The sequence below is a fragment of the Falco rusticolus genome, chromosome 8 (assembly GCF_015220075.1).
Source record: "Falco rusticolus isolate bFalRus1 chromosome 8, bFalRus1.pri, whole genome shotgun sequence".
NCBI lineage: Eukaryota > Metazoa > Chordata > Aves > Falconiformes > Falconidae > Falco > Falco rusticolus.
In genome coordinates, this window is record NC_051194.1 from 18,717,409 (window position 1) to 19,005,766 (window position 288,358).

The 288,358-nt window shown below is 44.1% G+C and overlaps 1 long non-coding RNA gene across 1 annotated transcript; it reads right to left on the reverse strand.

The window, feature by feature from the left end:
• Window positions 1-85,076: 85,076 nt before the first annotated feature.
• Window positions 85,077-190,466, reverse strand: LOC119152632. The gene is made up of 3 exons (XR_005105822.1): window positions 190,396-190,466; window positions 86,501-86,623; window positions 85,077-85,178 (listed from the first exon to the last, which is right to left on the reverse strand). It is a non-coding gene; the product is annotated as an uncharacterized LOC119152632 (long non-coding RNA).
• Window positions 190,467-288,358: the final 97,892 nt, after the last annotated feature.

Genomic DNA, 288,358 nt, shown 5'->3' on the forward strand with positions numbered 1-288,358 from the left:
GTAACTGCACATCCCTGGTGGCTGCTAGGCTGAGGAATCCATGGCTGAGCCACAGGAAGCATGACTGAGTTATGCTGGTCTTGGGAAACGACTGGTTGACTTTCCCAAGCCACATGAAACCCACCTGAAGAGAGATGAATTGGTCTGCTCGGGCCTAAAGGATAGAAAACACTGCCTTTGTTTTGAAAAAAGCAACTACAGCAGCCAGGAATAACAGAAGATGTAACCGCATCGAAGCCTCTAATGGGAGTTTCTTCCTTGGTTAAGCACCACGAGTGTCGTGAGGTTCCAGGTGTGTTTTGAAGGATGTCATGGATGAAGGGCAGCATGGCCCAGCTGTGGGAAGCACCGTGGGTGATGCTGCAGGTCCCATCTCCCAGCCGGCGCTGAGGACCCACTCCTCCCCTGGGTTCTGTTTTCACCATCTTGTGCAGTCCCAGGGTTGGAAGGGTCTTTTTTTTTCCTAAAAGAGGCAATTCTGAGCCTGCTTCCACCCTGAGTAAATGAAAGGAGCTATGCAAATCATGGGAGAAATGTGCAATTGGGAGATTTCACCCCAAAACTTCCCAGCTAGGGTTTCTGGGGACAACGCATCCCCATTTTGGGGTACACCATCTCTCTAGCAGTAGCTGGGAGAGATGCGCCATCAGAAATTCTGGCATAGGTGGAGCAGAAAGGATGCAAGGGAAGGCTCTCCGAGTGTTTTGTGAGGCTGGGCAGAGAACCGGCTGGAAGTAGACCCTCTCCTGGCCAACTCAGAGCCAGCTGTCTGCTTGAGGGATGTTGTATGCAGGGACAGGAGGAAGCAGCATCAGGAGTGAGGAGGGAAAGCGATGGTGTGAGATAGGCCATGGCCTGCGGCGTGCAGCCATTAGTGCATTAGTTCCTGGGAGGTAGCACATGCTACTTTGATCATATGGTCATATTTGCATGAATCAGAATGTGAAAATCTTGGCTGGGGTTTACAAAGGAGCCTAGAGGAATGAGCTGCCTATCTATCTATGTATCTGACACGAGCATGTAGTGAAACCCCTTCCACTCCTTTGTGGGACTATTTTTCAAGGAGAGCTGGAGCTTAAATGTTGTTTACAGCCATGGCAGGCTTTGGGACTGTGATCATCTCTGCTCAAGAGCTTTCAAAAGGATAAAATGAGCCTCCTATTATAAGGGCTGAAAATGATCCTAAATGAATAACACACACGCAGCCTTCACAGGCACACATTTCTGAGCCATTGGAAATGTTGGCACATGCAAACAAACAAAAACACATGTCTCGGGTCTCTGGTTTTCATAGATTTCTGCATGCCATGACATTTTGGGGGATGGCATTGCCAAAAGCTAATGAACCAGATTCCCAAGCTTGGCTTGCAGAGCTGGCTTGGTGACGCAGGGACTAAAAGAGGAGGCCTTTGGGCTGGGGACAGGCTCTGGGGATGGCAGCACCCCAGGCAGAGCCTTTGAGGGGTGCCACCTGCGGGAGGATCGGGCAGCGGAGAGAGCTGCTTCGGCTGGAGCAAGGTTTGCAGTTGGGAGGCTCTCTGGAGGCAGCCTGGGATCAGGGCGCGGCACCCACCTCCGGCTGAAGGCAGAGAGGTGATGGAGAGCAACTGCTCTGAAACCCACAGCCCACGGCTGTGCCCGCAGCACTCCCTGGAGAGAAGCTCTGGGTGAGCTGCATGCGTACGGCTCCACCTGATCCTGCCATTGCCATGGGCATGGGCAATCGCTATCGGAGCCAGCACCAGTCTCTGGGGACCCCGAGGCCAAGCCTCGGGGACAGGGACCCTGCATCTGCCTGGAGCCCTTGGAGAGCTGGGCTTGTTCAGGCACAGTGCTCAGCCCGTTCGTGCACCGGCGGCCCGCCCACCCGTCTGGGTTGCTCGGGAAAGGTAAAACACCATTTCCTGCAGGGTCAGATATTTTGGAGAGGGAAGAAAGCAATTTGTGGCTGTGTTGTCTGCCTGATCAAAAGTGTTACCGGACTCGGCTACACAATGTGCACTCTTTAAACCGGTCCCAATTAGCCCTTCTTGCTAATGCTGCGTTTCATTCCTGGGAGACTGCACTCGGAGAGCTGTTATGACTTTGTGATTGTGCACATACCTTTATGTGCTTTCATTCTTAATCCCCTTTTTGCAGAAGCCAAAAGGTCTTCCAGCCAAAAAGGAAATCAAAACCTTTTGTTGGCTGCTTCATAAGAATTAAGGGTGGGATGAAGGTTGTAGCAGGATCTTAATTAGCCATTGTAAATAACGAGAGCGGCAGTGCCTGCAACCATATACCACCTTGGGTTGAGATATTGTCAGACCACACAAAGCTAGGTGAATGGGCAGCACAATGGCAGAAAAAATTCACCCCTGACAACTGCAAGGCAAGACACGGCGAGGAATAATTCAAGCTACGCATGCACATTGTCGGGCTCCAAATTAATTGTAATCATTTATGCTTTTATCGAGCTATCTGCAGTGACTCTGGGGTCTTTTTTCTTTTTTTGCTATTGGGAAAGTAACACAAAATATGCAGATGGTTAAAGAGAGGGATGTAAAATATTCCCGAAAGCCTGCCTGCTTGCAGCAGAGATCCGGAGGAGACCCTCGCTAACATGCCAGGCTCCTCTCTGGGATATCTGATCTCAAAAGGGGATATAGTGGAAATAATAAGTGTTCAGAGGCTGACAATGAAAATGATTAGAGGCCTGGCGAGGGAATGCTTTATGGAGCTATTGAAAGGACTGCGCCTGCTTCATTTAGAGACAGGAAAGTAATGAATAGTCTAGACTGCAGAGAAAGTAAATTGGGAACTCCCGCTCACCTGCTCTCCTAATACAGGCGGGGAAATTCAATGAAAGGCAGAAAACTTCAAAACTGGTGAAAGAGAGCGGTTCTTGACTTGGGGAAAATTAACATATGGCATGGTGATTAACCTTTGGGTTCAGACTATGGGGGCCTACAGCCCAGCCTTGGAAGGGCAGGGCGTCGGGCAGCATGCCCCCTCACAGATGGGTGCTTCTCCCATCCCACCCAGTGAGAGCCACAGTGGTTCAGCCTCAGTTTGTCCCTGTTAAACAGCTCTGAAGAAAGCAGAAGACACCTCCAGGTGTGCTTTGAGTCCTTTCCTTGTCCTGTCACGTGGGCCTGTATTTTCTTACCCCCTACACTGGCTGAAGGAGCATCAAAGATGCTCCATGATGGCCTCGTAGGACCCTTGTAGGGTCTGTCCTCTCTCAGTTTCCTTTCCACTCCCACAAGAAGTTCCACAGGCACTTCTTCCCAAGAATACCCGTGCCCAGGTGGCAGCAACCCCGCTTGCAAACCTGGGTTGCATTTTCTCTTGTGCTTGGTGCTGGCCTGTGGCAGTGTTGCATGGCCGCCTCACCAGCTGGTGGGGGTGGGAGAGGACAGCTACCAGCCCCTGCCTTCCCAGGGCCAGGGTCACCCAGCTCTCCTCCAGCCCTTGCTGCCATTCACACCAGCCGTGCCAGGCAGCTAAATGCAAGTGGTCCTGTTCCGGGGGTGGAGAAGTTGTGATTACTCGTTTGATCTTGAACATGGCAAGTTTTGAGCTCAGTGTTTCGCAGCCTGATTGTACAAGCTCCTTGCATACATTTGGGCTGAGATCTTTCGTCGCCCGGAGGATTTGGGTGTTCAAGTCCCATCCACTCAGCATGTTGCAGCCAGATTTCTCCTGTGATTGCAGAAGGAGATCTGTGCATGCGGCGGGCCCTTTGCTACGGGAACCTGGATGGCTCCATGGCATGATTTTCTGGGAAGCATCAAAAATAGCTGCTGGGGCGGAGGTGAGTCTGGCTCCTAAAGCTCCAGGGTGCTGCAGAGTAACTGGGTGTCCTCCCCAGTGCCTGCACAGGGAACAGGTTTGGCCTGGCCAGCCCAGCTGTGGGTGCTGCCGTCAGACGTCGCGGTAGGTGGTCTGAACCCGGCCTGAGGTGCTCTAATCTACGATCTGCTGCAGCAGCCAAGTGATTCAGGGCTGGATGTTTGCTTCGTACCTCTTCAAGGTGTGAACTGGGATCATGTCATGCTCCTGGAAGAAGACAACGAAAACAGACCCTCACCTTTCCCAGGTGGCTTCTCCAAGCAGGCAGCATCTCTGGTGGTGGTGGGGCTGACTGTCACCAGCTCAGCCGCGAGCCCTGGAGAAGCCCTTCTCCCTCCCCAGGGCAGTGTCTCCATAGGCATGGCACAAGCCAGATCCCAGCTCACAGCCGCCTTGGGAGGCAGGGACTGCCTTTGGAAAGTGACTGACTTGGGGAATAAACCAAAGCCCTGCCCTTAGGTGGAATTCATGACACATTCATGGCATTTAGATTTATAGGTGGCTTCTGTGTAGCGCCGCATTGCGAGGGAGCTGGGAGCTGGACTTTGTGATGGGGTGCATACCTTTATGGTATGTGCTTCATTAAACACCTTTCCTCCCAAGCCAAGTGGTTTGTACATCAGAACAGCAATGAAAACCTTTCCTGGCAGCTTCACCACCAGAGGAAAAAGGGCCACCCTGCCCCCTGGGACACAGAGAAAAAGCTCCGGGAAAAGTTTGGCAGCGAGCAGAGGGAGGGCAGTGTCAGCACCTGGAGTATCCTGTGCAAAGGGCTCACCCGTGCAGGCAAATGGCAAAAGACATCGCTTGGGGCGGAACTACCTCGAGTCCTTGAAAATGGCAGTGATAGGGGAAAGAAAAACGGATCACAGGAGCATGCAGAGATGAAAGATTAGCAAAGTTATTTGGTCTGGAAGTTTCCAGAGAAGCAGCAGTGGGTGCAAGTAAAAATGCAGCTGCAGCCAGAGGTTGGAGAATCAGGGGAGGGCTGTGCCTGCTAGCAAATACCCAAACTGGAGGATTTTGTTTCATCATCTACTTTTGGGGATTTTATTATTGGCTTCACATTTGTCCTGTAACTTCTCCTCTGCTGTTTGAAGGGTTTTACTAGTTCCAGGCCAGGAATAACTGCGTGTTCTCAGAGGGCACAAGAGACACCTGCTAGACATGTCAAGTTGGATGTGCTGGGGTGATGGAGGGCAAAACATGAGCGCCCACCTGCATGGGGAGAGCACTGATCTCTGGTGAGGTCTCTCGCTCTCCTGTATTTCAACACACACAGGGGCGCGTGGGTGCCCTGCACCGGTGTCAGAGGTAAATTGAGTCAATTATCTCCCACCATCTCTGTTGAAAGTAGTACTTAATCCTTTCCTCTAAACCTTTTATCTGACATTAAATGGTCATTAGTTTAAAAGAAAAAAGTTAAGCTGACTCACTTTCCAGCTGGAAAAACTTTTATAATTGCACTAAAAATGCACTGAGGGCATGTACTGATAACATTGTTTTAGGGAACAAATAAAAACCACCATTAGTTTTGCATTAATTATTTTTCTGGGCAAATGAATTAAACAAACAGGACCGCTGATTTGTAACTTGTGGGCACATTATTGTGTTTACTATTAGACCTTCCCGGAAATTTCCTGAGTTAGAAGAAACTTTTAAATTATAACCAGCTACACGTTTCTGGTGGGAATCGTTCCCAGTCATAAATAATAAAGAACTCTTTCGGCTGATGAGAAGGAATTCAGCTTCATCTCCCTGATGTTTCCAGTCAAAACCAGGACTCCAAGACCCTGCTGCTTTGGGTGGAAACTCTAAGGGTGGGAAGGGATGCCAATAGAGAGCCCGGGGATCAATGCAGGAACAGGAGATGCAGCTTATCTGTCTGTCCTGCTCCACAGGCTCGTTAGCTGTTTACATCATTAAGCCACCACCAGCCTCTGCTCTCGACTTGGCACCCACACCGTACAGCCCTGGAGGAGCTCGGGGTTTCTACCAGGGCTTCTCCGTCTGGGCTGTGTCCTGCTCCTGTGGGGCAGGAGCCCCCTGACACACGTCTGACACTGCAGAGCCTTGTGCTGAGGGTGTGACAGGGATCAGGGACATGGCGCAGGAGCTGGCTTGAGCCTCCCACGCAGTGCCACGCTGAGCACGATGGGCCTGCTGGCCTTCTCCAACCCAGCTATTGGAATATTATTAGTGGCATCAACTCCTCAGCACCTCCCTCTGCAAAACTGCGAAGCGAGAGGTGGTTTCTCTTTATTAACTCTTTGTACCCCTGCAGCGAGCCTGTGTTGCCTCTGAGCTCTGCCACACACAGCACAGGAGGGATGGAGAGGGAGCCAGAGGTGTCGGCGGTTGCTGGGAGAATTGCTGCTGTCTGCATCCCTTTTCTGCTGGTGGCCATGGTGTGGCCCGGGACAAGGACATCGGAGATGTCAGGCTGTGCCCCAGAGCAGCCCCCTGCACTGCCGTGTATCCAGCGACCACCAGCCCAGGGCACGCAGTGACACCCTGGCTTGGTGCCTGGTACTGGCACCCGCCTCCATGGGCACCTTCACCAAGGTCAGAGTTGAATCTGGGATTGGACTGGGATGATTAAACTGACGATTAAATCAGGAATTAGCCAGGGGTCTGGTGAAATATGACTGGGAATTTGTCCTTTTTGCCTTGAAAAGTACAGCTAAAGGATTAAGTTTTGTATTTTTTTTAACCAGATTTTTTTTTTCTTGGAAAGTTCTTTGCATTTTTTGAGCCTAGATGCAGAGTCTAGAAATATTGAAATGTGAAAAGAATGTGTTTCAGGTCCCAGGTTTTCTACTTTTGACAAAAATACAGGTTCCCTTTAAGGCAAAGTTTTTACTTATCTGTAAATGTGGACATTTCCAGCCAGCTCTAACACAGATTATTCAGTTTGTAAGTTTTGATGGAAATGCTGAATTTTCCCATGGTTAGAAGCGCAGTGCCAGGACCTCTCTTCCTGCCCCCGGCATTGCATCTCCGGTGGCAGGGCAGCACGCACTGAGCGCTGCACCATGAGTTCAGCTTTGAATGAGTCAGGGCTGTGTTGCCCCGGCCAGTCCAGCTGTTGCCGTGGGGCTGTTGCTGAACAGTCCCTGTCTGAAGCCCCAGAAGCAGGGTGTGCTGTGACCCCCTTCCCAGGACCCCCTGCACCTGTGTGCTCGGTGCTGCAGGCATCCATTCCAGAAAGCAATCCTGCTTGTATTTAATTTACTAGTAAATTATAGATCGTGTGGTCCATTAGCCACTGTACTGGTGCTGCTGAATTTACATGAAAGGGATAAAGTTTCTGCAGTGAAAACCCTCCTGTGGGAGGTGAACCATCTCACGCAAGGCCCCACAGATGCCCAGGGAAGTTTTGCCACCAGGTGAGCGGGACCTGGCTCCAGCCTTTTAGGTTGCACCCTGCATCTAGGCCTGTTATTATTTGAGGACATTTTATTAACGAGACATGCGACCCAGCTGCAGCTGCCCCGTTAATGCCAGGGGTTGAGATAGTGGGGTTATTTGCAGTTGTTTGAATGTTTTGCTTATGCTGGCAGCCAGCCCTCCGTTGCTACCTGCTGTGCAAGCAAAGGAGAGCGGCCGCATGCATCATCTGCTATAGCTGGGGAGCTGGCTCGTGCAGCATGCTGTATTTCATAGAAAGTCAGTCCTGCAACGCTTTTTGCAGAGTTATGTGGCAATAACAGCAACAAACCAAGCAGACACAAGGATGGGGGCAAGAGCAGCCCCCATTTGAGTGCCATTGCTGCTTGTGCATGCGTGCAAAGCTCTCCACTTTGGGCTGTGGTTTATTGAATGTAAGCTTTTTTGGGGCTGGAGGTTTGTACAGCATGTAGCACACCAGGGTCTTTGCAAGAGGAGAGTCATCATAATGCAAGGGTAGGACAAAGCACGAAAGAAATGACGCAGAGCGTGAGCCCCTTCTCTGCGCGGCAAGAGCTGCTGTGAGAGGCTCCTGTTTGCATAACGAAGTAGCTTGGCTTTTGCTGTCTGCCCGACTCATTTATGCTTTTCTACAGCTCCTAGCCCCAATCCAGCCAGACTTGACATTAGCAGATGCCAAATGAGTATTTGCACAAATGTTCACCAGCGAGTTTTCGTGCCGCTCCCTCCCTCAAGGTGGCAAGTGTGGGTGTGGAGAGCGCTGCCCGTGTTTGTGAACATGTCCCTTTGAACTCCCTGGCGGGGAGGGTGAAAGAGAGGGGAAAAGGTTTTCCAAGCAAGAAAATAAAAATAAAATAATAAAAAATAATAATCTGAACAGGTTCCAGCTTGTGTTATTTTGTTGTTAACCCAGAAACCTGTGGATACTGGAATCTGGGAAAGGAGAGGAGGAATGGAAATGGACTCAGTAAGAGCAGGAATGCGGTAAGAAATAAAGCAAACCTGAAAAAGCCCCGAATCATGACTTTGGGTTTGTTGATATGAAAATTAGACATATACAAATTAGCTAGGAAATATCCTGTTTCTTTTGGGGGGTTGGGGGAGGGGGTGGTATTAACCTTATAAAGGGAACTCTCCGGCCACCCCAGGGAGGGTGTGAAGTAAGTGTTGGGTGATGTGTTGACTTTAATGCAGGAAAGGAGTCTGCTGCCGAGAGCAGCATTAATCCTGCGTCTGCATTCGGGCTGCAGTTGCTAGCATCCTCCCTTGTCTCCCAGACATAAGCACCCCATTTAAAGCGGTGCCCGGAGGATGCTGCCCTGGGCACAGCAGCTCCTACCCTGGCTGGGGCTGGCTGGAGGGGGCTGGGGTGTGGAAGGACCTTCCAGCAGAGGAACCCAAAGCTACTCATCTGGGTGGGGGCTGCCGGTGGTGGGCTCAATGGTGCATATTTTCTCTTGGTGAGGATTTGGTGGTGGTCTCATGGGAGCAGGAAGGACCCTTCCCATTCCCACATCCCTTCAGCAGCGCAGGCAGGAGCAGCCCCGTCCTGAGGCAGGATTTGGCCACCTTTCCCAGACCTCCTCTGTCTGGCATTCGCTGGGTCCAGTCGGGTTTGCTGTGGAGCCTGCGAGGGGGGAGCAGCAGAGAAACGCCTGAAGACGGAAGAGTTAAGTGCACCCTGGCAGCGCTCCCCTGCTTCCCCTCCCCAAGCTAATCTAGCAGATGGGGGAGATACTAATTATCCCCCCAGCCGGTAGCTGTTCGGTGAGGGCGATGCTGTCCTGGAGCCCTGCCATGCAGCGTGGAGGCATCGCTTCAGTGAGAGCGGGCTGAGCCATTTCTGGGTGACCTGTGGGGAGGTGGTGTCACCAGCCTGGGAAGAGGATGCTGTTGTAAACCTTGCGTTCAGGAATAAAAGCAAGGCGTTAACGGGGCCGGGGTGGAAATAGGCTTGGCTTTTCCCGTCTCGCCATACCCTTGCTTTGAGCACACCAACATCCTTAATTCCTCCTGGGAATTCCCAAAAGAACAAGTAGTTTTTAACCGCTGCAATACATCATACCAGGTAACTGGAAAGCTGCTCTGGCAGAGACTGTTTCCTATAAAAATAAACAAACAAACAAAAATCCATGTATTTAGCATGTCTGAGAGATGCCAAAGGTGCCTTGTCAGCAGGCAGCTTGTCCCTGAGGTTTGCTGGGCTGGAGGGACTGGTTCCAGCTCTGCCTTTTGAGTGAGGGTCTGTGCAACCCCCCCATGCGAGCTTCCTCCCCTGCAAGCCCCAGGCACCTGTGTCCTCCAACACTGCTCTGGGCTTTGCAGATGAAAGCTGTGTTACGAACAAAGCATTATTGATTATTATCCCCTCGAATTTCAGAGCGGGCTAGCATTTCATGTGCACGACACAGTCCATGGGCTTGCTGGAATAAATAACACATGGGAGCTTGTTCGTATGCCTAGTCAATAGGGAGCTGTCGGCTTACATGCGATTTCACACATTTTTTCAGCTAGCTCAGCAATCCAAATGCAAAAATCCAGCAAACAGGGACATCGTGTTTATTTCTGACAATCCCTGGAGAGGGCTGTATCCGTAAACCAATGAATGGATTACACTCATCCATAGATGATGTTTTTTTTTCCATCTGTGACAGATATTATATGGAAAATCTCCATTTAATATCTGATCCAAGAATAATTCAATACAAGTGAGTAATGTAAGTTAAAAATACTGTAAATTCTTCTTAACTCTTTCAGGGCGGTATGTGTGGGTGGAAGGCAGGAGGTGGTGGAAATGATTTGTAGAATGGGGGAAGGGGGAATGATGCTTTGCAGGTGGTAACTCGACTTAGAGACCTAACACCCATACAGCTCTTGGGAATACAGGTTGTGGCAAATTGATCGGGGTTTGACCCTTCTGAGGGGCATCCTAGAAGCCCAACTGGGAAATGAAAGAGGGGTCTGAGATGCAGAGGTCACAGGCAGATCTCAGTCTACATTGTCACAGCAGTAGTTGGTGGAAAACTGTTCTGAACTAGTCCACAGAGTCATGCCTGGATGGAGCACCCAGGGCATGGGCCAGTAGCTGCTAAATAGTGGTAAGCATTGATATGTGGTCATCAGTTCAGAACAGGTGTTTGTGGGTAAATAATTGCGGCGTGGGTTGTGCAACATTGGCTGGGGCTTTGCCCCTTCATGGCATAGCTGTTGGCATGATGATGCCAATGATGTCCTGCAGACCTGATGGTGAGGCTGTTGTATGAGATTCCTGAGCAGCAAAGTGCTAAGCAGAGAAACACCCTGAGCAGAGAGAGGTGATGCTTCAGGCCAAAGGCTTGAAACATTGTGATCTTGGGCTCTGTGCACCAGCTCTTGCCTTTGGGTCTTCCAAAGGTGGCTTCCAGTAGCTCCTGACCTGGTTTGAGCTGGATGAAAGAGGCAGTCCATGACTAAAAGACTCCAGACCTTCTCCTGAAAACTCACCAGTGTGTCCTAGAAGCACTGAGAGAGGCTGAGACACGAGCTAGGTATCAGAAATGGAGATGGAAGGGATCAGCTTCTGCATTCTGCTCTGCTAGCCTGACACTTTTAAAAATTAATGTACTCCTGAATTTATACCAGCATGAATGAGATCTGATCGTTAATGACCACGTGTTAATAGGTTGTCACCGTTTTTTGGCTCATACATGCATTAAATGACAGTGGACTGTTCCTGACATGCTCCGGTGCTGGCCAGAGGGGCAAGCCAGGACAGTCCCTAACCCACACCGCTATCAAGTGAGTAAAGAGCCACTCTGGGTGAAAAGCCAGCATGGTACCAGAGGCTCTGCCAAAGCACATGGAACCGCGTCCAGTGCCACAGGCCCAGTTGTCAGCCCTTGCTTGGGTGAAACTCCTGTTAAAACCATTTTTCCCAATCAAGGCTGATGTTCTCCAGAGCCCAGGGACAGGCCTGTTGTCCTGCTCAAGACTCTCCGTGGTGGCAGCTTGTTTTAATAATGAAATGATACTTCAGGCTTGCAGGCTGCTCTGCGCGGGCTGAGTGGAGGTCCCGCGCCGGAGGGCAGTGTGGGGGCTGGGGCACGGCTGCCCCCTGCCCTGCCCACCCCCGCCAGCCCACCGGGAACGGGGCTGCAGGCTCCGGGCTGGAGGAGGGGCTGGCACGCACGCACAGTGAAAATTCAGAATACTGAAACTTCTGTCTGCACAAAGAGCTCAGGCAATTCTGTTATCTCATGCTATGTCAGGGCATACTGATGTCACCCAGTGTGTCTCTAGAGCCACTGTGATGGCTGGAAGTGCCTCTTGGTCCAGCATGAAACGAAACACTCTGGTTTTCCTGCTGGAAGAAGCAGCTCAAATAGAGCTTGCTCTGCAGACGTTTCGATTTCTGTGAAGTCCTGTTTTCTGATAGGATTTTCCTCTTTTTTTCCCACTTAGCCAGGAGAAACAAGGCACTGACTGCCAAAGGCTGGACCCCACTGAATACATATGGACATAGAAACAGAGATATATACATACACACACACACATATGTGTACGTATACATACACAGATACATACACAGATACATACACAAACACATACACACACATACACATATACATACACATAAACATGTGTGTGTGTGTGCCTGCCTTTATTGCTACCACTACAGCATCCTGAAGCTTTTGTCCTTGACCTAGGCGACGTGCAGCACCAGCGCTCCGAACCCGAGCTGGAGAGGAAAGGCAGCAGATGGGTGCAGACAGAGAGCGAGAGCGGGGAGACGATGAGCCAATATTGCTCAGTATGATAGACAGTGGTCTTAGCACACCAGCAGCCTAATTCAGTTTTTTTTGCTGTCAATTTTTCGGTAGATATGCTGGCAAAGGATGGATTTAAGGAGGAATGTGAAGCAGCAGAGCTTGCTGCTGTTTGCAGAGATCCTCCTGGTGTGGAGGGTGGACTGGAGGAGGGTGCTGGGGCCCGTCGGGGTCAGTGGAAATGAGCAGGTGCGAGGGTTTACAGTGCTTGGCACCAGCATCATGTGGGTGAAAGTCCACCTGAATTCAATGTGTGTTTTACCTGTCTGGAGACTGGATCCCCTTCGGATAAACTGGGGGATGAGAGCTGGAGCTGGCTGTGGGGAAAAACAACAAGTAAGGAGGTTTTGCTATAATGATGGAATTTCATATGGGATAGATTTATTTTAAACTTAAGAGATCATACATCAGCACATATATGTATTTATAAATACAGAATATAATAGCAGAGCTTATAATTAAAAAATGAAGCTATAAGTGAATTTCCTCCCTGGACAATTCTGTCAGTTCCACTATTCAGGCCGTTGTGCCAGGGCCTCTGATGGCCAGTGAAGCCCCTCCATCCCTGCCAGTCACTTCCCCTCCCCTAGTACTGTGTGCTGCACCCCGGAGAGGTTCTCCCTCATTGCTGTGCCTGCTGGACACCTCATGTTTTGTACTTCATCTTGGTACTGTCTCGAACATGGAAGCATCCTTTGTCTGAGATTTCAGCCCTCCAGACCTTTTAGCTCACCCCAGATGTGTTCCCTGCTCTTACTCCAGGAAACGGGCTCAGGATGTGGGATTCCTGCCTGAGCTGGATTCTGCCATGAAAGCCTCCTCTCCCTGAGGGAAAGCCCCCAGGAGCTCTCTGTGCCCCCTTCCACCACTGCAGCACATTCCCTTAAATACCTGCAACTTCTTTGAGCTTATTCAACTCTTCCCCAGGCTGTGCTGGCCTCTGGTATAATTTCAGCAGCTATTTCCAGCTCGTCCCAGTTGTCTGAGCCTGCAGGCTGGTTTGGTTTGACCAGCTAAGCACAGATGGTGCTACGGTCAACAAATGCTGGATGCTGTTCTCCTCTCATCTCCATGCCCTTGGTTAATGCTTTCAATCTTTTCCTACCTCAAACATAATTATTGACGTCTTCTGGTTTCAGTGGCACTCTGATGCCTCCCAGGAATCTGGTAACATTTCCCCTTTCCATCCTACCCCAATGCAGTTTGATATCATCAGTGCATTGGACAGTATCCTACCATGTCCTGTCAGCCATGGACTCCAAATGACTATGCAACATTCAAGAATATTTTGGAACATATGTTCCCCCACCTCTCCAGGGCAAATAATTCATTTTCCTTCAAATATTGGGGAGGAAGTCATCTATTAATGTATTCATTACTCATTTCTGCTACAGCACGGTCTAAACATCTTTGGCATGATCCGTGCTGCTTGCAGGGAGTACCATATAAACTCACGTTAAGAGACTAACGGCCATTGGAGCGTAGCACTTGGTATTTGAGAAATGAATACAATTTTGTGTTTTCCCAGTAAGCAAAAATTATATTATCATTACTGTCGTGTAGAGCTGGGTAAAGTGCTGCCTTGGAGACGCTTGTTTATGGTTAGAGCCCTGCTAACTCTTGCAAGGCTTGTATTGCAGTTTATAGAGCAGTATAATGTTTGTGTGTGTCCTTATACTTCTACTGTTCTATCAGTAAGCAAAGAAAGAGGAAATAAGATTTGTTAGCAATAAAGCAGTATACAATAGCTATTAAAATGGGGTAATTACATAATTAGCACGGTAGTGGTAACTCACCCAGCATGAACAACAGTAAAACAAGCCCCTGTTTCCCTTGGTCCGACTCAAGCCAGGACCCTAAAAAAACCTCCAAAATGGTTATTTAGTTGAAGCACACACAAAAAACTTAAAAGCCATCGTAAAACTGAGAAGGGAGGCCCAAAAAACCACAGGGAAGCCAAACACTTTCAAAGAAACAATAGTAAATTAGGTGTTAAAGATATAAAAGCCTGTTCCCTAACAATTTAATTAGGTAGCATGTCTGTTACAGACATTATGCTGCTAGTTTTGGAACCCATGGCAGGGCCTCACAGCTCTCAATTCACACTAGCCCCCAAGAGAGGAGTTTGTTATGAAGGACTGATGTTTTGCTCTACAGAAAAGTGTGATGGTAATCAAGTGAAAATGGCAGGTAGCACAAGAAATTACTATTTTTCTTCCCCTTTGCAACTTTCCTTGACATATATTTACAGTAATTAAAAGCCCAGTTTGAAGAATAGTGCTGGTTTTAATTAGCACCTGCTTCAGTTTCATCTGAGCTCATTTTCTCGCAGAAGGAACAAAACAACACAACTCTCCTGCAATGGGCTTGAGCTTGACCGGCGTGAGATAAGCCTGCCTCCAACTTCTGTCCTGCGTGCTGGAGCGGGATGTGGCAGCCAGAGGGAGAGCCCCTTTGCTGGGTGTGCAGAGGTTTCATTTAACTCCTTCTGCAGCCACATGGCATTTCTTGTGCTTGGAAGTGAACCTCTTCTTGACCCATCCTGGATCCGACTGGTGGGGTTCTGGCTCCATTGAAGAAAATAAAAGTCCTGGTGGCTTTGCCTGGGCTGAGTCCACCATTAGTGACTTTCAAGATTAAACCTGTTAGGTGGAATCAGCGACAGGAATGCCTGGGGAAGGAAGGGGATTGCTTGTTAACAGGCTGTTGCTAAATTGAAAGGACAGTCCAAGTGCGTCACTGCTTTTCAAAAAGTCACCTCATCACTAGATCCTGCAATAAACCCTCTCTGGAAAGTCTGGCTTTTACCTCTGAGGCTCTAAAGATGTGGGGTTTATTCTCTTTATGGCAAAGATGGTTGCATTTAATGACTGCTGTAGAAAGCAGGATCTTGTGGGAAGACTCTCCCTGACCTCTTCTCAGAGGCAGGATACTGAGCAGTACTCCTGCTGTGCTCAGGGTAATTTTCAGGGATAAAGTTTCCATCGGAGTGTTGCTTGACGGTTCGTTCTTCCATCACCTCCCAGCAATGTTTATACCCAGGAATGGAGAGTCCATCACAAGCTGAGGGGTCATTTATTTTTAGTGGAGTTTTGTTGCTAAAATATAATGGCACATCCCTGATGGAGCTAACCAAAGCAAGGGAGAGGTCCTCACATAACCTTTCTGTTGGTTTGCAGGCTTTGCCTTAACACTTAGTCTGATTTTATATCATCTGATGGTGAAAGTGCTACACAGAGCCCTGTGCTGCCCTGCAATTAGCACACCATTCTGAAGCTGCCCTAGCCCGCTCTGAGTCATTGCTTCCCTACAGTGCTGCGCCTCATCCAGCACATCTCAAACCAGTGACATGCAGTTGCCCATCCAAACAAGACCAAGCCCTTTGCAGAACTGGGCCCAGCTCCAGAAATGTGGGACTTCTCCTCTGGTTCGATGTTTGACCATCTCAAGATGCAGACATGCAGGTCCACTCCATCAACGGCAGCTGGAGAAGAAATCGGAGCTTTTCACTGTCAGAGGCTGCACAGGGATGCACAGGAGTTGCTTTGAGCACTCAGTGCACTCTGGAGAGGGGCAACAGCACTTCTACATCATTTTTTGAGGTTTCTAATCCTTACCTCTGCCTTTACATGCACTACCACACCTGCACTGCTGTGCTCAGCTGGAAAAAGGAGCAACACTTTAAAACAGGATTGGGATCTGCTTGGAGAACTTACTTGTTTTTAAGGACAGGGTGATGAGGGAAAAGCAGCTTCCCTGGGGAACAGCTGCCCTCTGTAGCCTGAGCATGGTCCCCATATTCTGAGCCCAAGCAGCCCCTCACTGGGTTATGTGCCAAGAACGAGCCTGGGCTGAAGTGCCTCCGCTCGAGAGAGGCATGCACACACAGGACCTGGGGATGCTCCCATGGAGCTGTGGGGAACCAGTGCATGCAGAGCTGGTTCTCAGTGGTAAGGACCAGCCGGATCAGATGGATGGCTTCCTCTGACCCCATGTCAGCTGCTCAGCTGAGCTGCAATGCTGCAGATAAGGAGCAAAGATCCAGTGACTTCTCTTACTCTGGTATCCATGTCCAAAATTTCCTCCCCAGGCCACCAAGATTCCACTTCTCCTCCCAAAGTAGCTGGCAGCAGCTCTCCTCCCTGGGGAGCAAAGACTCTTGCATTTCCATGCTGTTGTGTGTGCTGTTTGCAAGGGCTTTGGAGTGAAATCTTTCTCACAAGGCTTTTTTTTTTTTTTTTTATTAGCACTTCATTGTTTTTTCAGGGCTGGAAACATAAGCTCAGCCATCCCGATGCTATTTTGGACCTCACACCTCTACTTGACCTAAGAGAACTAAGGACAGCTGCAAAAATACAAACAAACAAATAACTTAGAGCATTGGATATGCTTTAAACCACTAATGAGCTAAGCCTAACAACCCCCCTAGGAGGCATATGTTAATTTATATGTTTTCATTAAGTCTAGTCTTCAGCCTCTTGATTTGTCTGTGCAGCATTGCAGGGTCCTTGGTGAACAGGGGAGACAATGGTGAGACCGAAGGTTTGGCAACAGTGTTTGACACCAGAGCATTTCCTCGTCTTAAACATCCCCCACTTAAAAAGGACAGTGACTGTGCCACAGCAGTGTGATGAGACGTTCTGGTCACGGCATTTGCAGATACAGCAAGTGAGGCTGCAAAGAGCTGAAATAATGCATGTAATGTCAAATAGCGGGGAGGAGGATGGCACAGATCCTCCACGAGCTGCCTCAGCTGCGCACAGGAGCCTCCACTGACCGTCCCTCTGCAGGACTCTGGGCCAGGGACTCATTTGTGCCAGAGCTGCAAACCCCTGCCCATCTCACTCCATCTTCTGCCAGCTGAGCTCAGATTTCCCACACCCAAGCGCTGAAACAGGGGGAAAATAAACCATTTGAGGAAGGGACGCTAATATTCTCCCCCCTTGCTTTTCAGTGTTACTAGATGTCAAGCGGTTCTGGCATAAACAGCCTGTTCCCCCCTCATAGATCTTTTTTCCAGCTTGTTCCCATGAAGCTGCAGTTATTCGTGACTTCACTCCAGATCTGTTGCTCTGGGATTTGGGAAGTGCTGCCACTCCCTCAGCCCACATCACCGCTGGGGGGGTGGGGAGAAGGAGAAATGGGGAATAAACAGGGCTGTCACCTTGCATGAAGTGGGAGAAGGAGCTTGCCTCTGCTGCCCGACCCAGCTGCAGCCCCTGGGGTGGGGATCGAGGGCTGTGGCCGAGGGGCAGGGGCATGCAGGAAGCTATAGGAAACCATCATCGTCTCTGTGTATAAACAGCAACACAAGACATTCACGTAGCAGCTGCGATAGTAAAGCACTGGACATGTCCATGCCCTGCAGCTCCTCCTCTGAAATTCCTTGAGGCTAATGCTGTGTGTAGGGTGGTGCAGCAGCAGGGTCAGTGGCTGGTGAGCCGATGGGATGGAGCTGGCTCCATCACACCTCCTGCCGCCCTCGTGCAGGCCTTTGTGCTCACTGTGGGCTGCTGGACCCACGGGAGATCATGCACAACCGTCTTGCTCCTCTCACACAGGGCAGATATACCCGCTGGGGATTTTGGCTTGAGCGGTCTGACCTGTGGAGGCAACACTGATGATCAGAGGGGGGCTGACACAGCAGGGAGCCAGGGTAGACAAGGGGACACCTCTGCGGGTTGGTGCTGGCGTGCCTTGCAGCAGAGCAGAGCCCACTAACTTGAAGCATCTCTTTGGTTAGAGAAGCAAGATGGGTAAAAATAGCAGCTTACTGTTGAGGAAAAGTGCTTCCTGTCTGGGCCTGATTTCATCGGCCAGGCCAGTGCCGTGCAGCTGTGAAAGTGCAGCCTGGCTCCATCCCTTTGCTCCCTGCTTGGGCATGGTCAGTGCACTCAGACCACAACGCTTCAGTGGGCGACCACCGGTCCTCAGGGCTCCGCCTGAGGGTAGCCAGCCTCAGATACCCTCAGAGGGTCCACATCAGTCACATTTGAAACACATTATTATTTGTTTATTTGCACTGAAATCGGCCTAAAAGGCTTCCTAGCTCTGCTAGGAAGTTCCCACCCTGTTTTACTTATGATCTAACCTTGTAGTTCATAACCCTTTGGCTGGGGGTGGGCATCTGTGGGTTGAACAACTCCATGCCCCTGCTCTTGTGATAGGAATGTGGTCATTTCACAACTGGATTCATCTCCGGTTGGATGACAAGTGGAAAAGGCTGTAGGGCCCTCAGGGAAGTGGACAAAAGAGCAGGTCATAGACTCGACACACTCTTCTTGAGTGTGATCCAAAGGTTGTAGCTTAGGCACAAGCGAATGTGGGTGGGTGTAGGAGCACAGGCAGAGGGAATTGGAACAGTTTGGTCAAAATTAACCTGGAATTACCTGATCTTCTAAATGATCTTACCAATGGTGGACAAGGCTCTTCAGCCCCTAGGAATACACCACCACCCTTGGTTTGCCTTGTAGAGGTGAAGTTATTTTACAGGTGATCTTGGAAGCAGCCCTAAACCTTAGAACAGGGCCGAAGTTTTTATTTTTTTAAGGCAAACTTTCCCTTGGGTACTACTGGATTTCTGGAATGGCTCCTTCAGAGAAGTGTGGAGCCTGCAAGGACATCAAAGGAAAGCCAAGGGGGAAGCAGCGGTTGATTTGCCAACATTGTTTTGGATCAGATCTCATCCTGCCAACTCACAGTCCCTCTATCTTTCTGCAGGTGACCTTTGCTCCATGTTGCACCAGCCTGTGTGGCCAGCCTCCCTCCTTCACTGCACTGTCGGGTGATCACCAGCTACAGAGGAAGGAGCCACCTCATCTGGAACTAGTAAACTCCAGCAAATGGCGGATGAGTTCCAGCAGACAAGAAGGCACCTTCAGAAAGAAAGGAGTATCTCTGTCCAAAGGAGTGCTCCTTTGGAAGAGGAGAGACCAGCGGAACCTCGCCCAGCTATGCCTTTCTGCACTGAGTGGGCTCGCAGTTCACAAGTGCTCGTGACATGACTTGCTCCAGGAAGGGTTTCCTCCGCTTGTGGTGGGATCTGATGTGAGTTCTAGCTCCTCAACCAAAGCCTGTGGGAGGGTGCCTGTCCAATGTCACATGGAATTATTACTTCAGCAGCCTGAATTTCTTCACATTCCTGTATCTCCCTTATTTTTGGTCAAACTACATTCAGAAGGTTTTTTCTCTCCCATCTTAGGAGTAAAATAACTCTGAGGATTTATTGCACTACAATTCCTCTTCCCAGAAGAACAGTAGATAAATATTTCAAGCTGCATCTGATTTGATTTAAGATCTTATTTCTGTTGCTGAGGTACATTTTCCTTGCAAGCAGGGCAAGCTGCATCAAAGCCATGGTGATTCACTGAGTTTCGCAAGGGCTGGTTTGCCAGTTGTGCTCTCTGGCTGTTGCTAGGCTTGTGAATCAGACCTACCTTGGGCCTCCCCACAGAGCCAAGGGTTTCATCTGGGTGAGGGCTGAGTGGTAATCAGAGCTGGTCAGAAGGTGGAATTTCTGCTCCAGGAGAAGCCTGACACTCCCCAGTTCTTTTTGTTATGAATCAAGATGAAAAGGTGAAATTTGGACGTTTCCCATGAAATGTCAATTCAGAAACTCTTCAGAAAATAAAGCCTTATTTAAATGATGGTTTTGCTTCTACTTTCCTATTAGACAAAAATGGAAAAATTAAGACATTAGGCAGTGCGAAATATAAGATCTATATCAGGTTTGAGTCAATATTCAACAATGTGCAGCAGTGGAAACAAAAAGACCATAATGAAACGAAGCACATCAATGCCATTGAAAAGAACCACTGCGGCAGTGATGAAACACCATGTTTTGACATTCTCCTGTTGTAAACTTTCATTGAAATTGACAAACTGCTGAGAAATATTTTGATTTTTGAATAGACTATACTGGATAAGAAATTGCTCTGTTGAAAAATTTTCAGCTGGCTCTATTGCAAACAGAATCAACAGCTGATGAGCCGGCCATCGTCACTGCTGGGGAGGGCCTGTAGACAGCGAGGCAAACACGCGAGGGTCAAACCCTGAGCATTTTAGCAGTCACTCATCAAAATACCATTTGACTTGAGCAGGAAGCTGGACTAAATAAGAATGACAGTGTTTGGCACTTTGTGGGTGTCCAGATGGCCTAGCATTAGGCGCTGGCTTCTAAGAGTGGATACGGCCCAAGTTGTTATCAAGGCTTCTCACAGCAGCCATTGCCGAGGCTGACAAGTCAGAATGCCTTCGTTAGGAGCCAAAGGCAGGTCTGCTAAAGCAGCCCCTAAATTTCAAGCAGATGCAAGATGTGAAAGTAGGAGGAAGACGGCAAGAAGAGTTGTTTGCTGGAACAGACATACTGGAATGTGCACTCATGTCTTCTGCTGGAGGGGTCTCTGCCAAAGGAGAACATCAGTTCTGAGGAACTGATGGTTCAAACTGACATTTGATCTCCTCAAAAGAGATTTCATGTACACTCGTGGCACACGGCTTTCAACTGTCCGGTAAGTCTGAAAGTCTACATTGTTCTGTTATCGGCTTGACAGCAAGATGAAACAAAAATGCTGAAGTCCACAACTGCCTCATTTCCAGTAATCCTTTTAAAACCAGTTGAAGTATATACTTGAAGTGCTAAAAAATAATAATCATTTAACACTTAAGAAAAGTTGTCCATCAGAAAAATGTGTGCCCTGGGTTTGGGTACATAATGATGTACTGCTTTGTCTTGTGTGCAAAACTCAGCCCAGGCTCAGCTGAGCCTGAGGTGCTGCAGCTGCCGCACGTGCCCCCATTCGCTGTACAGTCCAACTGTGGCCGCACTGGAAAATGTAGGAAGACACAGATGCAGTGTAATGCCTGGCTCCATGGTCTCCTCAACTGTCACGCATTCAGACTATTACATGACAGAAGCATTTCTCTTAGTAGTTTCACAGTTGGAAGGTGTGTGTGATAGATTTATGGTAGTAGATAAGACCTTTTTTGGATGAGTGAAGAACACAACTCTCAAATTATGCAAGTCTCGTTGTTTTGTAAGCTCCTAGTGGGCAGTAATGCTGTGACCCCGCGGCAGGCGTGTGTTTGCACATGTCACCGATGGTGCACAGGAGCTTGGCAAACAGGGACCAGGAGGTGGAAGCTGTTACATGCCAGCGCACAGCCTGGCTGCTGCCTTCACGGTGCTGAGACAAGGGAGCCCTCACCAAGTTCCCCCTGTGGGCTGTGCTTGTTTTCCGTTATGGCTTCGGTACTGACAGTGAACAATAGTATTCCAGTAAATGTGGACAATACTGCTCGCAGACAACCTGCGTTTCAAGGGGGAACTGACAAAGCTTTGCTCTGGTTTGCAGTCAAGTCCTGTTGCTTTGCTCCCGCTGACCCTTGGGGAGTTCTCAATAGACAGGTGTTTTATTACCTGGGTTGATACTGCCTGCTCTTTCTTTTTCTCTTTTCACAACAAAGTGCTGGAAACATGTTGGATGGCTTCTTCTGACTGCCTTTCAGTGTGGATCGAAGGCTAGAGGTGGGCAGGCAAAAAAGGGGTTTGGTGCACAGCAGTGGGCTGTAGACCTACAAAATAAGGCATCTATGTACAAACACGCACACAAACAAACACCAGCTACCTTCCAGTTCCTGCTGTGGTTTCAGTAGCACTCTGCCTTCCCTATAAGACTCTCCCAAGGCAGCGAGTCAACTGCTCCCAGTGGGAATTGCTATACAAGTGAGATTCACAGAAGGGACACGGAGGAAGCTCCCACACTGGTCCATCCTAACCCCACAGAAATGGTGCAGTGGTGGTGAAACATTTCTCCACGAACTTGTGCGACACCTCTACTTACCCACTGAATGCCTCTCCGCAGTCTGTCTTGTGAGTTGTGCTTTTATTGCCTGTTTCAGTTTTACCTGATCGTCCCTCTGCAGGTGGAAAGCTCTGAAGAAGCCCTGCTGATGCCCCAGTCTCAGACTAAACATCTGCTGCTGGGTTTGTTACAGAAATTAGAGTATGTATTGCAAAAGATGGACTTATTAGTTTTGTCAGTGTTTCAAAATAGTGGGCTATTGCCCCATGATCTCCATCCAGCCTGGCTTAGCTGCACTTGCCAGCTGCCCCCCTACCTTAGTCAGGTTGTGCTGGCGTGGGTCAGGGCAAAGTAGGGGGCAACCTCACAACCTGATGGCAAACTGGGTCCCAGTGACAAACACTGGCTCAAGAGGTCCCACAATCACCTCAGTCTGGCTGGATGTCACACAGCTGGTTATAATTACCATTCCCCTCTCTCTGAAGTGACACTAACTTGGATCTTCCACAGCTCCAGGTACAGGAAAAGCACCACTGGATGCGTAATTTATAATGAATAATTTATGTGAATAACACTGCCCTTTTTCCGGTATGTGAGTTGTCTGTATGAAAAAGCTGGATTTTTCCCAGAGAAACTTGTTATTTGGAAACTTTTCTTTTAATAATCTCTGAAAAAAAAAAAAATTGCAGTCTGCAGCTTATTAGTGAGTTGTTTGTTGTGAGTGTTTGATAGTCCAGCTCCAGACTCTCTTGCATGCATGCACACAGCTCACATGGGCCTGATTAAAGTCCATCTAGAGTCGGAGGGAGCCTTCCTGCTGGCACTGCTGGGCGCCGGGATGGTCCATGCAGTGGACGGTCTGGTGTGAAAGGGCCAGGCAGCACTCAGAAACAGGTTTCTTCCATGTTTGCACCTGGCTGTAGGTATCCATCATGCTTGCTGACATTCTTCAATATCGGCTTAAAATTTGTCGGTTCAGGGAACAAACTTATTCAGTAACCCCTCTGGCAACAAGCACAAGTGAGCTTCGGGCATCATCCTGGTAAGCTCAGAATTTAGCAAGAGGTTTTTTAACAGGTTTTGTGAAAACAACTTCTTGGGCAGAAAAGAGAAGACAACTTGGTATTTAAAGGACTAAAATCATGAGAGGGAAATTTTTTGAAAGTGCTTTTCCAGTTTCAAAGCACAATTCCCACTTTCTTTCCATTCTCTTATGTCAGTTCTGCCCATTCCATCTTTTATTATTGGCTTCATTATTGACTCCTAACCCTTGGGAGTGCCATGCTGCCCATCTCTCCCCTGCAGCCATCAGAAGCAGGCACCCATCCGTCTGGGCTACAGGTCCCACCCATTCCACTCAGGGACTGAGCCTTGCTGGGAGTGAGGCTCCTGGAACATCCAGTCCAGTGTGTGCTATAATAGTTTCAAGGGCTAAAAACCATTTATGAACTCCCACTTGAGCTTTCTTGGTATATTAGGGACATTTGAAAGTCTGGATCTACAAGCTGTGAATCCCTTCAGCTGTCCCCAGAAGCACTTAGGCACTTTTGCGAATCTCCCTCATTCCCATTTCTAGTGCATTGTCCAGCGGGGCTTTGGCTGATGGAGCATTTCAGACCCTTGCAGCCCACACCAACTGTGGTGACAATGTTATAGCACGCTACTGAGATGAGCTGTAACTCATATATATACACACAGCTGACCTCAGCTAGCCTGACCAAGGGTTATGCTGAGATTAATGTGCCATACACTTGTGTGTGCAGTGTGTCGAGAGCAGGGACGTCCCTGGTGTCCATGGGCACAGTGCAGCATCATTCTTCTTCTGGACAGTAGAACACACTCTGACAAGAAGAGTGCCTATTTTGAGAGCATGAGGATCTGAGAGCCAGCCTTGAGATTGCTCTCATCTAGCCCGAAGCTGGCCAGACCTTGGTACCGCAAGGACATCAGGAGAATCCTGATTTCCAAACTGATATCTTCTCAGAGCATAGGAAGCTGAACAAGAGCAAGAGTGCTCAAAGCTGCTTCTTGAAACAGTGCAGCAATGAAAAAACACACTAATCTCTGAGGGAGGAAAGGACATCTTTTGCAACCCAAGAAAGTTCCATGGCTTGGTCAATGGGTTGCACACAAGTCCCTTCTGGTTCCCAAACTTGCTGTCACCTCTGAGGCTTGGTTGTGAGTCTGATCCCTACCAGAAGCAAGCTTTCCGCTTCTTGCAGGAGTCTCTTGGTTGGCTCTCATGGTGCAAACTCTACCACAGCTGAGTTTGAATCCACCTTGTCACTGCAGCCTTCTCCAGCAGGACCCTGCCTCTTGCTCCCCCAGCTTCTGCACCCTGTCCCTCTCCCCAGAGTGGTTTCCAGCTTCCCTGGAGCACAGGAGCCAGGACAAGCTCTGCTGCCTAGTAACAGCCTTTTCCACAGTGGACCACATCTATAGAACAGATCTGAACATGAAGGACATGTTCCAGCCTTTGCCTGAGTGTTTGCCCCCCTCCCACAGCACACCTTGGAGCCCGTACCCAAACCATCCGTGCTGTATCGCTGTCACACACTTGCCAGAGTCCAGCTTTCATCTCCTTCCAGGCTTGCCTGCAAGTCGAGGAAAGAAAGGGTCAAGAGGAGGCAGAACAGGCAATATCCTTAAAAAAAGAAAGGGTGATATTTTTTTGGTGGAGTTAATATCCAAGGAGGGATGGAAAAATAGGAAAGGGAAAGAGCCCAGCCTACATAGCTGTGCCGATAGCCATGGGTTAGCCAGCACAGAGCAAGAGCACTAAGCCATGACAGGAGGTTGGCGTAGTATCATCTCGGATTATTAGTGCCTCTTGTTTTTATAAGCTAAGTTCTGGGGGAGGAAGTATGTAGTGAAGTGAAACTGGTGATTGTACAGGCACGCCGGCGATTAAGGTTGAAGTGGGTGGGCAGTCTGTGGGGGCTGGTGTGTTAACTCCAGCCAAGGAGAGGCACATGCTTTCCAATCTATGCTATCTCAGTTTCAATGCTGCAGACATCCCATCAGGGTGTCATTAACAAGCAGTTACTCCGCTCTTGTTGCTGCGCTTTAAGGAAATATGTCAAAGGCATTTCTGGTGAGCAAGGGCTCGGTGCGATCAGATTGCTCCAGCCTTCTCACAGCATTCCATTCAGATTATAATACACAATAGTTCAGACCCTGCTGTGTCCCATTACTCAATTATGAAATTGCTTTAGAAGTTGGGAGCTTACTGATTGGCTCCAAATGATTTCATACCCATCATATTTCTATGTGTTTGTGCTCTTGGGCTGATTGCTCCATCTAGTTGGTTCAAGCCGTTTCACCCTTCTGTTTCATGCATTAGAATACATTTTATACCTCTCTGTATCTCTAACAAATCCCACTCAATGTGCTTTTGCATCTTTAAATCAGGCAGTGGAAGTGCAAATTACCTTGAGGTCAGTTGTGGATACAAAGCCTAGGAGCTCGGAGAAGTGGGGAAGGTGTAGGGAACCAAAGTACAATCCTGTAGTGCAGAGCCCTTCTGCCGTACCTGTCTGGCAGGTGTGCAGCTCCCTGTGAGGGAGCCAAAACGGTGAAAGAAGGGCGGAACAGCGATCTGAATTTATTGTGCAGCTTCTATCACTCAGACTGATCCTAAAGCCTTTATGCTTTAAACATCTAACCATTTAATCCACTAAGCATCACAACCAGCCTGTACAGATTAATTTTGTTCACGACTTACCTGCAAAAGACAAGGAAAAAGTTATAGTGATAGTTTGTGCAGATATGACCTACTTTTGTGCTTTAGATCTTTACACATCTGTTGCCCTCTCCCTTGTTTGTCATGGGGCAAACATTTCTCAGCGGTGGAAGACAATGGAGAGAGGCATTACTGCTTTATGTGTAAAACAAGGGGTTTACACCTGTTTGAAATAAAATCCATGAAACCTGAATGCACGTGGTCTGATTCTACAGAATGACCCAATTTATCATATCCTCCATATAAGGGGAGCAAACAAGAATGAAGTCAAGAGGACTCAGCTTGTGCATCTTCAAGATGTTCAGTCTGTCTGTATCCATCCATGCAAGAACTGAAGCAAGGTCCTGATCTAAATTAAAAATATGTTATATGTTCTGGTTTGGAGAGCCAAATAAACTGTCTTTGAACTTTTCTAAAACTTACTGCAAGTGATCACTTTGAGCACCTATGTTTAATAGCAGCGTCAATTTTCAGGAACATTTTGTACCACCCAAAGGAAAAAAGCTGAGGCTGATAAACTGATAATATGAAGCATTGCCAGAGCCTATTAGAATCAAATTGTTGACATCTTCTAGGGAGATGCTGAGCTTACAAAAAAATTCTGAGTAAAAATGTCTTAGTATGCAATTAATAGTTTTCTCCCTTCTCTGTCAATAAAGGAATGTGATTTAGAGTCAGAGCGAACTGCTCAGGGGGTTGGATGTGTTTAGAAGCCTGTGGATATGGCCAAGCAACTGGATGCCATTGACCTTGTGCTCAAGCCCTCGATCTGCTGTTCAAAGGGGAGAGATTTCTTAATAAAAAGCCTGAACTCTGGTGGTCCCTCAAGAGTTTCTCTTGGGCCAAATCCTGAAATCCTCTCTAGGTTAAGTCCTCGCTGGAGACATTTAGATACATGCACAAATAAAAATGAAATGAGGACACTGGATCTGCCTGGCTTGTTTTTAAGAAGTAATTTCTTTCCCAGAATCAGCATTAAGCATTTTTTCCCCCTCCTGTTCCGCTTAGACCACCAGCGGGGTTGTTTCACCCTCTAGGTGTATCAGGGTATCAGGGAATTACTGGAAAGCAGCATGACTTTCTATACCTTTGATGCTGTTAAAATGATAGTCCCTTTTGCCTACACAGGGATGTAGCTAGAAGGTCTTTGAAAGGTTTCAGCTTATGTTTCCAAGATGAGTTAAGGCTTTGGCAACAGCAACAGGATTCTCTCACCTGCCAGCAGATAAGGATCATTGTAAATGTTCACCATTCTGGGCTATGCTATTCAGTCAATTGAATACCCACCCCTCCCTCACCCCCCCAGTATTGTCCCATCTAAATTCTCCCCTTTCAGACTTTCCACTGGATGTGATTGTTCTGACAATCTGCCATGCCACTAGCACAGAGAGGTGCTTATCTTGCAAAGTTATTTCATGTATTTATTAACTCATTGTGTTTACTTATTTAAATATTCTCTGCAGATGAGACATATGGCAAATGCTGGCCAGCTTAGTCTCAGCTGCTTCTCAGATCCAGATGCTAATATCATTTCATAACTTGGCTTGTGCAGTTCAGATCTGTACCAAAAGGCTCTGTTTTGAATTACCATTATATTTGATATTAATACTAAGCATACTCACAGCTGTCCTACATTGCTATTTCCACCCTCCCTGGGATTCGGCTCTCAGACAGAGGACATAACACTCCTGTATGTCTGCCTCTCAGGCTTTTAGATCTGCCCTGGGCTCACAGCGTATTGTCTACAGCAGAGAAGATGTGCTAATTGCCCCTGCACCACTCCCAAATTATAAGCTTGATGGCTTTTTCAAGGTCAGGCCTAACCTGGCAAGTTCTTCCAGCATTGTAATAGTGACCTTCAACTGGGCAGCCCAGGGAGGACGTACGTGCAGACCATCCAAAGTTTCTGAGGGTATTTGGGATGGGTTTCGGAAGGATTTAGTCACCTAAAGATGAGGAATGGTATCTAGCGGGATTTTCCAAAAGACATTGGGCCCAGATCCTTGGTGATATTATATATCTTTGTCTTGGATAAGTCAATGGGAGTGAAGCACCAAAGCATGCTGAGGGTGAGGTCTCCATGCCCATTCTCTTGGACACATCTGCACAGCTATATGCTTCTTTAGGAGCACAAACACCTTTACAAGCCTGGTGATGGCAGCTGAGCACATGGCTTCCCCCAGCTCCCAGGGAACGGTCACACCTCTGGACCTTGGTCTTGCAGACATACCGAAATAAAACGTCCCAGCTCACGTGCATTTGGCTGCTGCCTCAGGAGCTCAAGCCCACCCCTGGCTCAGGGTGCGCAGGGTGCCCAGGAACGGCATTTCCAGCCTGCTAAGGGCTGAGACAGTGTAAACATCCCTTGTCAGCGGGAATGACACTTTGGTCACTTGTATGACTCAAATATTTTCTTTTTTCCCACAGAGGTGGAGTTGTTAGGGAGAAGAAAAACATCAGTTTGATTTCTTGTCTTCTCTGGGTCCTGAGTGAGCAATGCTCAGAGTCACCTTTTTGTCCATGGCCACTGATGTGCCCTGGGTGTTGTTCCTTTAGCACAAGAGCAGAATGTGGTCTTCTGCTAATGAGCAGGTCAGCAGTTACTCTTTCCAGAAAGACCAGGTCTTGTGCCTGTACTCACTAAAAGCAAAATATTTCTGTTAGTGACAGCCTAACTTACCACCTTTTATGGATGAGAATGGGAGAAGAGCTGTAAATCCAATGTAAATCCTATCCTCAGGAAGCCCCTCGGGAGTCAGCCCAGAGACGTTAAGGCAAAGGCTAGAAAACATCTTGGGTGACTACCAGATTTTGAGCAGGTTGGCAGCCTTGGCACGAACCCACTGGAACCCACAGAGTTGCAGCAGGCATAAATCTGGCCCCAGTAGCGAGTGTCCTGGCCAGGCGTGGGTTTGAGGTGCACCTCGCCTGGGTGTTTTCCAAGGTACACCGAGATTCATGCTGTGCAGCAGAGAGTCAGCTCCTCTCCCTCCATCTTCTGCTTTCTCTTCAGAGAGGATTCAAGTTTATTTAATCTCAGATTTCTTGCTGAAAAACGCTCAGTGAGCATGAAATGCCTTTGAACTCTGGGAGTATTGCTACTGCCTGTAATAAGGCCGGGTAGCAGGAGACAGCCGCTTCCGTAGCTATTACAAACACATCTGCACAACGTGATGCAGGAAGCATCTAAATGCCTCCATAGCCCTGCACACTTTTGCAAGCACATTAGGAAACACAGAGGACACAGTTTGTGACCTGCACGCCCCACTCACCGGCCCGCACACAGTATGCAACCAGGGCAAATCGTTGAGCTTTATATAAAAGTATTTCCAGCCCAGACAACAAACAGCTGCGAGGGACTTGGAATATATTAGAAAGCGGATAGCCAGGAAACCCTTTCCATGAAGTGAAGAGAGGATTTAGTTGCCGAGTGCTGCAAAGATGCATACATTTTCCTAAAAAAACATTTGTGGTGCCAAGATGAAGATTCAGTGCATTGTCAAAACAAGCCAAGATTCTTATTAAAACCAATTGCTTTGGTTTGTTAGGCTACTTTACTATGGTGCCTCTGAGCCAACATATGTATTTGGGTTTAGAAAAAGTGTTGCAGCCAAACCTTAGGTGGCTAGAAATGAATGTGAGCTGAGCAGATGCAGGGTATCATTTGCCCACTACTGTCCTTCGGAGGCGGCTCCATGGTACATGGTGCACAGAACGTCAGATGTTGGCTTTCTGTGTGAAAGCAGACAGCCTCGTGATGAAGCTGTATAGTATGACTGCTGAGAGGGACAGGCAATGCTGTGGGAACCCTAGGTGCTCATTTGCATACACAGTAATGTAACAGAAGAAAACGAGACAAAACACACATGCTATTTTTTGCAATCTGGATTTCATTTGACTGAATGTCATGAATGACAATGACCATTTTGAGGAGAGAGGCAATATCTTTTATCAGGCTACCTGTGATGATACCAGAAAAGCTGAGGAAGCCTTTGTACGCCTGAGAGCTTGTCTGTTTTTTCCAGCTATATTGGTCTCACAACAGCAATACTACTGCCAGCGTAAGAAAGAAACGGGGTGTGTTTCTGAAGGGCAGTTCTGCTCTTCATGGTATTAGGGTTGGTCTACCCATGCTGGTGAAGACAGTTCTACCCACGCTGGGATAAATGAAATTGGAACCAAGTGTCATGTGTCTCTGGTGGATGAGCTAATACAAGTATTCATTTACTACCTAAGCAAATAATAATAAAAAAATACCCTTGAAAAATCTCTTGAATGTCTATCTGAAGTTAGAATCATTAACTTTTATTTCATTCGGAATACGGCACTGGAAGATTGGCTCTGTTTTAACAGTGCAAGCCAAACAAAGGTTAAGATGTTAAGGGGGATGGGTAGAGATGGTAACTCCAATAGTAAAATGCATCAAAAATCAGGAAGACAAGAAATAGGGATTCTTCTTTTCCTCCTTCTTCATGGAGCCTTTCAGTTCCTCTCAGCTCACATTTTGTTGGTGCTGCTGTGTTCCCCTGGACAGTATTATTTCTTTCACATTTGTGGCTGCTCTCATCATGGCAGTCACCTGAAAGACCCTGCTTGGGGAAGAGACTGGTGAAAGCAGAAGGGTCTTTGGTTTTTCAGAAACAACAAGATGAGAGTCAGAAATTGCAGTTAAAAAATATTTGGCCTCAGCCTCCACAGATCTCTGTCTCCGCAGCCGCTCGTGTGAGTTTGGCTCCTGACTCTTCCTTTAGCATGCTTTGTGACCCTGATCACATTCCTCTGGGCCAATTATCTGTTTCCTAAAACAATTTACAAACCAATGATGTTGTAACGAGTTGGCTAGTGATGCAATCCCCCTGCACCAGGTAGCGGCTGCCCCACGGTTAACAGTTTGGAAGTGCTTCATTTTCAGGCACATGGAAGCAGACCTGGGGATCCCAGGGGACAGATGTGTTTTACGGCAGGGACATGTTTGAAGGCTGCAAAACAGTGTCTCTGTGCTCAGTGTCCTTCATGCGTCTATGTGTGCTGCAAGACGTGAAGACACGACGCTAGACTCATGGGCCTTCCTCCACCTCCGGAGCTGATGGAGCATTGGCACCTGCAACGTCCACGGGCAGCCGAGGGGCACTCAGCAGAGTCAGCTTTTTCAAAGCAAGGACTTACAGCAAGTCCTAGGTTCTCATGATCTGAGCAAAACCTCAGATTCAGCCTGCCTTCTGTGAGCGGTATTCTCACATCTGAGCCCCAAGGCAAGCTCCCAGCCTAACTATCAGACTCTTGGCAGTAATTTCCACACCGGTTTGTTGTATTTGGACTCGAGACTCCCCCTTGACCCCTAAAGTCACACTAAAATGCTAAAAGTATTTTCTTTACTTGCTAAAGAAAACACAGAGGACTTTATTTAGTTATTCAGAACTCCTCAGCCATTCTTCAGTCACTTCATGATTTCCAGAGATTGTATCTGTGCTGTTGTCTCCCGGCTCGGGTCGCTCGGCACGGCTCGGAGGGGAAGGAAAGCTGTTACATTTCATTGTCCTCAAAAGAGGGGAGAAAAATCCGACTCGTGCTCCCAACCCAAACATCTCTGCTGCCTCGTGCATTCTTGACAGCCAGCAAGGCTCCATTGAAAACTGCCTGTAGCCTTTAGCTCCCCTCTCACAAGTTGGCCATTTCCATAGAGAAGATTTTTTCTCCACTGATTTATGAGCTTTAATTTATATGCAAGCCTGGAATACTTGCTTTGGGAAGAGTTCTACCTCAAGCCAAGCGAGCACTGAGATGCACAGCACTTTGCATGGTATGTGTGGTATTTTCATGGCCCGGTCTGTAGCGGGCCAAAACATCCCAGGTTAGGAGCAAGCCTGGTTGTAGGTGGTGCTGAGCACTCTCGCTTCCCAGCCTGGCTGGGCCAAGAAGGTGAGTTACTGAAGTGGGTGGATTTACCCAGTTTGGAAAGCCTCCGCGTGACCCAGGCAGGCACAGCCTGTAAGTGTGGAAGTGCTGCTGCAGCCTGGTCTCTCGTGCAGCCCATACGTGATCTGGGAAATTGTTTAACGGTGTCTCAATGGGTGGTAATGGGATTTTCCAATCCGGAGCTGACTCGCTGGAGCCTGGGTGTAGGTAGGGTTGTGCTGACTCTGCCGTTTCCTTTGGAAGAGATCAAGAGCATCTGGCACTTTTTTGCATCAGGTCAGGAGCTCCTGACTTCTGGCTTCTAGGCTGAGATACGGCAACTGGCGATGTGCACCCCAAGCCGTAGCAGTATCCCACTTTGTTTCACGTTTCTACCTGCTAGGAGGATCCAAATGGCTGCTACTGCATCTCAGCCCAAGGTTGGTACCTTCCAGCCGAAGGGTGGTGATTTTTTTATATGCTTTATTAACTTCATTGCTTGCAAGGTAGGAGCAGCATGCTTTTCACCCATTGGTTTGTTATCACCATTTGCTACAGTGTGTTTTACATAGAAATAAAGATATTGGCTTATTGGCTTCTGTGTGCTTAAAATCAGAGGAGCCATGTTAAAATCACTGGAGTTTAGCGGAGCAAGGGAGCACACTCATTACACTCAGCCCTTCCTGCCCTCTCCTATAAATTGTAATGCCCAGGGAAAGTGCCCTGTGGGCAGCCCTGTGGCTTCCACAAGAAAGGAGCCATTTGGTGCTGCGTTGAGAGGAGCAGGCTCAGCTTGGAGGCTGCTGGGGTGGCTGAGACCCTGCCATGGGCAGCACTTGTCACCTGGAAGGGACTCACAGATTTCATTTTGCCAAGCAGAAATTGTCAGGCAGCAACATACTTTGGGAATGCCTTCCTTTAGCCAGGTGAGCAGGGTTAAGTGTGGTTGCAACCCATGACTGCTCAGCTGTGTACACATGCCCTACAAACCCTTGTAACTGTTCCCAGACGAGTCATGCCGACCCATGGCTGCCCCACAGGGAGCTCCTGCTTCACCTTGCAATGGCCAGGAGGGCGCAGCCAGGTAGCAAGTACATGGGCACCCCTCAGGGCAGAGACCTATGGAGTTACTGTGGATCAGCAGGTTACACCAGGTGAGTTTGAGTTTGCCCTTGAGGGCACACACGAGTGGTTACTGATGCTCCGTAACTTGTTAGCTGTGGTAAGGGGACCACGACTGAACTCTCAAGGGTTTGGTCCAAGAGCTCAGCCAGAAGCCCTGCAGAAAAGCACTTAGCTGCCTGGGTAGGTCCCTCTCTGCAGGAAACCCCTTACCAACATGCTGACAGTGAAGCACGTTTAAATGTTTCTCTGAACGCTGGGGTGTTACCTGAGGATCGCCCAAGATATTTAGCTTCCTGATTCACATTGATTGAATGAAATACCTTCAAAGGCTTGAAACTAGATTGTAGCAAAAGGAGGCACGATGGGTTTGGAGGATGGTAATGAAGCCCCTAGGCTGAATTCACTGACTTAGCACTGGATGGTGGTGCTTATGCAACCTGGAGCTAGTGAGACCTGTTGGCCCAGTGGGTCACCTATGCAGAGCTGTGAGCTGGCAGCAGCAGTGTGCTTACACAGTTGCAGTTGTCTAATTTTGACTGTTATCATTAATTTTCATCAACTCTTTCACAAGCCTCAAAACGCTTCATCTAGCACATTGAGATTGGGGTCTTGCTACGAAGTGTTTTGCACCTCCACCATCACATGGGAATAAAGTGACGTGTGCTCTGACGTGTGCTCTGCCATAAGTAAAACACAAAGCGGTGGGTAGATGGGGAGAGCTGTTGTCTTCACAGATGAAATGGTGAGGAGTGCACACAACAGCATTTGGTTCTTTGCAGCAGGTTCTGCTCAAACTGGTCAATAAACAAACTGATCGATAGGTGGGTCACCTCTGCCCCTTGGTGACAGAATTGATCACTAGCTGGATCTGAAGTTTGGAAAGATCCTGCTACACTGGACAATGTCCCTTCATCTGACAGATGGCTTCCCTGACTATGTAGCTCATGGGAGCCCACCACGTTAGTAGAAGGACTCACTGAAGTACACCTAGAAGGTCTCCCATGGCAAGTGGTGCGGGGTTTACGGAGCAGCCCATGCTGGAGGTACGCTAAGGTCCTGAGGATGCATGTATCTCTGAATGGGATAGCGTGATGGACACCCCAGGAGGCTGGGAGTGAATTTGAATCCAGGCACCAAGGCTTACTCACACCCTTATGATAAGACAGCTTAGGGGAGAGGCATGGGGTTATTTATCTATTTGTTTGGCTGTAGACAAGGCAATAAAAGGTGATCTTTTAGAAAGCTCAGAGTAAGGAAACCTGAGTCAGCAACAGCCTCAGCCTACTTTCACTGTTATCTGCGTTGCACTAAACAGGATAATTCATCGCTCACTCTGGCTTATATAAAATTGCACTCTTGGATGTGACCTCCCTCCCGGGACCCACTCCACCCACCAGTACCTCCCTGACCTCATCTCCCCTCTCCCTTCTCCACCCCGCACTCGCTCCTGCAGCGCTGGCCTTCTTGCCCCATCCCCCCGTGGGCAGCTCCATGCAGCCAGGGGCCAGGTGCTCGCCGGCGGCCAAGCTCACTCTAGCAAAGTTTGGCTCTTGTGTGGTTTTTCGTCTGTGCCTGGGAGTCCCCTCCCCTCCCCTAGCCAGCTCTCACCTTCCGCCTACCTTCCAGCTTTCCCTTTCCACCGCTTCCTGATCCTCTCTCTAAAAACAGGCTTTGTGGTTTGGGAGTTTCCAAACAAACAATCAAAAACCAGAGGAAGGTTGTGGTTTCCACTGCTTTTCTTTCGCTTACCTTGAGTGAGAAACCGGCTTTTGCACAACGACATCACCATGTATCATGTATCACGCACAATTAAGAGGAGAACATGGCAGGCATGGTGCTCTGGCACAGCCATGGGTGTGTGTCATCTGAGATGCTCCTAGCAGGATCACAGTCCTCGTAGTGCCTCTCCCATCTCCACCCTTCTGAGCTGCAGCAATATGTGAACTCTGTGTTACTGGTAAAGAAAACAAAACTCAGAGGTGGTCATTAGAACAGCTTGTTCATCATGTGAGGAACATTGTTCTTCACCCACTTAAGCAACAAGGGATGAATTGAGTACTCTGGGTTGCATCTGCTGTTGGGAAGCAGCTAAAATGTTCATTGAAATGCCCAGGAACTAAAATTGTCTTCAGGTGTGACACCTCCACCGTTTGATCAATAGCTGGCTAACAGGGGGAAAGGTCTCCTCAACAACAACAAAAAATCCAAATATATTCATATGCATATAAATCTACATGAATTATATCTCATAAATATAACTTGTCTGATATTAAAATCCCATATTCTGGATCCTGGCAGGGTCTCTACCAGAAGCTTTCTGGCTCCCTGCTTCCAGAGGTGGGCAAATGTGGGAGTCTTAAGGACTCTACTGGCATGACAAGGTGCCACCGTGTCTATGCTGGGTGTCCAGAGGCATTCATACAAGAGGCAAGCAGCAATGGCCTCACTGAACAGACCAAATCCTGCTCGCCTTAATCACACTAGCCCTGAGTGAAGGAAAATTTGGCGATATATTGCTTTGAAGTTACTGTCTGATCATGATTCACTGCCTGGCTGCCCCAGTTATTAGGTTGCTTCTGCCATCTCATGCTTTTCTTTACAAGTTCCACAGCATTTTAATTTCCTCTTTCCTTTAGCCTTTTGCTATAGGTCAGTGTCTGGCAGGGATGGATTCAGCTACGTAATGGCTGTGCCGGTGCTCCCTTAGTCAGGTCATCAAACCCCTACAGACACTGCTGCCTGAAGTGGGGAGCCATTCAACGCTCCACTCAGATGTTTTTCTCTTGGAATCTGCAGCCCAGAATGTGCTGGAAAATGTGATTGGTATGAACAGGGCTGTGCTAAGTGCATGTTTGTGTACAGAAACCATTATCCCGGTGCAGTGCTCAGCACTTGCACAGTCAGACTGGTGCTCCTGTGCCTTTTCCAACATGGATTGATCCTTCACCCAACCTGCGTGCCTCTTTGTATCAATAAACCCACATACCAGCCCAGAGCTGTTCATGGTGCGAGTTTTCCACATAGATTACAAAAATTTCAAACACAAACCAGACTGCAGATCCTCAGAGAGAACACGTGCTTCAGGCTGCCTCCCTCGCAGGTTATCCTGTGCTACTTCTGTTGATGCTCACTTACAGGAAAAAGGGTTTGAACATGAAGGACCTGTTTGCTTTTTGTATCGAGGATAAGAAACTAAAGCATATAGAGGGTGAGAAGTCCTAAAGCATTAGCAGTTGCGTTCCCACCACAATGGGCTGAGGGAAAAAAACCCCAAACTTTTCAGACAGAAGTAATATCTTAACATATCTGTCTTGTAGGCCTTAAGGCTTGGCAGGTTGTTTTCATCTACATCAATTTGTCTGATAAAATAGACTACCTTTATCTCTGCAAAACTTCCTTTCCAGAAAGGTACACTGCATGATTGCCATAGTACTTATGGATGAGATTAATGGAGCAATCCCTGACCTTTGCCAGAAAGGTATTGCCATGTCCTTTGTTATGTTTCTGAAGTTCCAGGGATGAGCGCTACTATATAACGTATACATCGTCCTCCTTGTGTGCATTCCTTCTTTGCAAGTCCTGAAGCCACAAAGCTGCATGTCTTGGATTTCTTTGCATTTTGCAGCGTGAAGAAAAACCCCAAAGCCTCCATTCAGTCCCTTCCTTCACCTTCATGTCAGGGGTCTGTTTTCACACACTTCCACGGGAGCTGAGTTGTGTCAGCAGCTGAGGCCGCTTTGTGTGCCAATAGTTAATGATCGGTATTTATAGTGCACTTCACAGTGGAATGCCAAAAGCAAGGAATTAGAGAAAGACAGAAGCACAATGAGAAGCCAGGTCAGGATTTTTTGTTCATGATACCTGGCACAAGCCTGTGGTTAGCTAGAATTTTATTTTTCTTAAAGAATCACTTTCATTGAGATGGGGAAAATACAAGCCAGGCTTGTCCCTGGGTTAAATTTTGCCCCTTGGAACTTAAGTAGCAGGAATAATCTCAGATGAGTTTGCCAGCGTTCAAAACCTTATCAAGCTCTGAACTATGCTGGCTTTACATCCTACCTGTGAAGATGAAATACACTGAGCTAGAAATCAGTTGATTTTCCACCAAACATGAACATACCTGAGCATCCATGCTGTGCTGATAGCCATGTTGTACTGGAACGTCCTGAATCCATGCCGATAGCCATGTCATACTGGAATGTCCGGAATATTTTGTAGCTTTGAGGAACTCATTTGCATACATGGTTAAAGCAAATTAGTTTTATTTTCTGCAAAACATTATTATTGTGTGTTTAGTCATTGGATATGATGCTGTTTCAGAGCAGGCAGTGGTGACAGTTGTATGGCTAAGTACAGTACCCGGGGAACATACAATGAAACTTTTCATGTTTCAGAGAAATGTGAAATGAAACACAAGGCAAACTGGGAAAGAAAAGGGTTAACCATTTAAAGGATTGAGTTAAACAAAATATATCTGTGCGAGAGTCTCCCCAAGGAAGTGGCTGAGACCGCATCGCTTGGATCATTTAAAATTGGACTATACAAAGCAATAGAGAAAATTCTGCAGGGAACAATCCTTCACTGGCAGGTGGGATGGACTCAATGACCTAATAAGTCTTTTCCATCTCTGAGTCTATGAGATGAGCCTATAACTAGTGCAATATGGTTTTGCCCAGAGTTCCCATGTGTTGGTTATGAACAGAGCCTAGCTGCACCAAACTGTGTCTTGTTTAAGTTAACTATTTATGTGGTTCTTTTGCCCCACACTGGTTCCTTTTTTAACAGACTCCCTACCCAAACAGATGATTCCTTTATACTCACTTCATTTTTGGTATGTAAGCATGTTAGATCACATACTGTGTCATATATTTTCCTTAAAATAGAACAAGAGGGCAGGAAAAAAGCCCCTTTCTCTTCCATTTCTGCAAGTGACCCCCTGACTCCCATCTTGGGAAGGATTTGGACCACCCAGTTCCTTTACCCAGTTTTCCATCAGGCAGTTCTCAGCATCTCATCAAGCACATGGTAGAGAAATTCCCCTTTTTCTGCATGGCAATGTGGCACCACCCGGAGCCCTGCATGTCCCACACGTCATGCACATGGTCATCCTGCCCAGGTGGTGACATTTTGGGGTCTCAGAGCTCAAAGTACATTTGGTTTTACTTTCAAGTGATTTAGTCTAGCTGGATGAACCCAAAGTCTGTGTTGTCTGTTCTCTGCACCCAAAAAGCTGAAATTCATGAAGAGAAAGGCACCAGGGGTGTGCAAATGGCAAATTTTGGGCTTGCCAACATGCCTGCAGGCAGGGGATTCAGCCCTGCTTGGAGTCAGGGGGAGCTTTAGGGGGTCTCTGCCTCTCCAAGATCTTCTGAAGCCTATGGCCCTGGCCAGCCCTGCCTGGCAGGGAGCCTGCTCCTAACCCCACAGGAGAGCAAGTGCTCCAGACATTGTATTTGGCTCCAGGCTTTTTTCCCCCTCCACCTCAGAAGCATATTGGCAGGAGGCAGGCAATGAGTCTGGATGGGCTGCCAGATGATGGGACTGACAGACGGGATCAAAGGGTTGCTGCTGCAGAACGTGCGGCTGCGTTCCACTTTCTGCTTCTCTGCATGCCAGCTGCAGCTGGGGCAGGTTTGGGCAGAGGTGGCCAAACTTGCGACCCTCATGTCCTTGCCTGGCATAGAGATGTTCTACAAGAGCCACTGAAAAATTGGTGTTCGTCAGAGAAATTGTGTTAAGCAATGGCAGAACTGGGTGACTTCCCAGGCGCTCACTGGAAGGGGAGGTGAACACGGAGATTACCAGGCTGCAGTCACTCCTTTCTCCTGGGGATCTCAGGTGCTTGAAGCCCCATCCCATCTCAAGGAGATAAAGCAAACTTCTCCTGATGGGCTACGTGGCAGGCCTTTGGGAAGAGGGAAGAAGATGGGACCTTCAGAAGGTGTGACATGCCCCTGATACCTGAGCACCTCACGATCTGTAACGCCATGTGTCTGCTGTTCCTGTCGCAGCAAAGGACTGTACATTCACCTCACAGACCTGAGACCTGAAGAAGCTAAGGGCTGGTTTGCTGGTTTTGAAAGGTAGCCAGGAATCAAGGTCCTTCTCGTTTCAGTGAGTAAGAGCCCAGAGCTGCATGGCAAAGGCCCATTGAAGCCCCTGTGCATATTGCTGGCTAAATAATAAATAAATAAACTCTGAAAGTTTACAGCCAGCCAAAAGGAACTAATATAATTATAAATTAATAATATTAATTATATAAATAATAATAAATAAATAAATGAACTCTGAAAGTTTAGAGCCAGCAAGGAAATAAAGTGAAATGTAAGTCGTGGCGTAGGTGCCTAAACACATTTTCAAAGTTAGCTTTAACTACGGGGTGAGAAGACACCCAGGGACTCTCTGGTCAAGCAGAGAAGGGTATCCTGGCCAGGGTTAGGACCAGCCAAGCTGCCTGGGCAGGCTGTGGCACAGAGCCCTGAGGAAGCAGGACCAAAATGCAGAGCCTCAGAACACCTCCTGGAGATGCTGCTCCAGCACCAGCCTGGAGTCTTCCTTCTTCCTCCTTGCCTAGAGGAGAGAGTAGCTGGGTTAGATCAATAGCAAAGCGTGATGTGCTTAGATGCAGCAGGAAATGGGAGCAGGAGATAAACCAAAACCTCCTCAAATTCCCCATTCCTAGTCACCCATCTGACTTAAGAAGTAAATCAGGACATAACATGCAGTCGCTTCTTGCCTATACCTAGGGTATATAAGGTATGTAAGAAGCAGCAGAAACAATGTCTGATGGACTGACCATAACCCCCATTTCCCATCCCCCTGCGCTGCTCAGGGGGAGAAGGTACAGAAGTGGGAAATTAAGTTCAGCCTCGGAAGAAGGGAGGGGTGGGGGGAAGGTGTTTTTGTGTTGGAGTTTTTTTTCTGATTTAATGGCAATAAATCAAATTTCCCCAAGCGGAGTCTGTTTTGCCTGTGACAGTAACCTCTGAGTGATGTCTCTGTCCTTATCTCCACCCACAAGCCTTTTGTTGTATTTTCTCTCCCCTCCCCGGTTGGGGATGGGGGTGATAGAACAGCTTTGGTGGGCACCAGGCATCTGTCCAGGGTGAGCCCACCACACCCTCCTCCTCGCCAGAACACCCAGACTTTCTGCTTGGTCTTTCACTCCTTGGCTGTGTCCTTCCCAATCTGCTCTGGTAGGGTACTGAAAGCTCACCTTTCACTGCTGAGAGACGAGCCCAGCGAGGAGCTGTTGCTAGAACCGTGTCCTTGCTGCCTGCACCAACATGTCATCCTGCCATAGCCTCTCTGCTATGATGGGTGCTCCTAGAAGGACTTACACAGAGGTGGGATGGGTGGGAGGATGCAGGAAGCAAGTGATGAACCAGGCTTGTGGTCTGATGCCTCCCACACAGGAACCCCTCTCCCCAGTCCCCTTAATTTGTGATCCTGGGTATGATTTAGCAGAAGGTGCTCTGTGGCTCTTTCTCCTTCCCTGGACGCAGTAACTGTGCCAGGCCTGGGCTTGGCACCCAGCACAGCACAGTAACGACACTGATCATTGGACATGCAACGGCTGTGAATATTGGAGAGCCTGCTCACATGAGGAGGTGCAGCCCAGTGGGACCAGTGACAAAGAAGGGTCTGGGCTGTGTGGACACAGGGCTACAAAACTGCTCTGGCATCATTAATGAAACTCTTTGGATGCTCCGAGTTCACATTCTGGGACAGTGCCACAACCCACATCACCTGAGTCCCCAAGGCTATGAGGACCCTTTCCCCACCAGGGACACTTTTCCTACTTTGAATTTTTTAAGGGACGCTGAGGCTGTTGTCTGCTGTGCCCATCCCTAGGAGTAATCTATTATTCTTATTCTTTTAGGGTCTAGTAAATACACATAGGTGCATGCACAGCGGAAACCTGGTAATAATAAAGGTGTTGGTGTTACCCAAATGGCCAAACATCTTTGTTTTCTACCTGATCTTATGTGAGTGCTGTGTCTCTTCATCCCACCTTGTCTGAAGCCCAGTGCTGGTATTTGCTGGTGTCTCCTTGGGGCTGCTGCGCTGCTCTTGGGTCTTCAGCAGGAAACCTTCTACCCTCTGCTTGTTGTTGCTGGTTTTCCAGGTTTTATCTTATCGGAGAAAAAACTTTCCTCCCATCTGGAGACAGAGCTAAGAAGAGAGAGATTGCAGTGACCGAAGTACACAGAGCACCAAGAGTTTGCATGTATAGAATTGGGCCAGTGGTTGGAAAGGGCATGGCAACAGGACAAGGAAATTCTGATTTGTACCAAAATCTCCACCTCCTGCCTCCATACTCCAGCTCACGCCACGATTACAAAAGTCTGCAGTTGTGTGAAGTGTTTCCAACGTGAGTCATTCATGGCAGCACTCTGTTGTACACAGAGCGCACGAGGCACGGGTCTCTCTCCTAGGAGAGCAAATTTCCCTTCACAGCTTTTTAGACCTTTTAAATATTTGTTGTGATTGGGGTACTAATTAAATTCAGCTGTTGCAGGTAATATAACTCCTAACAGCTTTTTTTTTCTTTTTTTTTAAGTTATTTTCTCCCTTTTAGAGGGCAAGTGAGCAGCACTTAAAGGTATACGGTCCGTCCACTGGGATGGCTGCTGGCAGAAATGCAGAGCTGTGATTGAACTCTGAAATCATTGCTTTATCCATGCCAGTTTGCCTTAGTCCTGCACGGAGAAGGATGGAGGCGCAGTGCTCTGCTGGGAAGATGCAGACCACCACCTGCCTGTATCCTCCCTGCCCATGCTTGGCATCCCGATAGGCTGAGCGGCTGGTGCAAAACATGGGAAAGTGTCCATCGTCCGAGCTCTTCCCTAGGTGGCTTTGGGTCTTTCTGGACCTCAGCACCATCACTTCTTCAGCTTGCTGAAGCAAAACAGAGGCTCCCCTGACATCTCCGCTCCTTTGTAAGGGTTATCCAGCAGCTAAACCTTCAGCAACGTGGTTCAGATTTGTGGGCAAATTACACAGATGAAAAGTCGGTGTCTTACGAGAAAACTGCATTTTTGTGGTCTTGTTCTGATGCTGTGCTGCGCTGTGTGTGGGGTTCAGGGCTTCCCAGTGCTCACCTTTCAGGTTGTCAAGGAGAATTTCTGCTTGTCAAAAGTGATTCAAAGCACCCTCTCTGTGTGTCCTCCAATGTTTTGAATTTTAAAGAGTAGCCCCGGGGCAGTATATTTAAAACATGATCTCAGGGAAACTGGTTCATTGCATTTGTAAGCCTAAAGAACGAGCTCAGAATGACAACGATAAATAGACATTAGGATCTGTGGAGTCACACCGAGGTCAGGCACCCCGTCCCCCCACCCTGTCCCCCTGCCCCATCCCCCATGATTTGGGCCAGTATTGCATTTCCTAATTCAAACCCCAGCCTGTTTCTTTGTGCTTTATATGTGCTTATCCCATCAGCTCTTCTAACTCGGGCACCGTGGCTGCTCGTAATATGGGAGGTTGGTGCCAGGGCGTTGAAACCCAGGTACCCCAAACCAGGCACAGGGCTATATTTTGCCATTTGTACAAAGCTCCTTGATCTTCAGAAAGCTGGAGCACCTGCAAGCCCCATCGCTGCCTGTGGGACCTGCAACGCTCCCTTTGAAAAAAAATCAAACCACTGCATTAGAGAATGGAGATTGGGATGATAGTGGGTGATTGAGTTATTGCAACTTAATGAGTTGCCGCTCATCTGCCAAGCCACAGCAACTCTGTGTGTGTGTGTGCATGCATGCTCCTATTCATCTCGGCCGTAGGATTTGAACTAAAATAGTTCCTGCAGATTTGCACTGGTTTGGCAGCAAGCCTGAGGCTAGTTACCAGGCGCTGCTGGTAAGTCTTAACCAGTGGAGTTTAGAGCACTTGAGTTTGAATGTCCCAGCTCCGAGCACAGCAGGACATTTTGTGCTCCCAAAAGCAGAACTGGGTCAGGGGGCAGGGAGTAGGTGCAGCTTGCATATGTATTAGGTGACCGGGCTCCTGGCTTATTCTGAGTTTTGGAATAAAACAGTGAGTTCAGAGAGAGTTAGAGTTCTTCTGGTAATGTGGGTGGAGCTACATCTGCATCTAGCAAAAAGCCAAACTGCCCTAGTGAATGCCACCGGGTAGCTAAGGCTACGAACTGAGACCTTGGGGCTTCCTTCAGGTGCCCCCAGCACCTAGGTTTGCCCTCAGGGTTTTAATGACATTGATGAAGAGTGAAAGGCGTTTTGTGAGAGTTGGTCCCGGTTCCTTTTTCCAATTTTCCTTCAATATGACTCTTAGCTTTTGGTTAAAGCCCATCCACTAGTGAAATGGGAAGAAAAAAAAGCCTCTGGTCTTGCTTGTAGGTCCCTGCAGTGCTTGGCTTTCCAGCACCAGTCTCCTTATTTAACCATCACATGAAGAGTATGGGAAAGGAGGACCTACCTGGATAATAAGCCATCATTTTGTCCCATGCTGAAAAGAAGCTTTCTGTGCTCTGAAAAGCCCAAATAACATTTCTCCCCCATAATTTTTTAACTTTGGGCACCTTTGCAAATGACTCTGCTGGCTGGGATGGAGCCCTGGAGTGCCAGAACACCATGGGAAGAGGCTGCTCTGTGATACTGCCAACCTGAGGAGGAGGAGGAGGAAATGCTGGAAATCCCCTAAGCACGCCTGTTTTCTTGAGATTCCCAACTCAATTTTGCAAACTCAGAAGATTTTATATAATTTGGTTTAGTCAGTTCAGAGATTTAAGGCACTTGGCTACGCATCTGGATTGCATCTTGGGGGTGGGTTATCCAAAAAAGAACTCAGAACAGTTGGAAATTCAGCCATTGCTAGCAAAACTGAAGGAAAACAAGACCACGGGAAGGGGGTTTCTACTTTTGAATTTGGTGTGCTGGACTCTGGATTTAAACCCGTGACCTGTCCCTGTACTTGTTTGGGCCATCAGGTAGGGGAGGAAAGGCAGGGAGTGCATCATCCAGCTTGATGTGCCATAAGCCACCATCATCCAATCTGATACCCTGTTCAGTGCCAGCGAAGGGAATTTAAGTTCTCTCTCCAATCACCTGCCTGTGCCACCTGAAGGTCCTTAGAGCAAGAAAAATCCACCACCAACAAATCAATACTTAATTTCTAAATGTGCAATAAACCTCCCATCAGATGTCCAAGTAGAGTAAGCACAGCTCTCTGACATGCAGGTTTCTGCACAAATGCCAAAGGGCTTTTTTCAGGTTTCCCAGTCTGCAAATGTTGGCCTTAAAAAGCCCCTAAATGAAATGTTTCAAGTTGAAAAGTCCAAGTCGTTTCAAAATAGAAACAAAGAAAGTTAAAGAGCCCTTTAATTTTTAGCCCGTAAAAGCCAAGAAAGCTGTGTATTGATGAGACAGTGCCTGGAGACAAATGAAACACAGCTCAGCACCCCAGTGCTGGTGTTGACTATCCTTAGGTCTCCTTGTCTTCAAGAGCTGATAGAGATCAGCACCTCCTAGGTCTGAACCTTTAACCATTTGCCATGTTTTGCCTCACAGGCAGCTGCACTTCAGCGGTGGGTGAAACGATTCCTTTTTGTCTGAAAGGGCAAATTCTTCCCTTCAGATGTTTGTGCTCACCTCCCATTAACTTTGGTATGAGCTGAGCTCATGCTTCCAAGAGCAAAATTTGGCTTATAATTTCTGCATGCTTCAGGATCCTTTGGGTACCATATAAATGTAAGATACTGTGATTCAGTGCTAAAGGGCAGAGAAAATGCAAACGCCCAGGAGACATTGCAAGAGAAAATCATATAGAGCTTTTGTTTAAAACAAAAAAAAAAAAAAAAAGGAGAAAGATTAAGAAAAACAATTGAAGTTCATTCCAAAGCTGATTTCATTGCAAACCAAGGACAAGAGCGCACATCTCTTACTTACATGATCGCTTCTTTGAGTTTGGCCATCGGATCAGGCCACAGTTTTGAAGGCATGATTGAAAATGACTTACCTCCTATATTTCCTGATTTTTAATCAAACTCACTGCGCTGCCAGAGGTGTTTCATTTACCAGGAGAGGGGTCAGCAAGGCAACCCTGAGCAGCAGGAAATAGCAAATGCAGAACAGTTCCTCCATGCTTGGAAGCTCTCCGAGGGCAAACAGCGCTTGGATGCTCATTATTATCTACTTCACTGCACCCCTCACAAACCTGGGGCATCCTGCTGTCTCTCCTGGAGTGCAGGAGGTGTGCCACGAGGGAATCGGAGGCTGCTGGGTTTGAGACTTTGGTTATTGTCTTCTGATTTCACCGACCAGCTCTGTGCCAGTGAAAAGAGCTAACAATGCATACATTTTATAATTTTATTTTCTATCTGCTGCCATTTTATAGTTTCTTGGCTTGTTACAACTGTCATAAAATTACTTTATTATATTTTCCCATCTGTTACATTTTTGCCTCTTTACAGGGGGACATTGCATGATGCACATAGGCTAATTTAGCTTTAAAATTATTGTATGACTGTTGTTTATGGAAAACGAACACTATATTTGTGGAACAACATGTGGCTTCTCTGTAGCACCAAGGAGAATGTATGAAATCAGCAAACACAAATGTCAGCAGATGGACACGGCTGCCTGCTCCCCTCCTACCCCAGCTCCTTTGATTTGCGGTCTCATCTACCTAAGTTAGAGGTGTAATTGCTCATTAATTTAGTCATCCACTGCCCAGGTGAGGGATCTCCACCTCCACTGGAGAGGTGCACCCCCTTTGCAGGTGGTGAGGCCATTCAAGCCCTGTATGCAAACTAAGCCATACAAGAATTGGTTTCACACAAAAAATTGGACGGAGGAATAACCAGGTGGATCTGCTCTCCCTTCTTTGCTTTTCTTCTCCTTTCTTTGCTTCTTTTGTTCAATGCAAAGCCTCTTGGTTTGACTGTTCTTATATCAAGTGTCTACCTAGAAGCATGAGCTGCCCCTGATCTGCTCCCACCATGTAAAACGGGCTGTGACGCCATGGTCTGGCCAGCAGAAGGGCCTGAGGACGCTCGGAGCACACACTGGGGCTTTAACAAGGCTTTCTGAAACTCCTCCTTTAGTTCGTTTTGCTCCCCGCCCCCCTCCAGCTTTTCACTGCAATTTCTACTGCCACTGATGGTACCAGCAGTCCATGGATTTCAATGTATACAAGAAGCATATTAAAGACTTGGTACTGTTAAATTATTTATAGTATTAGATAAAAATGACTGTTTAATCTGGGGGTTTGGTGATCCCAAGGGATATCTGAATACACAAAATTTTGTTTTAAGAAAAAAATAAATAGTGAAGAAGTTTCAAAGTCCTATTTATGTAAAATCCCCTGCACTTCACCTCTCCTTCCTGCCCCAGTTGTAAGAAATTGTATTTTTTAAACATAATTTTATCTGCAAGAGAGAAAACAATAATTACCGGTAACAGCGGGCCAGAGGCCGTTCCCACCAGAAAAGCCTGCATAGCACATAGGACACGCAGCGAAGGAATTCCGCACACCTGCAGTTCCCCGTGACTCCCATGGAAGCCATGCGAGCATTTATGGAAGGCACCAACCACACTGACAGACTCCAAGCAACGACACGGCCCTCCTGTCTCTGTTAGGATTTACAAATAACACGGAAAATAGTTTGTATGTGATTTCAGTACATAAAGCCTGGGTGAATTTTCAATCTCTACAGTTGCCCAACTATTTAATGGCAACAGTTCTAGAAAAGGAACTCCAGCTTTCCCATTTATAATTATTTTCATACCTGTTGATTGCAGTAAAAAGGTTAAAAAAACATCAGAGAAGATATGTCAATATTATGTCTGACTACAGCAGTGCAAGATCCCTTCTGTGTCACCTCTCTTGTGGCTTCATTTCTCTAGCAGTCGTCGGTACTTCTCTGGAGGATGCTGTCCTTCAGGCTTAGGAAAGGGAACAGAGTTGCACATAAAACCGAGGCTTGTGCTGGAATTGAGTTTGATGAAGACCTCAGACTGAACTGGCAAGTAGGTTTTGTTTGAACTCTGCAGCCCCTATGCTCAATTCCTTATTAACTTTTTCAATATGTTCTATTACAGTCAGGCAACAATATGAGAGCTATCTTGCAGCTAATTTAACACCTGTAAATTCCCAAGGCTGGTAATGAAATGTTGTATAGGCTAGTGGATGAAGCATTTGCTTCATATATCAAAGGTCATTAGTTCAGTACTTGTTAATGTTGTAGCTTTTATTAAAATTTTTTCAGCTTTTTTTGCATCAGTGTACTTACAGCCTGATTAATTCTTTTGCTTCCCAAAGCTAAATACAAAAAATGGGTATCATCTGACCCAGAACACTGGGGCTAAATTCTTTGTTGAAATACTGAATTAACCTGCTTGAAGTTATACTTCCAAAGCTCCTTTCCCGTTTAGTCATGTGCAGGGTGGGAGGCAGCGTGAGAACAGGGGAAACGGGGAGGTGAGCATCACCCTCACTAGCCTGGCTCCCATGGGAGAAGGACAGATAACCATTGTGCCCAGCTTAGCACTGATATCAACTCCAGACCAGAAAAAATTGTGGTTTTCTGAATTAATAGTCTTCGCTTAGTTGATACAATTCCTGATGTGCTCAAAGCTAAGTGTGTGGTTTGGTGCTCTGCTGGCTGAGGTCACAACAGGTACAATCCCAGCAGTAAGGAGCAATGGCTTTAGGTAACTTGTGTGTCTCTCAACATTGAAATTAATTCCCTTTTTAGCACATTCAACAACTAGACATGTCTCTAGTACCATGTATATATATTTTTATTTCTTGGCTTTCCTATTTTTGCTTGTTTTTTGTTACGGTAGTTTACAATTCTTTTTACTATCTGGAGGCAATCATCAGAAGACAGGAGATGGTGAAGAGGAGTCACAACTCACCACAACCAAACCACATCATCTGCCAGCTAAGCAATGTCCTCCCTCAACGGCCTTGGTTGTACTGCCTGGCCACCTCTTGGTGGTGCTGGATGGAGGCATGAACGCCCCTGATTTAGGCATGGTCTTCACCAGCGACTTCCTTCAGTCAGGCTGGTTGGTCACAGTTGCACAAGTAACACCACCACCCCCACCCCCGGGTACTGATGGTGAAAGTACCGTTTCCTACTAAGAGCGTGCTGTGTCATTGCTGATGCACTGCCTGTGCTAAAAAGAGCTGACACAGTGAGCACCAAGCCCTGCAGCTGTTTTTTCTGGATGTTTTGTATCTAAACTGACCCTTTCTCAGCCCTGTCAGGGGCTGGGTCCACCACAGTAGCCAACTTTGCAAAACACAACCAGCACAAAGCAACGTCATAATGAAACCAAGCAGCTTCTGAAGATGAAATCACATGAACTCTGCCTCCAAATATGATGCTGCAGCTTCTGGGAAATGCTGAGCATGCGCTTCTTCACCTGGAAAGGTCTTGGCATGTATGCTGTTTATCAAAATAACAAGTCATTGAAATACAGCTGAAAGTATTGCCAGAAATGTTGAATGAACCACTGTTGTTTCCAGTCTACCATGGTCTCTATTGGCTTTTCCAGAAAAGGGAAGTCAGAGGGCTCAAAGAATGAGCCCTGTATACAGATCTCCCCCAATTGTAACTGCGTCTCTCGTTAACCTGCCGGGAGCGCTGCCCCACCATCAGCAGATCTTCTGCACAGCTTGGATGCATGCAAGACTGCCACCTTCTCCTTCGTTGATCTTGACAGGGATTCTGGACGTTATTTTTAATAGTAGGTGCCACTCGTCAAGGCTCCCCTCCCAGAACATGCTGTTTAATGATTCTGGTTATCAACAGAGAGAAGAAATTCTGGATGCATTCCTGAAACTCACTATTAATTTAATATGAAATAAGATGTGCTTTTTATTAACATCTTTATGCTGTAGCATTTTATAGGATATTGGGTTCTTTGTAAGACACACATGCTGTTTTATATTCATATCTGTGCCTGCCTCAGAGCTGGCTTTGTGATGCAATTCATTAATTCAAGATTTAAATGTCTTTCTCATTCTACGACATTTAGATGCCAGATATTTTCTACAAAGCTTATTAAAACGCAGTTTTGTACTTCATCATTCACTGTACTACCAAGCAGTCACATAAATGCATTCCTGTTGCTTGTATATTCCACAGGAGAAGGTCTTAGCTTGCAGAGTAAGAAAAACACACCCTGAGGCACACAAGCTTTTTTAGACAAAGGAAAAAAAAAATGTTAACATGTCAGGGGTGCTCCAAAATTAACAGCGGCTTCTGTCTATATTCTGAATAATATAAATACGATTTGCAATAGCATATATGCACAGGTAATGCCAAACAATTAATCTATTCTCTGATAATAAGCAACATTCTAGAAACATGACTGCTAAAAGCACTCTCATGCTAAATAGTGATAAAGCCAGTTTGTGTGATGGGCTCAGCTTTCCACTGAAGTGGGCTACTGCACCCATCCCCTTCAGAACTGTCCTGGGTTCCTCTGTGCTAATGCTACTGCTCGCCAGGGTCAGGCGCGCTAGTGGTTGCACTGGCGGCTTTAGCAATCTCAATTGCTGCAGCAGCAAAAGCCATGCAGGGACTCACCTCCTGAGCACCCTCTTGGTGCGTGCTTGCTTCAGAAACACGGCCATCTCCTCCTCCTCCTCCTCCCTTCCTTTGGTGTGAGTCACAGAAGTCTGAGTGCCCGGGCACCTCCTGCCCTGCCAGCCGGGCTCCGTGCGGCAGGGCACCAGGGGTGAGAGAGTGAGACGTGTGTGTGCGTGTGTACGTGCGTGTGTGCACACATGCCTGGCCCAGGGGGAGCACAGGCCCCCAGCACCAGCTAACACTGGCAGAGAGCAGGCAGCTGGAGGACAGCCAGCCATCTTCCTTCTGAGTGGTGGACCGAGCAGCCCCAAGGCTGCAGGACGCCCCCCACGCCCTGGGTACCCAGCAAGGCACCCCACCGCTTGCTTGGGAAGAGAAGGATGAACTCAAACACTGACCAGCAGGAGCACGTTTCACTTTAGTAGCATCACCTCCATTTCCCAGCCCTTCCCAGTGCTGCCAGGAATGATGCTGGGGCCAGTGCTGGTTAGTACAAAGTTGTTAGCTAGTAGATATAAATTACCTTTACATAAAAAAAATAAATTTATTGAAATAATGAGCCGTCAGTGCAGAGAGGCAGCCCAGCTCTCAGGTGCGGTTCCTGTGGCTCTGTGGCAGTGTCGTGCCAGCCTTCACCCGGCTCGCACCCGCACCCAGCCACCCAGCACCAGGGCCGCAGGATCGGGCATTTACAACCGCAGCTACATTGAATGGTGGTTTGAGGTTCTCTTTTATTAAGTTAATCTTGTTTTTGTTGCAATTTCCCAACATGTGTTATAAAAAGGCCTGAAACAATATAGGCCAGTGCTGCCACCGCTCCATTGGCAGAGCCAGGGCTGCGCGAGGGCTGGCCTGAGCATCCTGCATGAATTCAGACAGTGCCTTCCCCTGCAAAGCTTTGATGTGCGGCTTTCAAAGCATTTAAACTGAGATAGAAAACTCATATTTGACAATGTTTCTGTATGTTTGATTGAACTTCTCAAATCTCTTCATTTCTCTTCAGACATACAGAGCCCGTGAGCTAAAAGCCAAGCTTTTTCCACAGCTTATGTTCTTGTAAAAACAGCTCCAAGTACACACATTCTGCTCCTCGCTCCAGTCGGGGCTCCGCATGCCAAGTCAAGTATTTATTTTCATTACTTTTGAGACCACCAAAATTAATGTATCTTTCAGACAGGAAGAATTTTATTTATTATAGTGGATTTGAATCCAAGAGATGAAAGAAGAGCAGCGTGCATCTCGAAAGCGACCAAGGCTGGCAGCAGGAGGAGATGGCCTGACCTGAGCTCCCCTCCCTCCCCAGCACCAGCCCCCACCTGCCTCAATGCATTTCCATACAGATGGACCACAGCAGCGCAAATCCCCCCAAAACACTGCTGCAAATCCAGCCACAGTAAGAGCAGTGAGAGCAAGCTTCAGTGTTCTAATAATAAATACCTAATTTTCCTAAGCCACTGGTGTAGTTGCTGGTGGCTGGTGGGTTGGTAGTTGCTGGTGGGTTGGTGGTTGTTGGGTTGGGTGGGAGGCTGCCGGAGGGAACCTGCTGATCCCCAGGGAGTGGCACAGAAAACAGATTATTTCCCCCTTTTTTCACTTGCTGATCCCTGAACTCTACACCATGAGCATTTCCCTCAAGGTGGCAGCTGAAATGGCCAAGCCAAGCCATGTCTCTTCGGTGCCAACCGCAGCCCCAACAGCTGTTTCCTTTGATAAGCTTCACTCAGATTAAACTGGGATTTCAGCACCAGCCTGTGGTGCTGAAGGACAATGATGAAGCATGGTGGCTTAGCTATCGGCATGAATTCAGATCCCATTCACATGATGGACCCTAGCATGTGTTTTAAGTTATCTCCAACCCAATGGGCTCCACATGCCCCACGCTGTCCTGCAGCACGCGTGTTCCCCCCAGGGCCAGCTGCGGCTGGGAGGACACACACGCTGTTTCATTTGTGTTATGCTTTGCTTACAAGAGGTATATATCACTGTTTACTCACATCAGATTGCCATGTTTTAGAAAGATAAAAATAAATTATAAAAAAACACAGACAAAATTTGGGCTTGCTCAAACATTTCAGCCAAGAGCTTGGAGGGAAATTGAGCCTTAGTTATTCAGAGAGAATTCCCCACTGAAATCCAGCTCACATGAACAAGCCAGGTACACTGAGGATGCTGGTCCCAGCAGTTGGCTTTTTGTTTACACTCTCTGTTTATTTCAGCCCTTTGGTGTGCTCCAACTGGATTGCAGGGCCAGAGGACATTATTGAGAGCTCTTACCGAATGTTGTGTTGATATCAAATAGCTGTAGAATTGTGTTGGTTTATTTTTCTAACCGGTAAATAAAATGCAGTTCAAAGTAATTGAACAGTCAAGCTGTTTGTATAATGGACATTCTGGTTAGCTTTCATTTCTCCTGATCACTGCTGCCTGTGCTTTGCCCTTCATGGAAGGAAATGCAATGATGCACCTGCCCTTCATCCAGGTTCACAGTCAGTCATTAAAGGTCTCCTAATGAAGCAACACGGGAAGAGCTGCACAGCTGATGCATCCACTGCATTTGCTTTTCAGTGCACTTACACCACAGGATCCAGGGATTCCCATGCATCATCAGCTGCAGGAGCTTCTGGAACTTCACTTGATGAGACCGCTCTCCAGTTCCCAGGGTCTGAGGCGTGTTATGAGTTCATATGGAAGGACACAAGAGTTTTGAAAAGCCCTATTTGCTGCCACAGAAACTGTTTGTGTCCCTGCGATCAGTGGATGCTCGCTGGCAATCAACGCCTCATGGTTTGCACAGCAGTCAACAAATGCATCAAAACGTAGTGCCCCAGTGTTCTCTTGGGAAGCTTCCCCTCATACTGCTGCTCACTGTTACCTGTATTATATAGGTGTTGTCTGACATTTTTTGCTATTTGTGGCAGTACTGTCCTTTGTACTGTCCTCATCAAGCCCACCCAGGTATTGCTGTGGTGGGACCTGCTCAGTGCAAAAAAAGCAAGAAGCCGTGTCCTTGGACCAAACACACCATGCTCTCCAGTGCATTTTCCTCTGGGGAAATCCAGATCCAGGACCTTCTTTGAAAGAGTACAGCTGAAATTCTAATTTGTTAAAGGAAAAAAAATGTTGCTGTTGCTTTACAATGTGTCTGGAATTCCACCAAACCATTGCCAAAGTCATCCTGCCCATTAGGAAGAAAAGGGATTACATCTCTATAACCGCTTCTTAGAAAACATAATTTCACTTCTAGACCAGCACCAGTCCAAAGATGGATCAGGTTGGTCATTTTAGTATTGTCATTTTTTGGTAAAAATATCTTATTGAGAAACCTCATTGATGCAACTACACTTGAGGCTCTCCTACAGAGGGAGGCAGGTGGGTTGTGTCATGGAGACGAGAGGAAATTGTGGTGTGACCAAACGGAAGACAAAACCCATAAGAAACTAGGCTTGGAAGTTAAACACCTCATACAACAATTTGTTGCTTCTTCCACGAAGCTCACTGAAGCTTCAGAGAAGTCCTAAATGCATTAACAAGGCCCCTGGCCCCCGATGTACTTGCCTGAAATAATGCCAGTTTGGAAGTCCTTGAGATACTGGACCATTAGACAGCATTAGATCCTTTCCAGGCTGTATTTCAGATCGTTTCTTATTGCAAAACCTAAAATGGAACTGTAATTTTTGTTACTTTCATCATCTCTGATAACACCTCAAGCCTGTGTCCCAGTTCTTTAAGAGCGCAAAGAAAAACGTGATGTATTGGACACCAAATAAAAGAGAATTTGTGCTATCCACAGTTAGTTTGAATTCAACTTAATTGTTTATTACTCTGAGGTCTCTGAAGGATAAAGAATATGGAATAAAATATTTCTACCACCTCAGCCTTTGTGAAAACATTCAGAACCCGTTAAACACCAGGGTCAGTAACTTTGAAATGATCTCACAATTTGATTTCATTATATTTTAATTGTAAATGATATATTCCAGGGCTCACGGAGGGTGAGAAGCTGGAACTAAGGGAACATTAAACTCCTGCTTTTTTTTTAATTCTCCAGCCAGATGTACTGCAGGCAGGTGCAACACAAACTCCCCAATACCCTGCTAACGTAACGAAAGCCTGACCTAGAGGGACCGATCTGAACGGGCTTTTCAGCCTGCATGCTTATTCAATTCGGTCTGCAGAAAGGCTGCCAGCCAGGGGACATGGTGCCAGAAGCGTGGTGGTTTTTTTAATGCAAAGTTGCAAAACCACAAAACTCATTTTTACTAGTGACCTTTTTACCACTAATTGTCGGGGTACTTAAAAAAAAAAAAAGTTACTTTGGTCAGGGCTGAAACGACATCTCAGAAACGCTCCTCCAGCAGCTGCTCCCTAACCCCACGCTGTTTTCCCAGTGTTTGCATCCAAACTAGACTGGGTCCTGCTTGGATGAGTCAGACAGATTTTTGGGTTGTTGTTTTATTTTTATTGCAAAGCAGCTTTTGATTGTGAAATAAATCACCCAAAAAAAAGCTGGAGTGTTGGAAAGAGGGAGCAAGGAGCAGGGAGTGAGGGTACAGACAAGGAGAGGCTCCAGGGCCGTGTCTGCACCAAATGCTGCATGAAGGGGTGTGTTTTTTTCTCCTTGCTTTTGCTGGGTTTCTCCCTTGAAGAACACACAGGTCTATTTTACTTCATTGCTACAGCTTTTTTGGACATCGACTAGTCAGTAGTTACAGCTGGACTCTCCCTATGAGAGTTCAACCAAGTTTTGATCTCCTTTGCCCAGGTTTTAATACTGATTCATTCCCTAATTTCATTAGAATTGGCGACATGTAAGAGGTGTATTTGTGAGCAGAGCTTGACCTACTTTTTCCACCTTCTCTGCCGAGCGTTTTACGAAGGGATTTAGCTGACACTCGGCTGGGGGCAGCGGGATTCTCAGCTGGGCGACCTTTCAAGCCCGTCCAGTTCTGCGCTCTCCATACACCTCCACAGAGAATCCCAGTTTCAAGCGAAAAAAAGACCAGTCTACTTTAACAAGTCCCAGTAAACGAAACCGGCTCAACATCCTCAGGCTACTTTAAAATTTTTGCCATGTTGCAGCTAAGATGGTGTAAAAGCTGGTCTTCTTAAATAATTTCTATGCACTGAAATACTTCTATATGCTGGAAATGCCTTAAAAAGTAGAGAGTACTTACATAAAAATGCCTAGCAGAAAGCTGAGTGGCAACATCCCATGCTAGCAGGTACCTCACAGGAAGACTGTGCTGCCTCTTCAGCAAAAATTCCCAAATTAAAGAACAAACACCCACAGTGGATCTGGCCTCCTGCCATGCTCAACGGTCCCAAGGTGCTGCTGAAATCATCAAAGCTGCACCACGGGCACAAGCTTGGGTCTGCTGAAATTTATGGTAAATATCCCACCACTGTCAATGGGCCCAGACCGTCATGACGGGCTCCTGTTGTTGCTTTTACAGATAGCAAATTGAGAAATTTCCAGCTTAAATGAGAAAGAACCACAATTTGCAATAAAGCATCCGATGACTAGTGGCTTGGGGATTGTGCTCGGTCACATTCATGTGAATCTATCCTCTGCAATGAAGGAAATATCACTTCTACCAAGGGATTTTGTTATTGCTGGTTTTGCTTATTTTCAGCCTTTGTCTCCAAAAAAATTTCATGTGGTCCAAAAGTCCTAAGGTGATTTCCTCTGCCACTCCAAAGCCATGTCTTCGCTAAGCCCAGCAAACACTGTGGGATGGCTTGTTTGTAAACATGGGGTGAAAGCACTTCACTCTGGTTTTTCTTTCTGTCAGCACATCCCGATTTTTTCTTTTTTCTTTTTAGCTCGCTTCCCAGTATTTATAATTATCTCTGGAAAACATTCTTGGCCTCTAACTTGTCCAGGCTGGTTTATAGCAGGGTTTAACATACAAAACCAGCCCTGTTGATTGGCTGGTGGCTGGGTCATATGGCAGCTCCCTGATTGGCTGAGCTCAACATGTTGGGACATGGTTTAGCAGCCTACAAAACCAGCCACCAAACCGCAACAGAAAGCAGTGACTGACCCAGAACTGGGCTGAACGGTGGTGCTGGGCAGGCAGGACCAGCCCTACGCGTGCCTGCATCTCGGCTGATTTCACCTCCATCCCCATCGCATCCTGCCGCATCCTTGTACGCTCGGTTCTGAAAGCTCTCTGCTATTGGGAACATGATTTTAGCAGTAAACAGTTTATGGAGTTATTTACAGCTCAATTTACTGAGCATCCTACCGGAACAATGAAGGAATGCTGCGGCATGTGTTGTCTGTTGAGTGCGGTCAGCAGGAGAGAAGTCTTCTCTGAGTTTTTTCATGCATTTTGAACCCCTCTCCTTCCTCCACTCCACAACCCTCTAACCAGTTACAACGTAAGCCTTGAACACAGGAAAATTGAATGTAGAAAATGACAGGAACCCAGAAATGCAATCAAAGAAAAGCCCAAAATGGGTAACCCATAATTTTCAGGGTTTTTTTTTTTCTTAATTATCCCAAAGGAGCTATGCTTGAGCTCTGCCAGAAGCCTGGGTAGATGGGCAATTTGTCAGGGAAAAAAAGCACCATGCCACCACTGCTGCGTTCAGAGGGAGATGCTAAACAGGGCAGGCTCCTCATCCCGCACCAGCGTCTGGTTTTGCTTGGACTGGATTTTGAATTTCACTTTTATTACCTTTGAGCCTAAAATTTTTCAAGGAAGCCCTCCAAAATCTTTGAAATTTTGCTCTCATTTGAACGCAGGAAAAGTTTTTCCCTCAATTTAAGTGAGTACAGAGACAAGAGAGCCCAAGGCAGTTTGGAAACGTAGCTGAGAAAGTCTCCTATGATCTCCGTCACAGAGCAGGGCTGCTCAGCATTTCCCGGACAAGTCTGTTAATCTGAGGCTTAATTTGTTAACGTTCAGTGTATGGAGCTCCTTAACTGGAAGCATCTAGAAAAGTGAAAATGGCCTCTCCCTTAACAAAACACCAGTTACATTAGAAGTAAAGAAAGGTGGAGATTGCTTTCCAGGGAAGAGCTTTAAAAATGAGGCCTCTAAAGCTGCAGCAGAACCATGGTCTCACCTGTGGTTTGGGGCTCCTCTAGGAGCTGGTTCCTCCAAAGACACAGCAGTGACCCTGTACCCCAGGAAAAGGGACTATTGCCCCCGTCAAGACTAAGGCACAGCGCTGCCTCTCCAAATCACAACCGAGATTTCTCAGACCTCAGACCTAGTGAACAGAGGTTCTTTAGATGGTGTGACAGGCACTCCAGATCCCATGCCAGGGAGAGATGACTGAGCAGGGTAAATTTACAAAGAAGGGTCCTTTGGGCAGAAGCAAAGCCCAGTGCTGACTGCAGAGCGGTGGGGCAGCACTGTGTTGGTTTCATGCTCCATACAGCAGGCACAGCTTGAAGCTCAGCAACAGCGGGCACTGGGCGCTGGCACAGCAGCTGAGGAGCAGCAACAGCAGCCAAATGCACGAGGTCTTCAAGCACCCTGCAGCTGCAGCCGCCCGGGCTCTGCTGGCTGTCCTTGTCCTGGGAGGGGATGTGGTGGCATTCACTTCTCCACTTGCTGTGCGTTGCTCAGATCAGAGCGGGCGACTTGTGAACTCTGGTTCCTTCTAAACCCATCTCACTGCTCAATTCAGCAAGCATATTGCTCTGCCCAGCTCTGCTTGGATTTTAGCACAACATACCAGTGACACCATGAAAGTCTGGCACCCACTATGCATACACAGCCCGCCACAGTCTGTCCAGCTACTCTGCATGTGTCTGGCTCCTGTAGCGCTCTCAGAGACAAGAGCTTGCTAGCACTTTCCTGGGTGAGCCCATCGGCTTTACAGAACCAGGCAGAAACACTAGCCCACCTCCTCGCTGGGCTAGGACCACGCGTCGCTGGCTTTAGCAGGGTTGCATCAGATTTTGCCAGCTGTGGATACCGCCCACAGCTGTTGTATTGGCCTCTCCTCCCTACACCATCTGAATTTTCTGGGCTTTGAAAAGGCATGTACTCATATAAACAAAACCAGATACAGGAGGAGAGGAACCTGTTTAAGATCTGAGATGACAATTGTGCCCTCAGTTACACTTTCTTGAACAAGAGCAGATTTGGTTAGTAACAAGATACCTAATTCTGATTATTTTTACACCAGCAAAGCCAATGACTCTGGGAGAATGAGAAGTGCTTTACGCTGGCACTAGTGCAACACCAACCACCGTTGCTGCTTAGTGCCCTGGACATTTTCTCTACAATATGGTTTCAAACGCTTGCGAGAGCTGAAAACAAAGAAATGAAATATCAGCCTCGTGCAGACTTTAGAAATGAAAAATAAAATGTCCAGGAAATCCCTGCAAGGTTTGGACTGAACAGGAAGATACATTACAGAACTTTTTGAACTTTTTTTTTTTCAACTTCCAAGCAGCAGAAAGCCAAAATGCTAACAGGCAGGGCAAATTGAGCAAAAATAAAATATTCTGTGGACTGGGTTAGAAATTAAGGCAGTGTTTATTTTTTTATGCTTTACACTTTGGCCAGCATTTATCCCGAATGAAGGCAGCAAATGTTATTAGATTTCATGGAATGTAAATAAACAGTTATTGGTAAATACATTTTGGTGGTCTGCTTGTTACACTGCATGTCAAGAAAACTATAGGGAACTGGCAGGAGTTCAGACGTCTTCAAGGAACACAGAAAACAGACATATTTTACTAATTATAGCTAACAAAAACACTCTGAGATTACAGTTAAATTACATTAAAACATAACTTGTTGGCAAAGGCTGTGAGCATAATGCTTTGCCTATATCTTTCTGTATAATGTTTCATCGGAACAGAGCAGTAACATCGGGAAACCCTGGCACAGACCAAGCTGTGGCAGTCCGTCGGGGCTGGTCCAGCTGGTCACTCTGCTTCCTGCAACAGTTTCTATAGGTCCAGCATCGTTTCTAAGACGGTGAAGACCTGGGTTTGCCTGCAACAGCTACTGCAGAGGGGTGACCTGACATCTTCATCTGAGCCTGCTCAGATGGGAAGGGAAGGAAAAAGAGGCACCTGCTAAACACAAGGGGCTGTGGGGTCCCGGGGTGGGCTGGGGGGGCAGAAGCAGTGGTAGGCAGAGGGCTGCATGGCTGTGGCTCCCAGCAAGAGCTTGTATCCACAACACCTTACCTGGATGAACTGAGCCATCTTCAGCTGAGTCCTTGTCAAGCTGTGAGCCAGGTGCCATGCCTGCACCACAGCAGTGCTCTGCTGCACCTTTTGCTTCTGTCTTCTGGGTCTTCTCTGCAACATATCTAAGGGACAAGGAGAGAAAGAAGTGATGGCTTTGGTCTGGAGTCTTCTGTGGGGCACAAAGTCATGTTTTGGCTCTGTCAGTACACGGGGACCTCCAGAAGTCAACCACATAGCTAAAATCAGAAATACGCCTTGACCCAACCCAGGAGTTCCCATGTACCTTTCAACTAACCTGCCTATCTCCTTGCAGAAACAAATGGGGCAGGCAGTCCATCCCCAGGAGGGAGGTGCCCAGGCAGTGCCTGTGGCACAGCTGCTGTCTCTGGTAGCCTTGCTCACCCCCCAGGATAGTCTCTGGCCATTCCCTCCCTTGCTGCTCCCCGTCTCCCCTCCTGCTACTAGATCTGGTCCATGGTGCTGTGTCTTAGGTCTTGATGGGGGCATTAGTCCCTTTTCCTGGGGTACGGGGTCACTGCTGTGTCTTTGGAGAAGCCAGCTCCAGGAGTTGCCCTACCATCAAAGCAAACCATTTCTGCAAGAGCAGGCCCTTCTTAGCCGTAGGAGGAAAATGAGGCCTTTCTGCAGAAATCGTTCTGTTTTGACAATGTCCAGAATTTTCATGACAAACGAGGTGGAGCAAATGCTGTCCCCCACACACCTGCAGCAAACAGTGGGTCGTGTGCATGAAAATCAACTGCAGAGATGCTTGCATTACACTGAATTAGATTATAGGCTATTAACTTGATTTTTTTTTAAGTACAGTTTGAATGAAGTAACTCGATAAAGAAAGATGCTCAGAAGCATTGCATGTGAGCAGCATTTGGGTCACAGAAAAAACAGGTGCAAGATGTTATACTGTTTTCTCATGGTTGTACATCAGATGACAATATTGTTACTTTACAGAAAGTGTCTAAACTAGAACAATTTCCCTCCCTGTGCTGGTGGGGTATCAACACCGAGCGGTCCCTGACAGGGTGATACAGCAGGGACAGCAGCTCTGCTGTGCCATGATGATTACCCATTTTAAAGCCAGGTAAAACAAGGTGGTACTTTAATCTGACCATTTGATCTGACCACAATTCAGACTGCGAGAAAGGCACGTATCATTTTTTTCTGCCAAGTAAATGAAAAGGGAACATACAGGCATATCTCCCCAGAATACTAATAACACTGTGCCACTGTGCCCCGCTTCAGAAATACACAGTTCCCGTGGCTTGGGTTATTCTTGTGTCCTTGCCTGCATGTAAAGAAATCCTCTAATGAAATCATGCTTCACGATGTCTTTATGTCACATTTACGGCCCATTCTTTGCTGGGAAGATTTTTACAGGGGATCTGAAGTTTAAAAGAAGACAGATGACAAGCTGTGATCGCGAGGAGGAGAGGCTCACCATATGGAAATAGAAAGCCCTGGCTCCCTCCGCTATCCCTCCTCCCCCTCCCCTGCCGAGATTCTCTACTTCACATGATGCTATTGGGATTTGAAGATCAGAATACAAATTAAATTATTAAACGAGGAACAACAAAAAAACCCCAAACAACTCAGGCCTTTCCTCTCCATCCTCCCATGTGATCAGTAATTATAAATCAAAGTGGGGAAAACAACCCCGCTGGAAGCTGGCATTTGGGATATAGCATAGTTGCCTACACAAGGATATAATGCTCAGGCGACACGTATGTGCCTTTGCATGCTAGGGGGGGTTCCTGCACGAACCGGTTCTATAGCTAAGGAATTATTTTAATGGCAGAGACTTATTCACTGGGCATACTTATTATATTATTTATTTACTGGGAAAAGCAGAAGCACCACCCCTTAATCCAGTGCATTTCTCCAACATTGGGCTCCTGGTCACCAAAAACAATGCAGTGTCCCCCAAAACAGGACAGCCAAACCACCATCTGATGCTTTTTGGCCATCAATCACTACAACCTTGACGTGTGGCAGCAATCACTTAAAATCTAGGCAGTCAAAGAGAAAAAAAATCATCCATTTCAGCTGGGCAGAACTTGAGATATGGCAATTTTTGAACTTATTTTGGTGTGGCAAATTTTAAACAAGTTGGTGATCTGGCCAGTGTCTAGTCTATACATCGAGGGTGACCACATCAGGTAAGTGCAGCCCGAGCAGGCAGGATCCCTGCAGGGGCAGCAAACGTACTGTGAGCCCAGAGGGGACTCGCCGCTCATGGTCCAGCTGTCAGCCCTGACACCTGCATCCTGCAGGAGCTGCAGGCGATTCTGCACTTTTGAAAATACCCAAGTACGCGCTGCAGGCCCCGAGTTTTGAAAAATGTGGCTCCGTTTTCAGCATTGGCTTTGCAAGGCTTGGGCTCAGCTGCTGGCCTCAAGTAGCCAGACTTACAAAACAAGCACTTAGTCTCCTTAGTGCAGATTTGGGCTATGGACATCCCATTTAGGCACCCATGTTTGAACACCGTCTCCTTGTAGCCAAACCAAATAGCTGAATCAATGCTACACAGAGTTTAATCTAAACATGTAATGGAGTCTAACTCAGATATACACTGTATTCCATCGACAGGTCCTGGAGATGGCAAACTGAAGCCTGCTTTTATAGTGTGCCAGCTCAGGGACCTGTTCCCAATTTGCAGATTTGGCCTGTTGCATTCTAAAAGATGTTTAATATACTTGATGCCTGTTTGTGTTAATGTTTACCATTGAAGTTTTTCATTATTTGATGTTATATTTGGCCATAGCATTAAAATTCCATTGGACCAACTGAAATCTAGTGTCAAGCCAAAGCCAAAGAAGCATCTTTGAGATAGACCTTCAGCTCCCATCCAACCATGTTAAAAAAAAAAAAAAAAAAAGTATTGTAGGTGTTTTCTTTGTAGCTTTTCTTCCTTTTGCCCAAGAAACAGCAAACACTTTATTTATTAGCAGTTGGTTTTATATGTACAGCTCTGGAAGAGCTGAGCCCAAAGCCATGGGCTAGTAGAGAGGCATGAGCCACTCTGCCAGGTGGGCACAGGTCCATCCCGTGCCAGGGTCAAGTGCAAGCGAGGACGGCTGTCACTTCCCTCTGAACCTTTCTTCAGGCCTCATCATTTGCGATAAACAGAATAACTTGCAGCCCTTCGTACTTACAAACCAATGCATCTCAGGGACAGTTGATGGACTACACTGACTTTTCTGCTGCTTGTGAATTGCTTATTGGTACTTGGAACATGATCAACCTTTGAAGCCCAAACCAATGTCCCACTGTGCTAGCCCCAGCACTGCAGGGAAAGAAGTCCTGTCCCGAGAAGTCTAAAGCCTTGATTCACAAAACTAGTTAAGCACATGCCTAACATGAAACTGCTGCACTAGGACATGCTTAAAACAAAGTGCTTGCATTAACTCTGCACCTAACAAACAAGTTTGCCTGACCTGGGGGTCTGGCTCTTGGTCCTGCCTTCCCCTCTCCCAGCAAGCTTGCCTCTGCTTGCAGGCTGAGGGTAGGATGTTTTTGTGGAAACCCAGTGATACAGGATCAGGAGTCGATCCCCAAGTGCTGTGGGGAGTCACAAGCCTTGGGGGGATGCTGAGGACTCTTGGCACTCACAGACTCGGAGCCTGCAAATCACGCACATGCTCACAAAAACCCTGGCATGGCTCAGCAAGTCCAGAGCAAAAATAAATGAGGGAGGCTTGCTTAAGTCCAGATGTGTCTGAATTCAAAGGGACCTGGAAAATATGATGGCCTGGATGAAAAACTGGGAAACAGCATTTAAACTTAAAGCCACGAGGGTAGGTTTGAAAAACAGTCAACAGATACTCTCTCAGCTAGTTAAAAAGGGGAGCTCTGTGAACAACCCATTTTTCAGTCCACCAAAGAACTGCCAAAGCAGACACAATGTTTCAAACTGTGTCTACTCCCCAGAACATTTTCTCCAACTTTCTCATCAAAATTAAGATCAGATATTTTGTATTTCAGTGAACTTTACTTTTTTTTCAGGATGGTGTTTTTTGATTTTAAAGATTATAAATTAAATTATGTAAATGTCATCTTGGTACATAAGAGCATTTATTTTGACAGTATTAAAATGGCATGTTTTGATTAATGAAGAGTTCCCACTTAGCTCCAAACTGGATTTCTTTCTGAAATGCAAAACAAAAATCTCTGCCTGTAAAACTTTGTTCAGCTTTAGTTAAATGCTGAGACACTAAGAAAAAAGATCTGCAATATTACATGGAAGTGAACACTATATACTTGTAATATATAGCAGCAGTTCTGAAAAGTTCTCCCAGCCCTGGGATTACTCAAAATATTCTCTTTAAGAGGTACACAAGAAGTTTGACATTTTGGGGGAAATGAAGCTACATTTCTAAGAAGACCCAGTGGTCACAGACCACTAAGATGACCTCTGTTAGGGTCAGATTGAGATTTTAGCATTTATCCCATTAGCATGGCTAACTTGACTGTATATAGATCTGATAATCCCGAACAGCGTCTTTTTAATATATCATTCCTGAAGGAACTTTGAGATCCCAGTGTTATTGGATGAGATGTTACACATTACTGGCACAAAAGTGAAGCAACTCAGCTTTCTCCTAGCATTAGTACTGATTGTAGTGATCAGGTTAGGATAGTTTACCAGATCCTCCCAGATCAGCACCCAATTTCTTAATTTTTCTGCTAAAATATACTGTTCAAAGTGATGAATAGGTTAATTATCTTTGTGACTTGCTGCTGCTGCTGGCTATGTGCTGCAAAAAATATCTGTTAGTATTTGAAAGTTGGGTTAGTATTTGAAAGTTGGGTAAATTGTTCCCTTTAGAAAAAAAATAATCGTTGACAGTGTACTTAATGAAGTGTGCAAAGCTGCTAAGGCTGGTGCTGGTGCTCAGCAACAAGCTTCTCTTCTCATCATCACTGTTGTCTCCTCCTCTTGCCAGGTATCTCATTCATGGTGCCTCACACCAAGAGCTGAAGCCCTGCTCCTGGAGTCACCCACTGTCTCTAAGTGCTGTCCCCTGGTTTAGCTGGTGATCACTTGCCGTTTGAAACTATAGAGGTTGAAAACCATTTTCCTCTCGTGCTTCTGTAATTAGCTGGCATTGGTTTCATGAAAGGACAGCTTGCCTACTGCAGGACAGCCTGAAATAACACACTGCCCACTTCCCATAAGACATAGAAAAAATATAGTGGGTGAGAAGGCCACTTACAACAACGAGATGTCTTTATACCCCGCTAACATAAATCCGTTTTGTGAAACCATAGGCTGCATGGGTTGGGGGACAGCAGACTTCTTCAGCTTTGGCCACCACTGATTGTTTCACCTTCTGTACCCTTGAGCTGAAAAGCCCATCTCTCATTCAGGTCCAACCCTAAGAGGCTGTTCCATGCTTGAAGCAGGCAAGCAGAGAAGGGTGCGTGCTTCTTTACAAGGAGCAGGTACTACTTCCCACTTCTAGTAAAAGAACTACTGTCCTTACAAAGGGCTCGAAGCAGCTTCTACCTGAAGTCAATAGAAAGCCATAGGGACTTGGATCTGGCCATTATACAGCAACAGCACAATAGCTGGGCCAGGCTCTTGGGTGTAAATTGGATTGCTCCATTGGCACCATCGAGCAAATCCTTTTTTTTTATTAGCAGAGGATCTATTCCACATGATATGAGAACTTGCTGTAGCTATCTTGAGTTGTATCAGATACAAATCTGGCCTCCAGACACAGTTGTCACATCTGCCACTTCCAAATAAAATGGGCTCATAGTATCAATGAAATGGCATCAGAGAAAGCTTATAGCAAACGTAATATGTTAAACATTAACCACAATGCTCACAGTCCTAGAAAGGTCTGATAAGCCACGATTAAACTTAATTATGGATTATTTTATATTACCTACCTCCAAGCACTGTGGAAAATTGCTTCCTTTTAACTGCCTTGGCTGGCTTTCTCTGACCACACACATACTAGGGGATATTTTCCCATGATTGATGTATTTGTTTACCGAGCTCCTTGCTCAGATACAGGCCGATTCTCCCTTTAATCAGAGGTGTGAATACCTTAATAGTTGTCAGAGCCCACATTAACCTCTTGATTAAAAGACATCCTCACACTTACCATTAAAGAAATACAGGGACCAAAGCAAATTCATATTCCAGTATAAAACTCACGATGGACAAATGGTTATTTTATGTTCGTGTACTTGGCCTACTGGCATTTCATCAAGTTGTATCTGACAACAGCAATGCTTTTTTCTTTTTTTTTTTTCTTTTTACCAATGAGTAGACGGAAGGGTTTTCGTGGGTTGGGATTTTTTGCCTTTGCCTAAGGGCAAAAAGCTCCATGAACATCAGTTTTCACTCGACTTCCTTTGACTGCTTATCTACACTGGCTATTATGCTCTTTCGCTACAGCAATATTACCGATAAAATAAACATGTCAAAATTCAGAAGCACAAACAAGTTCATCTGTGACACTAATTTTGCCTGGCAAATAATTCTCCTTGTTTCTGTAAGGGCTTCAATTTCTTGTGGATTCAAAGCAAATTCATCTTTAATTTGATGCCTCAGTCTTATTTTTCTTTCCCAATCTCATTAGAGTAAAAATAGCAAGGATATCCATATGATTAAAGACTTCATGTGCAAGAAAGCAATCTGGTCATAGTGCTCCTTAGCTTTATGTACTTCTTTCTATTTGACAACATTAATTTGCCATCTGTCAGCTCAGTTACATAGTTTACTTGCTGCTTGCTTGGCGTTCACCTCCCCCTTTTTCGTTGTCAGCTGTTTTTAATACTTGGGCCTCCTTGAGTGGGCCATTTATGCAGATTTGAAACAGGAGAAATCCTAAAAACTGACCATATGGGAACCCACTTTGTACTCCCCAGGCTGACATAGCCATGCACAGACCTCCTCCCCCTCTCCTGCACCCCCAGCACTTAAAAAGAAATCAAATGTTTCCATACCTCCATAGCACCTTCCATCCGGGTGACTCCAGAACATCACACAGCAGATACAGCTGAATTTTGCTCTCCTGGGCAGGTCTGCTGAGGTCAGCTGAACTGTACAAGATTTTCTGGGAGCTACGCTCAGCCCTGAACATGCAATCAAATAAGTGGAAGAGATTGTTAAGGTCACATAAGGAAGGTGGTCAGTACAACACATGCATGGCCAGGCAGCTCCTCACACAGCCCTCTGCCACCGAGGGTACCCGACGGGGCATGTGCTTTACTGGTCCCACGTGCAGCACAGGTGCAATGCACAGCTGATATGTACCTCACACAGACATTGCAACAATCCTTATGGAGATAGTCTGTAAGAGATTTTTCAGTCTTTTGTGGTAACTGTCTGAATTCCTCAAAATGTTCCTTTTTCATCTAAAAGCCTTAATTCTGGGGGGCAGGGGAAATGAACTCTGAGATGGTGAGGAGAACTGGGAGATGATGTTTTACTATCAAAACAGGTAGTGTTTTGGAGAGGAATGGGAGCACCTAGTTTCCAGCTTCCAGCTCCTACCAGGCACCCAGCACAGTGGCAGAATCAAAGCAAGCTTTGCTCAGGAAAACCTGATTTTTTAGAAATTCTCCTCAAAACTCTGAAATTTTCAGTATATTCTGTCAGTGCTATTACTTCATCATTATTATTGTCCATTTAGTATGTGTTGCCTCTGAAAATACGTCCTTTGTATAATATTTTTAAAGTGATCTTCAGCATGTCTGTAAAAGTTGTGTTGCTATAATCGGTGTCCTGTCTCCCAAAATCCACCGCAGAGAGTGGAGCCCAGCGGGCAGTGGCTCAGCCTTTGTGTGAACAATAGTATTTCCCACTTGATGAGATAAAGAAGGAAGAAACAGAACACTCTCCCTTTTCTTGGAAATGCTCTGACTTTTTGGGACAGGAGGCTTTTAGAGCAGCATCTCTGGCGCATCTGGGATGAAGGACTGGTATGGGAGATGAGTCTGGCTGTCAGATTGACAGGACTCCATCCGTAGGGGCATTTTTTTCCAGACCCCAAACGTTTACCTCTCCAAAACTCATATCTGATGTTAAGATTTATGCTTATAAAAGAATATACAATAGCTTATATATCTGAAATCATACTAATTTATCTGCATATACAGCAAAACTGATCTGTTCATTTTTTCCCCATGTAGTTTTTCTCACAGGTGATGAGTTTCAGGATACTTGGGGGCACTGAAATGAGAAGATGAACTTTCATCCTGAGCAGAAAGCCAACATCAAGTCTGATTAATGCTTAATTCATAGGGAAAAATAATGCTGTGGACCCCCAGTGCTCTGGCCAAGGGCTTCATGGCTTACCCATGATGGTGAGCACTGAACCTCCCCTTTGCCAGTCAGGCAGCCCACACACTACCTTCTCCACCTAAATTGTGTAAGGAAAAGTACACTTGAAAGGGTTTTCATCCTCAGGAGTCGCTACATTACCTGCAGATAAATTAATTAAGTGGTGTGTATCAACATGAGAATTCATTACATTTCAGAGCTGCCATCCACTTTGTTTATGCCCCATTTCAGGAAAATGTGACTTTATTAGGGCTTGTGACTACTTTGCACTGGTGGTGGTTTTTTTTTTTTCCTGGTTGCCTTTTCAAAAACTCCTTTCCAAGTGATTAGAGAAAAAGGTAAAAGCTTAAAATCTTTTAAACTGAAAAGACAGTAGCACATCATAGAATCATAAAAGAGTTTGGGTTGGAAGGGACCTTAAAGATCATCTAGTTCCAACCCCACTGCCGTGGGCAGGAACACCTCCCACTAGACCAGTCCAACCCTGTCCAACCTGGCCTTGAATAATGTGGAACAGTATCTCACATCTATATAGTTTAAGCATAAAGGGCCCTGATCCTTCCTCACAGCCATGCACGGAGGGCACAAGGTTGCAAGGGGATGTTAGTCTGGGTGACCTCCACCCACTTTGACTCTTCTTCTAAGATCAGCCCAGCGATCCAGCACAAAGATTGGACATCAGCAGAGCATGTCTGAACTCAGATTGCACCTGGAGCTCAGCTGAATGCATTCTTGCTGGTTTTGGTCACATCTGGCCAGAAAAACCCCAGTGTTGGGGCAGGTTCTTGTCAAGGAATCCCGAAGAGAGATGCTGGTGATGGGGACAGAAGGGTGGTCCTGCCTAGGGCAGGTTGGTCACTGGGCTGATCACAGGAAAGAGGTCAAGCACAGAGACTGACAACACTTCACATCAGGATTAATATTTCCAGAAAAGCAATGGAAACGTCTTCCCAGCTTTGATAGCCCAACACGGGTATAAGAAGCTATGAGAAGATCACCCCAGTAAAGGGAAGTCCGACTGTGAGACAGAGCCAAAGTAATACCTCCAGCACCGCTCCCCTGATGAGAGCCCGGCCAGATGTGTGCCTGCCTCTGGGGCTAGAGCAGGCTTGTAATTTATAACAGTCTCCAGGCTGCTCTCATTTACGTTGGGGGCCAATGTACAGCTCGCTTCAGACAGAGTTCAAAGGCTGCCCCGAGCTGCTCTGCATGCAGGCTGGCCACCGGCCAGCACCCAGGTCAGCAGCTGGCACCATCCACTTGCCAGATTCGGCTTCCAGCCCCATGCTGGGCTATCTTGTACAAATGGGGCTGGCGACCAGCTGGCTGCTCTAATGGGCTACCAAATGGTCCCTCACACCTCCTCCAGGTACGCTGACAAGCACTACTTTGCATCACCTCTCTCTAACACACAGATATGCCCAGATTCACACAGCTGGTACAAAAACAGAATCCCACAAAGATAGCCAAAGCTGGTTTTAGGTTAACAAAGCTCATCCCATCATTGTGTAGCAAAGATAATTAGCTTAAACTTGGTAACAAAGGCAGCATTTCATAATTTCAAAACATAACTACTGCTCCAAAAATTTCCCAGTATCAGCACATGTTGGCTTCAGATATCCAAATATTTAAGAGTATCTTTTGGGGCTGTAAGCTCTGCACCACTGGCCAAACCCTGCCTTCTGCAGGCAACATGCTGGTGTAGATGACAGAAGCTATAATGGCAAAACAAATCCATCAACACTTTGACCAAAACAGAAATAGTTGAAAAAAAAAGAACATCAACACAATGCTGTTGGCAAAACTTGGCAGAAATGTTCAGTTTAAGAAAGCTGAGTCATTTACATTTACAATAAGGCCTGACAGCTTTTGGGACACATTGTCTTTACAGAGGCTGGATTCATTTTAGAGGCTCATTCATTTGTACGGGAGTTTAGTAAACCAATCAGTCCTCCTCCTCCGCCTCTCTGAGAAGACTCATTAGCTACAGGGAAACTCAGTGTGAATGGGAGGTGTGTGTGGGGTATAGGTAATTACACAGGCACCTTAGAAATAAATCACGAACCTACTGTTGATATGACTGCAAACCTGGAACTGATCCTCATTTTAGCCTGGCAAAAGGTCTTCAGCAACACTCTATAAACTACAAAGAAAAGAAAAGGAAATTGACTTTAAAAACAACATTTTAATAATACTGAGGTGTTGACAAAACCCTCAGAGAGCAAAGGAGCTCCATCACATGGGATGGACTCACTGCCTGAGAAGTGGCTCCTGGCATCTGCATGGGGCATTGTTGGGGCCAGTGTTTTGTTAGCTCAGTGACTCCTGCTATCATCATGTGTCTGGACATGATGATGTGGTGGAAAACAGGCTGCAGGATAAATAGGCGGATACTGGCTATCACACCGACTATCCTCAAATGGTGCTCCCCCAGCAGGAGCAATGGAAAAGGCAGGACCACCCTCACCCAAACGGGAAGCTGCAGAGCTGTGGTGCTTCGCAGCTTCATGAGATGTGAAATGGGAGGTCAGAGCTGCTGTGTTTCTTAAGAGGGAATCCCAGAGGGAATTGGGATGCATGTTCCTAAAGCATGTGTGCAGTTAGCCACACGTGCCTGGGATGGAAACGTGAGTGCAAACTGCAAATCTGCTGTCCAGCACCTAGACTTCGAGTCTGTAATATGCGAGATGCAGTAGCCTTGTGGTGCATGCACTGTATTGTTCAGTGCATGGATGCAGTGACTGCTTACCCTGGAAATGTATAAACCAGGCTCTTGGTCACACCACATATCCCAAAATACACTCAAAGTCCCCCTCTGGCTTTCAGCAGCCAACTGTCTTCCAGATGTCCTACAGATGTAATGCAGCATCAGTGCTAATAGGGACATAGCGCCACTGGTGGAAAGGATGGACCTGTGAAATTCCTCTGGTTACACTGGAAAAATTCACATTTGGGAGGCTCTTCTGAAAGCCTGGTTAAGTTAATTCGATGCCCAGGGAACACCTGAGCTAGCCCCAATTGTAGGAGCTATGCTTTCCTGAAAATCTGTTATATCTAGGGCTCTGTTCTCTCTCCTTAAATTGAGAGAATAGTTCCGACTGCCTTTTCTATGACTGTCTCCTATACTGGAGACGTACAATGTCTCAGCCAGCAGGTCTTTACAGAAGTCAAGTTGTCAGTAATGTAACAGAAATCATTGATTCTGTGTTAAACTTTGGTGCAGAGTGCTCAAATTGATACTCTGCTCTCTGTAGCAGTGCACGCTGTTAGATCCAAAACCACGAGGGAGAGGCATTGGGGTCCCAAAGTGAAAATCTGTGTAATGCAATAAAAAAAGCCACAGAAAAACAAAATAGAAGACAGTGGCCCAGAATTAAAGCTGATGCACCCTGCTACCTCTGGACTGGTTTTGATAAAATTATGCTGTTTCCAGCCAGCTGAGAGTCTCTCTGGTCCGTGGCTCAGGCAGAGGTTTTAGAGGCACACAATAACCCCAGTCATTTTACAAAGAAGAGCTGCTGAGCTGAGTACACTGAGCAGAGGACAGGCAGTGATGGCTCCAGGTAGCCACCTCACCATTTGTCATGTCAGTCATGCTTAAGTGGCTTAAAGGAATTAGTTTTCCATTTAATTTGGGAAATGTTCCCAGAAAGTCTCGACTCATGAATACAAATAAGCACTGCTTAGAAAATACTTCATTGCACTTGGCTACCTTTCGGCACAACACTGAGTTAGACAAGTAGCTCCTGGGCAGACCAGCCTGGTTCACTGCTGCTGTGGACACCTTTCTGTATTTACCCACAGCCAGCCAGGAGTTCAGCCTGTGAGGAGCCAAACGGGCTAGAGGTCTTTTGCAAGTATCTGCTAATTAGTATTACGCTTCCTAGTCCAAATCCATTTTCTCAGCATCAGACTCTGAAAGTGGGATATCAGGTATTTACCAACAGCATCAGTATTAAACAAGGAAGGAATTGCTGCAGAGACAACTCTGATGATTTGCTGCTTTCACCTAAGCAGACTGATGCTTGCATGTGCTGCCACACACTGCAATCCCAGGGCAGTCCACCTGGCAAGGGCAGTAGTGATCTTCTCACTAGTAGAAATGTGACTTCAGGCCTTGCAGTGTAATAGATCAGATTATAATCTAGCAGCGGAGGTAATGTTTAAATCCAGTCTCTAGTGTCACTGGATACGCAGTGGATTATGACCAAGCCGTAATGCCACAATGCAATTTATTTATTGCAGATAAACCAAGCTGTGCAGTGGATATATGCTATTAATAATGAAGAATTCTGTGTGTGGGATGAGTACTCAGGTGCTGTTGCAACCTTTGCGGTTTGCACTATTACAGGTTTATGGCAACTAAATACACTAATCCCTTCAGCCTCTTAAACATACATAGTCCAGTAAAATGCACCATTGGTGTTCCACACTTGCACATCCTACGTAATACCACAGGTGCCTCTGTTCACCTCTCCTCAGCTACAGCCCACCACCAGGTACAGCACAAGACACCTTCCCGTCCTTGACCTCCCCCTGTCCCCAACTGTGTACCACCCACAGCACCAGGACCCACTCTGGTTTAACTAGAGGGACAAAGGAGCTGCACTTACACATATTTTGATCATGCCCTGCTATTTCAACCTGCTAAAAGAGAACTAAAAACATTTAAATAAACGAGTTTTACAGATCCCCCCATCCTTAACATGTGCCGCCTTCCTGGGTCACCTGTAGAGTAAGGTCCTGGCTGGGACTGCGGGAGCACGGGGTGCAAGGCAGGCAGCAAAGCCTGGCACTGCTCCCATACTCTGCTCCTCGCTGTCCAATTTCCCTCCCCATGTCTCATTCTCAGCTTTGCCTTCCTTAAAAACTTTGAAGTTTCTTTTGCATTGTGGTTGATTTTCAGATGCACCATAAAAATCTGCGTGCTGGGAATACTGTGGTTAAGACATGGGAATGCAAACATTGTGGAAATAACTTGGGTTTTGTTTTTCTTTTCCTTCCCCTTTTTTCCCTTCTATAAACTAACTTTTCCACTTCTTCAATATGTTGGCACTTAGAACTTGTTTGGCCTGTTAATAGAAACAAGGACTGAAAGGGTCACATAAATGATCTGTTTTGAAAAATGAGCAGAAATCTGTTGCAAGCTCTCAGACAGGTAATTTTGAGTGTAAAGACTTTCACCTAAGCATTCAGCTGTTGGAAACCCACGTGGCTACAACTCATGACCCTCCATCCTCCAGCCTAGCTGCCACTGCTTTCACACCCTGCTTGTCTCCCAGCCCCTGCCTGCCCATCCCGCTTCCCCAGAAGCTGCCCTCAGCCATCCCTGAATTTTCCTACTGCTTTTTGCTGGCTCTTGTCCAAGAACTCTCTCTAAGCCATCTCATGTGACTTCCTTCCACCGGCTTTGGGAAGATTTAGTAGGGCCTGTAGTGATAGGACAAGGTGTCATAGTTTTAAACTGAAAGAGGGTAGGTTTAGATTAGATACTAGGAAGAAATTCTTTACTGTGAGGGTGGTGAGGCACTGGCCCAGGCTGCCCAGAGCAGCTATGGGTGCCCCATCCCTGGCAGCGCTCAAGGCCAGGCTGGACGGGGCTGAGAGCAGCCTGGGCTGGTGGAAGGTGTCCCCGCCCGGGGAAGGGGGATTGGAACTAGATGGTCTTCAAAGTCCCTTCCAACCCAAACACTCCATCCTATGATTCTATGACCAATAGCTCTTATTGCTGTCCACAGGCTTAACCTCCAAGGTCCTCACTGCTATCTCCCTGCATGGCTGATACCGTGCATATTTTACATCCTAACAGCACATTTTAACAAGCATCAGAGAGTCACAGCTGCTGTAGACCCCTACAGAGATCAAGACACTGCACAGTTATCATCATGGTGAGCCAGAACCCATCACACTCAAAACTGGAGACTTACAGTAGAACGAGCAAGTTCGCTGTGCTGGCTCCATGGTAGCTAGACGTTCAATATCACATAGCATACGCTGTACTCTTTGGAAAGAAAAAAACACAAATATTTTAATGTCATTAAGGTTTGGGGTTTTTTTGGTGGGTCTTACAGATCTGTCTTAGATCAGATCACAGACCAATTTGTTTTTGAATAAATTATTTGCCTTGAAGAGTAAAAGACAAAAAGCCATTTCTTGGGAGCGCATTTTCCCATCAATGGCTCGTATTATCACATTATCATCCACTACAGGATCTTCACCCCGCCACACCCTGCCTTTATCTTCACACATGTTGAAGGAAGAAAAGGCTAATATTCCCACCCTGTCACCTGGAGACCTAAGGCTCAGGGAGCCTACACACAGGCCACGAGGGGCCTTGCAGGATGCATGTGCTGCTAAGGGCCAAGCCAAGTCCCCAGCCACTCACCTTCTCCTGAAGTCTCACTCTGCTTCCTAGGAAGCAGAGCTTTTTGGAAAACAGTACCTTGGTTTTTACCTTTTTAGTAAATAAAACATTCCCATAGTTTTTCAAAAAGGACTCAAGATGTGATATTATCAAAAAAGAAAATTAAAGAAGAATCTTATATTTTTGGTGATCTTGACCTGTATCTCCTGAACGTTTTGGTTTTGTTGTACGATGTTCCTCTTCAATTTTTCACTCTTCATCAGTGTCTCAGATACATCTGCGTACAGCCTGTTTCTAAAGGGCTTTGGACACTGATGTCTGTCTATTCCAAAAGACTTCTCAAGAACAGAGTAACATGAGAGTGATTTGAGCTCCTAGTCTCTGGTCTATCTGCAAAGTGCCTAGGGAAGTGCTGTTGTAGGCAGATCATAATTAATAATTAGCATTATTTATAGTGGGGCCCGCAGAAGAGAATTGAAAGTGTCATCAGATTTTACATCCAAAATACCGTCTAAGTTAGTCCTTTCTAATTCCCAGGCATTGCTGTGGGAAGATACAATTGCACATGTAAATACTTTCCCATGCCTCCTCACCATGTGCATATTTCGCATGTGTAAAGCATATGGGAATGTATGTAGGGCCTCGTTGGAAATGTAGTGTGTGTGTAAATTGTTGCTTGTCTACATCTGTGTATCTAATTGCATGTGAAAATCACTACTTTAGTTGCATCAATGAAATACAACTTTTTGAAAATATAGCTTGCATGTGTTTCTCATTCATTTTAGTGAGGCACAAGATGATCCAGTTGAAAAACAGTAGCTAAGACCAGATGTTCTTCTGTTCCTCCAGCGTGAGAGAAGCAGCTCAGCCTTATGAAACATAAAGCTCCTTAGCTTAGGATACTTTCAGTATCATGGGAGAGAAAGATCATCTCCTCCAGTGGCCTCCCTTTTCAAGGACTCAGACCCACTCCCAAACAATGTAAATGGCAGAAATTCATCTTTGCCTCCAGTAATTCAGAATCAAGCATAAAGTCTTCTTCAACTGCTGATGAGCAGTGGCTAGAAATGTTGTGCTGTGGTCATTTACTGGGTTTTGAGGCAACCAGGGGATACTCCTGGCAATGCTCCTGGCCAGCTAAGACTGGACATATGGCAGATGTTTAATGTAATATATGATGGGAAAGGTAACTCACCCGGTTTTGCTAAAACATCATTTTTAAGCTATGCGCCTAATTTCTAAACAATCGAGTTTTAAACATTTTAATAACTTCTTGAATTTTTCCACAGCTCTGCTGCTGCTGGGGTTGTATTCCCAAATTCAATGAAACTCTTACTCCTATACTTAAAACATTCACTTTTCATTTAAACCTGCAGGAAAAACAAAATCTGGATTACTTTCAAATTATTGGCCAAGCTCAAAGAGACATCCCAGCCCTTTATGGGGTGCAGATAAAAGAGCTCACAGTCCCTGCTCTGCCAGGAAAAACGTTCACTTTCTCTGAAAAACATTAAGAAATCAAATGAAGAGCTTATTAAACTTTTAGATGCAAGAATTTGCGAATTGGACAACGATGCATGTATATGTCAGACCCTTGAGATGAGATGGTGCCTGTCATAAACTGCTGCTGGACGCGTAAATAAGACTCACTGTGCTCTCCCCCAGCCGTAGAGTATTGAAGTCGGAGCTCAGGCTGAAAGCACTCTTTGTGAGGATCAGCTCCCAAGATTTATGTGGAAGAACCTTTTCTTTATTTACCAACTTGCTGAGACTAACAAAGTATTTGATAGCTTGGAGCCTCCTGCCTGACAGCCTGGCTTGTAAGAGTATTTGTCAGTGATTGTACCTGCTTTGCTATTTATTTTTCAGTGCCCCATCCTGCAAGTGCCCTCCTGTCCCATCGATGAAGGACCTTAAGCGAAAGCAATCTGCTCCAAACTCTCTTCCTTCCACCTCTTCCAAAAGCCTCAAACAAAACCGTTTTGGGTGCTTTATTCTAGGATACATGAAACTAATCCTCTGCTTCTCAAAGAAGCATTAGTTATTCTAATAGTTATTCTAACGTATTAGTTATTCTTCTGAAGAGAGGTGTTTTAGTTGGCAGAGGTGCTCACTGGCCATTGCAGGTGTTGGAAGTGTGGTTGTACCCGAGGGAGTGATGACTATTAAAAAGCGCTCCTTCTTACCCATCAGCTCTGTAAGGCTACTTTCACAAGTAATTGTAGGCTATACAGGGAAAACAAGTCATCTCTATGCTTATCAACCCGATGGACCTTCATTGCTACTACTAATAAACACATGAGCAGCTTTGACTTGCAGAGCCCACTCTGAGTTTGCAGAGTTAGCAGCTACAAAAAGCTTTTCACTTCTTACTAGTAAACTTAGAGCATTTGATCTGTAAATGGAGACAGATCAATGTCTCAATTTATAAATGCAAATATGTGAATGGGGCTGCTGCAAATGAGGGTATGCATCACCCCAGGTTTACATCCAAAGGTGCAGCAGACATCTGCCAAGTCACCCCAGGAGTTGCATGAGAAAAGCAGTTTGTATTTTCTCCTTGATCAGGCAAATACAACACATGCACAGCTAGAGGATATTAAAAATAAATATATATTTGTAAGTCTTCCCAAATGACCACATTAAACAGAGATCTTGGCTGAAGATTTGCTAAAGATTTTGTCCTCAAAGTTAGGTGCATGGGTAAGAAGACTGAGAGACCACTTATGTTGGAATATGCTGCTTATGATACTGCATGCTTTATTCTTCCTTTCTTCTAGCAAGATCATATCCAGCTCACTGATGCATTCTGTTCTACACAGAGCATTTGAAATATTTGGAAATCTTATCTACATTTTTGCGCATATATTTTTGCTCCTATACTGGATTTTACCTAGTCCGTAGGCAGCAACACTGTGAACAAGTGAGATAATAAAATGTTTTGAGTCAGACCACTGGGGTTCTCAAACACTCCATGACCACCTGATATGAACCCTAAAACATTGCAGATCAGTCTGCTCCATTCACATGAAACTCCTGTGTCTGCAGATTCGGTCAGGCTCTTCTCAGCCTGTTTGGCCTTGCAGTAACTGACTGCTCTTGGAGCCCCAGTGGGCTCCTTGGAGCAAGCTGCTGTCCTCCTCGTCTTGAGTATTTCGGTATTCCCATCCTGCTCAGCCCTGATTCACAAGATGACTGGGGGCAACAGTCTCATCTTTGCTCAAGGAGTTTCCTTCTGGCATGTTCCTCAAGGCAGTCCCAAGCCCTGAATTCTGCAGCTTGCACCTTCCATTCTGGCTTAGGGAGCAGGGTCCCAGGGAACAGAGGGCTTGCACCACAGGTCTGCCCAAAGCAGCCCTGCGTTAAGAGGTCATCTTTAATATCACCATGTGATCTATTTAGGTCCCTCTAAGTATCCTCTGATAGGACATAAAAGATCTCAAAGCATCATGCTTCCAAACTGCAGGGGATTGTATTATAGGGTGACCCCTGGTTAGTCTCCCTGATCTGCTTTGCAAGAAGAATGGCACCTGCGTCCAGCACAGGAGTCTGGATGAAGGACAGTGTCCCTAAGAGTACTCCCTGTCAAGCTTCCATGTTTCTGCACCTCACCTGAGTGTCTGGCCACATTCCTTTTCCCAGTTTTATGTGGCAGTTCACATGACCTAAAATCATCTTTAAATGTCCCGGGACATTTTCCATTTAGTGACTCAGCAATCCCACAATAATGAGAAAAAAAACACCTTAAAAGTTAGCTTTCCCCAGATGCCCACCTGGCTGACTCCATTTCTCCAGTGCTCTGAGTGATGGAGTGCAAACCTGACGATGCCATGCACCTCAAAACAGTGCATTAATTTATTTCGGAGTGATTTCATAAGACTCAGCAGCCTTCAACCAAGAACCAAGTACGCTCTGGCAGAACGGTGGTCGGAGTCTTCCTCCACTCATTCAGAACATGTTATTGCTGGTGCGGGAAGCAAATACAGCCGACCAGTAATGCCTGCTTCCAAAGAAAACACTCACTTTACTGTATCTGGTGTTTTGAAATGTACGAAAATAAATTATTTATTATCATGACTTTTGGGCTGAACCTGTTTATATGGGCTTGCATCTGTCTGATCTGAAGACTGAGTCACTGACTGACAGACACCCCGTTGGCTGGTCCAGTTACTTACATTATGTCCATACTGTTCCAACAGCTTAAATAAAAATAGCAAGCTTGAAACTTCTCCTCTGTTGGCATTTCTTCATAGAGACGGGGTGTTGCTTAAAGAAACATCAAATCACGCTTAAAGAGGTCAGATCTGGAGGGTGAAATGGTAGAATTAATGGTGAGACTCCCTGGCTGCACATTTCCAGCCCAGCTTTAGACCCCTCAGCAGCTGTGCTGGATGCCAAGAGAACGGGCAAGGAGGTTTGGATGACTTGTGAACCGCTTCAGAGCTTCCTGCAAAATATCAGTCGATGAGAATTAAAAATCTGCTGAAGCACAAAACTTGCAGCCCTTCTGCCACCGTCAGCCACTTCCACGCCTGGCAGCTGGGGCAAACTCACGAGTAGTATTTCCACAGACACCAAGTTAATTCTTTTTCCACCTTTTCCCTTTCTACCCTCTCATACCTGGTGCAGACTGAAGTGAGAGCTTCAGATGCGCCTCTTGAAGAGGATGATGGAGGTGTGGGATTGCAACAGAACTCTCCCATCCCTGTGCCAAAGGGCTTCTGTTATCATTCTCTTCACTGTGCCATCCAGCAAGGTAGTTCCAGACTTGCAGGCATTGAAGGCTTTGTACCATCAGTGCAATTTTCTGATTTCCTGGCTTTCCATTAGTTTGTAACCTTTAAATTTACGTTTCCTGAATTTATTGTTTATCTCATCATTACATCAGCAACATTACTTGAAATAATCTGACAGTTATACGGATCCTCAAGTGTGAGCTAAAGAAAAGCTACCTTGGTGGGCAGAGAGAGGTAAAAAGGCCTGAGGCAACAGGCAAAATGTTGGCTCTCCTCCTCATTTGCTTGATTAACTAGGAACTGAAAGAGGCTGACAGCGAATGCTGCATCCCATAAACAAGCAAAAAGTCCCAACCTAACTGGCAGACAGCATTCCCATGGGACCTGGGCACCCAAATGGCTTTTCTGGGATACACTATAGCCATAAACACAAGAAAATCCTACTAGTGCTGCAGCCAGGAGCAAGTAAACAAGAAGAGCCTTGGCCATTTTGAAGGTCAGAGGCAATACTGCTGCTGCAGTGCAGAGGTACAGTATTAGAAGAGGCATTAGCCATCTCATAAACCTCATCCTGGAGGCTTTAGTATAGATACTAATGATACCATGACGAGAAAGGGATATTCCTAGGGCTCTAGTGAACCTTCTGCCTCTGTCAACACTGTGAAGACTACAGTTCCTTACCTGACATGTCATCCTTTTGATGACTCCTTTGCAATATCTTGAAACCACAAAGAATAAACCATACATATTTATGCTGCAATACACACCTGAGTGTCTGTCTCCCAGGAACCAAGCAAGAAACCAAAGTATAGTTATGCCTTACTATTACTAGTTTGAATTGTTCATCATTTTCATTCAAAACACTCTGATCAGGATTAGGAGCCCAAGCATATCAGATGGGCTACAGAAAACACTGTGACTTGTCTTTTGTCTCAGAAGAACTTTTAATTTGGTGAGTACAGCACTTGTGGGCTAGATCTACATGTGATCAGACACGTCTTTTCCACCTGAAGGTAACACTCATTTTTATGCAACTGAAACAAGTGTCTAATCCCAGTTTCTCCCTTGATTTCACAGATTATTTTTAAAGAAGAGGAAGCAATTCAGTACAGTCTGGACTTCTGTGACCGAGAAGAACATGCAAGATGAAGAGGTTCTTCTGCTTAATACGCATACCTTGGAGCAACAGTCAATATCTAAATGAAGTATAATATTCTCTACTCGCTCTGCACTTGCAAACATGGAAGACTATGAGTAGGATGTGTGTTTGTGGTTGAGGAGGTATGCAAGCTATGCTCTGTGTGGATGGAATATGCCTGGTGCTGAAAGCTGTGGGATGGAAGAATGAATGCAGTTGTATTGGGAGAAGGAGGAATGCTTACACTATTTTGTGTCCTCAAATGTGGATTAGCTTGGACAAGGATGTAAGGTGGGAAAGACATATCCTGAACACCTGTTTCTACATCTGTATTTTTTTAACTCGTTTTGGAGACAGCATGCCTTACTTCACTATCCTTATTCTGCACTCAGGTCCTTTCCATTTCATGCAGAAATAATTTCTTCTCTTATGAAAGTCAGTTGTGTTTCCAGCCGGGGGAAGGCTGCGAGGGGAGTGGTGCCCATATGCATGCATTAGGGCTGAAGGACTGTCCTGGCTTCAGCTGGGGTAGAGTTAATTTTCTTCTTAGCAGCTGGTGCAGTGCTGTGGTTTGGGTTTGGTGTGAGAACAATGCCGATAACATGCTGATGGCTTTACTTGTTGCTGGGTGATGTTTATAGTAAATCAAGGACTTTTCAGTTCCTTGGGCCCTGCCAGCCAGAGGGCTGGGGGTCATGGGAAATTGGGAGGGGACACAGCTGGGACAGGTGACCCAAACTAGCCAGAGAGGTATTCCATGCCATATGACGTCATGCTGAGTATATAAACTGGGGGAAGAAGGAGGAGAGTGGGGACATCCAGCATTATGGTGTTTGTCTTCCCAAGCAACCATTACACATGATGGAGCCCTGCTTTCATGGAGGTGGCTGAACACCTGCCTGCCCATGGGAAGCAATGAATGAATTCCTTGCTTTGCTTTGCTTGCGTGCGTGGCTTTCGCTTTACCTATTAAATTGTTCTTATCTCAACCCTTGAGTTTTACATTCCTTTCCAATTCTCCTCCCCATCCCTCCGGGTGAGGGGGGAGTGAGCGAGCGGCTGCATGGGGCTGGGTTGCTGGCTGGGGTTAAACCATGACAAGGAGACTTGGGGACACATCTGTCTGGGTAAGCACCGGGGAACTGGAGCAGCAGAGAAGCATCTATCCTGGGAAGCATCTATCCTCCTGCTGCTGCCCTGAGCGCACTCCATGCCTGCTAACTTCCCTCATGCTGGTGCTTACCTTCCACACCTCAAGCTGCTGCTGAAATCAGTGGGAATTTGGTCCAGGCAAGGCATTCAGGATGGCCTCTTTGGGGAATGCAATTAAGGCAGCCACATTCTCAAAGTCCCACACAAAATGTGCATGCAATGATTTGGCAAACAGTGCTATTCTCACCTTTGTCAGCAAAAGGAAATTTAATTGATTTATCAAGAAGCTAAGGCTAAAAATCTCTCCAGAGGCAATGGAAATATATGCACTTTCACTGACCTCTGAAAATACATGATTTATGGGAATACCCACTTATTTACCTAAATTCCCACAAACTGACCTGAAAAAATTAGTCCTTGATCTGTGATGTCAAAGGACATCCTCCACAGAGGCAAAGTCACTGAAGGAGAAAGAAGCAAAAACAGAATCAAAAGTATTATTTCAGACTAGAAATACATTGAAGGGATAGAAAATAATTTGTACTAAGTAGTGTAACAGAGTATTACTTGGCAATGCTGTTAGGCTGCAGATGGACAGAGAGACTTAGGGCTTCAAGCTAGTTTGGTTTGGCTGTTGGTAATTAGGAACTTGAAAGGAAATTTAAAAACATAGTAATAACAATTTCGACTCGGAAATGCTAGAGTTCCACAGACCTATAGCCACATGCCTGACCTCTGTTCCCAGGGAACCTCCACACGCACCCCTCTGCAGAGCTGCTGGGCTTGAAGAAGTCACACTCCACTTCTAATTTTTTTACAGGATAGCTACCACCCCTCAACACTATGCTAGGTGTCTGCTTGCCAATACTTTCTGATGGATCACTGAAATGTTTAGAATGCAGATTTTAGGACAAACACCCTTGTGAAAAGTTTTATGTTCTCTTACGGTGTTTCTACAAAGATGACAAGACTTGGACTTTGAAGATGTCCCATGAAATAATTCAGTGCAGTGGACTGGACAGTAGGTAGTGCCTTTGTCTTGGAAAGATGAAGAGTTTTGTTCATCCTGTCAGATTTGAATCTGAGATCCAACAGATGCAAATGACATGCACTAGCAAATGCTAGTTCTTAAATTTTCTTTGAAAAAAGGCTTGATGAAATTTAACCTTCCTCCTTGCAGTCCCAGCACAGCCAGCTCCCCTGAATTCAGTCAAGAAATATGAAGAAAATGAGCTATTTCAGATGTCAGATCCAAAATGCATGCTGTTCTATGTGTAAAGAAAGAATTGTGAAAATTAGATGGACCACCATCAGTTTTGATGTGAAATGCTTGAATTGATCTAGGATCCTGTATAGATCTGGGAACTAAGGACATGAAAAGTAAAAGCCCCAAAGTCGTCAAAAGTAGATCAGAACGAAATCTGTAAACTCTTTTTTCTAGAGAGTGAAAAGTGGGTTAGGCCATGCTCTGTGGTGGTTCTGAACCAGGACTGGATGTTCTGTCATGCCTCAGAGATCTAATCTGAAGTTACTCTTTGGTGTCCTCATGGAGATCTAAGTAAAGAAGCTGTAGAGTCCATCAGAATCCAACCGTGAGAGCCTGAAGCCAGATTTGGATCTGGACTCTGTGGGTTTGGCTCATTTCTAGGCATAAGTGAAAATGCATTTGGTGGTCTGATTCAAGACTCCAGCAAACAGGTGAGTTGGCTTTGTTTAAAACCACTGTGTAATTCTGCGTGATTGGCACCTTTCACTTAAAAGAATCCTGAGCTGCATTAGCCAGCAATGAATTAAATTGGCAAAGGCTTGGGGAGGTTTGTAAGCAGCTGGCTCTATTCAAGGCTTAGATTCTCTCATTTTCATGAACCCAAACCCACACTGGAATAGAAAGCAAAAGAATAAACTACCTACCCAGCATCTGATAGCAAGAAGAATGCCATTCTTCGTAAAAAAAACAAAACAAAAATCCCTCTTAATGTGATAATCGTACAATAACTAATTATTTCAATGAACAAATGACACCAAGACAAGAAGTATCCTGGAGTCAGAGGCATGAACTTTTAGCTGGTAGGTCAGTGGTAACGTATCTTGTTTGAACAAGCCTGACAAAGATCTGCTGAGCAATATCCATTGGGGCCAACAGCACTTGGCTGTCTGCGTTGTGGTAGAGAGATAGACTTGGATAACAGTGTCACTCACTCCTTCGCTGACACCAGCCAAGCATAATGAAGCGTGGCCAAAGCCTTCTTCAGCGTGATGGCAAGAGTGAAATGCTAAAAAGACCTAAAACTGGTTGATATGGATGAATTAGAGTAAAATGGCTGCAGTAACAATGATCTGAGACGGCATGTCCAGCATTGAAGCCAACACTGCCCTGTTCCAACCCCCTCCTTCCTCTTTAATGGCCTTCATGCTGCATTTTCATGTATGCTGCAAAAAATTATGTAAGTACATCCAGCCCACAGCAGTGTCAAGGGATGTCTACACCGCAGACTACAGCATAATGCTGAGGTATCTGGATCAGCTGTAAATGAGCTAATCGGAGTACCTCTGGCCATGTAACTGCAGCTTCAGAATGTGCTTTGCATAACTAGTTTCTATTGTTATTTTTAACGCTCATAATAGCATTTGCACTGTAACAGAGTGGAAGTGTCTAAGGCCAGGGACCTACCGATCTAAACACAGATCACATCCACCCCCAAAACTTCTGAAGTAAGATCAGACACAGCAAGTGGATATGGAGAGGTGAGCAGGCTGAGCACAAAGAAATCAGCTGAAGATCTGCACTAGCTTAGTTCTCACAGGAAATCCTTGCTGCCGTTAAACCCAAATATTAGCTGAAAATGAAGACAAAAGGGAGAAAAGAAAATTACATCATTTTTTCTATATTGAAGGAGAGTTTTGCCTGGCTGCCATCCTAAAACAGAGAATGAAAGTTTCACTGGTTGCATCCAGTAAATTCTAATCTGTATTAAAAACTAAGCTATGAAGTGGTGTTTTCTTGTGCGTAAAAATCCAGCCTGAATTTTCCAGGAGCAATGCTATTTTAGCTGTTTCACAAACCTGACCTACAGTGTATAGCTTCTGGCAGTAAAAGAGAGATCTACAATACCACTCAGAACACCTTAATCCATTTTCAGAGAAAGGTCAATCATCAGGTTAGCGTAAAATTTCTGGGACTAGACTCTCTTCTAGACCATATTCTTCCTACAAACCTGCTAACAACAAAGCTGTGGGAGGCAAAAAAAGCGTATTGGCACTGGCCAATGTTTGTGAGCAGGGTCAGCCCAAGTGAAGGGCAGCCCAGCCCTTGTAAGCTTCATGTTAAAATGGGAAGTGTAGATTCAACCCAAGGAATCTGGTTCATCCACAGGCCAGCAGATATCTTTTAAACCAGCTAAGAACATAATTTCCTCAGCCGTGAGAAAGAAATCTAAAAAAAAGCAACATGGATTTTTTTCTCATGAGCAAATTGAGAAAGTGTAAGACCATAATCATCATGGTCCAGTACAAGGAGGATGTGATGGCTGAGGATGACTTCCAAGTGTAACTAAGGAAGTAAAGGGATACTGTGTGGCACAGCTCAGTGATGATAACAGATTAGCACAGATTAACGTGCTTCTGAGCTCCTAGGTGTTGGTTTGGCACTATGAATGACCCAAGAAAGAAATCTTAACATGTTATGCGTGTGGAATGTACTCAGAATCTGAAGGAAGCCACAAAAAATAGACATACTTCTCTATCTGTAACACTAGCTGATGGCTATTTCCAGTCCTTCTCTTTCTCCAATGCATCTTAGAAAATAGCTTTTAAATTCATCAGATCTTGGACATACAGCATGGATAACGTTCCAGCAAGTAGCCGTTTATTTTATAAGGGGATTTAAATATTGTAAAACTGAATAAAATGCAGGTGTTTGCAATACAGACAAGTGAACCTAGTGTAAACTCTACAAAGATGTGACTTCCAGATTAAAAGGGCTTTGCACAGTTTGTGCTGCCTCAGTGGAGGAGGTGGGTTTTGGATCAGCTAGTGTAGCATCTTCCTTTGCATTATGAGGCCCCCGATTCAAACCTCTGCTCTGTTCACACACCAGGGAAACACACGCAGTAAGACAGATGGTGGCCATATTTACATCTGCACGATTTTGTTAACTCTGAAATTTGGCTGAATAAGATCAACCAGCAGATTGCCCAAACACAAATAATTGCCATCTAGTGTCTGGAGCTGCCATGCTTTCTGAGAAGATGGACAGTAAACCCATACTGTGCTACTAATCAGATGACTCAGACGAGGCTACTACCGAGGGATGCTGGGATTAACCAAAGCAGGAGCAAAAACACATGTGAAGAATAGATTCACTGATTTTCACACTGGAGTTTGGTAGCAAGGAAAGAATTACAGCTACCTTTTGGAAAGTTTCCCCAACGATCAAACCCAAACCTTCTGGCCCATACAAGGATCAGCCCCCTCAAGAAGACAGATTATATGGAAAACCTTACAACAAGGTTTAAAGACAATGAAACTCTACCTGTGTCAGTTCATTGACTCCTGATTTACACCAGGAAAAGTGAACAGATAGCCAAGGTAGTACTAGTTAATTATTAAATATATAATCAGTGTAACCATGCCCTCTAGAGGACTAAGTTTACCTTCATAGAGTCAAAACCAGCCCTTTGGTCTGAACACGGAAAATGTGGGGGAAAGGTGTTCTGGAGGTTTGTATTTTCCTTCCCATCTGAATCTAGATGTGAGTTGTGATTTCCTTGCCGGCACCATACTGTACAGTGGGTTGAATCAACCCCCCAAAATGGCACCGATAGGTGAGTTTTAACTTCTGTACCCACCTGGTGTCTCTGCCAAACGATTAATTCAGCTAATCCCCACCCAGAGACTGAAAGACTGATCTGAGGTCTTATCCTCTACTAAAGGGAATGTCACTTCTGTAGACATTCATGTAGCCTTGCTTTGCAAGGCCTGACCCAAATCAGCATGTTGAGTATTAAATAAACAGCTTTCATTTTCTTACCTCCTGCTTTCCACATCTTCCTTCCTTTTCTTTTTTCTGCATTCACTGGCAATTTCCCCAACTTTCCTTGGTCAGTGCGGTTTACATTCCCAGTTGGCTTGAGCTGCAAAAATGAGAGTGAAATCAATCTGCATGCAGATCGTTTGCCATGGCTGTGATCACTCCAGTTCGATGGGATGCTGGTGGCAGGATCAGCTAGCTGTGTGTTCATGGGTACTTGGTGCAGGCTGTAACACGGTCCTGAAGGAGCCAATAAATGCTTGTGGAGTTAGGTCTGAAATGTTTTTGGCCTGGAATGTCCACATTTTGATATCAGGAACCCACCGCTGTGAGCATGTGAGCCACATACCACCAGCTGTATGGGCAGCTACTTTGAAAAACAAAATCTGGAAAAGAACAGGGAAAGGGTCAAAGGTATGAGCTAATAGGAGGCAACAAAAAGGATATTCTCCCTCATCAGTTCAGTAGGTTTCTGCTAGTCAGGCTGGTCTATGCAGAACTCCAGATATTCCCTTGGAAGTCCTGCAGACCTGCCTAGGGATGCACGGCTGGAGTGGTGGCCTTTGTTCAGGCTGTAGAGGGACAAGCACACAACAGGGAGCCCTTGCTTTCTACCAGAGAGTATTTTGACATCTTTTCCGTGACACCTTAGCTTGTGTCTCAAGTTAGACTGCTCCCCAATGGTTTAAGGGACAAACATAATTAGAGTGCAGCTATATTTTAGTAGGTCTGTTGAGTAAACCCAAAATAGCTCAGACATGGGATTTTCAGATTCTGTACCATTAGCTTTGCTTTTCTCATTGAGCCACTGGGATGTTAGACACCGAATATACTATAGCTGTCAGACATTGGTTTTCAAATCCACTCTGGGGATGTTTTCTTTTTTCTTTTTCTTTTTTTTTTTTTTAAATCCCACTTTACTGTATTTTTTTTTCTTCTGACTTTTCTCCCAATACAAGCGTATGTGTTTTTTTCCTTGGTTACTTCCACTCTGCTGACCTGGTTTTTTGCCTTCCTTTGGAAATGTTTAGGTGTCTCGGCAATGGAGAGGATGAATCAGTGAACATACAGCGGGTCTGGGAAAACCCCGGCACAGAGGAGCGTGTGGGGAGCAGAGAGGATTGCAGAGCCTTTGGAAACAGCTCAGCAACAAAGGATGCTATCATTTTCCTTTTCTCTCTAAAATTTTATTAGCAGCCAGTAGTGCTGCCCCAAGCAGATACTGCCCTTGCTCTTAGTTCAGTAAGACCTTTGTGCCTGGTTTAGAGCAAAAAACTCAAAACATTTTACCGACAACTGAAAAATACATAACATAGCACAAATTTTCCAGCAGTAGGAAGATCTTGGCATATTGGAAACTGAAGGATGATTTGTTGGGAAGGTGCAGACCTACCCTCACAGAGGTCTGAGCATGAAAGCGCTTACTTAGGTTTTAATTCATTCTCAGGAACAGCAACTGCCTCATCTCAGGGTTGTGTCTCCACGGTTCAGTGCTTGGTCACAGCCTACTGGAGATACGGCCATTTGCTTCAACAGCAACAAACACACCTGAGAAAGAGGCAGAGATCTGTAGATAGTTCCTTAACAGAAAAAAGAGGCCACTTCTGTCAAGTAAATTATATGATATAAAGGACATTGAAAATTTGTCACACAAATATTGAATAAAAGCAGAACAATGTAACATCATGATCTAATTGGATTTTCAAATTAACATTGAGTTGTAACCTTTAGATACTCTCCTTACTAAAGGTCAAGAGCAATATTCTATTTGTTATTCTTCTGTTTAAAGTGTCTTCTAGAGAAAAGAGTGAATGAACTGTAATTTAGGTGAAAAAAATTCCCCCCAAGCATTAAGTCCTGTGTCTTGGCCCTGGGGCAGGGATGCACATAATTTTAAACATTTTGAGTCATCCCGCTGATTTCAGCCAGATTAGTCATATGCTCAGTCTAAGCACAGCGCTAAGTACAATGTGTGATCAGACTTTTTATTTCAAAGAATAGATGGTTCATGCTGAGGTTTACAGAAGCTCCCCCCATTAAACCAATGACATATGCCTGTGCCCTGACCATTTGAAAAGTGTTTTATAAAATTGCATGTAGACTTATTACAAACAAATACTTTTTCGCCTAGAATCAGTTGAATCTGAATCAAATGGGTGTGTTGAAATGAAGACTGAAAAACAAGAGTGAGTTGCGTAAACTGATAATACTACTATTAGGGTTGAGTAACATGCTAGACCTTTTTCTGAAAGTTGTAAATATTTTTCGAATTCTGAATATTTGATACAGCTACAGTGACTGACATTCTGGTTTACAGCATGAGTAAATCACATCATAAATAAAATTTAAAGGTAGTTAACAAAATAAATCTTGATGTTAAATGGGTGAAATGTGGGTTCACCATTTGAAAATGTCATTCTTTGGTTTTGTAGTGTCCCTTAAAGACTAATCTAAAAGAAAATTAAATTAATCTCGTGCTCACCACCTTTAAATTGCAAAAGTGAATAACTTTCAGGACTTGCCAATTACTAGGGAAACTTCATAGCTGGATTATTCCCAAATTGCACACCCTTTATTTTAACCACTAAAGGCAAACACATGGTTTTGATGGATCGTAAAAGAACAGGTTGCTTTCTCAGTACTGAAAGAAGCTGTAATTACTTCCCTTGTTCGGTGACTTCCTGATTTACTTAGGTTGTTATGGGTGATACTATTCTGCTAAGGTAATTGGAGCTGCCGGAGTGAAGCTGATGACCTGAGGGAATGACCAGTGGCTTTTCAGTCTAGGTGACTTGCACCTAATGAGTAGAGTCGTGCTTCCCAGGAAACGAGGACACTATAACTGCCTTAAGTACTCGGTATGTGTACTTTAAAGGCTTACGTTTTGCAGTCCAAGCAAATTATGTCTCTGTATGACATTCAGAAACCAAACTAAGTTCCATATACAGCTAAAATAAAGGTATTTTCTTCAGATAGAAATATGATTAATGGGTCGTGCTGGGAAGGGGAGCTTCAGGTATTTCTTTAGACAAGCAAATGTCAACACATTAACACGAGGTAACCAACAGTTCCTGAAATCAGTCTTTTCTGTTACACAATAGATAATAAAACATGGTTGCAATGACTGAAAATGGGTTATTTTACTATGAATTAAACTACTTGAGTTAGACGTGAAGCCACGTAAGTTTTCAAAGGCTGGCACAGACTTAGGGAGGGCATCATTCCTGAGCCATCCTTGGAGGAGAGACATAAAGTTGCATGCAGTTAGACTCCCGAGGGAACTGGCCAACTCCTCAACAAATGTCCCTTCCATCCCCCAGCAGATGAGGCAGACAGCCACCCAACATCTTAGCACTGCCCCCTTGAAAAGGCATTTCTCTCAGCTGGCAAAGAGAATATCTCAGTTTAGCTATAACTGTTGCTTGGTTTGGTTTTTGCACATTTTTTCAGATACGTGTTGTATTACCTTTCTGTTCAGAAGGACAAACTTTGACTTGCTGCATGTTGTCTGAAATTGAGATACAAGATTTAAACCTGTGGTTCCTGATTCAAGGTATGCTAGATCTCACGTGTTTTGAAACTAGTGCTGGCTTGGCTTATTGTGCAATAGGCTAGCTGCTCCATGTAAACTGATGGGAAGAGGTAAAATCATCCAACTCTGAGGATAAAAGTCCTGTATCATGAATCATACATAGCTTTCCCCTTCAAGTCCCCTGTATAGTCTGGTGGATCCATCTCGGTATGAAATCTTTCAAGGGGTGTGGGTACACAGAGAAGTTATAGAGAGATAAACACAATTTACACCATTGTGTAAATTCAATTTACAGCACTTCATAGCTGTCTGTTGCCCTAAGAAGAAAAGTCGATGTACTTTTACTCCAGGGGAAAAGCAAGCATGGACAAACACTGAGGAGTAGATGAGATGCTGATGGTTAACACCTAAAGCTAATCACACAGTAGCTCAACCACATCCACAGATTCATAGTGTCTCTTAGAAGGTGACACATGTGAGTGTGCAAAGACAGCCCAAAACCTAGGTCTCTAGGACACTCAACATCTACGGACTGATGTTAAAACACTGACCAGGAAAGAGTTTGTCTATGGGACCTCTTCAAAGTGGCCAGAAATGCTAACACTTAAACTATTAAAATCTTACAGCATCATAATTTCAGGAATTATTTCAAGTGACAACTTGCCTCTTAATGCAAGAGGCTGCAGACAAGTACATTTACAGCTAAGATTCTTCAGCACCTGCAGGCACCAAGAGCAAGTCTCACATACGGTATCCAGATGTCCTGCACGGCTGGAAAAGGCACAGAGCACACAGCATCCTCCAGAAGTCACCATGGAGGGTGCTCCTTAGAGAGGCAGGTGGCCAGTTAATCATTGCAAAGGCTCAGTCCCCCATCTTTTCTTTCCCAAAGTCCAACTGAAAACCTATTCAAAGCATTAGAAAACCTGGCCGTTTCTTTAAAGTATTCTAACAGTTTAAGCCTTCCTTGTGAAACACATGCAAATTACATTTCCAGTGGCTGGTATACAAATTGGATGCCAAGCCAAAATACCATTATATAGCATTCTACCTGAAGCCCAGATCAAAATTAGCGATTGAGGACAGGCTTCATAACATAGGGAGCTCCAGGAGCCTTACTTAAGCTGATCAATTGAATAACATCACCATCAAGGACTTAAAAGATGATCTGAAGAACAAATTATTTTAATTCATTATGGATTCTGGAATAGCAGAAACAGAGGTACTACTGATGATACAGAAATAACATTTATGGAAGGCAGGAGTTAAAGCCAGAAACCTGAGCCTGAGCTTGGGAGGGCACATGTGCCTCTGAACACACACAGTCGAATGACAGGGGAAATCTACACAAGTGCTAATGCAGAAACAGATAATAAATTATAGTTTGCAATGCTGTGTGACAGGGAAGATTCCTATCTCTTAATTGGAGCAGATAAAATTTCTTTCTTGTGTGAAGTAAGAAGGCACATGCAGATACCCCGTTCACCTGGGACCTCTGCCATCAAGAATGGTTCCAAAGAATGTTTATTAATATGGTGATAGGCGCTTTATATATATAAATATATATGCCAGGGCCAACACCATACCTGACCTAGAGCACGTGCGAGCAAGTGCAGGGGACTCTGTCAGATAAGGTGCCATCCACATTCACTTCTTTAAAAAAAACTAGAGACCTCCATGATTTTAGATTGCTCAAACTCTCAGAGCTCATTCTCATCAAAGCTCCTGGCCTGGCCGAGGGCTGGGGAAGCAGATCTGTCCTGGTCTCCAGGATGGACTATGGGAAGCTAGAGCTGTATGTCAGCATCCTGCTGACATTTCACCTGAAAACACCCCCACATCCCCCCTTCTCAAGTCAAACAGCCTTATGGAACAGCAATGTCCAAACAGAATCTGGTGAGGACTGATACATCAGCCACGTGGGTGAGTAGAATCATTTAGGTGGGAAAAGCCCTTTAAGATCACAGAGTCCAATCCATTAACCCAGCACAGTCAAGTCCACCACTAAACCATGTCCCTAAGCACCACATCTGTGTGTTTGTTTAAACACCTCCAGGGATGGTGATTCCACCACCACCCTGGGCAGCCTGTTCCAGGGCTTGACCACCCTTTTGGTGAAGAAATTTTTCCTATAGCCAACCTAAACCTCCCCTGGTGCAACTTGAGGCCGTTTCCTCTTGTCCTGTCACTTGTTACCTGGAGAAGAGACCGACCCCCCTGCCTACAGCCCCTGTCAGGCAGCTGTGGGGAGCGATAAGGTCCCCCCGGAGCCTTCTCCAGACTAACCCCCCCAGTTCCCCCCGCCGCCCCTCCCAGGACTTGTGCCCCAGCCCCTTCCCCAGCCCCGTGCCCGGCCCTGGACACGCTCCAGCCCCTCCATGTCCCTCTGGCCGTGAGGGGCCCAAACCCGAACCCAGGGTTTGAGGGGCGGCCTCACCAGTGCCGAGCACAGGGGGACGGGCACTGCCCTGGCCCTGCTGGCCACGCTGTCCCGGCTACGAGCCAGGGTGCTGCTGGCCTCCTTGGCCACCCGGGCACGCTGCTGGCTCCTGCCCAGCTGGCCACCAGCCCCCCCAGACCCTTCCCCGCCGGGCAGCTCCCAGCCCCCTGCCCCAGCCCGCAGCGCTGGGGGGGCTGTTGTGCCCCCGGGGCAGGACCCGGCACTCGGCCTTGTTGAACCTCCTCCAGCTGGGCTGGGCCCCTCGGCCCGGCCTGCCCAGGTCCCTCTGCAGAGCCTGCTGCCCCCGGCACATCAGCTGTCCCCCAGCCTGGTGTCCCTGCAACCCGCCTGGGGGTGCGCCCCGTCCCCTCGCCCAGCCCCTCGGTAAAGATGTTAAAGGGACGGGCCCGGCCCTGAGCCCTGGGAACCCCCCGAGTGCCCGGCGCCAGCGGGATGTGACTCCATTCCCCACCGCTCTCTGGCCCGGCCGCCCAGCCAGACGTGTGGATCCCAGCCATCCCCAGAGACTGCTGTGTGTCTAAGTGGCGTAGCAGGTCGCTGACCATTTCTCCTTGGATTATGGGGGCTTCGTTCCACTCCCCATCCCTGTCACCCAGCTCAGGGGGCTGAGACCTTGAGAACAACTGGTCTTAGGCTGTCAAAGGCTGAGGCAAATAAGTCATTAAGCACCTCAGCCTTTTCCTCATCCTTTGTGCCTATGTTTCCCTCCACATCCAATAAAGGATGGAGATTCTCCTTAGCCCTCCTTTTGTTTCTAATGTATTTAGAAAAAAATTTTAATGTCTTTTACAGCAGTAGCCAGGTTAAGCTCTAGCTGGGCTTTGGCCCTTCTAATTTTCTCCCTGCATAACCTCGTGACACCCTTGCAGCCCTCCCGAGCTGCCTGCCCCTTCTTCCAAAGATCATGAACTCTCCTTTTGTCCCCCAGTTCCAGCCAAAGCTCTCTGTTCATCCAGGCCGTCTGCCCCGCTGCTGGGCTTTCAGCTCATGGGCACAGCCCACTCCTGAGCCTTGAAGTTTCCGTTCTTGAAGAATGTCCAGCCTTCCTGAACACCTTGGCCCCTCAGGACTGTCTCCCAAGGGACTCTGTCCACCAGACACCTAAACAGGCCAAAGTCTGCCCTCAGGGAGGCCAAGGCAGAAGTTCTACTGACCCCCCTCCTTCTCCAAGAAGCAAAAACTTTTACTGTTTTGTGATCCTGGCCTCCAGCCTTCACATCACCCCCAAGTCCTTCTCTGTTCACAAACAACGGGTCCAGTGGGCGTCTTCCCCAGCCAGCTCATTCACCAGCCGTGTTGGGCAGTTCTCTTCCACACACTGCAGGAACCTCCCAGACTGTCCCCTCTCTGCTGTGCTGTATTTCCAGCAGACATCTGGTAAGTTGGGTGCCCCCCGAGAACAAGGGCTAGCAACTGTGAGTCTTCTCCCGGCTGCTTATGGAGTGTTTCATCTGCCTCTTCATCCTCGTTGGGTGGTCTACAACAGACTCCCACCATGCTATCTGCCTTGTTTGCCTTCCCACCAATTCTTACCCATAATCACTCAACCCTGTAGTCACCATCATTAAGCTCTAGGCAATCAAAAGGCTCTCTAAGATACAGGGCTACCCACCGCCTCTCCTTCCTTGTCTATCCCTTCCAAAGAGTTTGTAGCCATCCATTGCAGCCCTCCACTTGTGCGAGTCATCCCACCACATTTCCATGAGTAATTAGTGACCTTAAAGGATAAGTGGGGCATTTTTGGACTATCTCATCCAGTTGCTGTAGAATTAACAGCTGATATTATGAGCTCACGTGGTCAGCTGTGTCAAAAGCTACTGGAAAATCATACTAGGTAAGCAGTTACTGGGAATCTTTGTGGCTTTCAAGGAGACAACCGCCACCAGCCAGGCCAGCTGGGACTCAGGCTGTGCCAAGAAGAGGCATGGCACTGGCCAGGAATGACGCAGTCTGAGCCCTCCAGGACACACAGAGGTTTGCCATGGGGTCCTCCTCCCTTTTACAAACCTCCCTGAAGGAAAAGGCACTGATAGGCAGTATCCCTGGGGGAGTTCCTGAGTGAGGGAACAGACGCTCTCTGCTTCTCTGCCCACCTCCCCTCCAAAATAATCTGACATGCCCAGAAAGTGGAATATGGGAGATTATGATTAATGGCTTTGTTTACTCTTTTGTGAGATGTTATAACAGGCAAGGAGATAACGTTGTTGAAATACAGATCTGTCATAAAAATAAGCAAAAAAAAATGCAAGTAAAACAAAACAGTCTTCACGTCTTAACTTTCCAGATGTACGTTTCTGAGTTCCCACTTGGGTTGTTATTATTATTATTACTACTATTACTATAATAATAGGATTCCCAGTCATGGAGCAGAACCAGCACACGTATAGAAATGTTAAGACTGGAGACAAGAGGTGTGTGCAGCCAGCCAGGGGAGCAGATGTTGTCTCGACTGCTTTTTTCAGTGTGCTGAGCACTTGTAACCACCATGTCCACGGGGGAGCCCAGCAAGACAGGCAAGTTGGCGAGAGACCTCACCTAACAGAAGGGACTCCAAATCCTTTTATAGTCACAGATTATGAAACTATCAGCCACAGTTGTTAGAAAGGAGGAGGGGGAGGAGGCTCAGGAGCAGCCTTAAATCTCTTTAAGAAACAGCCTATCTCTCTATTGCTTTGCCTTCAAACATGGGTTTAAGCTGCAAGATTTGGAACCAGGATCAGATGGTTTGGGGTTCAACCTTCCCCCAAACCCTGGGTCAGTTTGTATTTAGGGATTTGGCCTCTGTTTGTCAATGCAAGAAGGGCTAGCTGCAGACCTTGGATCTAAATTCAACCCTTTCCAAACTTACCAGGGAATGCTTCGACCCATCTCTATTTGTCTTGGGTAGGGGAGTCACTCTGATGCTATCTGCAGTGGAACTTTCCATTAGCAACAACATGAGAGACAAAGAGCTCATGTTCTGACCTTTATAAAACTATTCCTTAACAAAATTTGCTCAAGTAAAGAATCCACAATCCTCTTTGGTTTTACTCATTTAATTGATACGGACATAAAATATTTTGCGTTGTTTTAATAATAGTTTGGGTTTCTGCTATTTAAAAAAAAAGTTCATTTCTCTGAACATATTTTTAGCAAAAATATTTTGCTTGAACTTTTTTCCTCTGCCTTCAAAGGCTGCTGCACAGTTCTGGGGTGCTAAATACTAAACTCACATTCTACCACTCCATCTCCTCCCATTTGGATGGTAATCACAGGATCTTGATGCCAAATTCTGGAAGATATTTTTTCCAGCAGCAGCATCTGGCTTCTTGGCAGACCCCGCGAGCAGTTGTGTTGGCAGCAGTGGGAGCTGCTTGAGTCTGTCATGTGTTTAGGCTGCTGCAGAGCTGTCTGAACCGCCTTGTTGCCTTAGACAGTATGTTCTCTTGACTTCCATTTAATTTTGATAAATTTGTACTTTCTGTTGTCCGCCTGGTAACGAAGCTCTGTCGATCCCGAAAGGATCTATATATAGTTTCTCTAATCAAGAATAATAACGGATGTTTGTGGAGCGCTTTTCAGCCCACCAGACCCCAGCTCCTGCTCAGCAGACAAAAACTACTCCGTGACCTCTGCAGAGGGATCATTTTGCACACCGCTGAACTGCAGCCACCTCTAGAAGGGATCACGGGAGCCACTGAAGTCGCAGGAGACCCTCGAGGTCCAGGCGCTCTCTCCACTGTCCTGCCACATGCCAGGAACACTCTGACTAATGCTTGTCACGGGAAGACCAAGTCTCCAGCCTGCAAACTGACTCACAGAGCTCATTAAAGGAGCCCCCTTTTGCCTCCTGAGTACCTTAAATTCTGTATTCTGGTGAAGGCACACCAGGAGGGATCTGCCACTTCTGCTTTACAGACTGGCAGTGGAATAACTTTGAACTTGACTTCCTTTCAGGCTAAATGAAGATAGCAGTAAGGAATGGATTTATTTCCTACAATGCAAATACTTAAACATAATTCCTGGCTCTGGGGAAAGTTGCATATGAAAAAAAGAAAACTCTGCTTAGCTGTATATTCCCTTGTTAAACTTGAATTTCTTTCTTGATTTCATCTACTGGAAAACCCACCAGGGTGCTCATACAGCTCTCTGGGCTGTGATTCAGTGCAAGACTTTGCCCTCCCATTCCCATTGCTGGAAATCACTGTTTTAGGAGACATTTTTCTTTAGATATGCACTTCTCTTCCTGAGGCTCAAAATGTCCCTGAGGCTCAAAATTGCTTTGATTCAAAAGATCAGTATTTTGTTGAGGTAATACATTTTAACATTTATTCCAAAAGATTACTAGCCATCCTTGCTTAGCTCTAGGAACCCAGATGTCTCTCTGCATGGCCAGAGCACAAATAGAACCTGCTAACACCTTCCCAGCATGGAGAAGGCCACTCCAAATCAGAAAGGTGGGGCTCTGTTTTACCCAAACATATGAAAATAATAATAATAATCTAGGTCATTCATTATGCCAGGTCTTGGACAAGACTATAGAAGGATCTGGTGAGTCCTGATCTCAGAGGACCTAGTGTGTCTGGCTTGATGACCTGAGGCTTCAGCTCTAAGGAGTAACAACACTCCATGACCCCCACTGTAGGATGTTAGGATAGGACATGCAGTTGACATGCAACTGGAAGTTGTAATTTAGACATTTTCCCTTAATGTTATTATTTATCCAAGATCTCTAATTAAGTACCTGAAATCTTTAGAATTTAGAATCTTTCATTGATCTAAGAGAAATTTGGTTTTAAGTTGAAAGTAGCTTTTCTGAGAGCTGGGTGTCCCCTGAAGATTCTCCCCTTAATGGAATGTGTTAGAGCAGCCACTGCAGTCTTCAGTTACACCTAGCAGACTCACAGCTTCTCCTACAGCTGTCTGCAGGAGTAAGGGCCAGAATCACCAAACATCCAAGCATATCCAAACCCCTCTTCCCTGTATTTCCAAGGACCTCACAGCATCCTTGGGAGGTACAAACAGGAGACATGTAAAATGGCAGCACACTTGACTTAGGATTCACAGGGTATCTGTGGCAGCAAAAAGACACATGACAGGTCCCCTGATGCTTCAATGAGGGCCTTCACCACTGAGCCATCCCTCCTGTACCGCTGCAGCACACACAGCACTCATCTATTGAGGGCTTCTCCCTTCTTCCTGCTCCCATTACAACACTTCTGCAAGTACCATAGTGACCACATGGACGTCTGCTGGAGAAATTACTGAATAAAGATGAGTTAGCACTTCAAGGTTTCATAGCCTCAAATAATTTGAAATAAAGATCCTTTCAGACACTTGCTGAAAGCAGCACAAAGACAGATCCTGCTGTACCTGGGGACGCTGAGCCACAGCCGCTCTGGAACCACAGGATCACAGAGATGAAAGTCAGCTTCAGCAAATCAAGCAGTCTGTTCTCCTACACTGCTATAAAATGATCCCTACAGGAATTAAGCTGAGACCTAGCTGTACAGAGGATTATTACTGCAGGTCATGGTGGGGTATCCCAAAGATTTATTTTTGTAATGGGGTTTAACTACACTGGACATAGCTCTCGGTTGCTGGAACCAACGACTTGCCAGATTGTGCAATAATTTTGTTTTGGTTACATGTGTAAGCCACCCTACAAACCTGCTGCCACCGGGATGGTGGTGAGGGGGCAGCACTGCAAGTCAGAGGCTCGAACCACCCCCAGTCCCTGTGTGAAGTGGGCAGGTGAGGACCCATGAGCTGTTTGCTGTTCCAGCAACAGACCTGATGGATTCAATGGTATTAGCAAAGAGCAGTCTCTCGGATGCTTGAAGGGAAAGGGACTCTTCCCGCAAGTCCCTGTTGGCATGATGTAACAGCCTCTGAGTAACCAGCCCTCTCTGCCCAGGATCCAACCATGCAGTTACATGTCCTTGCCTGGGCTGCCTCTCCTGCCTGCACCTCCCTGGCCAACCTGGGCCTGACAGGGGAGGGCCATGTGTAGTCATCTCCTCTCTAAGATGTGTCTGCAAGCCCTTTGATGTTAACGGTCAACTGAGAAGCTGAAATTAAGAGGTCAGGGGTGTGAGAGCACTGTCTGGTCAAGGATCATATCAGGGGGATCTCTGCCTTGATGCTCCTCAGGAGAAATACTGTGGCCCAGCACGTGGTGAGAGTATCTGTCTCCAAAATTCCCTACAAAACTCATGCTACTCCAAGCCCAAAACTGATTTCTATACAGAGACATTTGAAAAGCTACTTGAGGTTTGACAGAGTGTTTAAGAAGAAAACAAAACAAGAGTTTGGAAAGGACTTGCATTGTTTATTTATTAAGTCTGAATTGGGAACTAATTTTGTTTCCCCTGCTTTTATATTCCATTCTGCAGCTTTGGCGTGGTTAAGGGATTTGTGTGACTATCTCCAAAAGATCAGAATCACATAAAATTTAGGAACAAGTTTGTTCTTGTTTATTTACCAGTTCAATTCACCATCCCTAATTTTTTAGCACTTGCTGAGATATGACTATATCCAAAATTATAAATCTGGACATTTCAGAAATATGTCTGAAAGAGAACCCTGACTCACACTTACTTCCAGGCAGTTTTGCTGACATACGGATTCAGAGACCTGATCAGGTTTCAAACTTTTCCAGTTCTTTTTCTAAGATCGGCATACATGCCAGAAGTTTTGTGATTCACTCATCACTAATAAACAATCATTTTACTATTGCAAAACTTCATTTGACTGCTATTTCCAATACGTATCAGAAATGCTGCTTTAATAAACTCAATTCAAGCGTTTCGTCTGAATTCACAGGAGTTACCCCAGGGGTGATTTTGGATCAATGTATTTAATTTGTTTTGTGGGACGGCGGAACATTCCTTCTTCATATATGCGGTTTATTTGTGTCTATGCATTTTGCAAAGGAGAATATAAGTCATTTAAGGAGTCAGCTTAGGAAATGTAAGGAACCACTTTAAGAAATTAGGGAGATGGATTATTTGGAAGGGTTCCTTTAAGCCCCAACACAAGCTATTTTGTTGAAAACTTTATGAAGAACTAGCCCATGCAACATCTCAACGTATTCCCAGAAATTCCAGAAATGTTTAATCAGATATTTAGAATTTCCAGTATTAACCAGAAGTGCTGCCAGTGGAAAGTTGGACTTCTAGCATTAGACTTTTGTCTTATTAAGGCAGGTTTGCTTGTTGGTAAAAGGTGTTACTTCCCGGAATTTTATTATGGAAGGGATGGAAAAGTAATGGCTCATGGCAGTTGTGGATTTTATAGATAGCCAGAGTTATAAGCAAATCCCAAGACATACAGTTTGTTTTTACTTAACAACAGAAAAGTGCAGAGATAAGGTTCTAAAAGGAACTCGAGGGATTCCCATTGAGCCTGGACATTACTGACACAGGCCTCTCCAAATGTCTTTTGAAAATTCCAGTTTAAAACTCAGTATTCAAAATGCCTTCCATGAAGCAACTGGGTCTAGTCTGATAAAGTTGCGAAGAGCTATAAAGGACTGAATGCTTTCAACTGCCTTTTTTCATTTGGGAGCGAAGCAAGGTCAACCCTTCCCAATTGCTGCTTAACCACTGGCAGGATTACGTGTTTGGACAAGAAATGGCTTTGCAATTCAGGTCTCGCCTGGAGAGGAGAAGGGGAAAGAACCTAGGTGAAATCTTCACTCCATTGACATTAATCAGTAACCTCCTGTGCCTTCAACAGGACCAAGGTTTTGTGCAAATATCTACATATTTCATAAACTCAGAAACTGCCTGAGCTCCTTTCATGCAGTTGACACAGATTCAAGGTTGAAGTTTTCTTACTTAGCTGGGTGGGTTCACTCCTTCCCCCTCAGTCAGTTCTTTGGGTCACCATATATTCCTGGCAAATTGAGGGAAAAGTCTTTCTGGATACTTCTAAGAATCCCAGCATCTTTTTAAGCAAGACTGAATTATTCTGGCAATGCAGCTTTCCGTATGTATGTTCAGAAATGGCTCAGAGCAATAAATGAAACACAAATATAGGACAGGCAGGCAGTTATTACCCATAAATACAAACAATGTATCTGATCTCTCTCTTTCCTATCTGTACTGTAATCAGCTGGTATTATAGCTTTACTGTGAAGTTTTACCGAGATATAAAATAGGTCATGACTGAGGGATGGAACACAAGGACAAAAGGATGCTGGAAACCAAAAAGGCACAAGCAGACAAACAGACCCCTTTGGAAATGTAATCACTATCATCACACACATTTTTTATATCGTGCTTTTCATGTGATGATCCCTGAGGGCATTAGATCCCCTCGTGGTACAAATCAACACAGCTTCATGGAATTCACACCGACTCAGCTCAGAGACCTGACCCATGTCATTTTCCTCTGCTCTACCAGTCCCCAGTTTTGGCTCTGTCCTACCTCCAGAAACAGAAGTATCCAAGACTGTCACCACAGCTGAAAACATTTCTCTAGCTGAACATCTGCCCAAAGCCCTGGCATGGCCATGTCCATCAACAGGGCAGAGCAGGGGGTGGCTGTGACTCCCCCCTGGAGACTGTCCCAGATGCAGTGTCAGCCCCCACCAGCAGCCCCGAGCACGTGCCCGTGACAGCCAGCCCTGCCCTGCCCTGCCCTGCACAGTGACTGCAGCTACAGCTCCGAAAGAGCAAAAGCAGGCAGGGACAAGTGCTTTTTAGGTATTCACAAACATCCCCAGGCTACCCCTGGTTAGCAGGAATACTTTCAGGCAACAAAGCCCAGGCCAGCGCTTCCCAGGAGGCAAGGTGTGAAGGTACTTAGTACCTGTCCCACACGTTGGGGTGTGCATCCAGCCCATGATGAGCTGAGAGTATCATCCCCGGAGTTTTCCAGAAAACAGTGAGCTCCCTGCACAGCGCTGCGAGCTTGCCTCAGACAGACAGCATGAAAATGGAGAGCCTAAATTAAAGTCTCTGGTCACTGGGAGAGATTGTGATTGTATAGCAGCTAATTAACAAGAATTTTGATGTGTCCTGCCTGCAACCCATGCTATCATGAGACATGAAGCAAAAGATACTTCTTGAAGGCCAACCCAGAACTACATTCCCACTCACCTCACGCTACTTTCCCTCCCCAGTCTGGGCTGCCTGTCCTGGAGCCCTTGGAAATCAGGAGATCCTACCAAAACTAGTTCAAATAGATTACTCAAGTAGTTTCCACAGAAGGTAATGAGGAAATTAGGAGGCAACCTGTTATCTTTTCACTAAAGTGTCCTTTACCTGCTATATTATAGGCTATGAACATCTCAGCTGAGATTTCTTTAAGTATTAATCTAACCTTTTGTAAACAAAGTTTATCTGGTGTGAACCATCAGCCAACCAAAGTTCACACCATTGAACACAGAGACCAACAGCCCCACAACCAGAACAGCAAGACAGATTATTCAGATAAAGGACAAAAATGCATTACAAAATGTTTCTGTGTTTTGCTAACTAAAGCTTCCATTGCTGATGGCTGAGAATCTCATTAAGGCTTAGATAGGGAGCAGTTGGCTTACAATACCTGCAAATTATTCTTTGATAAAGCAGTATGGTTTAGACCTTCTGATGCCCCCTTGTTAGCAATTATTTTTTCCCATTTTTACTCCACCTATTACTATGCATAGTCCATTTATTCAGAAAGGCACCTATCACTCGGTGCTTGTCTGGAAAGACTGTGCAGGAAGGTACAGAGCTGTTTTGCTGATTTCTCTCTCAGCTGAACCCTTAGGTGTCCAGGGTCTCATATTATGGACATGAAAAGCTGTGTGAAAAAGGCTTGAGAGACAGGGACAGGATGCTTGCTTGATATCTGGAGGGGCAATTTTCTCTTCTGTCTTTGTTATGAAAAGAGGAATGTTTGGACAATATATAATAAAGCATAACTGAAAAAGATCTGGCCTCTTGAAAGCCACCGTGGCTGCTTATCTGGGCAAGAGCCCTGGGACAGACTTTTAGTTTGCACAAAATCCTCGCCTACGTGCCCTTCACTTTTGGCCACCAGATCGAAGGAAACAGCTCTGCAGTGTGGAGCCACAGTGACAAACATGCATCACAAGTTAACATATGGCACTGAAGCAGAGAAGTCTCTCACTCCCTGGAGATGAAAGATCTGCAGAAGAACATGGGCATATGTGTAGAAATTAAGACTTCTTTTTTAAAAAATAGTTTAGTTGAAAGTAGGGAAAAAATATTCTCGCGGTAACCTGTTCATAGGCACTGGCTAATTTAGCATTAAATCACATACTCTCCCCTGGCACTGGTGCAGAGGAAGGTATTTCCTGAACAGATCGTTTCAAGTTTCGTTCATAGGTACCGTCTAAAATTAGATCCACCACTTTCATTCAGGTCCAAAGCGTTTGCCTAGCGTAACATTTTTTAGAAACTGAAACTCAGTTAAATCTGCTCTATCATCTGCACTATTCCCATGAGCTGGCTGAGGGCTGCAAGTCCCACCAAGCGAAGCACGAGGGCTAGGCTGGCAGCAGAGGCTCGTAAACCTGTGGCTAAATGCAAAGTACCTGTTTTTATGGATGATTGCAAACTCCGAAAAGAAACAAACACTTCCTTTGCCTCTGGACAAAGCACATCCTGTGCCACGGAGACAAACAAATGTTTAGTGGCCAAAGTCTTGCCTGGGCGCCAGGCTCTGACAGTGGCACGCTGAAACATGGCCAGAGGATGCTCTTGCCTTCACAACATGGAGCTGTGAGCTTCAGGAAGCACTGAATTTACATGTCCCCAAACGTCTTGCTGTGGATTATCTGGTTTGCCAGTTGAAGCAAACAGCAAAATCCCTTAGAGGGAAGGGCCTCACCAACGAACTGCACAGCAGCTTGTTTTTATTTTGATCCCAGCTCATTAACTTAATTCACGGCCTTCAAGCTTGCAGGTGATTTTTCTTTCAGAGTCTCTCACATGGGTGTGAGTGGCAACGTCCTCTGGACACGTTCCTCTTCCCGCAGTAAGGCAGGCTGGTATGGGTAAGCCCAGTAGCTGTGGGTGGCCTCGTGTGAACTGGAGAGCTCAGTGCAGTTCTGGATGTGGATTTCCTCATCCCAGGCAGTGTCTTCCTGCCTGCCACACCACGGAAAGGAAGAGCTAAAACCTGGGTCCTTCAAAGCTATGTTGGTGCCCCCAGAGAGCTAAGCCCCCAAGCCCCTTTAATGCTGGGGCTTTAAAGGCTCCTGCTGTTATCACCCTAGCGTGAACGTGGGTCAGTGAAACCCAGCCACCGAAGGCAGGTGATACAGAATGCCTATCGCTCAGAATCTCAGTAACATCACCAGTAATGCAAAAAGATAACACCAAGGTGTTTCAATCCCCTGCCCAGGAGAGCTGTGCCCTGACACACGCAGCCAAAGCTCACTGAGGGAGAAACACACTCCAAGGTCCAGACACCGCTAAAGACCCTGACGGCCGCCAGGAGCACAAGGCACAAACTGCTGGCAAGAGAACAGCAAACAGATGTTTTTTGGCAAAATCCAAGAAAGCGAGCAAGCTGCCTATTTTTAGCACTTGTTAATTGTTTTAAAATCCATCTGGCAACAGCTGCTGAATAATTTAGCATTTTGACCCATATGTCTGAAGCAATAAGTAACATAATCCCTTGCAATGGCTGACTCCGAGAGGTATGGTGGTGGGAAGCACAAGCTTTTCAGCGAGTACGCCACAGCCTCCCCGAGCTCCCTGCAGGGTGGAGACCTCACAGAGGGAAAGGTCCCCCTGGGCACCCAGGGCTGGATTCCCCTCACCTGACCCCTGTCACCTAAAAGTGAGGCAAGTAGTCAAGCCAGCTGGTGAGGCTTGTCCAGAGGATGTGGAGACAGAGGTGCTTCCAGTGGAGGGTTCATGCTACCTGCTGTGCACACCTCTGAGGATGGGAGACTTGTCTGTGGATCCACTCCCTTAACAGATAAGAGAGGGAGCCAAAATTATTAGTGCAGATCAGAAGCTTAAAAGTTTAGCTGATCAAAAGTCATTTGAGGTTTTTGACTTGAATCTTAGGTCAAAGCCCTCAATATCAGCTCCAAAGCACACCGGAATGGGATGTTCCTGGGGAAATCCCAAAGCCAGACCGGACAGAGCACACAAGGATAAGACATAAGGCATTATTCCTGCTCATACACTTGGGATCTTCCAAACCACAGACTTGGGAAAGGTGCAGCCTGCGGTGTGGCTGGCCTCAGGAGCCTTGCCGTGCGTCACACCAGGACTCCTGCCCTGGCTTTGTGTGGGTATTCAGGCACCAATTGGACACAGTCAAGTGTCTGCTTTTGGGGGAATGTGTTTCTCTCCCATTTAACTTCAGATCTGAAAAGCATTCGCCTCCCTCCTCCCTTCCTCCTGGAGGCTCATGAATCACAGAGCCGCCAGACGAATGAGTCACCCAGCCAGTTTTTGGTCAAGCATGCCAGCCTGGGAGGCTCTTCTGTGATCAAATGTGAGCGGGGCTGGCTTTGTCGGTGACTGGCCATGTGTTGAGTCGTATAAACCTCTCCTAGGGGTCATCCCCACTCTCTTTGTGAGTTGTCTCTGTCAGGTTGTAATTGCTCTTTTGTCAGCAAAACTTGTGAACGTATTAAGGGAAGGAGGCAGGGGAGAGGGTGGGGGGTTTCTTAGGAAGGAGGGCTTTAGTGGGCTTCCCAGGACGGTGGTGGCAGCCAGAGGAATTGTTCTCCAAGGTCTCAGTTCATTGAGCTTGAACTTCCAAGCAAACCCAGCCCATCCCTCATGCCTGTGAACCGACCCAGAGGACGCGGCTCACGGAGCCTGTGAGGGTCCCCCCCAGCCCTATCAAAGGCTTCCCCTGGCCTCCAGCATCTCCCAGGCGAGCGGCATGCACTGCGGGTGCCCCCAGCCCAACACTGAAAACTGAAATCAGAGGCTCTGCAGTGGTGATGAATCTTTGGGACTGGTACAGACCATATACATTTTAATAACTGAAAATACGGTATGCTAAGAAACAGTTGCCTCAGTTTATTCCTGAGCAGGAAACTTGAATCTGCCACTGGTCTGTCAAAATCGTTTTTTTTTTTTCTTCTTCTTTTTTTTTTTTTTTTTTCAGAAAAAGAGAGAATTCAACTGAGGTTCTAGTCCTCCCATGTTAAATGCATAGTGGGGTCCTTTCCAGGCATTCCAAGTAAGTTTGATCTCCCTAGGAATCATCTATTTCATTATTACTAAATTAGGCATGGATGGCGCTCCCCTGGGAAGCTTTGCCCTCTCTCACACCTCCCCAACTCTTCTGCTCCAGCACCAACCGTGGCAGGCAGGTGTCCCATCTGAGCCACTCCACTTTCTTCTCTTTTTAAATTTGTCTGCTCAGGTCTGTTTGTGGAGAGGCAACTGGGAAGGATGGTACCTCTTACTGCCTCATCTAGACTGCAGAAAGGATGGCATATTTAGTAGCACCCCTGTGTGAAGTGGATGAACACACGGTAGTAGTTTACTTTTTGCAAGAAAGTGATACAAAGTGGGATCAAGGAAACAGGAAGACGCAAAGGACCTTGGTCTACATTGCAGCGCAAGATCTGTGGTCTCATACTTCATGCTAAGGAGATTTCTCCAGCAGCAACAAGGACCACTGCTCTCCTAGTTTTGCGGTTCTGTGAAACACCCCAATATCCAGACAGGTTCCAGCAGGACGGAGTGGAGGTGTCTATGGTTTCATATACAGGAAACAATCAGCAGCTTTCCCAAAAAGCCACTTGCAACTAAATTTCCAAAAGTTGCCAGCCACTCAAGCTCTATCCTTAAACAATTTGAGATATGTGAAAATGTGGCCTCTATGACACTCGGTCCTTGACCAAAGGATCCTGTGGGATATCACGCCTCAAACAAGCAGCTTTGCAGGAAACCCAGCACAGCTCCTGCCTGGGATCTGCATTGCCTTGTCCTGTGCTTTTAGGGAAACACTAGCATGGCAGTTTTAGTATTACTTAGGTAACTTCAACCAAGTATCATTTCAAATATTAAACTAGTTTAGGGTGAAAAACAAGGAGTTTATCCTTGCAAGAGCAAAGATTGCATTCTTGGTCAAAAACTTGAAAATACCTCTGCAAAAGCAGAGATTAACTAAATAACACTGCCTCAATGGCTGCACTGAACTCTTTTCTCACTATCGCTTGGGATCTTTTAGACATCACTCAGTGACAGCAGCCAAGGGTAGGCTCAGCTCCTGACATCCTGAACGTGGCCGTTCAGCTTGTACCTCAAGACTTACTCTTCAGACATGTTTCCCTGCTCAACTTCTCCCCTTGTTGACCCTCACACCCCCAGTACAGAGCATTTTTGAGCTCCTTCTTGCATGTTTTGTTCAACACTGTTCCCCTTCCCTTTCCTCTTTTCACATTCATTTAACTCATGCTGCCATGCATGGGCTTCCTCTTTCCTCTTCTCTGGGGGTCACCATGAATTTTCATTTCTTAGCACATCCCTTCTAGCCTAAACCATCTTTTTCAATACAGCATTTTCAAGACTTTAAAAATCATATGTCCTAACAAACAATCCTTCTATATATGTCTTATCTAACCCACAATCTCTAATTTGCCTTTAGCCCATCCCAGAGACCACACAGAATGCATTATTCATCTAGACAAGAGATCTGATACCCAGGAGTGCTTTACCTAAATCTCTTGCTCTTTGTCCCTCCTTACCACCTTTTATTAGCTTTATGGTCTTTGTCCATTACCTAGCTCTGAAGCCCTGAAATATGCTGGAATTGGTTTTCAAAATTGTTCAAATGCTGGTTATCTGTGTTCCTGCCTGCTCCAAAAATGTTGTGTAGTGACCCTGTGTTTCCCACAACCTAAGCTACTCTTCTCCTTACCACCCTTCATACCTCTTTTCTAGCTACCAGATGTATTCACTTCCTCAAGGTTGAAATTAAATATATGCATAAAAATAAAATTAGTAAATATACCTCTATCTGAATACTTTACAGTCTTGGGACCGGGCTGAGCTGGTAAGTATGAGTACATTTTTCACAGGCACCCAAAAGGAAAAAATAAAACATATTCTGGCTTTCAATTATTGATTATAAATCCAGAAGCAGATTAAGCACATCAGCTGTTACACAAAAACATGGGATGATGAGTATGTTCCTACCTAGACAGAACAGCTGTAGCATTATCACTTTCTGCATTTGCTTCTTTTCACAGATATGTTTTCTGCATCTTAACCGCTTATCTAAAATGACTAAATTGAACCTGGGAAATACTGCAGCTGTGAAATCTGATGTTCCAAGTAAGAAGTGGCAGAGTGTGTTTTCAGTAACATCTAAGTGGTGCTGGAGTCATAAAGTAAAACCCTCCCTGCCTTCCTGACCTTCCCTGGAGCATCTGCTGAGAAATGATTCCTTCCCGGCTGCTTGCCAGACAATCAGGAGCTCGTTATCAGTCTGTCCATGTCTCTGTCCGTCAGGCTGCCCATGCTGCTATTGACACTGTGTTGGCATCTTCTCTACAAGGGGAACAGCAGTAGTAGGGTGTCTCAAAAACAGTCCAGATCTTTTCCATGTTTTGTCCATAATAGAAAAAAATACTGAAAAACCTGATCATAGCTACGTGTATGAACTCTGTTTGTTGTTCAGAATGAAGTAAGGATGAAGTAAAGTTGGGCTAATAACTCTGAAGTACATATCCACAAATAGTGATTTTACATGGCAAATGAAGTTGTTTAAACCTTTCTGCATTTGTTTTCAGTTAACATTCAAGCGAGTGAGTTTTACTGGCAAAAATGCATATAAAAATCTTATTTCAAAATCATACACAGGAGTATTCATGGAAAATGAATTTTAAGTTGTGTACACCAGATTCATCTTATAAGTAGTACACTCCTCTAACCAAGCCAAAGAAAGGACATCTTGTGAGTAATTTGGTCAATCACCGCAAAACAACATAGCAAAGACACTCATGAATAATCCACCTGGATTGATTCAGGAATGTATCTGCTAAATAGCTTATGGAAATCAAAAGGTACCTGCAAACATTTCATGAATGCAAAAAAGCGACCACCTTCTCTAAATAGACTACTGCTGCACGTTATTCCCTCTCTTCTGTGATTTGGTGGCATCCCCCTGTGTTACACATGTCAGAAGTTCCCTAATCACCATTCAGAGAAGTTCAAGGACTGGTCCCTGTTTCAGGAACTTTCAGGAACACTTATGGTAACATTTTTTACCATCTACTCTGTGACAGTCAGCAAAAGTGGAAGACACAGCAAGAGCAGAATCACTGAATGCTTTCCTGAGCAAAAATCTGAACTCTGTGTCTTAGAAATGAAAATAAGCAAATGAGGGGGGTTTTTTGTTTGTTATTTTCTTTTTTTAAAAATGGCTTCTGCTAATGGGTCTCACCAGCGACCAGCCTCTGCTGTCTCCAGGGATTTTAGCTTCTTGTGTGAAGTGAGGATCCATGTGAGATTATTTTCTCTGTAAGGTGAGACTGCATAAGCTGCCATATTTAAAAGAAACAAAAGGAAGGTATATTCGACTGTTTGTCTGCAAATGTAATTAAACTTTGGACCTTCCAGAGAGTTGTATGGAGGCCAAAAATTATAAACAGATTCAGAAAGGACATAGTAACATAGTTCCTAAGGATTAAGGCTTTGGGCACTACTAGACATATAGAGTATGGCTAACGCTTCTAAGTCAACCTCTTGAATTAAAAGAAATGCCTTAAGCGCCTTGCATGGTCACATAAAAGATTTCCCATTCCTTAAACCTTGGATCTCAACCTCTGTAACACTGGGAGAATGGTCAAGCCTGGAGTCCTGGCATACATATCATGCCATTGATTATTTCCGCCTATGGCTGCTTAACGTCCACTGACAATTATTCTCCCCCTCATCCACTCATGCAAAATAAACCTTTAAAATGCAAAGGCTAGTCATCACCCGAACCAGAGACAGGCTCAGAGACCTATAAGGACTATCAGTAAGTTGCTTTTCATTCTCAGAAGGAAACACAAAGTGCCCTCAAAGCCTCATAATATCTGCTAATGCCTCTGCTGGGTACCTGACATCTGCACTCCTTCAACCACTTCAAAGGTACAGTATAGGAAATGATTCACATATGCATCATAGAGTTGCATTTGTGTACATTTACACAGAAGTTTAGAGCTAAATGATTGAGCAGGGTCACAGACAGGAGCAAAATTACCAGTGAGCTTTCTCTTGCTTCTTAGCAGAGATGACAGTGGTTAGCAGAGCTTAATGAGGCTATGTACATGTTGAACACATGCAAAGTTGCTGTTAATGCTAGAAAAATCACTTCATTTGTAATGTACGCTAATGAGCACTAAGGTGGTGGATGGAAACTCAAGGTGCTTGAGATCCAGAAGTGAGCCTGGGATCACAGCAAGTCTGCGTAAACAGAGGCATGGTCTGGGAAATACAATTGCAGGACAAGATAGGAATACCAAGCCAGAACTGTTTCACCACCCCCTTACATTACAATCATGTGCAAAGTATGTGAAGAGGTTAAGAAAAAAATGTTGCAATGAACTGGTTTACTTAAAGAACTGTTCTGTGCAGAACGTGACATAAATTGCTCACCAGTGCAATGAGGCAGTGCTGTGTCTCCACACAACTTCGCTTTGCTTGTCTTGTCCTTTCTCTCTGTGCTACAGAGGCCACCCTAGGAGTTTCCTAGAAGATCCTGGATTTATACTAGTTATCTTCTCAAGTCTTTGGCTGCAGCTGTTCAGGACCATCCCAGAAAAGTTCACGTTAATCAGTTTCTGTCAATGTTACTAAAACAACACTGCTAGATTTTCACCTTGAACTATGTCCCATGTCCCCTAAGCTTGCTTTTCTACAAAGAAGCATCTTTCTCTTTTTTTTTTTTTTTTTCCCCCTCTCCATTTACTGTAAAACTCCAGGTGAAAGAAGGTTTGACAGCTCTGAGATTAAAAGTTTATAAAGACAGAGCTCTGCACACAAGCCAAATAAAACTTGCTTTTAAGTAAGAAATACTACCTACACTAGGGAAACTTCTTTAGTGGTGCCTGCCTCCTGCCTAGTGATTAACTGCTTTTTTTCAATGTAAGTGGTTGCTTTATCATCATTTACACACACAAAACCATGGCAACAATGAAATACTATAGCTGTATTAATGTATTAATATGAACGTCTGCCTGCTTTACTTTGACCTTATGCTTGGGAAAAGGAAATAATCAGAGCTTCAACCAAAAGTAAAAGAAAATCATACTTAAGAGTGCCTAACAGCATCTCTAGCTTGAAACATCTTTCAGCTTTTATTTAGAGAAAGGTAAGGATGCTCATGGACACGGGCTGTACATTCCTCATACCTTCCTTCTGATAAAAATCACAGAAATGTCAATAAAACAAAATCACAAGGATGAGCAAAGATTTTTCCAAGGACCACTGCAATTCAACCTTTTTAACATCCTTTTGTAGGCTGAAAATTGGCAGCAAACATTTCAACTTCTGATTAATGATCCATACAGCTATGAGCAGGGAAGGCTGCAAGTGCCAAACATCAGCTCAGCTTACGATCCAAAATGTTAGGCACTCTCAAAAAAAATCTCCCTTGTCCCATCTACAGGCAACAATTCAAAAGATGTGCAGCATGTGCAGCTTCTATTGATTGCAAGACTAAGCCCCAACTCTGTGTGTGTGTGTGGTCTTTCTTGGTTTTATCCATATCAGCTGGCACTTGTAGTTGGACAAAATAGTTTATTTCATTTTCCGTTTGTAGCTCACTCTCCACAGCTCGTGCAGACGACTGTTGTCTTCTGTGCTCCTGGGAGGAATACTTAAGACAAGGCAGCACCAGCCGTATTCTCAAATATACAAATATAAAACCAATTATCTCTTCGTATTCTAATGGGAAAATAATGAAGGGAAAAAAACAAGTCACTGGTGAATGTCAAGTGCATCAAATATCTTTTTTTTTTATTTTACTACTGAGCTCAGAGTTGGCAAAGTATCTCAGTAGGTTTGGACATGAAAGTAAAGCAGGATGTTCTGGGGGAAGATGAGACAAAATATTTAGCAATTGTCAACTGACTACCTTATTGCAACTGTTAACTGATGGACTGAAATTGTGAACTGAGAGGAGATACAGATATATTGTTATGAAATAAAAGCACTATTGCTCACTGTGAGCTGAATCTCTTTAGGAGGTAACAGAAGCACCTCTAGAATATTTTCATAGATATTTAGATCGTATTCAAGATCCTGACTGCTTATCCAGCACTAGATTCACTTTTTTGTTTACTCATCGAATCAACCAGTTGAAAACAACACTAAGTAATTTTTGCTGGCGTACATTTTCTTCCTCCTGTGACCAAAAATTTAACTGCATCCAGACTGTGTTCAAAAGTACTCATGACACAAACTTCACCATCCAACAGATGATCATGAATGTCAGCGAATCCATTTTCAAATCCTTGGTCTTTACCTTTCCCCTAAGTCTTCATCTGACTATGGGACTTTGATAAACCCAACCTTCATACAGCTGCCTAGCAGAATTCCATAAAAAGAATGCCCAAAACGTGTCTTCCTTTTCTGTTGCTTTTCTAGTTTATTTTTGAGAGTGGAAAAAAAGAAGATGGATCATTTTTATTAGAAACTTAGCATTAAATAATCTTCCAGTCAATAAACAAAGGGTAAAATCCTGGCTTCAGGGGAATTATGCCTTTGAATGTGATCAGATCAGTTGGTTTTTTTCCTTAGTCTTTATAATCTCCCTTCACAGTGTGCATAAGCTTAAGAACAGAGATCTGACTGTCTGTTTGTGAAGAATTGTTCAAATGTACATAATTTACTTGCTAGTTTTGTTAAACAATTTTTGTTGCCCTCTGAGTTAGTTTATTCCCAACTAAGATGTGAAGACACAAGAAAAAGCTTTTCACATAAGAATGCATTCACTGCTTGATAGCAGTCTCCTGTATGTATATAAATAATTTGCATGAGGAGTTTTTACTCTCTTGGTAGTATTTCCAGGTACTTTTTCTTCTGATATTTCAATGCCAGAAACTAGAGCAAATTTATGCACTTAAGTCAGAGATTAATCACAGAAAAGTCAGGATTTAAAATGCTCGAACCCTTTCTTGCAACTTCCACAAATCGTCTCTTAGTTCTTTCAGAGCACTTGTAATTTGAATTGTATGGCTGATTTCAAAGGTATACTACCTAGCAAGGAAGTACAGTAGAAAAACATGATACCCAGAAAACAGGCAACAATTTATAGGGGAGCTACTTGACCTTATGCTTCATGGGATTAATAATGTGCAAGCAACTAAATGGATGCAATTTGCAAATCAGGTGCTTATCATTGATAAATCTTGGAGATTCAGCTATTACTTTGGTGTTGCTGATTTCCCATCTTCCTCTTCTTCGGTGGACTTGCATCACCTGTCCAATCTCATATTTCTACATCTATCTCTCTCCTCCACCCTGCCGTGTATTTTGCTGGGTATTTGCCAACACCACAAGCTCACTGCATCTTTTTCAACCACTCTTCTCTCCTTTCAGTAACTTACCCAATGGCTGTAAATTGTTACCTTCCCTCATAACACAAGCTGGTTTCTCCACTGCCTTTAGCTCCTTTCCTTACTGTTTCTGTCACCCACTCACATCTTCAGCAACTTTTCTATGTGTAAATCCATTCTCTCTTCTTTGGTATGACTCCATCAAGTGGCCATCACTGCGCTCTCCTCTCGGACACGTGGCATGACTCCACTGCTAAAGGGAACCCTCTTCCTACCAGCATGTGCTGCCCACTGGATGTTAGAGCCTCTGTCCAAAGAACTCATGCAGCGTCCTTCCAGCGAACACTGTGCCAAAGCAACTAATTACGTAAATGAGAAGATGGCAAGATTGACCTTCACCATGAGGTTGTTCAGGTGGGATTGCCAGAGCTGGTCTGCTTCTAATTGCTGCAATCAGTCACTTGAACTCATGTAGAACTGATTAAGTGAAATCAATCGAAGACCTAGCATGTGCCTCCTTGTAAAAGCACTGGAAGCTGTAGCAGAAGCATTACAACTCTATGTGTAATTTGGAGCTTGTGTGTCCCATCCTCCTACCTTCTATACAGATAACGCATCAGATGAAATAGGATGAATTACTCAAAACTGACATTGCAGACAAAACAACATCCATATCAGTCTTGCATCATAAAATAAATGTATCTCAGTATTCCTGTTCTTGTCAATAAAAAATAAGAACGATATTTTAACATGTTTTATGGAATGATTAATTACAATGAGCTTTTTTTCTCCACATTAAATTCTTCTGGTTTGCTCGAGTACCAGGTTTTGGTGACAGTAATTGCATAGCAGTAGGTATTCAGAAATATTTGCATTCTAACTGTACTAAAAAGCTAAAATACCTACTGTCATCGTCATCCCCCCCCCCCCAACCCCACAGCAAATTACAGAAAATTTGTATGTTGGAAAACACATCCTTCAACAATTAGCACATTTAGCACTCTTGTAAGACAGAGTATGGGGTTAGGCTGACCGCCACCTTTCTGTACTTTTACAGCTTTCACTGTCCCAGTCTTCTTAGTCCCAATTGCCACCCAAAATTTCAAACCTTGGGTTTTCACCAAACCTGAGCTAAATCAACAGAAAGACACTTACTGACACCTACAAACTCTCAAATGTTATGTTCCTAAGGAGTCTTGTTCTTTCAAAGTAGATCATTGAGAAACTGCCCTGAAATACTGGTAAAGGAAATAAACTGTAAATAGTGTCATCCACCCATGACACTGCACTGGTGAAGCTGCATTACAAACATTACACTCAGAGTTTAAAATAAGAGACTCCTTGAACGGTTGTCAAGGGTTGAAATAGGAAGTGTTGGGGTTTTGTTTTTTCTATTATTAGCTGTCACAAAAAAAAAAAAAAAAGAGACTGGAAGAAAAAAACTGTAGACAATAAGAAGAGCCATCCTGGTTCAAGTCTGGGAGGCAGCCCAGCCAACAGCAGGTACAGATAGGAAAGTATAAAAAAGGGAGGGCATGTAGAATGAGCTTTTCCTAGTGTACAACCCTGTATCAATGCCTGATACCGAAACAAAATATATATAAGACATTTGATAATTTAAGAAACTGTTCAACAACCTCTTATCCTTTCACACAAATTGCCCCAAGTTGGTTCCAAAGTCAGTGAAAATGGGATGATTTGCTGCTGATGTGCCAGCCGTGCAATCAGATGGCATCTTACAATGTACCCGGTTTGGGGAAGTTTTTACTTTTTCTGGTTTGTGTTAGAGCTTTCCTGGCTGCATTCTGAGACTGTTGAAAAATGTCTGCCTTCTCCCTGTTTCATGCTAAACACACTCCCTGGTTCCACAATTAAAAAAAAAAACAATCAACAAAAAAACCCCAACTAAATCTAGTGGCAACCACCACTTCACTATAAAATAGCTATGGATGTAGGAAAGTTTTTATGTTTATTTTTGCTCTCTTCTCACACACCACAAACCCACCCACCCAAATGTTAAAGTACATGAAAGGTGCTGGGCTATAAATTATGGAGCTTTGGCTATGCAGATAAAGCATACATATCTGGTTTCACTTAAAACTCCCTTCACTCGGAAAACAAGTGAGAGAAAACTACTAGGTGAAACATTACTTCTGATGAACTGACAATCACTGCAAAGCCTGGGGTGGTCCTGGGGTGTTGATGAGAGCTCACCAGCTCAGCTGGCAGAAGGCATCCCTCTGCATAGCATCTACCAGACAGCCACAGCCCAGCAGCTCCTATGGGAACAGACGGACCATTCCCACTTGCCTGTTTTCTCTGTGGCGGTTACATCGCCAGCCTCACGACCCAGGAGTCAGACGTGTGGCTGTACCTAGTCTCTTCAGTTCTGCCAGCAGTCACAGACATCAAGTGCCCTGCAGAAGGTGATTTAACCCACATGCTCCAAGACAGGCTGAATTACCTCCTGGAGGTGCCAGTTCTGGAGGGAAACCAAACAACTAGTTCAGACTAGTTCCTAACTTTCAGATTTCTAAAGTGAGGGGAGGTGAATCCCACCCTTTTTATCTTTCTGCACTGAAAACTGGAAAGGGATACAAACAAAACATGCTCTGGGAGGGAGGCGTGTGAGTGAAGAGCTGGCTGGGACGGCACACCACCTGGGTTTTGTTTCTGGCTCTGCCACAGCCTCCTTTCAACAAGCTGCACTCTCATGGTGCCTAAACATTATGTAAATGGAGTAAAGAGAATTGTCCTGTCTGTTTGGATTATAAGGTCTTCACTGCTAAGGGTATGCACACCACCTTGCACGTCCTGAGTCTTACTTTAAGACAAACACACTTAAGAAAACAATCTCATGACTGTGGGAATCAGAAGGATAGAACAGATAAGGAACAAAAGGCGCTTAATGAAAAATGGCTACGCCTTGTCCTAAACCAGCAGTTCACGAACAGCTGGCAAAAGGAAAAGAAACGCAGCCTGTCACCGTCCCACTGTTCACCCATGTAGGCTCTGTACGCAGCTCAACATTTGCTACCTGCAGGGTAACCCGCACCCAGTTCTTTCAAGTCCACAATTTCATTTGTAGCTAATAATTTGGTTTTCATTAAGATCTTGGTTGTCTTGGGCTTCTCAGTTTCGGGTAAGAAATTATGAGCGAAAACTAAGTCAGGACAGTAAGTGTGAGAGGAGTATGAATAAGACACCTGACACTGGAAGAACTGGGACAACCAGCTGACCAATAGATGTGCTACACAGAGCAAAGGACCATATGTCTGCGGCACATGTACTTCCACCAGGTATCTGTGATTTAAAAAGTCTTGTGAAACCAGAGACTTGTGCCTGTAAAAGCAGTCGTAACGGGCAAATGGTTTAAATTAAAGAGCGAGCCAATCCAAATTTCTCTTTGAGAAAAAGGAAAGGGATGAAACCCAGCTATCTGAGAACAGCATTTGGGATTACTGGACTCAAAACAAAGCACTTGCAGGTGCCTGAGTGAAGGATATTATGTACTGTGCTGACTTATCATACCGCATGAATTACAGGGATGTGGCTCAGACACTTCTTGAGCCATCTCAAGTTTAACTGGGCTGGGCCCATCCCTTTTATCTCCTGAACACACTCTAGCTTGGAGTTTCATTCCTTACTAGACATGACTTACACCCTGTGGAAAAAAGGACAGATCCTGTCTGTTCCACTGGAGCTTGCTCATAACCTGAATTTTAGTCAACCGGACGCCTCCGGCCCTGCTGGGTTAGAGCCTGGTTCTGGAAACAGGTGTGGAATGGAAGGAGTATGAGTAAAAAAGGGGATTGGAAATATGGAGAGAGAGGAGGATTCAAGGCAGAAGTTCAGCCTCCATGAATCATGGAATGGAGAAAGGGAGGACACACACATTCCCTGAAAAGAAACCTGATGTGGTAGGTAACCTCAGACTTCAGTAACATAGTCATATTTGGCCATTTTCTTGGGATCAGTGTTTCCCAAACAGATTTTCCACATTCAGAAAACACAGGCCTTTTTTCAACACCAGTCAAATGGGTGGTGGTGACTGCGGTGCGACTCCTCTCAGAGACAACCAGCAGCACCAAAAGCTTTCTATCTGTTATTGTCTCAACTGCTGCAGACCAAATTGTCCAGTTGATAATGATGTACGCAGTTTTGCTAACTACTTGTGTTCCCAACACGGCCTGGGATCTCAAGGCCAGGCTGTCTGTTTGTTTGTTTGTTATTCTCCTCTATTGCCACGTGACCCCCTACTCATACCTTCAGCTAGGGATTCTGGTACTGCACAGATGGGAGCAGGATTTTGATTTTGGAATTTTATTGCATCTGAAGGGATAAAAGGAAAACCACCAAATGCCCACTTCTGTCAACAGCCTCACTGACAGGAAAAGCATGGCACAGAACCACGATGCACGCTGAGGAACCTCCTGTTCTCCATTGTTGTTTTGTTGATCGCAACTACACACAAACTTTTAGGGGGGCAACCCAAAGATAATGCAACTTTCCACTTTTCTACTGTACCTTTGCTACACCCATATTCATGTATAAACCACTGTACTTCCCGCATTTTACTCGTCTTCATCCCCACATTGCTACTGAATCAATGTCTGATGACCTCTTGTTACCCTCCACTGAGTCATCACCATGTTCTCTGGGCTGCTCAGAAACTGGGTGGGATATTGTTTAGGTTGGAACTAAATAACACAAACATTATGTATAGAGAAATTGGGCTACATCCATTTCTGCCTCTTTACTGGATTTTCACAGGAGTTCAACAGTTAATTGTTATAGCTAGCATGAATTCTGTCCTTGGTTTCCAAGACCCAGGACTGATGGTTACATGTTCTCTCTCCATGTCCAATACATAGAGCACAAAGATTCATTACAGCCCATTGTTGGAGAACCTAACCTTCTAGCTCTTAACTTCCCAGGTCTGCTCTTCAGTAAACCAGTCAAAAAGCCAACCTGCGTGGGAGTTTGCACTGGATTCAAAATGTGGGGGCCTCAGATGCTTGGAGTAACCCAGTGGGAACAAGCCAGTGCTGGCACAAAAGTCGCCAGCTAGCCTGTTACTTGATGGATTACATATTTGTTTTCTTTAGTTATTTTATTCGAGAGGAAAAACATTTCGGGTGTGATTTTGTGTTAGTCAGTGATACTTACTATTCTCTTGTCTCCGATCCCTTTTTCCAGGCTGTTGCAATTTTGAAACAGTGAAGGAGAATGGTTTGTAGGTCTACCTTCACTCATAAGCTGACATCTTAGTTTGCTTCTTTCCAGGGAAAATTAAATCCAGGAACCGTATACCTGATATCTTTGAAATATTGGCTTGTTAGAGATGGAGTTTCTGTTTCGATTTATCTTTAACAAACCTGGAGCTAAACCCAATGTCTTTAACACAGGTTATGTCTTTCAAAGGTGACGTTTCTACTGGTGAACTGGCAGTGCTAGGACAGAGCCCGTGCTGTTGAGATGTTTGCTGGGACCCCAAAGTACCCCTGGTGTACCAAGAAGAGAGTCAGTGTGAGCAAACCCATAACAACAAGATGAGGAATTCCCTGAGTTAAAGCAACTGTGAGCATAAACTGCAGTGTGATGCTCACCTTTGCAATGGCTTTGCTTATTTATGAAAAGTTTGACTTTCAGCAAGAAGGACTTTGAAGATTTTGGTTTCAGAGACAGCAAAAAGACCTTTCAGACTGAAATCACCACTGTTGCACACAGAGAATAACGTGACTTGCATTACTCAGTTTATTTTTAGAATGAAAAGCTGCTTTCCTGGCTCCATCTTAGCAAAACCACTAAGAAATTCTGCTTTTTCCTGTGGAGTGCACCTTTCATGAAATACTTATCATATACCTAAATATTATTGTTATTGCCATAACTTCATTAAGCCAAGATTTTACCCATCAGCTCTTCAGAAAGTACTGTCTAGGTGGGGCAATGCTCTTTTCCATAGACTGAAATATTTTAGAAGTCCCATCTTTTATCTTCTGAAGAACAAAGAAGCCAAAAATTAAGTATATAAAACTGTTAAATACTTTTGTAAATCCTTTTAAAACTTCTGTTGAGAAAGGGAGGGTGTCGGGCATGTTTAGCAATAGTAAGAAAAAAACAAATCTTTGCCTCAAAGAATAATTTTATATACTGTGACCAATTAGAATGACACAGTAATATTGGGACAGATGCCTCAAAGTCCTGGGTCCTGGCTACGGGATCTAAACGGCAGCAGCCGAGCGCCGTCACTCCTGGCTGCACAACGGCAGTTTCACCTTGTAGACAGTATGTGTCTATTGAGGCTATCTGCTAGAAATTCATCACAATATTTAGACTGGATTCTAAAACAAAATTGAAATTCCCACAAAATACTGTATTACCTAGAATAACACTCCTTGTGCCAGTCAAAAATAACCATACATTATAAATATGTATTATTCAGATCACCTAGCAGTACCGTTTAAAGTACAAATACAGGGGAGTTCCATTGAGTAAAAACAAGGTTATGTTCTACTTTGGGAGGATCAATCTGGAGCAAATATCCTGAGGTTTTTCTTTTTTATCTCAATGTTTTTCCACTCATTATTTCCTTCTCTTTGAATGAAAGAGAGTTGACAAATTGGCCTGCTCATATCCAAACCACATGCTGCTTGACTTCATGGCATTTGTGGTTTTAGGGGATTCATTGTTTGCAAAGAGAATATCTTTTGCCGGGAAGATCAGACTTCTGATGCAATCCCATGAAACCCACAAACCACCTCCCTGTTCAAAACTTTAGAGTTGGGGTATTTTTTCTCTTTCTGCTGAATTCTTGGCAAATGTTTCAGATCACAGGCCATGACTAGAATCCTGAAGAAATCTGAAAAATTTGTTTGGCAAAACCTCTGGAGATTGTTCTGCTTAATCTGCAGAAGGCTCATTTCAGATCCTTCACTACTGTGGAAAATGGCTTTCCTGTTAATTGATGTCCCCATCCCTCTCACCAGGGATATGTTTGTAAGGAATAAAAATAGATGTGTGCCTGGAATATCTGAGGACTCCAAGAATAATTCTTACCACCTGTACCAACTACGTTCCTCTTCAGATCATTTAAAAGTCAAAGAGGCACCTAATTCCCCCTCCAACATGCCAAACTGAGATTAAAATTTAACAAATTTTATGTTCTCCAGAAGTTCTGGTTGTAGCTGCTCAGCAATGACCGAGCTCCATCATGACGTACATGAGCTGAGACTCCAGTGACTGCAGAGGATGTCACCCTTGTTTGCCCCAGAGTCAAAGTGGTCTTTATATCAAAGTAACAAACATGTGACAACTTTAGATCCCAAAACTGAGCAGCCTACCCTACAGCACCCCTGGTCTTCAGACGGTAATTTACTTCTGAATGTAATCCTGACATAAAGAACAGAGTTTTGCTTTTAATTGGTGCCTTTAATCAGCAGCCAGCAGTGAGACAGACAAAAGCAGTGATTTTCACATCATAATCCGTGCCCTGCAGAAAAATGTGTTATTGTTCACGGACATTTTTGAGGAAAGGTTGCCGATACCAATGAGTGCAGCCATCTAGGGACATTTCTTTATGAATTTGGTTATTGTCTCTGCATAAAATAGGTGGTTATATTTTGATTCCCTTTTGTTACTCTAGTACTGAAGTAGCTCATTTCTCTAGTCAGGTAGAAGAAACAAATCCAGTATTGTTTAAGAAATCGGTCACATGCACTAGATAACAAATAACAAATGCCAGAGTGCACCCTTGATGAACAACTGCTAGCACAGAGTGCATTTGCATACACTCTCTTGATAAATGTCACCACAGCAGTAAAAATGAAAATCTGTTCATAAATTACTCTCTACACAGAAACCAAAATTGCTAATTTTGCATCTGTAGCATTTTAAGAAATAACCTGATGCTATCCAAAACCTCACAAAGACCCTGTTCTCTTTGCCAAAACTTGAATTTCCCAAGCCCTACCTGACATGTACTGTAATAAACAACATCAGAGTGTGGGTTAAGTGAACACGAATAAAGCCACAGAATAATGGCATGTGAGAAAAAGCTCCTTCACAGCATGGCATTGTTCCAAAACTACATATGGAAATTAATATCCTAATTAATAAGGGTTCATGAAGCACAAAATATTAAGGGCAGACAGAAATAGCTGGAGTGCTTCCATGCCATGACACACTCGGGGTACAGAGATTGGCAAAGATGTGTTAGATGTACAAAAATATCTGGAAATTTTTCCAGTCTTTCAAGTCCAATCCTCTGTGTTAGGATTATATGCAAGTGTCTCACAGCACTCAAAGCCAATTTACAAGGATGTGATAAACCAGCTACCAAATCCACTCTCTCTCCATCTCCAGCATTCTTAGACGCTGATGAAGCAGAGAAACTAAAGGGAAATAAACTGATAAACGTGCCAGAAAAATTTTTGAGGGTTTGTAATTCAGATCTAGTGAAAAAATTCCTTTTCATCCTTGTTTTCTAATTTCCACTGAGAGGTACAACACCCAACAGATTTGAACAAAGTTGACTGTGTAACTCCCAAGCCAGACAAATACTGCCTTTCCACTGGGAGCCCAGCAAACAGGTAACTGGAGCTTTCGGTGTCTTAAGTAACTCCACTCTGGCTGGTTTGTCACCCGAAAGGAACAATGTCCATTTTTACTAAAGGAGGATTTAGCTCAGACATCTCCAAAATGACAGATAAGCCAGATTGTTTGGCTTTTTGTTTTGATGTTGAATTTATCTTAGACTGAACATGGAAAATGTTAGTCCTGAAATATTTTGAGAAACCTATAGTTATAATAAAGAAATTCTATGGCTGCTCCCAATAGTTAAAGAACCAGAACTATCCTTCAACAGCGGCTCTGGTATCCAGCCAATAAAAATTATATTCTAGAAGCCAAAATCATGACTAACAAGAGACTAAATTCACAAACATGTCGTATGTACAAATATTAAACCCATGGCGCAAGTCATCTTCCAAATTAAGACGTGTTTTGACCAAGCCCCCTGGGGCAGGAAGGCTTTTGAGCAGTTGCCCCCTCAGGATTTCCACCCAGCACGTCAACCACTGCAAAGGTGATATATGACCATGGGTGGGGAAAGCAGTAATGGGAAATGAGAGGTATAACAACTGCAACCCACTGGTTTGAAAATCTCTGTGAGGGAAGAAAAGCTGTGAATAGCAAAAATACATTAGCCAACAGTAAGGCAAAGGGATCAGAACTCCAATCAGACAGCAGTCATGCAAGACCAGAACAGTATCTCAAGAGGTCAGCGAGGCAGGCAGGCATCAAAGCAGATATTTTGCCATGCTGGTGATGCCAACTCTGGGTTAGTTGGATTAGCACAACCTTCTCTCCTGCTCTGTAGGTAAATGCACCAGGCTCATGGCAGGAGTTACTGAACCTCGACGACCCTGGTTCCCCTACCTGACCCTACCCAAGCCTCATTTTATTTATAAAACTTTCTATTTTCTTTGAAAGTTTTGCTACTTCCTAGCCAGATCCCACAACAAAAATTTTATTAAGCCTCTTTTCACACCGACTGCTTCATGCTCATTACTTATTCATCAGTCTTGATATCTCTACAGCATGTCCTTCAACGTCAGTGTCCTCACTTTCCCAGATCTGAGTGTGTCTCCTGTGAGACAACAGGAATTTGTGGTTAGCTGAGCACTTCCCTTCTCTCTCAGAGCCCTTCAGAAAAGAAGGGTGCTAACAGTTTGCTTTTCAAGAAGACTCTGGACATCTTTACAGAAGAGAAACCCACGGAGGGCCAGTGCATACGCAGAAACCACGTGCAGTCCAGGAAGAGAGTGCAGCTGGAGGCTGGAAGAAGCAGCCATGTGTACACTCACCCTGTCTTGACACTCCTCTTCAGGCCTTTCTAACAGCCAGCTTTGGAGAAGGGACCTTTGGTCTGATGTAAAATGGGCAGAAAGAATATGTTCTTAAGTAGCAAGGCTTCTTCCTGTGCTGCTGAAGATCGCTTGGCTATGCACAGGCAGCTGTCGTCAACCTGCCAGCCGTGTGGTTTGATGGATGAGGTACAGCAGCCATCAAGCCATCAATAAATGCTACCAAGAGGCTTCCAGAAGAGAGTACGGGGAGTTGTTGAGAGATACAGGGCAGGAGAGCATGGAGCTACACCAGCCCCTAGGTGCCAACCAGCGATGGTCAGCAGACAGTGCTGGTGCTGGAGCCCACCTTGCCCACAGCTGGGCGCTGGGCTGTGGCCAGGCTATCTGCACAGCTTGAGCTGACAGATCCATCCAACTGAAGCAAAGTGGTAATGATGTAAAAATAGAATGGCAAAGGAAAATAGAAAAAAACCTGTCAAATACAGCTATCCACAAAGCAAGCAGCTGCTGCAATAAAGCGTGTCAGATTATATTGCCTCTACTCCAGGACTCCGATTTTCTTTTTAAAACTGCTGGTTTTCAGAAAAGAGTTTTTAAAAGTTGACTAAGCTTACATAACATCATGCTGTAAAATGTCCTATTCACCTAAAAAAGTCTTGTAATATTATTTTACGCTGGAAGAAAATCTGCTTTAAACTTTAAACCTCTGGAAAACTTGACACATGTCATTACAATACATTGTACGCTGGATACTTGAGCTAGTGATGGGTGAGCTGCAGAAGACTGAAGCTTATCTGATGCTTTTTACTCCAGAAATAAGGCTAAAACCATGGGGCTGTCAGATTAATGAGATTTCTGGCACTTCCTGCTTCTGTGGGGGTACAGCCCTTCTTGGGACCTCTAGTCTCAGTTTTGTGAATGATGCCAAAAGATGGATCTCAGATGCAGGTTTATACCATGGTACCTTGCCAACCGACACCAAAAGCTTGGACAGATGATTTGGTCAAGCCCCCTTGCAACCCACAAGAGCAGTGCAAGGAAAATCACCTACAGAATACTTTAAACAATTCAGAGAGCTCTGACAAAATATATAGGATGCAAAAACAAAAGAAAGTGATCTTAGTATTTCCAACAACAACCTAAGCCTTAGTATCAAACTGCAAATTCTAACCATTACTTGAACAGTAAATCTTCGATCATTGCTGATACATCATGGACTTGCTACAGCACAAATTAGTATGGGCACAGGAATAAAACAAGAAGTTCTACACATCAGTACTGCTCCCGCTCAGCTGCACTTTCTCATTTGAGCTTAGCATGGCATAGAGGTCCCAGCAGAGAGACACGAAAATACACTGAGGAGCTCACCCTGTGAGCCCTGGTTCAACACTTTTCAGCCAAGGGGAACTGTGTTTAAGGCTCACTGTGTCCAGCAAAAATTACTCAGTGATAATAAACCCCAATATATTTAAACAATAGAATACCACTACTGATAATACTATAGAACAATGATAATAAACATTTTGTAGAAAGTATTTAGAATCAGACCATCATAGTATTTATTGAATAAAGCTTGGCTAAAACAACTTTTAGGATGAAAGAATGTAATAAAACTTTTCCAAACCTGACTGTAAGGTCAGTCCAGTCATATTTTCTAGGCTTAAACTGAATTAAAAAGAATTAAGGAAGATGGAAGACTATTTTAAACTTAAACCAGTTTCCTCAATTCCTTCCCAGTATGAATTTTGCAAAATGGTTCATCACTTGGGAATGCAGCAAGAGGTTCACGGCATTTAAATAACTGTATGTGGATGGACGTGGACATTGCTATGGGTGTAGCTATGGATATAGCTGAGCTTCATGCAAGCTATTACAGTGTCAAACCAAATTGAAATACTTTGATTCACTGTCCACAGACCAATGTACGAAGACTCTTAAATAATACCTGGAACTCTGGAACTTCATCCATACAAAATGCTGTAATGTGTTTGCTTTTGAAAGACATTTTCCTTCTTCTAGAGTTCAAACCTGGCCAGACCTGGGCCCAGTTCAAATTTCCTGACCCACTCACCCCTAATTATTCTGATGGCTCCATAGTAAAGTAGACCGTAGCATTTTCATAAGCAAATGTGCTGAGCAGACTCTTTCATACTTTGTACTCTAAAGCTGCAAATCTTTTTTACTTCAGTGTTGAAACTCAACAGGTCCAACATTTGTGGATCAGAATTCCAGATCAAGTCAGTGTATCAGGTAGAGCTCAGATATTCTACCAGCACCTGAGAGCAAAACAGGAGACAGAAACCGAGGGGGGGGATGGGGGGGGGAGACGTGTAATTTTCATGGCAAAAGGGCCCAATTTTCTTCTTTTCCAACAACTTAATAAACAGTAGTAGTAACCATTATGCAACACAAAAATCTCAGATAAAATAATTTGTTTAAATAGATTATGAAAAATGTTAGTAATTTGGTTGCTTTTCATTTTTTTGGTCGGACATTTCTTGCTGCTAAGGAAGTTTTTTTCTTGTTTTCCAACTGATCAGTGCAAGGTATCTCAAAACACATTGAGGATGAGATGGAACATTTTTTTTCTGTCTATTAAGGACCCCCCCAAAAAATGTTGTAATTTTCATTTAGAAATAAGTGTTTGTTTGCTGCTTAAAATACAAATGTATTCTGAACTTATTTGGAGAAGTTTTTTCCCCCTCCAATCCCACCCTGTGCAGAAGATGGCACTTAGTAAGAACAGTGATAAGGGAGAGAGGGGGTAAAGGCATAGAAGAAATAAAACAGAGAAAAGAAATCTTTCCAAGACATCTGAAGTCCTCCAATTCTCACATTTCATTCTCTCATGTTCCCTCTCCTCTTCATATGCAGCTCTACTCCCATGTTCACTTGTTTACTTAACGTGCCACTACTCAGATAGTGCCTTTATTCACTTGAAAAGAAACGGGCTGTGTTTCCTCCTCATCAAGGATGCTAGCAGCCTGGGAAAATGGTGGTAACAAAGCAAGTGATTACGACTATGGTGCTGGAAACTCTATGTTTCTACCATCACAGTGCTTACCAGCTCTATCAATCTATGTTTATATACCATTGCATATTAGTAATGACGTATGACATAAGACACAAGAATCTCACCTTTTCCTGAAGTATCTTAAGGTCTAGCCTTTCATAAAAAGCTCCAGGTGAGAAAGCCTGCTCCAGCTGTAACTCCCTTCCCCTGGAGACAGCCCCTGAAGACCTGGCACACCTTCTGGGACACTGGTCTACACGCTCCCTAACTGGACGAAAGTTCTTGTTTCTTTATTTTTTTAGATTTATTTTTGGGGACTATGTAAAACTGCCAGCGGAGACATAGAAAGCAGCTAGTGAGGAAGAAAGAAACACTGGCAGCAGCATGCAAATGTTGTGCAAGAGAATCTATAGTTGGAGATGGTTTGTAGCACAGACACCAAGCACCCCGTAAAATGTTTCAGATCTCCCGAGCACAGCTCCAATAGGCTTTGAAGTGTTGACATCACATAAAATAAAATGCATCGCAGTCCAAATTATCACATTGGTTTTTCCCCCTCTCCTCACTTTGATGGCTTCTACAAAGCATTTTATATGGTTGAATAAATTTGAGTAACTCTTTACAAGTAAATCAAACCGAAATGGTTTTTTTAAAAAAAAAAAATTGGATGCTTGCTACTAGCCTCCTTTGAAAAAATAAAGTGTGTTTCCAAATACACTGCGTACAAGATGGTGTGATGCAGCCTGATTGGTAAACAGCAGTGAAGATGAATACCTCTGAAATGCACTGTGATTTTTCATCCTCAGACAATTGCTGCTTCCCAAAATAATGACGAGTTTGTTGATTAATTGACAGCCTCTATCTAAAAATCAATTGTCTTTCACTTAACGTTCTGCCTTTTTGTGCAAGTGGCTGCATGAGGTTTGCAAAAATAAAATTTGCAAATTAAGATTAATTTATAACGGGATCCTTGGCCAGATCTCCCTCTATGTTGCAGCAGATGGACTTTTGTGTGAAATATTTTTCCTTAGTTGCTATAGAAACATGCCAACATATTTCTGCTTAAGTGATTTGCTGGAGAGCTGTTTGTTGTGTTGCCCAGCGCTGACAGGAGTGAATCATTTTTAGACTTCAGTCAAGGCTGATTAAAACCTGGTCTCTGGGTGTCTTACCGTTGCGAACTGCTACTTACAGGAAGGACATACTGTTAAAGTCATTATGTCTGGGACATCTGAAGCATGTCTTGAAGTAAAATAGGCAGGTGGAAGGTTAAAGTTACAAAAATGACTAAAAGCTGAGAAAAACCCAAGGCTCACACACAACTATATATAAAGAAAAGGCAGAAAAGTTACGATGACCTTTAAAAAAAGGATTTGTAAGATAATTGGTTCTAGAAGCCAATCACGATGGAAGCAACTCCCAAATGGTATTTATTATGCAAAAGGACAGGTCACGTGCTTTTGAAAAAGGCATTGTTTGAAGGAATGAACCAAGTTCATGCATGTCTGGTGCCAGCAAGGACCCTGCCCGCAGCAAATGGCAGCATATCTGGTCCCACCAAGTCCCATGTCATAAAAACACAGCCCAGGGGAATCCCACTGGTAACGTGTTTTCTACTAAATCAGTGCCGAAATCTTGTGCTGTCCAGCCTACACCAGACTTCACCTCAACAGTGTCAAGCTGAAGATGCTGGAAGCAGATGGCTGAAGCTATCTGTGCCCATGCTGCCTGTAGTGTCAGAGGAAGACCAGACTCCACGTATCCAAGTTTTCCTGCCTCATGAGCCAGTCCTGGCCACAGTGGCAGTAGCCACGTCCAAACCATGCAGCACTTGGGCTTTCTGGCATGCTCCTTGTCCCCGGGTACTGGCCATGGCATGGCACACGGGGAAGCCAAGGGAGAATCAACATGTAGGTAATGCGAAGGATCGAAGTATTTGACTTTCTGTGGATCTGTGTGGTAGTGTAAGCTGGCAGAATAAATACAACCTCAGAAACCAAAATTACAAAGCTTTGCTAGGGAGCTGACAACCCCCCAACTTCTAAGGAGCTGGTACTGAAGAGCATTTCACCTGTTCTTCTACCCTCCTACTGTGTGCCTCAGTTCTTCCACTTGTGAAACTCAGCAGAAGACACTGACCACACGCTGATGCTGTGGGATCTACTGATTAAAGTGTTCTGTAAGAAGCAGATCTAATGACACAGCGACTGGAGCCTCACAGTGTTCCAGGAAGCTGCATGAAAAGAAGCAATCCCTGGGATTAGACCGAGGAAGCAATTCCCAATTCCCTCAGAAGCAAAACTGCAGATACATCCATGCTACTAAATTGCTCGTTAAACCCAGAGATAGATTTCTATGTTTTGGAAATAACATGATGTAATTGGATGTTAAAAAGTATGTTTCTTAATAAACTTTTATCCAGAACCTGCTGCCAAGCCTCCCTCCTTTTGTTAGCTAGCCATGAGATCTGCTGCTCGCTATTAGTGCTTGAGCCTTACATTGCTGAGCCTTCTGAGGTGTTTATAACAGGCTCCTTAACTGGCATTTTCTCTCCATTATAACATTTTCCTCATTTCTGTCCCTATTTCTGAAGTATGCTCCTACAGTGGCAGCTCTCCAACTCCTCTTACCTCCAACTGAAGGGCAGGCTACCAGCTACCTTTATAGTTAAAGCCAATTTTTCTGCTTGGCAAGCTTGCAGGGGATCTTAGTCCACGGAATAGTTGGTTCTCTGCCCATGGCAAGCATGTGAGTCATCCCTCCAAAAAGTATAACCTCTGCTGTCGCTCACTGAGACGTCTAGGAGGCCTGAAGGCTCCTTGGATATGTCTAATGTTATTTCAGGATGCCTGAAGCTGCATGATTTAAAGATAGCTTGCAGGAGATGAGGGACCAGGGAAGCTGACCTAGAAAGCAGTTTGGTTCTTGGTCCCATGAGTGTCAGCCTCGAGTGAGCCCATGAAGTTATTAAGTACATACTCTAGAGAACCAGCAGAAGCAGCAAGCACTACTCTAAGCCAGGTTCCTTCACCGCCTAACTTGGAGCCCTCAATGAGTTACTTGGATTTTCATCATCTGGTGCCCCTATGTTTCCAAGCACATGCAAAATCAACTCCCCCCACCCTCTGTGCTAATTAGGGAAGTATAATTATATGCCTGAGGGTTAAGAATCTGGCAGCAGAAGACAATCTCTTACAAATAAATTATTCAAATGTGTCCATCACTGCCTTGTGGAGACGCATGTCTAGAAGAGGATATATTCCTGTTAGCAATAACTTCACCTCACTGCAGAAAAAAGTTCCCTTTGTCTGGGGGAAGAGGCAAGTTTTGGGCCATTTCACATTTATTAAATCTATTCTCCAAGGTGCTTCTAAAATAGTAACATTAAAGAAGTCAAAATTCCCTTCCAGCCATCATATTATCTCCATAGTTGTGGAGCATGAACTTTTCTGGAGGCTCCAATACTGGAAACTGTTATGCCTGTTCATTTGGACAGTTAGATAGTACTACTGAATTCAATCAGACCTCTTGCAGATTGATGGAAAACACTGCTCTGCTTTCTTTGGCACTGGACAATAGTTTAGAAGTTATCCTTCAAGAACTAAAATAAATAAATAAATAAATAAAAAATTGGCTGAATGTCCTATTTGTGAAAATAAATGAAGCTTCAAATGTTCTTCTTCATCAGACTCCCCCTCTGTTAGAGTGGGGACTAGGTAGACCCTTGGACTGATCCAGGATGGGATTTTCATGCTCCTGGGTTCCTAAGTTTTCTATACATCAATGTGTCTCTTCCATGAGTTTCAGGGAGCACTTGCATTAAGAAAAGCATAGTTCTGTTTTCATGCTATTGCCTTTTGGCACTGATGTAGACACAGATGACTAAAGACAGATAAAGGGTGGGTACAAAGCAACAGGGTCCACATTTCTTTTGCATTTAATAGCAGATCATTTGGAAGGGTTATAATGCTCCTGTCAAGGACACAAGGCATGGATTAGGTCTCATTTCAATTACCACAGGGTTCAGCTTGCTTTTAAAGGTTCTGCTTGTTTCCTATTGAAGAAGACAGAAAATAGCGAACAAATATTTGTTGAAAGCTTTGGTTTTCCTTTGGCCACAGGTGATAGTACATCTTGTGAAGTCAATTTCTTCTTGATTCTTTTAACTTGTGCTGCTGGGCTTTACCTGCCATAGTTGCGGGATGTCACAAACTTTCAGGAATTTACATCTCCAGCCCTGAGGCACATTACCTGTTCCTAGCCAATGCTACGAGAAAGGCAAAATGATTTCCCATCTCCTTCATCCTTGCTCCTTCCAGTTCCTCCCTTGCTCTCCAAAAAACCAAACCAAACAAAAAAAAGGCCTGACTTACCTGGTCTACAACATTGTGACAACACATCACCTACAGTCCTGTTACTGGGTGGAAGAGGAAGGCACTCACCTACGCTAAAAGATGCAATATCCCAAGGAACTCTTTTGGTTCTGGTAAGCCTGCAAATTGACAGAGCTCTTTTCCATTATCCCAGGAGTCTTTTGCCCACTATCTATAGGCTCTTCCTCACCAGGTTTCTGTGGAAGTCATCCGTGTCCTGAAAGGGCATTTCACAGCCACGAGGAATGCCATCTCTTTAGACACAAGGTCTCTGTGAAGCAGTGATGACTCTCTCATCCAGGAATATTTTTGATGTAGACAAATAGGAAGCATGCTTCTAGGATGACCTGACCTCTTTCCATGAACACACACACCAGAATCTTTGAAGACAAGAGCATGCCATCTTTTTGCATGTTTGTGCCTATCATGGTAACATGTACCTGTGAAAATGGCAATGGAAATTTAATTTAAGAGAAATCCATAAACAAGAATGACCTCATCCAGGGCAGAATTACAGAAGTTTCAATGTGTTTTGGAGGTAACTCGGGGACTCTTTACACCTGCAACTTCTTGAAGGGTCAGTGGTGGGTGTGGGAACTCTGTCCCAGCACAACACAGCCCATCTGAGAAGTGTCCCTAGGCTACAGGACTTGCAGAAGGGAATCCTCATTTTGGTTTGGGTGGGAGGCTCTGCTATAAAAACAAATGCTATTTTTGTTACTGTTCTCAGGGTAATAGTGATGGAGAGGAACAACACAAGAGGGGCATGGGAGTTTGGCAGAGGAGACGCTAGGTGGTAACTATCTGCACTGTGGACTGTCTGCAAAGCCAGTGTGACCTGCCTCCAGAAAGTTCCAGATGGTGCTGCCAAACATTTATCCTATCTATTAGGACAAACTCTGTGGAACTGCACTAAGACTACACTACAGAATAATATCAGGTCCCAGCAATTGCAGGGATGCTCTGCCCAGGGGATTCAGTTAGCTTCTTGGTAATGACATGCATATAACAGAGTGAAAAGATATTTTAAAAACTGCTGAGAATAGATGATACTCTTAAAAATGCCAGCTTGCACAGAGTCAAGCAAACCATCATACGTGCTGACACATGCTGAAGCACCATGTAAGCAGGCATATTATTAGAAGAAAAAAATGTAGTGCTCCAGTGACCATGCCCCAGGTATGTCACAACGTGGGAAAGGAAAGCCAGCTACTCATCTGCAGTGCTGGCAGCCTCCCTCCACTCCCCCTCACGGCACGCTGCAAGGCAGATGTGCAGATTGGTGTTTTTGCAATCGAGCAGTGCATGGCATTTAGCCATGTCTCTCCAACTAATTTTGATGCATTTAGATGCAGGTTGCCACTACATTTCACATATGTCATCAAAATGAACATCTGACAATCATGGCAAGAACTGCAAATATTAGTTATTCCCCCCTTCCCCCTCCTTTTCCCCAATTTACAAATTCATTTTAATTGTGCTTATGCGTCTATTGGGTTTACTTTTATATTCACTCAAATGCTCATTAAAAGTGTATTTTAGTTTCATGCACTAATATCCATATGAAGAACGGCGCATGAGATGCAACACCAGATTTCATAAAACCTACTGCCAGACTCTGACACAGAGACAAACAATCCAGACAGGGATTTATCCAGAGTTCTCCCAACAAGAACCGTGTACATGCATGCAATTACATTGTGTGAAAGCAAAACCCACAAAATTTATTTTAAGCTTTGCTCCAGCCAACACACCTTATGTTATTAACCTAATCTTCCTGGATCCCTCTGGGGAAGACAGCCTACTTCTTTCAGTTCTCTTGGTTGTAACGATTATGTTTTATCCAGCCTGGGAGCAATGACCTCTCATTTGCATTAATGACAACTAACCCAACATATGTGAAGTTTCAAATGCAGTATGAATCCAGGCAGCTATCCTCTCCAAAAAATATTTCCCAATGAGACATATAAAACGTGCTTTTATTCACCACATGCTTGTATGGCATTAGCAGAACAGGCTCCACTGGGTTATAAAAGGGATCTGATCAGTCAAATACTGGGGCAGTCTTTGCACCAGGGTTTGCCAGTGAGGCCAACAGAGCCAGTATAGACTCTATAGATGACCCTGCCCTCCTGAAGAGGGACCGAGCAATTCTTCCCAGTCTGGCAAGGGGAGCCCATGATCCTGATGATGGTTTGGGGAAAAAAGTCAGCACCTGATCAGTTGTGGTAACAAAGAACATCTGTGACAACAAAATCCAAAGAGTTTTACTGAGTATCTTGGCTGAAGTTTTGCCTTCAGTACCTTGGGCAACTGTGCAACGTTCAGCTGTATCCTCACGGCAGGTCCCCTTCCAGATGTAATCCTTCCCATCCCAAGCTGCTGGGAACCACTTCTGTGTCAAGCTAAAAGGTGGCATTCCTGCTTTTATTTTTTTACAATCTAACATGACCTGCTGTTCAGGTAGACACATATTTTTTCAAGAAAGAGAATGGAGAAGACCATTTCTTCTCCAGCTGGCTAGAGAGCAACTGCAGTGCAGCAAACACAACACAGGCTTCGGTGCAAGATACACAATCACCAGGTAGGACCCAGTGCCTCAGTCTGTGTTGTAGATGTGATTCCAGAGATATGCAAAATAATTTTAGTACAGAGAGTTCCCATAACACTGCACCTACACTTTTGCATGGCAGTGTCCTCCACTGAAGAGTAATCTTGAGACAGACTGTAGTTTGCAAAGTGCTTGGATTTACTTTAGGCTGAAAGGATTTGCATTAGTAAAAGTCATGCTTGCCAATGCCATTCCTGCTTAACAATAAAGGGAAACAGAAAATACTCCCTTCCTCCTCTTGTGCTTCCATTTGCCCCCATCTCATTTCTTTAACTTCAGTAACTTCTTGACCATTGCTGCTAGGAGATTGAGACACTCAAAATATATTCTCCATATGCTTTTGGTGACTCAGCATATCCAGTGCTTCACAGAACACAGCCTGGGTCCAACAGCACACCCTGCGATGTGCTTAACACTCCAAAGTTCAGCCACAACAATCCTTTAGAAATCTGATCACCTTAGCAATTAATTGTCCTATTTTTAAACCAAGACAACATTACCCTATTGTGGGAACTGTGTTTAAAAGCATAATGTAGTTTGACACTGCTGTCAACTGCTATGTATAAATACCCATTGAAAACTCACACTGAGACAAGGATACTTGTAAAAGGTTTAAGAAAAATAGTGAGACAAAAAAGCCCTCCTTTGGAGGTACATTGAGTGAGTTCATGGCTGTGCTCTCTCTAGAAAGAGAACCAAAATCCCATAAAGGAGGATAGTGTCAACTCCCTCATATCCTATGGGCCTGTATAGCGAAAGGCTTGTGGGTTGGGGTAAGGACAGGGAGACCACTGAACAAGTACCATCACAGGCAAAACAGACTCTGCTAGGGAAAGTCAATTTAATTTATTACCAGCCACAATCAGAGTAGGGTAATGAGAAATAAACCCAAATCCATAAAACACCTTCCCCTCACCCCTCTGTTCTTCCCAGGCTCAACTTCACTCCTTATTTTCTCTTCTTCCCCCACTGCCAGCAGCACAGGGGGACAGGGAACGGGGCTGGGGTCAGTCCCTCACACACTGTCTCTGCCGCTCCTTCCCCCTCAGGGGAGGGTTCTCACCCTCTGCCCCTGCTCCAGTGTGGGGTCCTTCCCCCAGGAGACAGTCCTCCATGAACTGCTCCACCGGGGGTCCCTTTCATGGTGCCTGGAGTGCAGCCTCCCCCTCCCCTTCCCCCTCCTTTACTGACCTGGGTGTCTGCAGAATGGTTGCTATCACATATTCTCACTCCTCTCTTTGACTGCTGCTGGTGTTACACAGGTTTGGGGGTTTCCCCCTTCTTAAATATGTTATCCCAAAGGCACTACACCACTGTCGCTATTGGCCTTGGCCAGCAGTGGGTCCATCTTGGAACTGGTGGCATTGGCTCCATCAGATGTAGGGGAAGCCTCTAGCAGCTTCTTACAGAAGCCACCCCCATACCCCCACCCCCCACTACAAAAAAATTGCCACGCAAACCCACTACAGTACCTCAGTCCTAACCATTCACAGTTCTGCACTGGAGCATCCCTTTGGGTTTCAACGGGACAGCTCCCTACCACAACATGAAGTTTGTTTTTTATGGGGTGGCTGATATAACTTGTATATCCCACCAGCTGGAGCTGGAATACTAACAGTCCCTGAAGTTAAAAGATGCTGCGCAGTGTAGTTTACGTTGAACACGGAAGATGAGCTTGAGACAAATCCTCAGCTCGTGCCAGTGCCCATGGCTCTCCTGACTCCACCTGAATTGCATCCCCTCTTCCAGCTGAAGATTCACCCTGTCACTTTAGGAAAGCACAGGGGTCCAAGCTGGTGTCACTTACTCTCCAAAAACCAGACAGTTAGCTGATGTAATTCACTCTTCCACTACGAGAATTTCTATCAGCAAAAATTGGTTTGCCTTTAATTTACAACTCTCATGCATAAGTGTTACTTATGTTACTGAAAAGTGAACCCTCAGAGCGTCCCAAGGTATTAGAATATGGATTTATTAGTAGTCCCTGAACCCACAATCTTCTACTAGTTTACAAAAAGCAGTGAATTAAAGACGGTGATGATACAAATATGCTTCCTTCAGTCTGGTCCTTAAAATTCCCCACTTCATCCTTGGAAATCTTACATGAAATATTATTTATGAGGTTCTGCAGTAAGAACACAGTCCGGGTGTAATAAATTACTAGCAACAACCTAATGTTTTAAATTTTTTTCCAAACACAGAATCCACTCCCTTCTATTAACTCTCTCTTCTCTACAGCTTTGTCGGAGAGGCTGTCTCTGGGAGCATCTCCCTCCCTCAGCCTGCCCTGGCTGCCAGCAGAAGATGCCAACAGCTGTGAAGAGATGAGTCACAGTCTCAGGGGAGCACCTCTTGTAAGGATATTATGAAATTGGCTTCATAGCAAGAGGGGTCACAAAGCAGCAAGGGAGCAGGCAATAGGAAGGAGGGGAGATACTATCCCCACCTGGAAAAATTTTCTCATATGATGGCTCACTACCTCTCTGAATCTGACATGTAGGCAAAATCCAGAGGTAACAAACACATCTATGGAACAGATTTTGGTGGGCATGGCGAGTCTAGCTGCTGAAAAAGTTGAGTTCCTTAAAAGCAGCTCATACTGTCATCAGTTTATACAATAGGAACAAGCCAAGTGTCAGGATCCATATGTGCTAACGCTTCTCTCCACTGTCACTGAAGTAGTTATGCCAGCTCATGTTCACTGAGGGTCTGGATAGCATTTCAAACCCCATGTTATTATTAAAAACAATGCAAATATGAAGCTTTTGTTTGAGAAGCAAAACAAATTTCAGAGCCATAAACAGTAATGCATTTAACACTGCAAAAGCAGCCGCACTTCTCAAGCAAAGTTCTCACTGAAGTCTTAGCCCAAGATGACAGCAAAAGCTAATATTGTTTGGTTCAGCATGCCCACAGGAAGAACGCTTCACCACACAATGTTCAAAATTCAAGGCTACTGCCACCTCTGAACTTGTTTTGAAGCTCATTTTCCAGGCTTTTGTAAAATGTAAGTTTCATTTGTTCTGTAGCTGAGTCATGATTTTCTTCCCTAAGTAAAAAAGGTTTTCATATTCATTTTTTATTACTTTAATATGGTTAGTATCATATATGTATATAAACTATGAATCCAGGTAAGAAAACCAGCATACTTTCCAAACACAGACATACTTTATATTTCATTTATTCAATGTGGTTATGAAGTGGGATTCAATGGAAACTGTATGGGAACTGAAAGTGGAGTGCATATTCTGCACCCGTGTAATTGAGAAAACGTAGGACTGGAAAAGGACAAATCAGACATATGATGTTTACATGTTCTTGTAATACAACTTTGTCTAGAGACTATAGAGTTGCACAGTTAAGTTCTCAAGAAGTCAGCTTAAATTCATTAAGCTTGTTAAAACTTTCATGTGTGTAAGATGCACAATAACACAGCTGTATTGCAGGGCAACCCACTACTTCTAAAATACTGTTCTCCTTTTCCCCCTAATGGTGAGAGACTCAAACTCATAATCAAATAACATGTAACTGGCATAACTTTTAGCATTAAAAGAATCGGTTTCTATCACTTGAATTATGCAGACTAACTGGTAGGAGAAGATATAAATGTATCTTGTGTCTGACACGGCACAATATACATTGAAGCAGGAGAGTTTGCACAGAAAGCGTCTGCTCTCACCAGCCTGTTTCTTTGTTGGCAGCATGACTGGCAGTAATGCTGGGCTGGTACTGGTGTGAGACTCAGGGGAGGACAATCAAATACCCTATTACCACAAAGTTCAAGGAAATAGTTTTACTTCAGAGAAAAAAGTCCTTTTCTAACTAGTCCCCTTTACTCAGACATTGTCACAACCCTGAGTGCTCAGTATAAAGGTCAAGTCACCATTTCTTCTCTGAGTATTTTGGGTTAGCAGTCACAGGGGAAACCAAAAACCTAAAGATGGGAGTTATACAACTCCTGCTTGCATGGAATTAAAAAAAAAACCAACAAACAAACAACAAACAACAACAAAGGAAGGAGACATCATTAGCAATACCTAAGAGGTGAACGGAAGCTGTAGGATTCAGCTTGGCAGTGAACCAAGTTCTCCATTGGAGCTGAAGAAACAGACCCGGAGTCTCCTGAGGACAAGCAGACCCTACTCGTACAAGGGAAAAACAGAAGGATGTCTTTTGCTTTAGCACAACTCCCCTTGTCCTTGTCTGCAGCGTCAAGGAAAGCCCTAGCTCCAGGGCAGACAGTGCCAACTGCCTTCCTCCAGGCATCTCGCCTAGAAATGCTTAAATCTCTTGCCAAGTCACCTCCTTGGCATAAGGCATTCCTCCAAAGGAAGTCAATTGTCCACAGACATGTAGCTCTGCTTAGAGGTACTTTTTAAAAGAAGCCCCATCCCAACACCTGATAACTGTGCATGGTTAGGAGTCCAGTATCCCACCTCTACCAATGTGGATTTGATCATCGAGGGTGAAATCTTGGCTTAAATGGAACTGGCTTGCTCCCAGAGACCAAGAGCTTTTCTGTGAATTAATGTTTTCTCTTACATTGACCAGGAACCACTGCAAAGGCTGTCCAAATATGAAAAACCCTGAACCTGAAAACCTCACTGGATGGCATGAAGATATCCCCAAGCAGTAGCTGATGTTGGGGAAGCACGCTGGGTGGTGACAATCTTGGAGACAGGGTCCTGTGTGTAGCCACAAGAGATATGCAGCACGAGCAGCGGCGATTCACATCTTCTGTAAAGCTCTTCCCTAACACGACTCACTCTTGCCCTGGTGGCTCAGTAGAGGGTGGAAATTAATTCAAACTATTTTTATTAGACTGCTTGTTGCTATACAACATATCCATCCATTAGAATGAGGAACATTGTAGTTTCTCTTATCCCCTTCCAGAGACATTTCAAATAGGTGGAGGTTTAAATACCACAAGTGAAAGCTACAGACATAAATTACATATTTGTTTGTGTGAATCCGCACATGGCTAACCTTACAGAATGTAAACCAAACCCTAATAATGGGACCCAGATTGAAATGGAAACCAGCTCTCCACAATGAGATACAGATTCTTGCGTCTGAGAAGTTTGCAGTCAGCTACAATAAAAATCAAGAGCTACAGCCCGGCCAGCCCCCAAGTCTCCATAAATATCAATTTTCCCTTTTTTTATTGTTAGCAGAAGAAGCTTGGCAGTGGCATGCCACCACACTATTAGTAAACACACGTTATTATAAACACAGAACAGAGATCATCATAACCATCAAGAAAAAAGAAGGAAGAAATTACACAACCAACTGACTCCTAAGAAAACAATTTCAGGAATATGAGGCAGTTCTAGCTGGAAATGTCACTGTGGTACCCTGCACCTGATGCTTTCTGCCACCCCTCTCTGAGCTCTGACACTATGTGTGAAGCCAGAAAAGAAGCTGTGAAAAGGACCTGGTGGGTTTCTGTATTCTCTGAGAATGACTCCAGATCAAGAGACAATTTCTTAACTGCCAGACTGACAGATACAATCAGGTTTACGAGAATCAGGCTATGATCTTTCTGCCTTTTAACTATCACAAATAATAACAAGATGTGTTAAGAGAATTACAATAAGACAGTGCTTCTGTGGGATCCATCCACACAGGGGACCAGAACCTCTTCGTTATCCAAGCATGTGAGAGAGTCTGATGCTTCCTGCAGAATGGGATTTCAGTTCAGGACTCCAGTGAGCTCCCCAAAAATTTACAGAGGCTAAACCCACACATTCCTGATGCTGGTGTGCTCTCCTACCTCCCCTCCCTGATGACACCGCTGCAAGAGGGAGCTCTGGGCAGCCAGAAGCAGGAGCATGGCCACCACGGCTGCCCCCATCACAACCCTCTCCTGCAAGATCACCTCCTTTCTCTCCACGCGTGTGGGGCCATGTGAAGCACTGAGTACAAACATGTCTGAGGGAACAACGCAGAGTCCACCATACCATCTGCAGTCCTCTATCCCAGGGCTGTCCTCATCATGGGCAACAGCTACACTGTACTTTGCCAACACTAAATGAAAGAAGGGCTTCCAAGTCTTGGTTTGACTTATTTTACGAAGGACTACATGTAAGACCACTGGCAAAAAGTGAGCACAGACAAAAAGGGAACAACATGAGTAATACTACTCACTGCTGCAAGCTGTTGCATGGTGCATTGATAAACGTTTTTAGGATTTTTGTAAGCACCAAAGAAAAGCTACTTTCTGCAGTCAGAGTAGGTGTGAGAGGCCACAGTGTCCTCGAGAGCCAAGCGGGGAAGATCTGTACAGCAATCACCCTCTGGATGGATCAAAGTTCAGTTGAGTAGATGCCAGGCAGTATTTCTACCATGGAGATGTTCTGCAGAAAGAAACTGCATTACTTTTTGACAAATGTAAGAATGGAGAACTAGAGTGAGAATAGTGAGAGATCAAGGACCAAATCCAATGGTAGGTCATGAAGGGTGATGATGAATCTCTGATTCTGAGTTTCAGCTGAAAGTGACTTTTAAGGATATGAGACTGTACAGCAAGAAGCTGGAACTGACTAGACAGTACCCAGGATGAAAAGGGACACAAAATATATAAGGAGCCTTGAACGTAAATATCCAGAGAAAAACTGAGAACTTGAGGAAAAAAAGCATGGGACACAGTAATCCCTTTACCCACAGGACAGTGAGGAATAAAACTGTATCATGGAGCTGAAAGGAAGGCTTAGAAGAGGGCGACAAAATGCAGCTGCTATTTCTGAGACAGGAAAGAAGCAGAAGAGACTCAAAGTAGGAGAAAGACAGATACCCCAAAGAGAAGGAGAGATCATACTGTAAGTTTTCAGTCTTTGACTTTATCAGTAAGATCATGCATAAGACATGTAGATGTGGCACTTAGGGACATGGTTTAGTGGTGGGCTTGGCAGAGCTGGGGTGATGGTTGGACCTGATGATCTTAAAGGTCTTTTCCAACCTACATGATTCTGTGATTCTCTGGTTTTGAGAAGGGGAGAGCAAAAGGAGCAAGTCGGAAATACCTAAGAAGTGCCTGAAATTATGCAGATGGAAGCTGTGGAAAGACATGCTTTGGGGGAAAATCTACAGTGATTTTCAGTATGATAATTAGAATTACTCTTGATAAATAAAAAGTAGTTCTAAGGCATATGTAGGTGGGTAAAGTAACTTTCTCTTTTGGCACCTCAGGAGGAAGCAAAACAAGCGTGCTTTATATAGCAAGACAGGGCCAAATGGGAGTGTAACAGAAAGAAGAGCATGTGATTTGTACTTTTGCTATCGTTTAGAAAAGTTTGTTCTTACCTACATATGTCAAAGTCCTTTTGGATCTGTTTTAAATAGATGGCCTTGCACAAACATAAGTCAATGCCTGTCTTTATTTCTACAGAAAAAGAGAGGAAAATATGTCTGAAAATCGTCCCCTTTCTCTGCCCAGGGGGAAAAAAAAATATTCCACGACTTGTTAAAAGTTCTCAATATTGGATGCAGATGAACAAAAATTGCTCAGCAATTTCAGCAACAACCCTATGGAATCTGGAAAAATGGTTAGAAGTGGTAGTTCACAAGAGGAATTGCTGGAGACAGCTTATAAAGCCAGCATCTGCAGTTCAAAAAGAATACCACTACTGGCCTCGGCTGGACTGGCCCAGCCTCTTACCCCTGTCCTGCTGCTGGACCACACCGCCAGCAGCAATTTCCTCTGGAATGTCCACTGTAGTGGAAGGAACATCTGGTATGTCCATATGGGGCTGGACAACAAGTGCATTTGTTGGACATCCTGTAGCAGGAGAGGTTAACACTAAGCCTTTAAGTGGTCACAAGTAGACTTTGAAGTTAACAGTCTATTAAGATGAAGGGGGGAAACTCACACCTCTTGGTGCTATTGTTTTAGTTGGTCTCCAGACTCAGGGAGACAGCAATGGGGTTGATTTACATCAAGAAGCTTCCAGTAATGCTGGCAACCAAATGAGCTATGGAACCTAAAAAAAAAAAGTTATAAATCTGGAAAATAGAGCAAAATTTGCAGAAAAATGCTAAATCCACAGGACCCATAGCCTTTCCAGTACAGCAAAGCTGCATGTCCTCAGTCTCTATTAAAAATAAAGATTAAATAAAACACACAATTTTTCAGTGCAGGATTTAAAGTTGGTATAATACATGCAATAAAGTGGCTGTTGCAGTGCCTGGCTGAGTGGGCTGAAGTAATAAAGGCAGATGGCAACGGATTAGCAAACGGTCTTTACTACTTAGCAAATGGTACTTCTCTGACCAGCTCAAGAAAACCCAACGTTTTTTCAGTTTTGCATCATTTTCTTTCTCTCATTCCCTTTGCTGACAAGAATATTGTACTGTCAGGGGAGGGGACACATTCATAGTGCAACACTTACTCTGAACTATGGTTAAAAACTCAGTCAGACCCTAAGCCTACAGAAACTGATGAATCACACTAATTGAGCCTTGAAAAATGACTTGTTTCACAATGTATTTACAGTTGTTCTGAATCTGACATCAACAGTGGAGTTGGACATTTAGCATTAATTCTGGATTCAAAAAATCTGAATTTTTCACAATTCTTGCACGGATTTAGCTGTAACTGGAATGGAGTCACAGCAGAATTCAAGTGGTGGTGTGAAAAGGGAACAAATTCAGATGTGGTTTCTTGTCAGGATGGCTGCAGAGGAGAGAAGATAGCTGGTAATCGACACACATGCAGCTGGCCCCTGAAACGCTCGGGGAGCAGGCCAGAAGAACAACACATATTAAAACACTGTGGCAATTAATGGTAAAGAAAATGGATTAGCGATTTAAAAAGAAAGTATATTTGGCTTTAACACTGTCCGTGGTGTTGGTGAGTCACCCAGAATAATATACCCAAGACACCACCAGTGATAGGCAGCATGTGAAGTTAATTCAAAACTCTCTCAACTTAGGTACAGAGTTAAGTTGAACCTACCTGTCTTAAATTAAATTAAGTCAACATATCCATTTTCACAGTAATCTGTGATTTAAAATGTACAATCTGCACACATTTTCCGTTGAAGAGAAAAAAATAGCATCTACATTGAATACCTTTGCCTGTACTAAAGATCCTTTCCCAGTATTTTCATATTCTTCCGGCTACCACAAATAATGTCAAGAGTTGGAAAAAATATTTCTGAAACATGAACATTCTGTTCTTTTTCAATAGAGTCCAAATTTCCCAAACACAGTCTGTTACCAGTGATGCCTCAGTACTTGAGAATTATAAGACTGGCCGGCATGGGCAGCTCCCAGCAGTTTTCACTGCAGAGAAGGTTCTTAGTGTCTTGGGACAGCGGAGCCAAGAGAAAGATTTTCAGATAGAAGAGATCAGCACAATTTCATTTGTACAAGTGATGCTGTGTTAAGCTGACCCTCAGATCAACTAAAATTGCAACCTTCTCCTGCTATGCCCCTTGTTCTCCTGACGTCCATTTCAACAGGTGAACAGCACAAGGATTATCAAAACTTCTATTTATTCACTGGCATCAATTTATTATTCCCTTTCTCTAATAAAAGGTTCAGATATTAGCAGAATGCTACATTTATCTCAAGGAAAAAGGAAAAAAAGAAAGAGGATGTTTGTGAATGTGGGGTTAGGAAAAGCCTGGCAGAGCAGACAGTATCTCTAATGCCATAATGAAGATAAGCAGATGAGAAGGGCCACTGCGGGTTGCCACTGACTTGCAGTTAAGTGGTGGGTTTGTAAAATAATTCCTTCTGATTCATTTTCTGGTTACATTATGGTTCTTCAGTCAATTATATTACCGCATGGGGTTTTAAACCAGATTCCTGAGTAAACAGCGAACAGCAGACAAATTAGTTGAAAAACCCAAGCAATGCTCCTTATCGCACAAGTTTTGATGGGTATTACGATTAATAATAGACAAGCCCCCTGCTTCCCTCTGGTGCACACTGCTTTGCATGTGCAGATCCTGGAGAGGATATTTTTGCAACTATTCTCAATATGTTCACAGCTGCAGAAACCCCCAAATAAATAAATACGGATATTATTTTTTCCCCTGTGAAAACTGGAGAGTGAGGGGAAAGGAGAGAAACACAACTGTCAGCTTGTATAAAAATGTCCTTTGGCACTGGAGGAGCTTATGCAAAGCCCCAAGAGGTCTCACTAGCTTTGCCCCCCAAAGAAGCCCTTGTGTCCATACCACCGAGGCTCCCCACCTGGCTCTCTGCAAAGGAGCGCTTCCAGAAAGAGAAATGGTCTCGTTACTGTAATTCACTTTGTTTGAAGAACTTTCTCTCTGCTGTAATTAGGATGCTTATCCTGCGTGGTCTTGCCCCATGCAGGTTCAGTAGCGTGAACAAGCCAGGACTAGGGATAAGACAAGGAATGCAGACTAAGGGAGGGATCTCAGCTGCTTTTTGTTTATCCCCAGGGCTGCCAAGAAAGAGAGCCTGGGCACCTGGAGGTGTGCCAGCCCATTGCCTCCAAGTCTTGAGCATCCACATCCTTTTGGGGTTCAGATAGCTCCACCTCCCATGGTGCAACCCCTTGCCCTGTCTTGGCTATGGGTGCTTCGTGGGACAAGCAACTTGCACTCACAAGTCCTGTCTGTAAAGAAATAAAAGCACGCATGAGGCAGCTCATCCAGAGCTAACATATTAGCGGCACTTCCAGATAAAAGCATTTGGGGTTTGCACTTAAATATTCTAGTTTGCACTTGAAAAAAAAATATGAGAAATTTAGGTTTCCAGGGGTTTGTGTAGGAAAAAAGGAAACTGTAGAAGGCAGGCATGCTAAATGAAACATTCTCCATGCTATTCCATATTATTAAATCTGTTTATGAATCAAGGTCTACCTGGGAGCTGCTGCTTCTCCCGAAGCTTTTGCTAGGGCTGCAAAGCCCACTGTTTAAGCTCAGGAGCTAATCTCTGTGATAAGAGCTGTAAAGTGAAGCCAGGCAAACCAGCACACCCAACACATATTCCCGTGGGGCACACATAAGAGTGACTTACACGGGGCACTGTACATACAGCCCCCGACACTCTGACACCTTGTAGTGTGCATCACTGCCTCCCCAGGTACCAGGTCTGACAGGTATTATTTCATCCGGTGCTCTGGGGAACTGTTTCAACACATGGTTCAAATGATGGAATCTACCCTGAGTTTTTGAGTGGTTTTGGGGTGGGGTTTTTTTTCATTTTGTTTTTTTCCCATATTTTTCTTGTTCCTTGTGGGAGTTAACATCTCATCCTTATTAAGAAAACCTTTTAACATCTCATTCAGTAGATTTTATTTATGAAGCAGGGAAGTGCTGGTGCATGCTTCTAGCTTTAACCCTGTGCTTAATTTCATTATTATTCAAGAAGGCACTGCCCTTTGGTGAGCCATAATTATACGAATCTAGATCCAAGTCCTGACGCCATCAGGCATACAGCCTCAGCACCGGCAGGACACGCTGGCTGCCTGCCCAGCACATGACGGCTCTGTGTACATGTGCAGATGCTACTTCAACAGAAAGGATTGCTGCGTATGGCTCTGCTCCCCGATCATTTGGAGACAGCAGAATTAATTGCACAAGCACGTTTTGCAGAGTTTGGCCCAACAGCTTCCTCAACGGACTGCTTATCGTTTGAATTCATGTGAAATAAAACCATTCCAGGAAGCAAAGTTACCTCCTCAGAGCAGTCAGGCAGTTAGCTCCCTGCTCCAGCCCTACAGGGCTTACATGGTTAAGCCCTGACACACCAGGCTGGTGCATCATTAACTTTGGAAATCGCAACTCTTCATTTTTATTTCCCTGTGAAGGGCAAGACTGGGCTTTTAAAATACCTGCCATAAACTGAAGTAAATGAAACCTATAGGGCTATTTTACTTGTATTGTTGTGCTAGTGAAAGTGATGCTGTGATCAGTTTTCATTAAATCATTTTCACTGGAAAAGATGGGTTAATTGAAACAAAATCATATGATCACCAGTTTTAATGTAACTTTTAATGTTTGGGTTTTTTTAAGATTCACTGTGAGATTTCTCATTATTGAGAAAATAAAGACAATTTCTGGAATAACCAGCTGCTCAGTGGTCGCAGTTGTCACCTGAGAGACAGGAGACCCAACTGCAAATTTATTCACTGCTGTGCATCCAATAACCAGGATGAAATAGCTCTGCTGATATTCCAGGACTGATACTCCCTAACCCAGTGAACACATCTAAAAATACTGACAAATATTGGCCCCGAAAAGTAATGACCATTATTTCCCCTGTATGCAAATCAGGTTACAGTAACCACTCAGAAATAACTTCAGAAGACACTACCCCTCTGGGTATAGAGAGGTTTCCCAGACTCTCCCATCTGATGTCCCATTCAAGCCTGCTCTACAAATCAGGACGCCAAAGCTTTCTTCTCTCTCACGGCCTTAAGTCCAGCTCCCACGTAATCCTGAACAGCCCAGATTAAATGAGACAGCACAAACGGGAATGGGGCTGACATGGATAGAGCCCCATCCTCCCCGCTATGCCTGCCTGTGTGTACATACCAGCTGATAGACCAGTGTTTTGCCATGGCCATCAGTTCTGCCAGGATGTCACCTTCTGTACCAGAAACTAGGCAGCTGTTGGGACAGTGTCCCAAGAAGACACTCTCTAAAGAAACGGGGCTGTGAGCTTTACAGCCCTGGCACCAAGGCTTCCCAGGGGCTCAGAGGAGCATATTTTCTGCTGAGTTATTTCCTTAGGGAAATAAATTTGCAAAAATAAAAATGCAAAATTACTTCCACTCTTAGAGACAGAAATGCTTCTGCTGTTGAGTGGACTTCTCCCCATGCCCAAGTGTCCAACCTCTCCATCAGGCACCCAAGGGCTGCAGGATCAAAAGAGAATGAAGGCTCTGAGAAGAGGGGCTGCTCTGCCTCCCCTGCACAAGCTGTACCTGTGGGAAAACAAAACAGATGGAGAGAAACACAATTTCTAGATGGATTTCTGCAACAAGTGGAGTAAAGACTATAGACAATGTAGATACTGATTCAGAAATAATATGCTTACACTTTCTGGCAGGGGGCATTTGTTCAAGCCCTTCAAGAGGGTTCCTGTGTTCAAGCCAGGCACTATCTGCCTGGATAAAACAGACCCCAAGTGAAGACAGTGAAGAACGAGACTGGAAACATAGAGATGTAAGCACCTTATTTATAAGTTAGCAGATGACATAGGCCATAGGTTAGTGTTTAGTCCCTGACAACACCACACAGTCGGAGCTATCTGCATGCTTAGATCAACTGTATTTTAAAAACACCTTTGACAAATGGCACATCTTCCTTATAAATCCTTTCATGCTTTGAATGGTAGTGAAGAAATATAGAGATATCTGTATCATGTAAATTATTACCACTTCCCCTACCTCCGTGCAGCAATAACTCAAAATAACCTCCCAGTAAAACCAAGAATCTGGTTTTGTCATTTGCCTCAATGAGAGACGGGTCATAGGGATATGAAAGTTGGAAGCTTCCATGATGTTGCGAGCCAACAGTATGGCCCACAGAGAGAAAACCTGCTCCAAAACTACTCGCGCTTACTCGCACTTTACTGCGGCTATTTGTACATTTGAGCCACTGCATCCGCACAGTGCGCTGCTCCACAGGGGTGCTGGTCCTGGCTGGCACCAGCACAGGGATGCTATGGTCCACAGACCATCCCACAGTATCTTTTCCCTCATTTACCTATGCTTTGCGTCAACCTGGATGAAGCACACAACAGATCTGTTCTCCCGACATTGCTCCTGGTCGTAAACAAGGATTATAACTTCAGTTCAGGTGTCACATTCAGTACCAATGCAGCCAGAGCCTCTGATGATGCACTTTCAGTTCCTTGTAAACCTTGTGCCTTTTCACAGCATTTGCACACAGCAAGGCCAGCCTGGGGACACCAGCGTGGTGTCCTGAAGGACCACCGCGCTTCAGCCAGGTACCCATGTGGTATCACTGTATCCTGCATCATTTCCTGAAAAGGGTACACAGAAACCAATATTCTAGTTTCTAAGATTTACAGTTTTAAAGCTTAAAAGAAAGAAGAAAGAGGTTTACATTTCAACTGCAATTTAAAAAAAATATTTTCATATTTCAAGAATGTTGAAGAAATAGAAAATAAAACAAGAGGGCTTCAGGATGTTCCAAGTCAATGAACAGCTGCCCCACAGTCACTCCATCCTTTCAAGCAGCTACACTGATGAGCACCCCATGCAACATTTTAAACTAGGTACATTCAGCAGAAATACTACAATAAAATTGTATAAAAATATTTTAGATTTTTAAATCACAACTTGGAAATCCTTTTTTTTTTTTTTGCCCTGTGCTTGGTAATAATTTTTTTCTTAAGATTCTTGCCTAGATTCCCTCTATCTTTTTCTTACATGTTCAAAGTTTTTTATTGATGGTTCATAGTTATTGGGGGCTTGATAAGCAGCAGTAATCTCAATGCACAGGTGGAAAAAGTCAGGCAATAGCACTGTGAATGTTTCCTGTGTCTCAGTGGCAATTGAAGAGACATAGAGTCAGCACCATGAATCCCTGGCTTGATGTTGAGTAAGAACCCCCTAAATCAGGCATCCTTTATTGTAATAAAGTTGAATTTTTTTCTTTAATTAAAACATTGTGTCCACTTCAGCCAATATCAATATTGTTTCCACTGCTCATCCAGAGAGAGGGTATTGAGAGTTTCTGCTTCCCCAAAAGGATAAACTCAACATCCAGGACTTGCCATTCTGTCTTCGCTGCTGGAAACGTCAGTCAGAATGTTAATGTACTAAATATCAAGAAAAACACAGACATTGATGAGCAGACATGACCTCAATGTCCTTTCAGATATGCTACTGACTCTTCAAACATCCTGCAGAGTTTGACTCTTCTCTGTCAAATATGGGGAGGAATAATGAGAACAATAAGGAGGGTGGGTGACTCTTAGGGCAAGAAACCAAGGAAATACAGGCTGGTGTCATCTATCTTCATTTATTTTGTCACAGTACTGTCCTGCTAATAGCTGCATTTGATTTTTGTTGCTGATCCCTGAATTGGAGGTGGTGATGGGGATATACTCAAGAAAACAATGGCTGAACTTTGTTTAGACTAGAGATGGCACAAAAGTATTCGGAAGGATTTGTCTTTTAGGGGTTTTGAGCCTACCTAGTATTAGGACTCATCAGGACAAATAACTGGTAAACAGAATAAAAGCCAAATATTTTCAAGGAATTAGATACTTTGGTACCTATTCATGACTAACACACTGCCAGCACTGAAGTAACACATACGCATGATCTGATCACATACGCATGATACACATGAGATGATCCAAGTACTGTTCTAATGGAGACACGGCCACTGCACTGGGAACAGCCAGCAACACACAGTTATGGGTAAATGTATCAGTAATTTGGTAGTTTCAGGTGTCCTGCAATTAGCGTCGGCTGATGTTTACACTCAGGCTGTCAGGGGACTTCTGTCAGCTGGTTAATCTAGTTATTTTATTAAAAAAAAGAACCTCTCCCCTCAAGGTTTATAGGATTGGGCTAGTCAGAAATGAAAACTTGTTTCTCATAAAACATTGAAATGGGTCTGATGACGTTTTGCTGATGTCTGATGACTTGCCATAGTCCTCTATGAGTGAAGGCAGCAGCATGGGCAGGTAGACTGGGACTGACGTTAGGGACTCCTTTGTCCTTGTTCTGGCCATGTCCTGATTTTTTTTTGATGGTTTTGAGCCCCTCACATCAAATTCCCTAAGCTTCTTTCAGACAAGAAAATTCTAGGCAGCGTCTTTCTTAAATAAATATTTTTCTTTCTTTGTTGACTCAATGCTCCTTTCTCAGCCTGAGAGTTTTTGACTTGTCCATTTTAGCCTTTTTAACCAAGCCAAAGCATTTTATCCCCCTAAGGTTATATCCGAATCCTCAAACATTCTAAGCATTGACAGAAAGAAGGCAGGAATTGCAGAGTGCCTCTGTCATTACTAGTCTGGCAAAGTGACATTCAAAGACCATTAACCAGCCCAGCCTTGTGCCTAGAAATATAATCTAACCACCTGGAATAATTTGGCATCCTCAACTACACTTTTCTGCCCTAAAATATTCAGTGCAGAACTCATCCTCTTGAAAGGAATGTACCTTAGAGAGAGACGCCCTCAGCTGCAGAAAGGAAAGGACACGTTAGAGCAAGATAATCCAAACATCACTAAAATATTGCAGTCACAGGGCTCGGGACTATTCTCAGCTGCACTTCAGTGTACAAATGGAGTGCAAAAATGATGGGGTTTATCTCCTGTACCCACTCAAACACATAGACTTCTCTTGTTTTTACAAGGGACTGCTTAAAGCCAACAGAGGACAGAGGAGAGACGTGTTGCAATCATCAGATACGGGTGAGACATTTTAATTGCTATTGGCTTCTGATAGATCAGAGTCATTCATACACACATAGTTTATTTTCCTATGGCCCTTACTTTTCTGGCGAGCTGGCTGATGCTGAGGGTAGGCTGGGAGAGATGAGGCCAGGGATTCGTTGGCTTTAATGCACAAATGAAAGATGCTTTCAGTCAGCCGCAGCCTAGGTGCCAGGTTTTATTTTTTCAGTGCTCTCACTTTGGGGTGGAGAGGGCTGGCCCTCTCCTTCCTCATGCTTCCTTTACTCTCGCACATCTTTGTGGAGCTGCAGAACAGCATTTTCCCATAAATAAACAAAATATTGAGTTACACACCATGTAAGTGACGACAGAAGAGAGCCCCAAGTCATCTTCTTAATTTCTATGCACAGCACAACGTGCCAACTCTCAGATAAAAGATGCATGAAAGAAAATCACATTGCTTCCAAGTCCACATAGTTTTGAACTAAAATCACCAAGTCGTCATTTTCCACGTGTTCATGTGCATGTTAGGGTGCAGGGTCCAGCGATCTGCCTGCCTACCTCCACCAGCACTCTCAAAGCACACCCTGGTGAGCCTTCCCCTTTGCTCCCACGAGCCCTGTGGGCACTGAGGTTTTAGTGTCCTCACCAGCCTGCACATCCCGCCTGGGTTTTAACTCCTGCAGACTAGCAGGTGACTTTTTCTTTACGGGTCAGAAGGCAAAGTGCTGACTTGAGACCTGGTGCAGGCAACATCCACATCCTGCTGAGATCGCAGCCACAGATTTCCTTCCCTTGTTGGAAATCAGAACTTGGCTCTAGAAACTTTAATTGGGGATTAATTGCTGCAAAGGTCTTTGTAAAGCCCTTTTGCACAGAGGTGGTTTCTTCAGATTCTACTGGGCAATCTACGATTAGGCTACACTTTAAAAATATTTGATAGCAGAAACACTTTATTGAATACTTTTAAGGCTCACTGCAGATATTATTCATGAGAAAGTGATTCAAAATATTCAAGACAGAAATATAACGCGACCCTGGTGGACTTAGTTGTTTGCACAGGCCTTGCTGCTTTGCTTTGGGGCTCTGATGGGATGGGGGACTCTCACACAATTTAGCTATAAGTGGCCATCCTAAAAGTCAACATTTTTTGCAGACAGTATTGCTCTTCACAAAATTTTGTGGTGGTTCTGGGGAAACACTTTGTACAGCATTAACCAAATGTCACAGGGATGCCTGGAGCCCCTAGCAGGTGGTGTGCTGGACCAGCACAGGACAACATACAGTGAGAATTTCACTACACTGGAACATCAGTCAAAAGATCCACTACAAATCCAGGCTGAGAAAGAAAAATCATGTTCAAGTGTTGCCAGACAGCCCGTGGAAAGGCAAAGGACTGAACCTCTGCAACCTCGGGTCGAGCACAGCATTTCAAAACCATGTCCTGCTTTCTGCCTAATTACACCTCGCAGTATTATACCTAAAATCACAAATGGTATTGTAAAAGCTTTATAAAGACCTGCCCCTTATTAGGACACTCTCACATTACTTAGGAAATACCAGGTACCATTTTTCTCTCCCTTCTGTGGAAGATGCACTGCCAATAGGCACTTAGTCCCTGTCCTGAACGAGCAGCTGGGAAGATTTTCCTGCAGTGCGTGCATCCCCTTCAGTGTGTATATGGCTTTACCAGGGAGAAAAAAAACCGCACATGGGCAGGCCAAGGTCCAGCCCATCATGGCTCCACAGCAGAACTTCTGAAGGGTCTTCTGTGCCATGGCTCCATATGCAAAGTCCGGAGGTAACTACACAGGAACACATCAAGCAGGAATGGGAGCAGGAGATCCCTAGATTAAAATGCCTTGATGGGAGTTTCACGCTCTTCCCAAGGCCCTACACAGAGATGAACTTTTGACCAGAGACAAGTACACGTGTTTTATTATCCTCCATGTACCAGTAACTTGCTCCTTATTCATTCTTTGGGTTATACCTTGACTTCCACGACATTTTCATCGTGTAGTCCCCTACACATCACAGGACTATCTGAGAAATGTCTTGGCTGTGTCTCATCTCCAGATGACCACAGGAAGCTCCCACAGTGGCATCAGCTAGAGAGGACGGAGCTGCAGCACCACATGCGCATTGGGGTGATGCCCCATCACAGCAAACCAGTAACTGCCGCCAGCTTCAAGACCTTGTGAGCCAGACTGCAAAGAGCTTGTGACTGATGAAACACAGGAAAGGAAAAGCAGGAAACCCCAACATTTTTGTTATGATTTCTTCTAATAGTCTCTGAGTTTTCAAGACCTAGTATTTATTATTTTTCTTCTCTCTTAAACTTTCCTTTAGAGCAATGAAGAATGGGAATATGCGTGTTAGGGTAAAAAAGAAAGAGATATTTGTTGATAAACACAGGAATCCAGGAAGTGGGGATTTAAGCTGTAATTTTACTGAAATGGTACTGTACTTTGTGAAAATACTCCTTTTATAAATTTATACTAGAGAAACTGCACAATACACTCACTTTTAAGGACCCTTTATACAGTCATTCAAGTATAAAAAAGGGCTTAGCATAAATGAAGACCAGTCTGCCTGTGTAGTTTTTGACTGATCACTCCTGACAGCTATGGGGGAATCTCTGGGTCTAGAGGAGCAGAGTCACAAGAAAAGATTAAACAACAAAAGAGCTGGGCCAAAACAGTGACTGAAGAGCTTGCTTTAGCAAGCTTGAGTGATTTCAGTTGCACAGCCACCCAAGATAGAGGTGGAACTGTTTCAGATGGTTCAAGAAATTATATACAGCAGTTACTGAGTCTGAGTTTCCTACCCAGGAGGTCTATTAGACACTGAAATGGTTTTTCCAAGTAAAAGGTAGCTGAAGCACCAGGGCTTGAATTATTCAAAACTAGACAGGACCAGGCTCTGGTGAGAGCATGGCACCAGAAATAATTCTGTCAAGAGCCAACAAAATGAATGACCTAATAGGTCTCTTTTCCACTTCTGATTTTCAGTGCATTAAATGCAGTACCATGGTTTCTGCAGCCCACAGCAATGTGACCATGTGCTCCAAGACTGAAAAAAGACCCCTGTAGCCTGTTTTACAATCAGGTCTCCATTACTGCCACAGTACTACAGCCAACTGCATAATTGTGGGTTATTATTATTTCTTTGTCTAGAGTGTTCCATTGAGATCAAAGCCTCATTGTAGTAAGCACCACGCAACTGCATACTGAGCTACTTCCCGCCCCAGGGAAATGGTGGAGATAAAAGAAAGAAAAAATGACTTGTCATGCAGCGTATTACTTGAGAAACCTGAGAGAGAGCCAATGCCTCGTGAGACCATGTCTACCTCCTTATCACCCCACCAAGCCACGTCTCACTGCACCAGCCATTACCACCAGAACAGCATCCAGGCCACGCTCTCCAGACCCCTAGAAACAAGTTTTGATGCCACAAGCTTGAAGTAGTCACATCTACACTGAGCCACCAAGTACATGCACTGTAAATACTGTCCTTTTTTTAGTAACATCTTTTCCGAAGTGTTTTTCTGAACGGTGGGCTTCAGGACATTTCTGAACAGCTTTCCAATGGCTCTTTCTTCCGCCTACAGGAATGTAAGTCATGATAACTCAACAGTGTGTTTTATGCTCCCATAAGGACTGCATAGGATATACATAGTCCCAACAAGACAGGTTCCAGGTACCAGCACAACTGTCAACACATACTCTTGACAACCCCTAGTTTCAGTTTCCCAACACCATGGGAGCATCAACAGCGCCCACCACCCAACCATCACACAGAGGTAACCTACTGGTACAGGTATGCCCAGTAAACATGTGCTTCCAAAACAGCATGCAGATGATGACAAGATGTTTCTAGCTACCAATCAATGCCAACTACCTCCTCACTGGAAAAGAGAGCTGAGAATAATTATAACGAGCTTGCAATACGCCTATGAATCACTCAGAGCATCCAGAGTGCATCATGGACGTTACCCTTGTCACTGTCACCACCCGTCAATCAACCTGTGTAGATAAGCAGGGTATTGCCCTCCGGCTGACTTTCTTAAGGGTTTTTCAATATTGAAGCCAGCCTTTTGGTTTTTTTTTTAACAAGGCAGACAAAGTTTTAGAAGTTGTTAGGTCTTTCAGCCTAACACAGGTAAGTGTTGGACAAAAAATGACAGGCAAATTCTTACACTTAAAAGAAGCTGAAAACAAGATTAAACATATATAATATACATACAGTATTTTTCCACCCACTCTTGGATGAAAGCTTAGAAACTTTTCTAAGACTTCTTACTGCATATATACTCCATGTATCAACAAAAAGGCTTACTAACATCAAAGCACTCTAAAGATTTGAAACATCTCAGAACCCGTGGGTAATAATTACATACCAAAAGCATTCACCCATGTTTACAGATAGGAAAATTAAGATATATAGGACCATACACTTCCTCATTTACTATATCAAATGGAATTACAGGAGCAATGAATCTGTCTTGGAGAAGTTCAAATGATTTGCTTAAGGTCACAGAAGAAATTCAAGGACAGAGCCAGAACGAGAACTCAGGAGTTTCCAGTCCTATTTGTAATCCACTTGATCATACCGACTTTGTAATTTGTCAGAGGGATGACTGCTCAGTGCCTCTGTTAGTCCTCAGAAAAACCTTCTGACACACATTTCCTTTGAAAAAGCTGATACTACTACAGACCAGAAAGCAAGCTCAGCAGACCCACGGTCCCATCTGGTACAGTGGATCTCATTCAGTGCTCGTCTTCAAATAAAACTCCCTATTCTTTCCAAAACTGACATGGTTTCTTAGCGTGTTCATCAAGTCTTGGTGCTTTCTTATTCAGAAATACACCTTCTCCAAAAATCACCTGCAAAGGAAGGTTATAGGTGCAAAATGGTTCATAATTAATGGTGCAGCAAAGTGACACTCAATGATCATTAACCAAATCAGCCCCACGCCTAGAAAATGAATGTACCAGCCTTGACAGCTGTATTCCATGTCTGATGATGCCCTCATTACAAATGCTGAATATTCAACCACTTTTTCCTGGCAATAAAACCTTGACACAAGCTTAGGAAATCTACTGTACTTGTGAGAAAAGTGAGGTAAGAATATGTTTCCATTTACTCTCTGAAAGAAAACAAAAACAAATGACCTGCTACTGAATGTCCTTTTTATTCAGAAAAATAAATCAACAGCAGTCGTTCTAATTTATGTTTCACTAACTTTTCCTTGAGATTATTTAAAAGAAAAAAAATGGCTGTTTCTATGGTTAGCTGGGAGAACATGAAGGATTTTCTGGTTCTGTTTGTTCTCGTTAGGGGCCATAAACTTCTACTTCTTGCTGAGTTCCAGTCACTGCAAGCCCTTCCAAATTTCAATGGTATTTCATAAATTAAATTTAAAAGAATATAGCCCAGTATTAGTGACAACTTCACAGCAGAAAAGAAGGGGCAGGGAGTTAGTCTCATCTGGGCTCCTGACTCCTACTAAATAAATAGGCTTCAGTTTCCTTTTTCAATTAAGTCAATGCCAGAATTATTTTTCCTCTCTTTAAGAAAAATTGAAAGGAGACAGAGAAAACTGGAAGAGGGGGTAGGACACCCCCCTCTCATACATTCCGTTCAGCTTCCGAAATATTGTGAAGAATAGATGGATACTGAGAGCACATTAACAGGGTATAAGCGCCTTTCCAGAGGTAACTTTAGGGAGGGCAAGCCAGAACGTGGTGATGCTCCTGCAGGACACAGGGAAAGGAACTGCAGCATAAATCAGGCAAAGAAAAGGAAAAGATGGTATTTGTCAAGAGAAAATTATGTTTCAAACAAATAAAATAGAAGTACTACAGAAAAATAAGTAACTTCTCCATCATCATGCAGAAAGTGTCTTCCAGTTGATGATTTGATGTGTGCTGCTTGCTTGTAAGGATCTCTTCCTGCCATGAACTAACTTGAGGGACTAGAAGATAACCATGCTTGTTGTGAAAGAGATAACAAGTGCCAGTCAAGAGGCTCAAGGTGCTGGAGGAAATCCTCATCACACAAATACTTTGGAAAAATAGGTAGCTCACAGGACTAGGCAGACAACAGTTTCTTACTCTTCACCAAAGCCATTTTTTCTCTTTCAGCCGAGAAAGGTGACCCTGACCATCAGTAGACAGCATGATGTATGCATCATCTACTCGATTCAGAGACATACCATAATGATACTTGGTCCTAACATTGCTAACAGCAGTTTTCTTACAGCTTCATGACCTGGGGTCTGTGTTTTATATCAAGCCCATGTGATTTCCACCACGGTGACCTTACAGAGGTTAGCAAGCAGTAGCGTGGCTGCCAGCAGCCTACAGTTGGGACCAGCAAGGCTGAGTCGGAACTGAAGACTCATTAGGACACTGGAGTCTAACCAGAAGACTTGTTCCTCATTCCACTGTAATAGGAGACATGCAGTGCAAGGCTTCAATGAGAACAAAATACCATTGTTCATTGGGAGGACTCATTTAAACATTGTGTTGCTGTAAAATTACTACAAATGTGTAACTGTTCCACCTTCGAGGTAACTGAATGCCTCATTCCTTAGAGACTTAGCTCAAACTCTCCAGTTTATATTCTGCACAAAAGCCTTCCCCACACACACACTTTTTCATCTTTATATTTGTTCCTATACTATGGACATCTGGGCTGCTTCAAGTACATCAGCAGGAAAAGGATGACTAGGGAAAACGTGGGCCTGCTGCTGACTGAGGTGGGTGCCCTGTGACAAAGGACACTGAGAAGGCGGAGTTACTGAATACTTTCTTTGCTTCAGTCTTCACTGCCACCACCAACCCCCCAGCTTCCCAGACCCTGGGGGAAAGAGAAGAAGCCTGAAGAAAGGAAGCCTTTCCTTTGTTCAAGGAATATCTTGTTAAAGAACACTTAAGCAAACTTAAATCTATAGACACCCACAAAACCATGGAGGCCAATGGGATGCACCCTGAAGTGCTGAGGGAGCTGGCAGATCTCACTGCTAGGTCACTCTCCATCATCTTTGAAAGGTCATGAAGAACAGGATAGGTGCCTGAGAACTGGAGGAAAGCCAACATCACTCCAGTCTTCAAAAAGGGCAAGAAGGAGGATCCAGGAAACTACAGGCCAGTCAAGCTCACCTCCATCCCTGGAAAGGTGAGGGAACAGCTCATCCTGGAGGTCACCTCAAAGCATGTTGAGGAAAAGAAGGTCATCAGGAACAGTCAGCATGGATTCACTAAGGGGAAATCATGACTGACTAAAGCTGATAGCCTTCTATGATGGAATGACTGGCTGGGTAGATGACAGAAAAATGGTGGATGTTGTCTACCTTGACCTCAGCAAGGCTTTTGACACTGTCTCCCACAACATCCTCATACATAATCTCAGGAAGTGTGGACTAGATGGGTGGACAGTGAGGTGGATTGAGAAAGTGGCTCAATGGCAGAGCTCAGAGAGTTGTCAATGACTGTAGCTGGAGGCCCCAGGGGTCAGTACTGGGACCAGTCCTGTCCAATTTATTCATCAGTGACCTGGATGAAAGGACTGAGCATACCCTCAGCGAGTTTGCCGATGATACAAACTGGGAGGAGTGGGTGATACCCCAGAGGTTGTGCTGCCGTTCAGTGAGACCTGGGCAGGCTGGGGAGTTGGGCAGAGAGGAACCTAAAAATGTTCAGTAAGGGCAAGTGCAGGGTCCTACCCCTGGGGAGGACCAACCCCATGCACCAGTATGGGCTGGGGCTGACCTGCTGGTGGGCAGCTCTGCGGAGAAGGACCTGGGAGTGCTGGTGGGCAGCAAGTTGCCATGGGCCAGCAGTGTGCCCTGGTGGCCAAGAAGGCCAGTGGCACCCTGAGGTGCATGAGGAAGAATGTGGCCAGGAGGTAGAGGAAGGTGATCCTCCCCCCTGCTCTGCCCTGGTGAGGCCACATCTGCAGTGCTGTGTTCAGTTCTGGGCTCCCCTGTTCAAGAGACACAGGGAGATGCTGGAGAGGGTCCAGCAGAGGCTACGAAGATGATGAGGGGAGTGGAGCATCTCCCTTGTGGGGAAAGGCTGAGAGAGCTGGGCCTTTCAGCCTGGAGAAGACCGAGAGGGGATCTTATCAGCACCTACAAATACCTCCAGGGCAATTGACAAGGAGGAGACTCTTTTCAGTGGTGCCCAATGACAGGACAAGGAGCAATGGGCACAAACTGCCACACGAGAAGTTCCAACTGAATATGAGGAAGAAGCATGTCACCTTCAGGGTGACAAAGCTGCCCAAAGCGGGTGTACAGCCTCCTCTGGAGCCATTCAAAGCTGCCTGGACATGGCTCTGTGCAACCTGCTCAAGAAGAACCTGCTTCACAGGGGGCTGGACTGGGTGATCTCCAGAGGTCTCTTCCAACTCTGACCAGTCTCTAATTCTGTGACATGATCTAAAAAATTTCTGAAGTTGGGAAAAGCCTCTGTGACTATCTGTAGCCACTACTTTTTGACATTTTTCTACTGATAAAGGATTAAATAATATGAATAAACTCTTCCAGTCTGAGAGCACTTTGGTAAGAATATTTGAAGCAGCAGAATTATTCGATTTGCTACTACAGGCATATTTGTCTATTAACCTTTGTTGGGATTTTTTTTCCCTTCTGGCTTGGGTTTGGGTTTTTTCAACAATATAAATTCATGTGTATGTAATTACAGGAAAATAAGTTCTGTAGTATGCAGCCTGCATATTTTGTGTAAAACAATTGTATGAATACAGCTTGCATCTTCAAACATCTAGTTTAGGGCTCATGCCCCAGACTTGCCTGCATTGCTGTGTGATAACACATTTTTGCTTTCTGGTGTCACAAATAAGAACAGAACATCTGCAGTTGCAACTGAATACAGTGGGACCGAATTGGGTCACAATCGAAATTCAGCAGGGCAGACTATTTATCTATAAACAAACTTTTTATAAAGAAAATAGAAAACCATGTTCTAGTGCAATAGGCCATTAGCTAGGCTATTCAAGAGTCAGCAGTTGCTTTTAACAGAAAAACAGCATCATATTGAAGAATACCTTGCAGGTGGCACATACAACTCTATCTTAAATATTCAAATGTAATTTTTTTTTCTGAAAATGTTAATTGAATTCCAATGAAACATTTTCCTTTATAAAAAAACATAATCTTAATGACTGAAAAAAATCTTTCTTCTACATTTTTCATACAAGGGGGCGGGGGAGATCCTTATCAGTTCTATGTACCAACTATGTATGAGGTTTATTAATTGGAAGCATTCAGTGCAGACCCAGATTAACAGCCCCTGTATTAACAAGGAACTCTGGCAGAGTGGTGGGGTGCTTCAGGAAACCTCCCTGCCTTTACTGGAAAGATGGTTTCCCAGCAAAACTTCCCATCTCCCAGCCAACCCGTATGTCTCATTCTCAGACCTGAGCCTTGCTTAGGCTTTTAGGGAAGGCTAAAATGAAGCGGAGTCCTAGCTATATCTCCTAAAAGCAGTGATGGCTTGGCTGTTACACCACCACCAGATAAAGAAGCAGGAACTGCCTCAGGAGCAAAAGCCAGAACGTGGAGAACCTCATCTCAACACCCACCTTGTCCGGCAGTTGGGTCACCAGTAGCTGCTGTCCTTCAGGCTCAGTGACTCTTGCGTTTCCGTGCACACATAAAGCTCTCCAAGGGGGAACATACATTGCCCCAGAGCACAAGTCAAGTCTAGCGGTAAGTGGCCTCTCCTGCGACATGTATCAAAGACTATGTGGACATCCTAACAGGGCCAGATGGCCTTAGTTTTAATTAGCATAAAGTCATGCAATGCCTTGTTACAGAAATACACGCAAAAGGGGTATAAATAAAACACAGGCCATCAAAACAAAGAGAATTCCCTGAGTTTTGCCTTGTTTCTTAGGTCAGTCTCAATTTATTAGAAAATCAAATATCCAGTACCTTGACTTGGGCATTAATGACACCCAAGATGGCAAGTTTTAGAAGAGCAACAGTTTTATTTTGCTTTTCAGCTGTCTGCACCATGCCTTGGGCATGGAGAGGAGACGTGAGCGGGAGCACAGGTTACAGGCTGTCACACACGGCTTCACAACCCTCCTACCACTGTCCCTTCCACATCAGCCCTGGCTGGCATTGAGCGGCGCGACACAGCACAGCACCCGATTCACAGCCCTGCATGATTCATATAATATATGGCTGAGTGTACCCGAAGAACCCTTGCCATGGGATGTCAGCTGGCCACCTGCCCCACTGCTGGCTTCTTCCAGGGGAAAGCACTGCAGGGAAATGGCAAGGCTGACTTCATTTGTTTTTATACACGAGAACAGATGATTTTTTGGAAATGGCGGTTCGCAAACGTTTTGAGCAAACATTAATGAGCCCACCGTGGTGATGTACAGTGTGAGATGCAGACCTGTGATTGCATGCGCAGTGCTGTTTATGATCTTAGGGCATTTACCTCTCTTTTCTTTCCTCATCTTTGTCTTCAGCCTATTTCAGAGCAGAAAGCAAAGGAACGCCCCGTCCCCCAGGCCCCTGACCTTTAAATTGAGCTCTCAGCAGTGTTCCCCCATCACAGCTCTGAGGAACGCTGCATTTCCGCTTTGAAGGGGGAGATTTGAAAAACAGAAAATATATTAAATGGAAAACACAACTGGTCAGAAAAGCCATTCTATAAATTATGGGCCTGGGCAACAGAGATATTTTTCTTTGGGAATCAGTCACTCACGGTCTCCAGGCTACACTATGTGTAAGAAACAAAAAAACCAAACAAAGAGAAAAAGTGGAGGATTTGTAAGCTGACTCAGGAAAGATTTTTTTTTTTTCAGAATCGAGGAAAGGAAACTAAAAATGCAAGTGAAAGACCAACAGCAATCAGGACCATCCGGGTACTGAGACATGTCCATGAAAGCAAGTAGCCCTTGACTTGTGGGCAACGTGGGGGGATCTCCATTCGGCTTCTACTGCTTTGGTAGAGATTATCTAACTATAACCCAGCTAACTCTCCTCTTTAAGCCATATTTCTGCTCATACTGATGTCATCTCATTGCTGTGAAGGAGATCACCGTCAGTCCTGACAGCATTACCTCTGCTGCACGTTGGCCATGTCCACCTCTTGCAGCATGCAGCAGAGCCTTCCAAGCTACCAGACACCCACCTGCATCTTCACACTGATAAAACAGCTGGAGTCTAAAGCAAAATTACTTTTGCATAGTGCCAAAACTAATAAGCTCTGCCAACAGCAAAGCTTGCTCTTTTGCATATAATCCTGTATGAGTATCACCAGACAACTCTGGGTGGGAGAGAACTCATGGAGAGCCTGCTTGGTGCCTCTGTAAGCATGGTGCAGACAGTCTCATAAATATAATGAGACTGGAGTTTTCAAATGACTTAAAGGCAGTTAGACATTCAATGTCCATTATATTTTGGTGTTATTAGGATACATAGCCCATCAGGCTTCTCTGAATCACTTAGCTTAGTATTTGGCTCCTGGACATCATTCCATCATCTGAATCGACTGGCAGATGTTTCAGAGCATCTCAAGATACAAGTTACTCCCCTCAGCCTTTCTGCAGGAAATTGCTCATGCCTTTCGAACTGCAGTCACCTGCACTGTTCAGCAGTGCTTAAACTGACACAGGGATGAAGATGAATCAAACAGCAGAGTAAGCACAGCCTGGCTGTGTGTGTGGTTTCTGATGGTGACCAAGGCAGGTTTGTCCCCAGGGCAGGAAGCAAAGAATATATCCCATTTACAGCTGCAGTCACCAGCCAGCAGCCGCTCTCTGGCAATTAGTGATGCCACCCTCCTCCGCTGCTGTTCTCTCATTTTGGTTTATGCCACTTCACAAAGTCACCAGCATCACAAGAAGGGCAGTAAAAACTCTGCAAATCAGACAGCTATATAAAAGACACCTTCTCACAGTACCACTTCTGAACTTAATCTATGTTAATGTGTGCTGCTTCAGCTATTTTTAATCAAAACTCATTCAACAAGGGCAAGAATTGAGTTTTTTTTCTATCTGGTCTTGAGAACAGAACTGAATAAATCAAAAGGGTTTCAATAGCCTGTACCTGTCTCCATGTAACCATTGTTCCTCTAGCACAACAGTGAGAGCAAAGACTTTGTGAGAGGGAAGGTAAAAAGGCCTGGAGCTTTTTAACCACCCTGAAGTCACACAGCAGTTCAGCATCCACATGAGAGGAAAAACCTGCACCTCTTGTTTCCACCCTAGAAATTCCTCTACAAGGCCACACGGCCTGGTCCTTCTGTATTGACAGCAACCACAGTGTTTCTGTTCAGAGCGACAGTCCAGCTTTGAAGAAAATCTCTCACTCGTTCCTGCTTACGGCATGTGAGCTTAGTTGTGAGTGCTGCCACGGGGCTTCCACAGGCTGCAAAGCTGGAAGCCCTGATGCAGGTTTGCACCAAACATGCTCCAGGCTGTAAGAGACCAAACCAACACCTGGGCCTGCAGGCAGCTTCAAGTCACATGCTTGGCTTGCAGGAAGCCAGACTAATCCTAACATTAACTGCCAAATACATCTAGTGGAGGTTTAGGGGCCTGAACACCAACCATTTTTACCCAGTGATGTGCTTCTGTTGCACCAAATCACCTGCACACAGAGCCGCTGCCCCCTCTGCCTTTACTGGTTTACTGGCCTTGGATTCCTTCTGCTGCCAAGATCTGAGATTTAACCTTGGCTCTGACTGACAGCAGTCACTCAGAGTGCAGTCAGCATGGGAGCTCTGTTCAGCATCTGCGTGTAAATATTCCCCCCACAGATGGAGTCCACCCTGCAGCTCTCAGCTCTCCTCTGGCCCTTCCAAATGCTGCTCAGAGACTGCACTTTGGAAACGCTCAACAGCTTCACCCAGGTTTCCTGAGAAAACCACATCAATTTGTTGCTATAAAACAAAATGTTCAGTGGAAGACAGTATTGCAATGGATCTGTGCACAGGGACAGTTTCTGTGCAGTTCCTGGTGAGAGAAATTACTTGTAAAAAATATTTGGCATTTTAAAAATTATTCTCAACATTTTTTTTTTACGAGACTTTACTTAAATCATCTCTGATCTCTAATTTCCTGGGTAACAAGACAATGAAGAGCTGAAGACAGACTTGACCTCTTAACATCCTCATTGGCAAGGCTTGCTTTGCTGCACACACTGGGCATCACAGCCAGTTGAGAGTAACTACATCTTTCTCATGTCAGGGATGCCCAGAAGCTGCACGCTTGAAGTCAGGTGAAAGGTGGGCTACTGCTTCCACCCTTGCATCAATCTGCAACAATATCAATATGAACACTTCCTTCTCACTGCTGTCTGGCGGTATATGTTTATAAATAGGACATAAAGAAAGAACTTAGACAGTAGACACTTTTGGTTGAGTTCTCTTCCCCATGACAGACTAGCTTCTCAGAAATCAACGCTGGCATGAAACTGGAGTAACACAGTAAAAGAGGGGATCCCTTGAGTTGTATTTTGTGTCAGTTACCCCCATGGAACCTCATTAACTTCAGTGAAGCTGCAGAAAAATAACATATTGCAGAATTTGGCCTTATTTTATTTTTGCAAATGCATCTTTTAAAATTGCGCATCTGGAATTTAAGTTCTCTTCCAAATGCTGTGTGTGATTTGTTCTTGCCAGAGAAGCACACCTGGGACTAAGGAGGGGGTTTAGATAAGTGCCTTTCCATATGGCCCACTGATAAATGATTCATTCTGTACAGCTTAACTTTGAAAATAAATTCAGTATCGTTAAGATATTAAGATACCAGCTTCATATTTCAATTCATAATTGCAGTTCACATATCACAAAAAGAGCTGGTCTGTTGTTTTTGCTGCTGCTGTTTGCAGATGCAGCCTGCAGACCCAAAGCAGAGCTCCTGGGTATTGCATCACAGCCTCGCTCACTCTTTCCTCGCATTCCAGCACACATTTTGCTCTTCTTCAGAGGGTAATTTTTACGTGGATTAATACCAAAAAACAAACAACCATTTTCTTCTCATAAAGTTACAGATTCGATATCGTCAGATGAAGAAATAGATAAATGCAACTTTTAGGATAATGCTTAATTAAATATGCTAGTGTGATTAAAGATTACTCAAGGTGAAAACAAGATCAAACAAAGCAAAATGCTTCCTTGAAAGGCAAGAAGTTAGGTGCTCCTCAGCCCACCCTTTCAGCACTCATGGCAACTGCGACAAGCCCGTAAAACTGGTCCTGTATTTTCTATCCCGTTCTCAACATAGGGTTGTCACCTTCATCCTCATAGCTCTTTTGCCCACAGACTTCCAGTGTCACCACTGACACACTACAGCCCTCTGCTGGAAGGGTGAACTGGTCAGAAGATTTCCCAGTCAAAATCACATCATCATCACATTTTGCATTTGACCCTTAAACACAAAGGAACAGGTATAGCCAGCCCCACCAGGCTGAAGATTGACACGCACCTGCTAATGCGGTGGGTGATGTTCTTATTTCCTTGTTAAGGGAGCCAGTAGACAAAGAGACAGGCTCTTGGGCAGTGACCTATGATCTCAGCCTAGTCCATCGCCTTAACCACCAAAGCATCCCACCCCACCCACCAGGCAGTAGGATACTACTGTCCAGGAAAAATCAGCCATCAAGAAAACTTCACACACAGATGACACCAATCGTGTTGCACCTCGGGACCACACTTCAGTCCTACCATGACACGAAATAGGAACACCACATCAGATTCAAAAGTGCAGTTGATCTGTTATCTCAAAAGACTGCCTGGATCTTTCCAGGCAACATTCACTAGCATACGCAGAGAAGGACCCCTAACAGACTCTTCATACAGAAGAAAGGACCCCAGTATAAACTGGCAGAGCTCAGATGACAACAGTGTGTTTATACTGGTTCACACTGTGAAGATCCAGTTGTACACAGAATGAAAAGGCAGGACAAAACCCAGGAGATGCGCTGAACTGCTGCAGCGCAGACAGGAGGTTTCTGCTTTCTTGTTGGATTTAGGAGCCAGGTGAGTGGAGTTTTCATAAGGGAAGAAGAGGCAGCCTCCAAGTGCTTCCAAGTCCTTACGGACAGCAATTCCTACCAAGGGTTTTGGGTGTTTTGTGTCTCCCTCAGCTATTAATTCTTTTCAGAACTGGTGAAAGTATTCTTTTGGTCCTACCAGGCTGCAACACTTCTGCTTAAATGAATCTTACATAAAAACCATACGCAAAGCAACTGGGGACAGCTAGGAGCAAAGTGGGGGCCAGCTCAGGCTGCACATCTGGAAAATATTCCTACTGGTAAGATCTGCTGGAGCAGGGAAGGGGCTCCCCAGGGAGCAAGAGGCGACCCATGGTTGGCGTCATTGTAAACTGGACGAGGCCAGAGCCCGAGGGAGCCATGGCAGGAGCAGGAGCTATTTGATATAGTAGGTGCTGTCTCCAGCTTTGCTGGGGGATTAGAAAGCTGCCCACAGCATTTTTCTTGCCTGGTGCACAGGGACGTGTACAGTTTCCCTGCTAAGAAGGATCATCTGAAGGAAGGTCGGGAAACAAAAGGCAGCGTGCTGCACACACCCTGGCCTGGGGCATGGGAGGGATTGCTCAGGTCACAAGTTCAGCCGGCACAAACCAGTGTAACCCCAAGAAAGTGGATCTGTGCTAGCGGTACCCACAAACAATGTCTTTCTGGTTGTCAGTCAAAAGTGAGAAACGGCTATTTCATGCATATTGCAAGTGTTTTCTGTAAACAAATTGCTAAATATTGTGTTAATTGCAAACAAAAGCCCAGGGAAATAAAAATATGACAAGTCAAAGTTTGATCTTGAGAGCTCCTTTTGGACAACTGAGAAGTATGACTAGAGCAGAAATCTACTTTCAATTCCAGGTGCAGTTGACAGGCATTTAGGCACATGATATTTTTTTTCTATATAAAAGCAGTCCCAGGTGACAGTTCATAGATGATATATCTAGAAAAAACAAAACAAAACAAAAAAAAAAACCCACCAAAAAAAGTCTTGCTTTCTGTTCCAAAAAGCTGTCTTCTTTCTTAATTCTATCCATCTAAATTTATTGCTGCTGAAATTCCCAATGTCTGCCAAAATGTAAGGAAAGTTGCATACAGATGAGTGTTACCAGCAGAACAGAGAGAAGTGTTCAGAAAGGAGCTGGGAAAGGAATACTGACAAGGACAGATCCATCATTTTCAGTGATTACAGCAATTCTGGGGAAGCATCTTTTTGAATCACCAGAAGTAAAAAGAAAACCAGAAGACAAACCAAGAAAATCCCTGCCATAGGAGAATGGATCAGGTGAGTGGCTTGATGACTGTTATTTATTGTAGTAGTCATCCGAAACTGGAAGCGTGTGAAACTGTGTGCTATAATGGTGCACTGAAAAAGATGTCTCTGTCCAGAAAAACTTGCCCTCTATTTCAACATGCACTGAGAAGGAAGCCAAGAAGGGAAATGCAGTGGGGAAGGGATGCAACCCAGGTAAAGACACTTTTCTCTAAAGCCCATCACTGTGCCAAGGCTACCAGCAGCAGTCACAGCCATGCTCATTCTCTTGCTCCCTCTGCTCCTTCCAGGCTCTCCGGTGTCTAATCTCCAGCTGGAGCCTGTTTTGATGAACCTGAAAGTTACCTGCATGACTTCTACTCTTCTCTCCAGCGTGGCTGGAATCAGCCAGATGGTTCAAAGATTAGTGAAAGTAGGGCAAAATGGCTGGAGATACTTAAAAATCGTTGATAATTTCTAAAAACAGAGTGCTCTTGGAAATCTGTAATTTTCATTTACAAAAAAATCCAGTTGAAAGAAAGAAAAAATGTTCAAAAAAAATCTCATAAGATTTGAAGTACTTTAATCCTATTAACAATAAAAAAAATCCCAAATATTTGCTAGAATAGGAAAATTTACCAAAATGAAATTTTAGAAGTATTTAAAGACCAGCATTTTTCAGAAGAGCTGTGTTAGATGTACAGCCACCAGCTCTGCTCTACACTAAGAAATCATGTCACATAAAAAGCTAGACAGCAGACAAACAACACGTAGAAGATCATTCTACAAGGCTCGAGCCCAAATGACCCCGTTATTAAATGTACACTGAAAGCAGTATCTTCGTACACTCACTTCCATAGCTCATTTTGCAGGCCTTTTCAACCACAGAATTTAGCAAGAGCTCTGTAAAGTGCTATTTTCCGTATGCTGTAGTTCCAGGAACAAGCGGGCATCCAAGCAGGTGAGGGAAGGCAGTAGAGCCAGAGGCCCCAGTTGAGTCCTTTAGAGAGGACACAGTATCCATTTCTAGGAAAGCGACGCTAGCAGGAAACGTGGGGGTTAGAAATCACTCTTGTAGAGAGGTCTTAGACTCTAACACAGATGCATCTGTATTTTTCCATTATGTTGAGAGCTTTGCCCATATTTACTGCTTGGGGATTGTTTTTCTCACTGCTGTTCTCCTGCCAGCAATATGTACTTACAGCCAGAGCCTCTATGGTCTGTTGGCACGGCACTTCGGACTTTGTAGCTGGACCTTACTCCTGCATTTGGGTTCCACTCAGTGCCTCACGTCATTTCTAATGTTCACATGCATGGCTGGCTGGGAAGCGGGTGCTTGAGCACATTGGTCTGGACCTACCCTGACCCTGACCTTACTTCCACACAGCTTAGTCAGGCATTTTAGTGGGAACAGAGGAAGTCCCAAATGCCCTGCAAGCTGCGTTCCTCAAGCATCGCAGACACAAGGTAGCACGAGGGCGTTGACTGTTTTGCTGGAGATCAGATACCAATGTAAGCCCTGTGCTCATATGCCAGAGAAAAAAGAAAAGTGTGGCTGAAAGAGAGATTTCCAGGCAGTGTGATGCAGAATGCCCACCTGAACAGGAATGCCTTGCCGGCAGGACCTGCCAGTCCCCACATGAGCTAAAAGCTGGGTACCAGGATAAGTCAGAGCTGCTCTGAAGTCATGTGCCAAAGTCTCTTCCCAATCGTTATTCAGGGAATTGAAGAGATGTTTTGCCTTAGCTGCAAAGAAAGTTTTTTCTCATGCAAAATCTAAGTGTGCAGAAATTGATTCAACAATGTTAGGAAAGGGTCAAGCTTCAAGCCGAGTAGTCCTTCCTGGCCCTCAGATCGGTGAATCAGCAAAAATCAGAAAAGTATCACAGCACTAAAGCAAAACCTCATTAATAAAAGTGACAGAAAAAGCTATGACACAAGGAAAGTTACCGAAGAGCAAAACTCATTAGACTTGGGAATAGCCTCCCCCAGGAAAGCAGCATAGCCCTATTACTTGACTTGTTTTATAACTAGACTCATTAATATTCTTAGGAAGATACTTCAGAAGTCCTTCACTGGCAGGGGGGTGGACAAGATGACCTAACAGGTACCTTCCATCTCTTAATTCTGTGACTCTTCTCCATTTACAGCAGCTTTGCATCAAAGAAAAGAAAATTTTGCATTACCCTTTGCCCCCCTGTTGAAGTGTCAGACGGATGCTTAGCACAACTGGCCCCCAGTGAAATCTTTCTCAATGCAAGAATTTTGGAAACCAATTCTGAGCATGACTAATATTAATGTTTCTCAGGTTTTGATGAAATCTCTAAATAGATGGCCACTACTTTCCCTTGGCCAGACTGACATACCCATCCTCGGGGGAGGAGCTTCTTCCCAACAGCAACTGCAGGGAGCACACAAGGAATAAAGCATACAGGAGGAGGGTGCAGGGACCCAAACCTGGCCCCAGCTGGCCTCAGACAAACCACACTTTGCCCTTTGCATGGTGTCCACCAAATCTCACAAGCCTGCCTGGTGCTCTGACCTACCCCAGTTCAGTTAGCTTGTACTGCTTGATAGAAACCACACTACAGCCAGGGAATCAGGGGGATAAGAAGGATTCTGCACATGGTTAAACGGAGGAATTACTCAAGTAAATCCATGGAAGAGCTCTCTAGAGCTTTGTATACAAAAGAGATGAAGACCGCGTTAAAACACACAGTCCTCAGCAAAAGCACAGGTGAGGCACAGCTCATGGCCAGGACTGAAAGAACCAGACATGATGTAGTTCCACAGGGATGACCTCAAGGCATCCAAGAGGAGCTGTGTTAGAAGTTGCTAATACCACGCTGCGTCTCCCACTTCTTTACCTTTTAGACATGAGGTACAAAACCCAGGACTGGGTTTTCAACATTAAATACCACCTGTGCCAGGTTTCCTGGAAGAGTGCAGGAGCATGCAGCCTCTCGGGGTACCACAGCTCTCACAAGCAGCATGTTCCACGTGGTAGGACTGTGCTGCACTGCACTCCCTTACATCATCACTACGATTATGTGTGACTATAATAAATGCAGTGTGTCACTGGACAACGGGAAACACCACCCTGCAAGTGTTTGGCTTTGTTATCAGTCACCACCAGTGTCCAGCAGAGTCTAAGACCCACCCCAGTATAAGGGAGAACACTGTACACGGCAGGATGCACTTGCACAGAAAGTAGTTTTGGATCCGTTGGGATTTCAGGCAAGATGAAGTGATGAGTTCCACACCTCAGTACTGCAGTCCCTCACTCTGCATATCCCAGCCCCAGCGCAAGCCCCAGCCCCAGGGCAGAGGCTGAGAAGATGCAGATACCTGGGCTGCCCAGGGAGTTTGGACTCGGGCACTCAAGTCCCACTGCGCAGCCAGCCCCAGCTGGCCACCCAGCTGACTGTGCATCACTCAGCTAACCCTGAACACAGGCTACCACAGACCTTCCAGGCAGTTTCCAGTCTTGACTCAACAGCCTCAGTGGCTGGAGAAGACAACTCTCCCTTGCATGATTCTGCTGAATCAGCTGCTCTTGACATGTAAAAAGGTTCTGAGCATTATGCATCTTCTTGCCACCCAAAGAAGCCAGGGGCACTCAGTAAGTTGCATGATTTGGCTCATATAAGAGCTCCAGCTGCTGTGCTGCAATATAACTTGACTATTTTTCTTTCCTAGATTTTGCTATTTAATCCAAGTAAGAAGCTTGCAAGAAGGTGATGCCAGGTATAATTATGCCAGAAAAGATAAGCAGGCTTGTCTGACTGTCTGTGCCGTTACTTGCATATACTGTCACACGATCTAATACTTCTGGCTGTGTCATAAGGACTGACTGAGGTTCCACTCTTTGGCTGTACCCTGATTCATAGTAATGTCAATGGAAGCGCCTGAGGCCACTTTAGATTAGTTTATTGACAAATTTTACTTATTTGTCTTTTTTAAGTCTGATTCATCCTTGCTACCTTCCCTAGATTGTGGCCTCCAGGACACATGTAAATCCCAAATAATACCCAATACTTTGCTAATACTTTGAACTACTTCTGCAACAAAGTGTGGACCTCTGTCAGAAGAAATTCCAATAGGAACTCCAAATCTTGGAATTATTTCTTGTAGTAACCACTTCACTACTTCTTTTGCTTGTGTGGTGCGACAGAGAAGGGCTTCTGGCCATCCTGTAAAAGTATCAACGCCCACCAGGATGTACCGGTACCCATTTTGTCTAGGTAACTCTGAAAAATCTACTTGCCAATAATCTCCAGGTTCCTCCACCTGCTCCTGTTCCCTAAATTCTCAACCCTGATTCCTTTCTCTCCTAGAAGGGGATATATCTAATTCTGGTCCTTCATCAACTTCAGAGGCAATTCTCTTCTTCAAACAGTCCTTCCCAATCTCACAGGTTGAGCAACATTTTTTTTCACTTTCTTGTTATCAGAAATTATAGCCATTACCAAATTATCTCTAATAGTTAGCTTACATTCATCCTGCTAATCCTTTCTTTGTCTTAAGTAAAAGAACAAATCCACATATGGCATTTCACTCCATTTCCCTTCTCTTTTACAGTACAGCATTAACTGCAAAACAGTGTTATAATTCAGTGTCCTATTTGTGGGCCACTTTTCCTGATCATCCAATGTATACAGAGGCCACCAATTATTACAATACTCAATCATCTGGCTCTTTCATAAATCATCGTGTAAATCTCCCCCGGATAATTTTTCAGGATTTTGTCATTTGCAGCCAGATTACCCATACTTTTACTTTTAAACAACTGAGTTAACTTAGGTGCCATGGTAAAATCACTTTACAGTACAATACACAATCACTCAAATCTGTCACTCCGATCCGCAGATCCAAACTCCACATTCGCTTTTGTGCTCAATTGCACGTCTCACCCTTACAGCCACACTCACACTTTTCCACAATTGTTACCTTAAACAAAGGTATATAACACCATATTATACATTCTTAATTTTCTCCTCAATACACAACCAAAGTAAACAATTCCGTATCACACAAAGAAAACTTCTATCTTCTTGTTAAAGGTGCTACCTTAGAGAACACTATAGCATATAGGTTCTTTTATCTCCACTGTTGTCCAACCCTGCAATAGCTTTCACTTATGTCTTGTGGGCCGATGCCTAGGCTTCCACTTCCAAAAGGATCCTTTTAGTCCAACCCCGCAATAGCTTTCGCTTATCTCTTACGGGCAGACGCTTAAACTTCCACTCCCCCTAGGATTCTTTTAGTCCAACCCTGCGCAGCTTTCGCCGCGTCTGACATGCAGACAAATACAGTGGGACTCTAACCCACTTCCTACAGTGCGCTTACTTTAGTGGGACTCTAACCCACTTACTACAATTACAAAAAAAATAAGTGTCTTACCAAAATCCAGGGAATGTCGTGAAGAGCCTTACGGATTGGGGATCGATGGGTATCCCCAAGAAATCCTCGGTGCCGGCTGGAACCGATCAGATCCCTGACTCCTCCGGTCTCCTTCAGCGAGGTCCCATCTGGGTCGCCAAAAACTGTCACCGAAATCTCGGAATGAAGAACTTAATCGACACCAATGTGATGTAGATAAGCAGACACTTCTTTATTGACGGCCGGGTGCGTGAGTGAGTCTCCTCACGATCAACGCACACCAAGTTTCAAAATCATACACCATATATAGAACTTATTCATACATATTCATGAAGTATTCATGCATAATCATAGTATTTCCCCAAAATCATTAACATACTCTCCTCCCATATCCGATTCTGCGCAGTAAAGGTTAGAAAGGTCCAGAAATGGGTCTGGGGTACGATTTGGGTAGGTGGTATATGAGTTGGTGGTCGCGATCTCCCCCTGCCAGAATTACCTTTTACTAAAGTTCACGGTTTCTTGGCAGGTAACTACAAGCTGTTCCAGTCGACTCTCCCCAGTTCCCATTAATTCTATATTCTGACGTTTCAATACACTTTCTATATACAGAAGACTAATCAAATACATAGAAATCTGTAAAATCCCAAATTTGTTACCCAAGTTTAAGACAATGATTCTAGCCCATTCTGGCTTTGGTACAGGGCTGTACAAAGAATTTCATAGCAGCTTTTGCTGTGCAACTACACATTTCATTAAAATATATTTCTTATTCCAAATGATTTTATAAAATCAAATAAAGTCAATTAATTCTAACTTATTAGCAGATCTGTAACAGCTGCGTGGCTTAAATTGGAAGGGAAAAAGCCTTGGAGAAGAACAATCAAAATACCATTCCACCCTTTCTCACTATGTGTTATTTTTGCTGTCTCTTTTAACGTTTTTTTTTCCTCAAGTGAGTATTTGACATTGTTGTCTGCTATGCTCTGAAAGGATCGGTGGAATCTTTTAAGCCTCAATTTGTAGATTAACATAAAACAGGGTTGTCTTTTATGCTTCAAAACTAAGTTTACCAACAGCTCAGAACTATCTTTCTTCAAAAAGAAGTATCTTCTCTCCCATCTCAATGACTAGGAAAGGTTTGCACTTGCTTCTGCAACTAAAGGAGCTCACAGTTACAATTTTATTGTCATCAGAGGGAAAGAGGGCAATAGAGCCAGAACACGACTGTGGAATTCAAATTCAACTAACCCAGTAATTTGCTGACTAATGCAAATTCCTGCTTGGAGGCTACTAGGAAACACTGGAAAACTTCTGAATAATCCTTTGGGGCCCTTTCTTCTACTAATGTCATTTTCCAGAGCACTAACAAGGAACTACGTGGCACAGGATGAGAGGGGTGGTTTTCCCAAGATACCCAGGAAAGCCATAAAGCTCTGAGTTAGCCTGTGCTCTCCAGCACCACAATCAAGCATGATGATCTTTTTTCTTCCATATTTAGAGTAAGTCCTAGAATGACCCATTGGACACTTGATCTTTTTATAACATGTTGGCCATGCAGAAAACAAAGTAGAGGGGACCTTGCACCACTGCACACCAAACATTACCTTCAGTGGCTATCTGGCTACCATCACCTGACCTGGGGGTTGAAGTAAAGACAGGGAGATCCCTAGCCAATTACCGTCACAGGCAAGACCAACTCAACTTGAGGAAAATTAATTTAATTTACTGCCTGCTAAAATAGGCACACTCTTTTCCCCTCCTCCTCTGTCCGTCCGGTGGTTTTGCCCTTTCTTAAATATGCTTTTCCAGAGGTGCCACCAGCATTGCTGCTGGGCTCAGCTGTGCCCAGCGGAGCCAGCTGGAACAAGCCAGAACCATGAGAGTCCGGCACGGGGCAGCCTCCTCTAACACGAACCCCCACTACCCAAACCTGAACACCCTATTCATCGGTCTATCAGCCTGCAGGCTGGTTCCAGAGTACCAGGCGAGAACACCTTCCTTGGAGCCAAACATCCTAACTAACAAAAAGACCTTCAGCATTTCAGCTGCTATGTTATTTTTATGACAATAAGATAGGACGTGAATAAACTTCCATGTATTAAAAAGACCTATTAATACATTTCTTGTCTGAGTCACTTGCAAATGTATTTCTGCTTTGTGCCTTTGGCAGCAACATTTGATGGCCAAGCATTTTCATAAAACTGAAAGTTTTCCTGACCTTTCCTGCAGCAAGAAGTCACTGACTTCCTCCTGCTGTGTATTTGCATAGGGAACGCTTTTAAGCCAGCAGTAGCCAAAGGAGAGTTTAGTGGTTGCGTCCAGGACTGTATCCTCAACCAAGAGGTTAGTCCTACAGGAGTTCCTTCAGCCAAATGTCTTAGAACCTGGCGATTAAAATTTTGTGTATTTCACTTTTTTGTATTCCTTATCCTTTTGTAACTAAATTCAAAGCTGTTATCACCTTTAAATGGAATCAGTCCAACAGTGGTGTGGCAGGAAGAGGACTTTGATTATGCCAGACTTGGACAATGAAGTGTCACAACCATCAGCCTCCTGCCGCTGACTTCTCTCAGTAGAGCCCAACTATGGATAAAACTTCTCTCACGTCTTGCAACGCTGCAAGTACCGAGACACAAACTTTATCTAGATTAGCACTCCCTGCTAACCTCCTTTACCTAAGTGGTCTGCTCTTTGCTTTCTAACTTTTCTAGAGCCAAGCTGTGGAGCATTAATTTGTTGCAGCTTTTGTTATTTATAAACAGCTATTTGCGTGTTTTGTTCGTTATTACAGCCTCTGAGTCATACACTAGTCTAGTCACTTCTAATCATTTCTATACTAAACATTCAACTGCTTGAAAGAAAAATCCAGCCCCGCGTGAAGCATTCAGTGGTGAATGGGGCCATAAATCACCTTGGCCGAGTTCTCAGGAGCGGCTGGGCAAAGAGAAGTTTCCTAGCTGTAAATGCTCCCCCACCTTTTTGCAGACTCTTGGACTTTTGATAAACATGAGCAATTAGCACCTTTGCAGACATCATTTTCCTTCACCACTGATGGAATATTGGATACCCAGAAGGAAACTGGGTCTTGGACAGAGGTTCCAGGAAGGTCTTCAGGATTGTGCATGGGTTTATTAACACTGCTTCAACTCATTCAAGGAGTGATGTGCTAACACGCTCCTCTCACCCACACCTCCCTGCCCCTAGAGTGACATGTGTTGTGACAAGTCCATTTCTGTTTGATGGGAAGAAAAACAAACATTACAGTGGATAATCAAACAAATGTGGGCTCTTCAGTTCTTGGATGGGAACTCACTCTTAGCTAATGTCATAAAACATGGGAAGAATGCTCTATAATTAAACCCTTCTCTGGAAATATTTGACTAGGTTTGGGATGAGCTACAGGAACAACACTGAAGTCAGCAGCAGCAGTAAAGGTTGCATGAGACTGGGACTGAGGGATTTTCATCAAAATATATACCCAGGAGAAGCTGGAGGCAAGATGCTGTGAAGTTAAGCAGGTGGATTTAGTGGGAGATTACATGCACGCCCAGAAAACCTGCATTTCCTTCTGTTTACATCACTGTGACCATGCAGAGGGAAGCTGTACCTGCAAAGAGATGACTATTTACACATCTCTACAGCCACTATCACACAGGTTTTATCTTCTGATGCAGGGTTTGGCTCCTGCTTTCATGCTGTCTTTCCACAATCTCATTTTTTTCTAGCTACAAGAGTAGCTGAGTTATTTTCAAGAAAACCACAGACTGACTTAAGTGATGCCATGATAGATCTACAGAAAACAGAAGCTCTGCTGTCTGATCTGCAGCAGCCGTAACAACATAAGCCAAGGCTGGAGACCTACAGTAACAAGATGGACATTCATGGTGTTAATTAAACCACTTGCCACCAAGAACAGGTGGCAAGAAGAGGGACAAGTCATGAGTCCTAATGGGGCATAGAGATATGGGAAGCTGAGCCGATGGAAACTCTCAGGTTATTCAATTCTGGACCCCAGGAAGATCTAAGCAATGTTCCAGAAGCACAGGGAGCACACACAGCCATATTTTGAATTTCCACACCACCAGAGCAGTGTCTCGTGGGTGCTGCTGGCTCTGCCTGTAGATCTTGGATCTAGACTGTGACCTCCCCTTCTCCCCAGCCTGACCCATTACATATTTCTTCTGTTCATCACTAATTCCCTTCCTTTCTGCACAACTGAGAAATGGGCATTCCCCATCCTTTGCCTTTATTCATCCTCCTGAACACGCATTCCATCTCACAAAAGCCTCAGAGCTTCAGCCTACAAAACTCTGCTTGTCCAGGGCAGGTTGCCCTAGGTCCCTCATGCCTGTCAGTCCTAGGGAACCAGAAGAGAGTGGCACGCACCCCCAACAGATATTGAAACTACTCCGCTGTATGTCGGTATATCTGGACTTGTGTGGACCATTTTTTAGAAAGTCTTAAAGAGAACACAAAACCCACTGAAAGTTGGGAAGGGTGACTGAAGGTGCATGACAATTCCTGAAAATCATTTCCATTTTACAATTTCTTCCTGTTTTCAAAAACATTAAGCATTCACCGTGAGCTGAAAAGCTTAGGAATTTGCTTTACTTTTGGAAAACCTTACATTTCACTGAAAAGAAATGTAAACGGAAGGGGAAGGACCAACCAAAGATGTTGATAAAACGTGGGAATAAGTGTGATTTGCTAGTAAAATGCAAGAAATGTGTTTAGCATATTAAGTGCTGAGCTCTGCTCTAGGTTACAGCTTCTATCATCTTGAACAAAAGCAGCTAAGCTTAACTTTCCATGCCTCAATTTGTTATGTTGAGATGGATGAGCATTAATTAAATTTGCAAAATGTGTTGAAGTCTTCTGAGGAAATGCACAAGATATGATAATTCTAAATTTCAAACAAGGACCTCTGGAGTCAGTGGTCTACAAGGATTCAAAGCCCATGCAGAGTGGATGCTTTCAGCAGAGCAGCACTATCAAACCCAGCCAAGATCACACATCTCAAAACTTCTAAAAAGAAGTCAAGACACATAAAAGTCTTCTTGCTGGAGCCATCAGTGAGCACCCAAAGGAAATCTCAGAAAGTTGTTTGCACAACTTTATAGGTTCGTTAGAAAAAATAATGTCAAACCTGGGCTATTGAAATTATTTTCCAACTGGATGGCAAAGCAGACAAAAACCCTAAAAGAATATGAAAACACTGGTGTGGCGACCAACCCCCAGCCTACTTCCTTCTTGTTTTTGAAATATGAATCCGATTTGCAAACTAACTGTCAAATACCCTTGTTCAAAGATGTAATTCTTACAGCTCTTAGACTATGGGAGAATGACTCAAGTGCTTGACAAAAGAGGAATACGGTATGTATTGGCAGTACTTCTCATGACATATTTCAAAGCAAAAGCTGAAACCACGTTTCTAGACCACAGGGTTGGATCACCAGAAGGGCACCAATGTACACAACACCACGGATTGCTCTGCCTCCCCTCTTCTTCCTCCTGAGCCTCCCCTCCCTGCTGCATCCTCCCGTTAAGCCACCAAATGGCCCTTTCCTACCGCAGCACAGCAAGACAGCCATCAACCGCATGTTACTTTGAGAGAATATACCTGTGCTGTGAAAGGGTTAAAGAGGACAATAAAACACAGCAGGTGCAAGCACACAAGAAAGAAATAAAGCAAAATTCTCTCCTTATGGGAGTAATAGATATGATTGAGAGTGTGGAATCTGCAGAAACTGGGGCGACACTGTTGAGTCAAATTAAATGCACAGAGTGGAAAAATCCTAGCCCAACAATATACCTGTGTCATGTGTCTGCACGTAATTTACTACCGCAGTTGGAGTTTGCCTTCCATAGATTTGGGGGAGAGAATTAACACGTGGGGCTTGTTTCCTTACAAAATACGGACATGTGTGTATGCCTGTAACCACACTAAAAAGTGATGAACAGGACAGTAAATTTTTTGCACTCCTCAATTCCCCTCCCCCGCCACAGTTAAAAGCTGTCTCCACCTTGTCACTCCCAGCACCGCATTTGCTTATCAGGAGGTTGTGAGAAAAATACAAGGGGTGAAGCCTCGAGAGACAGCTAATTGCTCAGGGTGGGAAGGGGCAGGGAGGCAACAGCTCCTGAAGGGATGTGCCATCCTGCGGAGGCTCTGAGCTCCGCCGTTCCTGCCCTTAGCCACTAGCAGACAGCAATGGCACCAGACCTGAGCCCAGTATCACCCTCCGGAGCCCTTTCCCCAGCCTCCTTATGCAGCCTTAGGTGCTGTCACACAAATCATTTTGACAAAACCAGGTTCTGAAACTACACAGCAGTAGCACCGGAAGATGGACCACCTCGGGCACTACGCGTTCAGCTGGAGCAGGGCAGGGAGCATGGCATGTCACACCGCCCCAGCCTACCTTGGGCAAGAGAGGCAAGCACAGCTTCTCTCCTGGCTACACAGCAGCTTAGAAAAGGACATTTCCTCCCACAGGACACACCAAGATCAGGAGTGACCGCAGCATCAGCAGCTCTGCATGGTCCTGCCTTTAACACGAGTCTCAGCCAAAGCCCCCGGTGTAAATAATGCAAGCAGGCAGGTCCGTATTACACACCAGCAGGCTTTCTGGAGGAGTCCTTCTCCTCTGCGGTGATTTTCTCTACCACCCATTGGGCTTCATTTTGCTGTCAGTGTTGGGTTTCAGCTCCGAGATCTGCACTGCAGCTGCTGGCCGGGCTCAGCTCCTCATGATCAGCTCTAGGAAACTTACAGGGTGAAACACAAACCTGGGTACTTTTGGTGTGTTACCAGCCATGCTCTGGCATGACTTCTTGATGTTCATTAATGCCAGGCGAGTTTCAAGCGTCCCAGAGCTAGTTTTTTTCTAATGGATAGACACAAAGTAAGTATCACAGGTTGTCTCCTTATTTTCTCACATACACACAAAACCAGACCACAAAACTAAGCTTAAGGGGCTCAATTACATTTCTTTCACTGGTATCAATCGTGAAGAGCATCAAAGCCATGGAGCCACAGGCATGTGAAGGGAAAAACTAAGCCACAGGAGTCTGCAACTCATTTCAAAATAGATAGGCTATCTTTAGATAAAATTACCCCAAAGCATGCCCAGCTCCACTCCTCTGCGTTGCACCCTGTGCCGCAGGTGGCAGGGTCCCCTTCTTCCTGCAGAGCACCTCCCCCCCCACACCTCTCCAGGAGACATGCTGCAGGAAGAAGGGGGCTGTGTCTAAAGCTGAGAGTTTCAAATTCTTCTGGTTTCCAAGTCTTTCTTTCACCTCCCTTCTTCTGTTGAATTGTCATCAATTGGGAGCGAGAACAGCAGACATGCCTTTTTTTTTTTTTCCCCTGCTAGTAATTATTGGATTTAGTTACCTGCCAGCAGCAATCCACGCAGCGGTGGGAGGGGTAAATAAACATTCCCTGGCTCCTTTCCAGCACCCAAGTATTATTTCATACTCCAGTAATCATACAGAAGCTAATTAGGTATCTAAATAGGCTGGGGTTATTTATTCTATAATTTAATGGCCTGACAGTTGTCACAGGACATTTGTTTGGTGCTGCTTACTACACTTAACAGTCTTTTGACAGCAAACCAGGCTCTGCTGCTGCTGTCACAGTTAACGTGACAGAGCACGGTAGGCTTTTGGGGGGCTTTAGGCTCCACAAAGCACCCATCAGGGCAGAGCTGGCTCCCCAGAGCTCACCTGACTGTCCCCATCACTTGCCACCTGTACCACCAGAAGACCGCAGCCAGGACATGGGATAGCCATGCTGAGGAAAGGGAGCTGGAATAGAAACTCTAGAAAGACTTCAACAAAACACAAACCTGCTACTGTTACAGGTTTTTTTGAAAAGAAGATAATTCCTACAGCCTTATAGCTAAATATATCTAAGAAAACTATCTGGTGGGAAAATTCAAATGCAATTTTATCTGTATTTTTCATAACAGCAAGAAGTCACTTTGGAACCAAAGCAGTGTTTGATTTCGTTCTGTCTGCAATATTAAAAGAATATCAAACTGAATGAAGTGAGACTTCATTAACAAGTTTACACAGCTCAGAAACATCTTTTAAAGGTGTAATTTTGTTTAGTAAAATGGAATTTCAAAGTACATACATACAGAAAACCTAACACAGGAGAATTCATTCTGGCCTGTGTTCAGAAACAGTCATTCAGGAAAGGAAAAATACTGTAAAGAATTATTATTAAAACTATTTACAGCAATTTGGAAAACCTGAATATATACAAATCCATTTCTCCAGACAGGAGGGAGCTTCATCTTTTCAGAGACTGTAGAGTCACTTCTCTCCCCTCTGTCTTCCCAACAACCTCACCCTACCCTCGAGCAGCCAGTGGAAAGGTGGGACCTCAGTGAGACAGTTGTGTGTGCCAGAGCCAAGTGTTACTGACTCTCTTGAAAACCATAAGCACGAGCTCAGCAGTGTAAGATTTACACATCTTCACATGATATATAATGTTATATAAGATATGCTGCACACCGGCTGAATTCCACATTCCCACATTGATAAAACCACCCTGGGTGACGATGATTAGCACGTGGAATCAGATGCACTTTATCAGATGCAAGAAGAGCTCGAGCATCCAGACGCAGGGGGAGACTGCAGCTTCAGAAGCGTGTTAGAGGATACCTCTGCGGCCCACGGCAGTCAATTAGGATGTAACTAATGACCACAGTGTGTCATCTGTGCCATGAAAGGAAAACAGTGGGAGAAGGTCGTGACCCTAACCATAATGGAGAGATGTGGACTGTCCTACAAGACGAAGCGTGCACAGAGCCAGGGACTGTATCAGCTAAAGAACTGACACCAGGATGAACAGTGTTTGCTTGGACAAGAGCTCTTTGTTGGGCAGTCCATTGAGAGGTTTGAGTTTCAAGCTTAAATAGGTGTCTGATTACTCTCTTACTTGGAGATAAGGTACCTGAATGTCTTGTGCAAACATGGAGAGGCCAGAGGGAGAACAAAACTTTGTGGAAAAGGCTCTTGGTTGCACATTGTCAAAAGAAAGAATGTTCTAAGGAAAAAACCAAACAATTCCCTCTGACTTTTGTTAGCATTGATGGAAAGTGGCAATGTATAAAAATGAGCTTTACAGCTTGCCAGAACGTCACTGGGAGTGGAACAGATGGCCAATTCATCTCCACCGAACTTGGCACTTCTAACAAAAGAAACAATATGTGTTTTGCTACCCTAATTTTTCCCCCAGGTATCCCAGCAGGTGACTGGGATGTCTGATGACAAGAATGACTTGACTTGTGCTCCCCAAGAGCACGAATTGCTTGTTTCTGTGGCCTTGCCATTGTTTTGCCCAATTACCCACTCCTCTGCAGCACTCGGGTGAGGTTTCCCCAGATCCAGAAGACAATAGCAACCCTGGGTGACACACACACGCTCACAGATACAAACACCACTGCTTACAGGGGACTCATGTTTTCGCACCCCAGTTCATTTCAGTACCCTTACCACTAGTCTGAAAACACCTCTTTTCTTGCTTTGCAGTTGCACACTACGCATCGCGGGGATGCTTTACAGAATGTAACCGGCTGTAAAAATCCCAAGATTAGACTGAAGAATCAAAAAAACTGTTGGCTCGCCCAGTGTGTTTTCACATTTAATATTAATTCCCAGGCCTAACCTTGATTTCAAGATTTATTATTTTTCTACAGAAGGGCTAAGCTGCTCTGTTTCCCTACAGAGACAGCCTGAGGGCTCCACCAGGATGGCTTTCACATCAGAAGGAAGGCCAGGGAAGGGGAAAGATCCCCCTCACAATGATGCAGCATGCGCAGGGCACACATATGTATGCCCGAAGGAGAGACACACGACTGAACTGAACACAAACTGGCCTGTGTCACTCTTTCTCCACCTTTCCCCAGCCCCCACGCTATAGCTGAACCACGGTGCAGTCTGACACATTCCAAGACCCTTAAAATTTGCAAGTCTTGTGAAAACAAAAGGGAGTTGTGGATAACCAATGCCTCTGATATTCTCAGGCAAGGGCAGTGTATGTCCATGAGCTACCAGCATAGCTCTTGGGCTTAAAAACCGTATTTTGAATATTCTCCTATCATTGCTTTTTTTTTTGCAAAAACAGTAGATGAAATTAAGAAATAAGTCTAAAAGGCAATAGAGGTTGCCTGCCCGTTCAGGAACAGAGGATAGGTGTTCAAATGATCTCTGCAAGATTAAATGTTTTGGAAAACACACCCTACGGCTCTACAAGCAGTCCATGCTCTAACTAGAATTTGTCTGGCCACATGAACGAAACACTATCACGTGTTAATGAAGCAGCCAGATCATTAAGATGAAGCAAAACTCACTGATGATGATTAGAAACAACTCACTGGAAAAATTCTAGAGAAATATTAATAGTAGATCAAATTTAAATGATAATTGAAAGAAACCAAGTTTTGTCTGTATTAGTGATGCATTAGAAGAACCTCTAATGGGTTAAACTAAACATTTTCTCCGTAAGCTGTCATATTAGAAAATACAATGTTGTATTTCCCACAGAGCAAAAAGTTGTTTTGTCTTACTAGTAAATATTGACTAAAAAACACTGATTAAATGAGTGTTCCCATCCTGCTGACTCAACCACAGCAGTGTTTGTTCCCTTAAGAGAGCATTGCACACACTGAACGCACATGCAGAGGAATCAATCATCAGACATATGTTTAGGATATTATCTTTTCCAACCAAAAAGGCTAGGCTTTCAGTCAGAAACCAAAATCTAAGACAAGTTATTAGAACAGCTTATCTCATAGAAGCACAGCAGAATAGGTCACAGCCCAGCCTTACAGAAATGCATTGCCATATTCATATATTTTAAGGAATTTGTAAAGAGAATAATCTTTCTTTCTTCTCATCTCATTATTTTATTTTGTGGCTAGCTGTGGGGAAATGAAATAGTCTTGCAATTAAAACTACTAAGTTGAGTCTGTGGAATTGTAGGCAAATAATCTCCAGTCTGATTTTAAAGATACATAACAAAGATGCAGAGCAGGGATATTTTAGGACATGCCTCAATGTCTCCCTGCCACCAGTTTCAAGGGAATTTAAACCTGCAGCCCGCCTCACTTAAGTCTCACAATACTGAGTGGAACAAGGCCTAAATATCTTTAAAATGCTTGAGTTGGACAGATTTTCAACACAGCTCAGCTCAAATTTCCCCTGCTTCAGCAGGATCCATGCGCATGAAGTCAGTACGATGGGTCCAAGGCTCGCCGTCACACATGGCTCTGAGAAGGCTGCCGAGCATTTTTGGGAATCTCGCCCCTTTCTCATGTTCCCGAGTGAAAGACGAGCTGCTTGAAAAATCTAGCTTTCATTTCTGTAAACGAAGGGTTGCAACACACTGCTGATTCACACAGGCTTGGGAAAGCAATAATTGTAAAGATCTCAGACGTTTAAATGGCGCTTAAAAGATGAGAACAAGGTCAGCCAGTCTCACTACACATCCTATTCCCCCAAGTCACCTTTTATACTCCTTGTTTCACTAAGGCATTGTCTTTTCTATCTTTTTCACATGTTGGCTTATGACTAAGTAATTTAATTCAAAATATTTTAAAGTATTGAAGGAGAAAAGCTGTAATGGACCTTCAAGTGACAGGCTAGGAGCAATCCAGGAGGTCATTTTTAGCAACTCTATGGTAAAACTGTTTCCGATTATTGCAAAAAGAGTGGGATCTAAAGGTCCTCGGATCTATTCCCAGTCTTGAATAGCATGGGCAGTCACAGTCAGATGCATTCAGACTGAATGTTTCTAGTCTAAAATTCCTCTGTGTGATCCTAAAACTGTTAGTTCCCCGCAGACTTTTGAGAAAGAAAAAAAAAGTACTGAAAATGGGTATTAACTAAGAATTATATCCTTGGTTCTGAAAAACTTTATAGCCTTTATTTTTGAAGCTTTTCATGTGCAATGAACCGAAACCAAAATTAAGAAGGGAGTGCAGGTGGATTTTGACAAAAATGAATGGTCTGAAGGGTAAGCCTATCGGTGCAGCTACCAGATGTGTAGCAAAAGAAGAAATAGCACAGCTATAACATTCAAAAGAAATAGTGCAGCAAAGGTTGGGTGCTTCTCCAGGGCTGCAGGTCTGTGCGACAGCTGGCATTTTTTTAGGGTGTAATATACTCTTGCTGTAGGTGAACACTCAGGGAAATCACACAGTTCCTGTGCGTCCCCTGGGAATTCTGCTATCGCTTGTAGAGGAGGGAAACCTGGTCAGCTCTTTGAGCTGCTTTGCGTCCTGGTCCTCTGCATCAGAGGGATGACCTAGTGCCCAAGCAGACGTGAAGCAATGCTCTGGCAGATGGGATGAAGGTGAGCAGAGCAGAGCCCCTGCCCCAGCCACACAGCTTGTCCATCACCAAGACCGCCAGACTGGGTCAGAGCACTGGGCTCCCTCATTCAACGTTGTGTCTCGCAAAGTTGCCAGTACAAGTCTCAAAGGATATAAAAACTGTATGGTGTGTTTTGTTAGAATGATTGTTCTGTCATCGCCCAGACGTTGTTGTTATAGGTGCTACACGGGGTAATAAATAAAATGAAATTAGACAGTGTCATGCAATGAAATAGGCAATCCGTGCTGGCAGCTCTCCCGGTCAGATTGTACCCAAGCTCACTAGATACCGTACATATTATTTCACTGATGAATATGCAACTCATTGCATATATACCTGTCTGCTGTCTTTACTTGGCGAGACCTAGACAGGGACCTGAGCCATCACCTGAGCTCCACACTTCTGACCCAAATCCAAGTGTTCTTTTCGGGTTTGATTCCCTCCTCACCTACATTAGAGCAAGTAAGGACAGTGCTAAAAGACCGAGACTGTTTCAAACTCGCTAGTTTGAGTTTAAGGACAAGAAGCATCAGTCCTTGAAATCAAGAGTGTCAGGGAACTGCCTTGGGAAAGATCACAAGAGGTGCAGGAGCCATCCAGCCCTCTGCCTGTGGGACAGTGAAAGGGTGCCCATGCACAACATGAAATGTGGAAACTCGGGACACTTTTCTACCCTGCTCAGAGCAGGAACATTAAAAAATTTCAATTTGTGTGCTCATAGTTTAGCTGCTTTGAGTCAGTTCTTGTTGGACAGAGGGCTGGGTCTGTCTCCCCCTCACAAGCAGTGGCTTTGCTCACTGGTCTGCAGCCACCCCTACTGCACGGCCGAGCACCACCCCAACAAATGGAGGAAACAAAGCCTGAGTACGATGGCTCCTCACCTGGGATGTGGGGGTCTGGCATTAGTCCCTACCACTGCCCTAGCAAAACAGACACACATACACACTGGTCAGCTTACCTTCTAGCTTTTTTCTTACATGAATTTTGGGGAGGTTTGCTTACCATTTTGGAGTTCAGGACCTTTCAGGTCAGTAATTTTTGTCACTACAAATATTTGAGTTGTGTTCACAGTGAAATAAGTCATTTTTAGATTTTGGAGTTTTTTTCCCAATGAAATGAGAAAACGTACAATTAAAAATTACACTGAATCTGGAATATGTTTGGGGTTTTTTTAAATTATGTTTAAAACATGATGAGTACTTTCCGATGAAACCTATTAATAACACTCCTTTTTAGAGTGCCCAAGCAATGCTCAGCAGTCTCTCATCTACATATTCTCACAATATCTTGCATTTCCCCAGATGTGTAGCTATGGTGGCAGAGCCTGTCTAGCCACTTGTGAATATGAAAATTGTTTGCATCACTAAAACGGAGTCACAGGCCAGATTTTCAGCTAGCACTACCTCCCAAGTCAAGGAGACAAGCTGCAAGACACAGCCTGTTTGGGCAAACACCACTACAGCTACAGCCCTGCGTGCCATCAGGTACACGAGAACGGCTGCCCTGATGCGCCAGGCTTAGCTCACTGCTGCTTAAACGTGCTTATTACTGCCCTCATGCATAATTACAGGAACCCTAGAAACGTGATGGAAGTGACAGGTACAATCCTCTGTAAAATATGTCCCAGCTGAAGCATGACATCATGGCCATAGATCAGCCTGCGAACAACCTGCAGCCCTGATCTAGACTCTCATTAAGACTGACCAGTAAAAAGAAACAAGTTCTGCACCAAGCTCCCAAGGTATCTGCCAAGAATTTCTTCTTGTTCTGGGAGACTGTCAAGTCTCTCTAGAATTGTTCTATTGAAAAAAAATAATAGAATGATCTTTCTCCAAGGATCCTGAAATACTTTATGCCCATCAATCAGTATGCTAAATCTCAGCAGCAGTTCCTGAGATAGTAAATAGCTGCTCTACTTCTTTTACAGGTAAGCAAACTGAGACACAGAATGGCTGAAGTGTGACTCTTGAAACTATTACCAACTTAGGCAATTGCCTTTATGTATACATATAGTTTTTAAATAAATATGCTGGGTGGTGGGGTTTTCTTTTTCCATTTATCCAACGTATAAGCAGTATAAGCAACCAGATAAATAAACTCATATAATCAAGTATTAAGGGAAGCAAACACATAGGGGTAAGTAAATTATAAAAGCTTCTCTGCTACAGATCCAGAACAGAGAAAATGCCATTTCACTCATTGCAGCTTGGAAGTTTTCAAATTCAGATGGTAAACCATAAAGTAAATTAAATACACCAAAAAAAAGGTAGTGTTTAAAACCCGCAAATTTTAGACCACTTTAGACCATGGGTAGGGTTAGAAAATACTGTAATGTGTTTGGGAGTGATTTAGAAAATTACAGTCTCTTGTCAACATTTTGAAATCTTTTGATATGTAAGAATATTAAAAAGGAGGTCTAGAACTGCAGAACTTTTTGCCCGCATCAGAATCACCCCTGCTGCACAGACAACCTCCAAGTTCTCATGCAGCTTCTCCTCTCTTTCTCTCCTCTCTTTCTCTTTTGCACTTTCTCCTTGCAATTGCTCAGCCCCCAGGCAGGAGTTCGGTGTGCGCACACAAGGGCAGTTGTGCCTGCACGCAATGGGTAGATGCACAACCTCCTCACGTCTGCACCAGGATGCATAAATCTGCACTTTGAGACACCCCATTACAGTTATTTTGGACGTGACAGAAAACAGCATTTGCTTTACAAGCCTAAAGGTTGTAAAGATGTAAAGATGTGGGATCAGCTGCCAGATGCCAGGTACCCGCATCTATTGCAGAAATGCAAAATCCTTCTCCATTGCTTGGTTTCCAGCTCTGGGGCTTGCTCACCCACAGCCCACTCCATTCATGCAGGGACTGAGTTTCTTGACTTTCCAGTAACACTAAAAAGTGAAATCCAGCTTTTTTGCAAGGTCCTCACCTCTGATCTACCTTAGTGGGACAGCAGTTTGAATGGGATTTAGAAGCAAGAGCTCAGGCTTTCCATTAAGCAAATTTGTTATTTAAGGTTAACCATTGCAGTATTTTGTAGAACACAAAGAAAAGGTTAGATGTGGTATGATAATTATAAAAAATAAAAAATTGAGATGTTGCAAGCCCAAATAGGAATGAACATTTCTATGTACGAAAGCTGGGGTGTACAAATCTGTCCCAACTCACAGGCAAAGTTAAAAGCCTTTTACAATTGTGTCCCCTCGCTGTAGCACACTTAGCCTCATGCTGCATTCCAGTCAATCAGCATAAAATCCCATACTCCCCTCCTAGATGTTATCCTTCACGTGCTGTATTAGTTACAAGCTCCTTGCACTCTAGCAGGCACTGACAGACGGCAGTAGATGATGTAGAGGTGCAATCATATCAGACTATTGAGAGTACAAATCTATACAGCATAATGAGTCTTCTATTGCATATATCAGAGCTTTGAAACATTTTCTATTTAAATATATAGTCTGAAAACTTTCAGCATATATCATATCATCGAAACAACAGACTTCCATTGTTCAAATGGCATAAATCTATCATAGTCTCATAACAGCATGTGATTTCCACTAGCTACAGGCTTATATATTGTCGCACTAGTAGCGAAGGTTTTGTACATGGAAATCGACTTACACTGTAAGAACAAATTTTGCATTGTTCTGTACCTTAAAATCACACATTTCCATGATGACCAATGAACTATTATACAGATTGCTGGTGGGGGTAAATCATGCTGAATAATCAACCGTGTTTTGCCTAGGGGGTCTGCTGAAGCGATCTGCAGCTCAGGGCTATTGTGGTAACAGAGCCCGAACAGAGCAGCCCCATCTGCTCCAACGGCGGCAGCGCACCACAACTGACCAAGCTCCCTGTGAACCGGGATGCTCTTAGGGATGCTCCTACCCCACAGCTGTCCCACTCCATGCTCCCTGGTATGTGAGACCCCCACCTGCCCCCACAGAGCCTGAAGCTCACCAACCCCAAAATGGACTCACTGGTGCTCTCTCCCAAGTCTGCCAGTGATAGCAGGACACTCTATTGAAGGAATCAAGGACCATTTACAACTCATGGTCCTATGTCAGATGAGCAGCAAACACAAGTAGTCATATAGCGGCTTGCTCCAGGTAGAAGATCACCAGCTCACCTGAAAAATGTCTAGTTTCACCCCTGCTAGCTGGAGCGCCACAGCTAGCTAGAGGACAGCTGGTGAACTGGGGCCCAGAAGAACTTGGTGTTAGGCCCTGCAAAGGAAGTGTCCTGCTGCTAAGCAGTGGTCCCAGCTAGGCAGCCTGCCACTCTACCTAGTGTGCGCTTTGACACCAAGGGTGCTCTCAGGGCTGAAGATCTCTGTGTTTTCCACCAGACGATGAGATGCACAACCCTAGTCTGCAAAAATGACATGCTTCCGCATTACAACAGGCTGTCTGGGTGCAGCTTCCTTGTCAGTGCTACATAGAAGTGTTTCTATCCTACAAGACATGTTTCCCCTCAGCCTCCTTCCCCACCATACAGCTTTGTTTCCATTCCCATATCTATCCCTGGTCACTCTTCTCTGCAGCTGCCTTCTCACCATGATCTCATCACAACTATCCATACCTCCTCCAGATGAAGAGAGGTATAATTTCCTCAGAGCTCTTGTGGCAGCTCTCAAAAGCATGCAAGAGAGATATTGCAGCAGATGCTAAATCTGCTGGGAATAGTTTGAAAAGCCACCCCTTCGTGAGAGTGCGGCTGCAGAGGCACCCTCCCCGGCTCAGGTGCTGCGGGTTGGCCTCTTGGGCCAGGTAGCCATCTCCTTGCCTGGAGTGCCCCCAAGAGCAGGTCTGGCACATCACACGCAGAGGTGTCCAGAGGTCACTTTAAGGGCAGGATGCTCTCATATTCCCCCTGAGGATGTAACAGATGGAGTGCTACGGAGATGCTCTCTAGGGCACTCCTGCAGCAGGACAGTGCAAACAATTGACAAATTTGGCCTCAAAGGCATGCCCACAGACGAGGTGAATGCAGCGATAAAGCCTGATTCATAAAAGGGAGATAAAATACATTGTCAAAATATTACCTTCCAAATCTACTCGGAGAGAGGATTAAAATCTTTCTGCACTTACTACTGAACTACGTCCTTATATCTTAGCGACCATATATAAGGAGTTGCCCATAATGCACAGAGTATAATTGTAAAGGACGGTAGGAAATGACTCACTTACTAGCTTGCTGTCGGAGGACTGCATCATAAAATATTGGCTGTGGTCTCACATCATACCACACAGGCAGGAGAATTCGTATCAGCACACAGAGGCTATAGAATTACATTTTCTCATCAAACCCCAGACATACACCATAGATTACAGGCACTCTACTGGCAGCACGCTTGGCTGAAACAGGCTTGCAACGAGAGACCAGGAGATTGGCTTGCAAGATACACGTCTTGTGTTTTGCTGTCACTTTGCTATACTTTATGAAATTTGAAAACAAGAGGTCATGAACTACAGCCAAAGCAGGAGCCAGAGTATAACCATCATCTCCCTGGCCCACAAGCAGTTTGGGATAAGGAGCAAACTGCAAATATATTCCACAACAGGAGGAGGACTGCATGTGCTGGGCCATCATCGGTAGGCAATACAGTAGCATTAAGTCAGTGGCTTTCACATCTTGTCATGCTTAGCACCAGCATTGCTGTCTGGGAGCTGAAACTCAATTAATGTGGACAAACTATGATTTAGATCCAGACAGTGTGTGTTACAGGTCCCACGCTGGCAATAATCTGCTGAAGATCCAGTTTATAACGATACCAACTTGAAAATTTGGGCTTTTCCATGCAAGTCATTGCAGGACAATCTCTGAGTAGTCCAAGGTAGTAGGTGGTACATTAATTACAGCTGGCTGGGGGTGGGTGGGTGAGTTTCTTTGTGGTTTTGGTAGTTTTTTGTTTGTTTGTTTGGGGTTTTTTTCTATGAAATCCTAGAATGTTGAAACTAAAACTGGCCAGGGATAAAACCTTTTACCTTCATAAACCTCTGTAAGGTTAAATCACTTTGCCCTCTTTCAACCATTTCAAGCATAAAAGCCTGTTAACATTATTTTTGCTTAATATTATCAGTAAACATGTTGCATGTGCTTATAATTGCCAATGAATTATTTTAACTCATCTGAACAGTGTTTGCTTGATGAACAGCTTTCAAAGGATTTAGATTTCAGTGAATATCCTTACTGAAAAACCTGAAAATTTTAATGGGAAAGGAAACAAATTCCTTACCTAGCACAAACAGGAGAAGTTTCAACACAAGAGTCCTAAAGAAACATAACACAAGAGAGAGCCACTGACCAAGACTTTTGGTCTACATGAACACGGAAGAAAAAAAAAAAAAAAAAGGCAGAGGAAGAAGCACTCAAAATTGGAAGACAGAAGTAATCAAGAAATACAGTCTAGTTCATTCCCTGCATCAAAAGACCTCAAGCTTGGCACACTAAACCTGCGCTGCTACAGATTTTCCATTGTATTAGATTTTTTCACATGACAGTTTATGGTCCTGGCAGTGGTCACCACTGCTGCCATCTAAATCACCTTTAAAATTGCTAATCCACATCATTACCTGTGCTTCAGCAGGAATTCTGCACCATGCTAGAAAATTTTGCCACAGTGATATTAAAATCTGCATTTTGTAACATTCTTTGCAACAAATTTTTGGGTTAGGCGAACACTACTTAATTTACGGCTCTTTGATGTTTGTAACAAGATTGTTAATACAATTTTAGCACACAAAAGGGCAGCTAGATTCAATTAACTGTATTTGAAAGTACATCAAGATCCTTTGGAGAATGTACTAGAGATAAGAGGGGCAAAACATTATTACCGAGCAACTGTCATATGATAAGGTCAAGGTATTGTTAGGTAATGAAATACAGATTTAATATATCTTCTGTTAGATATGGAACAGGCAGGACCACAGTGTACTTTATTAGAATAATTCTAATTTGAAAATCAAGATACAAGAGGTGATGGCCAGATAAAGCAATGTTTTTTAACTAACCAAAGAGGGATAATCTGTGCATTTAACGTCTCGGCTCCAGACACCAACACAACCAGTGCTGGGACACTTTTCATAGACTTAGTTACCCTGTCTGTAATTAGTAATAGCTAAAAACACATTCAAAGGTTTAATATAGTTAAGTATCTCATTATATTGAGCATACAATAGGCAACACAGCACACAAATTTTCCACTGCCCGGGGTCCATGAAGCGCTGATTAAACTATTCCTTCAGAGAGCACCCAGAAAGGACAGGAGAGGGCCTTTAACAGAGGGTTTGATTTGTTTCCAGAATAGACCTTAACTGATGCTGTGTCCTCATTTGAATGAAAAAAATGGAACTTTGTCAAAATTCAGATATTTAATGCAAAAAGGAACTAATTCTCTCTTAGTCATGAGAAAAAAAAAAGAAAAAGTCTCATTTGGTGTGTTTAAGCTCTCATTTACTTTCTGTCTTACTAATGGCTGTTTCTTACTGTTGTTTCCTACATATCTGCATATCTGTTCTTCACACTCATACCTGGGCAGCTTAACATTACCCAGGAGTTTCCCACAAACACTTCACTCATCATTCTCTTCTGCTATGGGTTAAATATCTCTTATGTAGTCTCAGGCCATCCCTTTGATTTTGGGGTAGTTTCTAGGTATAATTGAGGGAAAAAAAAATTGCAAATACTTGAATATTCCTGTCTTCACATTTCTTTCTTCCTTCTCTTATATCTGTTTATCTCTTTTTCCTAATATCCCCCAACTTCCCTGCTTTCACTCTGTCCTGGGAACTACAGACATACATATTTTCCTTCATAATGTTGAAATCAAAGGTTCTTTTCCAGCATGTTTTCCCCCTGGACCAATGTGGATATCAAAGAGCAGAGCCTGTACGTACTCTACAAGCCAAACACAAAAGACCTTCAGCCTTTTTTTTGACACAAATGGATGATATTACTGACTGCAAAACTATCTGTTGTGTATGTACTTTACAGCACCTTGATTCCCAAAGAGTCTATGTCCCCTAAGAATAAAAGTCTCTCTTTTTTTCTCCACTGGTAACTGAGGGGGCTCACGCAACACACAAGGTGAAACAGAGACCAAAGTATTTCACTGAGACAGAACAAATGCAGGCATAAGTACCTGACCAACAATTCAATGTCTACAAAATACACACTGAATCAACTAATCCCTTACCTGGATTGACAGAGTCATTGTTTTTTAAAGAAGAGGAGACATGCGGATTAGCTAACCTCTTCAACAACACAGGCTGACAGCAGCCTACCAAATCCTGCTCTAGCAAACCTAAAACATCTGTTTGAGCTAGTCTGTATGTTTAGCTGTGATTCAAAGAATTTAAGGGATGGAGCCCCTACTGTGAGAAAGGGGAAAATAACCCATTTAACCTGCCTAGATCCCTTGGTGAACAGATCCCTCACAAGTTTCACACTGTCCACAAACCCTTCAGCTGGAAGCATACCTTCCAGACAGCAACATCCATCAGCATCACGGCACAAATCCACTGGAAAATGGGATCTCATTGCTCCAGCTCTACCACAGGCTGGAACCACATCACTCACCACCGCAGCCACTGCACGGGGTCCTCCACTGGTCCCTGGATGAGCCCCCGACCAGAATCCCCATCATCTGCAGAAAGAACACATGCAGAACTCCATCAGGGTAAGTAATGAGATGCAAATGTATTCCTTCAGAGGTTGATCCAAAGCCCAGTGAAGTCAATTATTATTAATGTAATTAGTACCATATAAGCAGTTCAAGACATAATTCAAGTCAGGTCTCCACCAAGCCAAGCTGCAGATATATGCAGAACAGAATTAAAGGGTTTACAATCTAAACGGGTGTGACAGACAAAAAGAAAGAGAGGAAGGAGATGTGAGGTGATATAAAAAGAGCAGATAAGCTGCCACAGAAACCAAATCTTAATCCTGTGCTTTGTCTGTCAAAGTGTGCAGATGTCAGCAGGAATTTTCAATAAATGTTAAATCAACAATGTGTTAATTAAACAGTATTTTGAGCCTTTACTTGTAAAGAATTTTCTCTCCTTACATTTTCATTAATTTTACCTTGCCTTTAGCAAACAGAAGCACACTTCTTATTTCTATAGCAGTAGCTATATATTCAGGGTCATTCAAGCCAAGTCAATGGAATGACCCTGCAGTTACAAGCATGAATGAAGAGCTGAACAAAACCCACCATGAGCTTTGCTTTATTCTGTATCAGTAATTAAAAATGCCTGAGTCACATTGTGCACTTCCCGCACTCCTACACACACAACCTCCTGCAAGGTAGACAGTTTGCTCGAGTGTCATGGCAGATGCCAACCCACGATACCATTGCTGCATGTTGGCACCAGGTCAAACCCTATTCTGCCCCCCAGCCCAGAAGGGAGCGTTTACATTTGCAGAGGGAGGGGTTGAGTTGAAAGCAGTGAGAAAGGGAAGGTGGCTCGGTGTGATGCAGAGGAGCTCCCGCTCCTCCTTCACCCTGCACAACACCCTCTCCCCAGGCTTGTGGCCACTGTGGCTGGTGCAGTGCGAGCACCCTCTGCTGCTCTCCTCCCTCCTGCCAACACGCCCTTGGCATCTTTCAGATCCCACCCAAACACATGCAAGGGATACTCCTGGTACCACAGCACCCAGACTCTGCCAAGGCTCGCTTCCACCCTGTGCACCAGGCTCTGCAAGCATGTGGTCCAGTTTTACGGGTTGCAAGGGAGCACAGGACGAGAATCACGTGCACCTCCATCACTACTGCTGCAAACCTGTTAGTTTCTAAGCCAAAGGATTAAAGAAAAAAAAAAGGGGGGGAGGGGGGGGCAGGGGGCAGGAAACTTTTCTTGTTCTGTAATTCTAGTGCCTGGGTGTAACTGAGGAGACCGGCTGCATCAAAGCCCTCGGCGACAGCATGGGCTTTATCTGGGAATTTTTGTAACTGCCATTGCTATTAGACCATATGAATGCAATTATAATATTCCAATAGAAATCAGTTGAGTATGTGGTAAACCAAGGGAACATACAAGGGAATGTGTGTAAGATAATCTCCCTATCGTGCACATACAAGGGCACCGGGATTTCTTCCAAAATCCAGCCGTTCCCCACACCTCCCTGGTGCTCCCAGAGGAAGGACAGCAAAGGCTGGCTGAAGCTCCACTTGTGGGGATGGAGGACTACCAGGTCACCCCTGAAATCGCAAGCCAGCCAGCCACACCAGGGCAGATGAGGAAAAGCAGTGGTGGGAAGACCTTTTGTAGCTGGAAAAGGCAAGTCAACATGTAAATCCTAGTTAAAATATCTTTATTAGCAGCATTTTAATCACTTGCAAAATCTGGACCAGGATCAAACCAAACATAAGGCAGCAGCTGCTGTAAACAGCCGTTGTTGAAATGGAAAAATGATTAGTGCTGAGGGAAGACGTCAGGCGTAATAAGCCTGACTTGAATGCTGTTGGAGCTGAGCACCGGGCATGGCTGGGTACCTCAGCATCACGTGGCCTGCCCTACAAACCTCTCCTAGGCACAGAAATCCCAAGACCTATAACCTCTCTGCTTATGCAGATAACCACCTCCTGGCTGTATTTACAGCATTAACGTGCTTTTCAGCCTCTGCTTGGAGAAATGAAGAATTACACCAATGCTGGAGTGTCTTTCCTTCCATCACACGCTGTAACACTGAAAGTCATCTAAACTACTGCAGGATTAGAGAAGAGTAATTATCCATCAAAACTTGAACTGAATCCTAGATGTGCATTAGATGTATTTTGGCTCTAGCTGTATTATGCTATCTTCCCCTCCTCCAAAATAAACCATATCTCAAAGCATTACCTGGCGCAACTGTAAATGTCTGAGATTTTTTGTGTGTTACTGAGAATAAGATCTACAAAATAAGTTTTACTTAAATTGGCCCAAACTAAACAAATATATTTTAAAATACCAGTAAACAAAACATAAAGAGCATATCACACTGACAACAAAAGTATTCTCAAACCTGGAAGACATTTTATACATGTATTTCAATTAATGCAGCTAAGTTAAATAAAAATGGGAAAACTGTGCTTCGAAACTGTGCAGGCAGAGTGCTCAGAATGTCAGAGCTTTTTCCATCTCTGCAGCACAGAAAACAGCTGGCAAATCTTAAGCAAGTTTATAAACGTTTTAGTGTCATAAAACCATTTAATTAAAAAAATAAATTGAAAATCAGATAGATTAGAAGTCACATACAAATGATTTGACCTCTTCCAGCTCTCTTCCCACCTTTAGCTACAGACATGGCAGCACTAAAGGCTTAGCTGGCCTTTTGCTGGACCTTCGGATAACCAGGTTAATACCCGAGTACACCAATCCAAGCATCACCTCCAGGCAGCTAAGCCCAGCCCCTGCTATTGGCCTTCGTATTTCTGAAGTGATCAGAAGCGTACTTGCATAATTTTAATGGTTCCTAGTCCAAGCCAAAAAGCTTTAAGTGGGTGCAGGTGAGCACCACAGCCCGGCGCAGTTCTTGCTTCTGTGGCTGCTCAACAGGCTGAGCTTCAGCAGTAACTGGTAATGCAATTTTCACTCCCTCGTCCAAGGTATTTTCTGTGGTGTACACAAGTTAATTCCTTACCAAAGTGAAGATGTGTATACTGGGAATACTCCTTTTTTCCAGGAGGGACAACTCTGCAGTGGAAGACACCACACTGGGATCAGACCTGATCAGAGAGCTAGTGTTTGTTATGCACAAACTCACGATGTCTATAAAGGAATGGCAAGCATGCATGTTGGTGAGTATTTTATGGTTGGCATTAATATCTCTTTTGATACTTGGCAAGTAAAAGAGAGCTCAGGCAATGGGTGAGAAAGCTGTAACACAATGCACGCAGCCAGCACCAATGTGGGTTTTTCATTGTTTTAACAAAAACCGCTCAAATCTGCTTTCACTGCACGTGCCACTGTAGACATAGGAAAGGTGAAAAATGAACTTTTAACCTGATTTTCAGGTTTAACTGTTCTTCATAGTGTAGAACATATTCAGGTCACCCTGAAGAGAAGTTCAGTTTTAACTGCTGCTCTCAAATGTTGCAGTTTCAGCAATGTTCCTCCTATGCCAGCAGTGCTTAGCGCGATGTTCTTGATTTTCGTATTGTACTGATACACTTTACATACTCCCTCAAAAACAACTTGTCCATCTCTCCAGTCAGTCAAAATGACTGGGTATAGTTTGTGCCACTGTTTGTGCCACTGCAGTGCATGCTGGCTGTCCGTCTTCAGCTGCCCCAGGCTACCACGATGAAACAACTTTTCTGTCCACTCCTCCAGTAGTTTCCCCCTTTCATTATCCTTAATACCAATAATACTATTTGATATTACTAATACTATATCTTTAATATATTTCAAATTAATTCAAGCCATCTCCCCACTCCTACTAGATGCTTAGGTCCAGTGTCAAATCCTGTGAGCTGCTGAGTGTATTTGATTTTCACTGATGTTGGCCCGCTAACATCAGGGAAAGTCCCGCTAAGTGGATCATTCAGGTATTACTTGAACAAACCCCATTTAAATAGCTTAACCCAGCTGAGAACCAGTTTTGCAAAAGCAAGAACATTTCTGTTCAGATTCCTGCACGAGAACAATTCACACTGCCATGAGGGCATCTCTCTGAAGCAGCAAACATTGGTGGGATGATACTGATTGCCATTAGCTCAGACTGTGGCTCTTCAACACCAGGAAAGGTCTGCAAATCACAAGAGCTGTCCCGTCAAGTCAGTGCAAAGGTCTATACAGGCTACGACTGGGATTCAGACATGCTAGTGGAGAATGCAAGAACAGGATGAGCACAGAGCTGTAACTGCTTTCGCACAGGTTTCATTGGGAACTGTTAAGCAGAGAAGTGACCATATAACAACGCATGACCAACAGCACCTATGTAACATTTGAGCCTACAAGCAGCATGTCTCGTCCAAACAACTTGAAACTTCTTACTGTTATTAGCCATGGGTGAAATTACACCATCAGGATGCAACTCCAAATATACATCGTAGTGTGTCCTCAGAAACACGTATAAAAACTATTCCAAAACTAAATTATTTATCTCCCATGACTAGAACTACAACTCCTACTGTGACACCCTAGTCCTGCTTGCTACCCAAAGAGTCTCCCTCCCCTTCCTCATTGCCACAATGCTGCGAGAAATTCCAACTTCGAAAGCAGCTCAAATAATTTCAAGTATAAACACATACACGTGCCTTCAGCATTCACGTGTGTCATGGGGAGCATAAGCGAATTCCTTAAATCCTCTGCATTTCAAACACTGAGTTTCAAAACACTATGTAGGCTCGAGAAGTCACTTCATCCTCATCAACTCTTAGTCCTGTCTGACTCAGGAGGGGGAAAAAAAGCATTGTTTAGTATTTTTCATTTCCATAAGGGGGAGCTTTTGCACAGAGGATTACTGTTGGTGACTCTCCAGCCCCAGAGACTTCACACAATCACAGCTCATTGAGACCTATTTCTGCGTTAATTGCCCTGCTGGGGAGAGGCGGAGCAAGAGAGGTCCCACGGTTTGCACTCGCACCCAGCACCTGCCGAGCTGCGATCTTGTGAGGATGGAAAACGTTTTTGCATTAACCAGAAGTATTTGACCCGTGCTCAAGTGTGAGTTCTGTTTGTATAATTATATTAGTGGAAGGTTAACATTTTCATTTACCTAATGCATAATTTATACCACCAACAATGCAAATTACTCTCTGCGGTTTGGAGATTGATTCTGCCTAGTAAATATTAAGATTTGTGGGATGAAAAATAATTGCGAGGGTTACGTGTCAAGATCTGCGTCAGGGTGATGTGGTAACAGGCTATTGACTGTTAATAGTTGGGCTTGAAATTAAAAATCTTGCTATAATCATTCTTTAGGCAACACCACCCGTGTTTGAAGGGGAAGCAATTGTTTCTACCTGTTACGGTAGCAGTTGAGTAAATATATGGATGGTTAAAATTCAAACACTTCCCACTGGAGAGGTGGCAAAAATGTCACATGTGAATCATCAGGTGTTATTGATGAGTTTGCATATGCAAATCAGATAAGCTAGAAATGTACTGATTTCCTACACAACATTTAAAAACTTTTGTTGAAAATAAGTTAGGAATGAAAACCTAACGCTGTAAAAGACCTCTAAAGTGTAATTTTAGACCTCTACTGCCAATTCCCTTGGAAAAAGGTTGGTCTTCATGCTTAAACCTGTACTATTTTTGAGAAAAAATAAATGGCCACCATTTAACACTGCATCCAGCATCTGCTAAAGTTCTTTCAACCTTCACAATCTTCCAGGATTTCTGGGGTAAAACCAAACTCCCATACTCAGCTTAAGGCCTCTTATTTCAATAATTTGAGCCAGCTCTGTGATAGCCAGAAACTGTACCCTTCTCCAAAACTTTCACTTACAATTTTGTTTATTTTTCATTTTTGGTTTCTGTTCTGTCACAGCTACAAATGAGCTAGGTCATTCAGACAAAATCCCCCAGTTCCTGCCAGTGTACCTGTAATCCAGAACGGTCACTTCTGAAAACACATGCTTTCACTCCTGCTATTACAGAAATGCCTGATTTGGAGAGATACCTCATGAGCATCACTTTGTCACAGGTACCCCTGCTCTGCAAAGGTGCATTCGAACACTGAGCAGGGAACAGAAAACACCGTCCCCACTTCAGCTTAATTTCTGGTCAAAAAGACTTGCGAATTGCAGTTAGAAGATGACACAGTAAACCACTGATGAGAAAGTGTGAACAGTTTATAACGTTTGGAGGATCCAGCAAACTAGTATAACATGAAGGAGGATCCAGGGAACCAGAGCCCTGTCAGCCCGACCTCGGTGCCGGGAAGGTGATGGAGCAGATCATCCCGAGCACCATCACACGGCACGTGCAGGACACCCAGGGGATCAGGCCCTGCCTGACAGCCCCAATCTCCTGCTACGAGCAGCTGCCCGGCCTGGTGGGCGAGGGAGAGGCTGTGGCTGGTGTGTCCTGGGCCTTAGTGAAGCCTCTGACACCGTCTCCCACAGCCTCTCCTGCAGCCACCGGCTGCTCATGGCTGCCCGGGGGCTCTGCGCTGGGGTCAAAGCTGGCTGGGCGGCCGGGCCGGAGAGCGGTGGGGAATGGAGTCACATCCCGCTGGCCCCGCGAACCCTGGCTTCGGGTTTGGGCCCCTCACGGCCAGAGGGACATGGAGGGGCTGGAGCGTGTCCAGGGCCGGGCACGGGGCTGGGGAAGGGGCTGGGGCACAAGTCCTGGGAGGGGCGGCGGGGGGAACTGGGGGGGTTAGTCTGGAGAAGGCTCCGGGGGGACCTTATCGCTCCCCACAGCTGCCTGACAGGGGCTGTAGGCAGGGGGGGTCGGTCTCTTCTCCAGGTAACAAGTGACAGGACAAGAGGAAACGGCCTCAAGTTGCACCAGGGGAGGTTTAGGTTGGCTATTAGGAAAAATTTCTTCACCAAAAGGGTGGTCAAGCCCTGGAACAGGCTGCCCAGGGTGGTGGTGGAATCACCATCCCTGGAGGTGTTTAAACAAACACACAGATGTGGTGCTTAGGGATATGGTTTAGTGGTGGACATGTTAGTCCTGGGTTAATGGTTGGGCTTGATGATCTTAAAGGTCATTTCCCACCTAAATGATTCTATGATTTTTTTCAAAGGAGTACTGGCTTTGAAGTTTGGTGCAGCCAGTGTAACATAAATGCATATTTTGATTTGGTCAATTACTGTATCTCATTTGCATAACAATTTCTCAGGTGCTAAATGCACACATATTCCATTTTTATTGGGGTAGATGTGGAAACTAGAACCCTCCTACATTAAAGTCTAGAGAAATCAACTCATGTCCACAAAGAATCCACACTACGTGCCCTGGGTTACACTACATATGAGCTGCCTTTGATAGTAAGGAAACATTACTGCATGTTTAGAGACACAAAACCTGTATCAATAATGAACACAGGCCCAAGGTGTCACCTCTAGTCATTCTGTACAGTAGAACAGAGCAGAGCTACCTTAGCTGCCTTGCTGCAGGTCAAAAACAAGTGTTCTGTTGGGTCTGCGATCTCTTATCCCTTATCTTATATCTTGCATGTAAGAAAATGGCTCACATCGGTTCATTCATGCTCCTCTGAGAAATTATTTGAGATTTTTAGTTTTGCTGTTCAGTTTTGAAAATTACTCAGCGCAGATTAAGTGGTGTTACACACCTTTCTTCTCTAACCTGAAAATGCACTGTATGTTAAGCAAGCCTCCAGCAACTGTAAGGGAAGGAATTCCACAGGAACATGTGGCTGTTTCAGCCTGGGCTGAAAGCAGGTCAAGAAAACTGATCTCATCCTAATCCCATAAAAGGATAGCTTTCCAGAAATCCCAGGCAAAGAGCCTGTTTTAGAGAAGTTCAACATACCAGAAAATCAGGTCACTTACTTAGGTGCCTCCAAACCGATTCAGGTGTGTAATTTACCAGGTCAGACAAAGGCTTTTCCATGAGACCCAGAACAAATTAAGCAAATTTGGGTCTCACTTCCTCATACAACAAACCGCAATAACACTGCTTGCTTCTTCCAGTGCTTTTTCCGCCTCTCATAAACCACCTGGGGCAGGAACAGTCTCTTGCTATTTGCAGTTCAGGACGAATTCAACAGGGGGCCAGTTGTAGGTGAGGCCATTATACAAATAATAATGCAAAAGTAAATAATGCATATAAAGTAAACTAGTGACATAAGTGTAGACATGAGGTGGTAGGAGTCAAAGAACAGGTTATATTAGTTATTAAAATAACTATGGAAAAGGGTGACATTCATCTCCTGAAATCTTTTGGTTGAGTCTTGCTAAAGTATATGCTCTATTCCTGCAAGATTTATAGGCTTAATACGGGAATCAAAGAGAATCAGTAAAGTACCTCTTGGCTTCAAACATCTCTGGATCTTGAGTGAGTAAATGAGTTGCCATGAAATAAAGTCCCTTTTTAAATTCAAAGTAAAACATACCTGCATTTACAATCTGAGGAGACAGATACTGAGGAGATACAGTATCAGATCACAGGCATGTTTCCTCTGGTACAAGGCTAGGGGAGATCAGTCCAAAGAAAACTACTTAGCAGATTGAAGCAGTTGAAAAAAAAGTACATTTACTCGTTAACGTCTAATAGTCTCAGATGTCTATGGTACAAAGGAAAGTATTTGAACAGCTTAAAAGTTTTATGGTTAGAATAACATTCAATAAAAAATACATTTTTGCAGGACTGGTTAAGAAACCGCAGGCAGGCGGGAATTCCGGGAAAGCCCCCATTCCTCTGGGGAGGAGGCGGTGGGGAGTAGGGAGAGGGCTCCCTGTGCTGCCGTGGTACACTAGAGAAATAGGGAAGGGATGTTTGGGTTTTTTTCCCTAAAACAGCGTCTTTCTTTGATCAGGCAGGTGGGCTCAGTCTCAGAGACATAGCTTTCTGCTAGGAAAATCCTAACTCCAAAAGCTGGGTGCTATCTTTACAATCTCCTCAGAAATCTGACATGTTCCGTGTGTCACTGAAACCCCACATATCCGTAAGCTTATTTAGAAAAAAAGTCATGAACTTTTGGAGCAATGCTGACTCTGGACAGAGAAGTTCTGGGCCAAGCTTCAAATACAAATCTATAAATCATGGGGTGGGTGTACCAACACCAGAGCAGGAGATTTACTGTTTCTCATGATCTGGGGAGCTGAAACCGGGTGAGATTCTGTGTTTTTTAATGAGTTTGACCTAGAATTTTAAAATGCCTTTGATTCCCAAATTCGAAGTGGAAGTCAGAGAAATAAGCCTACATGAACCAGACCCAAGAATGTATCTCCGCTAAGTTCTGTGAAGTGAAAGCGCAGCTTTGCAACAGCTTTTGTTGACATCTTCATTGCAGCAGGTTTCTAAAACAGTAACTTCTGACTGCCCAAATGCAAAATGTCCTCACTGCAGTATTCTCAAATAGGTCTTAAAAAAAAATAAAATCTGATTATAGATTACACATGCATTAAGAAAACACATCATGTGACCCAAGCATCTTATGGTGTTTCCAGGAGTTACCTTCTCCCTCTGTTGGCATCAACTGATGCCAGTGTGAACTAAAGGACATTAAGACGGAGAGGGAAACAGAAAAAAACTAGTGGAATGAGGACATCTGTATATTTACTACTGTTTCCTTGACAGGTATCTTCCCACGCTTGAGGTGTGCTACATAAGTACATCAGTGGCTGCATCCACCTGCATTTTGTAGAAACACTCATGTTTGTGCTCAGGTCTGAGGAGGCAGGTGGATTACAGCAACACAGACAACTGCCCTCAACAGATTTGCACAGAATAAAGAGGACAAATCAGTGTCCTCAAACTTGCAAGTGAAAATATCCCAGTGAAATTGTTAAAGAGCCAGGCAACTACACAGTCGCAACAATTTCTAAACTGCTGTGTACTGACACATTTCCCTGATCCTCCAGCCCAAGGAACGGATGAGCCAGTTTTATAATACTGTCTTTTCAAGTCTTGGTTTAAATACATATATACCTATTTTTTCTCTCACCGTGTTGATGTGAAGGACTGCTGGTTAACATGTATGTAGCAGACAATCCTGGGAATGTATTCTTGAGGTCTTTCTATATGAGTACTGGACCAGAATTACAGGTATCTATATGTATTTTTAACCTGACAGTCCACAATCTTAATAGGCACAAGCACATTTTGTGCACGCAGTCCTCACAAACAGATCCTTCAGCTTCCCGTCCCAGAGCAGCCTGCAGTGCTAAAGTACCAATACTTCATCTCCACAACAGATGCCAGTAGACAGATTTTCTTTGATGTGTGAGAAAATGTGCTATGTCTTTGTTCTATAAGTAAAACCATGTACCACTTCCCATACATGGAGTAGTTTGCTGCCTGCGCAGAAGGTTATCGTGATCTTTAACCCTGCAGGGGAGACCACGCTGCATGTAATACCGGGGATAAATAACAGAGAAACAGGTAAACATACCAGGAATGATAGTTTTGTTACTCTCATTGTTCCAGGTGTGCCCCTTCTAATGTGCTCAGCACATAGCCTGTTTTACTATCCGTAATCCCACTGTACTCTCTTGCCTTTAATTCCATTTTATCCTCTTGCACCTCCCACTATGTTCTCTTTCATAGTTTTAAAGTGTCCTGATTAGCAGGCACTACAACAGGCAAAGAAGAAAAAAAAAAAAAAGAAAAAAACCCCAAACTTGTGGTGTAGGAAGATACCCTCTCCCTCTGAAAAAGATTCAATTAATTCTCTCATTCAATAAAATGTGATTACATTCCCTACTCCCTTTTACTGCCTTTGAGCCAGCTAGAGAGATGTTCCACCAGAAGGTACAGTCCAACTTACTGGGAGGGAATAAAACATCAGTTCTAAATGAGAGTTATCAAAAAACAGGTCCAACTGATTGAATAGGTTCACCTAATTCCTTGAAAAATCACTTCTCCATGCTTTTTTTTAGCCACAAATAGCAGAAGAGCAGCTGCCAGCAGTGCTCACTTTGGAAGGCTGCTCAGCAGTGTGTGTGATAGCGACCAGGTTTAGACTGCTCATGGTTGGCTGGTGACAACACAAGTCCAATTACATCAATAGATGACATTAAGTGGTGGTACTAGAGAAAGCAAAAGGCCATTGCCGAGCCACTGTTGCACCTTCTAAGCCAGGTTTACATTAATACTGATGAATACAACACCTTCATCGTTTGGGCTTTCAAAAAATTCATACTTTCACAGCCTACATACACAAGCAATGGTGCAGATCCTGTGAGCTGCTGTACTGTTTGGCTATTGGTACCGAGTTGTCTACCGTCTAAAACTGCCTGCAAACAGGCAAAAACCTTCTTGTGGTTGTGATCTACATCAATAAATTGGAAGGATTCACTATCAGTGAAAAGACAAAAAATGCAAGGAAAAGATATGGACATAAATCCTGAAATAAAGGTGACTGACTTGAGCATTATTTGGTGATATTGAGCTGAGCTCTCCATAACTGAAGTTTATGGCCATCATTTTAGAAAATGTGTATGGCATGAAGGTAAGAAGTCCACACCGCGAGTTACCCAGAAGCTTCTTCTAGGGCAGGGACACAGCAGTGTGAAACCTTCCCCCCAGCCCAGCCCCCAGCCCTGCTCCTCAGCACTCACACAGCTCTGTGCTCCCTGTTCTACAAGAAAATAACACCCACAACTGCAAGTTCTAACATTCCTACAGCTGTGGGACTGGCCATGCCTCTGTCCTACCTGGTCTCAAGAGAAAGCAGTCACCATCCTTCTCTGTCAAACCTGGCTGAACCTTGGCCATAAGCTTTAGAAGTTGCCTGAGAGCATCCCCCTCCACCCAGACGCATGGCAGCATAACCCTTGCTGCCACTAGAAAAAAACTAAACCATATTATTTGTGTTAAGATGCTACCTAAGAAGACACAAAGGAGAAGTCAGGGCTCCTTGTGCCAGGTGTCATATAGGCATAACTATAGAGTAGAAAAGAGTCTGCAAGCCCGCAGGCTTGCACCTGAGCTGACAAGACAGGTGAAGGACAAGACAAGAACCCAAAGCATGAAAAAAATGGAAGTCTACAAGTCACGCTCTGGCTGAGAGAACCTGGCTCTATAGCCCTGTCCAAGAGATGGTACAGCAAGGCTTCTTGGAAGCCTTCTGAGAAACTCCTCTGTTGCATGGCAGCGCCAGCTTACTCCAATGGAAAGCATATGCAGGACGTTTCCAGAAATTACTTTACTCAAAAAAAAAAAAAAAAAAGTTTGTTTCTGAGAACTAATTTTCCAAATAGAAGCTTCATTTTCTTACTCAGAAAAATTCCCCACTTCAGCTGTAAAAGCTAAAATTTACATTTTAAAGAGTCTTAAAATTTTACTAAGTCAAAATCAAGACAAGCATTCTGAGATGATAATTCTTTCTGAGACCTTTTTTCTTTGGAAAGTGAGACACAACAGAAATGAGACACTTTTATCACAAGTGACAACATCAGGCTTAAAGAAGGAAGCCTCATCTCCAGTATTAAAGAATATAAAACTACTGAGGCAAATTAAGTTTTGTGCCATTTATACGGGCATAGAATCCGGTCTCTTGAAAGAAAAATCAATGAGCTTCAGGCAGCAGTCATGACAGGGAGACACTACATGAAAATTGCTTTTATTCATGCTCCCAAGTCATCTACCCTAAACAAAAGGCCATAGGTGCTGACAAGCTTCAGCTCTGCAGATTAAACCAAGACAGGAAAAGTAATTAAGGGCAAAAAATAAACAAAGGAATATTTTAGTTATCTTGGGGATGAAAGGTTCTTTTGACGGGTGTTATTAGTCTTCTAACACAAACCTTTAGGTTTGCTTGGAAGAATACTAGATTCTCTATGGGATGTCAAGTCATGAATCCATCAGAAAAAATCTATTTTTGAAATCTTTCTATCATGCTACTAAAGGAAAAAGTTGTGTTGACAAAAGTGCCCATTGCGTCCGACATAGCCTTTCCTTGTTCGTTGTTTTAAGAAACATGAAGGAATTTGGGACTAAGGGATTTATAAACGTTGAGCAAACCCCGTCCCTTTAATCTGAAATCTGTCTTGCTTTGCCCTTAGGTTGACATTTATTGTTTAAAAACCTTGAGAAAATGTACTGAGGAATTGCCCATTCCCATCAGTTTAAGTATGAAATGTTTAAAGTGCACATATTTCATCTAGTGCCAGGTCCAGGATCGCAGCCAGGTCTTGTTTGACAACCAGATGACTAACACAAAGGGGTTCCCCTTATGAAAACGTTTAGATATGTGAGTTGGCACAGGCCAGCAGATCACAACATACCCTGCCAGGAGCCAGAGCGCAGGCATGTGCGGGGCATATGGGCAGCCACATTAAAAGCGCATTGCCATGCCGAGCTGAGCGATTGGAGTGAATAATCAGGGAGGCCAATTTGAGGGTCATTTTCTACTGCACTGTAATTCATAGAGCTGCTTAAGGGCGTTAAATGGAAACAATTTTAAGAGCGAAAATGAAAACTGACCGCACATTGCCTGGAGGTTAAGTAATGCTGATGTGCAAGTTTGTGATTACCCAATACGCACACACTGCCCGTGCTTTCAGCATGGGAGCAAGTTTTCCCCATAAATCTCTGGACTCAAAGCATTAAAGGAAGAGGAGATGAGTGGTATTTTTCCAGGGTCTTCTCTTTTCTGGTATTTCTTCTAATCCTAAATTTCATCCTCAACTTTAAAATAATTTGTTCCAATTAACTTTAATCAGAAGCATTTTTGCACTGTCAGGGACTGTTAGATCCCTGACCCAGGGATCCAGCTACCACCCTTAAGGTTACTATCAAGGAGAACCTGAACTGTCTCTAGACTACACCTCACGAGAGTAGCCCTCCTCCCAGCTGGGTGTCTCTACCACCAGCCCTATGGGTGACCACCATGCTCCATGGATGGCCCCTGTGCACCCATCTCAGGTTTTGGTATTTCTTGGGCTTCAACCACATAGTGGCTGTCCTATCCTGGAAAAGACATCAACTTTACAAATGATGTAGTTAAGGTTTTTTGTGTTTATGGAGGTATCTTCTGGGTTTTTTTTCTGAAGGTGCTTAATAATGGCGGATATTTTCCTAGATGCACCAAATATCTCAAATTTCAAACTTCTAGTGACTATGATGTGCATCTGTTTAACAATTTTTATTATCATGATGCTCATATTTTAAATTCTGAAGTTTAAAAAGGACTAGAAAATCAGAACACTTGTTAAAAATGCTGATGCTGGCCAATATCAGAGACCACATGAACAACAGATGATGTCAAACGTGTTTCAGTCACATGGGCTCAGCAGATTTTCAAATACTGTTGTTTTCAACTGAAATCAGAATTTTAACATTTGAAAACTAAAGATAGGGACATTTTCAACAGGGAGGGTTTTAAATTTCAAAATCCAAGTACATTGGGGAATGAAAGGTAGAAATCTGAATTAAAGTAGTTCCGCAGCTGAAGGTGACATGTGTTGACCACCTCGCTGTCACTGAGGTAACACAACACAACAGCACGCCCAAGGGCTGCCAGGCAGCTATGGCTTCTCTTGAAGTCATTGTATAATGACCACATAGTTACGGTAAATTAAACTGCGGTATTTTGCTCTAACTCAGTAACTATTTTGCATGAAGAGAAGGTAACATGATCACAAGGAATTTTTTGGCATGGGCCACTCTCCCAATTAATATTTACCAGTCATCTCCCTGTCATTGCACCACATCATTTCCAAAATCCTCACAGCTATGCACATATGGCTCTCCAAGGATATATATTTGAGTTAAGAGGAATCTTCTTTTTCAGATCTTATGAGGTCCAGCTGTTCCTACAGCACTAATTGTAGCTTTGATTCACTCCTTTCACCACCACCTGCAGATAACGTGGTGCACTCATATGCAGTGATGTGTGCAGTTCGGTGCCTCAGAACACAAAACATCCTTAACAAAACCAAGCATCCATTTTCCTTTTGACTTTCTTGCGGTAAGGTATTACTAAGACATTGTTTAAAGTCTGACAGAAGAAACAATACAAAATTTTAGGAGAACAAACTGATTTTAAGCCTACCAGAAGTTCTCCATCAAAGCAATCCAGACGTTAGATCGAAGGGTGTGTCACCAGTTTGGCTACAGCATGACCCATCGAAATTAAATTTAGAATTTCTCAAGGAGAATCCCTGGCCATTACACACCAGTCTCAACACAACCAGACAAGCAGTGTAAGACTATGCTTAAGGAATAGTTAATTTCCTGAATATGGTAATTAAATGCAATTAGGAACTGACCTGAAATCCTCCGAGTACTGTCCAGTATACAACTGGAAACCAGAAACATGTTTCCTAGTAAGTGACTTCAAAACAAGTTTTGAACAAGCTGGAAACATTCATTCACACAGAAACTGTCCTAAGTTGCATTTGTAGCTTATCCTCCATATTCCAAGTAAAAAAATACAATTAAATTACAAAAATAATTGCAGCTATTAAGGATTACTTAGCAGTGCCCTACAGATACAAGTGTATTGGTACCTGCTCTCTGCTCTTCAAGTGTCTCCTGCCAATACACACTAAGTTCAAAGAGTTTGTGATGGAAAAGAGCAACAATTAAACATTTCTGTCTCTCACTGGAGAACTTGTGAAGGGTGGGTGCATATTGCTGAGCACAGCTTGCCAAGCAGAGTGGCTGGAGGTAAGCAGACCTGAGCTATCCCCTCTGCTACCGGCTCAACAATTCAAAAGACACAGTAACACGCTGCCCCTACAACAGCTGAGACAGCCAAGCTGGGACTTCAGTAGTTCAAATGGAAGGTAGGTTAGGATTTATCGTGGTGTAACTATAAAATGCCTGTGACATGGATGCATACCCAGGATGAATTCCTCTGATGTCAGTACAAGTAACTTCATGTGGATCCAAAGGTCAGAGGGGGCTTCCAACAGTCTCCTCTTCCACCCAATCCCTCCATTTGAAAGCAGTGCCTATTCAGGAGATCATCACAGGACAATACACGTTGAAAGGGACCTCAGGAGGTCCTCTGCTTCAACCTCCTGACCAAAACAGGTCAGCTATGAGATCAGACCAGGTTGTTTGGGGCTTTAACCAGTCTGGTCTTGAAAATCTCCCAAGGTTGAACAGCCTCTCTGGTGAATCTTACTCCACTGCCACGCACTGAATTGGCATAAACCCAAGGCTATCTCAATGTGCCTATTCTGCGGCCCTAGCAGAACACCTCTGGACGTCTGCCAGTTGCCTATGAAATCCTTGGTGAAGGCAAATGCCCAAGTGCCTGTCTTACTGTCAGCAGCCTCCATCATTAAGGAGTCATTGCGTCTCATCATAATAGAGGGATCGTGTTCAGAGCTGACAGTGAAATGTCTTTCTGCCTGTGCATGAAAACCACACTTTCTGCTTCTGTTTCAAAATACCTCCAATACATCTCCCATTTCACTACAGAACTATTACGATGCATATCAACACTATTATAATAGCTGACAGCAGCTAGTAATTTCTGGAGCTAAGATTGCAAATGACCTTCAGATAGTTTTGCATTCCTACAACTTTCCAAAGTACCATGGGGACTGAAGTATGATAAAACTGCTTCCAATGATAACAGCAAACACAGAGAACACATAACCAAGATTTAAGCAATTTATGTACTTAGTTGAGGAAACTGGCAGGCTATTCCATATGCTTACAAATCAAACAAGCAAACTCAGTGTTCAATACACTTACACCATCCCTCCTTTTATTTAGTGTAGTGTAACACATTTCTTCTTTTTTCATCATCATTCAGAACATGATCCTAAACTGAATGTAACTGGGGCTGCTACATTTGCTTCAATGACTTCAGCACTGAATCAAATTAACATGCAAAAATAAAATAAACTTGGTTTTATTAGCCAAAATGCTGCGAATTATGTAATCTCCACTAACAAGAGCAGGGTACTTACTTTCCCTCGTGGACATAAAAGTGCAAAAAATACATAAATGCATGTTGATTTCTTGGATAGAGAACAGGAAATAATTTCAGAGATGTATTAGAAACACTGTAAATTAAATGCATAGTGCTCCTACCTGGGACTATACTTATTGCCATGCTTATTTGGTTTGCAGGATTTACTATTACTAATCATTGCTGATTGCCAGGTCAGAGCGGTACAGATATTCTCACCTCAAGTCCCCCTCTAATCAGAGGCCACCCACAAATGGTGAGGTCTGCTCCTGGTTCATAGCATTTTGGGATACAAATGAGTTGTTACCACCTTATCTTCCTGTTAACGCTGCAGAGCCAGGAGTTACATCTGCATGATTTAGGTCCTCACAGGGTGGGAAATGCTGAACGTGGAAAAAACAGGTTATCTTCCCTCAGCTCTGCACCATGCGAGAAAAAAATCCCTAAACATTCCTGTCTGAGATTCAGCATTCAATATGGGCAGAACAACTGGTAAACTGGGACCTGTATTTCTTACAGACATTAACATACACTAAACAATCATCTTGACTCCACGCTGTGAACCTGCACACATCCTAACAGAAAAAAGTTGGAATAATAATAGTAGCATATCACACAATTAACTCGTCATGGCAAAACCCGCAATTTTGGAATTTTACAGTTGGTGATGCAACTCAGGTTTGACCCTGCTACGTGGCACACCTGGTTAGAGAACATAATTAAAAGATGTTGTGACAAAGAAGTTGACTAAACAGCAGTGTATTTCAGTGATGTACCCATGCTGCTATCAGACCTGGAAGCATGATATTTTTGCCCTGTTAAGTGTCAATCCTTCATATTGCTGAGCTGGCTGCCAAAGAAATGGCTGCCAAAAAACCTGACCTTGTCAATTTTAAAACATCAATTATCCTCATTACATTATTGAAAACAGCAATGTGCCTGGAATTACACCAGCAGGAAGATGCTCTCTGACAATACAATTTCTTCCCATATAGAAGTATGCACATTAGTTCACAGCACCTTTGCACTGATTTAAAGTCTGCATTACACAGCTCATACTGTTGTAATGATGATAATATTCTTAAAGCTGGGAAGGACTGGGAAGGAGTTAGACACTAAATAAAGCATTATTCTTGATTTTATAGTATAGCAAATGTAATGTTGTTTCCAAATTCAAACAATATCCTTATAGCAGCTGAGTCCAAACCTGCACGCTGAGATCAACACACATGTTACTTGCTCATAGGACCCCAAAACCGGCTTGTTTTTATGTGATGTTCACCATCCCAAAGGATCCAAGAACACCTTAGCAATTGTCTGAACTGAAGCACGGCCAGCTTTCAAACAGAACAGTTACCATTCAGCATCAGAAACCAGTGCTTTATGGCTAGGTTAACACCATCAATTTCCATGCTTTAAGAGGCTATATCCTTTTGGCAAATCTCACATAGCTACCATCACCTCTCAGTATTGTAGGCATTGATCATTAACGCAGAGAAATGCTTTGCTCAAGTCTGGCTGACATGCATTTCCCGTCTTCCTTCAAAACTTGGATGTATTAGGACTGATTTTAGGTCCAAGTATGGTCACAGGACAGGGATAACTTCATTTTTTGCTGATTTTTCTGTACTTAAGTCTTAAAACTTACACACTGTCTCTATGATATTGGGTTTTTTGCTCCCAGTATTATAGTTTACAGCACTTAAAGACTAAGTCTTACAGATGTGTCTGCAAGGAACTGGCATCCAAGATGTTAATTGCCTGTGCAGCACTGCAGAGTGCAGTTCATATTCACAGGAGGTTTCCACTAACTTGTTTGGACAAACTGAGTAAATGTCAGTGGGAATTCTGACCCTGTGCATTACATTAATCTTCATAACTACTCGTCCAGATGTGTACATGTTTCTAGGATGGAGATGGATTTTTTTCAAGTTAACTTTTGTAGCCCTTTGCTATTTAGAACAAGAACAGGCTTCTGGCATCCACAGCTACTTCTGCTCCGTGGCTCTGGTGAGGACAGAGACAGCTCATCCACAGTAGTGCCCACCTCCAAGGAGGAGGACGAGGAGGATACCCCAGCCCATGGCAAGAACATATAACAAAGAGTTTGCAGGGTTCAGACCAGTTCCTGCACCCCTCAATGCTCTTCTCTGCAGCTGCACAGACTTTGCTTTATAAGAACCAGTGGCACTAGGATTAAACATTTCTTCCTATCCATCTGCCCTGCTTCCTACTCACATCCCTCCTCCTCTCATCCCTTACTACATAACTGTAGATATGGGGGCAAAACTCTGCCAGCCACAGGGAACTCCCTTGGCTTCACAGCCACAGTGAAGCCCACACCATTCCTGACAGTGCAGAGCGCGACCACGTTCTCAGAGGTTTCGCTCTGGTGTTTCCTTCAATGATCCAGGTGTGAGAATGACAGACAAATGAAGGAAGAGACAATAACTGCCCATATTGTAAAGCCAAGCGAAGGCATCAGCAGCCCTACTGCAGTGGCCACGGATTAATAACAACGATGTCCATGCCTCATTTTTGCAGCGCTCAGAGGGATGGAGGGAAGGACTGTTAGTGATGCTCCTGTCAGTCCAGTGGTAGCCCAATTTAAACAGGCTACACCTGCCACAAGACCCAGGACTTGTAACAGACACAATACCATAGATAAAGTGATAGCAAAGTCTATGCAGCAAAATAAAGATAAGACATCATGCACTAGCATAGATGAGTATGAATAACAATCACAGGACGGTCGCAAAACCACAGGCACTTCACATGCACAAGCAAAGCACCCTTCTGAGACTCCCATCAATACACGCAGAAGCCCACGCTACCACATCACTGCCATGTTCCTCACCTCCCCTGGACTGAGGTACCCTATAGAAACTGCCACAAACCATACCACCTTCACCACCTGCCACACACCCACCCCCCCAAGTTTAGGACTGAATTGCGTCATTTCCATTTACCAAACCACCTCCTAAACTACGTGTAAAGTCAGGTGTGTTTGTGATTTGTTGTGAATAATTGCTTTTCAAAAATAAGCACTGTGTGCTTCTGCTTTCATCTGCCATTGCCTGGCGCAGTTTTGCAGATGAATTGAACAGCAGGCACTGGTACATTCCACACCTCCCACGGCAGCACACAGACATTAGGAACAGTGTCGCAGCACTCTCCAAACTATCAAGCTGCAACAAGGTCTTTTACCATCTCATACCAGCATATTCTTCATACAGTCCCTCTGCTGCCTTCTCCTTGTCTCATCCAGGGCATGTGTTCTCTCTCCTCTTGCTTCTTCCTCTCTCACCTTCTCTTCCTCAGCTGCTCTCTCTTCATCAGCTCTCAACCACCTAACTTAACCAGCCACAGCTGCACCTTATCTACATCGGCCAACCCACCACCCCTGAAGCCAGCTCAGTCGTATATTATCAATGCTAATTAACCCAGCTTCATTCTTCTACAGAACAGTTTTAATTTCATCAGAACAACATGCCGAGCTTCTTTTGGTTTTGCTTTTTTTAATCTCAAAGTCCTACTACCAGCAAGTTTCTGTGGCAAACTGGAGGTATTGACATCAACTACCATGCTAGATTATCTGGAACGAATCGCGTTGTTTCAACATGTGTCCTTCAAAGGGATGGCAAATGCTCAGTTTGCTATTTCAGAAATAATATAATTTGTTAGCACAGTCATCAGTTTACCAAACTGAAAATGCAATGAAATGCTCTTCCTCATCTCCTGCAGAAGACGAGAATAACTAGTGGTTTCCGGGCAGATTTTTTACAGCATTTTTGCCAGCTGTTTGAACAATGTCCCTCCGATGACAGCCTTTGTGAGAGATCTAAAATTTGCAGTTCAGTGTGCTTCAATTATGCTTGTCAAATGCTCAGAATTTATGAGATGAACTTCAGCCATTTTTACTTCTACCACAAATATACCTCCTTCTCTCCTTGTGACTCATGAGATCACCAGGTTTTGATTGGTTAAAGGGCAATTTTCCAGAAACTGGACTCCAAAAGGGGAGTAAGTCACTAGATCATCCAATGTCTCTAACGATACAGGACTGTTGCTTACAGATTTCTCAGGTCAGCTCTTCACATGGTTTTCAGTTGCAAAATTTTCAGTTGGGTTGGGTTACCTTAACCAGCCGCTGCTCCCTCTGCCTGAGTTTGAAGGCCCCCAAACTCCTCCCTCCGGTAACAGCCTCTGGTCCAAAGGGAGATGTGGTAGAGCCCTTGGGAGATGCAACACAGGAGGAACTGGGAAGAAACAGAGCTTCTAGATACCATGTGGAGAAGGCGATACTCTGAAATATGGTATCCTTCGTTAGACCAACTGATTTTTTAATTAACTAATTAGCTATGAACTGTAATTACTAGATTCTTTGAAATTATTGCTATGTGGTAGAGCTGTTGCTTTGCTTGTTACTCCTGGTGCACAGCGATCATTTGTTTTCAAAAATATTTGCCATAAGAACATCTAGTACACAAAATGAAACAGCCCAGCCTGAGATTTGCACATAAGACTGCAATGTATTGCAGTATTTTGATGGCTGTATAGTAACAGGCAATTATTGTGAGAGCTGTAGAGATCTACCATTAGTTTTTACCTTCATTACTCTGATACGGCCTGCTTCCACTCAATGGGAAATTTGTACATGTTGATAAATGTGACAGACCCACCGTTTTACTCACAGGCCAAGAGAAGGTCTGGCTCTGGGAGGAAACAATTTCAGGGACAGTGTTTTTTGCTTGGTATTTTCCCTTTTTTCCTTTCTTTTACAGATGAGTGACTTGCAGGATCCATCTCCCTGGCGAAACGTGCCCATGGGATGTGGAGAGCACCACAAGTGCTCTCACAGCACTCGGAGTGCTACCTTGGAGACCTCACTGTCCAGCGTGAGCGATTCACGGTATACACTGCATGGCTTTGTAGGAGTATGCACCCTGATCTGTTAATTCTGTGTGTGGTAAGCTGTTGGTTACTGTCTGTATGTTGATCATAACATCAAGTAAATTGGTATTTAAGACATGGACACAATGGTAAAAGAATGTGAATACCTAAGTGGGCTCTGAAGGTCACTGAGGCAGGAAGGTTTTTGCCAACAGCTTTCGTGCAAGCTACTTGGAAAATAAAAAAAAACCAAAACCACACACACACAAAAAAGAAACCATTGTAATTGTAATTGAGTTCCTTTTGCCAGACTAACCAAAAAGTGATAGCTATATCCATTTACCAGCCCAATATTTTCAATGAAGTCATACATCTACCTCTGGCCTCTTTTCTGTAGAGGAATTCATGGATATTTCTGCTCATGCCCTTGTCCTTTGTGCCAGTACTGAGACAAACTTCTGCTGAGCGATTTCAAGGTGGCAGTGCAGGGGGGATGGAAAGTGTTTCTGTTGGATTGTATTTCCGCCAGCTAAATGTGACAAAACTGCTCAGCCCAGGTTCTGACCAGTGAATCCATCAATGACAGCTGTGGCCCATCTTACTTCCCGAGCTGGTCAGACAAGTGAAGAGATAACTGGAAAAAATGTAGATAAGGATGTACTTAAGATTCCTCAATGAAAGAAATGGAAATTATCTGACAGAATCAATAAAGACTCATTAACTGCACTGAACATTAATGAGCTATGAGAAGATTTGGATATACATCCATTAACCTTTCCTGGGACCTTGCACAAGTAACGAACACTGCAACTTCCATTCATTAGCAAATCCTTACTGTGCAAATTAAGGTAAGCTACAGGGGCAGGCTCAGCCTCTCATTTCTCCATTTCTCAGCTTTTGTTTGCTGCAGCAGGAATGCATAACTGGAGCATCTAACAGAATACCAGTGCTCCAGGTGTTCTCCAGACACTCATCTGCAAACCACTTACTCTCTAACTCCTTGTTCTCCTGTCAAAAAACAAGTTGACTCCACTCCACACACCCCGGACTGCACATCTGGTTTTGTCACTGTATTGACCACTGTATCTTCACATAAGCTCACAGCAAACCCAATTCAATGAAAACTTTTTCCTTCTTTTTTTAATCACTGCAGACCTAACCTTTCATTCTCAACAAAAGGCCGTGAACTCCTTCCTCAAGCATCAGTCAGTAAAGAACTGTGACCAAGGAATCCTTTCTATAGGCAAAATGGGATACAAAGGGCACCCTGCAAGGTGCAAGATTAGGTTCTGCAGCATGCTTTACAGGTTTCTCTTCCCATGCTACACTAGGCTGAGGAATCGGTTTTTCTTCCATCTAGTGCCAAGGGCAGATGCACGATGTCACTGGAAGATGCACATTGACATGAAGAGACACGACTGCTACACAGCAGAGCAAGTGTGCTCAGGTGCCACCTTGCTCCTCATTCCCCCTGACCTCACTCCCATGGCACCCCGAGGAACATGGGCTCAGCACGACAGCACGCGCAGCAGCGAGGTCCACTGCCACCACCCCTACCCACAGGCCTGGCAGGGAAGGTGGAGGTAAGCACACACACAAACCTCTTCAGCTCCAAGACTTTCAACCGCCGCAACCACCACATTCAAGTGAAAATAAAACTTGTGCTCAGATGCCAAGGTATTAACAGAGAGGAAGCCGTGCTGACATAGGAATAATTCCATTGCCAGGTTGGCATATTTGACCTTCTCTGCACCAACAATCATCAGTGAGAGTTATAGGATGTCTTAATGCATCACCCGGCACAGCTCAGCACAGCCCTAAGCTGGGGAGGAGATCCCAACTACATCCCCTGGGAGTAATCCCAAAAGGCTCCAAGGCATCTTTTTTGTCAGAATTTCTCATCCTTGCTTTCCAGGTTAGTAGTTCACTTCTGACCTGCAGGAGTGGAAAATCATTTCTCCTGCACCCACCTCACTGACTCAGTTTCTTTGGCCACCCCACCCTTGTCCTACCAGGTGCCCACCCGTTCGAGGGAAGGGTGGCTTCCCTGTGTACCGTCCAGGCATGGGTCTCCAATACTCATCCATTTATACTTCCACAGTACTTGGAATCGCCTACATTGTATGGTAAAACATAAAAAGAGCTGGATCACCACTCCCTGCTACACACAGACAAGGTGAACACACAATAACAACTTCAAATTCTACTTTTGCAACCCAAAAAAAAGGAAGAGTTAAGCTGCACATCCTTACCAATAAACAGAATACCCGAGCATTATATTTGCCAAGACTGTATCTCTGCATACATTCAAAGGTTGAAATGGATCTTGTAAGTACTTAACACTGAATGATATCATCCGTAAAACTATATGAGAAGCTTTAAAGGCAGATTCGTACAGAAAATAATAAATCATATGCTGAAATGGCCAGCAGCCAAAGTGACGTTACTCAAATACCATCTCTGCTGTGGCTATTGCAGCTGAATGGGGCATTCCCCAGAGGTGTGTTTGTGTTTGGGAAGAGATGCTGCTGCAGCGATACCCTAATCACGGTTGGGCCCCCAGCCAGCACCTGGCACCCAGCCCAGGGAGAGCAGATCCCTCCGGGGACAGCAGGGGAAAGCTGGAGGTTTGCCACGCTGCTCCAAATGGGAGGGATAAATAGCACTGAACTGGAATTACTCTTTCTTGAAGAGCTCATCGGGGGCATGAGGTAGAAACTGAACTATGCGTAAACTGGAAACCCAGTGCTTTAGTTCTACTAATGCTTTTGTTTAGTGCCTCCAGGTGCGTGGGCAGAAGTTAACTGTAGACCACCCTGCCAATGGGTGTGCCTCCAGCATCTGTCAAGGAGACTGGAGGAAGATGTTCTGTGATTTTATGCAAAGAAAAGGTCTGTGTGTCTACAATATGACAGTGCCTCTTAGTGGATCCATTACACTGGCAATATTTACTTTCATGCACCTCAAAATTAACACTGAATTACATTAAACATGCCATAGCAAATAAAACTTTTCACATCTATGATTTGGGGAGAACAAATGGGTACAGTTGCTTGGCTAGCAGTAAATCCCTCTTCTTCTCCAAAAACAGTCATTGACAGAAGCCCACCATTTATAAGGTAGCAGAAGCACTCCTCCGTTATTACAACATTATTTGGTTTAATTACCTCTTTACTTGTTTTTACTGGTTGTCTGTGTCCCATTCTGCTGGTCTCCCGAGGAGGCTGGTCGTACCAGTGTATTTGTTTTCTGACTTGGTATTTGTATCTAGAGAAACTTCTGCATACAGTATTATCCTCCTCACTCAGAAACGTCAATCCCATAGATCCTCTAGCATCTTTTAGGGATTTTTCCACTTCTTCTATGGCCTAAGCTGCCTTCCCTGTACAGTTATAAACATTCGTTGCCAGAACACCACTTAACCAAAAACCCCTAGTCATCTGCAGGGCCCTATGTTTTCCAGATTTCCCAGCGACTGGCTTAGCTATGTGAAGGTCAGATGTGTTCCCCCAGGTTTTATTCCACCAAGTTCTTCATGTGCTGAAGTCAGGCTTCAGTGCACAGACATTCACGCATGAATTGATCTGCCTGAAGCCAGCCCTCAGTGCAGAAACCTCACCAGCTGAAGCCTGGCTGAGGTGGTTTGCCTTGGGGAAGCTGCCAGGCTGAACGTTATTAAAGAACCAGCTGTCAGCTTTGAATCTCCGTTTGAGGTCAAAAGACCCCTAACACCAATTACAGATTGACCTAATTTAAAAATTTCCAGCTAAGTATTTCTAATTTGGTCAACAGCTACAACAACAACAAAACCCAAAAACAACAACAAAAAAAGCACTCTAGTTCCACTGAAAATTGTCTTGTTATTAAAAACTCAAATACCTCAAAACAGCCTTTGTTGCTCAAGTGACTTCCGCTAAAGATTTTCCCATAATAGAAAATCCAAATTTCTTTTCAATTGCATTTCCCCCTGTGTGTTAGCTTTCCTTGAATATCAGCCTTTGTGCTAGAAAACCAAAAATCTAAAAATTTTGGATGACTCATTTATAATTCTCTAGAAATTGAAGAAAGCTGTGGGAAGTTTCTGGTGGGCACCTGGTAGGACAAGGGTGGGGTGGCCAAAGAAACTGAGTCAGTGAGGTGCGTGCAGGAGAAATTATTTTCTACTCCTACAGGTCAGAAGTGAATTACTAACCTGGAAAGCAAGGATGAGAAATTCCGAAAAATTTCACCCGCTGGTTACAAAGACCTCAGTCCCACCTTTATACCTCAGCTCATCACCTCTGAAACAGCGATGGGTAGTGCCACCATCTTGCTAGCTGTCCAGTTCAACCCTTGGAGTGGGGACTGGCTTTCTGGTCCTTCCAGGGCAGAGCTTTCAGTCCAGCTGGGACCCCTAGACACTACTACGGGTACTGCTAAGTTAGTAAAGGACCATTTTCAGTAATAAACACACTACCAAATTACAGGTTTTCTCACCAAATCAGGGTCATAAAAAGTACAGCATGAAGAACGCGGTGCTGCAAATACAACCAAGAATGTCTTTATCACCACAGCTCTCCATTTGTTTTCCGTGTCATGCTGCTCCGCTTTCAGTACTGGCAGCACCCAGGCACAGGTCTGGCAATAACCTGCCCCACCAGTTACTGGAAATGAGATTTTTCTGGAGAACACAAAGACATTCTGGCAGCTTTCAGATACAAAATGATCTTTTCTAGGGGCGGGACGGAGGAAAGATTTGGTGACTTAATTTCTGTTGTCTGTTTGCAGGGTGGTGTGAGCAGCAAACACGTGGGCTGCGTGTGCACCACCTCCTACCAGCCCCCTCCTGGGACCCCGGAATGTCCCCTTCCCACCTCGCCAGGTGCCGTGCAAGGTCATCACAGAATCACCGACAGATTTGCTGAGTGCACGGAGTCAGGTCATGTATCATCCATACCGAGACAATCTGCACAGGTCACCCCATGTACGGGTGAGCCTGAAGAGGGCAGCTGCTAGGCAAAGGGACACCACCATCAGACAGACCTCTGAGTGCAAAGTAGCTGTGGGGGCTCGTGCAGGGGAGATAAACAAGTATAAATATTTCAATAAAGAACGCATGCAAAAAAAATTTTTAAAGGAGCACTATGTTATGGGTGTAAAGCAGGGAAGTGTTACACTGGCATGCAGAATTTATAACTCTCCAAGAAAGTACAGGATTTCCCTTGCCATGAGCTGATCTGAGCACTGCATGGATGCAAATTAGCAGCCTGACTTCTATAACGACTAGGTAAACAAAGTCCCATCGCTAAGGACACACAAATTCAACAACAATGAAATCTGCAAGTTGCAGCTATACCAGCACCTTGGAAAAAAGGTCTCAGGAATCTGAAATAAAGGACACAGAAAGATTAGGATCCTGCTCACTGCCCAGGCTGCTCTGGCAAGGCTCTAACATGATGATGGTTAAGCATACCAGCAACCGCACCAGTCCTTGTGCAATGGAGCAAACGGCCATAACCTCGCAGTCAACTTCAGCCCTAGAAGCAGCACTGTACACACTGCAGGAGCGTCCATAGTGCAAGACAGTGGGAAAGTGCAGGGACTACTCTGCCCTCATCAGGGTTTTTTCTGCTTCTCTGTCAAGCACTGGAAGAAGATGCATCAGCAAAACCACCACTACAGGACTATTTTCAGGTAAGCCCACAGGCATTCATCAAATGTACTGTTGCTATTTGTAACAGATGTCCTGGTTTCAGCTTGGGTAGAGTTAATTTTCTTCCTAGCTGGTGCAGCACTGTGTTTTGGGTTTCGTGTGAGAACAATGTTGACAGCACACTGATGTTTTTAATTGTTGCTGGGTGATGTTTATACTGAGTCAAGGACGTCTCAGTTCCTTGGGCCCTGCCAGTGAAAGAGCTGGGGGGCACGGGAAATTGGGAGGGGACATAGCCAGGACAGGTGACCCAAACTAGCCAGAGGTATTCCATGCCATATGACATCATGCTGAGTATATAAACTGGGGGAAGAAGGAGGAAGGAGGGGACATGTGGCATTATGGCGTTTGTTTTCCCGAGTACCCGTTACACGTGATGGAGCCCACCTGCCCTGGGGATGGCCGAACACCTGCCTGCCCGTGGGGAGTGGGGAATGAATTCCTTGCTTTGCTTTGTTTGCATGCGTGGCTTTTGCTTTACCTATTAAATCATTCTCATCTCAAGCCTCAAGTTTTACATTCCTTTCCGATCCTCCTCCCCATCCCTCTGGGTGATGGGGAGTGAGCAAGTGGCTGTGTGGTGCTTGGTTGCCAGCTGGGGTTAAACCATGGCACAGGATGGAAAAATCCTCAATTTAAATGGAAAATCTACCACTAAACTTTCTTGTGCACAAGTAGTGTCTGAACTATAAAGATTTTTTTGGTTTTGTTGTGACAACAGGTCATCCTCTGTCTTTCTGTCTCAGAGACTTACAGGATTCACTGCTCTTCCAACTTCGTACCAGGAGTTTTCAAGGGCTCTTCCAACACCCTTTTCGCAGAGGGTTTAAGCATCTGTACCCATCTTTTCCCAAAAATACCACCCACTTAACACAAGATGGCACCGCTGACCATCTAAGGGGCTGAACGTGAGGCCAGGTAAAGGACAGGTTTGAAATCTGTTATTCCACTCATTTTGTGACTCTTCTACAACCTCCTCCAGGTACTTCTCTCCATTCCTCACTCCGCTTTGATACAGACACAACCACTTTTCCTGCTTTATCTTCCAACAGATACTTGGTCAAAACAAGCTAACATCTTCCCGAAACCTAGTGAAGCCTGGTAGCACCCTGGTTATTACAAGCGAAAAAAGGTTCATGATAGATTAAAAAAAAAATATTACTCAGCATAGTAATGCATTTCTACTTACTTGTAAATATATGCAGCTTACAAGTTTTGCCTCGGTAAGAAGCAAATAATGCTCCACAAACCCGAAAGCCACTATGTGAACTTCAATTCCAATCCCTGTAAGGATGGTGAGCGAGCTGCCAGCTGGGTTGGACATTCAGCACCCACCGACCCGATGGCAACCAGCCCTTTCTGATCCATCACACCAAAATCCTCTGGCTAGACAGTGCTTCAGTCACTACTAATCTGAACCTGATTACTAAGGGGGGGCAGGAGGAAATGTTGACTTGATATTAGTGTTTCTCAAGTCACTGGGAAGCAGAAAAACTGGTGGAAGGGTGAATTCCTTCCCTATACAACAGAGAATTACATCCTTTCTCTGGAATGCTTAAGCCAATTTGGAGAATTTAACAGATACTAACGTCCTTGCTGTGGAGACCTACACACCAGTCTATAGCTTGAGATTAATTACTTGTGAATCTTGTTCTACTTCCATAGCGCTCTCTTGAAACAAAGCAAGTTTTATAGCACTTCATATGTTTTTTTAAAAGTAGATTCCCCAAATCATTGCCCTTCAATAAAGCTCGTGGCATTCCTTAAGCCATTTTATACCTAGACAGGACTGAAATCTATAGTCCTCGCTCAAAGATACGTTCTCATGGCTTCTCATTTCTTGAGGATAACAAGCAGAACTTGCCCTGTACGTATTAGCCAGGCTCACATTTTCTGTTACCTTCCCCTCCCCTTCACGCTTCAAAGTACTCGTGCGCAGTTACCAATCCCACAGGCCAACCTGCTGCAGGTCTCACTAAATATCCCCCAATTACAACTGAACCACCACTTGGCTTTAACGGGCTTAAATCTCACTGTCAACTGCAGAGTAACTCCTTGGATTTCAGCAGAGGTAACTCTGATATCACCCAGCATCATTGCCTCAGTGCTACTGAAAAACACTCAGCAAGTGCCACCAGGGCCGTGCCGAGGTTCGGACCCCTCTCGGGGAAGGTTCCTCCTCCCAAAGCGAAGCAGCGCAGCAGTCCTCAAAGGCTCACGCTGATAATTCAACACACACACATAACATCTTTTCTTTACACAAACCAAAAGGTACTGAAAATCATAGAAGTAGTTGTACCATACAAAATCAATAGTCTGTTTTGCTAACAGTCTTTCCCTGATGGTATCCATATTCCCTGCTATGTAGGAAGGAGTAAGTAATTCCTGAGCTGGCATTAGGGCTACACAGCACAGCCCCATATACCAAGGTATCTCAGGCATCTTTCCCTACTAAGGTACTTTGACTGTTTTACTAAAGTAATCCAGAAATCCTCCTGTACTAGTGTCACAACGCCAGCGGCTGAAGCATTCCCTGGAGGAGCTGCAAGGTCTCAGCAGAGACCCTTAGCACCCTGCCTGCCCTCTCCCCCCGCACAGGCCTTCAGGGTCATGCCCTGGGTTCTTAAGGTGAACCCTGGCTCACCTTAAAGTCAACAGAGGAGCATTATGGCTTTGAGGCAAGAGCTGAACATGGACAAAGAAAGATACCTTACACCAGGAGCTACAACCAAGCCTGTCTTGCTCTAGCCAGGCTCTGACGAAAGGAAACCAAACCACTGCCTTTGCTTTCTGGCCTCGCCTCCTCTTCCCATTGATACGAGATGTTGCGGCTCACTGCGGATTGCACAGCTCTTCTGCCGCTGTGAAGGTATGGAAAATACACAGGCTCTGACTGCGACCTACCAAAAACTCAGTATGCAGGACAGAGCATTAGTCAGCGTGCTTGTTTTTAATGCTTGATCTTTGTTCCCTCAAGAGAAATAATCATCCCGTTACATAAATGTTCTCATTTTCTCCAATAAAATTCCCCTCACTGAATATTTCTGCAGTTATTCTTAGCATTACTTCTACTTCCAGCTTCTCTATGTATAAATCCCTTTCATTCCTGTCTCCTTCTAGTTCTTTTGCTAAGCTTTATATCTTTACTAACAGATTAATTGGTTCACTAGCTGATATGTCACCTTTTCCCCACTTGTTTTTTGCTTTTCCACATATTTACACACTTTACCTCCCTCACCCTGCAACTTAATTCCTGGTACCCTTGTATTTTTAGATACAGGCTGAGAGAAGCCTATCTTCTATATTGGGACTAAAAGCAGTGATTGTAGGTCTTTTTCCCTGGTACAAACACACTGCCATCAGAACTAATTGTTATAAGCCTTAAAACTAAAACCTCCTTTGCTCTCAGCAGCATCTGAATACAAACTCATTAAACTTGTAGTTCTAATAAAAAAAAAATAGTGGTTTATAAAATGCACAGCTTATCCAATATCAACAGATTTATTTCATTTTCTATGAAATGTAACAGAGCTTTGACATTTACACAGACTCACAGCAGGGACACCTACAGTCCTCGTTTCCAGCATGTGTCACATATTGATAGGTACCAAAGCATGTAAGGCATTCACACAAGGCGGCCAATGTACCCTTTTGGAGCTGTGAATCAGAGTATACAGAGTCAGACAATGGGTAGTTATAGCCCTAAAAAAAGCCAACGGACTTCCATCACCAATCTGATCCATACGTCACAAATAAAACTGAATAGTCAAAAACCAACCGTGATTGTTGCAATTATTGCTTCCACTACCAAGCTGCTGGAGCAGCTTCCTCCCTGGTATACAGTAGATGCTCTATCACTTGACAATTTTCACCCAGTTTGTCCACCTTTCTGAAAGGGATGTTCGCAATGCCCTAAAGTGCATTTTGAACTGTGCAAAACTTGGTAACCTCTGTTCTCCAGCTGTCATCTTACGCATGAAGTTTAAGCAAGTGATACTCAACCTGTCCATATGTCCTAAGACATCAGAGAGCCACAAGATGTGTGCTATGACCTGTTCATATGGAACTGAAGATACAATGAATAAGGATGTAAGTTGTCTGATCTGTAATTTGACAAAGAACCTGAACGAACTACAGTAAAAGTGGCGATTTTTTAAACTATTGTTACAATATTCTGGGGCCATAGCCAAGCTTAAGTCTGGTTTGTGAACTTCAGTGCAATCTTACTTCTATGAGAGTGAATTATGGACTACAAATTTATTAAAGTCAAATGTTTTACCCAGTGGAAGGTAAGTCTTGTGATGAGAATTATGCTCACGCCTATAAAGTTCATGGTTTAAAGCTACCTAGCACAGAACCTTCGAAGGAAGCGCATTGGCCTCAAAAATAAAGTTTAATCTCTTCTTTAAGTAGCCTTTTCAGGATGCTTTCACCACCGGCCAGGAACCCCCCAAAAGTAAGTCAAAAGCTCTTTTTCTCTAAAAGAAATTCAGGTGTAACCCCAAATCACAACTTTTAGTCCAGAATTCATCGTCGTTGATTCCATTTGGTTCAACTTTTCTAACTTGCAGGCAATAACTCCCAGTTCACAGGCTCCAATAGGAACATGACCTGTTCCTTGGCAGAGGTAAAGCTGTTATGTTTCCATCACAATACCATAAGCTCCACTTCAGAGGGTGAGCAGGCAACGGCGCAAAAGCAGATACCTCTGCTTTGCAGTCATTTCTGAGCACAAGATATTATTTTTACTTTTCAAAGCATGAGTGGTCAAAAAGCACTGTTGGAAATTGACAGCCATCCTCCATGCACCTCTGCTTCTCTCACAATTAAGCTTGAAAAGCATTGTGGATTACATGACTCATGCAGCACGGGGACTGCGTTTTCCCAATCAATAACACTCAGTTTATATTTCTCATTTGCACCTCAGTGTTTTTCCTGGTCTTTATCGACCGAAGTGAAGAGACGAGCCTGTGGATACCTGTGACAGAGTCATAATCCATGTCGGCGAGGAGCTCACCGGACAGTACATCTTCATCGCTCTCAGACATCTGGTCGTTATCTGTACTTACTCGCAAGGGTCCTGTGCAACCCACACTGGAAACTGTGAGGCAGTATTTGGAGTTTGTTAAACAGCCCCAGTCTATCTTCCCGTGCAGCACACCTGCCACACTTGATTTGTCTGACAGTTATATAGCTATCTAGGCCTTGCTTTAATCTCAGTAGCAGGCTAAAGTATTTTTCAAGCTGTACTGTTTCTGTTTTATGACTGCCAAATGCTGCAACGTTCTGCTGGCATACTATAAAAATCCAGGGGAAAAAAATTAAGCTGAATTAATTCCGGGCAGACTGTCATTCTCCATGGGTGTAACCCAACTCCTAGTGCTGACGCTGTCAAATCTGGCCCCTTCGTCTGCAGACACTGGGTTATAGCCCCAGTTCAAGTACTAGGGGAGTGATCTCTTCAGGGCATCAACAAGCAGGTATTTTGCCTGGGGGGCAACACATCTCATTCTGCTTTTGAAACTCTCCAGTTTTAAAACTTACTGAGTGTTCATCGTGCTTGGACAAGACACCGGTTGAACCAACCCTGTTGGCTGCTGCCCCACAGTGAGGTGCTGGTTGCAATAAGAACGCTAGGAAAACTTGCACACAGTCTGCAGGGATTTCATACACTGGCATAATGCACAACCTTAGCACTCAACCTAGACACTGAACCTGCATGGAAATTAATTAAAACTGCAGTCTGATGATAACAGCTGAGCAGTGTGGGAGCTGGGTCCCTCCCGGGTTGTAGTAGGCTTCAGCAGAGTCTCTTCCACTGTCACTCTCTTTATCACAGCCACTAGCACATCTCCTAGACCATAAGACTTATAACCCAGTCCACAATCAAGTGTTTTACTTCTGCAGAGTGCCTTATGTAATCCTCACACACTATGTGCAGCATTTCCCTTGCCCTAAAAACCAGAATAAAATCATGTGGACATTGACTGATACCAGTCATGCACATCCCGTCCCAGCAGATATTCTAACAAAACCAAGCTAGAACAGGCCAGAAAATTTCATGGAATAAGATGTGGCTGTGCTTAGACATTCCAGTGCTGTTTCAGAAGCTGGATAGACAGCTTTATTACAGCCAAGCTAACTCTATAGGTTATACAACCCTTTTCTCCAAGAACTATGGGAATTGCATGTAAAAGCTGAAGACAGAACTGAAAAGGGTTCACTGTGACACCTGAACCCTAAAACATACTGCAGTTGGAAAAAAAAGGTTAGAGACGTCTACCTAGCAACTTTAGACCATCTGCTCTTAAATGCACGGCCAAAACACTGCTAGCTATGAAAAACCGAGGCCAACAGTTTTTTGACTTATTCCGAGATAAGTTTTAAATAACTTTGTGTTTCCTTGAGACAACTGCCTTTCCATCATGTTCTGGGATACCCGCCAAATGTACGTCCCCATTAAGACACTGGAAATGCTAAAAAAATCAGCTCTGAGAGAAAGGGAAGCAGGTATATAGGTTCGTACCAATGTTTATAGGGTCATAGTTTCTGTTAAAACTGAACATCTGATTATCAGGGGGCAACAGGCAGAAGTATTATTTAATAATATTTTCTGCCATATATTTGTACTTTAACAAAAAGCCCCACTTACCAGTTTTACATCACTGGTCTGTTGGCCCTTAGAAACGTGGGAAGAATAAATTAGAAACCCAGCACAGCAGCTCCCTTATTCCATTTCAGACTGGCTGTTGTGATCGCTGCCTTCCCACCGCTCTTCACCGTGCCCCTCCGTGCTTACCTGCAGCACAGGAGGTGTATGCTGATACACATGATGCAAGTTTACTCCTCATGTAGACACAGCTGTGAATATATTTTCTACATTTAAGACTCACTTAAAAGGAATAGAATTATGTTATGCAGAAAAGGAAGCAAATGCTGCAGAGGACAAGCCACAGTGACTGCTACAGGCACTGCTCTCCACCAGGTTACGCAGCTGCCATCAATGAGAAGCACCATCCATTAAAATCACTGCAATTACCCTGGTGTAAAACCAAAGACAAAATGAAGGTCAATACCCTTTTCCCCTCACCATGCCAGGTTTAACATAGCTTTGTAACCAGCATTTTCACCAGCTTTTCATAGGAGCACAAACTGCTGGAACTGATGTAAAAACCTGGCTCAGCATGGTGAAGGCAATCGTAGCCTTTCCCATTATGCACAGATGCCCTGGCCTTGGTGCACAAACAGCTGTGGGTTACAGACACGGTGCCAACAGATGGCACTCCCAAAGAGCTGTGTAATCACAACACCACAGTCATACACAGATTTATACAGCATTAAAAATACATGCCCTTTTTGCAACGCTGTGTCAGATCTTAAGGCTTTCAGACACTGCACAAAAAAATAGATATGTAATGTATTTGACAAGTGGGGTAACTTCAATGTTGCCAGAGTTGCCTCAGCTGGTCTCTCCATCCACTCAAAGCAGAAGGTATGTGTACAATACAGCTTCTTCCACGAAGTACGGATTCTGCGTGTACTAAATTCTTGGCCGGTTGCCTGCTGCCATCATTTGAAGCAGCAGTGAATCTTCATCTGTTCTCCATGCCCCTTTCTTTACAAAAATTAAAATTATGGGGCATAGAAATATGGACAACAGCTTATGCCTTATAAATATTGTAAAGGATATCTGTCCTTTTACCATGGCAAAGCAAAGGGTATTGTGTAAAAACACAGAGCTTGCCTTCTTAACTATGATCTGTGCAAGCACTCTGCACGCAAAGCTGATTGCTTAGCAGTAATCTTAAAGCCAGAAATGTGGTCAACAAACCCTGGTCAGCATTATCATTACTGTGAAACCCTGCTACTCCAGTTTTATTAAAGTAACGGATCACAACATGGAGTTGTTTATTAAAAACGGAAACCTGAGTAACAATCTGGTTATTTTCTATGCAAAAGGATGCACTGAAATCCGTGCCACTGAAGTCGCTTTGGAGCACCGACCTATTCTGGTTTCTCTGCGTTACCCTCCCAGGTTGCCCAGCTGCTCCTGCTCCAGGATTATCACTATGGAAAACATGGGGATCTGTTATGATCTGTGCCCCTTACCTGCACACACACACCAGCCACTGATCAGCTGCCAACAGAGGAAAGCCTAAGGCAGAGCTCAGAGGCAAGGACGGCAGCTCCAGGCTGTTTAGCTCGCTCCGTGCCTGCTCCCAGCCCAGGACCCGGGCTGCTCGCCCCAGTCACACACAGGTCTCCACTGCTCAGCACAATGTAAAGCACCTGGATCCCCCTGTTCCTGCAGCCAGATGAATCATTCACATGCAGATGTTCCAAAGCTATACACAATGTCACGCACCACCTCGACGTTCTGCCAGATTACATTTAATTACCTTCAGGATAGTGCAAAAGTTACAAACTCTTGCTACTGCTGTGCAGCACGACCACAGGCAAGCCTAGTGCCTCTGCTTCTCTGCTCTTTGCCTTGCCCAGCTACAGCACTGAGCTGGCACAGGTAGGTCACATCCCATATTACTGCGTGCACATATTTAGCATGACGGAGCACCAGATTTGCCTTAGGCCTGCAGGAACAGGTGCGTAAACCAATAACATTTACATTTTCATAATGCTGTTGATCTCCTTGACTACACTGAATTACAGTAAGATTTCCTCTCAAGCAGATGGGATGCTTATTCCCTGCCAGAGGAGTAAGAGCAAGTTTTGAGCTCCTCCCAGCCTGAGAGGTGAGATATACACTATTGACAGGAGCCCACACAACAAACTCCAGATGCCCGCAAGAGCTGGCAGCTGCTTTCCAAGCCATGTAATCAGCCTTACATGCTGCTGTTAACGAACAATCTGAGGTCAAACCAATATTTGCATAGAACAACTGTGTTACCCCCATACTTGAAGATAACACACACAAATATTTATCTTTCTTGAAAAACCGTTTTAAACAGGGGTATTCCTACTAATGGGAGAGTTTTGCTGAAATAGTGAGCAGTCACTTCCCTGGAGTATCCTACAACTTTCAGTACCATTTGCCTCTGTTCAGGCTGGGTAAATCACTAGGGCAGGCCCGCTCCTTTCCGCAGCAGCACAACTCCGGTTCCCGTCTGCCCAGACAGGCTTTCAGCACATCTTGTATTGTTATTACCAAAGATGCCAAGTCCACAGACTGCTTGAATTTCAGTTTCTCCGCTGCAGCCTTACAAAGGTTTCCACTGGAATGTCCCTCGGATTCCCAGGCTTGATGATGGTTCAATTAGCACAATGAAAGGCAGGTCTCACCACAACAAAAGACAAAATACTGTGTGTGAATACAAGGAATTCTTTGGCCCCACAGAACATGTGTCATTTGGATAGGTTTTTCCACAGATTCAGGTCTTCCTTGGAGCGAGTTGCTGTTGCAGATCAGTATTTGCTGACTGGTATTTGCTCTCATGCATGGGATCACTACACGAACAAGCTAAAACTTACAGACTTAGTTACACAGCTGAGGTAGAAACTTACTACATGAAAAGCAGTAAAACTCATGAGTAGCTACTACAACTGTTTGCCACAACTACTCATCCACGCCACAGAACACACATCTCATTTTCCAAAAAATACTTAACTTCCTTTATCAGGCAGGTGTAAGGTATTTGTATGTGAAGCTCCTACAAACACTTCTCTAGCATGAAATTAAGAATTTTGAAAATACACACAAAACAAATGCAATCAGACTTCCTTTAAAAGCAGTTTTTTCAATCTGTGTTAAAGTTATTCCATGCATGTAGGCAAATTATTTTACATATGCATATATACTGCATATACAGTGTAGGTGTATACACGCTTCTTCACAGGGGTCCTTTTAGCCCACCCATGCAAAAATGTTTCTGATGACAAAGGCATAAATTGGGAAAAGTTTTCTCTAAAAGTATTACAGTAAATAGGAACAGCCACATTCAACAAAATTATGTTGCCAAAGAAACAGCGGTATGAATTTGCTTTCAGACCTCCTAGACTTCTTTTGAAGATGTACCACCTCCAACAATTCCCAAAGAGAGCTCCCTTTTTGGAGGTCCCTCTGAAGTACCTGTCCATCCAAAACCTCCTCAACAGCTCCTGCAGGGAATCCAGCCCCTCCAGGAGTCTGTGTTCAGCAAGGCTTGGCAAAGGCTGGGATGGCTTCCCAAGATTTCTTTCAACAAACCTGAAGGTGGTCATAAAGAAAGGTGGACCCTTCTTCAGCGGTTTGACTATCGGCCTCCTCAGAAGGGATGCACTGGCCATGGGGACTTCTCACAGCAAGGCCAAAAGAGGTCTTGCCAAAGAGTGGAAATTAAGTTTATGGGTCTAAATGGAAAGCAGCACTAAAAAAACCCACCTGGTTCACCTCCTGAGTTCACACTTGAATTAGGGAGCAGAATAACATAGTGAAAGATCTAGCAACAAGCTGCGGTGTAAAGTATGGCATGGAAAGAACCAATGCTTGAGTATTGCAACCATTTCGGAGCAGGGGGTTAGCACCTGCTCCTTCCACCGAGGCTCTCCAAGGGCTTCTCACCCACTCTGTGCCCCAGCTGAGGTCCACTACCCAGAGGAGAAATGACCCTCTGCTTTACACCATCAGCCAAGCAAAGGTGAGCCTGCAAACCCTTGCTCACTGTATTTTAATTCTATTAATTCACCAGCAGGAAGATGCACTTTGTTTAGAAAAAAACCTCTCAAACCCAACGCAGTTGTCTAGTACATCTGGGATCAAGCAAGTCTCACGGCTTGGCTGGGGCAAGCAGGGAGCAGATAAAACCAGATTCTGCTGGGCTCAATTTGCTAAAAGGGAGAAACATCCTCCTGGACACTAACAAATTACCTTCCAGGATGGATGTGATGGCCAGGAGGGGGGGGGGGCGGGGGGGGGGGGGGGGGGGGCGTGGGCAGGAGGGGAGGGGAAGACATCCTTACAGGACAACCCATCCTCTCCCTAGGAAGTGATCTGAGGCTTGCATAGCAAAAGCAGAAAAGAGGCTGAAGCAAATAAAACCGTATTTGTAATTCCAGGAACACCTGGATAGATGTTTCCATGTGCCACAAGTTGTATCACCCTGTTCTGCTGTAGTTTCACCACATGCATTTTCCCCACCTTTGTCTGGTCTCTTTCTCTTTTTATTTTTAGTGGTTTTTTTATTTGCTTTTTTGTCTTTTTTCACACCACCTCTTTTTGAGCTAAAAAACTGAAAAATTGACTGCATTGTCCTCTGGAGTATGCCTACCGTCAGATACCAGCAGCCAACCATCATTAAGTTAATACCCCAAAAAATACAGAGACCATTTAGGCGTTAGCGGGTACCAGGCTTCTGTATCTCACTCGCACCACCACCCAGGTGAGAGAGGATCACCCCCAGTGCTGACTGGCAGAAGGCAGACATCTCCCCAGAATATAATCCCAATAAATTCAGAGATGAGAAGGCTCCTGGGGTCAGCTAAAGTGGCTGGTACCCAGCAGCTAACCTCTGGGCTTTACTCCGCACAATGTAACAGTGAGTATTCTTGTAGGTGATTCTCCTTGTCTTCCCGACTGAGGCTAATATACCCATGATTTATCTAGCTTTCTTTCCATTTTTAATTAAAAATTTCCCTTTTAAAGCCATTTTGGTATTGCTATTCTTGCTAGTGAGAGGCTAGCAAGTACATGTGACTAATTCAGGGCTTTGCAACACATGTAATAGATGAGTCCTTTGCTTTCATGACCTTGCAATAGAACACAGATATTTCAGCTATACCAGAGTTGCTTTGTTGCCAGTCAACCCCAGTAGACCATCCCTTCATAAAGCAACGCCAGCAGAGTCCCAGACTCCCTGAGCACGCTAGCGGAGCCTCTGGGTACCCCCAGTCAGTGGCCAGCTCCTACTGCCAGAGGGTCACGGGGAGGGTGCGGGAGGGACAGCGGGCAGACCTGCCGCACAGCCTTGGGCACAGCATATCCTGCACCTGGAAGCTGAGAAAGCTCAACAAGCACCGCATCCTCTGTCCACTTGAGGAGACCACAGGTCAATGGCCAGAGGGTCCATTGCATGGCTGGATCAGGCCAAAAATGTCTTGTTTTGCCTAGGGGTCATTCAGCACCAAGGCACAAATAGTGGTGAACACTAAACTGCAGAGACAGAGCAAGATACAAGACCTGGAATGAGAACAATCAATGGCTACAAGAGAAGAAGGGGGTTGGACTATTTACCAATGTCAAATTGTATAAATATCCATGTACATTTGATTGCTCAACCTGCTGTGTGTAGGGCTCATGTATTAAACACTAGCTTGCATATTCCACAATGAGGTTTGGTTGCTGGGGTTTTTTTATTTTCTTCTTTCTAAGCTGTCAGAAAGGATTTGGATGAGGTCAGCCTCTGAACACAGAACATTTACGTCTTAACTCAAGGAAGGATGCAAAAGCTACGTCTTCCACTGTACAGCATGTTGCCATATTGTGCATATCAGTCCAATTTGTTTTATTACTAACAATTACCGGCTACAGCTGAGGTGACCTGGTGAACTAGATTTCTGATGCAGTCATTAGTCACGGTTCAATAGACATCATGATATAGTAGGGTTCAGAGTCCTGTAAAGTAACGGACAGTTATCAAACAGTTGAAAAACCATAGACTAAGCACAAGCAGCACTGTGGCTGCCAAGGGGGGAAGAAACCTCATGAAATCTGGAATGTGTTTCTACTTACTGTCCATCCTAGTAAAATAAAATGATCTCTCATTTGAGCATATGGTTCTGCTTAGACAAGAAACTGTATATATTGGTCTAAATCCAGAATAGCCTTTCTGACATATTACTCAGTATTAGAAAATCACTACAACCTGCATGCTCTGTAGCAATCCCTAATGCTAAGTGCAACAAATCTATAATGATACTCCTCCTCCCCTCTGCTCTCTTGCTTTCTGTCCTGGACCCAATTCCTTTCTTCTTTTCTCAGCTTTATACGTTTTCTATAAGGCCAGTTACAAATGTCTTTCCCCTTTCTTTTCTCCATGCTCCTTCTATCTTGACATGCATCTCAGACTTCTCCCCATAAAAAGCCTTTCAGCAGTACTCTGGTGCTCCCAGTTTGTGCGGAAACCTACTGACTGCACAGAGGTTCAGCTTTCAGATGGCAAACACCTCACTCATAATCTGCATGCGTACGTTGTAAGACATATTATTTTAACAGATTGCCTAGCTTTTGCTCATGCATAGTCAGGGGGACAGAGGCAGCTCCAAGCCTTTGGGGATGTTCAGGTGACAGTGGAGACTGAGCCCTGGGTCCGCAGCGCTCCCTCTCCTGCTCCCAAGAGGGCAACGATGGCTGGAGAATACCCAGGTCAGGTTGGCTTCCATGCCACTGCCTGGCCAGGGATTAAGAGCCTGTTGCACAGAACAGCAACAATCTCATTCTCCTGGAAGCTCCCATGAAGTGCCAAGACACAGAAAAAGAAGTATATTTATCTGCGAAAGAAGGAGGCTTTGCAGATCTTGAATGATCTCAATGAATGGGACCTCTCTGAAGAGGAGCTAGTTGACATTTTTCTAACTACATTTTCCAGTTGAGAATGTATTTTAGACATGATCCAAATTTTCCACGGGAACATACTGATTTTCAGAAAATGGCATTGCAAAAGAAATATTGAACTGAAACATTGCAGTGAGATCAAAACATTTGAATGAGGAAAGCTCACTTTGTAAGAATGGATATGGATGGGAAAGGAGACTTTGCCAGAAAACCACTCAGCCAACTGGGCCTGGGTTGGATCCAGATATGTCAAAGATAGATTCATTACTGCTAGGCTTGTCAGCTTATAAAGCCATGCAGCCACGGCGAAGGCGGAGCAAGTCCAAGGCACCCGTGCTGAAGACGAAACAAGAGTCCCGCAGGGTCACCGAGGTGTGCCTGTGCAGCAGCACTGCTGCCCTGCTGGGGTGAGCTTGGAGGGAACTGCAAACACCATCACACAAAGAACATCCAAGAGCTGTACATCAACCAGCACAGTGTGAAATGCAACCTAGAGCAAGGTGATGCAATCACAGATAGAAAAAAAAAAAAAAAAGATATAAAATCAACATCAAGGAGCTGCAGCAGTATGGACCACGATCCTAGTGGGCTCCTGCTTCTACTAGTTGAGGCTGGAAACGACAGCCTTTCCATGGAAAAGCAGCTTCATGGAATCACAGAATCATTTAGGTTGGGAAAGACCTTTGAGATCATCAAGCCCAACCGTTAACCCAGCACTGCCAAGTTTATCACTAAACCATGTCCCTAAGCACCACATCTGTGTGTTTGTTTAAACACCTCCAGGGATGGTGATTCCACCACCACCCTGGGCAGCCTGTTCCAGGGCTTGACCACCCTTTCAGTGAAGAAATTTTTCCTAATACCCAACCTAAACCTCCCCTGGTGCAACTTGAGGCTCCTTCCTCTTGTCCTATTGCATGTTACTGGGGAGAAGACACTGACACCACCACCCCCCCTCGCCCACAGCCCCTGTCAGGTAGGCATAGAGAGCAGTGAGATCCCAGAGTCTCCTCTTCTCTAGACTAAACCCCCCTGTTCCCTCAGCTGCTCCAGCCTCTTCCCCAGCTTCACTGCATTTCATACGAGGGGCCGAGAGAGTTTCCTTAAAAGAAATGCATTGCACCGACTGCAGCAAGAACTCATTTAACATATGCCCTGTGAGATGCTGAGCTGGACTCACCAGACCACAACAGAACAAGGAGCTCCTTTCTCCCCAGAATACAGCTTTCCTTAGTATTCACAAGATGAAGCAGCAAGCTGTTCAAAGTAATATAGTACTAACCCTATGATCCAGGCTATTTCACTATAAACTAAAAACTTATTTCTCAAAAGAAACTGCAAATCAGCTGTCTCACCCGCATTTACAAAAAAATCCCCCTATATACAGATAAATACATATACATAACCTTTGAAATTAATTACTACTACAGACTTTTGAGTTGTATGAAATCCTGTTTCACAACACAAACTCCCACCTAAACCTTCTTTGTGCAAAGTTATATAAGACAGGAATGACAAAATATTTAGTGAAAGTCAATTGCCTTCACTACTTACACTTCTGTGTATTATTTGCCGTACCGAAGCACCAGTTCTGCAATACATGTTTACCCTGCACTGGGCAAAGCCAAGTTAAATGGAAATTACAGTTAATAAAAAAAAATTAATTATTCATTTTTTAATCAACCATGCTTCTAACAAGTAAAAAGTCTCATGTATGCTATGGATAAATTCCGCTTCAGGGGGTTCTCCTGAAGCTCACTTGTGTTCTGGGCAGCCCCATGACAGAGCACTTGGAGGCTGCAAGCATCTCTTTCAGAACACAAATAAACTCATCACCCCCAGGATAAGGTAAGGGGGCCTCTCAGAGGCCAGATAGCTTCAACACACCAATCCAGAGGTAAGAATTTCATTTGCAAGTTAAAATTATGGTTTGACGCTGAATCATGCCAAGGAGAAATGAGATGAACTTATGTCAGTGAAGGAGAAGGCAGAGCCAGTAGTTTTTCTTATGCTTCCAAGATAACCTCATTGCACCCTCTGCAAAAAGATACTCCTAAAATAAGCACAAACTCCTTTACACCTTGACTATGTTGTGAAGATGTTAAGAAAAAAATGCTTCCTTCCAGTTAGTGTTGCAGCACTCTACAAACTATCAAGCTGCAACAAGGTCTTTTACCATCTCATACCAGCACACTCTCCATACAGCCCCTCTGCTGCCTTCTCCTTGTCTCACCTCATCCAGGGTGTGTGTTCTCTCTCTGCTTCTTCTTCTCTCACCTTCTCTTCCTCAGCTGCCTCTCTTCATCGGCTCTCAACCACCTAACTTAACCAGGCACAGCTGCACCTTATCTACATCGGCCAACCCACCGCCCCTGAAGCCAACCCACAGTTGTATATTGTCAATGCTAACTAACCCAGTTTCGTTCTTCTACAATTCCCCCCCCCCTTTTTTTTTTACATTTCATACCTTATGTTTTTAACAATCATTACAACCTTTGTACAAGTACATTTTGCATACAGTCCTCTATAACTCCTCTACAAGTTAGCCAAACCCAGGGTTTCTTTGAACATCCCATACAGAGTCCAGGAGGCTTCATTTGCAGGCTCCTGGGTGCCCTCCTGCTGTGCTTGCACAGCACCGCACACACGGGCACTGGCTGTAGCTCGTACGGGCTAACGCTGCTCAAACACCACATGAGGAGAGGGGGAGATGTCTCAGGGAGAGCAGCACATTCATACCACAGTACCAAAGACAGTAACACTATCGAGACAGGTAGTTAGCAGAGTACTTTCAGCAGAAGCAAGAACACTAACCCCATCCATTTCAAATGCAGTGGGATAAGAGGACATCTCCAGGAAGGAATGCCAGTATTTGCTGCTGGATTTGCTGAAATAATTACTTTGTTTTGGTGATATGGTGAAGATTTAGGTGAACTATACAAGAAATTAACAATCATTATCAGATGATGACTTTTCCACTAAGGCTGAGGTGAACCCTTCTTTCACAGTGAAAAAACGGAGCACAGAAGCAACGCCTGGTTCATCAGCCAGTGAGCTTTCTCCCCCGCCACCTGACAGAAGAAGCACTGGCTGCACTATGCCACCGGTAAAAACCTCACGTCACTCTGAATCCAAGCACCCGCCTCAAACTGACTTTAGCTACATACAACCCTTGTGCAGAAATGCAACATGTGCACCAGACCCATGGCACTTCAAACCTTGCCCTGACACCTGGTTCGATTGCTCAGGTTTGTGCCCTGGCCGCCCGCCAAGCGTGAGCTCACTCGGTGCAGCTGGACCCCCCGTAACACATCACAAATCCTGACCACGCTGTGGCAGCGCTGCTGCTGCGGGAGACACGGTGCTTGGGGCATGTGCTGGCCTCTTCCAGATGCGCTTGTTCCTGGTCCACCATCTATCATCCAGCAGGAGAAAAGAGTATGAACGAGCCAGCTGAGAAGGAAAAGGAATAACACGGCTTGGGAGAAAGTGTAAAGGTGTCACCGGAGGCGTATTGCACGGGATGAGGTTACAGAGCAAGGTGGCACTGCAGGCTGAGAGCAGCTGGGCAGGGAAAAGGCCCCCAGGGAACCTTATGACTAGGGAGGGAACTGGGATGGCAATGCCGGGAAGGGAGGGGCTGGAGGAAAGGAGCAGGATTCAATCAGGAATTAATGTGGCAGGGAAAACAGCAGAGACACATAGCAGGCAGTCTGCACGGCCCCTGTAAGAGGCAGAGGAACATCATCGCTCCCACGGCATGTGTATAGATCCTGGGAATGAGTCCTCCTCCTGCCACCTCCTCCTGCAGGAGGGAGATTTGGGAGAGGACACAGAGGCCACGGCACTGCTCCTCTCTGACAGGCAGGCTTATTCATCCTCCAGAAATCTCTCCTGCGGACATCCCCGTTTTGTAGACTAGCAACAAATCTTCTGCGACAATAGCCAGAGCTTGAACAGGGACAACCAGAGGTCAAAAACCTGCAGAGATGACTTATCATTTCATGATAAAAGGCAACTAGAGTTTATCATCCACAGCAGTCACATTGTGGATGTTAACACTCTTGCACCAACCATCATAAATACTGTCATCATTGTCCCACTAGCTCATCAGGTGTGGCAAAGCTGTCTTGAATTACAGAGAACTGGATAAAATAAATACAAGCTAGGTTAAAATCAAGCTTAATTGCTAAGTGTTGTTCTGTATTTACAAAGCTGTTGTGCTAAAGGTGTCGGAATAGAAACAGCAGATATGAAAAAAAAATATTTATTTCTAAGGCGAAGTCTGGTGAATTTAGGAAGAGAAAGCTGTTGTGTGCTTGCCTCCAACAGCAAGGGACTGGGCTTGATGAATTTGGGGAAGTCATTCAGCCCTATGAGCTGTGTTGCACATCAGCTGAAACATAGCAGAGAAAATTGCAGAAAAAGAGAGAAGGTATTCCAGTTGGAAAAAAACACCCCAAAAAAGCAAACCAAAAAAAGCCTCAGAGAACTTGACCCATGCCTTCAAATCCACCCTTTCTCTGGCACTTCTGTGCTCAGACCAAAAGCAGGCCTCTCCATCCCAGCTGTAGAATAAAAAAAGAAAAAAAATTCTAGAAATTGTCTGATACAGATCGGTATGAGCAATAAAAACAGAAGCAGAGAGAAGAGAAGTTGACTTGCCTGGCAGCAGGTAAACAACAGACCCAGCCAAAGGCCTTGTCTCCAACGTGCCCATCCACCCCTCACTCCACATGAGACCCAGAACCCTGTAACCCCAAAATAAAACTCCAGCTGACCTGCAATATGCTGAACCTCTAAGATGTCTTTGCTTCTGTAACTTAAATTTATTTTGTCTTTCTACTTCATCGACGAACCCTACTGTAAAGATGAAGACAATATGCAAACTATGGGTGGAGTAAGTATAGAGCCAAATTAGCACAAATTCTTTCAATATGAGACAAAAAACATATGTGAGACCATACTGCCTGAATTGGAAGCACAGCGATTTTCATTTATATGCCAAAATGTTAGAAAGTGAATTTTTACCATATTTTAGAATTTCCTGTTACATAACAAGAAACTTAAGCTGTGTGGGAAGCTCTGGGATGCCACCCCAGCCGGCAGGCTCCCCAGTCCTTATCCCTCGGCTTTATGAAAGAAAGAGGAAGACAAATACCACAGAATGATAGGTTATCCCTTCTTATTTGACTTTAAAGTAAGAAGATCCTGAATTACTGAAAATCACCAGACCTGATCTTACAAATCAGGGCCTGATGTAGCACTCCATGTCTCCAGCAACCAGAAAGAATGAATATCAGGGGAGTGGTTGATTCAAAGATCTGGAAAAGAAATATTAATGTATTAAGAGCATCAAGACAAATCCTGTATAGTTCAGGCACTGCTGAAAGTCCTGGCCAGTCAAAGTCTCATCAGTCACCAAAATACAATCAAACTTGTGTTTCACGTGCTAGTTTTTAAAGTTAATCAGTGTCTGGCATTAAAAAAAAAAAAAAAAGAAAAGAAAAGAAAAAAAAAACACTAGTTGCTCTTGTTTGAAGTAAAAAAAAAAACCAGGAGAAAAACTACTACTGAAAGGAAACCACATTCAAAATTTCTAAATCATTTTGCTTTTAGTAAAACACTACACATTTAAACGGCTCGTAAACAGTGTCTGCTAACCAGCTACCTACCGATCAAGAAATACTCACTGAAACTGTGAGTAATGAAAGCAGTCAAGAATCATTCCAGCCTTCCAAGTTGGAGAAGAAGAGGTAAAAATGCCATAAAAACATATATATTCAGCTGACTTACTCAGAATTTATTTACAGTAATATTGCACCGTGCTAAGGCCTGAACTGATCTTAGAGTGATGCTGCACAGCTAGTGTCGATCGCAAGGGTGTGACGTGCATGTTCTCTTCTGTCACTGCATTCGCTCCAGGCTGGGTGACTGTGCTGGGCACAGTGGGAGGAAGAGGAAGACATCCACAGCCATGGCTTACACAACACCTCCCTGGGTGACTTTTGCAAGCACAGAAATCAGAGCCCAGTTAGAGCCAAGCAAATAGGCAAGTGTCAAAGTGGGGGTCTGAAAAAATTCACTTCTGTAATCCCAAAAGCCAGGCTCCAGCACTTTGCCACATAAGAGCATCTCGGCTGCTGTGCACAGGTGTCTCAGCAAGTACTACAGAGCAGAAAACTAGAAGACAAATACAACTCGTAAATATGCACATTATAAATAACTAATTTGATTTTTTTATTATTATGGTTGATTCAATAGTAATTTCAGTTCCCCAGTGCCCATTTTTCAGTCAAGTTTACTGTAGTCAAAGGAACAGTTCCCTTATCCATTTTGGTGACTGCATAAATAGTACTTACATCTTTGCCCATCCTCACAACCTGCACAAAGTTTGGGACAGTGTGGTCTGTTCTTTGCCTTGAGGTTCTTTCCTTCTGGCTTAACCAGGTGCCCTCTTAGCTAAACAGCAGCAGCTGGGCTAAAGCTGCATCACTAAACCCCCCGGGGCCAGCCTCTCGCAAGCTGCACCATGATTTACTGCAGGTGGGATTTGGTTTGTGTTTTCCTAAGCCCACCTCTTCAGCAGATGGGAAAGTCTGGTTGTACTGGCTGTAAATATCAGGAGTTTGGGGTGCTGTTTTATGTGCAGTATCCCTTCCCTACATCAATCTAGCAATGCTTTAATGCAATTTTTTTTACTATTCTTGAAGCTGTCCAATGGTTCCTTCAGATAGCAATAATAAAATGTAATCTAGGCACATCTCTGCCCTCAGGACAGGCTTTCAAAGATAATGGTAGATTTCTATGGGGTGGAATGTGAGAATGAAATGGCTGCTACAGCAGTTAAAACCTTAATTTTTAGAAGTACTATTATCCTGTACCCTCTGAAATAATACCACCCCGTGTGATCATCTCTCCCCTTTCCCCTGGCTGACTGTACCTGCTGCCAACAGCCAGGTTAACGCTGCAGGGATGGACACCGTAGGTACTGCTCCACCACACGCACCAGACCTGCTTTAACTCGGGCATGGCAGCACCGTGGAACAGCCAACGCCAAACCTACCACAAAGCCAAGGAAAACCTGTGCCCCCACAGCCAGCACCACCTCGCTATATCTGCAATGCAAAATGTCCCAGCTGACCAAAGAAGGAGCAAAGAGGTCAGGTCCAGACATCCGAGCTCAAATGAGCCAAACCAGTCGGCCAAGCGAAGCTGTTGTGCATTTCCAAGCTGGATATGCTCTTGGAGTTGGGTTGTATTATACATTCACTGTCAGAAGACTTCCTGAATACTCATGTGGACAGAGCTACACACTGAAAAATCCTCCAAAGTTGCATTTCATTTCACCTTTCCATTTAAATGATTTTGAAAGAATCTCTGAAGTAGAAATTATACGATGGTAATGCTATTCATATGTGTTTGGATATTCACAGTAAGTATTAATTCTACTAAATTCCCACCGATTTTTATGCCACATGCTTTTTGACATGACAAGCAGGAGGAAGCAAAGGGCAGCTATCCCCAAGAGGCAGCCGAGTTCTAGTGAGCCAAGAATGAGAATGAGATGACACATAACCAATGTAAATGATAATTTACTCCTTTCTGTCTCTTTTTTCCAGGTTCTAACAACTTTGTTCCCTCTTCCCTTCCAACACCCTCCCTCTGCTCCAGACACTGACAGCAGGTCCTCTTGATAGCCTGAACTGGTCAGCAAAATGGAAATCAAAGCAATTCTCAACTTACATACAGTTTTGAGGCTTTTTCATCAGAGAAAAAACACCTGAGGTTATTTTTCCCAGCTGTTACTCTGATTAAATGTATTGCCTCCATTTCTTTACATATTATCTTTATTCATGTTTATCAACATTTTTTGAGGTTCCTAAGGGAAACAAAGAACATCCTTCCTTATTTCTGCTAACACTGGGTCACTCTTTTATATTCTTTTATGTCCATGACACTCTTGGCATATTCATGACTGTTTCCATTTGAAAGTCACTTTAATAGTTTTATAAGCAAACTCAGTGCCGAAACGGCTGACTTGCAAATACTGTAGGAGACATCTATGATGTGGCCGTTCACTGTCTTTCATTGGGATTTTTAAACATGGCAACACTTCCATCACACACTCTGCAAGGCTGATTTTACAAAGCCTAGTTTAGTGTCAAAAACTGGCCTGCAAAAACGTTCATATATAAAAGATGCAAATTGGACCCCAGCAGTAATGTCTGTAGTAAACCGCTTTACAGGATTTCACGCTCGGAGGTCTCTGCTTCAGCAACTCCTCTCTTCCCTGCACGTCAGCCAAGAGAGAATCCATGCCATGGAATTTGTATCTGCTTGCTATACATCCAGGTTTTTTAATAGATTTTCATATGGCAGAAAATCAACTGTTTGCTAAGAGCCAAGAATATAATATCTATTCAATTCCCTTTATACGCTAAATGAGTCATTAATTACACTGAAGACAGCTATTACATTTGTTCAGCACAAGCTAGTTGTTAACGATCAGCTCAATCCTTTCCAGTAGCTTTGCTCCCTCAAACGTGTGTATCGACTGCCTCGTACATCAGGGAAACCAGCAGTGGTCCCAACGTGAAGTCCCATGTGTCGAGAGAACAGTTTACTCCCAGTTTATGCTGCTAAAAGCTTTGAAAATGGTTTAAGGGGCAACACATGCTTTGGAAGGAGAAAGACAGTTGCCTTTTCCACCTCAGTGTATCTTTTTTCCTTTGTTAATGGTTAAAAGGGTTATTAAAACAGAGGCTGAGTTCTTGGCTCATTTTTCATTTCCATTCTGTGCTCACCAAGTTTTTTTCACCTCATCAGCATCACTGCTTGGCTCCTTATGTTTGGGTGGATCAGGCCCCATCTCCCCGCAGCCCCAGCACAGCCCTGTGCAATGCATGCAACAGCGGACCTGCTGCTTGCTGCATCCCCCTCTGCTCGCTATATATTTAAAGCTGACCTTCCCTGTAAGGAAACGTCTGCAAGCTTTTCACAGCAAATACAACTGACTTTTTACAGTTTAATGCGCACATGTCTTTTTTGCTTTGCCTAGGTTACATAGTCAGTCCTTGTCTCTGCACCAATATCATAAAAATTGACCCAGTAGAGTTTTCAATGTGGGAAGACTTATAATTTAAGCACTGAAGACTTCAAACACCTTTCCAGCAGTTACGAAGCCCTCACAGTACCTGAAAAGTGGTTAAACTCCTGTAACAGCGTAACCTCAATTGAATAAATTACAGCGCGAGTTGCTTATGGAGTAAAGCAGTTTGTAGGGAAGAGCACAGAGTTCTGTCTCAGAGGTTCAGAAGTTCTCCCAAAGCAACAAGTGCAAGCAGTGGTGCAAAGAAGAATGTGAATCTGTGATCCTTATTCTAAGGCCACATCTTCAACCACAGGCGCACTCTCTACACTGGAAGCATCTCCTTATCGTAACATGTTGTTTTCTCTTACGTAGCACAGCATTTTTCCAAAAATTCTCCCCCGTTTCTCCACCTTCTATAAAAAGACAGGAAAACCTGCACCAACAAAAGTGCAAGGGACTTAAAATGAATAAGCCTGCGTAATTAATTAAAAATTCACTCATTTGCTTAGTCTTAAGGAGACGCTGGACTTCTCTTTCTTATCCCAGTAAAATTCCTGAAATACTTTGAAGAAACAGGGTCTGTGAACTCAGACAGCTAAAGCTGGTAAAAGCCTTTGTCATAAAATATACTAGGTGTCCCTAAGGAGAGAAGCAAATGCTTTACATGTTCCAAGATGTTCAATATCCTTGTCGGCCGCAAAGAGCGAGCAGACAGAAAGCCAGTCGTTCAGTAGAGAAGAATGTGTTTCTCAGCCGCAGGAAGCCCAGCCAGGACACATCAGTCCTTGTTTAAACACCTCCCTCCAAATTATTGCTAACCAAAGGATAAAAAAAACCTCAATGGATCCACACACAAAAATAACGTTTCAATCAAACGTGGTCCAAACAAAGGAACTGACTGACACAGAAAGAGTAGGACCTGGCCAAAACCACAGCTTAAAAGCTGTACTGAACTTTATTCAGTTATGAGGGTTCACAGGGATCTGAGTAATACCTCCCACCAGTAGCGTCCCGAGTCACCGTCCTTTGCCCAGCTATCTGTATGATAAACACCGGGGCAAACCCCAGCACAGATTCTTTCAACGGAACAGGTACTATTTGCTATGCCAGATGCTGCTTGCAAATGCCACGTGCCCTTGAGTTTCTTGCCAGTGAACTGTAAGAGCCCATGATGTAGTTACTGCACAGTAAAATGCGAACTGAGATTGCAAAGTATTTCACGGTATCTTTCTGGAACGGTGCAGTAACATCCACAAGGCTGTGGCTTCATTTCTACAGAAAATGGGATTAGCCTCTGAGACTACTTGTGCTCTTAAAACATCTATTAAACATGTCAGATTCTGCTCAGCTGAACTGGTGTAAATCAGAATAACTGATGGTGAATTTATTCCAGATTTACCACCATGTTACAAAAGGTGCAAAAAAAGCCAGGATCTGTTTTCATCACTGTTTAGCTAGCTGTAATGATATTTGCCTGGGCATTACTGCTCCTATGATTTAAAGCAGGTTTGAGCTCTCAGAAACATTCTCCTGCTCCCTTCTAGACTAAAAGCCATAATGACAGTATTTAAATTATGCTCTTTAAAAGCCTGGAAGCCTGAAAACATGTTTCTGAATAAAATGAAGGATGTCAGTTCTTGCTACTGTCTAACTACAAGAAACAGGACAAAGTGCCAAATACCAGTACGTACAGCACAAACCACAACAGCTTTCAGCATCTGAATAGACAGATGATGACCACTGTTCCCTATTTTTAACAGTTTTTAAAGGGTATTTTCTCTGTCATTTATCAACGTCTCTTCCATCTGAGGATACCAACCAGGCACTTTTCTAATCAGTTACTGCACAGCTGAGAACATAAGCTTGGCCAAAGCTCCTGATGAAGGACAAAGTTGGAGGGTGAAGATGAATGATACTGGCAGCTCTGTTTCATCTCCTTTATGTCTCATGGAAAGATTGGATTTTTTAAGAACTCTTATGTGTTTTGGAGAACAAAACCTCCATCACTGAAACTCTGCATGGCTGAGTATCTCTCATTGCTTATTTGTACAATATTTACTGTAACTGAGTCGCATCAGAAAGGATTCATGATGCTGGAATAATTATAAAATACACAGCAGAGGCAGTAAAGGCTAACAAAGTATCATTTAATGGTAGGAAAAACGCAATGAAATAATATGATATTCTAGTTCATTTCTATCTATATTTCTTTTTAAAAAATGATATTAAAGACATTTTTTTCCTGTTGATTTAGCATCTTCCTCCTCCTGGAACCTCACTTAAGATGTCTGTTTAATTTTCTTCATCTTTGCAACACCACAGAAACTTAGCCAAAGCACCTTTTAATCTCAACCAGATCTGCATTTTGCAGATCTGTGTATCTGCAGCATATAGACGAAGTGTGGTATCCCATGGCAACAGCTTAAAAATTATTAACTGCTCTGCAAAGTTAGTGAGTCCATATTCTAACGACTCTAAGAAGAAAGAACCTGCGAGTCGAGATGTGAAGATGGCTCATTTCATGACCTCCATCCTTCCGGTGCTCCATAAAATTATCCTACCACTTCTGGATCTCAAAAACCTGTTTTTCTTTAACATGCTTCCAGTGACACCCGACCCACAGCAGCACCCCGTGCTGAAGGCTTGGTTAACCTATAACCAATAACCCACGGGCCAGCACTCCCACGAGACCTGTTCAGCCAACACAAGCCGATTCACACCGCTCAAACTCCGAAGGTCAGAAACTAGCAACACGTTTCAACATCTGATGAAGAAAATTAGAGTAAATTTTCACTGTTGGAGCCACCAGGACACAGAAGGATTCCCTGGGCACAGCACAGTGTTCCCTGTATATATATATATACACACATCAATGAGCCCTACAGAGTACCAGCCCGCGTCCCTCTCCTGGGGAGGGTGCTCCAAACCCACGCAGCACCAAGCAGGACCAGGCACCCACCGCTGCTGTCTACATCCACAAGGAGTGCAATGACACCAGTAACACTGGTGTTAGCTAACTGCACCTTCTGCACGGGATGCAAATCAAGTGAATAAAAGCAAAGCTCACGGCATGACTCAAACTGTCTCCCCATAGATATTTTTAAACAGCCTGCAGATATCAGGGGCCAGCACCTGTTGCTATTAGTATTATTTGTACATAATAATGACATCATAACATTATATTACATGATGTATATTATTACATGATAAGATGAATCTGTAATAATCTCCTACAGGATATATTTCATGCATAAGCCTGTTTATAAGGTATGTAAATAGATACCATACTATATGCACTATATTAACCTTATCTCAGTAGCCATTACTATATAGCTATAGCACACAAATATATAATCATACACATTACCTTGTGGTACTTACATATTATGATAAAATAACTGATATTAATTACTAGCAAAAACAGGAATCATAGGTAATCAAATACAGGTGCTTTACAATTCATTCTAAGAGTTGCACCATTTAATGGTATAGAATTAAATGGAACTAAATCCTTGGAGGGCATTTGGGTTTTTTTGTTTGAACAAAAAGTATCCCGAGAGCAGTCCCTCTGGTTCACTTCACCAGACTACTCTTTAGCTTAATGGTCTTAACAACTTACTTTCCATTTTGCCCTTCAAATCCTCCGTTTGTATAGCAGCTTTGTCCTTATAAATCCCTCCAACAACCCCATACCCTAGTACTCCCTGTATACTTTAGAGCTCTATTTTCACTCGCAATTAACTTTAACAACTTATCACTCATCCACATTGGTTCTAAAGTTTTATGTTTAGTTTTATGTAAAGACATATTCACTCGCCCCGAGCCAACTCCAGCACCTCTTTAAAGTTTAGCCAATTTTCCTTCATAGGCCATTTTCTAATAAACAGTGCCAGTCTCCTTCACTTAATATGTTCCTCATTTTATCTGATTAGAAGCTTTTGAAGTTTAATTCACCTGTTTTTATATCAAACCTCCTACCATGCTGAAACTTGAAACAGCAGTTCTTCTCTACCTTGCATAGGTTACACAATGCCCTTTCAATGTAGGAGATCCAAACACTGTCCTCTGTATCACTATCCATTGCTTCCAAGATCACACTCCTAGCAAATCCTGATATACTAAATAAAGATAATAAGCATAACATTCTGAGAAATTATACACAAAAGCAATACAAACTGTGTAAAGATGACAACCTCATCAAGCCACTATTCTGTATTTTTCTAATCTACCAGCTCTAGGCAAATCATGACTCATAAAAACCCACGATTGCAACAATCTCTAAATGCCCCAGCAATCTCCATTTTAACAATTAAATACCCAGACAGCAACACACCACCCAGCAGATAATTCTATTTTTTTTCTTTCCACCATTATCTTTTCCGTAAGATTTAGGCAGAATTTGCTGAGCACCAGTCCTCTGCTGGACCACTGCCCCTGGCGTGCCTTTTCCTCCCTCCTCCTGTGCTGCAGGGAGAAGTCGATGGGGGACAGGAGAGCAAAGCACCCCACGGCCACCCCAGCAGAAGGCGTGAGGACCATAGTCCTGTCAGCACAGCACATCTCAGCAGAGCATGTCAGATGTTTATGCAAGGGAGTTACTGGGCTGCACACAAACAGGTGGCTTTTTTGGCACACGCAGCAAGGAAATACTGAAGTCCGATTCCTTCAGCAGGGAAAAGAGCTGGTCTCATGAAAGAATCTACAGGGAATTTCAAAGACATCTTTACTTTCCCTTCCTCTGGGCAGGACTGGGAGATAAAATTCACTTTGCAAGATGAGCAGCAGGAATAGGGCACCCTCTTCATCATCTGCTACACTTGAAAAGAACCATGATGTTATTTATTGTGCTCTTGCTTCAGCTGTGCTTCATTTTTGTGAGGTAGATGAGCTCACGTACTGTAATGTCAGCAGGGGAGATCATTCTGGCTTTTGCAAAACACTTTCTTCTTGTAGAAACCATCCCCAAGGGAGACAGGCTGGCAGGGTGGAGAGAGCAGCAAGGAAACAGTATCAGCCTTAGGTGAGCCCCCGGTACTGGCCTCGCCTTGGGTAATGCGCGTATGAATACCCATACAGAGAGATCCTCCAGCACGGGCAAGGCTTAATGCGCATGTTTGACCTGAAGTCCAGCAGATCAACGAAATATCTCACTCTCTTTACCACTTACACAGAACTGCTCTGGTGGGTTGAGATCTTTGCTTTCCACTGTCCCCACGGCTGCAAGCTCTCTGCCCTTGGGGACTGCTTCCCATCTGCTCCGAAGGGCGAAGCTGCACGGAGGGGTCCCTGGATGGCTCTCCAGCAGCAGCCGGCGCCCGTGCTGCCGGATCAGGCTGGCATTTACTCATCCTGCTTATTGTACCTAAGGGATCCACACATTGCCAAAACAGTTTCGTAACAGGACTGAACACACAAACCAGCTCAGTATCTAAGCAGCCAGAAGAGTTTAGTAAATAAATTGTCTAGACTTACCAACCAAGCACAGAGGTCTCCAACTTGTAAAATGAAGTAACTGGTAAGATTGGGGCTGAGGAATAAAAACATCAAATCCTGCAGTGCCTGCTTTTAAGACCAGCATGTTCTAGATCTATCCATAATAAGCAGAAAAGATTTTGGACCTGCCTCTGCTCCCGTATGAGGACACTGGATCCAGCTATCTTGTCCACAGTCCACTAGTGCAGGTGTGACTGGAGTCACTCAGCTCCCTGCCCATGCCTGCAACCTGTAACACACAACTTGAAAGGGGGGGCGGCAGCTGGGAGCGTGAGTCCCTGGAGGGAGCAGGGAGCTGGGTTTGCTGCAGCAGCCAGTTCACTTGTTCCCTGACCACACGCTGCGAATTGAGTTTGCGCTTCACAAGTGCCGCAGCTTCACAAACGGACCAGCTGAGCAGTTTAATCCCAGTGCAGATTTGCATCGACTTGTTTGCATACTTGCCCCAAAACCTTGAAGGGCATCTAACGTGACTCAAAAATAGTTACAAAATATTAAATAATCACTTCACTCACTCCAAGTGAGTGTTACTCTTAATTGTTTCAGGCAAGCTAGCTCAGACTGAGCCAAAATACTGACTGTCTATAAAAATAGAAAAGCTGGACAGGAGTATCTTCCATTTCCCAGCAGCAGCTACCACATGCATCCTAAGGACAGGCAACAAAGCTGTCACATCCAGGCCTCCTCAGCTGGTGGACAGGACATGCCGTGGGATTGTTGTAACAGTACCATTCACCAGCACACCCAGGGAGGCACTATTCACTTCCCAGAAAAATATTCTACCATGAAACTTCTTCTATTTTTGTTTTTACTGTTTTAGCTCCAATACCAGTCTCTATAAAATAATCAACGTAACTATGACTTCAGAGTCTACATCTCTTTATTCAAATTATCTGTCCTTGTTTTCATAGAGTGCATAGATTTTTACAGAACTAGCAAGTCGATCCGTGCCCAATAACTGCTAATATATAACTCACATAGATAAGGAGATGGTACAACTATTGAACGGGTGAAGCAGCGCATTTAATAAATACAAAGTGACTTTGATCACCTTTATAAGCCTGTAAGGTTACAGTTGTCTCTAAACCTCTAGATGTTAAAACGATAATGCTTTCCAATTGATCACTGTGTTACCAGCATATTTGGCAGGAACAGCGGTACTTAGCAGTGACATCCTTTTTCATATTATAGCTCTGTCCATGTAATGCTTCACCAATCACCTACACTGACATGTTTGTATAATGCTACTGCACTGACCCCAGCCACACAAGTTATCACATAGAATATATATATTCCACTGAAAGATGAATAGTGCCAATGCTTTACATCCAGTGATCGCAGGAGCATTCGTTCAAAGCTAAGGTCAAGGGAACACAACGGTCTTTCCAACACTGGTGTGTAGTACATAAGGGCTGTTTGTAAACCCCACGTCCAGCAAAGGACCACAAAGATGATAAAGGGAATGGTGCATCTGTCATGCATGGAGAGCCTGAGCAAGCTGGGACTGTCCAGCCTGGAGCCAAGGAGGCTCAGGAGGTCATACCAGTGTGTATGATCACCACCTGATAGGGCATGTCCTAGTTTCAGCTGGGATACAGTTAATTTTCTTCCTAGTAGCTGGTGCAGTGCTGTGTTTTGGATATAGTACCAGAATGCTGTCGATAACACACTGATGTTTCACTTGTTGCTAAGTAGTGCTTACCCTAAGTCAAGGACTTTTCAGTTTCCCATGCTCTGCCAGTGAGCAGGTCTACAAGAAGCTGGGAAGGAGCAGAACCAGGACACCTGAGCTGAACTAGCCAAAGGGATGTTCCATACCATAGAACATCATGCTCAGTACATAAACGGGGGAGAATGAGCTGGAGGTGCCGATCAGTGCTTGGGGACTGTCTCTGAATCAGCAGGTCATAAGCCATGGTACTGTGCATCACTTGTCTGTCTTGGGTTTTATTCCTTTCTCTTTTTGTTATCTCCCTTTTCATTACTATTATTATTATGATTGCGATTTTTTACTTTATTTCAGTTATTAACTGTTCTTACCTCAACTCATGGGTTTCGCCTTTTCTGATTCTCCTCCCCATCCCACCAGGGTCGGGGGGAGCGAGTGAGCAGCTGCATGGTACTTAGCTGCCAGCTGAGGTTAAACCACAGCAGGGGAGTGATGAGCAACCCAGGCTCTCTTCAGTGGTGCCCAGTTACAGAACAAGAGGCAACAGGCACAAACGGAAACACAGGATGTCCACTAAAAGAAAAATCTTGGTTTTATTGCAAGATGGTCAAACACTGGGAAGCCCGCCTGGAATGGCTGTGGGGTCTCCATCATCAGCACTAATTCAGGATCTCACAGGGCACACTTGAGAGCCACATGCTCTACATGACCCAGCCTGGACCCCTGGGGACCCTTAGTCCTGCCCCCCCAACAACCTCAGCTATGCTGAATCTATGCATTGATGAAATAGCAAAGCTTGGCTTTACAGGAGCTTAAGTTTTCTGACCCCACCACCTTCCATGGATCTCATTTTGTATTCCACCATGTACCATGATCTTCCCTCCCACTTCAACAAAATATATCTCATGGTGAGATCAAGTCATCATGAACCAATGTCAATATGATCTAGCTGATGAACCCAGCCCACAGAAGAGGACAGACACACGAGCTATCCCAGCCTCAAACCTGGGGAAGAGCAGCAGCAACGCTATCAGAAGCTCATATTTCTGTTAGAATTTTTGACATATCAGTTTTTCTTTTACCAAAGGTTGAACAGCAATTAGAATAGGTTGTCCTGTACAAAGCAAAAGTTCATCACTTGCCTTTTTACAGGGAATTAAATCCATTACAGTGTTAAAAGGACCTCAGTTACAAAATTATTGCTTTCAGATCTATAACCCATAATGAAATAAACAAAAGACATTATTTATAAAGAGTTATAATGATAGCTTACTTAGAAGGACCACGTTCCAGGTTAGCCTGAAACCCCGGCCAAGGATTACTCTTTTACAGCACCACAGAGAATCAGAGAGGGAACGCACAGCTCATTAAGAGGATTCAGAAATGATCAGGTGTGTGTCAAAATCACTAATCCTTCAGTCTCCCAGTGCACCTGCTTTCTCAGCACTGCACACACTCATGTGTTTAGCCTGCTGAACTGCACTTTGTTGGAAGAAGGGTTCGCCGGAGTCAAGAAGACGCTCAATATGAGTTATGCATCTTGCTCAACTTTATTAGTTTCTAACACTACTTATATAGAACCGATACACATGCATATTCGTAAAGCAGAAATATAATTGGTTAGTAGTCTCTAAACGCACGCGGTTCTCACAACCCTAATTATCATGACTAAAATAAGCATTCTACCCATGTAGCTAATTGTGTTGCTGTGCTTCAGCCCTGTAGTTTGTTACTCCCTATATTCCCATACCGGTCCCTATCTTTCTTGGCCCTGCACCTGCTTTCCCAGCAGCTGTATCTTGTTACAGCCACGGCCTGTTGGCACAACATAATTACTTGGTCTCAGGATTCAAGAATAGCTCAAGGCTACCTTTCTTGTTAACTTCAGCACAGCGACTTCAGTACAACTGATTACAGGCCTATTCTAATACCAGGCCTGGATTGTGCAGAACTTCAGAGATTCTAAGGCCACGCTTCTGCAGCCCTTCTTCTACAGCACTTCAACAGCTCTTCTCAGTGACCTGGAGAAGGAAGATCCTACTGAATATTGGCAAACAGCATTCAGTAACAGCCAGCATCATCTTGGATGCATGTCAGGTGGGGAAAAAAAGGTGGTGGTGGGGGAAACATAAGAAAAGGCGAAAAACTGAGTCATTACAAACTGATGAAAACTTTAGAACAACAGAAGATATGATGGATATAAAAAAAAAAAATCCCAAACATATAATTTACAGTACCTGGCCATGACATTTTTACAGTCATCTTACCAAGACTGGAATTCTCCATTTAACTAGGCATCAGATCCCATTTTCCATCACTGGTAACAAGACATTTTCACAGAGCAATTCACCTCAGCTACAAGGAGTTTTCATATTGTCATTTTTCCCTTCTGCCTACAAATCCAGGCTAATGGCACTAGACAAGATGTAGACATTTGAAGTTTGGGAAAATATCTCTCATTTTTAGCATCTGCTTTACAATATTGATAATAGTTACGATTTGTGAAACCTATCGAGAGACACTTTAATGGGAACCAGTATTAGGCCCTACATCAGCAGACTTACCTGCATACCTTGAAACTAATGCTATTTAATGTTCCAGCTTGCAGCAGCAAATATCTGGTTATCCTGTTCTTCTGAAGAACATTTTAAAGGCTTCAAGAGAAGTCAGTGAAATACTGTACTTACTCCCAAAGCAACCCCTGGGACAGCAGGCACTGCTGTCAGCAGCACTGAGCACAGGACAGCAGAACACTGCGTCACTGTCTCTTCCAGAAATGCTCCGATTGCCAATAATACAAACTGGAAAAGGAATTTTCTTGTCTTCCACAGTGGAAAAACCTTCCCCTAGACAATAGAAAAGCCCAAAATAGATTTGGGAATGGAAAAAATGATCTTAGCCCTAAAATTATGGTTTGTTAAGGAAGCAAATAAATGCCTTATTGAAAGTTTGTGCAGGATAAACCCTACAAGTGCTTAAAACACACACACAGAGAAAAGGACCTCAGCCTATTATTTGTGTGATAACAAAGGATGACCAAGGAAGTCATTCAAACCTGGCAGGTAACGTTTCTCTAAAATAGCTTTCAAAACACACCTGTAATACACACTTTGCATGCACGAGAGCCTGGGCAGCTCAGCACACACTGCAGCAGTGAACATAGAGCACATGGCAGGGTTACAGAGGCGTGATGTCCATTAGAAGCCACTTAGCTTTATGACACAATACGATTTGGCACTAGTGTGTGAGGATATGTTGTAAAAGCTGGCATGAATTACGTTATGATGTGAAGAGGGACTCATTAAATTAGGAATAGGATCTCTCAGAGAAGCCAATAAGCATCAGACGGAGCTGTGGAAAGAGTTCATTACATTAGAATATAAAAAGGTGGGCTGTGACATTTCAATTTGTTAAAAAAGCCAAAAGACATCACATGAAAAGGGCCTATCATCATGTTACAGTGTGCAGTAAAAACCAATATAAATTGCATTATGACTTTAATAGGGTAGTCATTGAGTTACAACGTGTAATTGAAGCCAGTAGGTCTTACATAAGGTTATGAAGTGGGACTTCTTATCTTCATAACAACACATACAAACCGTGAGACTCTGTATGAGAATATGAAATGGGGCTTCTTGATGCTAAATGGGAAGAGGACTTTTCACACTTATTTTGTGTTACACAATAGAAGCCAACAGAAAAATGAATTATGATGTGTGGAAAGGGACACTTCCTAACCATATGCAATAGCTATGAAATAAAAATTACTTCTGAATGGGGCAGGGTGGATGTAAAATTAGCAGCACTACAAAATCAGGCCTAATAGTACAATAGGGAGGGGATTCACTCAGGCTGCTTGTTCATCTGAAGCCAGCATGCAAGACAGTGTGAGGTACCGTTCAAGCCATAATTATGTTTATTTTGAGGAAAAGTTACTATAGCGGCTTCTGAAGATAATTTTTGTAAAAACTAAGCATATTTTCCAAGACAAATAGGAAAGAAACACTACACTACCCAGCAGAGAATCTCCTCATGCAGGTATAAATGCTGCTAGCCCCATTATTTTAGCAATGATACTCCAAATACACCTGATGATGTTAATTTGACTGTACCTACAGCTACACCACTCTCAGGAATCTGGAGCAGGGAACAGACAGATGCATGGTGGCAAGTCAAGGAGCACATCTGGCATCTGCATTACCATCTGTAATAGATGCAACCTGTATTCCTGAATTTCACTGCCTTCAGATCCCACAGCCCTTGCAAGCACATGCACTGCTAAAGACTCAGGCTACACCTCACCCTTACAGCTAGTTTTACTGACCCTCACAGTCAGGGGTGAGAGCAGCAGGTCGAGTGGAAACTCATGACATTTTGTTGACAAATTTGTTGCAGAGAGCAACAGAGCAATGGGAAGCAGGCTGGAATGGTCATACTACACACATCCCATGACAATATAAGCTGGGACAGACCTAGAATGCCCAGTTTCCCCCCCCGCCCACTCTTCGCAAAGTTGGCCTCAAGCCTGTCAGCATCACCAGTGGTCACATCTGCACTCACAGCAGACTGAACTAGATTCTGAGCTTCCCTGCCCTGAAAATCTTCTTTCTTGTGTATATGCTTGTAGTCTTAAATGTGGCCCGGGAATGAACCTGCATACTGGCATGGACCAAACCTGCACTCAAAGGTAGCACACAACCGCCAGGAGAGTCCTAGAGGAGGACGTGAATCGCCCAGCAAATTCCTAAGCAATGCCAATTACTAGCTAGCAAGAGAAGTGAAGTTGTCACAGAAAGAAATGAAAGGCTATAAACAGATTTTGGAAAGGAGGAACAGGTCTCTCCCAGCACGGCACAGGGGAGCCTGCTCACCTCTCTCCAGCTCCTTTATTTCTTCCAAGGCTTGCAAGACCTGATTACCGGGCTCTACCATGTGCAAGACGGTTTTGGTATCTACTGCAGCGGGTGAGGCATGTAGTAACCCAGCAATTATTTAAATCAATTAGCAATCTACATTTCCATTTAGACATCTAGAAATGTCAGGAGCTTTCCAAGAGTCTGTTTCTTCTCATGTTTTTTTCCCCCAGCATGTTTTTAATTATGGCCAATGCTAATTTTAAGAAGTTGTCTGCCTTCAGTTCTGCGTGACTATAATGTTCTCCAGCTGATTTTAAAAAATCAGAAGGTTTTAACTTTTCAAGCTGCCTTTTCAACAAAAACAGCCAACTGTTAAATGGCTTGGCAGCCAGCCGCACTCTGCAAACTGCACTGTGCTGCATTCCAGGCAGCCCTGGTCCCTCTGCATCCTGACAGATCCATGCTCCATGCACCCGCTGCAGAAAACCCCCTCGTGCATGTTAACCTCTCCTGGGCTACACCAACACAAAACACATTAGCCTCACATAGCTGAATTTTTCACCTGCTTTTGTTTACTCATATTCATTAAACTTTGCAATATTTTCAGGCTACAGGAAGCATTAATAGACTTCAAAGCCAAAAAGGAAACCTTATGATCACCTAGCTAACCACCCACACAACACAGCATACAGAATTTCATGTGTGATTCCCATGTCAGCCACATCTTTTTCGTTCAGGTAAGGATGTTTTTAGAAAAAGGTTCCGTCTTGCTTTGAATCATCCAAGTTATTGAGAAATGGCTTAGCAATTTTTCAGCAAGTTATCAGTAGTTCTAATCACAGATAAATTAAATGGGAAATCCACATCTCTTCCAAGAATAGAGACTAGTGCTTACCTTGGGATTAATTTTGTTTGGAAAAGGAAACAGATGTGTGAAGCTTGTGTGAAGAGCCTTCTACACATAGTTGTGCTTGTGGGTGATGTTAGGGGCTAGTAAGACAGATCACCTGCATCATCCCACCATACCCATGTCACAGAGGTGTTAAATACAAAGAATTTCAGTGCTGAGTAAACCCTCAAAATATTACCTGAATGTTTGGCTTCTGGCCTGAGATCTTCATATGAAGTCACATTACAATTCAACAGCAGGTGGGAATCAGACTGTGCAACCTTGACTCTGCTGTCAGCTGGCCAGACTCCCCCACTTCTAAAATATGTACAGCACATGCAGTTTTCTACCAGTTTTGCGTGGCAGCTCTCCCACTGATGCAAATTGTCACTGCTTTCTCTCTCTTTTTGTTTTTTAATCATATCACTTACATATTTCCAAAAGAAACTTGAAAGGAAGAATTATAAACATTAACTTAGTTAACACAAAACTCAAGGTATACAAAGTTCATTTTTCACTACAAAAACAATATGTGTTCCTGTTCTCTTTGAATATATATGTCTGCTATAAAATTGTATTTTGTCTTTGCTTATTTAAGACTTTTGCTACCCATGTGAATCTTTTCATATTTTTCCCCCAGTATAAAGTAAAATTTAATTTTTCAGAAGCAAATTAAATTTTCAGACTTTCCAACCCTGCAGGAATTTTATATTTCATTTGACCCATTCTGAAAACCCTCTGATTTTGAAAAATACCCATGGGTTTTTGCAATGATGCCAAAAGTCGACCATTACTGCACACACAACTAAATAAAAATGTACATACAAACCCACTAACACAACAGAACATAGGAAGCTGTGATGAAATGGAGCTGTTGGCTGAAAGGAGCAGCGTTAGACTTATCTGTACACTTACCAATTACCTAAGCTTTCAGCAAATTCTCTATGAAGTATCATCTTAAAAGAAAGAAGACATCTTTCCCAGACATCCCTTTGGCCCCCAAGGTTTAGATCATCTACCTTAACCCTGCACTGTAATAAAGAAAAACAAGATGATTTTTACTGTTATATTACAATGAATAACATCTCTTTCTCCAACCCATACCATAATCTCTCATAAATCTGTTTCATTTTGCATTTAAATATTAGTCAGTATCTTATTGCTCTCCAGACACAACACAATTTTGAATCAAAGTTAGCATTTTCATTATTTCTTGCAAACTGAAGGCTAATTCACACTGTAACAAAATGTTACAGCTCCGTTATGTTCCCAAAGCATGCCATACACAATCTGTCAATGTACTAATATTGTAAGTCCATACGTTATAAGGAACATTAGATATGAAAACCTAAATTTTTCAAACATTTTACAGCTATTTGAGAGTGGATCCAAGTGATAAACAGAGCAAACCAGCAAGATAGAGCATTTCTGAACTGCTTACTGGGCTGAGGAGCACAAGACACATTGACCCAAAGAGATGGCAAACTCCAAAGTTATTTTGAAAAAAAATTCCCCTTCTTTCCCACTGAGCTAAGAAACTGCTCAGATTTATAAAAGAGAAATATGCAACCTAAGGGACTTAATTCTTGTATCATTCTTCTATAGCACACAAAACAATTAAATTTGTTCCAGTAATGCTTTGGACGCAGTTATGAACCCACCCTTACTTTGCCATGGCATCTTCACAAAGCAAGGCCCTCTTTCAAAACCAGGAGCCCAAGCACCACCTTCTCCAGAGCTGTACCACCCTTACGAATGACAGGGAGAAAAAGAGCCTGAATCAAAGCACACCCAGTGGAAATCCCACTGAATTGAATAGGAGTTGACACAGACCCTATAGATGTAGTCAACACGTGTGCCTGCATACAAATGCAACATAACCACCTCACGTATCCTTTCCGTGCCATCATTTTCTCACACACCGTAAGGGGAAGCATCTAACATTACAAATTAATGAGTGATTTATATACCCATCATTATTCATGGCTATAAAACATTATAATGCTCTAAATAAGTAAAAACATTTTTGCAGCTGCTGCAAATGTTTCATTCCTAGATGTAAGCTTGGCCAAGAGCACAGGGATCTCTGCGTAAGTGCCGAATTCACAGTGAAGTAATTAGCACATTGAAAAAAATATATACCTAATGCAGTATGCTTTAGCCAGTGTTTTAACATGACCAATGCTGATAACTAACTGCAAATACAAATGTTTCCCAGGCTGCTCCCTTCCAGACAGGTAACTTTACCCCTTATCCCAAAGGTGTGGAAGAGCAAGGATGAAGTGTTACAGAATTGGAATGACGTTCCACATTACACATGTGTAAAACAGCTGGGCAAATGATGTCATTAAAAATACTTTGCCACCTCTGCTACTTGCTGTTGTTATTAAAAGCAGACATTAACTTTCTTTACCTAATCACACTGTGTAAACCTGTTGTGTCAAATCCTCGAGTATGTTCTGTTCCTAATTAGCAAAGACAACCTGCAGCTGCTTCCCATAAACTTCAACTGGCTTTGAACTTGCTGTGCTACAACACAGATGTGTTTTGTTTCTGAAATGCACATTTTTATCTGGATAACAAAGTCTTCTTCTGAAGAATTCATACATGCCCTATTCCAAACCCAAGGCTCATGGAACATGCACGGACCACAACAAAAAATTAAATGGAAATAAAGCCATAATGCTTTCTCTCAGTCTTTCCATCACAAACAGACAAAACTTCAAGTCAAGTCTGCAGACTATCTCCACTTCTCATATTTAAGTCAACCAAACCCCTATTGAGCTTCTTGGAACACCAAAAGCACTTCCAAATTCCCTTAAAACCCAAGAATATCTTGGTGGCTTTCAATAGTGCCAAAATACAGCTTCTATTAATAAAGAGGAAACAGTATGTGCTGTATGGGCCTTAAATATTAGTATTGTTCTAGGTTCTGATAGCGTCACCTTTCCTATGCAGCAAATCTAAGTACTCCTGTGAGCCCATCAAGCTAAGCTTTCATGTCTACTGTACTAATTGCAGGCAGAGGTTTCACATACATTCAACGTGGTTCAGCCACGCTCCCAAGCACCACACCTGCTGGCTTTGAGCAAAGTCAGGTCTGTATGGAGAATCGAGTCCCATTCCACAGACACATGCCTTCTTTCCTTGTTTTAATTGTGCTGCGATTCTAGCCCAATGTATCTGTATTACTGATTATGGTTATTTGTTTACAGACACCCAACGTACCCTCAATGACAGCACATGTGGTCATCCTAACAGGCAAGAGTTCCCTGCTGCAGTATGTATGCATATACTGAATATTTTTCCAATAACAGCACAGGTCTCCCAGATTTTTGTTCAAGAGGAAAAAAATGACTACATTATTAATAAACATAGATAAAAGTAAGCTATTTGATAATCCTATTACATTGCAATAGGTTTTAAATAACTCCAGCTGACAGCATTGCAGCTGTTTTACTCAACTGAGCAGCAGGATACCAAGCCAAACCAACACACAGTGTCTCCTTATAATGACTGGCAGTAACCCCAAAACATGCACTCTTAAAAATAATAATAACAATAATAATCTTATTAGCCTGTGTTGGGACTACCAAAGAATAACCCAATACAGACTGTGAAAGGAGGAACAAATAGGTATATTCCCTCTGCCTTAAAATTTCAGCAAGATTTTCAAAAATTCCTAATGGATTCGAGAGCTCATGGCTTCCTCCAATGCCTTGTAACAGCATAGGGTCACATCATCTGCTGGCATACCTCCACTTAAGCTAGAAGATAATTTATTTCCAATTCAGATCTAAAGATGTATTTTTTTTTCCCCACAAGCAGGGGAATGCAGCAAGAGACACTCCATAATGAACAGGGAGCTCTGACCTAGCCTGCTAATAAACACAGACTGCTAAAGGTTACCCAGCCAGAGTAACCAACCGCTCGTCCCATGCCTTTTAAAAGGATGCAGCATTGTAGACAGCAGAAAACTCCAGTTAAGCACTTAACTCCCATGGAGCTCAGAGATACGCAGCACATACACTGACTGCAGCAACAGAACCTTTTCTAAGCCATCGCCAGCCTAACTTTGTACAGGCGCTGAAGGCAGCTCCGCTGTCCGGAATTTGACCTCAGCCCAGTTTTTTGCTTGCTGGGATTCTTTGGACTTCAGGACCATTACTCTGCACTTATACTGATGCAGCTGATGTCTGGTATCACGAACCAAGTGCCCATTAACAGCTACAAACACTTATTTTTTTGACATAACAGATACTCAGAATTATCTTCTCCTTTTCCCCTTTTTCCAGTGCCTTTACATCTATCTCCCACCAGATTCATCAAGAAATGCAGGTACATTTCTTTCTCCCTTTCACTAAAAAAAAAAAAAAAATCAAAACAAAAGGTAAATAAGTTATACCATTATACTTACACTATTTCTTTTGGAAAAGTTTTGCATATGCAGCTCATTCTCCTAAAAAGCTGCTGCAAACAAATGTTCTTTTTCCTATCATGGTCACATTGAAAACAGAAATACAAACAAAAGTGTGAATGGCCTTTTGTAAGACGACTTCTTGCAGAGGGGGGTTTTTCATCCCTCAGTGGGTCCAGCAAAAGGTATAAATGCCCTAATAGATTGTTTCTAGAGTGAAGTAAAGTCTTTCAGCAAAAGAGCTGAACACTTACTATTCCTGGTAGGACCACAGTAAAAAGGGAAAAAAAGATGAGAAAGTCCCTTACTAGGAAAATCTTCATTCTAGAAAACTCAAAGCTCTCAGCAGAGGACACAGCTACCTAGAGAGAAGAAAAGCAGGGATAATTTCTATTCCATCATGTTCACTTCACTGTAAAACTACTGAACCTTACATTTTGCAAATCTGCATCTACCATTGACAGGAACCACCTAGTTTTTTGCATATACTAAGATAGCCTTTTGTAGTCAAGCTAAAGGCGGCAGAGATGCAAAAATCCTAATTCTCCTTGCGCTTCCTAGCAAAATCTTACAAGAATATTTACCTAACATAGTCAATGTTTTATTCAAATCAAAACTGAGTGTTTCACTTTTTCAAGGTTTTAAGGATGATTTTTCAGAATATACAATATGAGTAGGAAGGACAAGTGAGACAGAAAAGCTAAATTGTTGGCCCTTTTGCAAAATAGCAGAAATTGAAAAGCAAAATGCAAAGTTGAAGCTATGGAAGTACCTTCTTAGTGGCTGCAGCTGTATTGCACGTGTGCTCCCCTCTCTATCCATCAGTCACATCCTCACACAACTCTCTGTACCCTTCCTAGCTAGCTGTACAGCCAGCATGCGACTTTGCAGCAATAAGGGAAGTAGTTAGGCATGTTCTGAAGCATGGCATGAACTTCCCTCTGTTGACAAAGCTCCATCTATCTTATGACACCAGTCGCAAAGATTAAACAAGTAACTAGAAATTATCCTTCAGATTTGACAGTAACAAATAGCTGATACATAATCAGAAGGTTTGCTGATTCAACTTACCAATTTAATTATCTTGAAAACAGTTCCGCTACAGAAGGATACCTTCTGCCATAAACATTCAGGATGACAAGTTGTCCTGACGGATGTTTTCTTGTCACATCTCCTAACACAAAATTCTGTTGGGTTTCACTGCAACTGAATTATACCTTGTGCTGAGTAATCAGAATGTGCTGAGGTGGTACTTTTTACTGTCTGAACATTACTTTACTTATCTGACTTACAAAATATAACTAAAACTCTCTAGAAAAGTATTTTTTTACCACTTTTTTTTTTCATGATATATCTCAAGCATTGAAACTCTTTAAATAGGACAGGTCATGTGCTACCAGGTGCTTCCAGTATAAGCAAAAAACCCTGTATCTATCAAGAGTTCCTGGATCAGGTCGGTTGTTTTCTTTACATTGCAGACTCATCAGGAAAAGTGGGTTTACAATAATTACTTCCACTGCTTTGGTTTTACAGATGTTTCCAACTCTTCGTCCCAGCTACACTTCATGTCTTGAGTTATTTAGCTCCTATCTTTGCAAGGTGTCAGATGATACAGAAACACCAGTTTGGTAATTTATAAGCCCACCTCTTCTTTGGTCAGGGGACATGGGATCTGTCCTGAAGACAACACACAGATCCTCTGCCAGCACACTGCCATGATTCACTTTGTCAGGAGCAGTCCAGGGTGGATAGGTTTGTTTAGATTAATGCTATCATCCCTGGTTATTAAGAAAACCCTTGGTCATAAACTAATTTGACAGGAAGAATCCATTAACATTCTTGTCTTTATGACCACCCTGGGTCTGTAAAACTGACACATGCAATTTGGCCAAGACTGTCTCAAAAGACTATTTAAGTCAAAATTCAAATTACTCTATAAATACACACTTTAGCACAGTTTTGACTAATTTTCTTCTCAATAATAGTGGCTTGTAACAACACATGTCCTTTCGAGGTGCAATGACCTCAGAACAACTAGTCTTTGCAAATGACCTTTGGTGGGAAAGCGCTGCTGAGGAACACTGCAGTATCCCACCTGAACGAACGCAGCAATAACAGAGCTCAGGACATGCTACCAACAGAGCTGAGCTGTGAAGACCAAAAAGGCATGTCCCTACATGGAAAGGCAGCAAATCGGAATGAGATGGGTATTCTGGAAAGCAAAGAGAGAATGGGATTTCCATGGGAGAAACAGGATTGAGCTACCCTTCCACAAGTCAGTGGTGGATGGAGTTAAGGCTGAAGAAGAAAGGACAGGAGCTGCTTGCCTTTAAATGACATTTGGAGAGGACAACGGGCAAAGACACTCCTAGAAAACCTTCCAGAATGGCTTTTTGGGGGTTCCCCCCCGTTAGCGTTTTTCAAGAATAACACTTTTTAACTTGCAGTTTGGGGTTGGCTGGACAGCAGGACAGTAGGCTCCTTCAGTTATGGGGAAATAAGATACTATGGTTGGTGGGTCAGAGCTGCTAATAAGCAACCAAATAAAGGAACCTCCTCAATGAGAGAACAGCTCAGAGGGCTGTACGCATACACTGAATAGTGAGTGAAAGTCTACTGGTCTGGTTTGGATAACCTCTGAAACATTCAGATGCTTTTCCAGATCCCCTTGGCTTGGAAACCAGGCTGGCAAATTCTCCCTAGCAGTCTGATTTTTATTTTTTTTTCCTTTGGCAAGTTTTCTAATGCTTCCTGGGTTTGGCTGGGATGGCAATACCACAAGAATGGTCTTCCTCATGTATTCCAGAAGTTTTGCTTCCAGCCCCACCTCAAGCTAGGGTGTGCCGGAGCATGCGGAAAAGACAAAATATGAAACACTGCTTGGTCGCGCAGTAGTCTGGATTTTCTCACTGTATATACTGGCTAGAGGGCCCAGTCACTATAGAGAACAGCTAGCCTGCCTCTCACAACAAACTATTCTGTAACCATCAATCCAAACAACTAAATGATGCAGCTACAAATTTTTAACGTTCCCATTATTAAAGTTTCTGAGACCCATTACAAATAACAGAACGGGATTGTCTATTTGGTTGGTCAGATTTTTTTATCTCTAAAGGTCCGTATTTTCCCCCTTTTCTTCCCTTCAGTAAAAGTTCCTCTACAACACTCAAGACATACATGTTCTGCATGAGTTCAATAGTATTTAACATGCAGAACCGACAGAATTTAACAGTCATTAACAAACCTGTGATGGTACTGAATTCACCTTGATAAGCACATACATACTGCTTGATTTAGGGACCAACTCCAGGCACCGAACTTTCAAATCTCCTATCAAACACTGCAGGCAGCATTCCATTTACAAACAGAGCGAACTGAATAGCTGTTACACACAGGCACTCCCAGCTCATCCTGCTCTGCTCAAGATGGGGCTGAAGAGCTGTGAAGTTGCAGCTGTGATGAGCATCTGTCAGGTGGTGGGATAACTGCTCTGCCAGGACTGTGATGGTATTAGTAACTATGTTTTTAGTATGGTCCTATCTACTGCAGCTATCATTCAAATGGCAAGAATTGCTCCACAGCTAACAGGTGTCACATTTATCTGAAGAAACTAAATTTTGCACTTTTCCATCATTATATTTACATCACGGTAACTACACTGTCAGTTATTGCAATATATATCCTCCCACAACTAAAGCTCAACTATTTCAAATAATCACTAACATTAATAAAGAGCCCAAGTGCTTCACATGTTAATTTCTATGAAAGCAAATCAGCACAGAGCACCTAGAAGCATCAGTGGCAGCACTTTACCATTTGCAGTATCACACAATGTGTGGCACAGCCAGTCCCTGCATCTCCCACCTGAGGCAGAGTGACTCACTGAGTGAACCACTTCACTGAAAGGAGGGTGAAGAAAAATTCCCAATATACTTCTCCACTCAAATTAGCCTATGTTCCCCATAACACTTTGTTTTTTTCAAAAATGTTATTCAAAAGCTTCTAGCCATGGAACATAAATGTGTCAGCTTCTGTTTATACAATAAGGTACTGAGTTTGTCCCTTTTGTGCATGTTTTAATTCTTATTTTTTCAGGCAGTGGAGATCATCACCTACTGTTTGCTGATGCTGGCCATCTGTAATATGTTCTCCTCATATTTACATTTATTCTTTGAGGCATTCTTCCCACTAACAAAAAAACAGACCGTGTTTCCTTCTCTTACTGCCTTCAGTAGCATGTGAGAACCTGATAAAAAATAACTGCATCATTAGGAACTGCTATTACAGAAGCAATAAGAAGTTTTCAAATTCCTTCTCCATATTTTTTAAATTTGGGGAATCTGGCAGGCCCCAGAAACTGTTCTGAACAATTCACAGGTTTCCTAACTGACCCTAACAGTTGTTTATCTTTCTGAATTAGACCTTAAATTTCTGCAAAGGCATAATTCATGAAGCAATAATAAAAACTACACAAACTGATGAATTACTAAAGCAGCACAAGCAAACAAGCAGTACTTGTTTTAGGGGACAGTCCCCACTGTTCTCATGGTAGCTAGAGACAGAACGTTTGACATCACATTTTCAAACATTGTTTCTTCTTCCTGTCTAGCCTTGTATATAAAGCTAAAAGGTTAAGCAGGAATAAAATGCACACCATTACAGATGCATGGGACAGCAATTTAACAAGCACTTCAACATGTGCCTTTAACTTTGAACATGTGTTTCAAACCCACTGATTTCTTTGAGACTGAAGTACATGCTTAAGAGCTTTGCAGAGCAGGGAATAGTTGTGGGATTACACATCCATTTAGAGTTGATGTATGTGCTCTTGTGCTCTCCAGCACAGACACTACATACAGTCAGATAGCTCAAACAAAGTGCTTAAGTTTTGTGTTCAGAAGTATTTTCCATAGCACCTGGCATTACAAAGAGATGTAGGTCTTAATCTGTTCTCATTTTTCCTCAGCCATCTGTTGCTTCTTGGATTTACAAGTTTTAAACAAGACTAACAAATTAAGAAAACTCCTGTCTAATTAACATGAAGGCTTTCAGCCTTATCTGAGGCTTTTCACTGTTAGTACAGGAAAGATATGCCCACTGTCTAAATGAGCATTCCCACTGTCTAAATAAGCTTGGTTTTCCCAGCCATTGCTGTGTCCTTTGAACACCCATTTTAGACCTCTAAAAGAAGAAAAAAAAGAAGTTCTAAAGACACTTTAAAAGTCAGGCTGAGCTTCTGCAAGAACACTGGTGGTGCCATGGCAGAGTAGGTATGGTTTGTTGTTTTGGGGTTCGTTTTGGGGCTTTTTTTACCAGAAAGCAATGCAGGCCAACCTAAAAGACATAGGTGGGCACTTGGTTGGTTGGCTCTAAAGGCAGGAGCGGGCCTGTTCTCAGACATTCAGCAATTAACAGATGATCTGTGACCAAAACTGAGGGCAGCAAAAGAGAAGATTACATTTTCATTACCTGTGGCGTCATCCTCAGGAACAGCCATCTCTCTTTGTAGGAACAGTTCAGAGAATTTACTGTCCCAATTATCTCCCTACATGAAGCTGTTGTATGAAGGAAATAGCCTAGGAAAAGGAGAAAACCTCACTCCCTTATGGAAAAGTCATCTCTGAGATGTCCCAGACACATTACTTTGTTCACAGGGATGAGCCTCCCTTGGCCACTGTCATTGTAAATGGTGGTAAATCATGTGAATGGACCAAGCTGAGGGAACAATTTAATGAGGAACCATGGGATCTCATGGTGTTGACTGTGGACCTGTGTTTTGCAGATACTGAGGGATGACAAATGCAACAGCGTGAAGGCTGTACTACCTACACATCCTCTGGCACACCATGAGTACACCAGCTCTGCTAGTCCACAGCATGGGGACACAGTCTCTAATTTAAAGGGATGTGTCTTTGCATACCAGGAAGTCTCCAGTTCAAGCAGAGCTAGCACAGAGCTAGAGCAATTCAACTTGCTTCAGAAGCTGGACTAGTCCCAAAATCAAGCTGTCATAAAAATAGCTCTAAGTAACATGTTTCACCTCCCCAGTCTTGGTTCAAACACAGCTTAGCCAGAGCAAAAAACTCGGGCCACAGGCTTCTTTCTAAGCAATGCCTGCCCAATATCCAGGGGATGGAAGATAATTTTTTTTGGCATTTTCTAGGAAATTCTGAATTTCTGACAAATGAGAAAAAAAATTAGATAGTGTGATAAGAAGGATACATGTTCCAAAGGGAAAGCATGGATTTCAGTACTGTCACTGCAAACACCAGCATGGGACAGTGGTGGAAAGTGTTGACAGGCCTGCTTTATCTGTCTGGTAACTATATAAAATCATAGCACAAGCCATCCTGGCCCCACCTCCAGAACAGGTTCTGTTCTCCCTGGTGTACCCCAAATCCAGCAGCCCCTGGTGGGGGGGGCAGTGATGCCAGCTGGCTCTGCTATATAGTTTCCCGATAATAAGAGCTCACCTTGCAGTCATGGATGTTGATGTGTGTTTTTCTATTGCAAGGAAACAGCACTAGTACAAGATACTGTGACACCTCCCCTTGACCTGAAAAAGCCTGTTTCCCTTCAAATGATAATATAAATGGGGGGGGGGGGGGGGGGGGGGGAAGGGATTTTCTGATCATTCTATTAAGATGAACAACACAGCTTCTCTTTCAACACTTGTTAGCTAGCCAGTGCTACTCTTCATTCCCTTTTTCATCATGAAATAATATCCTCTGACGCAGAACAGGAGCAGACAGAACAGAGTCCTCGCGCTTACAGCTGTCCTTTTACTGCAGTCACAGGCAAGTTTAGGAGGAAACATTTCCACAGAGCCTCAGCTGACTCATTCAAACAACAGTGAGTAAATCTGTCTCTCAATCTGTGCACAGTATTTTGTGGGCAGGAATATTTAAGGGGATTAAAAAACAGGAACATCTGCAGGGTGTTCATGAAAAGGGAATTTTACATTTGCAACAGTGTTTGTGTCACAAATTTGATTGAGATTTACGTTCTCAATAATAAACAAAACTAACAGATTCAACCAGTCATGCATTTTCAATAACAAAAGAAAGCAACTCCTAAGAACTGATAGACTAAAAATTATTACGCAAGTCAGTGAGAGAATTTAAAGTTATACTTACCTGAAACAACTCAACTTTCCTGATGGATACAACAGAGAAAAAAAGTGGGGGTTTTTCACTGCAAAGGGAACAAATATTGCACTGAAAAACCTACTAGCAAAATTTTTAAAGTCACCTTCATGACGTTTAAATCAATCTTCTGTGATTTTTCAAGTAAAATTATACTTTCACCATCTGTCAACTGAAAAAATAAGACTTCAATTTTTATTTCAAAGCTATTATTTAATGTGTCCTAAAGCATCTTTTAGAAGTCACAAGAACACAACTACTCAAATGTATCAAATGTTTTTCAAAGTACAAAAATGATGACTAACTGCAAAGCAACGTGATCTGGGCCCATTTGCACCTTCACTCCCAGTTGAGAGGACAGCGTAGCCCCTTGGCAGGAGCAGCATGCAAGCCTGGGTCACAGTGCCAGTGCTGCTGCTTCCCGGCCCAGCAAGCGCTGCTGGGTTATGCCACGACAGCATCCAGTTGTGTGCCAGGTATCCCGGCCAGAAGGAGGTGACCTGGCACTGCTCAGCATTTATTTCATTCATAGTCCAAGATCCAAGATTAAGTGATGGCCCATGTTTTTAATGAAACTTGATGAAATAGGGCAAGAAATTTCACATCTCAGTTGTTCTCAAACAAGGGAAGAAATTTTATTTTTTTGTCAACTATATATAAAGATTAAAAAATACAGATTTCCTCTGAACATGTCTCTGCTCAGATTTCTGCCAGTTTTGGTTACCCTGTGTTAAAACAGGAAGACTGGAAAGAAAAACAGAAGGTGTTGGAGGGTCTGACATATTTTAAAGGTACTTTAGTCAATGAATGGAGCAGTAGAATGTAACAGGTTTTCATAAGTAACAAAGGAAAAATGTAATTTAAAGGAGGGGAGCCATAGCTGTACTATTTGAAAGCACCACAAGCCTAAGAAGGTGGATTTAATACAGCAGATATTGGGAGAGGATTCCTAGCAGAGACACAAATTACGAGCGTTGACAAGCAAGGTCGGCAAAGGGTAAAAGTTGTGCAGGAAGCTACCTAAGACTTCAAAAACAAACTACCCGCTGTGGTTTGCTCTTATTATTGCAGAGGTAGAAACAATTTTTCCTGAATATTGAGAAATCTAGTTTACAATAACAGTCCTGAATTTGGAAAGCATACTCAGGAAGTGTTATTTCTGTGGATGCTGTGCACTGGGTGGTTTTGGTCATCCATGTAAGGAAACAGAACACTGTGTGAGAGCTGTCAATCTAGTAGCAAACAGCAGACACAAGCGCACACACACTGTTGGGAGTCATCCATATGTTGAAGTTCACTGGCAAAAAAATTTCAGTAAAGCCTCTCCAGGTACAGGTAATTTTTAGATCATTTTGGTAATACTGGTTACAAAGGGAAGAAAGCATCAGTTTTCCCACAAATACTACTTTTTTCAGAGTGACCACTTGACCAGCAATGTGATCTAGCAGTTATTATTTAAACCGTGGTAAAACTAAATAAATATCCCAAGTTGACATCTCACTACCCAACACTAACGATCACTAAGTTTATGATACAGATATATAAGGAACATATGGGGGGGGGCGTGTGTGTGTGTGTGTGCACAAATTTAAAAGTAGTAGAGAGGTAAGCATGGTTACCTGGTTATATTAATTCCACATCAGCAATAAAAAAGTCAAAAGCAGGACACCAGCACCCAAAAAAGGCATGAAGCACAACCCTGAGCATCCACCTTCCCCACTGTAATCCCACCTGTCAGTAGTATCTCACAGCACCTCACCATGTTCTTGCTCTGAACACTTTCGCCAATTAGCAAAAATAATCCAGCTACACAATTGTGTACATACATCTCTCATCTGAGCACACTGAAATATGGCAAAGATCACAGCGCTGAACAATACTGACTAGATGCTTTCCAAAGCAAAGAACCAGAAACCACTAGATCTTTGCTAGGGGAAAGGAGGCACAAAAGGATTTCAAATCCTGATGCCTACTAATACCAAGTGCATCATGCAGTAGGGCTGTTATTATCTGTTATACAGACACACAAGGATGAGATGCAGATGCCCCCAGGCAGGGCTGAGGAAGACCGAGCATCCCAAAAGGCAGCCTGTTGTAGGATCCAGCTGAAGCAGAAGCAATCGAGAGCTGCAGTTCAACACCAAAGGGAGAAGCCAACTACTGCACGACTCAGTGACTGGGGACAGCAGCACACCACTGGGTACGCAGCAGTAAAGCCTTTGTGTGTTGAGCTTTGTGACTACTACCAGAGAAAGCAGAACCTCCCCCAATACTCATCTCCGACTACTGTTTAGTTTTAAACATCTAAAATTTCCCTTTCTACTGTCATGTGCCCTGCTAGAATGGGGACCCACACCCAATACCCAACAAATGGCTGCCTAGCTTTTCTCTTTTTATGCTTTTCCTTGGGGTATGAAGAGCCACAAGCTGTTTTCCCATCAGCTGCTCTGTATTTACAAATGCTACAGGGTAACAGCAAGATGAACTAGCGGGTCCACCTGGCGTGATGGTCTGCCACAGGGTCTCTCACCTTCATAAAACTCCTTGTTACTCTGAAGTGGTAGAGCCGCTGCTGGCCTTCTGCTTATTGCACTTTATTAGAGAACCTCATTAATCTACTTAGTATCACACATGACCCCATTTAGCCACCTGCTCTCCCAATCTTGTACTCAAAATAGGGAGACTGAGGAAAGCACATTGCTGTTTATACAATTTTACTTACATGGCAATTTTTCCTAAATGATTTATCCAGATTAATTTACAGCAGCAAAATTAACAAGTGCATTTAGAGATTAAAAAAAAAAAACCACAAAAAAACCCCCCATAACCAAAAAGCAAACTGTTGAGCCAACAGCACTGCAAGGCTCAGACTCTCCTGCCGCTTGCTTATAAGTAGAGGCAGATGCAAGGGGGCCTGTCCCTGCCCCACAGTTCCCACAAGCAGGACCAATACCAGGTCATGCAACACCGGCACCAAGTGCACATCTCAGTAAGACTGCCAAACGGGTTCCTAAGAGGAGAAAAACAGCTCTGCTTTTCTTCCCTGAGCTTTTGCATAAATGATTTCCAGCAAAGGGTATTTTCTGACACTACTGAACCACAGAGTCATGAGCAGCCACCTTGCCATTTATTTGCTATGGGAAAAGAACTCTTGAGCAGAAACCTCCAGAAAACCAACCAGTTTTTAACTGCAAATTACGTATCTGGACAGTCATTGGTAAAAAAATAATGTAGTTATTCTCCACTTTCATTACAGAGAGTTCATTCATTCAACATACACTTTTATTACATCATTTGGCTGGAACTGAGGGACAAAAGGAGAGTTTATGACCTTCGGAAGAAGGGGCAGGCAGCTCGGGAGGGCTGCAAGGGTGTCACGAGGGTCTGCAGGGTGAAGACTGGGGGGGGGAAAGCCCAGCTAGAACTCAGGCTGGCCACTGCCGTAAAAGATAACAAAAAATGTTTCTTACAAATACATCAGAAGCAAAAGGAGGGCCAAGAATGAATAATCTGTAACCTCTACTGGATACGGCAAGGAACACTGCCACAAAGGCTGAGGTACTCAGCCATCCCTTTGCCTCAGCCTTTAACAGTAAGAGCAGCTTCCCTCAGCACCCAGCCCCGGAGCTGGGGGACAGGGACGAGGAGCAGAATGAAGCCCCCCCAGGCCAGGAGGAAACGGCCAGTGACCTGCTGCTCCGCTTGGACACGCGCGAGTCTGTGGGGCCGGGTGGGATCCACCCGGGGGCACTGAGGGAGCCGGCAGAGGAGCTCGCCAAGCCGTTTCCATCATTTACCAACAGTCCCGGCAGACTGGGGAGGTGCCGGCAGGCTGGGGGGAGACACCATGCCGCCCGTCTACAAGAGGGGCAGGAAGGAGGATCCAGGGAACCAGAGCCCTGTCAGCCTGACCTCGGTGCCGGGAAGGTGATGGAGCAGATCATCCCGAGCACCATCACACGGCACGTGCAGGACACCCAGGGGATCAGGCCCTGCCTGACAGCCCCGATCTCCTGCTACGAGCAGCTGCCCGGCCTGGTGGGCGAGGGAGAGGCTGTGGCTGGTGTGTCCTGGGCCTTAGTGAAGCCTCTGACACCGTCTCCCACAGCATCTCCTGCAGCCACCGGCTGCTCATGGCTGCCCGGGGGGCTCTGCGCTGGGGTCAAAGCTGGCTGGGCGGCCGGGCCGGAGAGCGGTGGGGAATGGAGTCACATCCCGCTGGCGCCGGGCACTCGGGGGGTTCCCAGGGCTCAGGGCCGGGCCCGTCCCTTTAACATCTTTACCGAGGGGCTGGGCGAGGGGACGGGGCGCACCCCCAGGCGGGTTGCAGGGACACCAGGCTGGGGACAGCTGATGTGCCGGGGGCAGCAGGCTCTGCAGAGGGACCTGGGCAGGCCGGGCCGAGGGGCCCAGCCCAGCTGGAGGAGGTTCAACAAGGCCGAGTGCCGGGTCCTGCCCCGGGGGCACGACAGCCCCCCCAGCGCTGCGGGCTGGGGCAGGGGGCTGGGAGCTGCCCGGCGGGGAAGGGGCTGGGGGGGCTGGTGGCCAGCTGGGCAGGAGCCAGCAGCGTGCCCGGGTGGCCAAGGAGGCCAGCAGCACCCTGGCTCGTAGCCGGGACAGCGTGGCCAGCAGGGCCAGGGCAGTGCCCGTCCCCCTGTGCTCGGCACTGGTGAGGCCACCTCTGGGATCTTGCTGCTCTCTACACCTATCTGACAGGGGCTGTGGGCGGGGGGTGGTGGTGTCAGTGTCTTCTCCCCAGTAACATGCAATAGGACAAGAGGAAGGAGCCTCAAGTTGCACCAGGGGAGGTTTAGGTTGGGTATTAGGAAAAATTTCTTCACTGAAAGGGTGGTCAAGCCTTGGAACAGGCTGCCCAGGGTGGTGGTGGAATCACCATCCCTGGAGGTGTTTAAACAAACACACAGATGTGGTGCTTAGGGACATGGTTTAGTGATAAACTTGGCAGTGCTGGGTTAACAGTTGGGCTTGATGACCTCAAAGATCTTTCCCAACCTAAATGATTCTGTGATTCTACAATCATGTGTTCAAGGACTCTAGGAGGTGCTACTTCTGTACTGACTGCAATGTGTATCTGCTTTTTACCTCATCTTTTTTTCAGAGCTCCCTCTGTCCTAATTATACAACTTTTCATAATGTAGAGAGAAATTGTATGAAACATTAATTCCAGATGATGCATTAGTAATGGCTGTGACTTCTTTATATTAAGCAAATGTTATTTTTAAAGTTTCCCTCCTTTTTCTCTTTTGTAGCTTCCACTACGCTCAATTGGCTTTGACTAGTAACAAAACAAGTAAATTTCACAATTTGCAAAATACACATCAAGTATGCTCTAGGTTCTGAGCAATTAAAAGCAGACACAGCTCTGAGCTATTACCTCCACACCATGTTTATGCTTTTTATTTTCATCAGCAGTCACTACATTTGTCAAGATTTCTCAGCAGTATCACAGTATTTCATAAACCTCTGGCAGGCTCCTTAAAGGATCCAGGTCTTTTACATAGATAATGTAAGCTTTCTTTCTACTTGCTTGGAGCAGGTCACTTTGGGAAGCACCCAACTCCCTTCAAAATATTTCTTCCCTGTGCCAGAAACTGCTTTTGAAGTCCTCTGCCCAACCCACAGGCACTTGGGTGCCAGGATGCTCCGGAGCGGTACCCAGCAGCCCATAACAGGAAGCATGTCAGCACTATCTGCTCAAAAACAGGGTGGGGAAGAGACAAGGGAGTGGTGCAGACGCTCATCGAGTGGAAAAATCATCTGACATGTCCTAGGTCTAGGATCAGATCATGGATAGGTCAAATGACATCCATTCAACTCACAAGATCAAACGAGGCTTTTTGGCCCCTGCATGTGAGAGCATGTTGTAATATCATGCTTTTTAAAGTGTAATATGCAGGAAATCATATTTGAAGGATCTGGCATGTATGGTATTTTTTACAAAGTTCAGTCTTCCCTTTTGCTTTTCATCTGTTTTCTATGTTTTTTTCAGCATGCTTTTCCTTCTGATTTACTGGTTTATTATTCTATTTTTAAAATAAGAAATGTTTCAATTTAAGTTTTTAATGTAATGCATATGGAAGTTAGCAATGGACAAGCTTCAAGCTCTTTAGAGGTCTGATCTGGCTAGGAGAAGCATCCAGAAGTTCAGACACTTATACAAAACTAATCTGAAAATTTCCAAACCTCTTCAGTCTAGACAGAGGCATAGGAACCCACTGGCTCAGGACTCCCACCACTGACTGGGCTTGCCTCTCGCACGGCTGCTCCCTCACTGAACATCCAGGACCAATTTTTAATAAGTTCTTGCTGAAGAGCACACAAGATATACAAGCAAAATCCTTTCTCTAGGCAAAAACCGGGCTTTCAGGATGCTATTCCACAAACAATGAACAGATGTTTAGTCCCATTGGAAATGGCCAGACTTAAAACACATGCCCAAGGGCTTTGCTTCGCAGAAATGCCTTGCCAAATTTTAGCTCCATGGTATGATTAACATTTATCATTCTTCCTCATCTGCCTTCATTATGCCTTGAAGGAAAAATGTAATGCCTTAACACACATTTACATATGCATACAATACTATTTCATCGAACACAGAGGAATTAACATCTTAGCAGCATATGCCCCACACATCAGCTGGGCAGACACCGATAGGTAACAACCTTAGCCTATCATAGAATCATTTAGGTTTTAAAAGACCTTCAAGGTCATTGATTCCTCTATACCATGATGTCACCTAGATCTCATCCAGTGTTTTGAGGGACCAGACCCTCAATCCTACAAAAAACACCACGTCTCACCCTGAAATCTGATCTACCTGACACAATCACACTGGCAAGGTTTCTTTTGCAAATTTTAGTGGTTCCTGATATTTTCTAAGGAAACGCAAAGTATTAAATACCAATGCTTTTCTCAATATGACAGCTCTGCTTTTCCATTTTTGGCCAGCAGGACTAAATTTGTGGTAGTGGAAATTACAATTTTACAGAAGTTTATCAAGATGAAGTTGACTCAAGTTTTTTGTGATTCTCAGCATGTTGAAAGGAAAGCAGAATGAAGAAAAACTCAATTAAGTTGGTGTGTGACAGCAAAGTAGACAGGACTAAGAACAATGATATTGTAGAACGATGGCCTTTAATGGAGAAATTTATTTTTATGCAGACCCACAAAACAGAAGTGAAGGGCATGGAGAGGACCTTGACAGTAACAGGAGTAACACAGTAGAATCAGAGTCATTTAGGTTGAAAAAGACGTTTAAGATAGAGTACAACAGTTAACCCAGCACTGCCAAGTCCACCGCTAAACCATGTCCCTAAGCACCACATCTACATGTCTTAAACACCTCCAGAGACAGTGACTCAACCACTTCCCTGGGGAGCCTGTTCCAACTCTTGACAACCCTTTCAGTGAAGAAATTTTTCCTAATATCCAACCTAAACCTCCCCTGACAAAACTCAAGCCTGTTTCCTCTTGTCCTATCACTTGTTACGGTAGTGAAGAACCACAGAGAAACCAAGAGCCAAGACATTCACCCGGTGAGGAGGTCAGCCAGGAAAATAAGATGAGGAAGAACTTCACCTGCAACAGGCATATACTCACCAGGTGACAGAGCCCATAGCTCAAATTCCAGAATGATTATGATATTTTACTTAAATATTCTCTACTACATAACACAACTACTGCAAAACCCACTGAGTTTATATGATTGATATATTAATACACTTCAGTGAGCTCAACAGCTGATGATCTTTTAAAATAAAGAACCATTATGTCTCAAATTTCATACAATTAATCTACACAACTTAATCCAGCAGGCAGTCCCATAGCTGAATTCTAAAACAGGAGCAGATTTTTATAAGCTTTAGCAACATTTGTGGTTATACATTAAAGCACTAAGACCTTTTACCACCTGGATTAAGAAGATTGTCTCCAAGGTTTTATTTAGAATTTCTAGTTAGACTAGAGGAAGGGCTGAAATGGAGATGTGTTTTTCTTGAGGCTTTCATGTGCTTCTAAATGTTCATTTATTAACAATGCCCACTTGTAAGTCACCAGGCCCATCAGACCAGCAAGACAAAAAGCTGTAAGTCTTTCTCCAATGTAATTCAGAGAAGTGCCATATATTTAATCATAAGATAGCCAAACATCTCAAATCCACTTAAACAGATGACAAATATGACTACACCGCAATTCATTTACATCCACTCAAATTCAGAGCAAACAGACTGGCACAACAGATACACAAAACTTCCTTTTTTTTTTTTCCACAAAAATTTATGAATTAGAAGAGCAGAAGGCTGGAATCCCAATTGTTATGCTCATGTTGTCACCTATAAAGCACATTTTCTCCCTGTTCATGGCCAAATTCTCTTATCAAAGGATTTTACTCAGGCTTTTCTGGAAAAAGAACTCAACCTCTAAAACCTTTTTGATTGTATTTAGGGAACTTTACCCTAAGAATTTGATAGTCAATGCTAAAAAAGAAGATCCTTGGGCAGATTCAGATGCTTTGTCCACAGGAAGATAGAGAGATGCCAGAAATGGCAAAACTGACTCTAATTTCATATTGCTGCTGGTTTGCTCTGACTAATTTCAAAATATTTTCAAAAAACCCACTTTACTAGTTTTCATCTTTTTTCTTTTTTTTCCCTTCTCTCTTATAAGCCTTTTCTTCTAGCTATGACCTCTTATAAACCCAGTCAGTATATTAGTTTTCCAAGACAGCTTCAGTACCAACATCAAGTCATGTTGTGAATTCTACGACACTGTTGGTTTATTCCCTCTCCTGGGAGCTATGAACTGCCTATACAGGTCTAATTGTACGCTGTGGTATAACGAGGTGAGGTTTGGAAACTGCAAAGTTTTCCACTCTCTCCCATCTGCAGGTGGTGCCTGATGCCATGCACAGAACAACAAGTGTGGCTGCAGAGTTCCCAGGATCCTGTCATGATTCATTCATACTCAGACGTTCTGGAAGAGAAGCATCTGGGACTGGCCAGAAGCAGAGTGGAATGACTATTCACTGAGAGTTGGTTCATTGTTTGGGTTTCCCCCCCCCACCAAATATTTTAAACATTTTTCCAAATATCAATTCAGTTTCCCATCCCCCCCCAGCCTTTCCCTAAAGCTTTTCCTCTGAAGTGGATGATGACACTTATGACTGTCCCTGAAAGTCCAATCAAAATTAATTATACACCAGGTGACATGAGCTTCCCAGAACAATAACTGGAAGAGCATTTGGCCTTCTTGAAGAGAGGCGATTTGGATGTCTAGGTACATCTCCAAGCACATTAGGTGGTAGCCCCACCAGAACTGCCTACCATGCAGCAAAGCACCTGCTTAATCACACACTATCTTTTTCTGCCACAGCTCATCCTTCAGAAATATCAGCTGCATCAGTGAGATGGTTTCAGCTGTGAATAGACACAACCACCAGCACTTCCCTTGCAGGCAGAGCAGCTGCAAGGCCGGTAGGTTGGAACTGACCCAGTGCCAGCACCCAGAGCCACAGCCCCAACCCACTGGCACTGGGGCAGAGCCTTGCTGCACCAGCCCAGCAGAGCTGAGGCTCAACCAGGGCATCTGCCTTGAGCCAGCTCTGCCAGCACATCCCCAGCCCCACATGTGTGGGAAAAGCAGGAACCACCCACTTCCCAAATCTTCAGGCTGGAAAGACACGTGGTCCTTGTCTGAGGACAGGGGAAGTTGCTTTTTTGATTCTCCTAGACAACTCCTCTCCTACTTTTAGAAATGAAACCACAAGCACAAATGCTATGAAAAATGGGGGGGGGGGGGGGGGGGGGGGGGGAATCCACCGGTATTTCCCAGGCAAACTGCAGAGATCTCCGTTTCCACAGCATTCAATGCTTACCTTTTACTGCAGACAAAATACATCCACATCCAGAGCATGAGTAAACCCTGAGGTGTTCAGGGGAGCTCGCTATGGGAGCTCAGTGCAAAGCATTAAAAGCTGATGTAGAAAAGGCAATGCAAAACAGAATGAGTGAACCCGCAGGGGTTGATAGCAAATTTTTGATGAGAAGACTATAATCATTTTGAGTGTAAAAGCATTACAGCAAAAATATTAATAGTATTTGGTCTTCTACAAAGACAGTATCTGTCAAGGCACCCTCAAAACACTTGCACAGCTTCCCTTCACCAGGTCCAGATCTGGTTTCCATACAGTCAGTAGCAAACTCAATAACACAAGGTAAGTCAACATATATATCAGAATCAGATTCCCACAAGGGGTGAAAACTTGGTCCTGTTATGTACAGAGAAGACCCCTGTCAGGGACTGCAGGCTGTACAGTCAGGGCCCACACACCATGCAATGCACTATCATGACACACTCATAACTACAGTCAGCACAGTAGGAATTCTGCCACTGGTTTAAAAGATTTCAAGTAACCTGGCGCTGCAGCCTTGCACAGTGATAAAGCCGTACCAGCTCACACCTGCTGAGGACCCAACCCAGGATAAGAGTTCCAAGCTGGTCAATAGGCATTTCTAAGTGGTTATGTGGTACAATCCATGTGTTTTAGATCAAATCTGAACTGCAAAACGGGGATCGCACTTCTCTGACAGAGACCCCAGAAAAGTGCTCAAGTCTGAAAACAGTTCACTCTGGTCAGCTGGATTTGCAGAACACTGAATTTACAGAGGTAAGGACAAGTATCAAAGTAAATTAACTATGAGCACATAAAATACAACCCACAGATGTAGCCTGAGAAGGCAAGTTGATGGGTTTTGTTATGAAAGCATAACAAGAAACATTACTGCTTGAGTTCTGCCTTACTCATATTTGTTACTCACTGTTCATTTGGACAAGTGAAAGGCCTATCTGAGTCCTGAAAAGATCCATGAAAGGAAATTCTCTGACTTCACTTTAATACACACAGTTTTGATGGACAGTGTGTTTAACCTTCCCAGTTCACCCACGATGGTCTAAGCAGACAGTGCCCCCCCCATTTTCTTTGTGCCAACTTCCTTTGGCTAAGCCAGGTCTCTAATCTGCTCTTCCCACATGCCACTGATAAATCACTCCTCTTGTCCCCAGAGTACATCAAATTAATTTGCTTCTCTCTTTTGGCTTTTCTATTTCATCTACACCCCCTTCTGAAATTGTTATTGAAAGTAAATGTAATTAAAATCAATTTCCACAGTGGCATTGAAATGAGACCAAGACCATGGGAAGGCATTGTACAAATCCCAGTGAAGGCTGGCAGAGCCTTTAACAAGGAGACTACAGACTGCTACCATCAGTATTTAACTCCATTTTGAATTATCACACTAGCAAGCAGTACAATAGAGCAGTATGATTTGAAACTTAGTAGGTTATAAAGCTAACTATTATTATTTTCATCATTACTATATAATCTATGATTTCAACATACCTACCAGCATAAAGCAAGGGAAGAAATTTCAAGCATTAGGGAGCAGTGAATTATGTTAGGCCACCCAACCAATGACTTCAGGGCACCGCACATTTAGGAGGGATAATGAAAACAGGCAGAAAGCATAAATCAGGCATGTGGTAAACTAAAGGAGAACGCTCTATATCTTCTTCTGAAGCTTGTTAAAATAAACAGTTACTGATTTTCGTCTGGAGCATGTGTCTCCTGACAAAGGAAGCAATACCTACAGATTTTGCTTTCAGATCAGCAAATCCAGTTCTTGCTCCCCATGCCCATGGTGCTGCACACACAGCTTTGGGGTTGTGGGGTTTTTGCTGTTGCGGAGGAGCAGGTTTGTGTGATTTTGGGGCGGTTTTTTTGGTGGGACAGGATTTCTAATGTAGACCCACCTTGCAAGACACTTCTATATGCCTCCTGCTCTAAGCACACCAGTGGTTCTGCCAAGGCCACTGGGATCATCTGTGCTTAAGTAAAACAACAGGACTACTCAAGTACTAAAACTAGGCCATGTGTTTAAGTTTCTGGCTTAATAGGGTCTCCCTGACCTCCTCCTTGGCATCACTTCTCTATCACACTTATTCCTCACGCCTTACACCCAGAGCTTCAACTGATTTCAAGAATAATTGCAAGAAATCATGTAGCTAAGTTTACTCTCAGAAGTTGCACTACTGAAGTGAATGGTAGTGGGTTTTATGAGTGAACTGAGCAGGATGTGACACTTGTAATTATCTTACTCATACTGGAGATTTACCTTAGAAACTGAATTTTAAAATTGCCAGAACAAAGGGACCCTCACACACAAAAAGAATAAACTCCTGCTTTTCCACAATTTTATGACCTAGTCCACTGCTATGAGAGCCCTAAGAAATGATTACTGCAGGTTCCCAAGCACGACTCAACTGCAAATCCTCCCAACAGCAGCACAGAACTGACTTCTTTTGAAAACTTCCACATAATCTACAAGACATATTGCTACTCAGTCCAGCATCCACAGCTCTACTACACCCACTTGCTATGGACCTTGAATTTATTTATATGGGTTGACACAAAAATAGTTCGATATGTTTACCATCAATTGAGCTTTCAGTATTTCAAAGGCCACGCCAACCCACTGATCCATTTTCTAACTTTTGCAGTGGAAATCCTCTGATGTATAAAACACGAGTATCTCACCCTCGGGCCCTTCTCTGATACAAATATTAAGATGACATATGGCAGAAATAATTTGGAGTGGAATAGTGCTCTAACCTTAAGCTATGTACAAGGCAGCGTGTTGCTTCACCCCAGCAGCAGCTCAAAAAGATGATCACAGGTCACATTTTTCTTACTGGCTTCCCCTTTGCTCTAGGCACACAGTACGCTTCTCCAGTTCCTGTACCTGTCAGGCTACTGACCACACAACGTCTATCACTGAAGTGCAAGCGTGAAACATGGGTCTCCACTTCTAGCTCTTCCCTCATCCCGCTTGTGAAATAATTGGTTTGTGAACTACAATTCCCAGTGACAGATGAAATTAAAAATCAAGGCCCAGAATAACATTGGTACTTGCTCCAATTCCCAGCTTTCAGTTCCTTGAGGGCTGCAAGCTAACTCCCACTACAACGCTGCTTACAGCTGTACCTCCACAGGAAACCCACTCCACAGCTACCACTCAAGCTACATCCCTACTGAAACGGTCCTAACTGGCATCAAACCGAAAAAACTGCTGATTCCACCCAGAGCTGGTAGGAGTTTATGAGGATTTGGCAGTGGGGCACATCTTAAAGCTCATTACTATCCAAGAAAGGCCACCCAACCCTGGGAGGACTGCAATGAAAAACAGGAGAATCCGGCTAAAAGCATGGAATCTTCTCAAAGAAACATTCAGCTTCAATATTAAAATTCAGTTAAGTGTCAAGCATCTATTAACCTATTATTTTTTCTTAATATTCTATGAAAAATAAATGCACTTCCCAACAAGCAGCAGCAGCCCATCATTCACCACCACAGATCTGCAGTATGTTGTTATTCCACTAGATGCCTCTGTGTGTTACACAGAATTACTGATAGGAAGATGCTCTTGACAAAGGTGATTGATGTGAGGCTGCTGTACAGAAACCCATCTATGGGGCTTTAGTAAACAGTTGTTTTGTTTAATAACATAAGCAAAAGCACAAATCCACATTTCACACGTACTCCCACCAGTGCCAGTGAGAGCACTCCTGCAGCTGATACACCCCTAATTCTCCAGGAACAGATCCAGAAAGGGAGGTAAACCCAGTTACCCAGTGCTTTAAGGGTCTTTCAACTCATATTAAAGTCCTGTAGCAGGGGAGGGCTTCTTTTATTTCTCCAATGGATCCCTAGCTTTACACTTTTCAACCTGCAAATACCTTGGTGAGGATAAGTCTTAGCAGTTTTGTGTTAAGCTGACAGTTTATATATAAGGAAAGAATCATTATACGGATATTATATTGATTTCTCCTTGCTCTTATCCCAAGGGGCACCATGCATTGTTTAAATATAATCTGATTTTACTGAAAAAAAACTTATCCCACAATCCACATCTTGCTGTTACGCTGGATACAACTGCCTGAAATGGATGCGTGTCCCAGGAGAACATGATCCAGGAGACTTTTTCAAGTGAAGGGTATATCAATTCAAAAAGCATTGTCATTAAGGACATCAGTGAAGCTGTGCTGTTTCTGCTGTCTTCCATGGGACTAAGTCATTTCAGTTCCTGGAAAACTGGACCAGATTTGTGCAGCCATAAACCTGTTATATAGCTTGACTTCTACCAGCAGTTACATCAAAAGTGTGGAAATTTTGCCCATACAAACTGCCTCAAAATTAGAAAATCCCAGAAAAGAGCTGAACATCAGGCTATGAGGTGTTCTGAAGAATTGAGAGCCCCAATTAAGTATCGTGGGCTTAGTGTTAAGGGACAGGTATAATAGTTTCAGAGCTCTGTATACTGAGGTCTTTTGAGATTATGCTGGCAAATACATCACAGTAAGAGCCATAAATTCCAAGAGGCCTGACAAAAGGGTTTCACCTTTTTTTGCAGATCTCTAGAGCTGTACTTTACAGATCAGAATTGTAATTTCTGTGCACAATTCTAGGGCTTGCGACTTTTCCTTGTTGAAGTGTTAAAATAGGCTCATCCATATCCACTGCAAAAATATCAAAAGTGACAGGAAAGCCATTTGTCTAGAGAAAACCAATGAGATTAGGTGAACTAACACCACCAGGGATATGCACAACCTTAACAGGTACAAAATACCCTCATACAATCTGTCCATTGTCTTTAAGAGCTGAACTGGTATCTGTATTGATTTATCCCAGATGGAAAAATCCCACAGTAATCTACATCTGGTACAATTATGTTCAACCATATATTAATAAGGAAGAGTTTTTCCTCTGACTAGTGTGCACAATGACAGTGTAATTATAAGCAAGGAAATATGGTACATCCAAGAGAATATATGTTCCACTTGTGATGAATTGTCTGTGACATTAATCCCCAAATACAGCAATCAGACTATTGACTAATTATTGTAATATAATAGAAAATGAAACAAGGAGAACCTATCTGGTAAAGTGAAATCATAGGCTTTTCATATAATCTTGCAATTTGCTACCTTCTCATATTCTTCCCACTTACTTGCCAAGACAAATCAGTTAACATCAACGGAACCAGAGTAGTGCAGCAGAGATGTGGTATGTTCTTCCTAAATGTGAAATTCATTGAATCTTTTGGGGGTTTTTCACGTATACTGATTTCTGAGAACTACAGAGTGGATTCTTTCCAAACTGGAACTCATTACTGCATGTCTGGAGCCTAATCCAGCTTCCCAGAAAGGTGCAGACTGTGTGATTGTTCTCCATAAAGAAGAGACAGAAATGTAGCACAACGTCCTGTGTAAAAAAAAAAAAATCTGCATCAAATTGACACAAAATATGGGTTTTGGGGAATGATTTTTCAAAACAGATTTAACCCATCATTTTCTGCTGTATCCTGGTATTTTAAATTCAAATCCTCTGATTTAGTATGCTTCTAAAACACTTCATAGCAGATCCTCAGCCCTCTGCCTTTTCTGCCCAAGCTGCTTGAACAGATGATGTTATTCTGATCTGCCATCAGCCAATTCATCATCATCTTCAGCCTTACTTCACCACTACCCACTTGGCTATTTTTCACAATCCCCCCAAATTATTTCAGGAAAATTTAAAAATGCAAATGACAATACATTTGGAGGAGCCCTTAAGGTACTCTCCCCACCAGGTGAAACATCTCTATCATCAAAACTCGCTTGGATATTCACAGTAATACAAGGGAAACACAAGCCTCCTGTCTGCAAAATCTACCTCCCCAATTTGATATATCTTCCTGCACTGCTGCTACCAGCTGCACAGCTGATGCTGAATTTGGTAGCAGTCTGATATCCACACTCTCTACCAGGAGGCTTACTTAATGTTTCCTAGCAAACAATTCTGCTTGACCAGAGATCAGCAATCAAAATTACTCCCATAACCTGTGACTTCCATGCATTTTACTCCCTGGATGAACCCACTTAGTTTCTAAGAAAGAGAGGCAGACTATTTCTGTAACTATGTGTTATTTCAGTTGAGTTTTTAATTTTCTTAGCTATGGTAACTAACTATTTCACAGTATTGCAGATATTTCATTGAGAATAAATGATCCATGATCAAACATGGCAAATACAAGCTCTGAACAGGTCATATATAATGTGGGAAGTGTCCTGGGCGTGTTTCCACCTCCAAACTGCAATAGTTTGGGGCACACTCCAACTGTGGACCCCAGAAATTCATCTGAAGTCTGCTTGAAATTAAGGACAGTTTCTGACGTCCATCCAGTCTGAAAACCAGGCTGTCCACTGAGCTACACATGAAATACAACTTAATGAATGCCTGCAGGAAAATTAATGCCTCTGAATGAAAATAGAGGCTTTCTACAAATACTGGTCTACATTTATGACAAGTCTTCCAGTAGATTTCCATCTGAAGTAGCAAATAACAAGGTCTCTTAACATGGAAGCAAAGAGAATAATTGAAGGAAATTTGTCACGTGTCATTTGTTTTCTTCCAGCTGAAAGAAGACTGCCAGTTAAACCCCGAGAGATGTTCCCAACGGACGTTCAAACAAATGCAACACTAACAAGGATAAACACATTTCCTGTGAAAACTGGGAAACTCACATCACCCACGTGCAAAGAAATCTGGGTTTGCTTTTATTAGAATCCTCTTCTGAAATGTGATACAGAAAGGAAGCGATGAGAAAAGGTGTGAGTGACACAAAATGTCAACACAACGTCAGGCTGCACTGAGTCATTTAATAATCACACTGGTCCTTGAACAGAGAAACCTGATCAAGGTTATGAGAGTCACAGTATAGCAAAATATACGCTTTCAACTGCACTGATTGAAAATTACTGGGTTTCTTCTATTTTCCTCAGAACTACAGCAAAGTTTCTCATACTGCAAAAGCCCACCCCTCACCACTTGGTACTCCATGGTATTAGAAGAAGGAATTGAAACCTGATTGCAACATTAGGAACCACTCATGGTTAGCACTTACAGCTGGAAGAATCCCAAGGGACTTCATGGGCATACTCTTAACAGTTAATTTTTCTAGATATAGGCTCAAGTCTAAAGTCACATCTGAATCTGAATACTGCACACCCCATAACTCGAAGCACTTGTATCCCAGGCTTGGGCTTCAGCCAGTTCCTGTTGATGGGCCACTGCTACTCTGAGCTCAGCACGTATGAGTCCACATGCTGAGTATACATTACACTGGACACTCTATACTACATAACCCACCCTGCTGTGACACTACGTGTTTAAACAACTACTGCATTACCCATCAGAGGCAGGTACACCTCAACGACAAAATTTTGACAAGGATTTCCTCCTGCGACTGCCTTCTGTAAACACCTCAAAGTGCATGAAGTATTTTCTCCAAGTCCCAGACTGCTGGGTTTAAAGCAAAACCATCAGATGCCCCGCCAAACCCTGCAACACAAGCCTCAATCAGCCACCACTGAGAATGCCAGCTGCCCTTGTTTCTAGAAAACAAAGGGGTTTTCTTTCTAAGAACCTGCATTTTAGAGATACAGACCTCATATTCCTTGTGCTATGAATTAGGGCACACTCAGCTCTCTTTGCTCCTATGTCATGGGCTCTGCTCTCTGCACAAGACAAAGCTCCGTCAATGCAGACCTTTCCTTGGAGGAAAGGTCCAAAATCCACATTTCTCCCCCTTAAAAATATTTTCAGAACCTGCCAGGCTAGAGATGCAGTTAATCCAGGTATCTCAGCTCTTACCCGATTCATAAAACATGGACAATTGGATATGTAACATGGCCTAAGTGGGAGCAGAATTTACTGCATCCACAAACTATGAAGCCAAATGCAGGAGCTCAGTAAAGGAAAAAGCTAAGAGGATGTTTTTAACTGCAGAAAATTGTAAAAAAAATAAAACAAACCCTATTCTTTCCAAGATTGAGGAAAAGAATAATACTAAAAGAATGGTTTTACTCAAAATCTCTGCCATTTAGTTAGATTTACTAAAATTTGTTTTTTCATTTTAAAGTGAGCATTAGTAGCTGGCTACACACTTCCTCAGCAGAACTTACCAGCACTTTTCCTCTTCAAGCATCAGGCACTTGCCGCTGTTTGCCCAGGGGAGTTTAAACCCAGGCCTATGGGGACTGAAAGCACCTGCCCAGCTATGATGGCCACAACCAACAGGAAACACCTCCTCTCCCACAAGAGATGAAGATGACAAAACAATTTCTACCCTAAACCCTGCTACATAAAACTTAGTTTAAAAAAAGACACAATACTTTGCTAAATAATCAGGAGAAAATTCATTTCAGATCATAAGAATAATTTCTTACCAATAATTTCAAATTCCTTGAAATTATATTTATTCTAAAATTTTCAAAACTACAATTCTTTAAGACTCCTTCTAAAACAATTTTGAAATTGTCAAAATGCTTAGTTGGGCAAGTATCGGTAGCAATACTGAAGTATTTATAGAACCAATTTTAAGTTACATATTTTGTCAAAAGTTTCAATTTCATAACCTGGATTATTTATTTTTAAATTAAACCCAAAGTATTTTCTGAAAAGTTTCCAGCTCAAACAATAAGATATCTAAATATGTATCTAAGAAGAAAGCTGGCACAGGCCAAAAGCTGAAACCCCAGACCTAGCCTATTCGGGGAGCAATTTTACTAGGAGAATACAAAAGAATTAGCTTCCAGATAGCGCAGAAAGCGCCACAGCCAGCAGAGCTCCAAGCAGCACGCCTGGCCCCCGACTGCCACTGATGAGCTTGGGCTTGATGGCCACAGCTGTGGAAGATGCTATGATCCTCACCACCCATCCTGCATCTCTTGACAGCACAACCAGTAAAAACAAAGCAAACCGACTCACTGCTTACAGGTGAGAAAAGGGGAGGCACTGGAGCCTCTCAGCTAGGGAAACTTATTTCCCTCTGCCTCTCCCCTGCAAAGCCTCATCTGCTGCAGAAGCTAGAGGGGAGGTTTGCCCAGAGACCTCTGCATATGAATATTTAGGAAACCAGGACAAAGTTCAGCCCAAAGTAAATCCCTCTGTATCCCAGTGTCCAAGAATTCAAATGCATACCCTCCAGTTCTGACATCTCTCCCTGGGTTTTAATGCTAATATAGCCAAGTTTATGTTGCTGTGTTTTTTAAGTTGCTATAGAAATATGAAAAAAAGCCACCCTGACCTCTTTACAGAAAGGACCTGATCCAGAGCCCCTAGAAACCCACAGGAAGGCTGCCACGGTCTGCCCCTGGCTTTGGACCAGACTTATTTTCTAAGAATGTGGTGTAGGAACTAAACCCCATTCAGAAAGGGCTGGGAAGTCCACGCTGTCTCAGCAGAAGGGAGAACAAGCCCCAGTGCTCTCCTCCATCATGGCTACCACAGTCCTGGTACTGTAGCAAAGCAGACATTTTGCACTGAATTCTAATTTTATTTTAAAAACTACAAAGCATACCAGAGCACTGGTGAAGCACATCCATTCATATTTGAACTAAAGCATACTGGCTCTCTCTTGTATTTTTTTGGGGTGGAAAGGGAAACTCAGTGGGTCATAGCAGGGTAATCTCTTTTTAATGTAGTGCTCTGTGCAAAATCCACATGAAGCCAGCCAAAGGAAGACAGATATTAATGATATTATCTTGCCCACATACAATAATAAAACATCTACAATGTTATTAATCTGCCTTGATTGTTTTCTCAACACTGAAATATTGCAAGTTATCAGGCCTGTTTACAAGGACAGAAAGAATATTGCTAGAAATAAAATGCATTTTCCAATCCTGATGTAAAGTGTGTTTATCTTAGATATTTATATGGTTTCCACTACCTCAGTATCTGGACTTTGTACATTTTTAACATGATTTTTCTACGTGGTAGGAAAATATTAATCCAAATTTTACAGATGGGGAACTAAAAGAAAGGCAACTCACCCAGCAATGGCAACCAGAAGTACTTAATTCACATCAGGTTTCAAAACATCAAAAAACTTTACAGCCTTTACAGTCACAAGTTTCAGAAAAACAGTAACTACTTCCTGTACTTGTCTTTTGTTTGCTGAACCCAAAGATGCTTCTTGGCTTTTGTTCTCAAGCATCTTTGAGGGATAAAAATTTATTTTAAGCAAAACAGGGGCACACAGGCATGTGATTTCTCAACACAGGGCCTTCAAAGAATGGGAGAAAACTGTGAAACTCATGAAAGCCAAAAACACTTGCTCTGCCTTGACCTGGACCTATTGTCTTTACACCAGAGCCCTGGAAAATTGGGCTGATTACTGCTTCAGCAGCAAAAGATTCACTGTGAGATCAGCAACAGCTACCACTTGATGGAAAACAACAAGGCTGAGACCCCACCACTAGCAACAGCCATGGTCTTTTCATGCTGAGGGTGGTGGTACACCCAACTCCCTTTTCTGCAATGAAAATCCCACTAAAAACACCAGTGTCTGTCCCAGCCCCCTGTTTTCAGGGCAGAAAACTCTGTTCTGATCACAGCTGAGCCTCAAGTCAGACCTGAGGCAAGCCATCCCAATGAGAGAAGCTACTCAATCTTTACACTTATTTCAGTTTCATAGAACAACTACACAAAACCCCTGCGCGCACAGACTATCCTTTCCAGAGCAAACAGACTGTGAAAATGAAAAGTGCTTCAAAAATGGGATTATGGATGCAAGTACAGTGCTAACACCAGGACGCTGGCCAGAAGCCACACAATCGCTGGCTGGCACAACCCAGCTGCCGAACTGAATGCTGCGGTCTGGGCATCAGCAAGGAACAAGCCCAAGTTAGTCATTGTATGCAAGCTTTTTAGCACACTAAGTGTGGATCTCTTGTTGCACGAGACATATGTGGAAAGGTCATAACTGGGCAGCAGGCCAGTACATGCTCTAGTGTATAGGATCTCAACCTGCACAAATGCAGCAGCATCCTGGATAAGCCTACCAGGAAGCCAGAGATGCCCAAGAAGGTCACCTCTTGGAGCAAGAGAACCAGAAAGCCATCTCCCATGAAATCTTACAAAATTATCTGAAATAACTGAACAAGCAAATCTTCAACCTTCTGCCGACAGCAACAAGTCCCCTGGTGTCACTAGGCATCATCTCACTGCTCAGAAAATGGTATTTTCATACTCAGAATCAAGAGTCATTCAACATGGCAACATGTTGTCAAGCCACAAAACAGTGAAAAAACAATTAAAAAAAAAATAATGTATCAGTCTTAGAGTAATTTGGCAAGGATGGTTTTGAATCCAAGTTGCTCTCTGACTATCAATTTGCCCAGAAATATGTGGAAGACACAAACCCATTAGGCTTTTGGTCATCACCCAGAAAAAAAAATAACAACGCTCAAAGTTTTGATTTTTTTTTCTTTGTAAGGATAAATTCTATTTTTCCCACCTTGCTCCTTGACTGTATGGAAATTCTCAGCGTATATGTTGACACCTAGAAGACTCCTCAACACTCCGCATTATACTACAGACACAGACTGCAAGTATCTCAAGAACTCATTCCTCCTGAACTTGAAGTGGCAACCAAGGTGGACTTGGAGAGGAGATCCTCCCTCCAGGTGGAACAAGCAAACCCTGGAGTGGCTGTGTATTTCCTCATGTCAGAGAGTCGGACTGCAGCAGGGATTTTTCCTTGCCTTTTGGCTGAAAAAACATGTATTGACACATAAATAGATGTTTGCATTTGCCCATGTGGTTTACTGCTTCTTTATACAATATTGGTCTCCACTGTCATGAGAACACGTACAAAACCAGAGCTGTTAGACAAAAAACATTTGAACTTGCCTGCACAACAGGTCTGGTAACCACAGAAAGCTATTCAACCCATGCATCAGCTATGCTACTGCCAGCCCCAAGCAAGCATGGCATAGTTAGACATTTTTTTCCTTGCTAGATGCTACTGTACTCTCACATCACATTTTTCCCCAGCAAACGAAAGAACAAGATACTTTCTGTCTTAATGGACTTTAAGATTTGGATCACATTTCTTGCTTTATCAGCAGTGATATTAAGGAGTGGAAGGTTTGCAGGTGAGAGAGCTGGCATCGCTGAGGCAGGTACCTTAAGTTGCAATAAGCCAGCCTAACCATATCTAAGAAAAAGAAAACATCCCTAGAGTTCTTACTTAAGAAAAAGCACCTGAATTGGCCCATGCTTCCCACAGAGGTGCAGGAACAGACCACCCTATGGGGTCAACATCCTCCTCATGCTCGCTCTCGCAGGCTGCTGCCACCTCAATGTTTCCTTGTCCCCAGCCCAAGGGACTTGCCTGAGACCGTAGCCTTTGAGCCAGTGCATCCCCAGGAAGCGTCCGTCCCCGCCACAGGTCACAAAAGGCGGCCTTTTGCTATACTAGTGCATCTTGAGAACACTGTTGTTTCAGAGCTGCCAGTACACGTTATTTAGGGGATGAATACGGCTGCAGAGAAGGGACAGAAGAATGAGGCTAGAGGTTGTCACAGACCTTCCCACACCCAAATCCAGCACATCAGTATTAACTCCCACAGAACCACTTCCCGCTCTGAGCATTAGGGCAGGTGTCTCTCCACCCCATCACACACCTGCTCGGTGCTCAGCCTCACACATTAACTCAGCCATGGGAAAATAAGCACTGAAGTCCTAGACTGCAGGTCCTAATGATGCAAATTTTACATCCACAATCTGGTTCTTTCACACCATGAATTTTGTCATGCTATCTTTATGCCCTTTAAAACAGTTGACTCTTTCCAGGGGTGGCTGGCAGGAGCTATTACCTGCCAAGTCAAAGTAATACTGCCCAGCAGCTCCTGCTCCCCAGCTTGGTGTGTTGCCAGCAACCACACTTTGACCTTCGCTTTGAGATACCACAGCCCTTAATCAAGCTGAATCTAAATTGAAGGCCAGTTTTAGTATTTTTACAAATTTAATAGTTTCATTTGTAAGTGGAACATTAAGGCTGCCATGCAGTCACCAAAGCCATGAGGCCAAATTCACATCACCTGAACCACAGAGGAATATTTCCATTGGCATTATAGGGTGGTTTTGACTGAACACATGGAAAGGCAATACTTTGGGTGGCTATGAACCTCAGTTTCAGGATGTATTGAACAGCTTGAAATTCAGACCAGATCCGAGACAGCAACTCAAGCTTTTCATCTATCTCTCATCATTTCTCAAAATACGTTACAGAGATAAACCTTTCACTAAGAGCTGCAGCATTTACCAAGAGGAGGAACTTCACTTTTACTGAGTGATATCCAGCGTTTTCTAAGCATATGGTATCCAAATGCCTGTTTGGAAATGGCATTCACTCTCCTGGGGCAGGCACACACATACACCTCATAAAAACA